Source organism: Heteronotia binoei, chromosome 21 (assembly GCF_032191835.1).
Source record: "Heteronotia binoei isolate CCM8104 ecotype False Entrance Well chromosome 21, APGP_CSIRO_Hbin_v1, whole genome shotgun sequence".
Lineage (NCBI taxonomy): Eukaryota > Metazoa > Chordata > Lepidosauria > Squamata > Gekkonidae > Heteronotia > Heteronotia binoei.
Window position 1 is genome coordinate 7,498,896 of NC_083243.1, and position 232,765 is coordinate 7,731,660.

General features: G+C 46.7%; 1 protein-coding gene across 4 annotated transcripts; it reads left to right on the forward strand.

The window, feature by feature from the left end:
- The first annotated feature begins 32,029 nt into the window (after positions 1 to 32,029).
- FERMT2 (FERM domain containing kindlin 2) lies at positions 32,030 to 178,184 on the forward strand. 4 transcript variants are annotated; one of them, XM_060261112.1, is made up of 16 exons: positions 32,030 to 32,378; positions 69,012 to 69,245; positions 101,787 to 101,921; positions 123,633 to 123,665; positions 124,781 to 125,006; positions 125,151 to 125,253; positions 128,818 to 128,925; positions 132,534 to 132,668; positions 139,014 to 139,063; positions 142,491 to 142,615; positions 148,814 to 148,920; positions 151,595 to 151,816; positions 167,504 to 167,524; positions 171,521 to 171,645; positions 173,559 to 173,700; positions 176,692 to 178,184. In XM_060261112.1, exons 1-16 carry the CDS (start codon positions 32,180 to 32,182, stop codon positions 176,863 to 176,865), a joined length of 2,139 nt encoding a protein of 712 aa, XP_060117095.1. In that variant the 5' UTR covers positions 32,030 to 32,179; the 3' UTR covers positions 176,866 to 178,184. The 4 variants fall into 4 exon arrangements, with proteins under 4 accessions (XP_060117095.1, XP_060117096.1, XP_060117097.1 ...); XM_060261113.1 differs by lacking the exon at positions 167,504 to 167,524 and having other exon boundaries at positions 32,140 to 32,378; XM_060261114.1 differs by lacking the exon at positions 123,633 to 123,665 and having other exon boundaries at positions 32,140 to 32,378.
- The last annotated feature ends 54,581 nt before the right edge of the window (positions 178,185 to 232,765 follow it).

Genomic DNA, 232,765 nt, shown 5'->3' on the forward strand with positions numbered 1-232,765 from the left:
CACTTGGAGACTGGCAACCCTACAATGGACTGAGAGCTCTCCCTCATCCCGGCTGTTTTTGTGACTGGAAAACAGCTCCAGGGTCACTGTATGCCGCATCAGGGGTTCCAGAGGCCCGTTGGCAGAGCTTGTGCCTGGTTCCTTTGAACATACCAATCTGCCCCTGAGGCTTATGCTTTTCATAGGTAAAGGTGCAAGCACCAATCGTTTCCAACTCTAAGGTGACATCGCATCACAACGTTTTATTGGCAGACTTTTTGCAGGGTGGTTTGCCCTTGCCTTCCCCAGTCATCTACATTTCCCCCCCAGCAAGCTGGATCCTCATTTTACCGACCTCGGAAAGATGGAAGGCTGAGCCAACCTTGAGCCAGCTACCGGAACCCAGCTTCCGCCGGGATCGAACTCAGGTCGTGAGCAGAGAGCTCGGACTGCAGTACTTGCAGCTTTCCCACTCTGCGCCATGGGGCTCCTATATTCTTTTCATAGGCAATGTGTAATTTAATAAGAAAAAGAGCCCCGTGGTGCAGAGTGGTGAAGCTGCAGTACTGCAGTCCTAAGCTCTGCTCACGACCTGAGTTCGATTCCCGGCGGAAGCTGGGTTTTCAGGTAGCCGGCTTGAGGTTGACTCAGCCTTCTATCCTTCCGAGGTCGGTAAAATGAGTACCCAGCTTGCTGGGGGTAGAAGCGTAGAGGACTGGGGAAGGCAAGGGCAAGCCACCCCGTAAAAAGTCTGCCGTGAAAACATTGTGAAAGCAACGTCACCCCAGAGTCTGAAACGACTGGTGCTTGCACAGGGGACGACCTTTACCTTTTTTAATTTAATGGGAAATGGGAGGGGAGGCAACATCATGAATCAAAACTAGATTTCAGCATTGCAAAATATTCAGCCAGGCTTTGAAAGGCGAAGTGCTCGGTACACAAAAGGAAAACATCTTTCTTACCAAACGCAGAGAGAGAGAGAGAGAGAGATCAGACTGTCAGGCCCAGTAGCTCAGCTGAAGCCAGGTCTGGCTCATGTAATTTATGCTTCCTTTAAGCCCCCTCGCTTCGGTGCCTTATTTGGAGATGGCTGCCTGTAAAATCCAAACCGCACTTACAGACACTGGGATGTACTTACAGCTCCTGCACTCCTTATGACGCAAATGGCCTGGACTCCCAACTGGCCGATTTTGAGATGGAATGCCCAGTAAATCTCCCTGCAGGCGCTCTCGGAGTCTGTGATGAATGCAGAGGTTGCAGCGGTGCATTCGTGCACTGCTGGCTCACCCGCCATTTGGGCCTTACAGTTTTGCCACATGCCCCCTCTCCTGCCCAAGGGTGGTCAACGAGAGAAGTGACCCCTTTGTGCGCATCAGCCAGGCCCTGGTACTATCAGCCAGACTGGTAGGGATGCCAACCTCCAGGTAGGCTCTGGGGATCACCTGGAACTGCAGATTATGTCACAACTACAGTTCCCTGGAGAAAATGACTGTTTCCAAGTCTCCAGGTGGGGCCTGGGGATCTCCTGGAATTGCAACTAATTTCCAGACTTATTCCCCTAGAGGCTGGACTACTGTAATGCCCTCTACATGGGGCTGCCCTTGTGCCGAACCCGGAAGCTGTAGGTAGTGTAGAACGCGGCCGCCAGGCTGTTACTGGGGCTCCTCAGGTGGGAGCACATTCAGCCGGGACTGTGGGAACTGCACTGGCTGCTAATAGTATACCGGATTCGTTACAAGGTGCTGGTTATCACCTTTAAAGCCCTATATGGCCTAGGACCTGCCTGCCTTAGGGACTGTTTCTCCCCACACGTTCCCCAGAGGGTACTCAGATCAGGATCACAAAATCTATTAGTAATTCCCGGGCCGAAGGAGGCCAAATTAAAATCCACCAGAGACAGGACCTTCTCAATCGCAGCCCCCTGATGGTGGAATCAACTGCCAGATGAAGTGAGAGCCTTGCGGAACCTCACGCAGTTCCGCAGGGCCTGCAAGACTGTCCTCTTCCGGCAGGCGTTTAACTGACACGGCGCCTGTGGTTAATGGAAGTGGAAGGAGGCCGTCGCCACTGAAATAGCACCAAAATAATATTCTGTTCTTAACTGCTTTGACTATTGAATATCTTGTTTTATTGTTGAATGTGTAATTTTTATGCTTATTAATTTTAATCGTTTGTCGGGATTTTATGCTGCGAGCCCCCCTGAGCCTGCTTCGGCGGGGAGGGCAGGATATAAATCAAATCAATAAACAGAGAAAATGGATGCTTTGGTGGGTGGACTCTATGTCAGGGGTGGCCAACAGTAGCTCTCCAGGTGTTTTTTGCCTACAACTCCCATCAGCCCCAGCCATGCTGGCTGGGGCTGATGGGAGTTGTAGGCAAAAAACATCTGGAGAGCTACCGTTGGCCACCCCTGCTCTATGGCATTGTACCCCGCAAAGGTCCTTGTCCTTCTCAGGCTCCACCCCCAAATCTCCCAATCTGGATCTGGGGACCCTACTTCCATCCTCCACCAGTTGCCAGGGGGGGGATCTGGCAGCTCTAATTGTACCCCACTAGGGCCTCTGTCCTCCCCAGGATCCACCCCCAAATTTCCAGGAGTTTCCCAACCTGGAGCTGCCAACCCTACACCCCATCAACCCTATCCCCCTACCGGGCAATTCTGCTGATAAGCCAGGAAAAGATAACGTTTTTGCTCATGCCAGAATCTATATTTTTGTGGTGTGATGGCAGAACTGCAGACTACATGCTGGACAACATCCTCCTGCTGTCCAGGAATGCAGCACGAGAAAAATAGCCTGGAAGATAGCTTTTCTTATTTTTTTTAAATGATAAAGTATTCATAAGCGTAGGAGCTACAAATAGAATGAGCAGATGAAATTGCCTTATACTGAAACAGACCCGGGGTCCATCAAGGTCAGTCTTGTCTACTCAGACTGGCGGGGGCTCTCCAGAGTCTCAGACAGAGGTCTTCCACTTCACCAGTGCCAGATCTTTTAGCTGGAGATGCCGGGGATTGGACCTTCAGCCCGCCAAGCAGATGCTCTTCCACTTAGCCATGGCTTCCCCCCAATGGATTAGTTGCGGGTCAAAGCAGATCCAAACCTGAGTTTTAGACCGTTTTCGCACACAGCTTATCCCGCAGTCACAAACTGTTCCCTCTGCAGGGTCTGGTCGGATTTCCCACCATCTGCGCCGAAGTTACAGGAAGTGCCGCAGCTTTTGCGTAGCAAACGTAAACCACTAAAGCCCAGTTTACATTTGCTATGCAAAAGCTGCGGCACTTCCTGTAACTTCGGCACAGATGGTGGGAAATCCGACAGACGCTAAGGAGGTAACAGGATTGTGACTGCGAGGTAAGCTGTGTGCGAAAACGGTATTAGTACCCCATGGTGCAGAGTGTTAAAGCTGCAGTACTGCAGCCCTAAGCTCTGCTCACGACCTGAGTTCGATCTCTGGCGGAAGCTGGGTTTTCAGGTAGCCGGCTCGAGGTTGACTCAGCCTCCCATCCTTCCGAGGTCGGTCAAATGAGTCTCCAGCTTGCTGGGGGGAAAGCATAAAGGACTGGGGAAGGCAACGGCAAACCACCCCATCAAAAGTCTGCCGTGGAAACGTTGTGAAAGCGACGTCACCCTAGAGTCGGAAACGACTGGTGCTTGAACAGGGGACCTTTCCTTTTCCTTACAAACTTTAAAAGTGAAAACACCCTGGAAATGAAGTAGGGTCTGCTCCTTGGACGTCACAAAGATCATCTTCATAGCATTCAGGAGGGAAAGAGCTGAGTCTGCCTGTGAGCTATCCTGGTTAGTGTGCTGGATGATACTTGCAAAAAGACACATTCCAATCCAGGGCTTGTTTTGTAGAAAAATCCCAGCCGGGATTCATTTGCATATTAGGCCACACCCCTGACACCAAGCCAACCGGAACTGCGTTTGGTGTAGTGGTTAAGTGTGCGGACTCTTATCTGGGAGAACCAGGGTTGATTCCCCACTCCTCCACTTGCACCTGCTAGCATGGCCTTGGGTCAGCCATAGCTCTGGCAGAGGTTGTCCTTAAAAGGGCAGCTGCTGTGAGAACCCTCTCAGCCCCACTCACCTTACAGGGTGTCTGTTGTGGGGGAGGGAAGGTAAAGAACATTGTGAGCTGCTCTGAGACTCTTCGGAGTGGAGGGCAGGATATAAATCCAATATCATCTTCTTCTTCCTGTGCGTTCCTGCTCAAAAGAAGCCCTGTTCCAATCCTTGCTCATCATGGAAGTTTGCCGGCTAGCCCAGCACCAATCACCGTCTCTCAAGTTAACCTCCTTCAAAGGGCTGGAGAAAATAAACTGGATGGGAGAAGAACAACATACATCACCTTGGGTGCTTGGAGGAATGCTGGGATAGGAAAATGTACTAAATGAATATATTTTCCTACCCCATTGGTGAGCAAAAAGCTGGTTGTGCGGTCACTGCATGCTGGACTTGTTTCTTCTTTTGTAAGCACTCAAAGCAATAAGGGGGAGGGTTTTTTTTGTTTTTTTAGTAACTTAAAGTGGTTAAACGTTTAAATGGGCCTTCTACATTTTCATAGTCTGCGCTGAGGACAGTCAGCACAAGCAGAAAGTATGAATTGATAAACTTGCTTTTATAAGCGGGGACATGAGACAAATGTGCATGATTACTAAATCCAGGAGCTAAGTCGTTAAAAATCTCGTTGTGCTCCTCGTATATTGCCGGGCGACATGACAAAACTGTTTTCACTCAGGTTGCTCATTTGGGGCTTGGTGACCTTTCCTAAGGCGCTTCAGCCTATGATGTAATTACAGCTCACCATATCCTGGAGCTTGGGAATCAAGCCAAGATATTGTTTCAGAGGGGCAGCCGTGTGCATCTGCAGTAGAACAGCTAGAGTCGAGCCTGATAGCGCCTTAGAGCAGAGGTCTCAAACATACGGCCCGCAGGCTGGAACCAGCCAATCCAGAGTTTTTATACGTGTTGGCGTATTCGCTGGCATGCTCTGGATTTGTGAGTCTTAATAACAGACAGCACACTGACTTGTGCTAACTATTCACATTTATTTACGAGTTTATAGGTGTTCTGGTATACACTAGTGTCACACCCCTGATAGCCCCCGTCGTGCTCCGCCGTGGCCGCTGCTCTCCTGGTGGCCTGGCTTGGGCCCGGGCCCGTCTAGGCGTCCCAGAGGTCTCAGAATACGGGAGGACAGAACTGGGTTACTTCACCCCTTTTTGCTCGTGCCCTCCCCAGCTGTGCTTGGGCTCCTCTCTCTCTATCGTTCTGCTGCTCTTCTGTTGCAGCAGCCTGCTTCCTCCCTGACCTCTCAGCCTCTGGCCTTTTATACTGTCCCCAGTCCCTTCTCTTCCTCCCTGGCCCCACCCCCAGATAGCTCCGCCCTTGCTTATAAGCGAGGACACTGCGGACGGACTTCCTGGGGCGTGTGCTCCGTGGGGCGGCCGAGGGGGTTGTGATGCTGGTACTGTGTCTGGGCGTGAGCCGCCGCAGCTCAAAGTTCCTGTACTTCCTGCCCTCTCCGTGGGGCATTGTTCCCTCCTCCCCTGCTCCGCAGTCGCAGCTGCGGCTCGGCCACTGCTTCCGAGCCCAGGGGCGGGCATGTCGGCTCCGTGTGCTGGCGGACTTGTTAGCCGAACGGGCCACGTCAGGCAGCTGGGAGGTATGTTAGGGCCCCGGGGGGTGCAGGAGGGACTCTCGTTGGAGTCCCGTCACAGCCGGGATGGGACAATTAGCAAAGTGCTTTGCCAGACCACACGATTGAGAGCAGAGATGAACTGTACAGGCTATTCGCAGTTATATACATACAGCTATACAGAAGCACCAATCAGCACACAGTGCTGAGTCATCCTGCATAGGCACAATTACTCTGGACAGAACTGGTATGAACCAGGTAATGGAAGCTGTCAGGAACTGTCATAGATCACTTGCAATAGACTCCAGCCTGAAGTCTTACTAGCAAGCATATGCTGACGCTCCCCCTAAGACTCAGGGGGTGAGTCCCAGTCTTTGTTTCAGAGTTACACATCTGTCCATACTCAAACACTTAGTGAACACGTCTGCTACGTTATCATCAGAAGAACAGTACTGTAACATGATCAGACCTCTATGTACAGTCTTCCTGACGTTCTGCTAACAAATGTTAATGTCATTAGGGTTTGTAGAATCTTTCAGGATCAAGTGCCGTGTTCTACTGGAGAAAGTTTTCCTTCCAGACGTTTCGTTCTCAGCTGCGGAGAACATCCTCAGTGGCGTTGTAGCCAAAGCAGGCGCTCAGACCTTCTTGGCTGCTGTGCTTCCTTATCACTTCCCTTCCAGGAAGCCCCACCAAACAATGGGCACATCCACAAACCAATTGCCCTTTCATCACACCCCCTCCAGCCTAGAAATAGCAGCTCTCCAGCAGCCCTGGCCCCACTCAATGCACAGCAGCCAAGAAGGTCTGAGCGCCTGCTCCGGCTGCAACGCCACTGAGGATGTTCTCTGCAGCTGAGAACGAAACGTCTGGAAGGAAAACTTTCTCCAGTAGAACACGGCACTTGATCCCGAAAGATTCTACAAACCCTAATGATGTTACCAGCCGTGAAAACCTGAAATCTTTGAATGTTAATGTGTCTGCTTCTTGTTTTGACACCCTGTGCATTTGCCAACTGTTGAGCAGCAATATTGTCACAAAATACACATATAGGTATTGCGTGTTCAGGTCTATTAGTAGCTGATATAACCATTCCAGCTGAACAACACGTTCACTTAATGCAGAAAACTCTGCTTCACAAGTGCTTGTTGAAAAGTGTGGTTGTTTCAAAGATTTCCAGAACGCAAGAGCCCCATACACATACACAGCATAGCCTGTTGTGGACCTTTCATCTTTTCTATCTCCCCAGCTTGAATAATTGTGAGCTGTTACTTGTTGTGCTGAAGTAGTGTCTAACACTAGTTTGTTTGCAGCAGTACCTTTTAGATACCTCAATACCCTTTTTGCTGCAGTCCAATCTTTCATAAAGGGGCATGCGCACTTCTGACACAACATATGAACCGCAATGCAGATATCTGGTCTTGAACAACATGCTATACACAATAGGGACCCACTTAGTGATTGATACAACGCCTTGCTTTCAAGCACTTTGTCATCAGGCGCTTTACCACAGCTCGTGGTCATTGGTGTGGTAACACAGTTTGCATTTGTCATGTTGTATTCTTCAAGCTGCTTAGTTATTTTATTCTCCTGACTGAGCTCAAAACGTCCATTTGAGTTCCTTGTTACATCTACACCCGAGTAATGCTGAATGCTGCCCAAATGTTTAATCTTAAACAGGCGTTGAGTTGTATGTATAAACCATTGCAGCTGCATATCATCATGGAACAGAAAACATAAATCATCCACAAATATGAACAGGTAGCATTTAGTGTTCCCAATGGTTTTGCTGAACATACGTGGGTCAGCAATTCCCTGTGTGAACCCAAGACCAGTTAAGGCTTTGCGCAGACATTGATTCCACACTCTCGCACTCTGCTTTAAGCCATACAAGGCTTTGTTAAGTCTTAAGGTTCTGGTTAGTGCTTTCAAACCCTGGGATTTGATCCATGTAGAGTTCTTCATCTATTCGGGCGTTTAAATAAGCAGCTGTAAAATCGAAATGGTGCACCTGCGTCTTATCAAGCCCAGCCTTGCACAATGCGGTTTTTAGCGTATCAGAGTTGACCATAGGAGCAAACACTTCATCATAATCCTGCCCTTCAGCCTGGGAAAAACCCCTTTCTACTAGCCTGGCAGCGACCATCCGGTAAGGATTTCAGTTTGAATACCCAGCGGCAACTGATAACATTTTTGTTAGCAGGTAAATTAGTCAGAGTAAACACTCCATTTTCAGAAAGAGAATCATGTTCTGCTTGCATGGCAGTCTGCCAAGCTTGCCTTTCTGACTCAGGCAAGGTCAACACCTCCTGATAACTTTTCAGCTCTCTTACATACACATGATTTACAGTAGTGGTATCAAACCCAAATCTGACTGGAGGTATACCCTTTGTACTTCTGGTAGACACTCTAGTTATCTGTTCACTCTGTTCATTCTCAGAGGATTGTTGCCTAGGAGAGACTATCTCTTGTTTTACACTTTTGGTTTCCTCTGATAAGGGGAGTATGACCTGGGAAGGCAAATCAGTAACATGTACTCTGTGCCAATTCTGGTCTTCACAAAAATTGGCAGACCTGCTAAAGCTTAGCGTTTGATGTTCATTAGCAAACGTGTATGCTTTCATTCCTGTCTGATAACCTAGGAAGAGAAGCTTTTTGGAGTGAGCTCCCCCTTTTCCCCTCTGGTTTAAAGGAACATTCACCTAGGCCTTGGTGCCAAGAATTCTTAAATGTCCCAAACTGGGGTTTTTGTTGTACAACACCTTGTAAGGAATGTTATCTATGGACCTAGACCAAATCCTGTTGCTTATGTAGCACGCAGCTTTTAAAGCTTCAGCCCAGTAAGTAACAGATAAACCAGCGTCAGTAAGCATAGACTGCATCATATCTTGCAAAACTCCTCCCTTTCTTTCAGCCACACCATTTTCCTGCGGTGTTGACACATTTGCCACTCTGTGGGTTATACCTTGTGCTTGCAACCATCTGTTGAATTCAGAAGACATGAATTCACCTCCCATGTCAGTTTGCAAAGCACATAATTTACCCAATTGTTTCTGTACCTTCCGGGCCCAATATTTTACTGTTGTGAACACCTCAGACTTCTTTTTGAGCACATACACCCATGAGAATCTGGAAAAATCAGCAACCAAGATTAGTGCAAACCTCTAATTAGAGTGGCTTTGGGGTTAAGGTCCTGTAACATCTGCATGCACCAGAGCCAATGGTTTTGCAGACACTCTATCAGTTTTCCTGGCAACCGGGAATGCTTTTGATTTTATGCGTTTGCACACTTCACAATCAAGAAACACTTTGCATTCCTTCACTCCCTCATGCCCCACTATAGCAAGTGTTTTGTTGATAGTATTAAAACTGGCATGCCCCCAGCCTTCAGGGGAGTAAGTGAACACAATTCTCATGAGGTTTTGTGTTAGTTACAATCTGTGCTCCCGCAAATAAATTTTCAATAACATAGACATTGTTTTGCAACTTTCCCACAGCAAACACCCAGCCACCCTTCATTATTTTGCAAGAGTTGCTGGCAAAAATGACAGTAAAGCCAGCTTTGTCCAAAGCAAGTACGCTTAGCAAATTGTTTTCAAGAGCAGGAACACACAGCACTTCTTTGAATGTGTGTTGAAGTGCTGGAAATGTGACACTTCCCTGACACCGTACCTCAGAGTTCCTGCCATCAGCTAGACTCACATGCTGTAGCATTGAGGACTGAATGTCACATAGCAGGTATTCGTCTCTGCAAAAGTTCTGAGACTCTCCTGAGTCTAAAATCCACATTCCACGTGCAGCAGCCACATCTGTGACCACCAATGTGGCCTTCTGCCCGTGTGAAGAGTTATGAGGCAGCCCCCAAGGTCTGCCTCTCTTCTTCCACTCTGGGCACGATCGTTTCAGGTGCTTTGTAGACCCACAGCAGAAGCATCTGCGTACTTTCAGAGCACCTTGAGATGCCTCTCCATGCTTTTTGCTCTCTGCTCAGCCGGTCTCACAGCTGGCCCCTTTTGCCTCCTCCACTTTGGAACGCTGCCATGTCTCTGAGAAACTCAACTCCCTCTGCCTGTTTTCCTCTTCCAGCAGCTGTCCAGTGATGTAATTCAAGGTTAATCCATTTGCTTCAGTAGATTCGAGTGAAGTTATCACCATATTGTAATCCACTGACAGGCAACTAAGAATAAGAAACACTTTATCCTCATCCGGTACAGTTTTTCCACGCTGTTCTAGTTGCTGAAAACATTCAGCCAAAGTGTTTAAATGAGCTCTCACAGATTCCCCAGTCTCATTACAGTCCGGTACAGGCAATGAGTAATTGCTATCAGAGACCCAGCTGTGCTTTGCACGTACACAGCCTTTAGACTGTCCCACGCTTGTTTAGCCTTAGTCTTACCAGACACGTACACAAGCTGGTCGTCTGCCGTGCTCAAAATGATTGTCGCAAGAGTTTTTTCATCCTTGACGTCATCTCCAGCAGCTAGAAGGTCTGGGGGAGCGTCGACATACAGCCACAGACCTTCACGCTTCAGGTAATGTTCCATCCAAAGAGCCCACACATTATAATTAGTAGAGGTGAGCTTCTCCACCAGCAGAGCAGTAGGTGCCTGGGCCATGCTGTCATCTCCATCCGGCAGCTGGTCCTCAGAATCACTCCCGTCCTCCAAGCTGTTATCAGAAGCCTGGCTGAGCACGACTTCCTCCTCAGCTCCAGAAGTGGCAGCTGCAGACATCCACTCAGCCACAGGTCACCACAGCAGTTCAGCCTCATTCAGAACCTCCAGAGCACGGCACAGCGGAAGCGTGCTGGGCCCATAACCCTGTTGGTGTATTCGCTGGTATGCTCTGGATTTGTGAGGCTTAATAATAGACAGCACACTGACATGCTAACTATTTACATTTATTTACAAGTTTATAGGTGTTCTGGTATACACTAGCAAAGTGCTTCGCCAGACCACACGATTGAGAGCAGAGATGAACTGTACAGGCTATTCACAGTTATATGCATACAGCTATACAGAAGCACCAATCAGCACACAGTGCTGAGTCATCCTGCATAGGCACAATTACTCTGGACAGAACTGTTATGAACCAGATAATGGAAGCTGTCAGGAACTGTCAAAGATCACTTGCAATAGATTCCAGTCTGAAGTCTTACTAGCAAGCATATGCTGAGAATCCGGCCTGCTAGCAACAGGTCATTACCTAGGTGACAGAGGCTGTGCGTTATGTCTAGGGTTGCCAATCCCCAGGCAGGCATTAGCATAATCAACAAGAGGATCACAGTGATGATATATGCAAAAACCAAACAAAATTGTTTTAGAATTATTACTCCATTAGTCGATTGGACACCTGCTTATATGAATACAAACAAAGCAAGACTTAATTGGATCCTTCAGATAAGAATTCAGAGATTACGCATTCAGTTGCTGAGTTTTGTGCATTAATTCTTAGACGGCGGGAATTGCATTTTAAAAGTTCTTAAATTTCAATTTCTATTTTAGTATACTATGTCTGTTTTTTATTTTTTCATATTATGTTTATACTGTATTCTGGTTGTGAGACTGTAATAAGCTATGATGATGAACAAACAACATGTCTGTGATATATATAGGCTACCAGACTTTTTAACACTTTTTAAATATATTTACATGCTTTTTAAATATAAAACTGCTTCAGACTTAATCAATGTTTTGACACAAAAGTCCACATTGACAACCATAAAATACAATTAAATCCTTATAAACAGGGCCCATAGTGATTTACTAATACAGCATACTAGTTACAATAATATAATAGACGTGTTTCATATTCCCACTTCATCAGTATTATAATATCTTCCACTATATACAGCACAATACTGATGAAGTGGGAATACGAAACGCATCTATTATATTATTGTAACTAGTTATAAATCACTATGGGCTCTGTTTATAAGGATTTAAGATTTAATTGTATTTTATGGTTGCCAATGTAGACTTTTGTGTCAAATACATTGATTAAGTCATACACAGTTTTATATATAAAAAGCATGTAAATATATTAAAAAGTATTAAAAAGTCTGGTAGCCTATTTATATCACAGACATGTTTGTTTTTTTGCATAATTCCCAGGTAGGGGCAGGGGATCCTCCGGTTTGGAGGCCCTCCTCACGCTTTAGGGTCATCAGAAAGCAGGGGGAGGAGGGGAAGGAAATGTCTGCTGGGCATTCCATTATTCCCTATGGAGACATTCCCATAGAAAATAATGGAGAATTTATCTGGGGGGTCTGATTTTTTTAGGTAAAACCACTAATTTTTTTTAGGTAAAACCACTAAATTTTCAGTATAGCATCCGGTGCCTCTCCCCAAAATACCCCCCAAGTTTCAAAAAGATTGGACCAGGGGGTCCAATTCTATGAGCCCCAAAAGAAGGTACCCCTATCCTTCATTATTTCCTATGGAAGGAAGGCATCTGAAAAGTGTGCGGTCCCTTCAAATGTGATGACCAGAACTCCGTTTGGAGTTCAATTACGTTCAATTGCTCCTGGCTCCACCCCCAAAGTCTCCCCAAAGTCCAATTTTGCTGATCTCTAAGATGCTTCTGAAAAATCAAGCCAAGATACAGTCGCCGTGGCACATGTTGGTACATTCACAAGACCTTGCAGCCACCAAATTTAGTACTGTTTTAATTCATGTCTTTTTTTTTAAGCTTTGGGGTTGATTTTTGAGTAACTACTGCATTACTATTTTACCGCTTTTTAAAAATAACTGATTTTGTTGCATTTCATTTTTATGGATTGTATAGAAGATTTTGTAAGCTATTCTGAAGACCTGACTCAGAGATGAGTGAGGAAAAGTTCAAAAAACACCCCCCACAAAACTAGTAACAACCATCAGCACTATTTCATTCTTAGCTCTCATTACACCTCACCTGGAGTATTGTGTTCAGTTTGGGGCACCACAATTTAAGAAGGATATAGACAAGCTGGAACATGTTCAGAAGAGGGCAACAAAGATGGTGAGGGGGTCTAGAGACAAAGTCCTATGAGAAAGGTTTAACCTGGAGAGGAGACGACTGAGATATGATAGGATCACCATCTTCAAGTACTCACTTTCTGTTGCCCCGGAAGGTAGGACCAGAACCAATGGAATGAAATTAAACCAGAAGAGTTTCCAGTTAAACATTAGGAAGAACTTCCTAGCAGAGCGGTTCCTCGGTGGAACAGGCTTCCCTGGGAGATGGCGGGCTCTCCTTCTTTGGAGGTTTTCAAACAGGCTAGATGGCCATTTGACAGCAATGCTGATTCTGTGAATTAGGCAGATCATGAGAAAGGAGGGCAGGAAGGGTTTCATCAGTGCTTAGTTCTCATGGCCCTTTCTTACACACCCAGGGAAATGCTGATTGCCACTTTGGGGTCAGGCAGCTGTTTTTCTCCAGGCCATTTTGGCCAGGGATCCTGGAGGTGGTTTTTTTTTTTGCCATTTTCTGCACATGGAGCAGGTGTATAAATCGATGGTGCGGTCTCATTTGGAGTACTGTGTGCAGTTCTGGTCGCCGCACCTCAAAAAGGATATTATAGCATTGGAGAAAGTTCAGAAAAGGGCAACTAGAATGATTAAAGGGCTGGAATACCTTCCTTATGAAGAAAGGTTGAAACGCTTAGGGCTCTTTAGCTTGGAGAAACGTCGACTGCGGGGTGACATGATAGAGGTTTACAAGATAATGCATGGGATGGAGAAAGTAGAGAAAGAAGTACTTTTCTCCCTTTCTCACAATACGAGAACTCGTGGGCATTCGATGAAATTGCTGAGCAGACAGGTTAAAACGGATAAATGGAAGTACTTCTTCACCCAAAGGGTGATTAACATGTGGAATTCACTGCCACAGGAGGTGGTGGCGGCCACAAGCATGGCCACCTTCAAGAGGGGGTTAGATAAAAATATGGAGCAGAGGTCCATCAGTGGCTATTAGCCACAGTGTGTATGTGTGTGTATATATATATATTTATATATATATATATATATTTGGCCGCTGTGTGACACAGAATGTTGGACTGGATGGGCCATTGGCCTGATCTAACATGGCTTCTCTTATGTTCTTATGTTCTTAGGTGTGTGTGCAGAGTATTTGAGAATTTCCTGCATTGTGCACAGGATTGGACTAGATAACCCTGGAGCTCCTTTCCAACCCTATGCTCCTATGATTCATAATTAATGGTCTGAATCAGTGAGGCACGGTGGATTCTTATGAGCAAAAGAGTTGTTCCGTGCTTTCACTTTTCAGCACCAGTAAATTTGCTTTCAAAGCTTTTTGCTCTGTTTCGTTGTGAAGTTTCATATCGACGTGCCTCTCGTCAGTTGATGGCCCTGCATCCCCCAACAGGATGGATTCAAAACAGCCAGCCCAAAACATTGACATCATCTTGAGAAAACACAGCTAGTGCCAAGAGTATCCATCGTTGACCCCAAACTAGCCACGTGGCTAAGGGGGCATAGCATGCGTATGTCTCTTTGGGGGGGGTTAAACAAATAAGGACAGAAGATCTATCACTCCACCATCTCCTGAAACTGGTTTGTTCCCATGAAAAGCCAACCCACGCAGAGAAAATCTGCATAGATAGCCATCCTCAGGACATGAACGCTGTTGAGATAATCTGAGAGGTTATTTTGGGACAGATTGACCCCTGGAGGACATTTTTCCCCGTACAAGTCCATAACCCCACCCCCATCCTGGCTGAAAGAAGGAGCTCCCTGTTTTGGCCTGCCCTCCTCTCCCCAAACCTCAGATGGCTTTATTTGGTTGCAGTCCAGTGTCCATATTTTCCCAGCTGCTGGGTGACCGGCATGTGCTGTGCTGGTGACTTGCAAACACCCGGAAACGATTGGCTGGTGCACCTCAGAGAGAGCAAAGCTTGGGAGATGGGCTCACCCCGCCCACCCCTCGCACCCCATTGGCCAATCCATCTGCAGGGTTGGGATTGAGCTCAGTAGGGATGCATGGCAGAAAAGATGGCAGTGTTCATGGAGAGAGAAGAGCTTTAGCCGGATTGAGCACGCTCAGTTTGCACTTGTTCTCTTTCAGAACCTGATGCTGGATTAGTGAGTTTGCTGCCTGCTTGCAGGAGAGTCTGTTTGCTCTGGGAGTATGTAGGACACACTAAGACTCTCTTATCTAAAGGAAAGAAAACCCTGGACTAGACTCCTCATTGCTCTGCGGAGTAGAGAAACACTTCACTATCAGTTCCTGACTCATCACCTTTACAGCTATTAAGGTGCTTTTTGTTGGAGTGAGCGACTCAGCATGCCTGGGGATTGGAGGGCCCTACACCATTCTAAGGGCATAGATGTTACCTCCTTGAATGGGATGCTTTTCTTTGTCTTAACTTGGGAGCTGCCCTCTGGTCCCCTCCTCATTCTCTCACTTTGTCCTCTCCTTCTCTGCACATGGCCTTCCATGGAGACACATGTCTTTGCAGGTCTCTCCTGTAGAGACAGTGCCCTCACATACTCCAACACATATGATGCCAGACAAGCTGGCCGTTTGTGATAGGGAAAGTACTCTTTCCATTAGGCTTCTCTCTCTTCTTTTGAGCGGCCCCGTGGCGCAGAGTGGTAAAGCAGCAGTACTGCAGTACTGTGATCTGAACTCTCTGCTCACACGACCTGAGCTCGATTCCGGCGGAAGCTGGATTCAGGTAGCCAGCCTTCCCTCCTTCCGAGGTCAGTAAAATGAGTCCCCAGCTTGCTGGGGGGAAAGCGTAGAGGACTGGGGAAGGCAATGGCAAACCACCCCGTAAAAAGTCTGCTGTGAAAATGTTGTGAAAGCAACGTCACCCCAGAGTCGGAAACGACTGGTGCTTGCACAAGGGACCTTTCCTTTCCTTTTACTCTTCTTTTGACTTCAACCTGAATGTGAACTGGATCTTCTTGAATAAATGTAACTTTAAATTATTTTTTTTGCAATATGTTTCTTGGGATATTTATTTACTGCACTGAGCATCCCGCTTCTATGGCTGGGCAAACTCTGTTGCATTAACGAAATGTTCCAATACTTTTATCACACGAATACATGAAGCTGCCTTCTATTGCACCAATCCAACAGGTTGTCAAAGTCAGTACTGCCTCCTCAAGGTCTCAAGCAGGGTTTCCAAGAGGCTGTTCCAATCACAGCCAGTTGTGGTTTCGTTGGGCAATAAAGTTCCATTTGCCTTTCAGGTACTTCTAGACTTTTATGTCGTTTGGGTCTCTGACTCACCAAACTCATGCCACAAATAAAGATGCCACTAGTCTCTTGTGTCATTTTGGCTTTTGGCTCACAAAAACTTCTGTCACCACGGGATATGCATTTCTCTTCCAGGTGTCACCAGACTCTCTGGTTCACAGAAACTTCTGTCACAACACATTAAGTGGTTTTTGACCGCTGATTAATTAACCTGTGGAACTCACTGCCACAGTATTTGATGATGGCCACTTGTCTTAGGGAGATTCAACAGATACATGGACGCGAATAAATGGTTAGACAAACAAATCCCTGCTTCTCAGAACTGGATTCAAGAAATCTGAGACTATTGTGTTTTAAGTAAAACAGCATTTCCCTCTTCAAATGTACCACAATCATAATATGTTAAAATATTATTAAACCATGGCATCCTGAGGTAACTTATTTGATGGAACAAGAAATCTTGCCCAATAATCCTTTCTATGTAAAAATTATGTACTAAAGTATGCAATTTTATAGTAGAATTTGTGTAGCTAATAGTTTGCTATTATTTTTCTTTGTATTGGTCTTGTCAGCCACCAGTGAGCCTGCAGCAGACGTGGACTACTGCACCCTTCTTAAATCTTCGTTTGCGAAGTCAAGCCGAGAGAGAGAGATAGATTTTATTTATGTGAAAAAATTTAAAAATGTTAATTAAAAAAGAGAGAGATACATGGAAGACAGGTCCATCAGTGGCTGTCCACCACAATGACTTAATGGAACCGGGTACAGCGGCAGTGATCCCTGTTAATGCCAGTGCTCAGAGAAAGGGATTAGGAGGCTGGACTCTGAGCTTTGTCTGCACAACTTAGATAAAAAGTTTAGATAAAAATATGGAGCACAGGTCCATTAGTGGCTATTAGCCACAGTGTATGTATATATATAAATTTTTTTGCCACTGTGTGACACAGAGTGTTGGACTGAATGGGCCGTTGGCCTGATCCAACATGGCTTCTCTTATGTTCTAAACTTCCATGAGCTTCTGGCTGTTTACAGATTGCCCAAGATGTTGGACTAATTAATAGGAAGACTTAATAATTAATAGGAAGACTCAATGTGTGGATGAGATGATGGTGTAGGGAGGAAGGGTTTAAGTTTGTTAGGCACTGGGATGCTTTCTGGAACAAGCGGGAGATAACTCACTGAAAACAAGCGGGAGATAACTTGTGGTAGATAACGCACTGAAAATGTCAAGACAGTGTGCGATTGCAATAAAAAAAGGCCAACGCCGTGCTGGGAATTATTAGGAAGGGAATTGATAACAAATCAGCCGGTATCATAATGCCCCTGTATAAATCGATGGTGCAGTCTCATTTGGAGTACTGTGTGCAATTCTGGTCACCACACCTCAAAAAGGATATTATAGCACTGGAAAAAGTCCAGAAAAGGGCAACTAGAATGATTAAAGGGCAACTAGAATGTCAAGGCTGTGACAAGCATAATTGAACTCCAAAGGGAGTTCTGGCCATCACATTTAAAGGGACGGCAAATCTTTTCAATTCCTTCCTTCCATAGGAAATAATGAAGGATAGGGGCACCTTCTTTTGGGGCTCATAGAATTGGACCCCCTGGTCCAATCGTTTTGAAACTTGGGGGTTATTTTGGGGAGAGGCACTAGATGCTATACTGAAAATTTGGTGCCTCTACCCCCCAAAACAGCCCCCCCCCAGAGTCCCAGATACCTGTGGATCAATTCTCCATTATTTCCTATGGGAATAGATCTCTCTCTCTCTCGGCTTGGCTTCGCAAACGAAGATTTAAGAAGGGTGCAATAGTCCACGTCTGCTGCAGGCTCGCTGGTGGCTGACAAGACCAATGTGGGACAGGCAGGTCCGGCCGCAGCGGCTGCAGGGAAAAGTCTGATTTATAGGGAATAATAGAGTTCCCGGCAGACATTTCCCTCCCCTCCCCCCACTTTCTGATGACCCTGAAGTGGGGGGAGGGCCTCCAAACCGGGCGATCCCCTGCCCCCACCTGGGGATTGGCAACCCTATCCCTGTTTTTTCATTGTATCTTCATTGCATGGAGCAGTGGTCACTACGGTGTGTGTGTGTGTGTGTAGGGGGGGAGGTATTTGTGAATTTCCTGCATTGTGCAGCAGGTTGGACTCAATGACCCTGGAAGCCCTTTCCAACTCTGTGATTCTATAAATGTTTTAATGAATAAATAGAACCCTTCCCTGATGGAATAAACACATTCTTACCTCCCTCAGGTTGCCAACTCCGGGCTTGGAAATTCCTGGACATTTGGGAGTGTGGCCTGGGAAGGGTGGAGTTTGAGGAACGGAGTGACCTCAGCAGGGATGTGACGCCATTGAGTCTGCTCTCCAAAGCAGCTATTTTCTCCAGAAGAACTGATGTCTGTAGCTCGGTGATCAGTTGAAATTCTGGGAGTCGGAGATATCCAGATCCCATCTGGAAGTTGGCAGGGTAGTCAGGAAATCAGTTGTAAATCCAGAAAAATGCTAGTCCTCACCTGGAAGTTGGCAACCCTACTGTGGCCAAGATCAGTGGTAAATCCAGGAAAACTTCAGCTCCCACCTGGAGACTGGTAACTTTACTTTGCCTGGAGATTACAAGATTATGCATGGGGTGGAGAAAGTAGAGAAAGAAGTACTTTTCTCCCTTTCTCACAATATAAGAACTCGTGGGCATTCAATTAAATTGCTGAGTCGGGTTAGAACGGATAAAGGGAAGTCCTTCTTCACCCAAAGGGTGATTAACACGTGGAATTCACTGCCATAGGAGGTGGTGGCGGCTGCAAGCTTAGACAGCTTCAAGAGGGGATTGGATAAGCATATGGAGCAGAGGTCCTTCACTGGCTATTAGCCACAGCTTATTGGTGGAACTCTCTGTCTGGGGCAGTGATGCTCTGTATTCTTGTGCTTGGGAGGGGGGGCAAAGTGGAAGGGCTTCTAGCCCCACTTGTGAACCTCCTGATGGCACTTTGGGGTTTTTTTTGGCCACTATGTGACACAGAATGTTGGACTGGATGGGCCATTGGCCTGATCTAACATGGCTTCTCTTATGTTCTTATGTGACACAGAGTGTTGGACTGGATGGGCCACTGGCCTGAGCCAACATGGCTTCTCTTATGTTCTTATGTGACACAGAGTGTTGGACTGGAGGGGCCACTGGCCTGAGCCAACATGGCTTCTCTTATGTTCTTATGTGACACAGTGTTGGACTGGATGGGCCGCTGGCCTGATCCAACATGGCTTCTCTTATGTTCTTATGTGACACAGAGTGTTGGACTGGATGGGCCACTGGCCTGAGCCAACATGGCTTCTCTTATGTTCTTATGTGACACAGAGTGTTGGACTGGATGGGCCACTGGCCTGATCCAACATGGCTTCTCTTATGTTCTTATGTGACACAGAGTGTTGGACTGGATGGGCCATTGGCCTGAGCCAACATGGCTTCTCTTATGTTCTTATGTGACACAGAGTGTTGGACTGGATGGGCCATTGGCCTGATCCAACAGGGCTTCTCTTATGTTCTTATGTGACACAGAGTGTTGGACTGGAGGGGCCACTGGCCTGATCCAACATGGCTTCTCTTATGTTCTTATAGAGATCAGTTTTAAATCCAGGAGAATCCCAGTCCCCACCTGGAGGTTGGCAACCCAGGCTGATTGTGAGGGTTACTAACTCTCGGTTGAGAAATTATTAGAATAATAATATTTATTATTATTATCATATGGCATTTTGTGTAGTATAGCCAGGAGAACCTAAGATTGTCTGGCTGCTGGACGTTCTAGCTCCTTAGCATTATGTGCCACTAGGTGGCGAGTTAAGACATTTTAAAAGGCAAGAGACGATTCAGAGGTGGTTTGCCATTGCCTGCCTCTGCGTCACGACCCTGGTATTCCTTGGAGGTCTCCCATCCGATTCCTAGCCACAGCTGACCCTGCTTAGGCTTCCAAGATCGGGCAAGATCAGGCTAACCTGTGCTATCTAGGTCAGGGTAGAAATTCCAAGAGATTTCTGGGGACTGGGTGGGGGTTGAGGAGGGGAGATATAATGCCCTTGGAATCCACCCACCAGAGTAGCCATTTCCTCCAGGTGAACTGATCTCTGTCCTCTGGAGATCAGTTGACATTTCAGGAGACCTCCAGGGCCCATCTGGAGGATAGCGGCCTTAATTTGTGGAAGCTTCTTGCTACAAATAAATAAATTAGTGTGTCATGAAAAACAATAAGGTTGCCTTATGTATTGGGTTTTGTTTGTGTGTGAAAACAGTAACTTCATTATACCTCTATAGGAAATAATTATTTTCCATCTCCTTTTCCCTTGAAGGGCTGTCGCGGCTTCTGAGATCTTGAGGGTATTGTCCAACCGTCAGTAAGGCTGCCATCTCTGGGTGTGGACATTCCTGGAGATTTGGAGCCTAGAGAAGGCAGAATTTGGGAATTAGAGGGATGTGAGGTCATAGATTTTGGTTCCCCTCCAGCAGTGTTCCCTCTAAGCTGAACTAGTGTGAGCTAGCTCACAGTTTTATAGCCTCTGGCTCACACATGTTTGTCTTGGCTCAGGAAAATGGCCCCAGAGCAAACTAATTTATGCAGTAGTTTACAATTTTAATCCCAGTAGCTCATGAAATAGAACTTTTGCTTACAATCTGAGTAAAATCTCAATTTATAGTGCTGATGCTCTGACAGAATGTACTCAAGAAAAATTTACTGTGTTCTGGTTCCAAGTAGTGGAATATCTCACCAAACATAATATTCTCCCCAAAAACCGTTTTTCTCACGATATGCTCTATTTCTAATATGTTCTGGGCTCACTTTCCTCTGGTCTGAATACAAAAACTGTGAGCTCTAATTAGTTGAGTGATTAACTGGATTTCTTAATAGAATATTGGGACAGTTGTTTGTACATTCCTGCAGTAGAATCAGTCAATAGAATGTATTTTCACTGGATGCAGTATAATTGTATGACTGCTCCTTGGTTCTCTATTTTATTGATTACTCTTTCTTTTTCTTGTTTTTTTTTTAATTTGTTTATTATATCCTCACTAAGGCTGCATTATTTGAGGTGATAAGATTACAGTGTTCTTTATCATAAATTGAAAATCTGTTAATAAAAATCTGATTAATTATAAAAATGAAATAGAACTTTTGCTTACAAGACTCCACAGCTTAGAGGGAGTATTGCCCCCAAGCTGCCATTTCCTTCACCTGTCACATTTTTGCTCACAAGACTCCACAGCTTAGAGGGAGTATTGAACATAAGAGCAAAAAAGAAGCCATGTTGGATGAGGCCAATGGCCCATCCAGTCCAACACTCTGTGTCACACGGTGGCCAAAAAACCAGGTGCCATCAGGAGGTCCATCAGTGGGGCCAGGACACTAGAAGTCCTCACACTGTCCCCCCGCTCCCACAAGCACCAAGAATACAGAGCATCACTGTCCCAGACAGAGAGTTCCAACAATACACTGTGGCTAATAGCTGCTGATGGACCTCTGCTCCATATTGCCCCCCAAGCTGTCATTTCTGTCACCTGATGATCAACTGTCATACCAGGAAATCTCCTTGGCCCACCAGGTTGGTAACCCTAAGGTCTTCTGCCACAAGACATACACGAGTGTGTCCACGAGAAATTATAAGATGGCCTCATGTTTTGTTTCTATAAAAACAAGAACTTTATAATACACAGATTCAGATTCTGGCCTGGGTATGAGCTTTCCATGTGCAGGCATACTTCTTGCATGCACACGAAAGCTGATACCTTGAATAAAATGTTAATAAGAACACTGTGGCTAATAATGTTGTTGGTCTTGAAGATCTACTGGACTCAGACTTTCTTTTCCTATAGACATAGAGGGCAGAATTCTATACTCTGTTTCTTCACAAGATTGTGCTAGCTGGTGCGCTCTTTGTGTGGTGGGGGGGAGGAATGGCCAAACTGCCCCCCTGCATATACTCCTGATGAGCTTCATTTATAAGAACAATAGGGTTGCCAAGTCCAATTCATGAAATATCTGGGGACTTTGTGGGTGGAGCCAGGAGACTTTGGGGGTGGAGCCAGGAGACATGGGGGGCGGAGCCAGGAGCAAGGCTGTGACAAGCATAATTGAACTCCAAAGGGAGTCCTGGCTGTCACATTTCAAGGGACCGCACACCTTTAAAATACCTTCCTTCCAAAGGAAATAATGAAGGATGGGGGCACCTTCTTTGGGGTCTCATAGAATTGGACCCCCTGGTCCAATCTTTTTGAAACTTAGGGAGTATTTTGGGGAGAGCCACTGGATGGTATACTGAAAAAAAATAGGGCCCCCAGAGCCCCAGATACCTGCGGATCAATTCTCCATTATTTTCTATGGGAATAAGCCTCCATAGGGAATCATGAGTTCCCAGCAGACATTTCCCTCCCCTCCCCCCGCTTTCTGATTACCCTGAAGCGGGGGGAGGGTCTCCAAACCGGGGGATCCCCTGCCCCCCACCTGGGGATTGGCAACCCTAAAGAACAATGACGATTTCGATATCCTTGAATACATAAAGATCAGTTATAATTGGGACCCCGCCGGAAGGCTGCAAACCTACCATGTTTGTAAGTTTATATGTGTGCATGCACACGAAAGATTACGTTCTGAATAAAACTACGTTGGTCTTAAAGGTGCAACTGACTCCTATTTTGTTCTACTACTAAACTGGTCTTAGTTGCCTGCAGATTCAGAACAAAGATACCGGTGGTATCTTTAAGGCCTAAAAAGTTTTACTCAAGGTACCAGCTTTTGTAAGAGCCCCGTGGCGCAGAGTGGTAAAGCTGCAGTACTGCAGTCGGAGCCCTCTGCTCATGACCTGAGTTCGATCCCAGCGGAAGCTGGTTCAGGTAGCCAGCTCCAGGTCGACTCAGCCTTCCATCCTTCCGAGGTCGGTCAAAGGAGTACCCAGCTTGCTATTTCTATTTCATGAGCTACTGGGATTAAAATTGTAAGCTACTGCATAAATCTGTAGATGACTGGGGAAGGCAAGGGCAAATCACCCCGTAAAAAGTCTGCCGTGAAAACGTTGTGAAAGCAACATCACCCGAGTCGAAAACAAATGGTGCTTGCACAGGAGACTACCTTTACCTTTTATCAGCTTTTGTGTGCACACACAGGACTGTAATGTAATGCAATGAGTAGTGGAATGTAATCTAATTTGGAATAGTAGACTGGAATGCATTTCTCTAGTCTGGTGACTGCACAACCAATCACCCCATCTTAAAGAAAAGGATGGTGTTAGTTATCTCCTTGGGAGAAGGCAGGTTGAGCGTTAACAGCAGGGTTTCAGCTGATCACACAATCAAGGAGGATACATTTACACATCGGTCTCCAATTTTGATATATTTATCTGCTTCACCATGCGCACCCCCTGGAATTAAATCCAAACAAAAAGCCAGTTTGGTGTAATGGTTAAGTGCGCAGACTCTTATCTGGGTTTGATTTCTCACTCCTCCACTTGCAGCCGTTGGAATGGCCTTGGGTCAGCCATGGCTTTTGCAGAGTTGTCCTTGAAAGGGCAGCTTATGTGAGAGCTCTTTTGGCTCCACTTACCTCACAGGGTGTCTGCTGTGAAGGGAGGAAGGCAAAGGAGATTGTAAATCACTCTGACTCTGAGAGTGAAGGATGAGATATAAAGCCAGTATCTTCTTCTTCATCTTCTTCAAATGGTGACCATATAAATTAAGCTTGTTATTTCTGTTTGGTCCTTGCATATGTTTAAACAACTTTAATATGCTGTATGCTAACTTACTCCTCCTCCTCTATCTGTAAGTACGGACTGACAATTTCTATTTCGTTGTATCTGAGGAAGTGTGTATGCGCATGAAAGCTTATATCTTGAATGTTGCTCTATTGCTTCAAGCTAGCCGGGCTACTCACCTGATTTCAGTGAGCAGTTGTGTTTGTCTGATGCAGCAGAACAAAGTTTGAATCCAGTTGGTACCTTTAAAACCTTCAAAATCTCATTCAAGGCATCAGCTTTTGTGTGCGTGCACACTTCTTCAGATACATTGAAATGGAAGTTGCCAGTCCGTACATATACATCGAGGCTGAGCAGGAAAATAACAGTATACTAAAAGTGTTTAACTGCTAGAAGACTAAAATAGGAATAACAAGCTTAGTTTATATGGTCACCTTTTTGTTTGGATTTAATTCCAGGGGAGGGGGGCAAAGTGAAGCAAATAACTATATCAGAATTGGAGACTCATGCGTAAATGACCCCTACTTAATTGTGGAATGCTGAAAGGAATTAACTGAGACTTTCATTTCACCGGTCATAGATCCAGAGGAGTTAGCCATGTTAGTTTGTTCAGCAAAACAGCAGAGTCCAGTAGCACCTTCAAGACTAACAAATTTTATTGCAGCACAAGCTTTCGAGAAACACAGCTCTCTTTGCAGCACACATCTGCATTTGATGAATATGAAACTTATGCTCCGATAAAATCTGTTAGTCTTTAAGGTGCTACTGGACTCTTTACCAGGGGTGGCCAAACTTGTTTTACATAAGAGCCACATAGAATAAACATCAGATGTTTGAGAGCTGCAAGACATGAACATCAGATGTTTGAGAGCCGGAAGGCAGGCAGGCAGGCAAATAGATGGGGAAGAAGAGGTGGAAAGAAAGCAGCTTTAAATGTATTCTCCAAGCCACCAGCTGGTTTGGCAAAGTGGTTCAAAGAGACAAATGCTTTCTTCAAGCCAGCCCGATGGGGTGTGCGAAAAGCACGAGGGACTTTGAGGGCCACACAATACGTGTGAAAGAGCCGCATGTGGCACCCCTGCTCTTTACTATTTTCCATTTCACTGTATCTGAAGACGTGTGGCTGCACACGAATATATCTTTGATAAAACTGTGTGGGTCTGAAAGATGCCACGGGGCTCTACTGTGCAGGGGTGGCCAACAGTAGCTCTCCAGATGTTTTTTGCCTATAACTCCCGTCAGCCCCAGCCAGCACGGCCAATGGCTGGGGCTGACGGGAGTTGTAGGCAAAAAACATCTGGAGAGCTACTGTTGGCCACCCCTGGTCTACAGAAAAAACCAGGTGGGCAGCCGTGTTGGTCTGAAGCAGCAGAACAAAGCAGGAGTCAAGTTTAAGACCCAACCCCGTTTTATTCCGAAGGGAAGCTTTTGTGTGGTAGAGACACACTTAATTGTTATGAGGTCCATCAGTGGCTATTAGCCACAGTGTGTGTGTGTGTGTCACTGTGTGACATAGAGGGTTGGACTGGAGGGGCCATTGGCCTGATCCAACATGGCTTCTCTTATGTTCTTATGTGACACAGAGTGTTGGACTGGAGGGGCCATTGGCCTGATCCAACCTGGCTTCTCTTATGTTCTTATGTGACACAGAGTGTTGGACTGGATGGGACACTGGCTTGATCCAACATGGCTTCTCTTATGTTCTTATGTGACACAGAGTGTTGGACTGGATGGGCCATTGGCCTGATCCAACATGGCTTCTCTTATGTTCTTATGTGACACAGAGTGTTGGACTGGATGGGCCACTGGCTTGATCCAACATGGCTTCTCTTATGTTCTTATGTGACACAGAGTGTTGGACTGGATGGGCCATTGGCCTGATCCATCATGGCTTCTCTTATGTTCTTATGTGACACAGAGTGTTGGACTGGATGGGCCATTGGCCTGATCCAACATGGCTTCTCTTATGTTCTTATGTGACACAGAGTGTTGGACTGAATGGGCCACTGGCTTGATCCAACATGGCTTCTCTTATGTTCTTATGTGACACAGAGTGTTGGACTGGAGGGGCCATTGGCCTGATCCAACATGGCTTCTCTTATGTTCTTATGTGACACAGAGTGTTGGACTGGAGGGGCCATTGGCCTGATCCAACAGGGCTTCTCTTATGTTCTTCTGTGACACAGAGTGTTGGACTGGATGGGCCACTGGCCTGATCCAACATGGCTTCTCTTATGTTCTTATGTGACACAGAGTGTTGGACTGGATGGGCCATTGGCCTGATCCAACATGGCTTCTCTTATGTTCTTATGTGACACAGAGTGTTGGACTGGAGGGGTCATTGGCCTGACCCAACATGGCTTCTCTTATGTTCTTCAGTCTGATGATGAATGATTGCCCGCTGAAGTGTCCTTCTAGCACACGCGAAAGCTTCCATTCTGAACAAAACTGGGTTGGTCTTAAAGGCGCTCCTGGACTCCCTGCTTTGTTCGACGGCATACAATTCTACATACTACAAAAAAAAAAAAAACACGTTTCGTCTGTTACAACCACGACTTGAACGCCGTCGAAGGCTGAATCGCGCGCCGCATCTCCTCAGCGCGATCCCCGCTCTCCCCCCCCCTCCTCCTCCTTTCCCAACGGCGCTTCCCGCGCTTTTCCCTCCCCTCAGGCAGGAGCCAAGCTGCCGCGCCTCCCCGCCCGCTCCCGGGAGTCCCGGATGTTGGCCTCGCGCCTCCGTCCTTCGCTTCCATAAAAGGGCAGCGCCGCCCAGCCCCTCCCCCTCCCCCTCCCAGCAGCCCCCTCAGGCAGAAGCAGCAGCAGCGCCGCGGCCGCCGGGGGGCGGGGAAGGGCCGCGGGGTTCGAGCGGCGGAAGAAGCCGCCGCCGCCTCCTCCTCCTCCTCCTCAGCCGAGCTCCCGTCCTGGCGGCGTCCTGAGGGGGAAGAAGCCGCCCGTCTCCTCCGCCAGCGCCGCTCTCCGGGGGCTCCAGCCGAGGCGGGGAGAGGTGAGAGGCCGGAGGGAGGGGGGGGTGTGGGGGTCCGCGCGTGCGCGTTGGGCGGGGGAGGCCGAGAAGGGTCCCCCTTTTGGGGTCGCTTCGCTTTGTACCGGGGTGGGAGGGGGGGGGCTCCGCTTCCACGCACGCAGAAGCGCCTCTGGGGTGTTCTCTCTCCCCGCGCGACGCTCCCTGGCCACTTTCGCACTGGGGCTTCCATCCAGGTTGAGCTCCGTCCCCAAAGTGACATTCTGCGCTAGGATCCTAGAAGAGCTGGAAGGGACCTCCAGGGTCATCTAGTCCAACCCCCTGCACAATGCAGGAAACTCACAGACGCCTCCCCCTAAATTCACAGGGTCTTCGTTGCTGTCAGATGGCCATCTAGCCTCTGTTTAAAAACCTCCAAGGAAGGAGAGCCCACCACCTCCCGAGGAGGAAGCCTGTTCCACTGAGGAATCGCTCTAATGGTCATAGAATCCTAGAATCCTAGAGTTGGAAGGGACCTCCAGGGTCATCAAGTCCAACCCCTTGCAGAATGCAGAAACTCACAAATGCCTCCCCCTAAATTCACAGGATCTTCATTGCTATCAGATGGCCATCCAGCCTCTGTTTAGAAACCTCCAAGGAAGGAGAGCCCACCACCTCCTGAAGAATCCTAGAGTTGGAAGGGACATCCAGGGTCATTGAGTCCAACCCCCTGCACAATGCAGGAAACTCACAGACACCTCCCCCTAAATTCACAGGGTCTTCGTTGCTGTCAGATGGCCATCTAGCCTCTGTTTAAAAACCTCCAAGGAAGGAGAGCCCACCACCTCCCGAGGAGGAAGCCTGTTCCACTGAGGAATCGCTCTAATGGTCATAGAATCCTAGAATCCTAGAGTTGGAAGGGACCTCCAGGGTCATCAAGTCCAACCCCTTGCAGAATGCAGAAACTCACAAATGCCTCCCCCTAAATTCACAGGATCTTCATTGCTATCAGATGGCCATCCAGCCTCTGTTTAGAAACCTCCAAGGAAGGAGAGCCCACCACCTCCTGAAGAATCCTAGAGTTGGAAGGGACATCCAGGGTCATTGAGTCCAACCCCCTGCACAATGCAGGAAACTCACAGACACCTCCCCCTAAATTCACAGGGTCTTCGTTGCTGTCAGATGGCCATCTAGCCTCTGTTTAAAAACCTCCAAGGAAGGAGAGCCCACCACCTCCCGAGGAGGAAGCCTGTTCCACTGAGGAATCGCTCTAATGGTCATAGAATCCTAGAATCCTAGAGTTGGAAGGGACCTCCAGGGTCATCAAGTCCAACCCCTTGCAGAATGCAGAAACTCACAAATGCCTCCCCCTAAATTCACAGGATCTTCATTGCTATCAGATGGCCATCCAGCCTCTGTTTAGAAACCTCCAAGGAAGGAGAGCCCACCACCTCCTGAAGAATCCTAGAGTTGGAAGGGACATCCAGGGTCATTGAGTCCAACCCCCTGCACAATGCAGGAAACTCACAAACGCCTCCCCCTAAATTCACAGGGTCTTCATTGCTGTCAGATGGCCATCCAGCCTCTTTCAAAAACCCCTTCTATCTTAGAATCATAAAATCCTAGAGTTGGAAGGGTCCAACCACTTGCAGAATGCAGAAACTCACAAATGCCTCCCCCTAAATTCACAGGATCTTCATTGCTATCAGATGGCCATCCAGCCTCTGTTTAAAAACCACCAAGGAAGGAGAGCCCACCACCTCCTGAAGAATCCTAGAGTTGGAAGGGACCTCCAGGGTCATCTAGTCCAATCCCCTGCACAATGCAGGAAACTCAAAAACACCTCCCCCTAAATTCACAGGATCTTCATTGCTGTCAGAAGGCCATCCAGCCTCTGTTTAAAAACCTCCAAGGAAGGAGAGCCCACCACCTCCTGAAGAATCCTAGAGTTGGAAGGGACCTCCATCTAGGGTCATCTAGTCCAACCCCCCGCACAATGCAGGAAACTCACTTCTCCCTAATGTCACAGGATCTTCATTGCTATCAGATCCATTGCTATCCAGCCTCTGTTTAAAAGCCTCCTTCTATCTTAGAATCGTAGAATCATACAGTTGGCTCCTATTTTGTTATTCTACGCTAGAATCAGAGAAACCAACTATATGATTCTCTGATTTTAATGTAGAATGTCAGTTTGAGGACAGGGCTAAACTAGGATTAAAGGTCTTGTGTGAAATTGGCCTCTGTCTCTTTGCATGGGAGCAAAACAGTAGACAAGTGGCACCTTTAAGACTGTCTCAGTTCATGTGTTGTCATTAGCCGCTGGCTGTTACAAATCTACAAAAATCTCAAGAAAAAGTAAAGTAAAGTAAAAAGTAAAGAAAAAAAGAATGTTAAAACATACAAAGTATCATATAAGGTATAACAAGGGCATAACAACAGATGTAATACAATGGCAATAATAACGATGTAGACATAAATCTAAAAGTTCACATTGCCACCTTGGCATGTATTTTCTTTGCTGCAAGGGCAAAAACTGGAACTTTCTGGGAGATATAAACACCAATATCAGATTTAAAAAATTGCTATTTTTTCCTCAAATGAATAAGCACAAAAGGGTAGAACCCATGCAAAGAGATAGATCCAAGTGGGCAGAACGAAGCGGTAGGCAAGTAGCATCTTTAAGACCAAATAAGTTTGATTCAGAATGACCACTTTCTCTATATTTAGGACTGCTTGCCATTCCATTTTTGTCTGATGAAGTCCGCTTAGCGCATACGAAAGCTTCTATTCTGAATAAAACTTAGTTGTTCTTAGAGGTGAAACTTGTTGACGGCTTTGTTCTATTGCTTCAAACCAACACGGCTGCCCATTTGGATCTATCTCTTTGCACGGGTTCTTCCCTTTCGCACACGCAGACATGCGTCTGGGTTCTCCTATGCAGGCTCGTGTCTGGGATTTTCTGGCTGTGATCACACATGCTAAATAATGCACTTTTAATCCATTTTCAGTGCACTTTCCAACTGGATTTTGCCAGTTCACACACACAGTAAAATCCAGTTGGAAAGTGGATTGAAAGTGCATTATGTAGTTTGTGTGATCGCAGCCTCTCTGTCTAGGTTTTTCTCTTTCTGGCTGCAATCACACACATTAAATCAGGGGTAGAATCATAGAGTTGCAAGGGGACCTCCAGGGTCATCTAGTCCAAACCCCTGCACAATGCAGGAGTCACAATTTTTTGTTGTTGTTCAGTCACACAGTGGAGTCTGACTCTTTGCGACCCCATGGACAAAGTCACGTCAGGCCCTCCTGTCTTCCACCATCCTCCAAAGTCTGCTCAAATTCGTGTTTGTTACATTAGTAACACTGTCCAGCCATCTCATCTTTTGCTGTCCCCTTCTTTTGCCTTCTGGCTTTCCTAGCATCAGGATCTTCTCCAGGGAGTGCTGCCTTCTCATCTGGTGGCCAAAGTATTTGAGCTTCAGCTTCAGCATCTGACCTTCCAGTGAACAGTCTGGGTTGATTTCCCTTAGGACTGACTGATTTGATCTTCTTGCAGTCCAAGGGACTCTCAGGAGTCTTCTCCAGCACCACATCTCAAAAGCATCTGTTCTTCTGCTCTCGGCCTTCCTTATGGTCCAGCTCTCATAGCCATACATTACTACTGGGAATACCATCACTTTGACTATATGGACGAACCTCTCCCTAAATTCACAGGATCCTCATTGCTGTCAGATGGCCATCTAGCCTCTGTTTAAAAACAGAGCCCACTATCTCCCGAGGAAGCCTGTTCCACTGAGAAACAGCTCTTAACAGGAAGTTCTTCCTAATGTTGAGCTGGAAACTCTTGATTTAATTTTAACCCATTGGTTCTGGTCCTAAATTCTGGGGTGTCAAACTCATTTGTTATAAGGGCCGGAACTGACATAAATGAGACCTTGTCGGACTGGGCCATGTTGGGCCAGACCAAATGTGTACCTATTTAAGATTAGGAGCAGAGATGTAAACTTTATAAAGGACACAGACAAACACAATTAAAGATTTTTTTAAAAAGAAGAAACATGGTTAAAACATTAGCACTCATTGGTCTTAATGGTGCTTTCTTTGTATTTCTCCAAACTGGGCAAAGGAAGCTCTGGCTCTTTCCTTCCTTCCTCAGGGGACCAGGAGGGGGAGGAGTCTCAGCCAATAGAAGGAAGAGAGGCTTGGCTCAGTAGCTCTGCTGCGCAATTGAGGGCAAAGCAAGCTCTGTCTCCCCCGCCTTCCTCCCCAAGGGAGGGGCCGCAGCCAATGTAGCTCTTTGTGACTGAGCAAGCTGTGATGCAGAAGGAAGCAAGAGAGAGGGAGAAGAAAAGACAGCCAGATGCTCGGGGGCCTGATTCAGCCCCCAGGCTGCATGTTTGACACCCCTGCACTAAATAATGCATTTTCAATCCACTTTCCAACTGGATGTTGCCAGTTCACGCAGTGAAATCTGGTTGGAAAGTGCATTATTCATGGTGTGCGATCTCAGCTTCTGTGTCTCCCAGCAGTTCTTTTTCGGTCTCCTCCTTTAAAATTAATGCTCCCCCCCCAGTGCTGTATTGCATTCACACTATCTTTGCCCTTTCTTTTGGGAGATGTGTCTCAAAGGGCTGAAGTTCCAGGCCCTGAGTTGTATGCTGGAGAGAGAAAAGATGGACATTGTGGACAGGGAACAAGCAGCGCACGTCTGCTTCTCCTATTCCTCTGGAAGGTCAGTTTTCCTCCTCTTCCCATGGCCTTGCAGAATCCCATCACGTAGTCATTTCTGGTCCCTTTAAAAGAAACCGCATGAGTCGCCACCACAGGCTGCTCAGACGAAAATGAGGATTGTTTAAACTGTGTGTGTGTTTAATTACCGTATTTTTTGCACCATAAGACTCACTTTTTCCCCAAAAAAATGTGGAGGGAAAAGTGTGTGCGTCTTAAGGAGCGAATACTGCAAAAAATTCACACAAATGCCTCTAAATTCACACAAACAGCTCTAAAAACTAGGTGCGTCTTATGCTCAGGTGCGTCTTATGGAGCGAAAAATACGTATATTTTCTTGAAGGGGAGATGGGAAAACGTTGATGAATCAAGGATTTGGGAAGACTTGTATATGCTGAACCATTTGCACTGGCAACTTTGGTATGCATTCTCACCGTGGGTTTTCCTTCAGCTCCCTTTAACGCAGGTTTTGGAGGGCGCATATGAACTTTGTCTTTCTTAACAACGGTTGAATCAGACAAGTTTTAAATACTTGGGGGCGTTGTTTAAAAACATGGATGATGTATTTGTTTGTTTGACCGAGGCAATGAATAAATGAAACTGCATTGGGCTGGAAGGATAGCAGAGGTACTGAATAGGGGGACTTCTGAAGTAACTCTTTCTTTAAATACATGAAGCTGCTAGGCAGACTTGGAGCTAAATAAGGTTTCAGCTTGCATACTTTTTAAGCTGGCGTTGTTGTTGTTTCGGGCAGCTGGAAGTTTGTGCCGCCCTCCCCCTTTACCAGCCTCCTTACTGAGTTCTTTGTAAACTGAGCCGAGGAGCTAGACAGCTTGCTTCTTCTCTGCGGCTGACTTCAGGGGAGCTCCACTATTGTGTCCTTCCTCCCCTTGTGATTGGGAGTGGGGAGGACTGTGTGCATGAGGCTTCTGCTTAGCTAATGAATGCTGTTTCCTTTGCTTCTTGATCGCAGGAAGGAGGAAACCATGGCTCTGGACGGTATACGGATGCCAGATGGCTGCTATGCGGATGGGACGTGGGAGCTGAACGTCCATGTCACGGACCTGAACAGGGATGTCACTCTGAGGGTCACGGGGGAAGTCCACATCGGGGGTGTCATGCTGAAGCTGGTGGAAAAGCTTGGTAAGCTGTACTTATTAGGAGGAAAGGTGTGGTCGTCCTCATTGCTTTGGTGTTTCTCTGAATGTTTGGAGGGAGAAGGGTGTGGAAACGGGATTGCATATTTGTGTCTTGCTTAGGAGTGTGGTTGTTTTAAAATGCTTGTGTGGTCGGATGCGGATACGATTAAGTGCTGTTCGGCTGGTAGCCCCTCTGTCATGTTAGTCCTGCTGAATCTCTGGTTCTTCCACTCCTGTCTCATCCTCTTGGCCCCTGACACCTTTTTTCAGCTGTATGTGGTGGCTGTCCTGTGGTGAATCTGCACAAAAACGATTTATTCGGGAAGGCTTTTCTGTGCAGTCAATAGGGTAGCACGGCACAAAAGGTTTCACAAAATTACTTGAATAAATTATTGGGGACTACGGTCTGTATGGACAAAAAGGAAACACGGCTTTACATCAGGATAGACGAAGGGAAATGCTGCTTTACACAGGGAGTGATTAAAAGGTGGAATTTGCCACCAGAGGATGTAGTGAAGGCCATAGGAAGAGACAGCTTGAACAGGGGATTAGGTAGACATTCTTCATGGATCTGTCAATGGCTACTAGCCATGGGGACTGAGAGGAACCTCCACATTCAGAGGCAGTAAATCCCAGAGCCAGGATTCAACTTCATAGGAAGGCCTTGGATTGAATGCCCTGTTGTTGGCCATCCAAAGGAACTGGTTGGCCGGTATGTGAGACAGGCTGTAGTACAAGATGGACCATTGGTCTGATCCAGCAGAACTCTTCTTGTGTTCTTACTACTGTGTATAGTTTACTGTGTGTTGGATCCTATTGTGTAATTTTGCATCATTTAATGTGTTGGGTTATCACTCATGGTTTGCTTCGGTTCTGTTTCTTAGACTTCTGGTTGGTTCTACAACCCAAATTTTGTTTCATTGCTTATTGAGCATCCTTTCTTGTTGAGTGCATTCATTCACTTTGTATAATCCACCTTGAGTCATAAGAACATAAGAGAAGCTGTGTTGGGTCTTGCCAACAACCCATCTAGCGCAACACTCTGTGTCACACAGTGGCCAAAACTCGGGTGTCTTCAGGAGGTCCACCAGCGGAGCCAGAACTTGTCTCATTCAGGAAGATGGACTATAAATGGTGTAAATAAGTAAATATAATATGCATTCAGTTTCAGAGGAACATCCAGCAGGGAAATAACTGGCCACCATGAAGTTAGTCTATGGGAAAACAGTGGCTTTCAGTGCAGCCTAAGGGTGTGGTTGATGTATTGATCCCCAGATATTAATTGCTTATTTGGACCAGTTTCTCTTATTCATCTGCCTTCAGTAATGATTGCTGTTTTTGTAATGCCTGTGCAGCTGTATTCTGAGACTTGTAATCTCCCGTATAAGTGCATAAAATTCAGAACCAGTTTATGCAGTTGGTGCAATCACAAATTAAAGCTTTTCCTAGACTATTCAGCTGTAAACTGTAATTGTGCTGCATGCTTCTTGTTTGCAAAAACCTGATTCCTGCCCTGATTTTTTTATATGATTGTGCAGCCTGTAGTCATACAATCCAGGAAATGCTTTCTTATTCCAGCTAATGGTATAAACTGGCCCTTAAATGTTAACTTGTGTAAAGATGAAGAAGTAATGCATGTAGAAGTCTTGCTACCTGCTTGATCTCCTGCTGCTTGCAGAGTTGCGACTGAAGCAAGTTCCTGTATTTGACGAATGGTGAAAGGACTATGCAATGCTGTTTCTCTTGTCCTTTAAACATTTATCTCAGGGCCATTATTGTTGCCCTTTTGAGTCTCATCTTTGCATACCATCAGTGGTTCTAGCCTCCTCATTCCTCAAACTTTGGAAATAATAATACCAAACAGGTACTACAAAATCCTCTCGGCTTGGCTTCGCGAACGAAGATTTAAGAAGGGTGCAATAGTCCACGTTTGCTGCAGGCTCGCTGGTGGCTGACAAGACCAATGTGGGACAGGCAGGTCCGGCCACAGCGGCTGCAGGGAAAAGTCTGATGTAGGGTTGGTCCTGTAGCAGTGCGATTCTTCCTCAATCTCCTTTTGTCCTCAAGACCAGCTATGCGTGCGTTCTCAAAGGAAGAGACAGCCTGGTGGATGGTGTGCCTCCATGCTTTGCGATCTGAGGCTAGGTCAGACCACTGGTGATGGTTGATGTGACAGGTGCTAAGGGATTTCTTCAAGGAGTCCTTGTACCTCTTCTTTGGTGCCCCTCTATTTCGATGGCCGGTGGAGAGTTCGCCATACAGGACAATCTTGGGAAGGCGGTGGTTTTCCATCCTAGAAATATGCCCTGCCCAGCGCAGCTGCGTCTTCAACAGCAGTGCCTCGATGCTGGTAACCTCTGCCCGCTTGAGGACTTCAGTGTTGGTCACAAAGTCACTCCAGTGGATGTTGAGGATGGTGCGAAGGCAGCGCTGATGAAAGCGCTCAAGGAGTCGCAGGTGATGACGGTATAAAACCCACGATTCGGAGCCATAGATGAGGGTTGTCATCACAACCGCTTTGTAAACATTGATCTTTGTGCCTTTTTTCAGATGCTTGTTGCTCCACACTCTTTTGTGCAGTCGGCCAAATGCACGGTTTGCCTTTGCCAGCCTGTTGTCAATCTCCTTGTCGATCTTGGCATCTGAGGAGATGATGCACCCCAGGTAGCTGAACTGCTGGACTGTCTTCAGAACTGATTCACCCACAGTGATGCAGGGAGGGTGATAATCTTCCTGGGGTGCAGGCTGGTGGAGAACTTCTGTCTTCTTCAGACTAACTTCTAGGCCGAATAGCTTGGCAGCCTCTGCAAAGCAGGACGTCATATGCTGCAGAGCTGATACCGAGTGGGAGACGAGTGCAGCATCATCAGCAAACAGTAGCTCTCGGATAGTTGGAGCATTATAGCCTCTTTAAAATTGGAGAAGTTTCCCAAAGACTTTGTGGTCACAAGTGCAGAATGATAGGGGAGGGGGAATGATGCTTAAATCACATTGAAATGTACTAAATTTCAGCTTTAACAAAAGCTGCGTTGTGAGTAGCAGTTTCTTGATTTTGGGATCATAGTGTTCACGTCTGAAAATATTTGACTACAAATCAGTTAAGGTGAATCGTTGCATCAACTAGCAAAATATGGCATGGGTGTATGCAGTTAATTATAATATTTTGTTCCCTTTTATTCTTTCTGGTTTGCTGAACAGGGAGGGCAGAATTAGGCTGAGAAATGCATGCTGCAATTTGTTACAGTCACCCTGAATTAAGTACGGAACAAGATCTAATGTGTGAGATGTCTGTTGTACGTAGGCAGGGTGGGCTTTTTAAACCACTGGACCATTTGGAACTGGGTGCTCTTCAGTAATCTCAAGGTATATGCTGCTTCTCCAGAGAATGGCTTGAGACAATTGCCAACTGAAGGAATATAACAGAGCTAAACAAGCCTTTAAACATAAGCCAAGGACATAAAAACAGCATTAAGCAAATGTTGAGCAGCTTTAAAATGATATTTATAACACAGGTTAGAAGAAGACCATAAAACCGCTTTTAAAAATGGAACCTGTCACTGAAAACTCTAAAAGAAAGTGAGTTTGAAGCAAGCCTCAAAGAAGGGCATTCCAAAGGCAAGATATTGCCACTGACAGATTTCTGCCTCCTGTTGCAACCTGCCAAGCCTTTGCAGGCGGGGACACCAAGAGAAGACAATCTTAACTGGTGGGCTGGACAGTGCTACTGTCTAATGTACTCAGAGGCTACTTCCATTGGCTTTCAGCAAACTATGCAAAGCAGAATTATTCAGCTTTGGTTTTTTGCACATGTGAAGTGGACTGTGCTGTAATGAAGTTGTCAGAAAGGTCATTGGTAAAGGGTTAGGGACTGTGGCCAACAATACACTATTGCTAGCTATCCCTGTAAGTATGGTCCAGTCTTGACTAATCAGTTTTGACCCTGCTTAACATAACATGTTTAAAAGCTCCTAGTTTGTTTCAGCTGTTCCAGAGTTCTGTTTGTTCTCAGATTTCTGTAGTCCAAACCCTCTTCCACAGTTCATTGGATATCCCATGCTGTTGATTGTACTGTATGCTATGTAATTGGCTTGGAGTCTCAGCAAGAAAGGCAGACCATAAATAACCAAAAAAACAAAAAACCTTGTCATATTGAACCCAGAGAGCTTGAGTTAGTGTCGTTTTAGACCAGGGGCGGCCAAACGTGCTTAATATAAGAGACACATAGAATAAACGTCAGATGTTTGAGAGCCACAAGACAGGAAGGAAGGCAGGCGGATAGATGGGAGGGAGGAGAGGAATGAAAGCAACTTTAAATGTGTTCTCCAGACTGCTGGTTGGCTTGGCTTGGAGAAGTTATTTAAAGAAAAAAATGTCTTCTCCAAGTTGGCCAATGGGATGGTGAGGGTTTCAAGAGGCATACAGTATGTGTGAAAGAGCCACATGTAGCTCCCGAGTCACAGTTTAGCCACCCCTGTTTTAAGAGTATTTCTCACTTGGGCTGAAATCATACATAAAATTTAATCAACATTTAGAATCTTGCCCTTGTATCAGTTAATATTGATTACGCCATTCTTGGTTATAGTTTTTCTGGCTTAAATTTATCACCCTGCTTCTTCCAGAAGGCATTCCCTTCTGTCTGCCTCTGATAATTGGCATGTGAAATCTTTCGGCATCCAGCAGTGAGCAACGGTAAAGAATCCAAAACAACTTTTGCCTTAGATGTTTGATGATGGAATGCAATTAAAGAACAATTTTCAAAAAGGGTTAAATGGGTGGATTTTCTCTTCTGTGATTCTCTCATCTCTGTGAAGGAATAACTGGGAATACACTTGATGCTGGAAGCCCTGGGATGAGAGTTAAACGCTCATTCTGCCCGCCTTAACCCTTTCTAATGTGAGGATTTGCAACTGTATTAGGAAATGCTCAGTTTACACCTGGGTGGGCTCTCTCTGTGTTCAAGAGACATCATCTAGGGCTGCTCTGTACTGCCGGGGAACTTATTTTCCCTCTTCTGCCTTATTATTGTGATCTTTATTCTTGCCGCAGAGGGTGGCCATTTGTATTCCTACTGCTTGCTGTCTGTCTCTGTATGCTTTGTAACAGTGGTAGCTGGTTGGTTCCTTGGTCAGAAGTACACTTTCAACTTTTTGTGGAGGGTCACAGAATGGGTTGCTGTATCATGCCATTGCTGTATCCAAACATGACTGTGAGGAATAGCTGTCATTAAGCCTTTATGCTGTTGGGTTTATCAGTTTTCTTAGCCTGTAAGCTTTCACAGGCCCCTGAGCTGACATGCTAAAAGCAACATGCTTGTTTTAACTACATTCACCTGTAGGTTTTGGCAGTTAGGAAAACTATCCTTGGGTGTCTGTTTCAACTTGCTGGTGCCAATTATCTAAGCATGCCCTGATTGGTTCATGGACTGAAGCATGGAAGTCTGAAAACATGCCTCCCTTGGGGAGTGAGAAGCCGGCATTCCATCAACAGCTGAGTAGGGGCTGTGTCATGGATCCCCCTACAATGTGGACTGCATGGCATGAGATGGATTTTCTTTTTCAAGCCTGCGTGCAAGAACTGTGCAGAGGACCTGCATCTATTTGGTTTGGGTGTGCCTTAGGAATACTTTTAGTTCAACATACACTCTTTGCAACTTGAGCAGTTTATTAAACTGGAACGTTTCCTATCTTGTGGGTGTCTGGAGTTACTTTCTGAGAGCTTGCAGATAGCCTCAGAGGAGAACCTGGGAAGCTTGAAAATCCTCTGGTAGCAGGTTTAGAACCCATGGGACTCCTGGCTGGCCCAGGTGGCTGTGGATTCAGTGCCTGGGAGCAGGAGTGGTAAAAGGTCTGAATCCCTTGAGGCTCCTGGCTGGCTCAGGTTGCTGTGGTTCAGCACCTTGGAGCAGGAGTAGGGCTTTCCAAGACCATAAAGGATACTGCTGTCCAGATCCTGCAGTATCCTGGTTGTTGTGGATTGCTTTGCTTTGGCACAGTTCTTTGGACATAAAGTACCTATGATCTGCTGCAACGTGGACTTTCCATTACATGTGCTAAGAGCAGTGAAGTGCCACCCAGCCCTGCTTGCTTGGATCATTTCAGCTTGATTTCTGTTGACAAGATCCTAGTGGTTGTGGAAGATAACCACCAGTACTTCAGATCTTTGCTTTTCCCAGTTGTTTAATTCTTTCAGGGAGAACATGAGCAGCCCTTTTGCCAGGATTGTTAATCTTTAATTGTGGCAGAAAAGAATCTCTAAAATTTCCTAGTTGACATGTCTGCCCTTGATCCATTTAAATCCAGTTTCAGTCCTGTATCATGGATAGAGATGTCTTTGGTTGTTCTGGTGGACTGTCTCATGAAGGTGCCTTATACGGAATCAGACAATTGGTCTGTCAAGGTTAGTATTGTCTATTCAGACTGGCAGTGGCTCTCCAGGGTCTCAGGAAGAGGTTTTTCATATTACCTATGGTGAGATCCTTTAACTGGAGATACCAGGGATTGAACCTGGAACCTTCTGCATATCAAGTGGATGTTCCAGCACTGAGCCACATCCCGCTCCGCCTTCAGATGGATAATTGTGGTTCACTACTATTGGTCGTGCTTTGATGTAGTGGTGTTTGTGATGTGACATGGACATAGAGGGAGTGACCTGCTGCTGCCAGATTGGTGTAGCGGTTAAGCGTGCAAACTCTGATCTGGGAGAACCAGGTTTGATTCCCCAATCCTGCACCTGCTGGTATGATCTTGGGTCAGTCACAGGTCTTCCACTGCTGTGCTCTCAAGAGCAATTATTGAAATCTCTCTCAGCCTCACCTACCTCACAAGGTGTCTGTTGTGGGGAACGGAAGGGAAAAACTATTGTAAGGAGACTTCCAAGTGAAGGGTAGGGTATATCCAATCTCTTCTTTTTCTTTTATTCACTGTCTCTTTAAGCCTATCAGATACTGAGAGTGATGGTGGTGGATGTTGGAGTGGATCATTGTGGCTGCTGTGTGAGAAGTCTCCTTTATGATGAATATTTTTGTGTGACCATTTGGGGATATTCTCTGGAGCATTGGTGTAACTGATGTACTGCTGACACCCAGCTGTAGATTTCATGACTCACCAGAAGCAGCTGTCTCCGTCTTGATGCCTTGGTCAAGTGGCTATGAAGGAACAATTTGAAAATTAATCCCGATGCAGTGGTTGGAGAAGCTGGTATCATAGAGGAGATTGTGATATTACCCTAGATAGGACTTCCCTAGAAGGGGCTGATTGTGTGAGGCGCTCAGGAGCCCTTTTAATTTGCTCCACCTCTTTTGAAAAGAAAGTTAGTGCAGTAGCTAAACTGACGTTTTGCCGTCAATATTTAGCATGTAGATAAATACCCTTTCCGGACTCAGTTGACTTAGCCATACTTACCCTTGCTAGCAGGTTTGGATTTCTGCAATGTACTCTATGTGGGGCTGCCCTTAAACAAGTTGGAATTTTGAATTAGGACAAAACTCTGCAGCATGACTATTATCCAGTTGCAAATTATATTAATAATATTTCACCTGGTTTGGAAACTCAGCACTGGTTTCCTGCATATGTCCCAGTTCAACGTAAAGCGCTGTTTTTGTCATGAGAACATAAGGAGAAACCTACTGGATTGGGCCAGTGAACCACCTAGTGCAGCATCCAGTCTTACTCAGTGGCCAGCAAGTTCCTCTGAAGATTCAACAGCAGTGCATAGAGACCAAGGCCTTCCCCTGATGTTGCCCTCTGCACTGGTATTCAGAGGTTTGCTGCCTCTGAATGTGGAGGCTCCTTTTAGTCACGGTGGCTAGCAGCCAGTGATAGTCCTCTGTGAGTCTTTCTGATCCCCTTGTAAGAATATAAAACCTTCAATGACCCAAGACCTACATATCTGAAGGAATGCCTCTTCTGATATTTATGTTCCTCTCAACTGAGTGTATTGGCAATCCCTGTATCCTTGCCCACTCAGAGAAGTGCACTTTGGAATGATTGCCATTCCAAAGCTTTTTCTGTTGTCGCTTCTTAGCTGTGGGGTTTGACTCCCATTGGGTGTTCAGGCGGGTCCCTTGGAGTGCGTCTTCAGGGAGGCCTGCACAATGACTTTGTTTAGGAAGGGTTATAAACTTTATGTAAATTGGCGGGATTTAATTGGTTTGTGGGCTCCTTGTAATTGTCCTTTTGTGCATATTTTTATACGTAATTTGAGAGTAAAGTAATTATTTTAATGCATTCAAGTATGCCTCGTGTGAAACAAAAATGCAATTCATAGCATTGTGCCCTTCCACCCGCATCCCCATTCAGTTGACTGCTGAACCTTGGTATGTAAAACAGCAGAGTCCAGCCTGATCATACTTAATAAGGAGCCCCTGATGACATTTCTGGCCAAAATGAGAGAGAGATCCTGATGTAAGAGGAGCCAGCCCTTTCGTTCCACTATGTCAGGGGTGGCCAACGGTAGCTCTCCAGATGTTTTTTTTGCCTACAACTCCCATCAGCCCCAGCCATTGGCCATGCTGAACATAAGAACATAAGAGAAGCCATGTTGGATCAGGCCAACGGCCCATCCAGTCCAACACTCTGTGTCACACAGTGGCAAAAATTTTTATATATACACACACACTGTGGCTAATAGCCACTGATGGACCTGTGCTCCATATTTTTATCTAAACCCCTCTTGAAGGTGGCTATACTTGTGGCCGCCACCACCTCCTGTGGCAGTGAATTCCACATGTTAATCACCCTTTGGGTGAAGAAGTACCTCCTTTTATCCGTTTTAACCTGTCTGCTCAGCAATTTCATCGAATGCCCACGAGTTCTTGTATTGTGAGAAAGGGAGAAAAGGACTTCTTTCTCTCCTTTCTCCATCCCATGCATTATCTTGTAAACCTCTATCATGTCACCCCGCAGTCGACGTTTCTCCAAGCTAAAGAGTCTCAAGCGTTTCAACCTTTCTTCATAGGGAAAGTGCTCCAGCCCCTTAATCATTTTAGTTGCCCTTTTCTGGACTTTCTCCAATGCTATAATATCCTTTTTGAGGTGCGGCGACCAGAACTGCACACAGTACTCCAAATGAGACCGCACCATTGATTTATACAGGGGCATTATGATACTGGCTGATTTGTTTTCAATTCCCTTCCTAATAATTCCCAGCATGGCGTTGGCCTTTTTTATTGCAAACGCACACTGTCTTGACATTTTCAGTGAGTTATCTACCACGACCCCAAGATCTCTCTCTTGGTCAGTCTCTGCCAGTTCACACCCCATCAACTTGTATTTGTAGCTGGGATTCTTGGCCCCAATGTGCATTACTTTGCACTTGGCCACATTGAACCGCATCTGCCACGTTGACGCCCACTCACCCAGCCTCAACAGATCCCTTTGGAGTTCCTCACAATCCTCTCTGGTTCTCACCACCCTGAACAATTTAGTGTCATCCGCAAACTTGGCCACTTCACTGCTCACTCCCAACTCTGAATCATTTATGAACAAGTTAAAGAGCATGGGACCCAGTACTGAGCCCTGTGGCACCCCACTGCTTACCGTCCTCCACTGCGAAGACTGCCCATTTATACTCACAGTGGAGGACGGTAAGCAGTGGGGTGCCGCAGGGCTCAGTACTAGGTCCCATGCTCTTTAACTTGTTCATAAATGATTTAGAGTTGGGAGTGAGCAGTGAAGTGGCCATGCTGGCTGAGGCTGATGGGAGTTGTAGGCAAAAAACATCTGAAGAGCTACCATTGGCCACCCCTGCACTATGTCATACCTTCCTTTTAGCTGTCCTATTTTGTTTGTTTTTAGTACATTTTTATCCTGCCCTTCCAACAGGGATTTTAGAACAGTGTTCATTGGTTTCCCACTTTCGCCATTTTACCCTTGAAACCGCCTGTGAGGTAGGTTAGGTTGAAAGAGAGTGGCTTTCCTGAGGACACCCAGCAGTCTTCATGGCACAGTGATGATTTGAACTTGGCTCTCCCAGAACGTAGTCTAGCACTTTAGTTGTGACAGGAAGCTGTGTGTTTTTAAGTGCTGTCTAATCACTTCTGACTTCCAGCGATCCTATAAATTAGTTATCTCCAAACAGTCTTGTCTGATGCTTTCATGCACCTTTCTCCTCTGGTATATAGACAGCAGAACTGTGCAAGCTAACATGATTCCAGTTGGGTGTAGTGGTTAAGTGTGCAGACTCTTATCTGGGAGAACCGGGTTTGATTCCCCACTCCACCACTTGCACCTGCTGGAATGGCCTTGGGTCAGCCAGAGCTCTCTTATCGGGGAGAACCGGGTTTGATTCCCCACTCCTCCACTTGCACCTGCTGGAATGGCCCTGGGTCAGCCATAGCTCTGGCAGAGGTTGTCCTTGAAAGGGCAGCTGCTGTGAGAGTCCTCTTAGCCTTACCCACTTCACAAGGTGTCTGTTGTGGGGGAGGAAGGTAAAGGAGATAGTGAACCTCTGTGAGTCTCTGAGATTTGGAGTGGAGGGCGGGATATGAATCCAATATCATCATCTTCTTCTTCCCCAATGGGCAGAAAGACAGAGTAAAAATGACTGAAATAAGTAAGCAGAGTTTTACTAAAGAGTCTGCTGAGGAGCTTCAGGGTGATTCAAAAGTGTTCAGCTGACTGGGATTTGCTCTGTTAAATCTTTCCTTATCGAGGCTGCCCACTTATCTTCTGACCACATGCACGCTGGTGGGATGTGGCAATGTTTGCACTACCTCATTGCTTCTCTGTCCCTTGCATTCCTCTCTGCGATGTTCCTACAGTTAATTAATGCAAAATCTGAACTTCTGTTGAGAGTCCTCCTGCCCTTCTCTTGTGATCCTGGCCTTCCCACTTCATCCCACCCACCTCACAGGGTGTTTGTTGTGGGGGAGGAAGGTAAAGGAGATTGTGAGCCGCTCTGAGACTCTTCGGAGTGGAGGGCGGGATATAAATCCAATATCTTCATCTACCTCACAGGGTGTCTGTTGTGGGGGAGGAAGGGAAAGGAGATTGTGAGCCGCTCTGAGACTCTTCGGAGTGGAGGGCGGGATATAAATCCAATATCTTAATCTACCTCACAGGGTGTCTGTTGTGGGGGGAGGAAGGGAAAGGAGATTGTGAGCCGCTCTGAGACTCTTCGGAGTGGAGGGCGGGATATAAATCCAATATCTTCTTCTTCATCCTAGCTGACCATCTTCCTTACAGAAGTTTTTCCATGTCTTGCTAACAATAATAGGTGGTCTTTATGGCCTGCATCATAGCCTCATAGACAGCCCAGCCTGCAACAAGTAACAAAGCCTTTCAGTTCAGTCTTGTAACAAGCTTACTATCCATTATGTTGGCCTGTAGACTAGTTAGAGTTCCTGACCTGGATGGGCCAGGCTAACGCAATCTTGGAAGCTAAGCAGAGTCAGCTCTGATTAGTACTTGGATGGGAGATCAATAGCAAACCACCTTTTTCGTCTCTTCCCCTGACCTGGCTACCCTGATCCCCTCAGATCATGGAAGCTAAGCAGGGTGTCGACCCTAGTTAGTATTTGGATGGGAGACCACCAAGAAAGTCCCGGGCTGCTATGCAGAGGTAGACAACGGCAAGCCACATTTGCTCATCTGTTGCTCTGACCTGGTTGGCCCACACGTGTCTGATCCACCCAGATTGCAGAAGCTAAGCCAGGTTGGCCCTGATTATTACTTGGATGGGAGATCACCAAGGAAATCCAGGATCGCTACACAGAGGCCAACAATGGCAAACCACCTCTGGACTACTCTTGCCTTGGAAATCCCATGGGGTGTGTCATAAGAAGAAGAATTGCAGATTTATACCCCGCCCTTCTCTCTGAATCAGAGACAGGGTGGTTTACAATCTCCTTTATCTTCTCCCGCCACAACAGACACCCTGTGAGATAGGTGGGACTGAGAGGGCTCTCAAGGACAACTCCTACGAGAGCTATGGCTAACCCAAGGCCATTCCAGCAGGTGCAAGTGGAGGAGTGGGGAATCAACCCCGGTTCTCCCAGATAAGAGTCCACACACTTAACCACTACACCAAACTGACTCTTAGCTGCAACTTGATGGCACTTCCCAGCCACCACCGCTGGCTAGCTTTTAGTGCTTAAGATGACTTAAATTGGATTTTTTTTAAAAATGGGTAAGCCACGGAGGGCACTGACACTGTCGCTTAGACCAATACTAATTATACTTGAGGAGGACAGCAAACTGCCCAATGAGGCTTCCTCCAGGCAGTACAGAGCATGGGAACACAGAGCATAGCAAATTGCATCCAATGAGCTTGTCCCAGAATGTTTTGTTTTTGCGGGGGAGGCGAGTTTAACAATAACATAAAACTCCCCGCTATTTAAGAAAAACGCTGAAATTTACATAGTCTGAGCCTTTCTTTCCTTAACAACATATCTGAGGCTGATTAGTGGAATAGTGCAAACAAAGTGCTCCTATCTGCTTCCCCGCACACTTCTGGTACTGTGTAAATACCTGGCTTGTTGGTTTGCTGTGTGCAGAAGTCATCGTTGGTGCAGGTTTTTTTTTAAAAAAATCCATCCTGTGCTACACTTTTAAGGCTTTTGCATAAGGAAAGGAAGTAAGGAAGGAAAGGCAGATGTAAATAACGTGGAAAGGAAGTTTGAATTTTCATGAAGGAGGTTTGGCATGGCTTTGTGAATAAGGAAAATGAGCATTAATAAAATATTTTTGTGCTTGGGTTATGAAAGGAATGACTGAAGGTAATCGCACTGGGGTAAAGTGTCTTGTTCAGGTTCTGCAGTTGATAAGGGAAAAATACCACTGATTCTTGCATAATGACCGAGTAATATTGGCTTAGGGTATCATTGAGGTTGTATGTCTAATTTGCTCAAGTATAGGATGGGATCTGGGGAGACAGGAAGCAGTTTAAGGTGGCTTTGTGCCAGGTCATAGTCTGATAAAACATATCAAGGCCAGCTGATGAATATTTTGAAAAAAAAAGGTAGGTCCTGTAAAGTTATTAGAGATGTTTACTCTCGCAGATATATAACCTACTTGGACAGTTTAGTATGTTTAGTAAATGACTATCATATTGAGGATTTTAGGCTAAATCCATGATTTCACTGTTTTGGCACAAAGTGCATCATTTTTTGGCTTGGATTTAATGAACTTACAGTGGAAGACATGTGAATTCCCCCCACCCCAGCAGTCTTTTTTAAGTCCCAGGACAACTATTGCTTGGGTTCAGGACCCTTATGGAAAAAATCCATGTGGCCGATGAAGCTCTCCCTCTTCACTGTGCCCCCCTGATCCGTGTGGCTTTCTGTTCACATGGACCTGTGACTCAAGGAATCCTCTTTCCAGGGGTTCAAAGCAACTGCTGAGCTGAGGGGAAGATGGGGGAAATCTACAACTGTGCCTTCTGCTGACAATTTGTTGATCTAGACCTCTGTGTCTTGTGGAGCTGTTATAGCATAGTGGCTAAGAGACTGGTCTTTAGGAGGTTCTGAGTTCAAATGTTACGTCTGTTGTAAACTCATTAGGTGGCTTTAGGTAGTCCTTGTTGTCTTTCAGCCTCAGTTCCCCCCCCCCCCCCCCCACAATATGGGAATAATTCTGGCCTCTCTTGAGTGGAGTGCAAAGTACACATGTGTGAAGTGTTTCAAAAATTGGAAGTGCTATATAATAGGGGTGGCCAACGGTAGCTTTCCAGATGTTTTTTGCCTACAACTCCCATCAGCCTCAGCCAGCATGGCCAATGGCTGGGGCCGATGGGAGTTGTAGGCAAAAAACATCTGAAGAGCTACCGTTGGCCACCCCTGCTATAAAAATGCAAAGTAAGAACATAAGAAAAGCCATGTTGGATCAGGCCAATGGCCCATCCAGTTCAACACTCTGTGTCACACAGTGAAAACCCAGTGCCATCAGGCGGTCCATCAGTGGGGCCTGGGCACTAGACGTCCTCACACTGTTGAAGTTGCATGTAATTATTAGAAGCACTACAGAAGGTCTTCCATGGAGTTTGCCCATAACTTTGAATTGTGTGTAGTGGTGTTCTGTTTGTCAGGAAAAGGGGACTGCACTGGGTTGTAGGATTTTGCTAAAACAAGAAATAAATATTAGAGAAAGAGAATGCATGTTGGTGTCTGTAGAAGTAAACCTTGTAAATACTGGAGTGAGCCACCTTACCCAATGAGCTGCTTCAGGTTTTGAAGACATATTTGGGGATTCTTAAGACCTAGACTGGGATTTCAGTGTGCTTCACATGATGTCATTAAGCATGAGCACTGTATGGTACAGAGGTGATGATGACCCACTGCCAGTTCTGCCCCAGTTTTACTTAAACTGGGAGCGCAGTAGTATTAATGCCTTGGGTGTGGTGGTTATTCCTACTAATGGATGGGATTGCCATCTCTATTGTTGCTATATGTTTCTGGGAACTTCCAGACAATTTCTTTTTCATCATTAATAAATTTCATTCGTGTTTAGCTCACATGAAGGATAAAAGTCCTTTCTGCAAGACAAAGTACAATAGTGGTTAAATGATTAAAGGGCTGGAACACTTTCCCTATGAAGAAAGGTTGAAACGCTTGGGACTCTTTAGCTTGGAGAAACGTCGACTGCGGGGTGACATGATAGAGGTTTACAAGATAACGCATGGGATGGAGAAAGAAGAGAAAGAGGTACTTTTCTCCCTTTCTCACAATACAAGAACTCGTGGGCATTTGATGAAATTGCTGAGCAGTCAGGTTAAAACGGATAAAAGGAAGTACTTCTTCACCCAAAGGGTGATTAACATGTGGAATTCACTGCCACAGGAGGTGGTGGCGGCCACAAGCATGGCCACCTTCAAGAGGGGTTTAGATAAAAATATGGAGCAGAGGTCCATCAGTGGCTATTAGCCACAGTGTGTGTGTGTGTATATAAAAATTTTTTGGCCACTGTGTGACACAGAGTGTTGGGCTAGATGGGCCATTGGCCTGATCCAACATGGCTTCTCTTATGTTCTTAATAGTGGTACTTAATAAAACACAGGCTATAAAGTCCTGTGTTTATCCTGACTTTAAACCTCTGGGTGCCATGCAAGTAAAGATGTTCTGAAGCGTGTAACCATTGCACAAATGAGTTCCATGTAGCATTGGCTAAAGGCACCCACTTTTAAAAATTCAGCTGACTTCCACAGAACTGACCTTTCAAAGGAAATAGCTGCAAACTCCAGCTCTAAAAAAGGCAGTATTATCAGAGTTGTCTTTTGTCCATCCTGTTTGTCACATTGTTGTTGAGAAAGATTTTGGGATACCAAATGTATGTTTAGAATAGAAATACTCTGTATGTATCTTCCCTTTCAGTTCTATAAACAACACTGCTTTGCTGGCTTCTTAACTGTTTGTGGAAGGTTGAGCCTCTGTCCAAAGCAAAGGACCTGAAATGGTCTTTCCCCCCTTTTAGTTGCTTCTAAGAATGCTCAGTTTCCATCTAAATAGTGGTAGAAAGTGCCGTCAAAGTTGCAGCCAGCTTACAGTGTCTCTGTATGGTTTTCAAGGCAAGAGATGAACAGAGGTGGTTGGCCTTGGCCTGTCTCTGCAAAGCAACCCTGGACATCCTTGTGGTCTCCCATCCAGGTACAAACCAGGGCTGCCTCTTCTTAGCTTCCAAGATCTGTGCAGCTTGGGCCATTCAAGTCAGGTACCATCTGAATACAGTTCCCTTAAGTCCTACTTTTTAAGCCTGTTCAGGGTAGCTGCAGGAGGAAGATGTCCAGTAGTTACACATTTCAGTAACTATCTGGATCCAGATCTGATATAACAGCATATCCCTGGGGCACCAGGGGAAGGAACTCCTGCTGGCTTCTTAGGAACTGATTTGGCTTCTAAGAATTGTCAAATGGGGGTGAGTTGTCACAGTGGGAAAAGATACCCACACTGGTCAATCACATTGACATTTAGCAGGCAACGACTGCTCTTATCTGCTGAGGGGATGGAGTGAAGTGAAGAGGAAACAGTATTTTTGAAAAGTGTGAGTATATTTGGTCTTTTTGTTTACCTTCAAAAGGAACTGTAATTACCTCTGCTGACAGTTATTAGACTTGCAATTTGCTTTTATAGCTACTGCTGTTGTAGCCGCAGGTACAGTGTACTGCTTTGCTGTTAGATTTGGCTGGAGTCTTTCTCCAGTTGTTTGACCTTTTTTGTTTTAGGATGTTACCAGACTGTTCACTAGTTTTTCCCATGGAAGAGTGAATTTGCCTGTAATGTAGATGCTTGGGACTCTCTCAGAATCAGTTTTTTACTTGTTATTATTTTATTTTATTTATATCCCGCCCTTCCTGCCGAAGCAGGCTCAGGGCGGCTTGCAACATAAAATCCCACAAACGATTAAATTAATAAGTATTAAAATTACACATTCAGTAATAAAACAGCTATTCAATGATTAAAACAGTTAAAACAGAATATTGATTTGGTGCTATTCCGGTGGTGATGGCCTTCTTCCACTTCTCTTAAATACCGGTGCCGAGTCAATTAAATGCCAGCCGGAAGAGGACAGTCTTGCAGGCCCTGCGGAACTGCACAAGGTTTCGCAAGGCCCTCACTTCATCTGGCAGTTGGTTCCACCAGCAGGGGGCTACAATTGAGAAGGCCCTGTCTCTGGTTGATTTCAATCGGGCCTCCTTCGGCCCTGGGATTACTAATAGATTTCTAATAGATTGCTATGACTATGGTTCAGTGGTAGAGCATCTGCTTGGCATATAGAAGGTCCCAGGTTCAATCCATGTTATCTCCAGTTAAAAAAATCTGGCTGTAGGTGATGTGAAAGACCTTTGCTTGAGACCCTGGAAAGCTGCTGCCTGTCTGAGTAGGCAGTACAGACTGGGATGGAGCAAGTGTCTGATTCAGTATAAGGAGGGCTTTTTTTGAGAAGGAATGGCAGCTCCGGCTGGCTCGGAGTCAAAGGGTGTGGCTTAATATGCAAATGACTTCCTGCTGGGCTTTTTCTACAAAAAACCCTGTGCGAAACAATGGTGATGTCAGGGGGTTTGGCCTAATATGTAAAGAATCCCTGCTGGGCTTTTTCTACTCAAGAATGAGTAACATCTCATCTAGCACCAACTGTATACTGTTTTAATTTATATGTGTTTAATGATTTTAAGAACATAAGAGAAGCCATGTTGGATCAGGCCAGTGGCCCCTCCAGTCCAACACTCTGTGTCACATAAGAACATAAGAGAAGCCCTGTTGGATCAGGCCAATGGCCCACCCAGTCCAACACTCTGTGTCACATAAGAACATAAGAGAAGCCATGTTGGATCAGGCCAGTGGCCCCTCCAGTCCAACATTCTGTGTCACATAAGAACATAAGAGAAGCCATGTTGGATCAGGCCAATGGCCCACCCAGTCCAACACTCTGTGTCACATAAGAACATAAGAGAAGCCATGTTGGATCAGGCCAGTGGCCCCTCCAGTCCAACATTCTGTGTCACATAAGAACATAAGAGAAGCCATGTTGGATCAGGCCAATGGCCCACCCAGTCCAACACTCTGTGTCACATAAGAACATAAGAGAAGCCATGTTGGATCAGGCCAGTGGCCCCTCCAGTCCAACATTCTGTGTCACATAAGAACATAAGAGAAGCCATGTTGGATCAGGCCAACGGCCCATCAAGTCCAACACTCTGTGTCACACAGTGGCAAAAAAAAATTTATATACACACATACACTGTGGCTAATAGCCACTGATGGACCTGTGCTCCATATTTTTATCTAAACCCCTCTTGAAGGTGGCTATACTTGTGGCTGCCACCACCTCCTGTGGCAGTGAATTTTATTGATTTTATGATTTTATTGATTTTATGATTGCGATCATTGTTTTATGATCTGATGTAAGCCGCCCTGAGCCCGCATTGGCGGGGAGGATGGGGGTATAAATCAAATTAAACATAAACATACAACAAAAAGCCCTGAGTATAAGGCAGTTTCAAGCGTTCAAGGTAAAGCTTTTAAAGATCAGCAGTGCCAGTCAAAAGTCTTGCTGGGCAAAAGCTCCATTTGGGTTTTTATATGCTGAGAAGCTCTATGTGAGCTGCGGATTGGGGAGGCAGGGCAGGATGTCTCCTTTGCAGCTTCTTTGGGAATTGCAAGTTGCGGCACCATTATCAACTGAAATAAACATGGGTTCATTCAGGGAGAAGCTGCTTAGAGTAGATGTCAGATTAAAGGGCAACACTGAGAACTGACATTTACATGTCGGTAAGATCTGCAGATGTCAAATACTCACTGGGTTGAAGGCTCTCTACAAATAATCTCGCCAGGGAAATGGTACTGAGGGGGGAGAAAAAAGGATATGTGAGCAAGCATACATTTGTTTACTCTGACCTGATAAGGTTTTCAATAACCGTATTTGCCTTCCAGAACACTTGGTTGCTTGTAGTAGTAGGGTGCTGTGTTCTTTTGAGAAGCTAGTAAAATGTCACCATGTAGCTGGGTAAAATGTACCCACTGAGACCATGTATAAATTGAGAGTCTGGAATTTTTTTGCTTTGTTGCTGTAAGATGCAATAGTACTCGGCTATGACTCCAGTGCATCCATACCAATCAGCAGCCCCTTGTAAGAAAATAATCTCCTCTTGGGAAAATTTAAGCACACAAAATCTGGTTTTGTCATGAAATTTGAGGAGAAGCAGCAAATAGGACATGATAGCAAGCAAAGCTTGAAATGAAGTCAAGGACCCTGTGTGCTAAACATCAATACATTTCCTTTCGGAACAGGAAATGAAATACACACTTAGGCACTCAAGCTATTCAACTGGCAGGATTTGTCCCCAAGCACAGCTTCCAGCAGTTGACTCACCCTTGGGAAGAAAAATACTTCCTTTTCTGTGCAATCCTTTCAGGGAGTTGGATTTTTCCTATACAAGGTTGCTTTTAAATAATACTGATTTAAAGTGTCTTTTTTTTTACTTCTAGAAGTCAGGAGGGAGGATAGCTTTGAAAACTTGGCAGCCCCAAGAGATGGCTATGAGTGCTGATGAGATGATTAGATTTGCTTCAGCTGTTAACAGGCTTGTTGAGGGGGAGAGGGAGGCAGGGGTAGAAGGAATGGTGGGGAAGGAAGGAAGAGGGGGAGGGGGAGAGAATATGGTAGGAGGGGGCAGTGGCTGGAGTGTGCAGGGAGGAAGAACAGGAGGAGCAAGCTGGTGACCAGTGGAAGTGGCTAGGAATTCCCCACCCCACTGTTTTGCAATTATCTGCCTGCTCACCTTTCAGTGATTATAAGAAAACTATTCAACCCTCTCAATGATGTTAGTAGAGTGGGGGAGAGGAAATTTAGTCTGTGCCATTATTCTCTTATCTCCCTTCTCTCCCCCCCACCCCCCAGTTTGCTTGTATGCCTTAAATGCAAGTGTGGCAGAACTTTTTCTCAGTTAAGCAGGTGTAGGATCAGAGCAGAGCTTGCGCTAATAAGGGGAAAGAATCCAAGTCTGTGGTCACGGATCTAGAAAGACGTCCCCAGAATTTTCGAGCCTTGTGGGCACCTTTGGAATTCCAACACATTGTCGCGTTTGTGGCCCACCCAGAGAATGACCGCCACAGCTTACCTTCGGTCACATGGTGAAAAGCTTGTGCTGTGGTGGCAGCTGCTGCCAGAGCAATGTCTTTTTAAGAATCAGCACAGCCTGTCAGAAGCTTTGCTGGGCAAAAGCCCCACCTGGCCTCACCCACATCGTAAAAACAGTTGGCAGGCACCAAGAAAGGGGTTGGCAGGCTTCATGCTGCCTATGGGCACTGCATTAGAGACTCCTGATCTAGAAAGTTCTCCCAGTCCCCCGTGCAGCAGTTCGCAGAAATGCACGTGGGGTAATCCTTTGTTCTTTCAGCCTAGGAAATGGGAGTACAAATATTTATTTTTTTCTTAGCCTTTTTCATTGTCAAAGTTTTATCAGTCAAGCCTGCCTTAAAGTTAAGCGGCTACTGGCAAAACTTTAAATTTTAGTGTTTGTTTTTTCTTGTTTTGCAGATGTCTGTTCATAGCTGTCATTCTTAATTTCAGCATATTCAGGAGTAGTCTGAAACTGAAGAGCATAAAGAACATTCTCTCTAACAAGGGAGCAGACTTCTCACGTATCATCTTTTTGCGTTATTGGTTCATTTAGATTTGGCTGTGTATTCTTCCATGTGGATATCACTGATTATCTTGCTAGTTTTAGATTAACTGCTCGTTTAGAACAGAAGAATCATGTAGTTTCTTGAAGCAGGCAATTGAAGCTGGGAGTGGATTGGCTCCAAAAGATTGCTGCTGTCTGTTTGACAGCCCGCAAATTCTGACTTGTTATACCACACACAGGAAATAGTTGGTTTATAATTTAGACCCAGCCCAAATCAGTAGCTTCCTTTTACGGACAACCAAGTTACAGTCTCTTCCTTACAACATTGCAGGGTTCTAAATATATACCATTCATACTATACTAAAGTACTCTTTAATTTTCTCATTTACTGTAAATGGAGATACTGGAAATAAACAGGAGTTTTGTGGCATTTTACATCCTAAACAGGGTTATATTTTTCTAAGCATGCTGACTTCAATGTACTTTGTGTGCCTTTTTCAGTGTAAGGTTTTGTGACTTAACTAAAGCCCACTTCATCAAAGCCTTGATGGCCAAGGCAAGCCTGATCTCGTCAGTTTGGGGACTATCAAATAAACGTTAGCAATTTTTTAGAGCCAGTCAGCTCCCAACATCAGTTGTCTGTCTCTTTTTCAAGGAAGCTATAGAAAAGAGTAAGAGTCCAGTAGCAAAGATTTCAGGTTTTCATGGCTGGTAACATCATTAGGGTTTGTAGAATCTTTCGGGATCAAGTGCCGTGTTCTACTGGAGAAAGTTTTCCTTCCAGACGTTTCGTTCTCAGCTGCGGAGAACATACTCAGTGGCGTTGCAGCCGGAGCAGGCGCTCTGACCTTCTTGGCTGCTGTGCATTGAGTCCAGTAGCACCTTAAAGATGAACAAAATTTGTGATAGGGTATGAGCTTTTGTGAGTCACTGCTTACTTCTTCAGATACAGCTAGAATGTGAGTCCATTTGTTCTATATATTGGAAACTGGATGCCAAATGACATTACCAGGCAAATGACAATAGAAGATGTGATTGGATTAGGTGGGATATGCAGAGAGAGGTAGTAGGTGTGGATGACAGTAGCAGGCAAGGAAGCTGAGCAGGGTCAGTCCTGGGTAGTGCATGGATAGAAAATCACCAAGGAAGACCAGGGTTGCTATGCAGAGGCAGGCAATGGCAAGCTGTGTACTGTGTGCAGTTCTGGTCGCCGCACCTCAAAAAGGATATTATAGCATTGGAGAAAGTCCAGAAAAGGGCAACTAGAATGATTAAAGGGCTGGAACACTTTCCCTATGAAGAAAGGTTGAAATGCTTGGGGCTCTTTAGCTTGGAGAAACGTCTGCGGGGTGACATGATAGAGGTTTACAAGATAATGCATGGGATGGAGAAAGAAGTACTTTTCTCCCTTTCTCACAATACAAGAACTCGTGGGCATTCGATGAAATTGCTGAGCAGACAGGTTAAAACGGATAAAAGGAGGTACTTCTTCACCCAAAGGGTGATTAACATGTGGAATTCACTGCCACAGGAGGTGGTGGCGGCCACAAGCATAGCCACCTTCAAGAGGGGGTTAGATAAAAATATGGAGCAGAGGTCCATCAGTGGCTATTAGCCACAGTGTGTATGTGTGTGTGTGTGTGTGTATATATATATAATTTTTTTTGGCCACTGTGTGACACAGAGTGTTGGACTGGTTGGGCCATTGGCCTGATCTAACATGGCTTCTCTTATGTTCTTAAGTGAGCGCCCTCTGTTAATTTCTTGCCTGGAAAGCCCCTATGGAGTCTCTTTTGGGATATTTGGTTAATATAGCAGAGTTTGCCCAGTCATAGAAGTGTGATAGTGAGTGCAGTAAATAAATCTCCCAAGAAGTATCTCGCAAAAGGTTAAAAAAACCTTTTACATTTATTCAGGGCTTTTTTTGAAGCAGGAACTCCTTTGCTCATCCTTGCTGTAGCCAATCCTCCAAGAGCTTACAGTAGGCCCTGTACTAACAGCCCTGTAAGCTCTTGGAGGATTGGCTACATCAGGGATGTGTGGCCTAATATGCAAAGGAGTTCCTAATAAATAATAATAATAATAAACATAAACTTTTATTTGTATCCCGCCCTCCCTGCCGAAGCAGGCTCAGGGCGGCTAACAAGACATGGTATCCCATGATTTACATAAAACAATTTTAAAATACAGTTGATACATACATTTAAAAACGGTTACATAAAAGTTAAAACTGCTACAGACCCCTGCTACAAACCCCGCCCCCTGTATGTATGTATGTATTTATTTATTTATTACGTTTGACTTATATCCCGCCCTCTCCGCAAGCGGACTCAGAGCGGCTTATTCAAGTAGATGCAGGCCACATTCCAGTTGCAGTCACTGGGGTGGGGACGGGAGGTATTTGTGAGTTTCCTGCATTGTGCAGGGGGTTGGACTTAGATGACCCTGGCCTTCCAACTCTATGGTTCCATGAAAGGAGAGAGAAGCCTAATCTCAAGAGTACTTTTGCTATCACAAATGGCCAGCTAATCCGGCATCATGTGTGTGGAAGTATGTGGCCATTGTCTTACAACGGGGACCTGTAGAGACATGTGTCTCCATGGAAGACCCATGTGAAGTGAGAGAGAGGACAAAGTAAGAGAGGAGGGGTCAGAGGGCAGCTCCCAGGTTAAGACCAGGGAGACATCCGGTTCAAGGAAATAACACAGGCTTAACACAGATAACACAGGCTTACACTGATGATGTAGCTCACACCCACCCACCCAATGTCCAGGCATGCAGAGTCAGTCGCTCCAACAGTCTCAATAAGCCAGCTGTGACTTGCGGCACTTACCACCACCACTGCTTCATCAAAACCATTTAGTGGGCTCTTCACTAGGCCACAGCATGAGGATATGAAGCCATTTTGGCCTCATCAACTTGTTCATCCTCATTGTGATATATGTCGGCTTTTGTGTGTCGGCAGTACACTTCTGCTCTTTATGCAGGACAAATAGGTCAGTTTCTAAGCAGAAGAATAGATGAACACAAATGTAACACTAAAAATGACAATGCTCATAAACAAATGAGGGAATATTTCAGCCTCCCAGGGTACAAAACTGATGATTTGTAGAAGCTCTAGCATTAAACTGTCAAACCTGGATTAATTTGGAATCTTCTGATGGCTTTACAAGGATTTAGAAGTTAACTACTTTAGCAGAACTAGGAAGATGGGCTTGTGTTTTAATTCTATGTTAACTTCTTGCCTTGTATTTCCTGCATTTCATTGCCCTTTGACATTCATTCCTAACTATATATATATATAAATGTAGTAAGGACCTGCTACACTCTCCAGCAAAGTGGATTCGAAGCTTACACTACAATAAGAACTTGTTAGTCTTTAAAGTGCCACAAGATGCCTGTCTTTGTTTCAGCGCCGGAAACTGCTGTGAGGGTGCTTGATGCTCCTTCAGATAGTTATTACAACCATAGAGTGTATTAGAAAGTCCACTCTCTTCCTGAGGAGCCTAGATGGTCTCACTTAAAAGGAGACAAAGTATTGATGTAGCAGTGCTTAATTCCTTTATTACCTGAAATCTAGCACTTTTATTAAAGTGGGTTGCCATACTGTCTGCCTGTGGGTTTGTTTGGGAGGATAACAGGGCTGCTGAGAGAAGCTTGTGGGTCTAGCATGATGTATATTTCTCCCTTTGGGACCACTTGAAAGCTCTTCTGAGCCCGCAGTGGTTATACCAGTATCCATCTATACATATCCGTGAGTATGAGTATCCATCTGTCTGTAAACATGGGGACCAGTATTCAAGTGAAAATGAAGCTGCCGGCAATGAAAAACAGGTTTACTTGGATTCCCCTTAACTAAGTGGAGAGAGTCCGTGGTATTGTGGATTGTAGGATTTTCCCCCAGAGCTATTAAAGGTAGATGACTGCACATAAACTAAGACTTGGTGTAATTCATTGATAGCCTTATGCTCTGCTCCGTCTAGGCAGGTGGTAATGTTCTGTCCTTCTAATCCATTGAAGTTAGTACGCTTGGAAAAGTATAACTGTGTTTAGAATTGCTCTCTTAGGTGTTCCAGCATGTTGCGTGGCTAATTAGAGGTTATGATCGAGCATAGGGAAGGCAGGGCCTGTGCCTCACATTGTTCTGTAGGATCATGGGAGGTGATGCCATTGTTGGTGCATGCTGCTCTAGGGCAGACACATTTTATTCTTTAGCTTGGCCGTTTTCAAGGGAAGTCCCACTGGGTGCATTATAGGATTTTAGCACTGGAGATATAAAGGCATGAATGATTTCTTTATCTAAATCTGAGTGAGGAGGCCCCGGCCTTCATATTAAATGGCGGTAGAGGCATATTTGGTCATTATTGTCAGACCCAGAGGCAAGGAAAAGAAAAGTATAGTTTTCAAGATCTTTATTCCAGCATCATGAGCAGATACAGGCCTTGTCGGAACTGACTCTCCCGCCAGTTCCTTGCTCTTACAAACCTTTGCTCTGACCATTATAATTCAAGCCAAGCGCACCAAGCTAAAGTGGGGGATTTTACACGGGTTCACTGCTATGCTCTCATCACCCCAGGTGTTCATTATCAGCCCCTTGGTTGCATCTCTCCAGCTCTCCTGACCTTGGTTGCGTAGTAACTAGCCAATTCCCAGACATGCCACCCTCCCTTCAGATAAGCAGCAAAAAGCTTCAAAGCCATCATAGCAAAGCACAGCATTAGCATTGTATAGCTATTCAGATACACATGGCAAGAGGAACAAAGATGGAGTGACTCTTGACAATTATCTATTAAAATGTTTATACCCCATCTTTCTTGTGTGGTTCAAGATAGTTTACAAATCCAGATTTCACGTCTCCAAAGTAGAGTTGGTCCCAAAATAATGCCCTCTTTCCAAAAAGTCTATAATCTAAACCAAGGGTGTCGAACTCATTTGTTATGAGGACCAGATCAGATATGAGACCTTGTTGGGCCGGGCCATGTGTGTCATAAAATGTGATGCCGGGAAGCAGAGATACAGACTTTGTCAAGGATACCAAGGTGCTTTGTTTGTTTGTTTTTTTAAAAAAGGATGCTTTCTTTGTATCTCTCTAATGGAATCAAGGGAACTGAGCAAAGGAGGCTCTGGGTCTTTCCCTCCCTCCCCATGGGATGAGGAGGGGGAGGAGCCTCAGCTAATAGAAGGAAGAGAGGCTTTGCTCAGGAGCTCTGCTGTGCAATTGAGAGAGCCTGGCAAAGCAGGCTTTCCCTCCCCCCCTTCAGCCAATGGAGAAATAGAGGGCTTTGTAGCTCCTGTGAGATTGAGTGAGCCTGGCAAATCATGCTATTATGCAGAAGGAAGGAAGCAACAGGGAGAAGGAAGCAGACTTGCTCAGGGGCCTCACAGGAGCCCTCCAGGGGCCTGATTCAGCTCCTGGGCTGCATGTTTGACACCCCTGATCTAAACCTTATTTAAGGCCCGAATGAATAAAATGGCCTCTCAGTGTCTCCTAAAATCTAGAGATAGTTCCCTCCTCACCACCTCAGGGAGCCTGTTCCACAGGGTGGGCTCCACTGTAGGAAAAGTAAAGTCTCTGATCAGTGCCAGCTGGGCTACCTTAAATGGAGGAACAGCAGGTTGCAATCTAGATACTATAGTTGGTACATAGGGGTATATGGGGAGAGACAGTCCATATTCTCATCCCAAATCACAGAGCTTCTTAATCATCGGCGTCAACCTTTTATTGAGTTGGGAATCTCTAGGTTGTAATGCAAGGAAAGAAGAGGGAATCTTAGCAACATTAAACTTCCACCCAGACAAGTTCTCTTAAAATGTTCATTTTTCAACTTTCAGAACAAGATATCCTTTATAATTGATTTGGATAAGGGTAGCCCTCTGAAGCAACAGAACAAAGGTTGCACAAGAAAGTTTATACTATGAATCAGGGTGGATAAAAATCAATGATTTTTTTAAAAGGATTTTTTAATTTAAATCGGATTTTTTTTAATTTAAATTGGATTTTTTAAATAAAATGCTTTTTGAGGAAAATATATTATCATCCAAAGGTTATTCCATCATGAAATAAGGATTAGTTTTTAATTCTGAAACATAAGGCAGTATATTCATGCAATGTTTAAATTTTTTGGTAATACATTCTGTTAATCTATTCACAATGTCATGCTCTTCCAGAGGTTTCTCTAAGATTATTGGGCAGTTTCTCTTTCTACGATATTATCACAGAATGCAGATGCTTGGTTTTGCAGTTCTCAAAACTGTAATTTGTGTCTGCAGAGATCACATGCCTCTTCTACACAGCAAAAATGTTATAAAATGAACAGTTGAGAAAAAGACCTTAATCTCATTGTTCTACAAACATATGTACACAGAATCAACCCCTTAAGTGCTAAGTTTCAAAAAGTTCAATGAATAGAAAAAGATTGCTTGGAGTGGAATAGATCTGCACAAGAAGAAACTTGAGTGTGAGGAGCAGGGCTTTTTTGATAGAAAAAGCCCAGCAGGAACTCACTTGCATATTAGGCCACACCCTCTGACATCACCATTGTTTTACATAGGGTTTTTAGTAGGAAAAGCCCAGCAAATACTCATTTGCATATTAGACCACACCCCCTGACACCATGCCAGCCGAAATTGTATTCCCGTGTGTTCCTGCTCAAAAAAGGCCCTGGTGAGGAGGGAGGGGCAAGCAGTAAAAATGAAAGTGAAACTTTTTGAGCAGAATACTCCACAAGACTTTGGATCTTTTGTCTGAATAACCTGAGGTTTATCACATTATTCTTTCCCTGGAGGAGAAAACCTATAATGGCAGCAGGCCATAAAAGAGACCCGGTTTGGGAATATTTTAATGAATTTCCTCTACTTATCTATAATGTATTCCTCTACTTATCTGTAATAGTATTAAAAATCAATTATTTTTATATAACTGTAAATCTAATATGAACAGTTATTCTAAAAATGAAATCTTCTTCTAATTGTGAATATTAAGGTTATACCAGCAAAAATGAGTATGTAGAAAACTATGATTTAAATCAAGTCTTACTGACTAGTGATTTAAATTGTGATTTAAATCAAATCCACCCTGCCATGAATAAAACTTTGTTGGTCTTAAAGGTGCCACTGGATTCAAAGATTCCTTTATGTTTGTTTGAACTTTCAATTTTTCAGAAATATGTACAAATAAGAATACCTCTGTTTTGTTAGTGGTAGTGGGTGTTGGAAAGGGAGAGGACTGAGAAACCGTGGCACAAATTTAACCATTCAGGGCTAGCAAAAGATAGTTCTCTGGTTTTAAATATGTTTAGACAACATTCTCCTTAGCAAACGAGACAGAAAAAAATTACACTTATTTTTACCTCTGTGCCTTCTAAGATGCTCATTCTAGCTGCTTAATGCAAAATTCTTGTGGACAAACAATATTACCAAATCTGACCTGTATTCACAGAAGCTGATTGGTGATGGTGGGGAGGGCTGTCAGGTTGCAGCTAACTTGATAGCGACCCTGTAGGGTTTTCGAGGCAAGGGATGTCCAGAGGTGGTTTGGCATTACCTGCCTCTGTGTAGCACCCCTGAACTTCTTGGTGGTCTCCCATCCAAGGATTAACCAGTAATAACTACCGGAACAAAGTTTTAATCCGGTGGCACCTTTAAGACCAACAATGTTTTTTATTCATTGAATAAATTGAATAAAACTTAAAGGTAACACTGGACTCAAACTTGGTTCTGCTGCTTCAGACTAACATGGCTACCCACCAGTGTTCCCTTTAAACTGAGTTAGCGTTAGCTAGCTCACAGATTTTTAGCCTCCAGCTCACACATTTTTGTCTTAGCTCAGGAAGGATGACCCCAGAGCACACTAATTTATTCAGTAGCTCACAACTTTAATGCCAGTAGCTCACAATAGAATTTTTGTTCACAACTCTGCAGCTTAGAAGGAACATTACTACCTACCTGAATCTATCTTTATGGAAGGCTCCCCAGTAATAACGGGAGAGCCAGTTTGGTGTAGTGGTTAAGTGTGTGGACTCTTATCTGGGAGAACCGGGTTTGATTCCCCACTCCTCCACTTGCACCTGCTGGAATGGCCTTGGGTCAGCCATAGCTCTGGCAGAAGTTGTCCTTGAAAGGGCAGCTGCTGGGAGAGCCCTCTGCAGCCCCACCCACCTCACAGGGTGTCTGTTGTGGGGGAGGAAGGGAAAGGAGATTGTGAGCCGCTCTGAGACTCTTCGGAGTGGAGGGCGGGATATAAATCCAATATCTTCATCTACCTCACAGGGTGTTTGTTGTGGGGGAGGAAGGTAAAGGAGATTGTGAGCCGCTATGAGACTCTTCAGAGTGGAGGGCGGGATATAAATCCAATATCTTCTTCTAATAACCACCAGAATATGTGTGAGAAAGAAGGCTAATAGACTGAACTGGAATTTGCTGTGTCTTGTCTATCCTGGGTAGTTACTGTCTTAAATTACTAGGTCATTTTGGAACTTGACCATGCGGAAGCTGCTCCGATTCTGGAAATATAAATGAGGCCCCAGTTAAGAGCATTAGAAAAGTTTCCCAAAGTTCTGGAATCCATTTTTTTCATATGTCTCTAGAGGTGGGCTAGTCTAAGAGATCTACCACCTAGATATGAGCATAAGGTTGGCCTTTACGATTAACCATCTTGATTCCATATGGCTCCCAGGTACTAATTTTGCAATGCTAGTTTGTCTGGGAATCCTTTAGTTTCATGGATCAGGAGACAACTGCATTAAAATGTCCGGTGGGGGGGGGGAAGCCATCAAGTCACAGCTGACTTATGGCAACCCTATAAAGTTTTCATGGCAGGAGACTTTCAGAAGTGGTTTGTCATTGCCAGCCTCTGTGTAGCAACCCTTAACTTCCTTGGTGGTCTCCTGACCAAGTATTAACTTCAACTGACCCTGGTTTAGTTTCTGAGATCTGACAAGATTGGGCTAGCCTGGCCCATCCCAATCAGAGTGCTGTGTCCAATACTTGGGATTAAGAGAGCCTTTGTCCATCCTGACCCCCACCCTTATTCTGTACTGAACTTTGGTTCCTTTTCCTCTTTGAAAAGTTAATTGTTGCCTGTGTTTTGAAACAAAGCCTTCAGAAGGGCTGATGTTGCAGATCTTTTAAAGGCTGACTGTCTTGGGGTGGAGAGCCTTAGTTTTACTGTAATTAGAATTTAAAGGTATATTCTGGTTTACCGCTCCTATTCATTTTTTGGAATCTACATAGAAGGGCTTCGTGGGTTGCATCCTTAATTATAATACTGATATAATTGGTGGCACCTTGTTTCTTCTGCTTCAGTTTCATATGTAGCTAGTGCAATTGTTTGTTTGCAAACTAAATTGCATGTATTCTATTTTGCATGTATTCATTTTAATTTGCTGAAATTATAAATATATGCCAGTTAGGGAACTCCAGATGTGCAATTCTTGCTATACTGGGTTTTTGCCAGTTCTAAGTAGTAACAGAGATCTCTAGCCTTTAATAGTTTTAATAGCATAGGCAAATATAAAGACAGATGCTTATTTCCATTATCTTAAACCTTTTATTAATGTTCTGTTTGCTTTGTTTTTAAATGCAGTGTGAACCAACATGATAAGTAAGAAGACAGAATAAAATTTAATATTAACACACACGCCCCACCGCCCAAGCTGTTATTCTGCATAAGTTCCCTGCCCTTGTTTCCCTACCCTTGTTAGGATGTTATGTTGAACCTGCCATGTGGCTGAATCTGCTGTCTGTTTTTTACTGTTTAAAGTTGCAAAAGAGAGCCTAAAACATGCACATTCTGGCTTGTTGCTAATGCAGTTGCATGAGAACAGGCTGCAAGCTTGTGTGCTCCCTCTTCCTCGCTTTCTTCAGTACGAATTTTTTGTCCCTGTATTTTGTTGGATCTGAACCACATTAACATTGGTGCTGGTGTCATCTGGTTAAACCAGAAGTGACTGTACCAAGCCCTGACCTGGATGGCCTAGGCTAGCCAGATGCCATCAGATCTCTGCAAGCTAAGCAGGGTCAGCCCTGGTCAGTATTTGGCTGAGAAACCACCAAGGAAGTCCAAGGTTGGTCTACAGAGACAGACTTCATATGGAGGAATGGGGAATCAAACCCAGTTCCCCAGATTAGAGTTCTGCAAGCCATGTCTGTATGTCTTTTGATCGTCTTCCTTGCATGATGTGGTGGTTAAGAGCGGCGAACTCTAATCTGGGGAACTGGGTTTGATTCCCCATTCCTCCATATGAAGCTTGCTGGGTGACCTGCTGGATTATCTTGGACTGGTCACAGTTCTAAGAATATAAGAGAAGCCATGTTGGATCAGGCCAATGGCCCATCCAGTCCAGCACTCTGTGTCACACAAGAGGTCCACCAGTGGGGCTAGAAGCCCTTCCACTGTGCCCCCCCAGTGCAAGAATACAGAGCATCACTGCCCCAGATAGAGAATTCCAACAATAAGCTGTGGCTAATAGCCACTGATAGACCTCTGCTCCAGATGCTTATCCATTCCCCTCTTGAAGCCGTCAGTTTCCCCTCTTCTCTCTGAATTCTCTCTGCTCCACCTACCTCACAAGGTGCCTGTTGTGAGGAGAGGAAGGGAAGTAATTTTAAGCAACTTTGAGACTCTCTAGGGTAGAGAAAAACAAGTTTTAAAACCCTTCTTAATCTTCCTTGCCCTCCTGGATGGCCCAGGCTAGCCTAATCGCTTCAAATCTTGGAAACTAAATACAATTGGTCCTAGTTAGTATTTGGATGAGGCCATCAAGGAAATCCAGGGTTGTAATGCAGAGGCAGGCAACAGCGAACCGCCTTTTAACATCTCTTGCCTTGAAAACTCCACAGGGTTTGAAAACCCCACAGGGTGTAAGTCAGCTGTGACATACACCCAAACCTGAAACAGCCAAAGGTCCTGGTGATGCAGAACGCTTTTGCTTTCAGTGCCAAGCCCTTCCCTCCCTCTCTCATTTTCAGAGAATTGCCAATTTGGACCAGAGTTCATTGTAATGATTTGACAGATTCTCTGAAAGCAGCCAGGTCTTCTTGCAAGCTGCATGCTTTTCTATATTTGGTTTTGTTTAATTTGATGGTGTAATGCTGTTGAGATTCATGGCTGCTGCTTCTGCTTTCTGGCCAGCAGAGTTTACTTTTGACAGAAGAATCCAAGTTCATTCGTTTTCTCTCTCTCCCCCGCCCCCTCTCTCTCTCCACCCCCATCCCTCCCTCCAGTGAAAGGATGGTTTTCCAAATTCAGTTACGATTTTCCTTTTTTGTCTCTCCCTCCATAGGAATGTTCTGTTTCAGAAATTTAAAGAGCATGAAATAGATTTTTCAAACCATTATTTGGATGTTTCTTGTTTGTCAGCTCAGGCTTATAACTTTAAATTATTTGCTGAGATAATAAAAGCTTTTGCCAGGGTAGCTAATGCAGTTTTCCATGCTTGGCGAGTAGAGCAAAGAGCCCTTCTACTTCTCGCACTAGAATTCCAGCTGCTCCAGAGAGAAGTGCTTCTTTCTGCTATACAGTTTTTTAGGCAAAGAGGCTAAAGCCAAGGCTTGGAATTCCTTTGCATTACAAAGAATCTTTTTAAACCCCATTGAATAGACTTGAGTTCACTTCTGAGTAGACCTGCTCTAGATTGTCCTCAATTACATATTAGTTCTGTTTTAGTTTTTAAGTTGTCACTAGATACCTGTTTGTTTATGTTGCAACAGGTTTTATTCTAGAGTTAACTGTCATGGACTAGACCAGGTCCCCAATCTTTTTGAGCCTGTGGGCGCCTTTGGAATTCTGACACAGCATGGTGGGCACAGCTACAAAATGGCTGCCACAACTTACCTTCAGTCACTCAGTGAAGATCCTTGCGCAGATTCTCTAAGGGCCAATCAGAGGTTTTGCTGGGTAAAATGCCCCACCTGGCCCCAGCCACTTAAAAAAAATTGACCTTGAAAGGTGTCGGCAGGTGTTGGGGAGCTCACAAGCACCGTGTTGGGGACTCCTGGAAATAGACACCACTACTTCTCCTGAAGAAAAGGTCTGTAGTCCACAGAAGTTTATGCAGGAATAAACATCATGTCAAGAGTCTCTTTGCACCTTAAATGCTGGTTTTTATATATGTATACACACAGTAAGTAAATTGAAGAAACACTATTTTGTGTAATTCTAGTTTTGTCGGTCATGGAAAAAGGCATGAGGTACTATCCAGGGCACTAAAGTTCCATCCCCTGCTGCTGGAAATCTTCCTTCAGCACTTTCTCTGGCTTCTGAGACTTCAGTAGGTGTACCTTTTTCTTCTGTAGAGGTTTAAAAACTTGCTGAGAGCTGAATTTTCTGCTTGATAATGCATTTTGTGATCATCTTGAATTATGGCATGTATGTAACTCTGCCCATAGACTGCTTGCTGCTTTTCCAGCATCTTTTCTGGCCTCCCAAATGGTTATCAAGTACAAGACTTGGGTGTACTACATAGCAGGAAAGCTTTTCATTGAAAAAAGTCATGACAGACTCTATGGCGTGATCCTAACACAAGAGGTTGAAGTGTTCTTTTAGTTCCACACTAGAGAAGATGCTGAGCAATAAGGCAAATAGCAGCTCTTCCGGGCCATTTTAGATCAGGAACGAGCTATAGTTCTAAAGACACAGGTGAAAATTGTGTTTAGCCCTCCTCCTTTACTGCAGTCCGGATCTGATTTGAGGGGGCCTTGCGTGCCTGATCACTGAACTATTATTATTATTATCATTATTATTGTTATTGTTATTAATAATAGTTTATTTGTATTCTGCCTATTTCCCCATAGGGGCTCAGGATGCTGAGCAATAGCTGAACTCTCCGTTTTTAGACTACATGGAGACCAGGGCTACCTTGATGTCAGATATGCCCACAAAACATCATGATTTGTTTTTATTAAGCACTTCTAACTGAATCTAACTTATGATATGATTTCTGTAAAAGCATTAATGTGCTAAAATCAGCTATTGGAATAGATATTTATTGTACTGCTATGTTTATTCTTCTACTGTTGAAATTTGTGTTGATAATGGTATATGATAGTTTTTAAAAAAAAATGTTGGGAGTTCAGGAAATAATATCTCCATCTTCTTGTCTGTTCATGCTATCAGTCTAGTACCTGGACTGTATACTTCTGATTGTATAAGCTGGTTTTGTACAAGAGGTGTTCATACATGCCTGTCTGTCAATCATGGTTATGGTTTGGTACTCCAAATCTACCAGCCTTGAAATTGTTTTGCTTCATCTTTTCATACCTCATTCTACTTTAAAAAAAAAAGAATCAGCTGCTGTACTAAAAACAATTCTGCACATTTTATCTTCATGCAATAATAAGTGAATCTTGAAAGAGGAACCTAATGCATAAGATAAAAGTTTTTGATGGGGGTTAAAAAAATCCTCCTTTCCTCTTAGACATCTATCTCACATGACTGTTTCCTTTTCGTACAGTTGATGATGTCTGATCAAATGCAGGGCACGTACTCCTAGGGTTGATATAGGCAATGCCAAACATAATATCTGTAACGTCTGTCATAGGAATAGATCTGCACAAATTTTGCATGTTGGCAACGGATTCTGAGGAGAAATGTGAGCTTTTGCTTCAGAACACTATTCCTTGGCCTGTGAGCTGAATTAGTATTATGGCAAACCTTTGAGATCTGCATGAGGGAGACAGAACAGACCTAGAGATAAATTTCTGGACAGATTAATCATGATGACAGAGTGGTATTTATCTCACTCTTCCTTAAGGCCCATGGTTCTTCCCTACTTCATTTTTGATTGTTTAAAACATTAGGGGGAGGGCCAGCGGCTTAGTGGTAGAGCATCTGCTTGGTAAGCAGAAAGTCCCTGGTTCTAATGCCCGGCATCTCCAAGTAAAAAGGGTCCAGGCAAATAGGTGTGAAAAACCTCAGCTTGAGACCCTGGAGAGCCACTGCCAGTCTGAGTAGTCAATACTGACTTTGATGGATTGAGGGTCTGATTCAGTAGAAGGCAGCTTCATATGTTCATATGTTCTTAGTAGCTACTTTTCTCCCTTGCAGAACTCAAAGGCAGCTTACAATATACACGACAGTCCTCAGGGCTTTTTTTTTTTTTTTTTGAGCAGGAATGCACAGGAACAGAATTCCAGCTGGCTTGGTGTCAGGGAGTGTGGCCTAATAGGCAAATAAGTTCCTACTGGACTTTTTCTACAAAAAAAAAGCCCTCACAGTCTTATTGAGAGAGAGCCAGTTTGGTGTAGTGGTTAAGTGCGCGGACTCTTATCTTGGAAAACTGGGTTTGATTCCCCAATCTTCCACTTGCACCTGCTGGAATGGCCTTGGGTCAGCCATAGCTCTGGCACAGGTTGTCCTTGAAAGGGTAGCTGCTGTGAGAGCCCTCTCAGCCCCCACCCACCTCACAGAGTGTCTGTTGTGGGGAAGGAAGCTAAAGGAGATTGTGAGCCACTCTGAGATTCAGAGTGGAGGGCAGAATTTAAATCCAATATCATCATCATCATCTAGGATCAACCTGTAGCTACACGAAGGACTACCCATATGCATAATCCCCCCCTCCCTTTGGGAAGTCTTATGGTTCCAAGCAACCCCAAAGTATAGTAAGTGACCATCAAATTTCAAAATTCAGTAGCAAGGACAGAACAGAGAGGTCTGTACATGTTCTTCTCAGCCTCCTAGAATGCCCTTTAGGGAGAAAACATGAGATATAATATTTCCAGGAAGTAGACGAGGATGCAACGTTAACTTTCCTCATGTATAACAGTAGTTAAAGCAAAAGGAAGTGCTTTGGCCAGCACACAGCGAATCTGTGAAATTCTGTGCCCTGGGCTATTGTAAAAGTTAAGAGAAGAAGGTTTTGCCATTGACCCATGTTGTTCATGGAATGTAACTTCCTGTCCAGAATGCCTGTATAGTGTCAACTATTAGGATAGTGAGTGAGGGGGAAAGAGAGTTATATCATCTCTCTCCTTAGCTTCTATTATTGGCCATTGCTGGAAGTAGGATACAAGGTTAGAAGGGCAGTTGGCCTAGTACAGTGCATGCTAGCTGGGGATTTCTCAGCCTATTGGTGGTAGCTTTCTGTTCCAGTAACTCTTTTCCACTTTTTCCCATCTGTTAGTTGCACATACAAGATGTGATTGATATGGCTGAACAGTCTTTCCTGGGTAAAACAGACTTTATATTACCTTTTAACTGGTTATTACCTTTAAAGCCCTATATGGCCAGGATCCTGCATACTTTAGGGACCGCCTTTCCCTGCATATGCCCTAGTGAGCACTTTGGTCTGGGTCTCAAAACCTGTTGACAGTTCCCAGCATCAGAGAAGTGAGGCTTAAATCAACAAGAGCCAGGGCCTTTTCCGTTGCTGCCCCTAGCTGGTGGAATGAGCTGCCGGAAGAGATCAGGGCCCTGCGAGAGCTTCCACAGTACTGCAGGGCCTGCAAAATGGCACTCTTCCGCCATGCATCTGCAGCAGCGGGATTGGCCCATAGAAACATCGTTGATGGTCTACCTCTTCATGTTATCGCGATCCTAGGAGCTCTTAGAATGGCTAACCATCATCCAGATCACTGCCTGAAACCTTGATACCAGTGTAAGTAGATGTTTTTAGAAATCGTTTTTATGTTTCGTGTTTTTATTGTTGTTTTATTTTATTTGGTTACACAACGTAACTGTGTGACCTCAAATTTGTGAGCTGCCCTGAGCCTGCCTTGGCGGGGAGGACAGGATATAAATCAAATAAATATATAAAATATACAAAGGGCACAAAGAGGCGTGACTGGTGATTAATAAAAGACCTGTAGCCAAGCATTGTAAAAAAGCAGAACAGACGTTAATTACCTCTGTGGATATTTGCATCTTACGTTGGTAGTGTTCTGAAGAAGTGTGCATGCATACAGAAGCTTATACCTTGAATAATGAACTTCGATGTTCTTAAAGGTGTCACAGTATCAAACTTTAATCTTTCATGTTGCTTGCCTTATTCATTGTGTAGTCCACGTAACAGTTCAGTCTCCTGGCATTCATAAGTTCCATGTGCTAAAGCAGAGATGGCCAAACTTGTTTAACAAGAGCCACATAGAATAAATGTCAGATGTTTGTGAGCCACAATACATGAACAGCAGGTGTTTGAGAGCTGCAAGACAGGAAGGACGGAAGGAAGGAAATGGGGAAAGAATGGAGAGGTGGAAAGAAAGCAGCTTTAACTTTAAATGCGTTTTCCAAGCTTCCAGGTGGCTTAGCTTGGAGAAGTGATTTGAAATGCCTTCCCCAAGCCAGCTGACAAGGTGTTGGGAGGGCTTCAGGAGCCACACAATACGTGTGAAAGAGCCACAGTTTGGCCACCCCTGTGCTAAAGAATTTCATCTCATTCCAGGCCTTTGCAAACAGGCAAATTCCCAAAACAAGGGGTAATAGGTACCATTAGATAAGCGTCCTACAGACATAGCAACTGATGACAGTTTTTCTAGCCAAAGAAATTACTTCTCTGAGTGTCTGGATGCTATGTGGTTTCCCTGACTGCCCCCCTCCGATGGCAAGATGTGTTGTTTAATCCGTGATTTCATATCCTTGCTCTCCTAGATGTCAAAAAAGATTGGTCTGACCATGCCTTGTGGTGGGAAAAGAAGAAAACCTGGCTCCTTAAAACCCACTGGACCTTGGATAAGTATGGGATACAGGCCGATGCCAAGCTGCAGTTCACTCCCCAGCACAAACTGCTCCGGCTCCAGCTCCCGAACATGAAGTACGTGAAGGTGAAAGTGAACTTCTCTGACAGAGTCTTCAAAGCTGTATCTGACATCTGCAAAACCTTCAGTGAGTATCTGCTACTGAAGCTGATAAGCGTTGCCTCTTAATGTGACAAGCAGTTAGCTGCTATATGTGGCCTCACATCGGAAGCGAGCATGGATGTTTTAATCAGTCTTTCTTTGTCTTGGCTGATTAATTTGCTGTGACTTAGGTGTCATGAGATACTGTTGTAACAGGAAGAATGGATAACTATCAGCTCGATGGAAATGTGTAAGCTAAATAGTAGTGAAATGAAGGATGTGGAGGAACTTCGAAGTCACCTCTGATTGCCTGCAGTAATTCTTAAGCTTTTGTTTCCAGGCTTGTGATTTGTTTTAGTCTTTGCCTGTCTCAGAGTGAAATGTATTGCCTGCAGTTCAGGATACAGGTCTCAGAAGGAAGACATGGGTTGATTTAATGGCTGCTCATGTTATAAAAGGTACTGTTGGTACCTAAAGCATGGTGAAAGCAGAGATTTCCCTATGAAGTTTCTGGGCAAAAAGGGTGCTCTCCAGATGAACAGTTGCAGGTTCCTAGACTGATACCTTCCTTATATATTCAGCCTAGAGTCCCTCTCACCCCTGCTGGCACAAAGCTGTTTGGGAGAGGAAGATAACATATAGTCAGGCATGTGGAATAATGAGTTACAGTGATTTAAAATTGTGCTCGTTGGAAATGTATTCTTGAGGATTGGTGGAATAATGCAGGTTCAGTGGTCTCATTTGGTAAAGGAGTTCTTTTGTTCCAATGCTCTGTGTGCTGTTGGCACCCCACCGGATTTTGGCGACAGGCACTTCTATTGATTTTTGTAATGGTTCTTGTATAGGAATTGAAGGTGTGATTTTTAAAAAAGAAAGATGTTGGAGTACCAAGTGAAAGACTAGTGTGTGAAGAAAAGGGCTATAGATGTCAGTATTGTGTACTGTATCTCTCTGAATGATTATTTTACAAATCATAGTTGCATCAAGATTAATTTTGCTTATCCAGCAATAAGACAGTCTACAAGCCAATGAAGTTACAACATTACAGTGAAGATCCAGTTTACACATGACGTTAGAATGCCATGATTGTAATTTTTGATGTATAATTTGCCTCTGAGGGATCTTGGCTTCACATGTTTATCCAGTCCCCTCTTCAAGCTGTCTATGCTTGTAGCCCCACCACTTCTGTGACAGTGAATTCCACGTGTCAATTGCTCTTTGGGTGAAGGGGTACTCCATATGAATCTTGATGGAGAAATTTCATTGATCAGGTGAAAATGATGGACCATGGAATTATAGCTTTTTGTTGTTCATTTTTAAAAGTCTGCTAATCTTCTTGGACTCAGTGTTTCCCTGTTCTACTTGTCTGTGGAGCGCTAGGTTCTGTGCTATTGATTAGCAGTGACTGATGATCACACTGTGAAGGGAGAATGCTTGTGTGTAGAGTGGGAGTCTCTTCCCCCCATTATTCTGTGATGAGGAAAATCTTTGCAGCCCATTAGTTCTTAATAAAATGGGCTTTGCTGTTTTCTTTAAGAAGCAACCTGTGGTTGTAGGTATGAGCTTAGAATGATGGGAACAATTTCTGGTGCACCTGGTCTATCTATAGGATACTGCTATCTTTAGCAAAGTAACCTGCTCACTTCTTCAGTTAGCATTTTCTTATAACTACTAGTGTCAATTTTTAAACTGATGTCTCTTGGTTCAAGCCTGTTTAAAAGGAAACCAACGCAGGAGTGTGCAGTTGGAATCTGCAACTTGAACTTTGTTGTAAGAAATCTATTTTTGCTTTTAAAATAAAAATGGGTTACTCTTGGCTGACCTATTTCTGTCAGTAGGCAGGAAGTGAGCCGCTGTAGGTAAACTATTATGGCATGGCAGCAATCTCATCAAATGGATTCCTGATTTAAAACCACTATCCCCTTCCCTAATAAAACATTGAAAAACAGTACTCTGGTTTCTATTAGATACCATCTCTCTGCACACTTCTTAAGGTAGTCATCTGAAGGGGTAACGGAGGCCTAAGAAAGGAAAACAAAACTGCACTGCATTACAATATTTTGTTATAAAAATAACATACTGTTCTGAGTTCATTCTAAAGCCAGAACTCATGGGTAATCGATCCAAAATATGCCCAGATCTACATTATGGCGTGTCCTCAGTAGCAGGGTGTTCATAGTAGTGAGTGGGGTAACCCCTAAGAACTATTTGAGAGAGTAAGAGTGCAGTCTAATATACTAGTGTGGTAACTTTCTCAAATGATTGTAATGGGATATATGCAAAGGGGTGGTCTCTAAGGAATTATTTATTTAAACCTTTATATTCCACCTTTCCTTGTGGTTCATGGTGGTTTACAATAATAATTAAAGTTTTATTCAAGGTATAAGCTTTTGTGTGCATGCACATGTCTTCAGATAGTCATCTGATTAGTCAATTTTTATTCAGGTGGGTAGCCTGGATAGCCTTCTTACTCTGGATGTTCAGATAGCCATCTGAAAATGCATTGTATCTGAAGAAGTGTGCATGCACAGGAAAGCTTATACCCAGAATTAAACTTGGTTGGTCTTAAAGATACCTGTGGATTCAAATATTGTTCTTCTTCTTTAGACCAACATGGCTACTCACCTGAATAATAGTTAAAACATCCCTAGCCAAAACCAAACATAAAATAGCAAGCCCCAAATTCCCCCTTCAAAAGATGGCTACCATTCAGCTCCCCTCAAGAGAAGAAGACTGTAGATTTATACCCCACCCTTCTCTCTGAATCAGAGTCTCAGAGCGGCTTACAATCTCCTTTATCTTCCTCCCCCACAACAGACACTCTGTGACTGGTGGGTGAGGCTGAGAGGGCTCTCACAGCAGCTACCCTTTCAAGGACAACCTGTGCCAGAGCTATGGCTGACCCAAGGCCGTTCCAGCAGCTGCCAGTGGAGGAGTGGGGAATCAAACCTGGTTCTCCCAGATAAGAGTCCGCGCACTTAACCACTACACCACAGTGGCCCAAATTGACAGGCCTTGCAGGGCCTCCTGAAGATCTCCAAGGAGGGAGGGCCCCCATCTCTTCAGGGGGCTCATTCCAGAGTGCTGGAGCCACGATGGAAAAGACCCAGGCTCAGGTTAATTCTGTACAGGCCGTCCTAAGTGGTGGGATAGTCAGTAGTCAGCTGCCTGACAGCTATAGTTGATGCATCGGGACATATTGAAGGAGACAGTCTGAGAAACTTCCATGTAGAACCAGCCTGAAATAATTTCCCACAATCTCTTTGTCCTGTTCCTACCCTCTCAGAGGATAAAGCCATCCTTCCATAGGAGCAGAGCTAAAACAAAACCTTTTAACCCATATGTGTTGTGGGGTTCTTTTAGGTGGGAGTCTAGCCTTTAGAGAAATGTTTATTTTTGCTGTACTTCCATTAAGTAAGACTACCGGTATTTGTGATGTAATGTGTGATATTCCCTTTTTCTGATGCAGGGAGGACAAAACAAAGAACTTCCTCTCCTTCAAAGATTTCATCAAATTTCTAACTATTACATGATGAATCATACCACTGTCCAGAAACCAAGGGGATTTCATAAGGGTGTCTCATTGTCCTCTTTTGGTTCCAGAAACTTACTGTCCCCCATTGTTAGAAGAAAGTTCCATATTCTTGCACACCCACACAAACACACATTTCTAACTCTGGATGCTTGCTTGGTGATTAGAATTAAGATATTGATCTTAAATACTACAACTGCCTCTGCAACTTAGGAACAGTTTTGAGCTATGTAGCAAATATTTACTCACCATGTAAACACCTCTTCTGTTTAATACCCTACAAGTAGATGTTTTTAGGGTGGTGTGTTTAACAAACAGCTTTCAGAAGTTTAGGTTAGTATGCACTTGAATTTTATACAACTTTCTCATTCTTTCCCGTGCCTACTCATCAGGCTCCTAGCAGTGGACTTTGTACCCTAAAATTCTTTGGAAATGAAGTAGCTGCAACACAAAAACACCTTATGGAACCTTTAAGCAAAGAGGAATGTAAATAGAATGTTCAGAAACTTGGGGGGGGGGACTTCCTTTACTTTTAGGGTCCTTTACTTGAATTAACTGTGACTCCCATGAGACGGGTAAGTAAAACTCCATTGTGTTAGTGACGCTTGCTAAAGTCCTGCATCCTGTTGGGTACTTCTTCACCCAAAGGGTGATTAACACGTGGAATTCACTGCCAGAGGAGGTGGTGGCGGCTACAAGCATAGACTGCTTCAAGAGGGGATTGGATAAACATCTGGAGCAGAGGTCCATCAGTGGCTATTAGCCACAGCGTATTGTTGGAACTCTCTGTCTGGGGCAAGTGATGCTCTGTATTCTTGGTGCTTGTGAGGGGCAATAGTGTGAGAACTTCTAGTCTCTTGGCCCCACTGGTGGACCTCCTGATGGCACCTGGGTTTTTTGGCCACTGGGTGACAGAGTGTTGATTGAATGGGCCATTGGCCTGATCCAACATGGCTTCTCTTATGTTCTTATCCTCCTAGACAGCAAATAAATGGATAGAGTGGATGAAAGAAAATCCATCCTCTAAAGGCATTCTAGTCCGCAGGGCGCATTTTCCCTTCCACACCATGAAGTGTGTTGCTTTGTTCGTAAGCCATTATTAGCTAGCCTGGGGCGCCCTATTTGGCTTGTCTAGCACGCTTATTCAGTCATGTCGTCATAAGGCCACTCCCTGTACTGTTTGTGTGGCACATGGTTTGGGGTAATGTGAAAATAATAGTGTATAATGTTGGCGCTACAATAGGACTTGAGAGCTGATTGTTGAACTCTTGAAACATACACAAGAGAGGGGGGGTTGGCAATGAACTTTAGCGGTTGGTTATAATATTTATTTTCATCTTGCTGAAGCATGGTGGATGTTAACTTCGCAGAGCAAAAAGAATCACTTCTTTTCCATTTGAAGGAGTAGCTGTCACGATGGGTAGAAGCTGAAGAATCAGGCAGCAGATGTCAAAACTTACTTTGGCCTTTAATATTAAGAAATATCACTTTGATAGTTCTGTATTGATAACTTTTTAGTATGCTTGGCTGTGTGTCTTTTAAGATGTTTATCTCAAATACTGTATCGTTGGCAATCGCCTAAGTACCACTGCAATTTGTGTGAAAGTCCAATCCCTGGGAAAACTCAGACTTCCCTTTTTTATTTCTCTGAAGGTAGCTGCCAATACAATTTCTTCTGAAACTGAGAACATGTGTGGTGACTTTAAAAAAGAAAGAAAGAAACTTGATACTTAAAGCCATACTCTATTTTACTGGAAAGAAGGCTGGCCTTTTTTCATATGTGTTGTCAAGAAAAAGTTGTCTTAAATTCACATGCAAGGTACAGTTATGTACAGTAATAAAAAACCCTTTTTGTGTATATCCTTTAGTTGGGGTAGCCTTGGAATTATGGTAGACTTTCTTTTAAGTTAATATGGTGTTTAGCATTTGGTGTTCATGCAGACTTTTGTAGTCTCTGACAGAGCGACGGTTCCTCCCATCCCTGTGAAGAAGAAACCAAATAGCAATTCAAAATTATTTGTGTGTGGGGGGGGGGAAGGTGTGTGGGATCTACTTGTGCTTGTTTTAAATGGAGACACTCATGAACTGTATCTCATGAACTTTCCTAACATTTCTTGTTCCCAGTGTATTGGTGGTTTCTTTCTTTACGAGAGTGGCAGTAACAAGATTTTTGGCCCTGTGTTTATTTCCTGCACAGGAGAGCTTTGCCTGACATCTGATCCCATTGCCTGGGAGAGCTCTCTCCCTCCCCCCTCCCTTCTGTTACTCAGAAAACTTGTAAAACTGAAGAAAAATAGGACTGGGAGTCTAAAAATACCAGCCCTGAATATTTTTGGATATTTCCCAATATTTCTGGAATTTTTCAAGGATCCATATCTGGTATTCTTGACAGGGTATGGGCTTTTGGAGTCATTGCGCACTTCTTCAGTTACCCATTCTGATCTATCGGTATTCTTGAGAATCCCAAGTATTACCTGGATATCCCTGGAAAATACCACTAAGAGGTGGGTGTCTGTATGTGTATAAAATTTGGATCAGAAATATCCGAATGTATTTCCTTGGATGTTTGTTGAAAGTAAACTATTTTATTTGAAACTTTGCCTTTAAATGTCTGCTAATGTTGACTTGCAGAGAATTTGGCAGAGTGAGACCTAGCTTTGACACTATGCTACTTTTTCTCAGTGCTGTGCTGCTTTTCCTCAACACTAAACTCCAAGGCAACTCTTTCTATATGGCAGAAGCACTATAAAATGAGTACATTGTAAAGCTGAACGGGTTGGCTTCCAAGTACAGTTCTAGCCTTCTTCCCAATCAAGATGGCTTGAAGGGGCTGAGTGTGGCGGTTTCAATACAGTTGGTAGACTTCATTTCCCTTGGCTCATATGCCAGAACACTGGCAGCTTTGTTGGCTCTGAAAGCTGAAATATGCAGTAGGCTGGCTTACAAAGTCTGGACAAAAGCCACTGGTCGCAGTATATTTATTAGGGAGGCACTGAAGCCTGAATACATCAATACTTCCTAGAATGCTAATTAAGGGTGGGTGAGAGACAGCGGGTTTTTTTTTCTTATTCAATATTAAGGCCTTTTCAAGTAGAAAAGTAAAAGATTACCAGTTGTTGACAATGTGCTGTTTCTCTTAATTGTGCTTGCAAGATTCTTTCTCTTCCACGTACCATGTAGGCCATAATAATATAAGAAAACTCTCTTCAGTAAGTGTTTTTCTTACCCCAGCCACTCCCTTGCATCTTTCTACTTTTTGATGTTCTGCTGCCAGTTTCCCACTTCCAGCTATGCTGATTATTTTTGGTGGTCACCATGCAGTTGGAGTCTGCAGAACAGCTTATTAGCATTCTAGATCTGGTAACTGGCATCTGAGTTCCCTCTCTTGGAAAGGAAATGTGTAATAGTATGGGCATACTTTGAGAGCTGGGGCAAATAGCATTGCACTTGGTTATTTTTTTGCGTTTTTTGATTGTTTCAAAAGCAGCAGAAGCATTGTTCTCCAGGAGTGATAGAGCATTGCTTTCTGTTGTAATAAGTTCTTTTTCCTCAGCTCCCTGCATGCCTGCGACATAGCAAACCTTCTTTAAAATGTTTTGTATTATGAATTTGCAGTGAGAGGTTCCTACAGCTGTCATGTTTAGCATTAGTTTTGGGTGAACTGCCCAAGGAGTCTCCTGTCCACTCCCCCAAGTTCACCAACCAATCCTGCTGTAATAATTTGTCAGTAGCAATATCTGACCAGTCAGTGGGCTCTTGGGTAGTTCAGGCAGGCCATCTCCTATATTCTGAACACACATGAAACTGAATCATGCTATCAGTCCCATCAGGGAATCAGCTCTCCAGGGTCTCAGGCTGAGGCCTTTCACATCACCTGCTGCCAAGTCTTTTTAACTAGAGATGCCAGGGGTTGAACCTTCATGTCAAGCAGATATTCTACCACTGAGCCACGGTCTTCTCTGCTTGCCCCATTAGCCCAGCCTGCACTTGGTATCAAAAACAACAGGCCACACTTCAGCATCTTCCAGTTTGACTTCTTCCTATTATCTCTCTATCAGAGGTTTGCTTCTCAGACCTGACATGCCACCTTCTTCCAAGGTTGTGACATCAAGTGCCTCTCAAAGAAGGTGTCCTCAAAACATTTAAAGGATTATGAATTTGCAGCTTGTGGTTCATCCACCTCTTTGGGATGAACCCGTGAAAACAAAATAGCATAACAATTTGGATTGGTCCCCATATTTCAGGGGTTTGAGCAATGTCCAGTCTGATTCTAGCAATCCTGTTACTTGCCTCTGGTTTCTGCAGTGACTGCTCAGTTCCTTCCTGATGAAATCACCATTCCTTGCTCCTGCATGATGGCTTATGCCAGAGCCTGTTGTGGATGGGGTATGTCAGTTCTTACCTGTATGTATAATTAATACACCCTTAGGTATTTCCTTATATCTCTTCTAAGAACTTTTATAGACTCTGACTGTTCCCCTGTCCTCCTGGCGTGAGGATATAACAGAGGCTTCCAGAATTCAGCCTTGACATGCTCATAAGCTAAAATAATCAGTGCAGTTGTTTACGTAGACACAACCTCAGTACCATCCAAAAAGAGTGAATCAGTTGTAGTTTGAAAGAAGTGACAGTAGTCTTCAAGCCTTCCATCAGCAACAGGGAAATAAGCAGATTTTCTCCCAACGTGTGTGCGAAGCGCCATCAAGTCACTTTTGACTTATGTTAACCTTATGAATTAATGACTGAACATCCTTTTATTAAAAGTTTTGCTCGGGTCCTGCTAACCTGAGGGCTGCGGCTTCCTTGATGGAGTAAATCCATCTCATGTTTCTCAGAGTAGGAGCATATAAAATCTGATCAATCAGTGCAGCAAAATGAGATGTTGGAGTCCTGCAACGGAGTGGACTGAACTACTTTAGGCTGCAGGCGGGATCACTTTTGTGTATTTGTGTTTTCTGTTAATGCAGAAGAAGGCTTAACAAAACACCAGCCACCTACCTGCAGAAGGAAAATTAGCACAGTAGGAAGCAGGTGGATTAGCACTTTTCTCTCCATTGTGTTCTTGTCTTTATAGCTGGTAGTTTGTTTGTTTGTTTGTTTAACAATGGAGCATTTTTTTAAAACCCCCACCTACAACAGTAGTTCATTCCCTTGAATGGGCAGACCAGGACAAAGCAAGGCAAACTTGCTGTTGTGTCCAGCAGCATAAAATCAGATTCAGCTTTAGGAAAGTTGCCTCTGAATGTGCCATGTGTCCCTACCTCTGCAAGCCTTCAAGAGGCTTGCTTTCATGGTAGCCCATGCAGGCTGTTGGTGGCATGGTTGTGTTGAATAGCAAAATAAAATGGAAGTCCAGCGGCACCTTAAGGGTTTACACAGTGTCGATGCCAGTAGGATCTTGAATCCAGGTTCAGTCCTCAGCATCTCCTGCCAAAAGGACCTGGTTGTAGGTGATGTGAAATATCTTTCTCTGCCTGAGACCTGGGAGAGCCCCACTGCCAGTCTGAGCAGACGATACTTTTTCCGGGGGGGGGGGTTATGCAGCCCCGTGGCGCAGAGTGGTAAAGCTGCAGTACTGCAGTCTAAACTCTCTGCTCACGACCTGAGTTTGATCCCGGCGGAAGCTCGTGGTTGACCCAGCCTTCCATCCTCCAGAGGTCGGTAAAATGAGGATCCAGCTTGCTGGGTGGGGGGGAGTGTAGATGACCGGGGAAGGCAATGGCAAACTACCTCGTAAAAAGTCTGCCATGAAAATGTCGTGATGTGACATCACCCCAAAGTCGGAAATGATTGGTGCTTGCACAGGGGACTACCTTGACCTTTACTATTTTTTTTAATATGTGCATGTGTGTGAGAATGTGTGTGCACCTGAAAGTCATACTGACCTCTGGTGACTGACCCTACTGGAGGCTTGGAGGATATTCAGGGAGGTAACAGAATGAAGCCTGGCCCCACCTCTGGTATTCCAAGGAGGTCTCCCATCCAGGTACTTGCCAGAGTCGACCCTGCTTAGCTTCTGATGTCTGGGCTATCCAGGGCAGGACTGAGTAGGCAGTACTGACTTTGATGGGCCAAGGGTCGATTTAGTATAAAGCAGCTTCATGTGTTCCGTCTTTTGTAAAACAACTCATTTCTTCAGATGGAATAGATACCATATTGTATCTGAAGAAGCGAGCTCTGTTTCATGAAAGCGAATAGTGAAATAAATATTTAGCTTGAAGGTGCCACTGGACATCAGATTTGTTTCTCTATGGCTGAGAACAGACGGGCATTCTGGGCGGCTTGGAGGCGTCCCGAAGTGGGGAGGCGCAAAAAGAGCCATCCCGAAGCCTCCATGCTGCCCCCATCCCGTCCCTGAGGCAGCTGGGTGCCTTCACACAGGAAGCTGGGTGCCTTCGCACGGGAAGGCACCCTAGAAGCTGGATTCTTTTTTTTTCCCCTTTGGGGGCAAGCACTGATGCGCTCCAGCGCTCTGTTTGGTTCAAGTAAAAAAAAAAAAACCTGGGAACAGCTTGGGGCGGCTTGGCAGCTCCATACTGCCAAGCAAGTCATCTCACATGCGCCCCTCCCCGTCCAGACGGCAATCCAGCGACTGACGTGGCCGGCTCAAATATTTGCGACCACTTTCAAAGTGGTAGCTATTTGAGCCAGGTGCCTGCCTAAGGGACAGCCGGCAGATGTTGCCATCTGCAGGGGGGTTTTGGGCCTACTTCAGATGCGCCTCAAAGTTGCCGCAAAGTTCCAGCCTTATCAGCCTATGATATAGGCTAATAGGGCTGCCTCACTGGAATTGTGAAACAGTGGCAATCTCTCCCTTGTTTTTTGAGCACATCACATCTGACAATGTGGGCAGAGAACACACAGTTAACGACAGAACTTGATTTCAGTCTGAGAGACCAAAAGTCATTTCAGCTCCTTGGCAAATTGCTGTCTATGTCTTGATTTGTGAGATCTGCAAGCAGTGGAGCTGGTTTCCAAGGACTTTGCTGCATCTCTGAATGATTTAGAGACAGAGGCTGTTGCTGGGGTTGGGAATAAAGAACCCACTGTTGAGGCTTTAAATTGGATAGCAATTAATTGGTCCTTTGACAACTGCTCCAGTTAGGAGCTTAGGGGTGCAGTTGATTCTTCCCTTACTTTCCTTACGCTGGACAAACATGCATCTGTGGTTGTGAAGGCAGCATTTTATCACCTACGCTGAGACCACCAGTTGGCCTTCGATTTGCCCCACTTTGACCTTGCCACTGTGATCTATGTGACTGTTGCCACGTAGCTGGCTCAAGGTTGACTCATCCTTCCATCCTTTCGATGTTGGTAAAATGAGTCCCCAGCTTGCATGTTTGGGGGTAGTGTAGATGACTGGGGAAGGCAATGACAAACCACCTGTAAAAAGTCTGCCAAGAAAAATGTCATGATGTGACATCACCCCATGGGTTGGTAACAACTCAGTGCTTGCACAGGGGACTACCTTTACCTTTAATTCTATTGTATTGTTAAATATTTTACAAATGCATTTTAAATGCTGTATTAGTACCTTGACATTTACCACATTGGGAAGCCGCAAGTGCTTTCTGTAACACTCCCATAACTCATGAAAAAAACAAAACCTTGGATTCTCAAAATTGGCTGCCAGCTTCAGGGTGATCATAGGAGTGGCTGGGCCAAAAATGAAGGGAATCATAACACGCTGGTGCAGGCAGCCTCCAGAAATCCCTGCCCTGTCTGGCAACAACCCAGGGAGCTCTTGTTCATCATCATGGCTTCTGTGCAGGCACACATGGGAATTGCATGATTGCAGGCTAGCTTCCAAGCTTTCTCAAGGAATTTTTTAGGCTCCGGAGTGCTCCTTCTTCCCCTCTGTCTGCAGAAATCCCTTTTCTTGCCCAAAGGGTCACATACCAGCGGCGGGGCAAGTACTCCTCCCTCAGTTCCATTCACTGCCTGTGAGGATGCCCTTAATGACTGGCAGCCCACTGGCAGCCCGCAGCAGGGAAAGAAGGGAAGGATGTGTGCCTGCACAGAAAACCATTGGATGAACAACAGTTCCAGGTAAGTGCAGTCTCATAGTGAGTTGTGACTCATGAAAGCTCCTACCCTATCATCCCTCCCTTTGTCTCCCTTGTCTCAGATTTTGCTTTGTAAGCACCTTGGGACTGAGGCCTGTCTTCTTGTGTTCTGTATAGCACTATATACTCCCTCTAAGCTGTGGAATCTTGTGAGCAAGAGTTCTGCTTCATGAGCTATTGGCATTAAAGTTGTTGATCGCATTTTTAAGATGAACTTAGTTTTATTCAGAACGTAACCTTTGATCTGGGTTGCATTAGCATGGGAAACCATAAAACAGTAACATGTCAGAATGTGAGAATGCCTGTTAGTTATTCTATTGCTGATAAACCTGGATCAAAAAGAAGGCATTTCTTTCCCAGAAGTTTTTCCTGTCCAACTAATTTACCTTTTAACATGCAACATAAATATATACATCATTCTAGTTTGCCATTAGGAAAAAATACATACACCCAGACAACACAATCACAGCATTAACTACACTGTCTCAGGCTCATTCACTTGATTATCATCTAACATTATATTTGCCATTAAATGCCAACAATGCCCTTCAGTTCTCTACATAGGACAAACCCTCTGCCAAAGGATAAATGGACACAAATCTGACATCAGGAATTACAGAACGGAGAAACCTGTGGGGGAACACTTTAACCTTCCAAAGCATTCAGTGGGTGACCTCAGAGTAGCTGTTTTACTGCAAAGGAACTTCAAGAACAGAATGGAGAGAGAAATTGCTGAATTACAAATTATTATGAATCTTGGAACAAACACCTCCCCAGGACTGAACAGGGATATTGGTTTTTTATCTCATTACAGATGCTAAACCCACACTCAGAACTTCAAGAACAGAATGGAGAGGGGAATTGCTGAATTACAAACTATTATGAAACTTGGAACAAACATCTCCCCAGGACTGAACAGAGATGTTGTTTTGTTTTTTTATCTCATTACATATCCTAAACCACTTTCACCAAGTATGGCGATATATCCACAGTATTTCAATGTATCTCTTTTAGGATAGTGTATCAGAATAATGCTTTTGTACTGACATACTCAAACAAGTGATATTGGTTGTTTATCTCATTACATATACTAAACCTATCTTCCACTATATTTTAATGTATTTTTCCCTAATGGCAAACTAGAATGATGTATATATTTATGTTGCATGTTAAAAGGTAAATTAGTTGGACAGGAAAAACTTCTGGGAAAGAAATGCTTCTTTTTGACCCAGGTTTATTAGCAATAGAATAATTAACAGGCATTCTCACATTCTGACATGTTACTGTTTTATGGTTTCCCACGCTAATGCAACCCAGATCAAAGGTTTTCTGAATTTATTAATTTTACTATTCTGCTATTGGTTTTTAACTTTGTATCACTTGGCATTCCAAATCCCACCAGCTATATGTGGCTCTGCTTACTGTACCTCATCTGAAGAAGTGTGCATGCGCATGAAAGCTTACGGTTCTGAATAAAACTAAGTTGGCTTTAAAGGTGCAATCGACTCCTATTTTGTTCTACTACTTCAGACCAACATGGCTGCCTGTTTGGATCTGTGACATTAAAGTTGTGGGCTACTGCATGCATTACATTGTGCTGGTGTGGTTTTTCCTGAGCTGAGACAAAAATGTGTGAGCCAGAGGATAAAAAACAGTGAGCTAGCTCACACTAACTCAGCTTAGAGGGAACACTGCATGGCACTATACAAAAAAGGCAGTAACTCAAACCTTGCACAGGTGTTAAGGCTTTGTTTATCCTTAAACATCCAGAGTAACTTTTAAATGGAGTTGGAAAAAAATGAAATTGGCCAAGGAAAGCAGAAAGGAAGGGTGTGGTTGGATATTTAAACTGGTATCTTTTGCCTATAATGGGAGTGTTGGTATCTCAGTATTCTTTACCTCTTCCACTCAGATTCTCTTGGATTTTATTGGGTTTCAGAGGTCAAGTAATGAAAACGCTTTCTTTGCACCTGGTTAGTGGCAGTCATGTCAGTCTGCTTGCTTCCTGGAAATGGCAAATGTCATGACTTTTATATGTTTCTTTTTTAAAAAAATCTTTACAAATCAAATTAAAATATGTGCTCCAAACTGGAAAACAGTTGGCCGTCCTCAGTGTAATTAGACCTAATGCATTCTCCTATCATAACTACTGAGAGCTAAGTGTGCCTCTGATTAGTTATGGCTATAAATATGCCTGGGGGTGCATTCTTCCCAGAAAGAATACCAATTAGGCAAGATAGAATGAAGTGGCATTGTCTGAAAACGGCAAGGCCTGAGAGGGATTCTAATGAAGCCTCTTTAAAGAAGCTTCCTTGAAGCCGAATAGCAAAATTGTGTTGCAGATGTAAATTCTAGCTTTAGAATCTGAAGGCAGAAGTTAATAGGCAGCCATGTTTTGCCAAAGCTGTAAGATTGCATTCAGATACATAAGACTGCATACAGCAAGCTGTAATCTAATTGTAGTTGGGCACAGATATGGTTTGTCTGCCTTATTCACTCTCCTCTTGTGTGCAAAGCTTGACTGGAAACTTTCTGACTCATGAAATAAAAATTAGCAGAGGGGCTTCAGAATGCTAGCAGAACCAACTTGAAGTGAAATACATGGAGTCTGGCCATCTCTAATGGTCATAGGTGTGGGGACAGAGAGAGAAACTGAGGGTTTGAACAATTACTGCAAGAACAGAGGAGACTTGAGGAGAACCATCTATGTTCACCAGAGCCAGAACTGACTGCAAGGCCCTAACAAATGTATACTTGCTCACAAATCCTTTTTTTATTTTTTGCAGTTGTGTAGCTCCCAAGAATATTTTTATACAGGCAAGTCAAAGACAAGCATGGAAGAGACTGGAGTTTATTCCTAAGACTCAATGGTATGGGTTGGGGTGACTGTAACTCTTTGGCTCCACACTTCCATAGACTTGTTTTAGAGACACGTTTACTGGGTGCAGCTCATTAAAGTTTCTACCATTTCATCAAATCACTTTCTAACACTCTTGAGACCTGATGCTGAGATAAATACCAGTACATTCTGGACAGCATGCAGAACCTGGGGTACATCTATATAATACAGTCAGCACCATCTAGACTAGTTCATACGTCTCAGTTCCAGCAGTTCCCTGGTGAGATCCCTTGTAAAGAGTCTTCATCCCATTGAGTAGTTGACCATCTGTAGATCTTACTGAGCCTGTAACCTGCAGTTCTAAGTGTTGCCCCTTGGGCTGGCATCTGCTCTAAGCAACTTCTCCGAAATGATGTCAGCTATGGCTAATCTCAAGATTCAGGATTTCTACCTGCATACCTTCTGGACATTATTCTAAGATTGCCTTCAAGAGAATCAGCCTTCTGGAATTAAGTATACACTGTCAGAAAGTATTGACCATAGGTTAGTGGTCTAGGAAGGAAGAGAATCACAGTAGGAATTGCATCTGTCAAAGTGAACTCAGATTGAAGAAAAGTTTTGCTGGAATATGAATTGGGTAGAACTGAGTTTCATCAGTGCCAGTATTTGGGAGTGGGACAGATTGCTATCATAAATGTCTTTTGAGCCACTCTTCAATCTTGTCTGCTTAGACTAACAGTGGCTCTCCAAGGTCTCAAGTTGAGGTCTTTCACACCTGCCTTATTACTTAAGGTACCAGGAACTGAACCTGCAGTTTTCTGCACGTGAAGCAGATGCTTGAGCACTGAGCAAGAGTTTTGGGAATCCACATGTCATATTCTCTTATTTGTTGACTTTTCTTCAGGTCCATTCAAAGGAGACTCCCGTAATTAGTCTCGATGCCTTCCCTACCTTCATGGTGATTCAAATGGCCCATTTCCCCCTTGGATATGAAAGTAATAAGTTAGTCTTTCAAAATGAGAATTCTTTCCTCTTTTGAAATCTACCCTGAGTATTTCCATTCTTCTGTCGCTTAAAATCTCTTAACCTGAATATTTTCTATACAGAGTTTGGTTATGTTGACATTTGATGCAGAACAATTCCCATTGTATTGAGATGTGCTTATGTGGACTTTTAGCTTGACTGTTTGGCAGGAAGCAGCTTTGCTGATTGGAAAGCCTCCCTCCCTCTTTTTTTCCTTTTACTGTCTTTATGTCTGCAGTACGTTGGGACAGTTCCAGTCAGTCTTGCTTCCTGAAAGCTCATTGGCACTCTAGGGGACCCTCCCCTCAAAAGAAGCACTGCCAAAGTACTGCTTCAACTTTGGACAGGAGGAAACTGCTTGGCCTTCATTCAAATGAATATTTTCAACCACCAGCTGCAGAGCCTCTCATGAAAAGTTCCAAATGCTGTCTTTTCCTCCGTGTAACATGTAACATATAATTAGACTAATAAAACGTAACGAAGAACAAATCGATCTGTTTCTAGTTCTCACATGGAGAAGTTCTTCTAACGCAGCACTGTAGTCAACTGTGTAAATATTTTTGGTGTTTACTAGGAAGAGCTAAGTGGCTACGAGTAAGCTATGAACCAGGAAGGTCCCAGTTCAGATCTTGCTTCTACCATGAAGAGAGTGCCTGTTACTGGTGCCTTTGTTGTCATCAATGGTAATCTTGTTAGCTGGTTATTTGAGGTTTGCTGGGTTTTTTTAAAAGCACGTTTCCCCCTCAAAGATCAGTTGATTGTTCGTTGGTTAATTGCAGAAAACTTTAACCCAGCTGTAACTTCAGCTGTCTGGTTCCGGTAGCCATCAAAGCCTAGCTGTAAGTCTTGTCTGTGTATTCTTTGTTTTCCTTAACGCTGATGTGTAACTTCAGTTTCGTTAATGATTCACTGGAGCCAGACAGTGGTGAGAAATATTTCCATATCCAGTTGCATTTCTCAGTTCCAGGGAATTTCTTCGACCCCAACTGGATTTTCCCAAGTGTCATTCCTTGTTGGAACAATAGAACTAAAGATTATTAAAACCCCTTGGTGACTGGAATGGTTAGTAGGGTATTGAATGAAGCACTGGCGTTCTCATATATTTGGATTCCTTTGCTGCCGTTGTGGAGGCAAAGGGATGAGGTTCCCGACAACCTTTTTCTTTTTAAAAGCAGGCTGTGGTTTGAGTGCCATAAAAGTAAAACCAGCAATTATGAAAGCTGGCAGGAAGAAAGTTGATTCATTTGAAATGTGGGTTTGGAGGAGAGTTTTACGGATACTATGGATAGCAGGAGGTTCTAGATAAAGTTAAAAAAAAAACCCAGCAGGTTCTAGATAAATAAAACCTAAACTCTTCCTAGAAGCTAAAGTGACCGGACTGTGAGGCTATGGGTATTTTGGTCATGTTATGTGAAAACCAGAGTTACAGGAAAAGACAATAATACTGCAGAAAGTTGAAGGCTGCAGGAAAAGAGGAAGAAACCTCCAATACGAGGTAGATTGACTCAATGAATGAAACCACAGCCCTCAGTTTGGAAGACCTGAACAGTTAACAATAGGGCATTTTAGGGGGACAATAAATTTATAGGGTCATGCAGGTCAGAAGTGACTTGATGGCACATAGAACCGCCCCCCCCCCCCCCCCCACACACACAGTAAGCCCCAAAGCTTCTTTGTGGAAGTTGGAAGCAACCTGATAACACTTAACACATAGGAATTATGAAGCTTTGTTAGCAAATGGAAAGGTGCTCTATATTATTGTGCTGTGTTCTAGCCAACCAGTTAGACACACATACTCTTAAGATCCATTCTAAACTGAAAGCAGGAAGGGTTGCATCAGTGCTTAGGTGTTATGGCCCCTTCTTTACACAGCCAGGGAAATGCTGTATGCCACTTTGGGTTCAGGCAGCAGTTTTTCTCCAGGCCAATATTCCAGGGATCCTGAAGAGTCCCCCCCCCCTCTTTTTGCCATCTTCTGGGCTTGGAGAAGAAGATATTGGATTTATATCCTGCCCTCCACTCCAAAGAGTCTCAGAGCGGCTCACAATCTCCTTTACCTTCCTCCCCCATAACAGACACCCTTTGAGATGAGTGGGGCTGGAGAGGGCTCTCACAGCAGCTGCCCTTCCAAGGACAGAGTCTCAGAGTGGCCTACAATCTCCTTTACCTTCCTCCCCCACAACAGACACCCTTTGAGATGAGTGGGGCTGGAGAGGGCTCTCACAGCAGCTGCCCTTTCAAGGACAAAGTCTCAGAGCGGCCTACAATCTCCTTTACCTTCCTCCCCCACAACAGACACCCTGGAGGGCTGGAGAGGGCTCTCACAGTAGCTGTCCTTTCAAGGACATTCTCTGCCAGAGCTATGGCTGACCCAAGGCCATGGCAGCAGGTGCAAGTGGAGGAGTGGGGAATCAAACTTGGTTCTCCCAGATAAGAGTCCTCACACTTAACCTCACAGGTAACTGTGGGGGTGCAGGGAGGGAGGTATTTATGAATGTTCTGCATTGTGCAGGGGTTGGACTAGATGACCCTGGAGGGTCCTTCCAACTCTATGATTCTAAATAGTTGTGATCTGGATAGCCAAACAATCCATGTGGTGATCTTTCTTTCTTTAAGACTCAACATAAAAAAATTAAGCATGTTTAAAACATGCCAAGAAAGCGCTTGTGTTTTTTTCTTGTCATTCTTCTGTGGTATGCTAAGGAATAGATAACTGATTAAAAGGCCCTTGTTTGAGATGTTTCTTTTAAAGGATGGGCTGGATCCATACTCAGTATTTGTTGTTGTTGTTGTTGCTGTTTGTTTTCGATTTAGCTCGCCCTTTCCCACTTCTAACAGCAGAGCAGAACTTTTCTGCCAGCCCAATCTCACTGCAGCCATGGATCTTGCTGAAATATTGCTTTTGGAGGATGGAGGTTCTTAAGAATCATGTAAAAGGGAAATTAGGGATTTGCAGGAGGAAAGGGGAATAGGTGAAAATTAACTTTCCCCTTCCATTAGCAGAAAATTTAGACTGGATACAAGGTCAACATCTGCATGTGGCGTCTCTGCTGTGGCCCCCACCTTGTGGAAAGGCCTGTCTGAAGAATCATAGAATCAGAATGGATCTCTGGGGTCATCTAGTCCAACCCCCTGCACAAAGCAGGAAGCTCACAAATACCTCCCCTTAAGTTCACAGGGTCAAGAAGAAGTACTTCCTTTTGTCTGTTCTTAACTCGACTGCTCATCAATATCATTGAGTGCCCACAAGTTCTTGTATTGTGAGAAAGGGAGAAAAGTACTTCTTTCTCTACTTCTCTATCCCATGCATAATCTTGTAAACCTCTTATCATGTCACCCCTCAGCTGCCCTTTCTCCAAGCCAAAGAGCCCCCAACCACTTTAACCTTTCTTTGTAGGGAAAGTGTTCCAACCCCTTAATCATTCTAGTTGCCCTTTTCTGACTTTTTCCAATGCTATATCTTTTTTGAGGTGTGGTGACCAGAATTGTGCACAATACTCCAAATGAGGCCGCACCATCGATGGGGCATTGTGATACTGGCTGATTAGTTTTCAGTTTCCTTCCTAATAATCCCCAGCATAGTGTTGGTCTTTTTTATTGCAGTTGCACACAGTCTCAATGTTTTCAGTGAATTATCTACCAGGACTCCAAGATCTCTCTTGGTCAGTCTCCACCAGTTCGGACCCCATCAACATGTATTTATAGTTAGGATTTTTGGCTCCAATGTTCATTACTTTGCACTTGGCCGCATTGAACCTCATTTGCCATGCTGATGCCCACTCACCCATCCTTGACAGATCCCTTTGGAGTGCATTGTTTGGTTCAGAAAGATGCTTTGGTAAAGGGATAGGAACTGTGAAATAGATCACTGTGTATAGTTTGTACTGTCTGTTTCTGTAAATAAAATCCTACTAGGTAATTTCTGCATCATTAATGTTTACTGTTTGTATTAGCACTGTTCAGATTTCTGTTTGGTTCCAGTTTTCTGCAATCCAAACCTATTGCATTATTTATTGGATGTCCCATCTTGACTTATACGCTGTGTAATATGCCTTGTGCTTCAGTGAAAAAAGGTAGGCTATAAATAAAGTAAATAGAATAAAATAAATAGAATATACCAGAGTAAAGAAGGAAAGCAAAGCACAGTGAAGCAAGAGGGACCAGAATGTACCAGGATAATCAAGGCAAAGCAGCGTATACAGAAAAGGGATAGTTACCGTATTTGCTGGCGTATAAGACGACCCCCCAACATTTCCACTCAAAATATAGAGTTTGTTATATACTCGCCGTATAAGACTACCCCCTCTTCTGCACACCTTCCACACACCAAATAAAAGGTAAAAGAACATCAGATTTGATTTCAACATTGTATGGCCGCAGCACGACCGCAGCGCCTCCGGCCCGCCCCTGCATCTCCCTGTGACCGGCACTAGTGCACATGTGCGAGCTCTGCGTAGACAAGGGGCGGGGCGGAGTGCCGCTGCTTCCCGCCGAGCAGAACGGGCCGGTCACGCCGAAAAGGCTGGCACCCCTGTCTCGCTGCTGATGCTCGCCGCAGCCATGCTGATGACCCGCTGCGGCCGCGCTGGATACCGCGCGATACTGGACGGTATGTAGAATGAGGTGGGCGGGCATCGGGAGGCCACTATGGGCACCGGGCGGGCATCGGAAGGCCACTATGGGCAGCTATGTCTATCCCAACTGAAGTGCACCCGGCATATAAGACGACCCCCCCACTTGGAGGCATGTTTTTCAGGGCAAAAAAGTCTTCTTATACGCCGGCAAATACGGTACCTTAAAAACAGTTGATCTGCAGATGGTGCTGAAATCACTGACCTGTGTTTCTGCAGTAAGCCTCCCTAAAACAGGTTGTCTGCTCCTTAAATGATCAGACCAGAAGCTTCATTTTTTGGCCAGTGTGTTAGCTGTGATTTATTTTATTAAGTAGTTGAGTAGATATACTCCCTGTCACTCCCACTTACCAGCATGGATGATGAATGAGGGGAAAATATCAGCAGTGAAACACTATAGGAATCCTAACTCCAGTCAACTTTATGGAAGTTCTCAAGATAGATAAACCATTGGACAAGTAGAATTTGTTAACTTATCATACATCTCTAGTTGTGTCTAGTAGGAAAATTAAAACCATGCAGACCAGTTTTTAGTAATAAAACCCTCACACTAGTTACCTCTTAACCAGTAATGTAGGGCATAACATTTTCCCATGCTGTATTTGTCTGTGGAAAAACTTCTGCATGGCGTAGTTTTATCTACAGTTGTCAGAGCTCTTTGGTCTGGAAATCAATCATGTTAGAGGAGCTAAACGAGGGATCTGAAACATTGACAAAGCCCAGTGCTTGTCCGTGATCCAGGCTTGTCCATGGTTTATTTGCCTCTCTTCGCTAACATTTAAATTATTCATTTAAATGCAAATAGGAAATTTTTCTGGGAAATGTTCCAGTTCTGAATTTCCCAGAAAACCCACATCGCTGCTCTTAAGCAGTTTTTGAGCTTCACTTATATGGCAGTCAGTATATGAAACAAACAAATGGTGTGGTCTCTTGCCCAGTATGGTTGCAGCTAAAGAATAGGTACAGTCATTTTTAAGTCAAATTCTGGAATGATTGCACCCTCCACTGCTGTAGTTTTATTTTCTAGTAAGAATTAAGATTGCCACTTGTGTACCTGCACTGAAAGTGTGGAATAAATTTCACACTCTGGAAAATTTTGCTCACTTCTGGCCTAGAACAAGGGCACTATTCACTGTCTGCTGCTGTATATTAGCTTGTCAAGTTAGAAATCTCTGGAGACATCCTTTTTATCAGGCTATGTGCAGAACAAGAAATTACACTACTATTAACCCATTATTGTCAAGGGTACTTGACACTTTTCTGTCTGTGTCCACCTTCAGAAGGAAGGTAGGGAGCTCATTAGGAAAAGGCCGTCTGCCATGACACCTCCTCTTTTGTCATTCCTTCCCCATAGTGGCAGAAGATATAGGAGACGTGTGAGGTGATGGAGATTTGCAGGAGGCCTTGTAGAGGGAGTGAGGAGAAGAGGAGTGACTTGGATAGAGAAAGGGAAGCTGCTTTCAAAGACTTGGGGAGCACCATGATGGAGAATGGGAAAAGAAAATACTTCCACTCAGTAGAGTTAGAGGAGAAACTACTAGTTCTTTTGCTGACTGCTCCTTCTTTCTCCTTGATCCTGTAGGTTAGCTTTTAGCAGCATACTTGCATGATGTTGGAAGGAGAACCCAATGGTAACTGTGCACTGTGTGTTGCAGTTCTTGACTGGTACAGCAAAGGGTTTTAGGTGCTGGGCGTATTCAAGCAAAGACAGATTTCCTTCAGAAGCTCATCTTGGATTGAAAAGCTCTTGCAGCCTAGCAAAAGGCCAAGAAACAAACGGCATCATTCATAAGGGGAGCACAATACTGTGAGTGAATTAAACTCCACAAAACTCCCACATGCTTTCAGCAGAGCTACGCTTTTTCCTGCGGTTTCGAAGGCTGCCGTTGTGTGTGAATTAATGTCTGCAGTTTAATTCGCAGCCTTTCTAAAAATCTTAGCAGTGGTAATCCTAAATACCAAGTAAAATGCGATAAAGAATCAGATTTCATATATCTCTACCGTGAACTCATGGAGGGGTAACAGATTATGGGGGGATATTAAAATAAAGCGTACCTTTCCTCCCTATGGTTCTTGTAGAAAATTGGATTCTAAATACTGTCATTTTTTATTTTTATGCAGCAGAAGCTGATTTTCAAAGTTCAGTTTAAAGACCTTGTCTGTAGCAGTTTTTAACACAAATGGGTGTAGTTGCTAGTAAACTATTCCAGCAAATGAAAGATCCAAAATGGCTGGTCCAAAGAATTTGACAGTTGATTAAGAGCACATTTTTCTTAGAGGCCCAACAGATCAGATTTTTACTGCTGTATACTATTATAAAATACATCCAACTGAATGCTCATACACTTGGGTGCTATGTTCCAACTCCTGCAATAATTACAAACTGAGACAGGCGCTGCCATCTGGTAGTCTTTAAAATCCTGGAATTTCTTTGCTTTAGCTACAGAAACTAAACTCTACCCTTGCCAAGACTCTGCCTTTATTCAAAACATGTTTTAAGAACCTTTCTGAAAAGTGTATTAATCACATAAAAGGAGGAGGGAAGGGCAGACTCCTTCACTTCCCAATAAATGGAGTGAGTGATTTAAAAATCCTTCGGTAAAGCATGCAAAATGGAATGATTTCATTCTCTCTAGATATCCCGTTCTCTTGGGATCATCCAGGCTACTTTGAAAACTGACATAATCGGGGAATCCAGAGTTCGATCTAAGACCCTCCATAAGTTAGGAACTAACTTATTGATCTGGGGACTGACTCCAGAGCCAGAATAGGGATATAGTTGCCAACCAGACTGGAGAGGAATGTCCTGTCCCTTTAATCGCAGCTTAATGTGTGGAAATGGGCAGGTGAATGGTTTCATGACATGACGGTAAGTATAAATATCATCTGGTAATCCTATTAAGCCTTTGTTAAAGAGACAAGAGTTTTTTTTAAAAAGCAGACGGCAGCCTTAGGGAGTTTGAGTCCTCAGGCCAGAAATAAATACTCAGACTTGGATCCTGTGCACAAATTCCATGCATACTAGATGCACTCTTCCACCCTGTTTGTTCAAGGGGCCATTTGTGCATTCCACAGCAAAGCATGCATGCCACTTATTCCAGGGTTCCAAGTTATAGAAACCCGCCTTGTGCTCTTGCTTTGTTGGCCAAGTGAAACTGCCTCCCTGCTCCTCTACAGCTGCAGCAACCGATAGGAGGGACTTGGGACTGGAGAAGATGCACTCTGTGGCACAGTTGAGACTTAACTGGTTTTCTGCAACACAAACAAGTCTTGGGGTCCCTCAGGCTTTGCATCCGGCTTTCTTACCTTGCCGACAGCCTCCTAACTAGAGATTTCCATTTTTGTCGCTAACCATAGTTTATCCCTGCGTCTGACCTGGCAAACTGTAGTTTATACTTGCAGTGCAAACCACGGTAAAGCCACCATTTTGAAAGCAAATTTGCCAAGAAACCGGCAAGGCTGCTTCCAAATGGCTGTGATTCTTCATGTAGCTCTCATTACTGAAAATGCAGAAGCTTTTGGAATGGTATGCACTTTCCTTGCCTCAGCCCCTTGAAGCCGCAGTTTCCTCCCTCGCCACCAATCTTTAAGAAAAAAACAACAGTCCAGTATGCTGATAACATACATCCATATCAGGAGTCCAAATATGTATTCAGTCAGATAAAGAGGTTGGCTGATTTCCAGACTGGTGTCATTTCAGAAATCTGACCTGGCTTGTAGCCCAGTCCTCGGAAGCCTCATTCTGTCACCTTAATCATAATTAAATACTTTCTTGCCCTGGAAGCAAATAGCTGCTTCCCTCTAGTAAGAGCTCTGGACTGTTAATAAGCTATAAATAAAAAAAAAATATGCCACATAAATGCAAGAGGCTGAAAGTCAAACCAATGACAGCATATGTAGCAGGCTGTCTTCACAAAAGACAGAAGGCGTTTGCAATGTGTGGGTGCAAAATCCAACTCCAAAAACAAAGTACAGTCCACTTAATACCTTTTATTAGGACCAACCAGGACTTTTTTTGTAGCGGGAACTCCTTCGCATATTAGGCCACACACCCCTGATGTAGCCAGTCCTCCTGGAGCTTACAGTAGGTCCTGTACTAAGTGCCCTGTAAGCTCTTGGAGGATTGGCTACATTAGGGCTGTGTGGCCTAATATGCAAAGGAGTTCCTGCTACAAAAAAAGCCCTGGGACCAACCAAAATAACACAAATCGGTGTGCAAATTTCTGAGTTGTGAGAACTCTTTATGAGGCAGGATGTTACAAAATTAAAAAGAACTGGGGGGGGGAGATTCAGGCAATGGCTTTTAAAGCCTCTTCTTGCCAGCTTTCCTTTGCTTAATGCTGTCAGGTGTATAAATATGGGGGGGGGGGAAGATGTATTTAGGTGCTGCTGCTGATGATTTAGGGCAAAAAAGGACAACTCATGGGAATAGGGTTTTGTTGTTGTTCAGTTGCACTGTCGAGCCCGACTCTTTGTGAACCCATGGACAAAGTCACACCAGGCCCTCCTGTCTTCCACCATCCTCCGAAGTCTGCTCAAATTCGTGTTAGTTCCATCTGTAACACTGTCCAGCCATCTCATCTTTTGCCGTCCCCTTCTTTTGCCTTCTGTCTTTCCCAGCATCAGGGTCTTCTCCAGTGAGTGCTCCCTTCTCATTGGGTGGCCAAAGTATTTGAGCTTCAGCATCTGACCTTCCAGGGAGCAGTGTGAGTTGATTTCCCTTAGGAACAGGGTAGATGGTCATAAAACTCTGGATAGGATGGAGAGAGCTTTTTGTCTCTCCCACAGAAGCTGACTGGTTTGGGAAAAGGACATTGACCCACTGAGGGGAGGGATCAGCAGCCTTCCTGCCCTGCCCCAGCTGACCCTCACTCCCTCAAAGAGGGAGAGGGGGCTTTCCTGCCAAGGCTCCCTCCTCTTTCCAAGCCCCCCCTTCCACATAGCCTGGGATGAGCCATGTGCTGCCTTTTCCTGGCTACCTCCCCCAATTTGGGTGGGCCTCATATGTGCACAGTGGGGCCTCAGGAGGGCCTTGGACAAGCCAAGTGCCGCTTTTTGCTGGACATGCAGATCTGTGTGGGCTGGGTGTCACCTTACATGGATAAGCACACTTTGGCTGGCCCGGTAGTGGCTGACCAGACGTTCCTGTGGCCATAACGGTAAATCCACACTTGCTTTCCCATAATACCACAACATGGCACCTAAAGAAGTTGAGGGCCAATTGATTGAGGACAGACAAAAGGGAATTAGATTTATAGAGGATAAATAGGATAGGTCCATTAATGGCTACTGACAATTGTTATGAAAGTTAGAGGCAGCAAACATTTGAATATCAGTGTTAGGAGCAACATCAAAAAAGAAGGAGAAAATATTGGATTTATATCCCGCCCTCCACTCCAAAGAGCCTCATAGCGGCTCACAATCTCCTTTCCCTTCCTCCCCTACAACAGACACCCTGTGAGGTGGGTGGGGCTGAGAGGGCTCTCCCAGCAGCTGCCCTTTCAAGGACAACCTCTGCCAGAGCTATGGCTGACCCAAGGCCATTCCAGCAGCTGCAAGTGGAGGAATGGGGAATCAAACCCGGTTCTCCCAAATAAGAGTCCGCACACTTAACCACTACACCAAACTGGCTCTCCAAGGCCTTGGCTTCTGCTCCCTCTTTGTTGACCCTTCTTTGAGGACAACTGGTAGGCCACCATGTGAAATGATATGGTGGACTAGGTGGGCCGCTGTTCTGATCCAACAGGCTATCTCTTAATATTCTTAATTTCTTCTTTATGAAAATCACCCATTTATTCCTACTCTCTGCTTCGTGTCATTTACGGTAACCAATTTTTGGTCCATAAGAAAGCCCATCCTCTTACTTCATGATTGCTAAGTTTACACAGTCTTTAGTGAGGAACTTTTAAGAAGCCCCATAGAAATTGAAGTGCATCACATCTAACTTGTTAACCTGCTCAAAAAACTCTGTTTGCTAAATAAGTACAATAATCCTGCTAATCTGCTTGGAACAGATATTGGGCTAACTGCCCCATAATTTCTTGGATCCCCTCTAGACCCTTTATTAAAAATTGTTATGACATTTGTTATTTTCCAGTCCTCCAACCAATGGCTGGTTTTGTAACAAATTACAAATGCTGGCTAGTAGATCACCAATTTCACATTTTCTTAACAACCTTTGATTTTCTACATTGAAAACCAACATGAAGAATTCATTTAGTTTTCTGCCATCTCTCCATCTTCCTTAAACAATTCTTTTTATTCCTTTATCAACCATCGACCCAACCACCACCCCCTTAGCTGGTGTCCTGCTCCTGATATATTTGGGGGGGGGGGGGAATGTCTAAATGTTTTTAGTGGTATGCTTTTCAGATATTCTTTTTGTCTAATTGTCCATTTGTATTTGTTTTTTTCTATGCAACTGAGAAAACTTTCAGCTGTTTAAAGGAAAGCCTTTTTAGCTTTTAGTGAGGCTTCCTTGACTGATTAACTGTACAGACATACTTTTAGGATTGGTGGTACCTTTCCTAACGAGGTATGAAATCTATCTTGGCCTCTAGCAGTATAAAAGAGCAAGAGTCCAATAATACCTGGTCCAAGACTAATGCAGCTAACCCTCCTTGATCTGTCTGGGCCTCTATTAGCCTCTAGTAGCCTACGCCTGACTGGATAAATGTAGCTTATTAAACTCGTGTGAATTTATACTGTACAGTTTTAATGTTAAGAATTTAAGGTTTTAGGTTTTTAAATGCTTCGACTTTTTAAATGTAATAACTTTGTACTTTGTTTTATTGTTTTATCGTTTGTTGTAAGCTGCCTTGAGCCATTTTATGGGAAGGGCGGGGTATAAGTTATAAAATAAATAAATAAATAAATATTATTAGGTTTTTAAAACCTTCATTAAAGTATTTTCCATTATAATAAATGTTTTTTTTTCTCGTATAAACAAATTTATTAGTAACATATGGTAGCAGAATTATATCTACAACTTATAAAGAGCTTAAAATAAAAAAAAATCGTTCTACCCCATATCTTACTTTCCTCCCACCCCTCCCTCCGTTACTTGACCCCCGCCAGTGTTATTTTTTTTAAAAAAACAAATATTAAAGGTACCTTTAAACTATAAAAATCTTAATCATCAAAAATTGTCCAATGTCCTTTTATTTTCCACTCTTTCTCTACGTATCTTCTGAATTTCTTCCACTCCTCATTAAAAAGTTCTAAATCATAGTCTCTTAGTTTTCTTGTTAATTTGTCCATTTCACTCCATGACATAACTTTTGTAATCCAGTCCCATTTTTCTGGTATTTTTTCTTGCTTCCATAACTGCGCATACAATGTCCTAGCAGCTGAGAGCAATTACCATATTAAAGTTCTATCTTCTTTTGGAAATTTTTCCATTTGTAATCCCAGCAGAAAAGTCTCTGCCTCTTTGTTGAATTCATATCCCAGAATCTTAGAGATCTCTTGCTGAATCATCTGCCAAAACATTTTAGCCCTCTCACAAGTCCACCACATATGGTAGAAAGAACCTTCATGCTTTTTACATTTCCAACACCTATCTGGCATCTTGTTATTCATCTTTGCTATTTTTTTTTGGAGTCATATACCATCTATACATCATCTTAAAACAGTTTTCTTTAATACTATGACATGTTGCGAGTTTCATAGAGTTCTTCCACAGATACTCCCAAGATTCCATCTTTATTTCTTTATTTACATTAATTGCCCATTTTATCATTTGAGATTTCACTACTTCATCTTCTGTAGACCATTGTAAAAGTAATTTGTATACTTTTGAGATTAATTTCTCATTGTCTCCAAGCAGAACTCTTTCCATTTCTGTTTGTTCTTTCCTTATTCCTTCGGCTTTAATATCATTCTCCATCAAGCTTTTTATTTGTTGCATTTGAAACCAATCATATTTATAACTCAGTTCTTCTGCAGTTTTCAGTTCTATTTTCCCACTTTGTATTTTTAGTAACTGGTTATATGATAGCTGTTTTTCATTAACTGTTTTAGCTGTTAACTTTATCACTTCAGCTGGCACTATCCACAAAGGTCTCCTCTCATCACCATATTTCTTATACTTTATCCACACATTTAATAGATTACTTCTTATATAATGGTGAGAGAAAAGACCATCCATCTTCTTTTTTCCGTAATACAAATATGCATGCCAGCCGAATTTTTTTCCATGGCCTTCCAACACTAAAAGTTTTTTATTTAACAGCGTTATCCATTCTTTCATCCATACTAAACAAATTGCTTCATGATACAGTTTCAAATCTGGTAATTGGAATCCACCTCTCTCTCTTGCATCTGTCAAGACTTTCATTTTAATTCTTGGTTTCTTCCATTATAATAAATGTTGAAAGGATAAAGTGCTGGAATCCGATGCCACTTTTGTGTGTCCTTATATGCATGACATGGAGGTCAGTTTTTTAAATATATTAAGCATTCTTCCAGCATTTGGTTCTTTAAGACATGGTTGCTTATTGCGGGAGAACCCTCTTTTTCCTCTCAAGGAAAAAGAATTATATACCAGACTTTCTGGGTAGGGAGACTGAGCAGCTGCCCTTGGCATGTGGTCAGCCCATACTCCAATAAGAGCTCTTAATCCTTTTAGACGGATGTGGCAGGTCAAATTCTCATGACTGAACAGGTCAGCTTCCACGATGTCTTTTGGAAGCATGTACTGGACGCACCGTTGTGCTCAAGTTTGCTGCCACTTGTTTTGATCAGCTGTATGGATGCCAGGCTTCAGAAGGTCAAGCAAATAAAACAGTTGCGATCTGTCACTCATGCAAGATGTGGTTTATAATATATGGGATGCCGCTGCTGTTTGTTTTTCTCATCTCTGTTGCTAGTTAGAAGGTTGCCGAGGGGTAGAACAAACTAAAGAAATACCAGGAGGATTATTTGGAGAATTGCATTATGACAGTTGTTGGCAAGTAGTTGCTCGGGACCCCCAAAGGGGTTGCAATCCTTTCACAGGTAGGTTGCCAGGGCCAGGAGGAAGGAGAAATTGAGTAATATCCCACCCACAGCTCTTCAGTGATCAGAAATGTTTGAGATAGCCTAAGAACGTTATCAGAGATTTTACTTCATTGGTTTAGAAACAAGATATAATCTGAACGGAATAGCAAGATCCTCAGAATGGATATAGTGTTGGTAGGAACTTTAAATTTACAATTAATGGATTCTTTCCAGACCAAAAAAAACACTGGAGCTCCAAAAAGGCCAGAAGATTTCTCCTGAAACCAGCCACTGTTCTCTAGCTTGGCATTGTAGCTGTAATAAGTACATTAGAATTTTGCACTTCAGCGGTTCCTCTCAGTGCGGTGACTGGTCTTATGCCTACAGGAACACTTATATAAGCCAATTTGCAGAACATAAGAGGCTGGGATTTTTCTGATTTTGCCCTATTGAGTGAACCCTGGCATTGCTCGCTTCTTCATTTGCCTGTCCATTTGTATTCCAGCTACTCTCAAAGCAGCTCAGAACAACATACATGGTTCTTTCCTCCTGTTTTTTTGTCCTAGTGACCCTTTGAGGTAGGCTAGGCTGAAAGAGAGAGAAACTGATCGGAGATCACCCATGAGCTTCAGGAATGAGTGGGGATTGAAATGCTGGTCTTTAGGTCTTAGTCCAACTGTCTGCTATAACACACTGTCTCTTTATCTGTTGCAAGACAGCTGGTACAGAAGCACCCCTCTCAGGCTTGTCTTCAAAACATTGGTTATTCACAGGTGGTTTTTTTGCTGTGAGATATAGTTATCACTGAAAGTCAACCAGTATTAATTCCTTCTGTAGCCAACAGAATTCCATAACCAGGCATTTTGACAGCAGAAAAATCTGGTAGGATACAACCCATAATGTTACAGAACTTCAGTATCAATTAAATAGCTGATGGCATGGAAAAATATGGTAAAATGGTGATGGACCAGATAATGCAGGTGGCTTCTTCCAAACCTGGGGAGGGACAGTGGCTCAGTGGTAAAGCATCTGCTTGGGAAGCAGAAGGTCCCAGGTTCAATCCCTGGCATCTCCAAAAAAGGGTCCAGGAAAATAGGTGTGGAAAACCTCAGCTTGAGACCCTGGAGAGCCGCTGCCAGTCTGAGAAGACAATACTGACTTTGATGGACCAAGGGTCTGATTCAGTATAAGGCAGCTTCATATGTTCATATGTTCATTGTCTTGGCTTGTTAGTCAAAATATGAGCAATTGGGTGACATGGATTGCAATAGTTTTGAGTTTGTGGTTGTCTCTTAGGTTGCAACTCCTGTGGGTGTAATTCCTAAAGTACAATTGCTTGCTTCGTAATGGAGGGAAGTAATGTTTCTTGGAAGGTTATGTGGTAACCAAAATGCTATTGGTAGCCTTTGTTTCCCCAACAAAATAATATAAAGAGGGGGCTCATAAAATACTTCACAAGATTTGTTCTCTCTCTGGGGAGAAGGGCAGCTTGGAATGGGTGCTCAGGGAGGCGGGACTAAACTCTTCAACTTCCTGTCTGTTTGCTTCCTGAAAACTCTCTTCTCTTGCTTTTCTCCTGGCATGATTTCATAGCTGAGGGTGAGTTTCCTAACCTCTCCAGTCTGTCCCTTTTTCATTTCACTCCTCCTTTCACCTTTTCTATTTATGTAATATTGCATCTGGTGCAAACCCCATTTTGACAATTCCAGGCTACTCAGTAATTCAGTGGCACTGGCTGTGTTAGGCACTATAAAAGCAATTCTGCCCCTCTGTTGTGGTTAATTTGCAAGAGACACACACCAGTATTGTGGAGTGGTTGGATGGTGCTTGGCATAATAAAAGTGGGATAGGAGATTAACTGGTAGCCCAAAAGATCCAGATGTGGATTAGAAAGCCGTTCTGCATAAAAAAATGGATTTTGCCGAAGAACATGCAACAGGAGATAAATGTCCTGAAAGATAATGGAAGGGAAACCATTCATTATGAGTGAATTGTGTTTCTGGCAAGTATCAGATGCTTTAAAAAATTAAGAATAAGCAGAAAGTGAAGCTGTTTCTCCTCCCAATGGAGGTCCTGGATTTCTGCTCCATTTCAAACCTAGCAAAACCAACAGTCTGGTAGATCCATAAAGCCCTCTATCCAACCCAGCAGGCTTGGGTTTCCAGTAAATATGTTGGTCTGTAGGGTGCCACAAGTCTGTTTTCTGCAACTCTACAACTCTCCGAATTGGGGGGATAAGTATTAAAATGGCAAATGAGATTCAATGTGAGCAAGTGTAACATGATCCATATTGGGGCAAAAAAACCCTACTTCAAAAATACATGATGAGATCCAAGTAGGCAGCAACAGACCAAGAGAGAAATCTTGAGTAGTAACTCAATGAAAATGTTGGCCCAGTTTGTGGCTGTTGTGAAAAAACCAACTTCCACGCTGGGCATAGTTAATCACCATTTTATTCTTTATTCCTGTTCTATCTGATTGTTCTTTATACAAACCTATGGGGAGACCACACTTGGGCACAAACCAAACAACAAATCGCGATTGGTTTGATTCGTTTTTGCAGTTCATTTTCCCAGAATGCCTGGTGCTGATTCAGTCAATTCCTAGGCAATGCTGGGGGTGGGCTTCGGGGAGCCCTAGGAACACTCATAGCAATTGCCCGTAGCTTGATGGGCAGCTCTGGGAGCCAATCACGAAGAGAGAAGAAGCTGAGCTTTCCTGGGGGCACCTGCTTTGGGGAGCTTTAACTTGGACATTCCATATCCAATCTTTGTTAGACTTGGAGGGTGGGTGAAGAAGAGCCTGCTGGTGAGTTTTACAACTCCTGAACCCAAATAAACCACAAACCAGGTCAGAAGTCAGACAGATCATGAAATGAAACAAACCACCATTTCCCCCCAGTTCATGCCCATTCCTAGTGGCTACTAGTCACAGTGGATCTTTTTCCAGTACCAGAGGGCAGCATGCCTCCTTAAATCAGTTGTTGGAGAGCATGGATGGGAGGATGCTGTGGCAGTTATCCTGCTCGTGGGCTTCCTAGAGACTAGCTTGTTAGCCGCTGTGTGAAGAACATGATGTACTTGATGGGCCATCGGTCTGATTCAGCAAGGCTCTTCTTGTGTTCTTGCCTGAGTGATACTGCTGTTCTCTGGGGTTTAAAGTTTAAGTGGCGGTTCAACATCGCAACATTTGTTTGATCTCCAGATGTCACATCTATGATGATTTAGAAACAAGCGTCTCTGCATTGATGCATCTAAAAGGAATTCCTTGTGTATCTTTCTGGTTCTTTCCTTGTGGAATGTACACATGGTTTAAAGATGTTTCTTGGTTACTTTTCATGACGCATACTACAAGCACCCTATAGTATATTGTGTGTTCATGTGTGTGCGTGTGCATATGTATGTACAGGTATTGTTGCTTTGGTCGGGGGCAAAGTGGCTCAGCAGCTACAATCTGTTCATGCTGAGAGAATGGAAAACTATTATTTTAATGGGATGCCCTCGTTTTTCTTCCCTAGACATCAGACATCCAGAAGAGCTGTCTCTCTTAAGGAAGCCCAGAGATCCCACCAAGAAGAAAAAGAAAAAACTGGATGACCAGTATGAAGATGAGACTCTTGAGCTTGAAGGACCATTAATTACCCCTGGATCAGGTAGGAGTCTTGTCCTTTATGCTTTAATGGAACAAGAGGATGGATCGGTGGAGGAGGAAAAGTGTGAAGCTTAATGTGAAAACAATTACCAAGGACAGACGAGGACAGTCTGAACCAGAACCGGAGCAGATATTAAAGGAAAAAGATGTGAAGTCACACCTAATCAGGCTGTACCTAGAGCACTGTGTGCAGTTCTGGAGGCCTGACTTTTAAAAAGAGCAGGTACAAAGGAGAGCAATTAAGATGATCAGGAGCCTGAGAGACTTGGGAATGTTCAGTCTGGAGAAGAGGAGGGTCTCTTGGAGGGTTGGAAAGACTGTCACTTGGGGGAAGGCAGGGACCTGTTCCCGTTGGCAGCAGAGGATAGGACTCACAATCATGGATTTCAGTTACAGGTGGAGAGATACCAGCTGGATATCAGAGGATTTTATTTTTTTTTTACAGTAAGAGCTTTTCAGCAGGCTGATCCCGCATTGAGCCGGGGTGGACTAGCATTGAGCCGGGGTGGACTAGATGGCCTCTATGGACATGCCAACTCTATGATTCTATTATTCTAATCTCTTGATGGCTGTGTGGGTTAATGGCATTGCAACTGAAGCCTGCAGAAGTCGCTGGAGAGCTGTATAGTACTTAGTAATGTTATTATTTGATATCCCTTTGCACTGCTTGGCAATTAAAACTGCAGTACCATGTCAAGTGCTCTTTGGAGTATTGAAGTTGCTTTGTCTAGTCATTGCCCTGTTACTGACCATCTATACTTTGGATTCAGTGGAAGTGGCAAGTTGTGTGTGTTTCCTGATTATATTTAATTATATAGTATTTGTCCCAACACTTTGGTATTGTGTATAGCGGCTGATGGGACACAGAAGTGCAACCCTGGTGTCTGCTCTAAACTGTAAGGCAATGTCCTCTTTTACTGCCAATTAAATGTTGGATTTTTTTTTCTTTCTGTCCTTGTTTGCATCATTGCTCATTATTCAGCGGCAGAGGATGCAACTCTTATGCATTTTTAAAAAGAAAGTTGCCAAGTCTACCTTTTCTAATGCTGGATCTACAAAATATATAGTAGTTTGTTTTTAAGCCAATTAGAGATGGAGAGAATTGGCTGGATCATGTGATCTGCAGATGCAGGGATCATAGATCTTTCACATTTCCCTCCCCTGGCAGTCTTTTTTGATCCAAAGGAAGTTTACCTCTAGGGCTGTGGGATCCGTGGGGAAGGCTGTGGGGGAAGGGAGAAGGGGGTGAAATCATCCACTCCTCTTTTTGCTGCCAGTGGGTGGGAGCTGTGCTGTGAGAAGAGGTCAAAAGGCAATTTTGTCCCCTCCCCACGGCAGTCTCCGATGCAGGTCCCACAACCTTGGGAATAATTTCGCGTTCTTGGGTTAGAAAGGACTGCGTGTGGGAGGGGAGCGTGGGACCGATCCATGAATGTCCGCAGCTTCTGCTAATAGATTGTGGGATGTTTGAAAATGTATAAGCCAGTACTAGAACAAGGCAAGGTACTTCCAGGCTTTTAGATACTTTGAGAACAGTCCGCAGTTTGTATTGATGTACTCTGAACTGACGTGCAGCGCTAGTGCTATGATCATTATGCACTTACATTATTTACATAATTTATACTTTGTCTTTGGGGACCCAAAGCCACTTGCATTGTTCTCCTTTCCTCCTTTTTATCCCCACAACAACCCTGTGAGGTAAGTTAGGCTGAGAGTGCATAACTGGTGGAAGATCCCCCAGAAAGCTGCCCGGGCAGAGATGAGATTAGAACCTGGGTCTCCTAGATCCTAGTATGACAATCTGAGCCCCGCGTCACACTGTCTGTCCCTCACTTAATATATAATAATCATATTACTAGGGGAGATGTTTGTCTAAAACCATTGTCATCAAATGGAGCTCAGGGTGCATAACATTAACACACAAAACTGCAAGAGAATTTACATAAAACCTGCCTTTAATTTTTTCAAGGACACGACAATTAAGGAAAAGAAAACCCTCCCTGGATCCTGAGATGTTCAGGAGCAAAAATGGGTTTATATTATTTATTATAAATTATATAATAAGTAAATGCCTACTTATGGATCCCTTTGAAAAGCTGCATAAGATCTCCAGATACATTAAAAGATGAGGAGAGAGGCATGACAACTGAGAGGGAGGGAAGGGACAGATTCCTCAGGGAAAGTTGTCCCACCAGGGGGTTTATAATCCACCCCTAACCTTGACAGCAGGTGGTGGATGGGTATTAATAGCTGTCAGGTTAATATTTCTGGAGCAGGTCCAGATGTGGCCTGTGCCATACAGGGATGTGAACACCAACTACTGTGTTTAAATTTAAATTGCCATTTTGTAAGTCACCAGTGTTGCCGATTGCGACACTTCGTTGGCACAGTTGTGTTCTGTCAGGTGCTGGCCACGGCTGCGGGTGACTGAGTCATGGCTATGTCTGGTACATGCAACTCCATTGGGAACATGTTCGGGATTCTTTGATCATCTGTAGACTCCGAGTCTCCTGTCCTGCCAACACCTTTCTAATTTTAATTGTGGGTCACTGTGTGCTGGCGCAAGAAGGAACTGCACCCTCTCCAGCGTCACTGCAGGAAGTATTGAAACCGAACTGTCTGAGGTGTGGAGAGGGCATGCTGGGGCCAGTCCCAAGAAAACCCCCTGTGCAGCAGTGTCTGGCAGATCGCTTTACCAATGCAAACATGAGTGGTAACTTAATGCCCAAAACATCTTTCCTGTCCCGTCTGTCTCCTTTTAAGATGCCAGCCAGCCTCTGTAACTGGCAACGGGAGGTGTCATGAGCTTTCGAAAGACTTCCGTGTTGAATATAGTCTTGTCTTTTGATTTCCACTTTACCTGATAACCCAGTAAGCAAGGCTAAAGTCCTAAGCTTACTTCATAGGAAGTCTTGTCCCACTGAACTCAGGAGGGCAAACTTCTGAGATAAACCTGCTTCTGTTCTGATCAAAGTTTAGTAAGTGTCACTGCCTTCACAGATAGATAGATAGATAGATAGATAGATAGATAGATAGATAGATAGATAGATAGATAGATAGATAGATAGATAGATAGATAGATAGATAGATAAATTTATTGTCATTGTTCTCAAAAAAGAAAATGAGAGCAATGAAATGAGGTGCTCTTCCACAAACATACCAACACATCAACACCCCCAAAAAAGGACATATACATAGACCATTTAAATGCATCTGAAAACAAATAACCATTCATAACCCTGCATTTAGCCTAACCGCGGCACTTGGGTAGAAGCTGTCCTTGAATCTATTTGTCTTAGCCTTCAACACTCTATATCGCCTACCTGACGGTAAGATCTCAAATAGCAAGTGGCCCGGATGTGAAGGGTCCCTTAAGGTCATTTGTATCTTCCTTTTACATCCCATACTTCTGTTGCCCTGGATTCTCTGGGCTGCCCACATATACTGGAAAAAAGCATATAAGTAAATTGTGCCCAGTGGTGATTAAAACTACTTAGCCTTTTGGCTAAGATCAAGCGCAGTGATGATGGGAAATCCCTGCAAGCTTTGAAATGCAATCTGTGAATAGTTTCCCGGAAGTCAACAAATCAATTGGGACTGAAAACAATTGGAGGAGCTTGCTGTACATTCATTCATTTCCCTTTGTTTCCAGTGTCTCACATCTTTGTCCTTTCTTTGTCCCCTTAGAAAAGCTTTTCCCCCCTCTCCCGCAATACTAGAACCCAGGGTCATCCACTGAAGTTGATGGGTGGGGGGATTTAGGCCAGACGCAAGGAAGTAACTTCTTCCCACACCGCATAGTTAAGTTGTGGAATTTGCTGCCACGGGATGTGGTGATGGCCGCAGAAAGCTTTAAAAAGGGAGTGGGGCAAATTCATGGAAATCGGAACTGTCAGTGGTTACTAGTCAAGATGGATATCTGCTTCCTCCAGTAACAGAGGTACTATACCTGTTGGGGAGCATGAGTTGGGAGAATACTGTCACAGTCATCTTGCTTATGGGCTTCCTATAGATGCCTGGTCAGCCACTGTGTGCACGGAATGCTGGAGTAGGTGGACCTTCAGTCTGATCCAGCATGGCTCTTCTTACGCTCTTAAGTGATGGCAAACCTGAAGCAGGGATGGGTAACCCATGGCATGTAGTCTGGCACCACCCAGCACAGCTCCATCTAAGGAACCGAGATGAGTCCCTGAAGTGTTGTAGGCACATATGGGGCCCTGGTTGTGTCTGCTGTTTCTGGCCAAGTGCAATCCCCTTCCACCATTTGCTGGAACCCCAAACAAGTGGATGTTCTGGAGTTTTTGTCATTTTGGCCAAAGGGGGTGCCCATCCCTGATCTCGAGAAGCTGTTCCTTGGCCCTGAACCCTTAGAGAGCGGACTGCAACCGTAGCTGGATGAATATTCAAAAAGAAGTTTGTACAGTAATAAGTATGAATTTGAAATTATGTCCATTAATGAATTTACTGGGATATAGCGTCAAGGTAACCCTGACAACAGTTACATCTTCTCAAGAACTTACTTGTTGAAGCCTGAATGATCTTGGGCAGTCATGCACTCAAAAAAAACAACAACCCAAAACTTTACAGAAGCTTGTGATGGTTGTGCAAAAGTGTGGCACATTATCTTAGTGTCCAAAATGTCTCTTTGCAAACAACACTAGCAAACCACTTCTGCTTAATCACTTGCCTTGACAACTGTGTGTGACTTGATGACACTTTACACACAAACAATATCAGGTAGGGAGGTTCTGTTTACAAAACCATTTCCCCAGTGGTGGACTCATTTCATTGTACACCAGAATATCTTTTAAAGACTTGTTAAACTTCTTGTTGTGTATTTATAGTGTATTTTTATGAAGTTCTTTTTTTAAAAAAAGGGTTTGATTATAGAAATCAAAGCTTGTCAGAGCCTGTAAAACCAACATAAAGACTTAAGGCAAAAGATATACAATGTCTACATGGCATGAACAGATAGATAGATAGATAGATAGATAGATAGATAGATAGATAGATAGATAGATAGATAGATAGATAGATAGATAGATAGATAGATAGATAGATAGATAAGGTTGTGCGTATGTACAAAGGTGAGCTAACCTTGTCTTGGAGGCATTTTTCTTGGAGTTCACTCACTGTGGGCCATAGAAGCCAGTTACCTTAGAGCAGAGGTCCCCAACCCCCGGGCCGTGGACCAGTACTGGTCTGTGGTCTGTTAGCAACCGGTTTGTTGAGCGAGGCAGAGGCACCGCATCACCCCTCACTCCAAAGCACCACCTCTTTCATTTGCCCAGATCCTGGGCAGGCAGAAGGAGCAGCGCAGCAGCGACCTTCACCTACCCCTCATTTAAAGAGCCCGGCGGGGCAGGGACAGGGTGTGGGGCAAGCCTGGGCCAGCAAAAACCCCAGCACACCACCACCACCACCACCACCACCACCAGTCTGTGGAAAAATTGTCTTCCATGAAACTGGTCCCTGGTGCCCAAAAAGTTGGGAGCCACTGCCTTAGAGCATAGGTATCTGAAGGCTTGTTTGAAGCTTTCTTCATTCCACCTCCACATACAGTGAAAATCCGATCAGCCCTCAAGGTTGTATGCTTCAGTGCGCATAAGATTAATGTCCAAACTAGGGAGATCTTTCAGTTATTTTAATGCAAGATCTCTCCCAATGTATTCTCCTAGCTAGCATGTTCAGTATGTAGACTCAAGGGAGATCCTGTATTGGAGTAACTGCCGTTAGGTGTTTCCTTCTACATTCAATTTACGGAGTGATGGAGGAAGAAGCAAGCAAACCCGTGGTCTGTTTCTAGTCTCACTGTGCCTAGAAGGGGATGGGGGGGGACGTATTGCAGGAACACTCTCTTCATACTGGATGCTTGTTTCTGGCAGCTGCAAGTTTGCTGCTGCACTCACAGCTGATGGGACTTCACAACCGTTTTGTGCTAATTCAGAAATACTTCTGGGGGAGTGCTGACTGCCAGATTATTTCATACCCTAAGACATTACGTAAGATGCAGTTCCTGTTGAGACAATACATGGTGGATTTCTTGTTAATTTGACTCTCTCGATCCTAGTAACTTGTCCCAGTGTTTTTGTCTGCAGCTTTGCATTGCATAATGCTGGTACGAAAATGCAAAGAAGCTGCCCCTGGTATAGCCATTAGTACATTCCGTCGCAAGTACTATTGCCTGAGCCTATAAGAAATGTTTTAAAAGCTCTGGCAGGGTAATGAAGGGTATGTTACAGCTCACCTCTGGAACACTCCCTTCTTGCACAGTCTGGCGAGCCAAAGTATTCATGTTCATACACAGTCCATTTAAAGGTAGTAATTCGGTCTCTAGAAACCCATGACTGGCAAGGCAGTTCCTGCCTGGTGCCAAAGAAAGTCCTTGACCTCTGCTTCGTGAAGCGAATACTAGACATGAACTTTAAACAGCGGTTTGTATAGGAAAAAAAGCAGGCACAGACGACATCATGCAGTCCTCCCACAATCCCCTGCATTCCTGACCCCCCCCCCCTGCAAAGATCATTCCTAACATTGGGGAGGTGCACGCACGGGGCTTGTAGTATGGAGGAGGAAGAGGGTGAAATTGCCCTTTCTCCTCCTAGCACTAATGCAGATCCAACTGATGCAAGAAAGAGAAGGGTGTGATTCTTCTCTGAACCCATGCAGCTGTTTCCACCACACAGGTCTGGCTATCCCCAAAATCCACAAGGTTGGCTTGTTTTTTTAATAGGTGTGTTTCGTTGGTTTTAACATAAGGCAACTCGAGCTTTTTTTCTAAATCAAGAGTCCCCAACCTATTTGAGCCTGTGTGCGCATTCAGAATTCTGACACGGCATGGCAGTGACAAAATGGCTGCCGCAAAAAGATTGCCACAGCTTAATTTCAGTAACACAGTGTGGATTCTTTTGCCGTGATGGCAGCTGCTGTTAAAGGCCAGCATTTTTTTCTTCAAAAGCTGCAAAGCCAATCAGGAGCCCCGCTAAGCAAAAGCCTTACCTGGCCCCACCCACTCCCTAAAAACGCCCGGCAAGCACCAGAAAAGGTCTCAGCAGGCACCATGTTACCTATGGACACCACGTTGGGGCACCCTTGTTCTAAATAAAATAAAACAGGGACTGCAGGAGCAAAGAGAAATAAAGGAAAATTCTGTTCATCTTCCATTCAGACGTTGCTGAATAAAAACCAGGACTGTGTTGTAAAAGTTTCCTGCCAGTAATCTGTCATTTCTACTAAAAATTTAGGGCTACAAACTTTTTTACCTTCTTCAGTTCAGGTGCAATAACGTGTTTCAAAATCACATGCACTTCCAAGACCTGCTGGGCATCATTGGAAAAGGGGGAAGAAACGTCCACCCCACCCCCCACCCCATTACTGAGCCAAAAACGTGATACGAAGCAGGATGGTAGATTATTTACAAGTCTGCAGTCTGTGCATTTCTCTGAATTGCATAATTGGGCTCTTGCGTGCCTGTTGGCCACCCAGTTCTGGTTGCTGGTCGTCCCACACTTCGTTCAGAGCGGGGCTGTTACGGAGAATGCAAACCTTAAATGTGAAAAAAATTGCATCTGTTCTTGTGAAAGAATAAAATTTGTCATGCAGGGGCTTTGTCAGATCTACAAAACAGCTGCAGTCCTGAGAACTGGACAAATAGGTTTTTTTTACAGAGGGCCTTAGACTGCTACCTCATGCGGGCTGCAAGGGCAAAAATTCTGTAGGTGTCATGACAATATGCAGAGCAAATGCCCTGTGTTCTGTTTGTGTTCCTGGCTCTCTCCAATCGCATGCTAATTCCTGGGATTCTTTGACCTCCTCAAGTAAAGTCCTCGCTTTATCTTAAAGTGCGCAGATAACCAGGGGTTAGGATTTCTTAATACGAAGCTACAGCCTATACAAAGATCCAGCACGCAGAGCCTTAGCTCTTCCTCATCCCTCGCCTTTTAGTGCTTGGAGGCATTTTTTTTTATCAGTGTGTTTTAAAGATCAGATCAGCTGTTGTTTTAGGAAGGGAGCAGCTAAGCAATCTCTGTTTGCAGTCCACCCTCCCTTGCCCTTGGCATTCCTCCACGAGACCCAGAATTATAAATAAGCCAGCAAATTGCTTTGTAAGAGTGCCTCCCCCCCAAAAAATATGAGAAGCCAATTAGATGCCTATTAGGGCTTTTTTCCCCTTAAAGTTACGAAATGTGTATTAGCTTTAAAGGATGTGGTGCTTGGCACAGTTTCATGACAAACGCAGTTGGAGAGGAGTTCAGCATGGGACTCGCTGCGTGATTAGAAGTGCAGCAAAGAGCCAGGGAAGAGACTGGCTAGCTGTGGTGGAGTCCTAAGCAGAGCTAGTAACCTTTTAAGCCGTTAACTTAAATGGACTTAAATAGATACAGATAGCCCCCTGTGCAAGCACCAGTCTTTTCCGACCCATGGGGTAAGGTCGCGTCACAACATTTTCATGGCAGACTTTTAATGGGGTGGTTTGCCATTGGCTTCCCCAGTCACCTACACTCCCCAGCAAGCTGGGTACTCATTTTATCGACCTCAGAAGGATGGAAGACTGAGTCAACCTGGAGCTGGCTATCTGAACCCAGCTTCCGCCAGGATCGAACTCAGGTTGTGAGCAAAGTTTGGAAGAAGAAGATGATGATATTGGATTTATGTCCCGCCCTATACTCTGAATCTCAGAGTCTGAGCAGTCACAATCTCCTTTACCTTCCCCCTCCACAACAGACACCCTGTGAGGTGGCTGGGGCTGAGAGGGTTCTCGCAGCAGCTGCCCTTTCAAGGACAACTCCTACGAGAGCTATGGCTGACCCAAGGCCATTCTGGCAGCTGCAAGTGGAGGAGTGGGGAATCAAACCCGGTTCTCCCAGATAAGAGTCCACACACTTAAGCACTACACCAAACTGGCTCAGTACTGCAGCTTTACCACTCTGTAATTCTCTTCTTTAGGATGCCAGACAGACGTCACGCAGGCAGTGTGGATCGCAGTCTGTGAAAAGCAGCCACAAAAGGCTGCAATCCGGAACAAAGGAGCCAAAGGAGCGGTTGGAATGAGAGCTGCTCAGCCTGTTGCACTCAAAATTGCCCCCCTTTCCACAGGGGCAGGATGCAACTTCTCTTTGCTTTTCTTTTGAAGAAAAGTTGTCTGGGTAGGGACTGGGAGAGAATGGTTAAACACCCATCGCCTGCTGCTTTTGTGTGCTCTCAGTCGTAGACTCCTCTACTGTTTCCCTTTATATATGTATTTTAAAAGATTCAGAGGTGTAGCTCCCAGATAATGTGTAGTTTTCCCTGTAGGAGGCACAGAAGAGAACAGCTCAGTGGACTTCCAGTTGTTTGCAGTTGCTTCCACCTGCACATCAAAGGAGACCAGGCAGATGTGATACCCTGTTGAAAAGCAAATTATATTGACAGCATGGGGGAGGTTCCAAATTGGCTGCCAGTGTTTGGGCTGAGTCTAGGAAAGCTTGCTGGGGGGGGGGGGGGGAGTATTTGTTTCAATTTTGGGTATAAATGGGAAGCAACAGATGCGGGGGTGGGGGGTGGGGGAGAGATTAAGCATTCCTTACTCCTGCAGCAGAGAAATGGCTCTCAGCATTCTTGCACCCATGTTTGTTTTTGGAAGTGTAGATCAGCTTTTTGTTTTGGGATGATGTTCAGTTACTGAGTTCTCTAGAGCAGCGGTCCCCAACCTTTTTGGCCCGAGGGTCAGCCCACCGACTGTGGCCCCTGGGCCAGCAGGGTGGGGGCACCCAATTCGGCTGCTCCCTCCCTCGCGGCATCTCCTCCCCCCTGTTTTCCTACCGCATTTCCTCCTCCCTCCTTCACCCCCCCCCCCCCCCGCAGCCTCACTGCTGCCCCTGAGAAGCCTCCTCCTCCCCCCCTCCCTGTTTTCACCATTTTAAGGCCGGGGAAGGGGCCTTCCAGGTGAACCCTACCCCCTCCCCCGGAAAGAGGCAAGGGCAGCGTCCCTCCCTCGTCACTGCTGCTGTGGTTTTCCCGACCAATCAGCTGATCAGCAAGGGGGTGGAGGTTGGCCTGGGAGACGCTTCACTGCCCCTTCCCCGGCCTTAAAATGGTAAAAAAAGTGGGGTGGAGGGAGGAGGTGCCGCAGGGGGCGGTGAGGCTGCGGGGGCGGGGGGGGCAGGGCAGTGAGGCTACATGGCCCATTGCAAACAGGCTGCGGCCCGGTACCTGTTCTCAGTCTGGGGGTTGGGGACCCCTGCTCTAGAGGGCCGGGCAAGAACATAAAACTCCCCTCATTTGAATGACAAGTGCAAAGTGGTGAAAAATTTTGAAGTACCCAAAACAAAAAACAAAAAAACCCAACCCCGAGAGCAGTAAATGTTGGTAAAGAGCCTGCCTTTTTAAAAGGAAAAGTGTTGTCCACGCTGTTCTTACCTGCCCTGGGTTATTCTTTCCTTTTCCATTCCTCCCTCCTACCCCACCCCACCCCATGGCTGAAATACGTCAGTTGTATAACCCACGCTAGACTGATCTCGTTGGATCTCAGAAACTAAGCTGGGTGGGCCCTAGTTAGTACTTTGACAGAAGACTCTCAAGGAAGTCCAGGATCTTTATGCAGAGGCAAGCAATAGCAAACCACCTTTGAATTTCTCTGTGAGGGCATCAAAAGTCAGCTGTGACTTGACCACACTTTCTATCATCCCCAGGGGCCTGGGGGTGTGGACCTGTTTTTCTTTGTTGTTGAGGCATTGTGTATATGGATGCATTGCTTAAAATGGATTTGGTAGGGAGAGAAACCTCCTTTTTTGCCGTGGAGATATGGAGGAGGGAATGGCAGTTGTCAAGCAAAGGAAGTATCTTGGAGGTGGATTTTTAATTTAAACACCTTATTTGTCATTTTGAATACAACCCGCTAAGTGCTGCTCCTGCACATATTCCACTGAAATAAACGGAGGCTGTGCATCAGCAGTGCTCAGGAGATTGGCTGCCTTGTGTCCTTAGTGTGGACGGCAGGATGGCTCTGCCCAAGCAGCTGGCTTCCTTAGAATTCTAGGGTGCTTTGCTGATGGTGGTTGGGCTGCAGCTGCCCTTGTCCTTTGGGCTTCGTTGCCATCAGATCCCTGTCCTTCAGGCATTGGTCTGAGTCCTCCAGAAAACCCTGCAGATCTTGCAGAAGGAAAGCGGTCCTTTAAAGCAAAAGCTTCTCTACCTGCCAAAGAGCAGATCGAACAAATGTCCTAAGATGTGCACAGCCTCGTTGTCCTTTTAAATCATTCCTTCGTAGTAACCGTTGCACTCCTGTATAAGGAGAATGTTTATAATAGGTGTGTGTAAATAGCCACTCATTTCTTGCAAGTAAACCTTCACCAGGTGTAATGCTGAGATCAGTTCTGCTCATACAGGTTAATCCATGACAGGAAAGTCTTCTGTACTGGAGGCGAAGGATTGTATTGTAAAGATTTGCAGAGACTATAGCGCAGAGGTGACCAAACTTGCTTAACATAAAGGGCTGCACAGAATAAGTGTCAGATGCTTGAGGGAAGGAAGGAAAATAGATGGGGGAGGGAGGAGAGGTGGAAAGAAAGCAACTTTAAAGGCATTGTCCAGGCCTGCAGCTGGCTTGGCTTGGACAAGTGATTTGGAGAGAGAAATGCCTTTTCCAAGTTAGCCAACAGGACGGTTGGGGCTAACACCTTATATGTGAAAGAGTCGTAGTTTTACCACCCCTGGTATAGCAGTTCTCAGTCCAGTAGCACCTTAAAGACTGACAAAATTTCCAAGGAAAAAGGTTTTGAGAATATCTGACGAAGAAAGCCTTGACTCTCCAAAACTTACACCCTGGGAAACTTGGTTGATCTCTAGGGCAGGGGTGGCCAACGGTAGCTCTCCAGATGTTTTTTTGCCTACAACTCCCATCAGCCCCAGCCAGCATGGCCAGTGGCTGGGGCTGATGGGAGTTATAGGCAAAAAAAAATATCTGGAGAGCTACCATTGGCCACCCCTGCTCTAGGGCATTACAGGGTTCTTCTACTGCAGACTAGCATGACTCCCCACCCTGAAACTACAGCTGCTCTCTGTGTCTGCTCCCATTTCCCTTCTGTAAAATGGGCATAACGCTGGCTGACTAATGTTACGGTTGTAGCGAAAGGGTACCGTATTTTGCATATTGCGAGAGGTGCGGGTCAGTGGTTATATTTCAAGAGCAATGATTACACAACTCATGTTCACCTTTTTAATAAACTCCGTTTCAGCTATTTGTCGTAGATCCAGAGGATTCTGACGAAGAGGGCTGTGTTTTCTTGAAAGCTTATGCTACATTAAAATTTGTCAAGACTTAAAGGTGCTACTGGACTCTTTACTACTTTGCAGCTATTATTTCATCATTTCACCCTCTCTCCCCCCCCTGTCTTATTTGTCCTGGTGGTCATCAGCATTTTAGAAAGATCTCTGCCAGCGTTGTTTTTCTGTTACGAATTTCTTCATTCTCAGGGGCACTTCAGATCAGCCAGGAATAGTCTGCTCAGTTTAAATCAGAAATGACTTGTCTTTGCGCTGTAGTTTCTTAGACTGAACGTAAACAGCAAATATCTCATGAAAATCATATGATGTTGTTTGTGAGAGGAAGGGCTATTTGCCAAGGGGACACTCTTATCGGCATCTTTTACCCAGCTACTCTCTTAACTTGCCAGTAAACATAGTGGAAAAACATCCTAGTTGTGGAAACCCAGCTACTCTCTTAACTTGCCAGTAAACATAGTGGAAAAACATCCCTAATCTTGTGTGGGCATACATTATAAATTGCAACCGCAGCAAGCTTGATCAGGAGGACATCCAAGATTTAAGCGGATCAGAAATAATAGCTGCCCTATCTCAGCGATACAGAAAAAGAATTTCTGCTTTGGCTCTCAGTAAACCCTCTGGATTCCCTGTAGCAAACAGAACATCGTTCTTTATTTAAGAAAGGCTTACTTGTAGTATTAGTGTTGGAATAGTCTTTCGAGGCAGGAGAGCAGAGAGAAATCTGGGCTTTAAAAAAAAAAAAAAAATTCCACACTGGCTTTGCTTTGGATATGTTGAAATAGGTGCTCTTGACTGAAGCAAGACAAAGGCTCTGAATTGGTCCCTTGAGGCTCCTCCCTCTTGCGCCTCTGGAAGAAATATTCTGTCTTCTAGTAGATTTTGTTAATGTAATGTGGGATGGTGGCAAGAACAAATATTTAAAGAATGAACCTTTGCCACACATGCATAGCCAGATGTTATAGTGCAGCTTTCCACAAAGAGACCATGAGTCTTAGGCTCCCATGAACTATTTTAAGAAGTGCTCATTTGAGGATGGGGAACCACACACAGTGCTGGAACCCTCAAGCAGTTTCTGAAAGTTCAGCCAAGAAAGCAAAAAACATATTGCCGCCATTTATTTGAAGGCTGGTTCCGATGCTCGCTTCTCACGCTTTGACTGTCATCTCAGTTCTCCCTCTGAGTCGGAGGCCATCTTGGGTACTTTCCACCATCTTGTCAGGGAGGCAGGAGATAGAATAATTCTTCTTCCTTGACCCTGGAGCACCCAGATCTCCCCAGTTTCTTTCCTGCCTCTAAAGGGAGAGCAACTAGCTAGTTTAGCTCCTAGAAGATAGGAAGCAATTTTAATCCTGTTCTTTATTCCTAATCTAATTCTTCCTTTTTTCCCAACCTTACTCCTCTGTCTAACAATCTTCTTAAGTTCCAGTCTGTTACACTGAGCTACTTTCACTTTCCATGTGCCTTCACACCTTCACTGTAGTTGGGAGAGCGGCGCGGCTTCTTTTAAAGCGGCTGACTTTTTTTTTCTCCTTGCCTTCACTTGCGGAGCGCGGCGAAGAGCAGCGGATGGAAAATTTCAGGGACGGGTTCCTAGAAGACGCATCCTCCGTAAGTCCTCGCACTGAGGCTGTGGGAGTGGACCCCGGGACCAGCATGTCTTCCCAGCTTGCTGCGGTTCCCGGGCAACGTTGCCCGTTTTAGTGACTTTAGTCACCGCGGGCTGAAACGTCCAGGGGCTTCAGCGGAAGGGCTTGAAGTTCCTCCCCACCAGAGGCTCGTATCTGACGGCAGCCATTTTGAAGGAGGATTTTTGGCGCGCGTTTCGCCAGACAGGCGCCAGGAGCCTTATTGCTTTGCCCCTTGGGACGGTTACCAATCTCCCAGCGGGAGACAATACAGGAGGCCAACCCCTATCGGATCACACCTCCACGGTCGACCCAGCCCTAATACAACAAAGTGGTAATGCACTGTACCCTAAAGGGCCATTTTCTATTGAATTTATGACTGTGCTCCAGCAAACAATTAGAGCAGAAATATTTAATGCCTGTCAATCAGGGGCTATGGGCACGGGATCAGTGGGATCCAGATCTCCTTCCCCTCCTTCCTCCTCAAGGCGCCCAGAGAAAAATCTTTCCAGAGAGCACAGCTGGCCAACTAAGGGTAGCCAGAAAAGAGATCTCTAACTCTAGATAGTTAGAGGAAGATGCAGAGGAGAATCAGTCAGATGCGGAGTAACAATCCAAAGATCAAGAGAGTTTTATTTCAGATGAGGAGGTGGAGGATGTCTGTGTCCCAGAGCAGTCAGTTCGCTGCTTTTAAAGCTGGCAGCACTGGCGTTTCAAGATTCTGCCCCTGGGGAGGAGAATCCCAGTACCGATACCAATCCCAGGATAAAACTACTGGGGATAGGAAGTTTTTCCCAGGCTCACACACCACTACCAAGGTTTTCCCTTTTCCACAATTCTTTGAGAGACAATTAAAAGCTGAATGGGGGAAAACCTAACTCTAATCGGCAGTTTCCTGCCTTTGTAAAAAAGTTATATGATTTGCCTGTTTTTGCAAACAAAATGTTGCAGGTTCCAGTAGTGGACGCACCAGTGACGGCTCTTCAAAATTCGGGTTTGGTGTCAGAAGACGGGCACGGTTCCATTAGAGAGCCAGTTTGGTGTAGTGGTTAAGTGAGCGGACTCTTATCTGGGAGAGCCGGGTTTTGATTCCCCACTCCTCCACTTGCACCTGCTGGAATGGCCTTGGGTCAGCCATAGCACTGGCAGAGGTTGTCCTTGAAAGGGCAGCTGCTGTGAGAGCCCTCTCCAGCCCCACCCACCTCACAAGGTGTCTGTTGTGGGGGAGGAAGGTAAAGGAGTTTGTGAGCCGCTCTGAGGACTCTTCGGAGTGGAGGGCGGGATATAAATCCAATATCATCATCATTCTTCTTTCTCTTCTTCTTCTTCTTCTTCTTCTTCTTCTTCTTCTTCTTCTTCTTCTTCTTCTTCTTCTTCTTCTTCTTCTTCTTCTTCTTCTTCTTCTTCTTCTTCTTCTTCTTCTTCTTCTTCTTCTTCTTCTTCTTCTTCTTCTTCTTCTTCTTCTTCTTCTTCTTCTTCTTCTTCTTCTTCTTCTTCTTCTTCTTCTTCTTCTTCTTCTTCTTCTTCTTCTTCTTCTTCTTCTTCTTCTTCTTCTTCTTCTTCTTCTTCTTCTTCTTCTTCTTCTTCTTCTTCTTCGACAATTGGGATAAGAAGATTGACCTAGCCCTAAAAAGATCACACGAGGCGGTAACTATGGCAATTAAGGCATGTACTGCATCGTCTATTGTATCTAGAGCAGCCATAGTCTGGGCTAGGAGACTCTCTCAATTGCTACCAGAAAATAATAAGAAATTAATGGAGGGAACCACCAGACTCCTTAAAGCAGCAGAGTTCACGGCCGACGCTTCTCTAGATGTCCTCACCTTCTGTTCCAGAGGACTGGCGTCAGGGGCAGTAGCCAGAAGAGGCATCTGGCTTAGAGCATGGCCTGCAGACAACCATTCCAAACAAATCGTGATATCGTATCTGTTTCAAGGAGAAAAGCTCTTTGGTAGTGCCTTAGATAAGATCTTAGTGGAAACCAAAGATAAAAAGAAAGCCATGCCAAGGAACATTCGCAGAACTGACAGAAGAAGCTTCTATTCTCAGTCCTTTCGTTCCTCACACACATTGGCCAGATCAAGATCCTATGCAGATAACAAGAGATCATCCTGGAACCAACCAAGACAACCCTTCAGAAAAGGGTTCAATAATCCTAGATTCAACAAGCAGAATTCGGAGCATAGAGACAAGCAGGACCGGGAGCCAGAATTCAACAAGGCATGACTGGACTTCAACTCCGGTAGGGGGAAGACTTCAATATTTTCAAGACGCTTGGGAGGCTTCCCAAACAGATTGCTGGACATTAGAAATCATGTCATGCGGGTATGCAGTAGAATTCAAAAACATTCCACCAGAATGTTTTCTGGTGTCCCCGATCCGGAAGAACACTACAAAAATATCTATAATGAACAAGGCCATCACACATCTCTTAGAGATCAATGCCATAGAACACATTCCAGCAGATCAGAGGGGTTGAGGCGTTTATTCAGTATTCTTCACGGTTCCCAAGAAAAACGGGTACTGGAGAGCAATACTCGATCTAAAGTTTCTCAACAGATTCATTCATCTACGACACTTTCGTATGGAGACCCTGGAGTCAATCACAGAGGTCTTACAACCAGGAGAGTTCCTCATCTCACTGGATCTCACGGAAGCTTATTTGCACATTCTGATCCAGCTATCTCATCACCAGTTCCTTCGGTTCTGTGTGGGGAATAGACACTTTCAATTCAGAGCGCTTCCCTTCGGTCTAGCCACGGCCCCCAGGGTATTCACGAAGGTGATGGTAACTGTTGTGGCACATCTCAGACAACAGGGGATACACATTCATCCATACCTAAACGACCTTCTGATCAGATCAGTGTCTACAGGAACATGGCTTTCTTATAAATATAGCCAAGAGCTCTCTAGAACCAACACAAAGGTTGGAACACTTAGGGATGATTATAGCTACACGAAAGAACTCTATCTTTCTTCCGAACAACAAGATACAGAAAACCAAGCAACTTGTGAATTTAGTCATTCGGAACACTCACACTCCATTATTGACTTTAGCCAAATTGATGGGTTTGCTCATCTCAAACATAGATGCAGTTCAGTGGGGCAGATTACATATGAGACTGTTACAAAGGTTAATCCGCCCTCACCAGTACCAGATCATGACAAAACAGAATCCACAGATCAAGGTCACATTAGAGGTCAAGAAATTTCTGATGTGGTGGTCCAGGGATTCCAGTCTGTGACAAGGGAGAGTTTACTATCTTCCCAGAGAGATATAGCTGTTCCCAGATGCCACTCTGTCAGGTTGGGGAGCAACGCTCGACAACATACCAACGCAGGGTCGATGGTTACCATCAGAAACCCAACTGCCGATCAATGTATTGGAACTATGAGCAATACGCCTAGCCCTATTATTCTTCACCGATCAGGTACAGAAACAGCACGTACTAAGTAAGAACAGACAATGTGGCTGCAAAGTCCTGCCTGAACCATCAGGGGGGCTCGAGGTCGTCAGCTCTGTCCAGGGAAGCAAAGACATTATTCAACTGGGCAGAACACCACCTTCTTTCCATCAGGGCAAAACACATCAAGGGCATTGCCAATGTTCAAGCAGATTGGCTCAGCCGAACAACCATACAACCAGGGGAATGGAGATTAAAGACGTCAATATTCCAGCAGATAGTCGAACAGTTTGGTCAACCTATAATGGACCTGTTTGCTTCTCACGACAACTACCAGGTAACAACCTTTGCACCAGATTTTTTCACCTGGCTGTGGCAGCGGTGGATGCACTGACAGTGAGTTGGCCTCAGGGCCTACTGTATGCCTTTCCCCCAATTCCGGTGTTATCAAGGTTTCTTCAACAGGTACAACATCAGAAAGCACAGGTCATATTAGTAGCCCCGTGGTGGCCATGATGCCCATGGTTCTCATCTATCCAAAGGCTATCAACCACTCAACCTCTCCAGCTAGAAATTGTTCCACACATGTTGACGCAGGGTCCAATTTGGCATCCACATCCAGATTGGCTGCAATTGGCCATGTAGAAATTGAACGGTCTACATTCCTGAAGTTAGGTTATTCTTAAGAGATCACTGACACATTATTGGCCTCCAGAAAGAAGTTCACCATTAGAATTTACAATACCACTTGGAAAGCTTTTCATAGGTGGTGTTGCAGAAAAGCAAAAGATCCACTAAGTCCATCAATTCAAGACATATTGGAATTCCTACATGATGGATTACAATCTGGACTGAAACCAGCCACCTTACGGAGACAGGTAGCAGTACTATCTTCCATATTGGGACTGATACAAGGTAAAGATTCCTCCAAGCATGCACATGTACAGAGGTTCTTAAGGGGAGCCACCCTCAAGTGCCCTCCACAGACTCATAGGTTTCCGACATGGCGTCTATACACTGTCTTGTCCGCACTCACTAAAACACCCTTTGAGCCTATTCAAGGCATTTCTCTAAGATGGTTACGCTTAAAGACAATCTTCTTAATAGTGATCGCTTCAGCAAGAAGGGTGTCGGAGATCAATGCACTGTCTGTAAAGAAAGAACTTTGTATTTTTCACAAAGACAAAGTAGTTCTTCGTACAGATACTACTTTTCAACCCAAGATTGTGTCAAAATTTCACAAGTCTCAAGAACTTCACTTGCCATCATTTTGTCCAGACTCTAAACATCCTAGGGAGCAAATGTGGCATAACTTAGATGTCAGACGCTGCCTAAAAGCATATTTAATCAGGACTGAACCAATCCGGAAAACGGATGCCATGTTCATTAACATTGCACAACCAAGATTGGGCCAAAAGATGTCAACTTCAGCCATCAGCTATGCTATTAAACAACGTATTGCGGAAGCCTATAGAGCAATGAAATTAGAAGTACCCAGAGGTATCACAGCACATTCAGCTAGAAGTGCTACAACTAACGTAGCCTTTAACAATTATGCTTCGGTAGGCGAGGTGTGCAGGGCCGCAACATGGTCCTCTATCTCAACATTTGTCCGACACTACAAATTAAACTCCTACACTTCAGCAGAAGCAGAAAGGTTTTACAACATGTGGTCCTAGAAGAGAGCGATGCCCCACCCAGTCATTAATTTACTGCTATAGGAGATCCCAAGATGGCCTCCGACTCAGAGGGAGAACGACCATTGGTACTTACCGTGAGGAGTCATTCTCCTCTGAGTACAGGAGGATATCTTGCCCACCACGTTGCATCGCTCATACTAGGGTCTATTCTACTATATCTATTCCATTTTCTTCTGCTGCTCTACAGTTCTTTACAGTTCCTTATGTTATGCTTTTTGCATATTAACTGACTGTTATTACTGTTTCCTTATTGTGAGTAAGGTTGATAGTTTAGAGACTGCTTATCTGAGTATCCCAACTGAGGAGATTTGGGTGCTCCAGGGTCAAGGAAGAGGAAGAAAAATTATTCTATTTCCTGCCTCCCTGACAAGATGGTGGAAAGCACCCAAGATGTCCTCCTGTACTCAGAGGAGAATGACCCCTCACGGTAAGTACCAATGGTCATTTTCGTGGATGAAGTCTGTGAAATGCTTAACCTTCTGGTGGAAAAGTGAAAACAGCACACTGGTGCTTTGAAGGTTTCTTGTCTCCATCATGGTTGCTCATCATGTGGCAGCCATGTCATGTGCGTGGCTTTTCATACGGATCCAAGGAGGTAGCTGTTGGTGGGGACGACATTACTGAATGTATTCAAAACAAAGATGACCCTGAATTTAAAATGCCATCTCCTAAAAAAAGGTAGCAGTGTAAAAGTTTTGTTTTTAAAAAATCGAACCGTAAGCAGTATAAAATAGGAACACATGAAGCTGCTTTATACTGAATCAGGCCCTTGGTCGATCACTATTGCCTACTCAGACTGACAGCAACTCTCAAAGGTCTCAGACAGAATTCTTTCACGTCACCCACTGCCTGGTCCTTTCTGACTGGAGATGCCAAAGATTCAACCTGGACTTTTTGCATGCCAAGCAGATGCTGTACCACTGAGCCATGGCCTCTCCCCCAATCAATAACATATGATTGCGGGGGGGTGGGGGTGGGGAAATAATTACTTTCACTTTTCGAACCTCTTTGCGTTGTAGCACTTCAAAGGTAGGTTAGGATCGTGCGGTTTCAGATTTTTAAAAGGGACAAAACTGGCTTTGTTAACGCTCCACCGCCAGAAACAAAAGGCTGAGATAATGACAGTCCAACTGGCAATGCAATCCTGAACAGAATTACAGCCTTCAAAATCCATTGAAATCAGTGGGCTTAGAAAGGCATAACTCCCTTGCCCATGCAGTGTTAACCCCCACACCCATGCTTTCTGTAAACTAGGAAGCCACATGTTCCCCAGGAGACTATTTTATCACCAATCCTGCAGGGACGTCTTATCCTTCCCTGTCTAAAATGTCCACTAATTCAGTACAACTACAGCTTGTGTTGTATTAAATTGCTGTAAAACCTGCAGGTTTCGGGGAGGAGGGGTGTTATTCCTTACCTGGAATTTAAAAAGAGAGATTTGAGCTACTAGGCAACTCCGGCATGAAACACAAAAGAAATAAGTGCCAGTTTGGAGTAAAATTCTGAGCCAGGAGCATGGGTCAGTCAGTTCTAGTAGAGGAGCAATCCCATCCCTGCCATTCCCACCACTTCTTACCATTTGCCAGGCAAGGAACTTGAAGAACATCAGAGCATCAGAAGAGCCCTGCTGAATCAGACCAGTGAGGGTCCATCTAGTCCAGCATCCTGTCTCACACAGTGGCCATCCAGTTCCTTTGGAGGGCCTAAAACAGGGCATAGAGGCTGAGGCCTTCATAAAAACATCAGAAGAGCCCTGCTGGATCAGACCAGTGAGGGTCCATCTAGTCCAGCATCCTGTCTCACACAGTGGCCAGCCAGTTCCTTTGGAGGGCCAACAACAGGGCAGAGAGGATGAGGCACATCACCAGAATCCTGCAGGATCAGACCAGTAGTCTACCCAGTCCAGCATCCCATCTCACACTCTGGTCAACCAGTTCCTCTGGAGGGCCAGCAGCATGGCATAGAGTCCAAGGCCTTCGTAAGAAAAGCCCCACTAATCAGACCAGTGAGAGTCCATCTAGTCCAGCATCCTGTTTCACACAATGGCCAGTTGGTTCCTCTGGAGGGCCAGCAACATGGCATAGAGGCCGAGACCTTTCCCTGATGTTGCCTCCTGACTCTGGGATTCCAAGAATTAATGCCTGTGAATGTGGAGGTTCCTCTCAGTCCCCAGGGCTCATAGCCATTGATAGACAACCTCCATGAATCATTTATTCAAGCTCATATTTGGAAGGGACCGCTGGAGTCATCTAGTCCAACCCTCTGCCAGTGCAGGAGCTATAGCTGTGATATCCCCAACAAGTAGGTAACCAATCTGTACTTTTAAAAATCCTCAAACGGCAAAGCATCTACTGCAGTTTTCAAAGCCAGCGATTCTATATAGCTCCTCCTTTCTTTCCTGTAAACTTCTTTTGAGGCAAGCGCTAGAGCACCATCTCCATGTAATGATGGTGCTTCCAGCTTGCGCCAGAACTCCACTAAGTACCTGTTTCTCTCCCCTCACCCCCATTTTCTGCCAGCTGGAACGCAGTATACATCTGGCTGCTTTGCTGGGCACTTAGAAGAATGAATGTATGCAATGTGTGAGATGAAGGATTTGCACATACTACATGCTGGACTGCGCTCTTGATTATCTCTTCTTTGCCTTTATTTCACCTCTGTCACTTACTCCACTTTCTTTCTTTGTCTCCACTTGTCTCCTTTCTTTCCTTCTCTGTAGGCTCTGATGTTCTTTACATCGGACCCGTGAAAGGTGAGCCTCACAAACAGAACTCCCGTGTCTCCTGTAACTTTTCTGTGGCTGCTTTTCTTTTTCTCACTAATGCATGAAACTGGAAAATTTTTATGTCACAAGACAGTCTCGGTTGCTTTGCCCCGCCTATTAGGACCTGAAGCGATTTGGACACTGTAGAAACTGCTGCCAAGGTCTGGGAGCTGAGGTTCCCAAGACTTCTTTTCTGTGAAGTAAATATTTAGAATTATTATCCACAGGGCTTTTTTTTTGTAGAAGGAACATCTTTGCATATTAGGCCACACACCCCTGATGCAGCCAATCCTCCAAGAGCTTACAGTAGACCCTGTAAGAAGAGCTCTGTAAGCTTTTGGAAGATTGGCTACATCAGGGTTGTGTGGTCTAATATGCAGAGGAGTTCCTGCTATAAAAAAAAGCCCTGATTATCCAGTGTTATTAAAACACACTTGGGCTGTGTGTTAGGGTTGTAGGACCCACATCAGCTCTGTAGGTGCAGGATTTCAAGTCGCCTGTGCTTGTGAGTCCTTGTTTCTTATGTAGAGCAAAGTCTGAGTCCCTTGGAACGTTTTAAGACCAACAAAGTTTTATTCAAGGTATAAGCTTTTGTGTGCATGCATGCTTCTTCAGATACGATGAAATGGAAATTACCAGTCCATACATATGGTAGAGGGTGGGCCATATATATGGACTTATATCTGAAGATTTTGCATGTACATGAAAGCTTATATCTTGAATGAAATTTTGTTGGTCTTAAAGGTGCCACTGCACTCAGACTTTGTTCTGCTACTTCAAACCAACACAGCTACCCCACCCGGTAGTTTCTTAGGTGGTAAGTGAAATCATGGTTTTCAAATCTTCCTACCATTATGGAAAACTCATGAACGCCAGTGGTCATCTGAAAACACAAGCCCTTTCTCAAAATGTTCATGGGAATCGGGGAGTCAGAGATGAGCAATGTGAGTTGCCGCCATGAAATTTTGATATTTCTTTTCATTTTTTTGCGGTTTTCTATCAGTGTTGAATTGTTGTGCGGCCCTCTAGTAAGACCTGCTCTGTGGTGATTAATGGAAAATGCCAAACATCAACTATATGCATTTGTTCTTCTAACCAATTAGGGAGCATTTATTCAAGCCCAGGACTTTATAGCAAAACCATGACGCCAACTTACGATTCTCACGATGGAAGCCCTTTATCACCAACTTCAGCGTGGTTTGGAGATAGCGCTTTATCAGAAGGGAACCCGGGTATTCTTGCCGTCAGCCAGCCAATCACCTCTCCAGAAATTCTGGCAAAAATGTATAAGCCGCAGACGCTTCTGGATAAAGCCAAGATCAACCAAGGGTAGGTTTTGATGCTTTTTTAAAAAAAAAAAAGTGGTTTATATTTTTATTTATTTATTATCGCCCAAAATTTATATCCTACCTTTGATTGTCTTATAACGACTAAGCGAGCAGCTGTTTGACATGATGTGTGAATGATTGGCAGGTGGTTGGACTCTTCGAGGTCCCTGATGGAGCAAGATGTGAAAGAGAATGAAGCCTTACTTCTCCGGTTCAAGTACTACAGCTTCTTCGATCTGAATCCTAAGGTACGCAAGTGTGCCTGCAAACTCCAGTGGGGTTAGCTGTGTTAGTCTGTGGCAGCCATGTCGGTCTGTCAGTGTTAACATGCCAAAAAGAGCCAGTTTGGTGTGGAGAGCCACTTTGGTGTGGAGAGCCAGTTTGGTGTGGAGAGCCAGTTTGGTGTGGAGAGCCAGTTTGGCGTGGAGAGCCAGTTTGGTGTAGTGGTTAAGTGCGTGGACTCTTATCTGGGAGAACCGGGTTTGATTCTCCACTCCTCCACTTGCACCTGCTAGCATGGCCTTGGGTCAGCCATAGCCCTGGCAGAGGTTGTCCTTGAAAGGGCAGCTGCTGTGAGAGCCCTCTCCAGCCCCACCCACCTCACAGGGTGTCTGTTGTGGGGGAGGAAGGGAAAGGAGATTGTGAGCCGCTCTGAGACTCTTCGGAGTGGAGGGCGGGATATAAATCCAATATCTTCATCTACCTCACAGGGTGTCTGTTGTGGGGGAGGAAGGTAAAGGAGATTGTGAGCCGCTCTGAGACTCTTCGGAGTGGAGGGCGGGATATAAATCCAATATCTTCTTCTTCTTCTTCTTCTTCTTCAAAAAACACAACAGTGTTTTCATTAGAAGTGTGCTTGTTACGCCCACTTATAAGGGTAGTTCAGCAGAAGGCTTCAAAGCATTCTGCCTCCGTCGATAGTTCTGCCTTCCAGACTTTCTACATTTCTTGCTTGATGAGGGAACTCAGTGCAACCTGCCTCGAAGTTCTGATACTTTGCATAGAGCTATGGTGCAGCCTCATTTGGAATACTGTGTACAGCTCTGATTGCTGTGACTTGGAGAAGACATCAGAGAGCTGGAGAACACGCAGAGAATGGCAACCAAGATGACTAAGGCGTTGTTGGCAGGCCTTGGATTCAGCAGGAGCTCAGCTCCTGAACCTTTCTGAGAGTTCCCCCCTCCTCCTTCCTACCTTGTCCATTGAATAGTAGGTGCAGCTACATAACAATCCCTGGATGAGCTCCACCACCTATTTTTCTACAAAATGACCCCCGCTTGTAGGAAAGGCACTCCAAGGAGAGGCTAAAGTGTCTGGGGCTTTTCAGTGTAGGGAAAAAGCAAAAAAAGGAGAGGCATAACAGAGTTTTGTAAAAATATGCATGAACTAGAGAAAGTGGGTTAGAGAACTTTTTTCTCCATCTCCCATAGTACTAGAACTCCAGGGAGACCCGTTGAAGTTGATTTGTAGCACATTCAAGGAGAAGAAAAGGACGTACTGGGAGGGGCCATGGCTCAAGGGTAGAGCATCTGCTTGGCATTCAGAAGGTCTCAGGTTTCAATCCCAGGCATCTCCAGTTGAAAAGGACCAAGCAATAGGTGACTGGAAAGACCTCATCCTGAGGCCTTGGAGAGCCACTGCCAGACTGACCTTGATGGACCAAAGGTCGGATTCAGTAAGGCAGCTCATTGTGTGTCTGTGTGTGCTGCTTCACTCAATAAGCATTTAAAGAGTAAAATTCATCTTATGTGGCTATAGTATGGCTGTGAGTATACATTGCTTCAGAAGTGAATTAGACAGAGACTCATGCAGTCTCTAGCCTCTAGAATGTAGCTTCTGCTTAAAAACCTCCAAAGAAGAGCCCACCATCTCCTGAGGAACAGGCTTCCTCAGGAGGTGGTGGGCTTTCCTTCTTGGGGGGCTTTTAAGCAGAGGCTAGATGGCCATCTGACAGCAGCGCTGATCCTGTGAACTTAGGCAGATCGTGAGAGGGGAGGGCAGGGAGGGTTTCATCAGTGCTTGCTTCTTGTGGCCCTTTCTTACACTCCCAGGGAAATGTTGATTGCCACTTTGAGGTCAGGAACCCAATTTTTTCTCCAGGCCAGTTTGACCAGGGATGGTTTTCTTTGCCATCTTCTGTGCATGGAGCAGGCGTCACTGGGTGTGTATTGGAGGAGGAGGCGAGATAGTTGTGGGTTTCCTGCATTGTGCAGAGGGTTGGACTACATGACCCTGAGGTCCTTTCCGTCTATGATTCTATACTAGCTGCAGTGGCTAAAGAGAATTTCCATATTCAGTTGGTGGGAAACTTTTGAATGCCAGTGCCAGAAGTAAGTAAAGTAAAGTAAATTTATTTTTATATCCCGCCCTCCCCCGCCAGAGGCGGGCTCAGGGCGGCTCACAGACATGGAATACCATGATTTAAAAACACAATCTAGACAAAACAAATTTAAATACAATTCAATTACATAGGTTAATTAAAATAAATAAAACAGTTGTTATGGATTAAAATTAGGTTAAGGTGCTATAATTCACAATCATACATAAGATGGCTAGGTGGCTATAGGTCAGTTTAGCCGGGTTCTGTCTTAAAAGCAAGCTGAAAGAGAATGGTTTTGCAAGCCCTGCGGAACTGATTCAGGTCCCGCAGGGCTCGCACCGTCTCTGGAAGTTGATTCCACCATCGAGGGGCTATTGCTGAAAAGGCTTGCTCCCTGGTTGTCTTCAGTCTAGCCTCTCTTGGCCCAGGGATTTTTAAAAGATTTTGAGAGCTGGATCTCAGTGCTCTCTGGGGAACATATGGGGAGAGGCGGTCCCTAAGGTAGGCAGGTCCTAGGCCTACCTGTGTTAGGTAAACAATAGGGTATTTTTCATTTAGTGGGCATGAACTGGAGAACTGTGGGCATGAACTAGTGGGCATGAACTGGAGAACTGAGCAAGCTGCTAGTCCGCATGTGCGAGTGGAATTAGCATAGGCAAGACACACAAAGCAGATCTGATTGCTCTTTACCCCATGAACACAAGCAGTTCTTCTTCTCCACCCTACCAATTGAAGAGCTATCTTGGAGCACTTCTGATTAGGCAGGCATTCTTAATAAGAAAAAAGTCCGGATTTACCAGATGTTCTTCTCTGCAGCATTTAGAACTTTTGGTCATGTAAATTTTTGATGGTGTTGGTGTCTATATCATAGCACTGATGCTAACTTCTGATTAATGAACAGGCTTGTAGATATAGTAGGTACAACTAGGCAGGAAGTCATCACTGACCATGTGATTTGGGGCAACTGTTACACTGAAAGTATCGGTCTATCAATAAACGTAGTTTTGTATCAAACCTGACTCGTCATTGAAACCGCATGCTTGACAGACATTGATCTGGCAAGTGAAATTGGGGTATTTCAGATTCATATGGTCTTGAGCTAAGAAGTAGAAACTAATGGATAAACTTATGGAGTGGAGGTCCATTAGTGGCTATTAGCCACAAGGTATAGATGGAACACTCTGTCTGAGTCAGTGATGCTCTATATTCTTGGAGTTTGGGGAGGTGGCAACTGTGGGAGGGCTTCTGGAGTTCTGGCCCCTCTGGTGGGCCTCCTGATGGCACTTGGGTTTTGGCCACTGTTTTGGACACATAGTGTTGGATTGGGTGGGCCATTGGCCTGATCCAACAGGGCTTCTCTTATTTCTCAATGCTTCCCCCCCCCCTCATTCTTAATTACTCATTTGTTGTGACTTTCAGTTGCAAATGGGCATAGATGGGATCTTTCCTTAGGTGGGATGGTATACCCATTGCTTTGATTATGTCCCCACAGTACGATGCAATCAGAATCAACCAGCTCTACGAACAGTCGAAATGGGCTATTCTTTTGGAAGAAATTGAGTGCACGGAAGAAGAGATGATGATGTTTGCAGCTTTGCAGGTAAACGGAAGACCAGAGCTCCAGACTCTTTAATGTCCCACAAGAATAAATGATTTTTGGCCATCTTTTCATACAGCGTCCATAGAAAGCGTTGGAGTTCTCAGCCTATTGCACTCAGAGCGTTCAAAAGCTTTGCCCTGTATTCCTCCGGGAGCCAGAACGTTTTGTTCTAACAAAACTTGGCTTGTTTCCCCGCCCAGCAGAGTTTGCGTGAACCTTTTTAGGTAATTTAAAATAGATTGCCGCTTACTATGTCTCATGCAAAGGAATTTGGATTATTTTTTTTCACCAACATGTTTGTATCTATCTATCTTTTGGGGTTGGCTTTTAAACAAATGACAAATATGCTAGGGTTACTGAACCACGAAGTCTTGGCACCGAGCCTCTTAAGCAGCTGGAGTTAATCCCTGGACTTTCCAAATATATGTGTATGTATTTCTTTTTTTGGGCTGCTTTATGTGCCATATCAGCCACACAGATACAGCGCTTAGAAACTCCCAACAGCTATCTCAAAAATGATTGCTTCTGCTACGAACTCAAGGTCTGTCACATGCCTTTCTGTTCATTAAAGGTTTTTCTGCCCATCGAACTCGAGGGCATCCAATGGAGCTGGTGGGCAGTAGATTCAGGATGGACGAAAGGAAATACTTCTTTGCGTAGAGTGATTAAAATGTGGAATTTGCTGCCAGAGGATGCAGTAATGCCAACAGGTGTAGACAGCTTTAAAAGGGGATTAGATAGATTCATGGAGGAGAGGTCCCTCAGTGGCTTCTAGCCATGGTAACTAAAGGAAACCTCCACATTCAGAGGCAGTAAACCTCTGAATCTCCATGCCAGGAGGCAATATCAGGGGGAGACCTTAGTCTCCATGGCCTATCGTTGGCCCTCCAGGGGAACTGGTTGGCCACTGCATGAGACAGGATGCTGGATGAGATGGACCGCAGCCTGATCCAGTGGGGCTCTTCTTACGTTGTACCCTGAACCAATACTCCCTCTAAGCTGTGGAGTCTTGTGAGCAAAACTTCTACTTTGTGAGTTACTAGCATTAAAGTTGTGAGTGAGTGATTTGGCTACTTCATAAATCAGTTTCAGGGTTCCAGAGGAGATCTGGGTAACAACAGGCCAGTCAGTCTGACTTCAATACGGGGAAAGTTGGTAGACACCATTATCAAGGACAGAATGAGTAGGCACATTGATGAACACGAGTTATTGAGGAAGACTCAGCATGGGTTCTGTAAGGGAAGATCTTGCCTCACTAACCTGTTACATTTCTTTGAGGGGGTGAACAAACGTGCAGGTGGCTTTAAGTTCCCCTTTCACAGAATGTCTTTTCATAGTAGCAATGGTTTCTGGACAATTTAAAGGATATCCTAGCCCATCTTCCTCCCTGGGAAATACACAGATGTGTTCAGCCACAGGTGTGTGCAGCAAGCAACATTTTCTGTGCTAAATCTGAAGCCCTTTCACAATATGGGACTTCCAGCCAAATAGAACAACCTGCTACATTAGGGCTGCTGGTCAGGAAAATGGGCGTTTAGCCATGTAAAATATAATTCTGCGGACTTTCCTAGCTGATAGTTTTACCTATGCGATGGTACAGTCAGTACGGGAACCAGTCATCATGGAATGGTTTCTGCCGTAGCTATAAATGCAGACTTCATTTTCTTCCGCATGTTTGTTGCAGAGCATAAAAGGGAGAACTAGACAATCCCAGTTCTGCTAGAATTAATTTTTCAGTTATCAGCCGGTTGTCCCTCATGGCAGCAGGTTAGGACAACTGCCCATTCCTGAGGGTTCCCAATAAGAACATAAGAGAAGCCATGTTGGATCAGGCCAACGGCCCATCCAGTCCAACACTCTGTGTCACACAGTGGCAAAAAAATTTATATATACACACACACTGTGGCTAATAGCCACTGATGGACCTGTGTTCCGTATTTTTATCTAAACCCCTCTTGAAGGTGTCTATGCTTGTAGCCACCACCACCTCCTGTGGCAGTGAATTCCACATGTTAATCACCCTTTGAGTGAAGAAGTACTTCCTTTTATCCGTTTTAACCTGTCTGCTCAGCAATTTCATTGAATGCCCATGAGTTCTTGTATTGTGAGAAAGGGAGAAAAGTACTTCTTTCTCTACTTTCTCCATCCCATGCATTATCTTGTAAACCTTTATCATGTCACCTCGCAGTCGACGATTCTCCAAGCTAAAGAGTCCCAAGCATTTCAACCTTTCTTCATAGGGAAAGTGCTCCAGCCCTTTAATCATTGCCCCAAAGATACTGGAAGCATCTTCCGGATTCTGTTGAGTTGCTGAAAACATTGTAAGACAGAACTTTTACTCAGGGCTGTTAGCTGGGGGGTGGGGTAACATTTTCCGAGGGCTGCTCAGCCGACAGTTAATGTTTTGTTGTTGTTTCTAACATTTTGATAGATAAAGGTTTAAAGTAGTCTGGGAGCTGGTTTTTAAGTATGTTATTAAGAAGCTGCTTTGGGGTACATTGCAGGAGAAAGATGGGGTAGAAGTAGAAGCAGAAGAAAGAATACAGGCAAATTTGCATGTGTGTGCCGTGTGGGTGTTTCCTGGCTGTGAGGTTGAGGGCAACCAAGATGATGAGGGAGTTAGGCCATTTTCCCTACGAAGGAAGAGTCCGGTACTTTGCAGTTTAGAAAAGAGACAACTGGGGAAGGGGATATGATCAAGCGTTACAAAATTATTCACGGGTCAGGGAGAGTTGACAAAGAATTTTTTTCTCTCTCTCTCTCTGCTAAAATACTCTTTAACTCAAGAGCATCCAATGAAACCGATGGGTGGTAGGTTCAGGATGGACAAAAGGAAACACATCCTTACACAGAGAGTGGTTAAATTGTGGATTTGGCTGCCAGAGGGTGGCCCACAGGCATAGAAAGGTTTAAAACGGGATTAGACAGATTCATGGAGGGCAGGTCTATCCGTGGCTACTATCCATGGAACCCCCATTTCGAGAGGGAGTCATTCTCTGAATCGCAGAGCTGAGGCGACATGAGGGGAAGACCTCAGCCTCCGTAGTCTGTTGTTGGGCCTCCAGAGCAACCAGTGGGCCATTGCGTGAGACAGGAGGCTGAATGGGACCACCGGTGATCTGATCCAGCAAGGCTCTTGCGTTCTTATGGACTGTCTTAATGGGCAGATATCATAGCAGGGATGTGTTATCCCATGTGGCTGCCAGGCTTTCTGATAAAAGAGTTTCAGAATCTTATGTCCTTGCCAACATAAGCAGGTGAGCTGAAAGTGGTAAGGAATGAAAGAACGTGCTTTGTGGCCCAAAGCAACTGAAACTTAACAGAGCCTTCACCATTCCAGTCTCGAGCATCAGCGTGCTTAGTTGTTAGATCTATTGTTATGCCTGGCAGAAAAATCTTTCCCTGCAGGTGCTCTCCAGGTGTGGTTCTTGCCACATGAGTGGCAGGTACGATTTGAAGAGTCAGTTGCAACTTTTGGGTTTGCATCCACATGTTTTTCTGTTTGCTAAAGTCTGATATCTGTCCCAGCAGTCTTCGGCTTTTGGCTCCCCCCCCCCCCCCCATCTACCTGTTTTGTGATTCCTGGCTTTCCTCTGCTTTCATTTCAGTACCACATCAACAAGCTGTCGATCATGTCCTCCGAAAATCACTTGAACAACAGTGACAAAGAGGTGGATGAAGTGGATGCTGCCCTTTCGGACCTGGAGATTACTCTGGAAGGAGGGAAGACGTCCACAATTCTGGTAAAAACTGTGTTCTCAGTCCCACCCTAAGGACCTCCCTCTGTTAGCCAGGCTAGTAGTTTTAAGGCAAGCATTCACAGAGGGGGCAGGCAGGGGTGAATAGTTACTCCCCCTTCTAACTACTCCAGGGGTGTGGCTTATCTTGTACCAGTTTGGTGTAGTGGTTAAGTGAGCAGACTCTTATCTGGGAGAACCGGGTTCGATTCCCCACTCCTCCACTTGCACCTGCTGGAATGGCCTTGGGTCAGCCATAGCTCTGGCAGAGGTTGTCCTTGAAAGGGCAGCTGCTGTGAGAGCCCTCTCAGCCCCACCCACCTCACAGGGTGTCTGTTGTGGGGGAGGAAGGGAAAGGAGATTGTGAGCCGCTCTGAGTCTCTGATTCAGAGAGAAGGGTGGGGTATGAATCTGCACTTATTCTTCTTCTTCACTCTCGGAAGCTTAGGCCCTGAAAACCTTGTTGATATGTTGCGATCCGCCTTGAGCCCGTTTACGGGAAAAGACGGAATATCTTCTTCCCACAAAGAACCTACATATTAAGATTTGATGACTTGAGGGTTATAACAGTAAAAAAAAAAGAATATAACAGATTATTATTTAACCCTTTGAACCTTTTAAAAAGTCATTTTAAAAATTGTTAAAAGATTTACAGTTTGGCCTATTTGTCTTGCTTCTTGTGTTCTTTATAAACCTGGGAACAGAACCTAGGCACCTGTCTTGTCGTCTGGTGGTTGCTATCTGACAGAAGATAATCTAATTTGAGTTTATTTTGATCTGCCAGGGAACCCTTCCCATTGAACTGATCTTTGCGTACTTTTTTTTCTCCTTTCCTGACATTTTGTGCAATGTCATATTAAACCTGAGTTCCAGTTCCTCCTCCGCAAATACTTATAAAGCAAACGGGAGCTGTGCCCCAGTCACTAATTTATGGACAGCTCCATCCATGTTAAGTAAGGCTTGTGCTGGCAAATGCCCCAAATGGGTCTTATGTGCCTCCCAATACGTATGAGAGTTGATGGAAGGGCATGCAGATCTGCTTCTTGGTTCTTGTCTTAGAGTTTCACCAGCCCCAAAACATAGAGGTGGGGGTAGGTGTGTGGAAGGGCATTTCATCCATTGTGTAGGTGCAGCCCTCTGATTCCCACAGTCAGGCCTAGATATAGACAAGCTGGAACGGGTCCAGAGGAGGGTGACGAAGATGGTGAGGGGTCTGGAGACCAAGTCCTATGAGGAAAGGTTGAAGGAGCTGGGGATGTTCAGCCTGGAGAGGACGCGGCTGAGAGGTGATAGGATCACCATCTTCTAGTACTTGAAGGGCTGTCCTGTAGAGGATGGTGTGGAATTGTGGCCCTGGAAGGTAGGACCAGAACCAAGGGGTTGAAATTAAATCAAAAGAGCTTCCAGCTCAACACCAGGAAGAACTTCCTGACCGTTAGAGTGGTTCGTCAGCGGAACAGGCTTCCTCCTCGGGAGGTGGTGGGCTCTCCTTCCTTGGAGGTTTTTAAACAGAGGCTAGATGGCCATCTGACAGCAATGAGGATCCTGTGAATTTGGGGTAGATATTTGTGGGTATCCTCCATTGTGCAGGGGGTTGGACTAGATGACCCTGGAGGTCCCTTCCAACTCTATGATTCTGTGATTCACTGAAGATGCTGCTTCAGTAGGTGGACAACCTCCTCCTGAACCACAGCAGGTGGTAGGTAGGCCCAACAGTGTCATTATTATTGAAGGAGAGCCAGGCCTTACACTGGCCAGCTGTCGGGCAAGGGAAGTACAAGGCACGTTTCCTAGGACAGAGAATCATAGAGTTGGAAGGGACCTCCAGGGTCATCTAGTCCAACCCCCGGCACAATGCAGGAAACTCGCAAACACCTCCCCCTAAAGAGAGCAAGACAAGGAGAGACAACAGCTTCCCCACCACCAATTTTCACAGGAGGTGCAGTTCTTGTAAGAGGTCAAGACGAGGGGAGGGGCTGTGGCTCAGTGGCAGAGCATTTGCTTTGCATGCACAAGGTCCCCAGTTCAATCCCCAGCGGTGGAGGTGCCGGGGGTTTTGCCACCCCCGGCTGACCCCTTGCGCATGCCCCGTCCCTACCCCCCATGGGGGTCTTTAAATGAGGGGTAGGTGAAGGTTGCTGCCACGCTGCCTCATCCTCCCGCCTGGTACCTGGGCAGATAAAAGAAGTGGTGCTTTGGAGTGAGGCTGCACTGCCTCTTTTGTCTGCCTGGGTCCTGGGTGGGAGAAAGGGGTGGTGACCCCTGCCTTAAGAGGCCAACAAGAGGGACGGTGGCTCAGTGGTAGAGCATCTGCTCGGGAAGCAGAAGGTCCCAGGTTCAATCCCTGGCATCTCCAAAAAAGGGTCCAGGCAAATAGGTGTGAAAAACCTCAGCTTGAGATCCTGGAGAGCAGGGGAGGGATGGTGGCTCAGTGGTAGAGCATCTGCTTGGTAAGCAGAAGGTCCCAGGTTCAATCCCTGGCATCTCCAAAAAAGGGTCCAGGCAAATAGGTGTGAAAAACCTCAGCTTGAGACCCTGGAGAGCCGCTGCCAGTCTGAGTGGACAATACTGACTTTGATGGACTGAGGGTCTGATTCAGTAGAAGGCAGCTTCATATGTTCATTTTCAGGGTCAGCATTTTCCCTCTGCTTTAATCCATCCGATGACATCTTGCATTATTACCTGTGCATCCTGCGTTCTTCCTTTGCAGCGCTCCTCCTCTCTTCTGAATGAGAAATAAGGAACTTTATCTTCATCCCAACTTGCATCTGACCAAGCGAGCTTTGAATCTTGAAAGCTTCAGTACTGATACTCTTGTGGCTCTCTAAGGTGCTGCTGGACTCAAAAGCAAGTAGGAATGGGGATCCCTGCGCCCTTATATCCCCGTCTGAAAGTGAGTGGCACGTTGCGAAGAAAGGCGTAGGGATACAGAGGAACCAGGCAAAATGTAATCCGCTGGATCAGAACAGGGGAGAAATGCTTAGGGGCAGAAAATTAGCATCTTTTCTTACACGTGTTTTTCATCTGCTTAGCTGTTTCGGTGGCCCTGATTAAGACCCAAAGGCAGGATATAAATAACTAATGTGATATAAATAATATGTTCACAGGGAATGGAGCCTGGGGCATGCTGACCGCAGGCCTATTCAAACAGGCCTTGGGAGCTGGCTGAGGAGGAACTGCCCAGGACTTCTCCAACCAGGGAGAGTCTGGGAAGAGAGGAAAAGGTCCCAGGGTGACCGAGAACCTCCTCCCCTCTGTATTTTTGAGACCCTGGAAGGCCTGCAGGCTCTGCCAAAACAGCTCCTGCTCTGTCTGTCTGCCATCAACCCTGTACCTAAACAGGGGAAAGCCCGCTTCAGTACTCTCTGGAATCGTGCACATATTTAGACAGATGGAGAAAGAAAACGTTCCATTGGCAAGGCAGAGCTCGGCTCCGCACGCAACCTGGTGGAATTCCTTTGTCTGAAACGTGAGAGCTGCTGAGATCTGCATCCATTCAGTTCTACAGTTTCAAGGAATGCCCTCGCCAGCCACAGCAAGACCCTGTTGGCGTGGGGCTTTTGATTTCTCAGCAGCTGTGGGTGGGGGGAGGAGTAAGAATGAACAGCATCTGCTGCCAGAGGGAGGGGGCTGAAGTTCAGCTGCAACCCCTGAAGCAAAACTGTAGTTTGCCACTGTAAACCAAGAGCTGCTATTTTAAGGACAGCACACCGCAGAGAAAAGCACAGGAGAGTAGACAGACTGAAGCATGGGTGGGCAGAGTTCAGTCTTTCATAGTCTTTTGTAGATGCTGAGTTGAATTTATAAACTGAGAGGTTGCGGCTCAGTGGAAGAGCCTCTGCTTGGCATGCAGAAGGTCCCAGGTTCAGCCCCCAGCATCTCCCATTAAAAGGACCAGATAGCAGGTCAGCGTATCATAATGACCCTGTATAAATCGATGGTGCGGAGAGCCAGTTTGGTGTAGTGGTTAAGTGTGTGGACTCTTATCTGGGAAAACCGGGTTTGATTCCCCACTCCTCCACTTGCACCTGCTGGAATGGCCTTGGGTCAGCCATAGCTCTGGCAGAGGTTGTCCTTGAAAGGGCAGCTGCTGTGAGAGCCCTCTCCAGCCCCACCCACCTCACAGGGTGTCTGTTGTAGGGGAGGAAGGTAAAGGAGATTGTGAACCGCTCTGAGACTCTTTGGAGTGGAGGGCGGGATATAAATCCAATATCTTCTTCATTTGGAGTACTGTGTGCAATTCTGGTCACTGCACCTCAAAAAGGATATTATAGCATTGGAAAAAGTCCAGAAAAGGGCAACTAGAATGATTAAATGTTTGGAACACTTTCCCTATGAAGAAAGGTTAAAACGCTTGGGGCTCTTTAGCTTGGAGAAACGTCGACTGTGGGGTGACATGATAGAGGTTTACAAGATTATGCATGGGATGGAGAAAGGAGAGAAAGAAGTACTTTTCTCCCTTTCTCACAATACAAGAAGTCGTTGGTGTTCAATTAAATTACTGAGCAGTCAGGATAAAACGGATAAAAGGAAGTCCTTCTTCACCCAAAGGGTGATTAACATGTGGAATTCACTGCCACAGGAGGTGGTGGCGGCTACAAGCATAGCCAGCTTCAAGAGGGGATTGGATAAACATATGGACCAGAGGTCCATCAGTGGCTATTAGCCACAGTGTGTGTGTGTGTATATTGGCCACTGTGTGACACAGAGTGTCAGACTGGATGGGCCATTGGCCTGATCCAACATGGCTTCTCTTAGGTTCTTATGTGACACAGAGTGTTGGACTGGATGGGCCATTGGCCTGATCCAACATGGCTGCTCTGATGTTCTTATGTGACACAGAGTGTTGGACTGGATGGGCCATTGGCCTGATCCAACATGGCTTCTCTTATGTTCTTATGTGACACAGAATGTTGGACTGGATGGGCCATTGGCCTGATCCAACATGGCTTCTCTTATGTTCTTATGTGACACAGAGTGTTGGACTGGATGGGCCATTGGCCTGATCCAACATGGCTTCTCTTATGTTCTTATGTGACACAGAGTGTTGGACTGGAGGGGCCATTGGCCTGATCCTACATGGCTTCTCTTATGTTCTTATGTGACATAGAGTGTTGGACTGGATGGGCCATTGGCCTGATCCAACATGGCTTCTCTTATGTTCTTATGTGAAAGACCTCAGCCTGAGACTCCCAGAGAACTGCTTCAGGTCTGAGTAGACATACTGACCTTGATGGACTGGTTGTCTGGTTCAATATAAGGCAGCTTCATATGTGTTCATAATCAGCATCTTCATAGGGGAGGGACGGTGGCTCAGTGGTAGAGCATCTGCTTGGGAAGCAGAAGGTCCCAGGTTCAATCCCCGCCATCTCCAAAAAAGGGTCCAGGCAAATAGGTGTGAAAAGCCTCAGCTTGTGACCCTGGAGAGCTGCTGCCAGTCTGAGAAGACAATACTGACTTTGATGGACCAAGTGTCTGATTCTATATAAGGCAGCTTCATATGTTCATAGCTGGAACACAGCCCATCTGTGCTGAGCTAAAACACAGCTAGTCTGTGCTAAGTGACGTTGAGTTTGCATTCAAGTGCTTAAAACAGCGGTAACTAGAGCGTTCACCTAGTTTCTATCCACCCCACCATAAGGTATGGTTAACCAATCTACTTATAGCCAGGGTGGTGTCATGGTTAAGAGCAGTGGACTCGGATCTGGAGACCCGGGTTTGATTCCCTGCTCCTTCTCCTCCATGTAAGCCTGCTGGGTGACCAAGGGCCAGCCCCAGTTCTCTCAGAACTCTCTCAGCCCCGCCTATCTCTCGGTGCCTGTTGTGGGGAGAGGAAGGGAATTGTAAGTCACTTTGAGACTTCATACGGTAGAGCAAAGCGGGGTATGAAAACCTGCTCTGCTGCTTCTTCCACGCCGCAAGAGCTAACGGCCCTCCTAAACGGGATCAGAAGGCAGAATTTCTCTTAGTGAGGACACACCCCAGCACTAAATGACACACTTCAACAAACTTGCCAGTGCATCTTAAGTAGGACTCTGCCAACCTAAGAACCAGAAGAACAGACTGTTGGACTGAATTAAATACGTGAATTTATTTCTTCATTACAATATCTAAACCCTGCCTTTCCTCTTGGTGTATGACTCTTTAGTTTCTGTCCAGCGTTCTCTAAACGGTGAGCCTTTTGAGGCCCTGTTGCTGTAATTTTTAGGAAGCCTTTTCCTTCTTGAGTGAGGACGTTGCCTCTTCAATAAGCTGAATCACTGTCCCCAAGCACTCCTCCTCAACCCACCCTTCCTAGCGCTGAGTCTTGGTTCTGGCACACGATCGTAACAGCTGCTCTCTTGTTCCCAGGGTGACATTACGTCGATCCCGGAGCTGGCCGACTACATTAAAGTGTTCAAGTAAGTACTGCTTGCCTGTCCCTGGGTTCCTGAGATGCAGAGCCCTACAGCCTAAAGTAGCTTCCAGAACATCTTCTTGGGAAAGTAGTTTTTCTTGTGGGGTTACAGACCACTTAAACATTTTCTGTTGGCAGGAGACTTATCCATTAATGGCGAGGCTTAGCCTTGGAACTTGTGACTCTGCAGAAGGAAGCGTACCCTTTGAGCGTGTGCAGAATGCGTTAATAGTTACTGATACTTTCTCCAAATGGATCTGGATCACACGGACTGCTGCTTCTGCCCTCTTTAGGAGTATCCTTCTTCAGGCAGCTGACCAAAGGTTAAATTATTTCAATTGGCTTTGCTCTGTGTCTCCAATGGATCTGACTCATCACTTTCAAGAGAAGCCCAGAGCAAATAGAAGTGTTAAGCCGGATCCATTGGCGACACAGAGCACAGCTGATTGAAATAATTTAGTGAGCTGCCTGAAGAAGGATACTCCGAAAAGAGGACAGAAGCAGTAGTCTGTTTGCAGCCTTCCCTTGGTGGGCCTTCAAAGATGCCGCTCGACTCGAATCTTGCTTGACAACCATGCATATGATGCCTGATGAAAGGGAGTTTTCAGAGCCAGTTTTGTGTAGTGGTTAAGTGTGCCGACTCTTAATCTGGGAGAACCCGGTTGGATTCCCCATTCCTCCACTTGCACCTGCTGAAATGGCCTTGGGTCAGCCATAGCTCTGGCAGAGGTTGTCCTTGAAAGGGCAGCTGCTGTGAGAGCCCTCTCAGCCCCACCTGCCTCACGGGGTGTCTGTTGTGGGGGAGGAAGGGAAAGGAGATTGTGAGCCGCTCTGAGACTCTGTCCTTGAAAGGGCAGCTACTGTGAGAGCCCTCTCAGCCCCACCCACCTCACGGGGTGTCTGTTGTGGGGGAGGAAGGGAAAGGAGATTGTGAGCCGCTCTGAGTCTCTGATTCAGAGAGAAGGGTGGGGTATGAATCTGCGCTTATTCTTATTCTTCACTCTCGGAAGCTTAGGCCCTGAAAACCTTGTTGATATGTTGAGATCCGCCTTGAGCCCGTTTACGGGAAAAGACGGAATATAAGTCTAATAAATAAATCTCTACGGCGCTACTGGCCTCTAATGTAACTGTTCCACTGCAGAGCAACGTGGCCACCCTCTGAAACCATGCATGGCAGTTGTCTGTCTCATGGAAGAGCTCCTTTTTCTCCCCACCTGCAGTAAAACAGCTCTGTAGTCATGCTGTAACATGATATGGTACCCTGTGCAATTCTTCCCCCTCCTAAAGGCATGAGAAAATTGTATGATGCACAGATGTTTCTCCGCGTGGAGCTCTCACATGTGAGGAGTTTTATGGAAGGAGAAGAGGTATTGGTAGAACTGGGGCGCTGGCCTAGTCAGATGGTGAATCTACACAAATTTTCATGCTCCCTTTCTAAAGCATTGTGTGCACTTCTGCAGATCAGTGGAAGAGCTGCAGGGGTCCCTTTTTCTGTTCTTAATTTCTGTAGCTCCCGTCGCCGCTGAAATGTTTACCAAGCTGTCCTCAAATTAAGGGGCTGTGTTTACAGCTGGAAATACTAGTCAAGTATCTTGGTCTTCACGAAGTGTGTAGGTGGATAATAAATAAGCACCATTCCAGCTGTTTCTGCTCCATCCAAACTGCCAGAAATGACCAGCTTTAGGCCAATTGTGCCGCTCTTAAGTCAGATTTATTTGGATTTCAAGGCATTATTTTTGTTTTAGGGAGAGAGGAAAAAGGAAACGTTATCTTGGATTAAGGCATGTGGAAACTAGCAACAATTGTGTCTGGACTTTGACAAATGTTTTGGCAGCTGTAACTGTCTCTTGCAAACTAATACTCGTCAAATTAAGGCTATGACAAAAAGCTCTGGAATTGGTATAGGGGGGCATGTGGAACACAGCAGGAGAAATATACCAAGTGGGGAAAGCAGTGGCAAGGAAAGAGTATTGAAAAACATCCTGCTCTTCGCTTGGAAAAACATCGAGTCCTGGTCTGACTGCATGCGACAGCTAGATATTTTTGTACCCTCTTATATTTTGTGGGAGTCACAGGATTGCTTTCCCATTGATTCCTGGGTATATTTGCTTGTTGTAAATTCTGTTCTGTGAGCCAGGACTCGTTCGCATTCCAGTTTTAAGGTAGAAGTCAGCATTGTGTCCGGACCTGCCTGTCCCACATTGGTCTTGTCAGCCACCAGCGAGCCTGCAGCAAACGTGGACTATTGCACCCTTCTTAAATCTTCGTTCGCGAAGCCAAGCCGAGAGAGAGAGAGTAGTGAACAGAGTACTAAACTTGGACTTGGAGGGACCGGAGTTTAAACTGAGCGGTGACGTTCACCGGGTGACTTGGACAAGTCACACCTCCTCGCTCAGATTAACTTGAGGATAGTTGCCGGCTTTAAAATGGGCTAATCATGTTTTTTGTTTCCCTGACGTCTTCAGAGGAAGAACACGATCCAAATACAGTCGGCAGACTTTAAAAACGTGAGCAGCGGGATTAAAAAGGAGAAAGCTGGGCTGTGAAATAAAGACAGTCATGTGCAGTTAAAGACAATAACGCTAAGAAAAGTTGGAGGGCAGCAGGGAAAGAGGGCTACCCCCCATGAGATGAATCGTCTCCATAAAGGAAGCCGCTGCCTTCAGTTTTGCAAGGCTGTTAATGATAGGATGTTCTGGAGGTCCTTACTTCCTAGGGTTGCCATGAATCAGAAGGCTGCGGACTAGGATTCTGAAATGCAAGGAAGTAGAGAGTACTTTTAAGACAGCAGGAAGAGGGAGGGACGGTGGGTCAGTGGTAGAGCATCTGCTTGGGAAGCAGAAGGTCCCAGGTTCAATCCCTGGCATCTCCAAAAAAGGGTCCAGGCAAATAGGTGTGAAAAACCTCAGCTTGAGACCCTGGAGAGCCGCTGCCAGTCTGAGAAGACAATACTGACTTTGATGGACCCAGGGTCTGATTCAGTAGAAGGCAGCTTCATATGTTCATATGTAAGAAGGGCTTTGCTTGGTGCTAAAGCAAAAAAAACAACAACAACACTGAATAGGATAGTTTGGCAGCTAGTAGCTACAGGAAGCACAGTCTTCTGGTGAACACAGAGTATGCTTCAGAGCTCCAAGTGCTGCAGGGTCAGGGAGTCTGCTCCAATGGGCATGCAGAGCTAAGAACCATGTCTCTATCTTGAATGGACGCATTGCAGATCCCATCTTGTTGAGAGAGAGAGAGAGAGAGAAAATGGACTATTGCATCCAAGATCACCTAGTGGGCCTCATAGCTAAGTGAGGATTTGACCCTTTCTCTCCTCAACACACTACCGATTATGACAAGCTGCCTCTCTCAGTAGTACAACTACGCTCTTGACTCCACCCCTCCTCTCTGTCAGACCCACTAGTAACAAAGAATTTATTTGACAGGCCAAAGAAACTGACACTCAAGGGCTACAAGCAGTATTGGTGCACCTTCAAAGATACATCTATCTCTTGTTACAAGAGCAAAGAAGAATCCAGCGGGACTCCAGCTCACCAGATGAACTTGAGAGGTGAGCGACACGTGCAGTTTTGGGACATCTCTAGTTTGTCTGTGGTAACATTGGGAAAGGTGGTCAAAAGTTTTATCACGTGCACAACCCCTCCCAAAAATTTTCCTCTTAAGAAGAAGACAACAACGTAGATTTATACCATGCCCTTTTCTCTGAATCAGAGTCTCAGAGTGGCTTACAATCTTCTTTATCTTCTTCCCCCACAACTGACACACCCTGTGAGGTGGGTGGGGCTGAGAGAGCTCTCATAGAAGCTGCCCTTTCAAGGACAAGTCTGCGAGAGCTATGACTAACTCAAGTCCATTCCAGCAGCTGCAAGTGGAGGGGTGGGGAATCAAACCCAGTTCTCCCAGCTAAGAGTCCGCACACTTAACCACTAAACCAAACATTTTTGACATAGTGATGGGGTATGTCAGGGCAGTGACTCACATTCCTACTTAAATGCCACAGTTCTGTAGTTTCTGGTCCCATTTCCAGAGCAAAAGCATGAAGGTTCTTTTAAAAGAAGAAGAAGAATTGCAGATTTATACCCCCCTCTTCTCCCTGAATCAGAGACTCAGAGCGACTTACAATCTCCTATATCTTCTCCCCCCACAACAGACACCTTGTGAAGTGGGTGGGGCTGAGAGGGCTCTCCCAGCAGCTGCCCTTTCAAGGACAACCTCTGCCAGAGCTATGGCTAACCCAAGGCCATTCCAGCAGGTGCAAGTGGAGGAGTGGGGAATCAAACCCGGTTCTCCCAGATAAGAGTCCACACACTTAACCACTACACCAAACTGGCCTCATTATGCTAGTGATGGTGTAGCAGAGGTGTTTCACTTGGAGGGGGCAGCGAAGGAGGAGGGAGAGTTACCCTCTCCCTTTGATTTCACAAGATTCTGAGGATCGCCAGAATTTCTGGGCAGCCTCTTTGTCTTTTGGTAGTTTCAGAGCTTAACTGTGTCATTCTGCTATGTAACAGTAGCCTCTTAGAGACCACCAAGATTTCTGGGATATGAGATTTTGACAGTCAGAATTCCCTTCATTGGATATGAAGAGAGCTTTGATTCTTGAACATTTATATCCCCAAAATCTTGGTGGCCTCTAAGGTGCTACTGGACTGAAATCTGGCTGTTTGCCTTTTGAAAAAGCCTTTTTTTGGAGTTTTAAACAGCAACTAGCGCAGCATGGGGTACACAGCCCCTGAGAGCTAGTTTGGTGTAGTGGTTAAGTGTGTGGAATCTTACCTGGGAGAACCGGGTTTGATTCCCCACTCCTCCACTTGCAGCTGCTGGAATGGGATTGGGTCAGCCATAGCTCTGGCAGAAGTTGTCCTTGAAAGGGCAGCTTCTGGGAGAGCCCTCTCAGCCCCACCCACTTCACAGAGTGTCTGTTGTGGGAGGAGAAGATACGGGAGATTGCAAGCCATTCCAAGTCTCTGATTCAGAGAGAAGGGCGGGGTATAAATCTGTAGTCGTCGTCTTCTTCTTCTGTCTGTTGTGGTGAACACAGTCCCTAAAGATTTGGGGGCTAAAGTTTTAAGGCAAAACCATCATCTGTATTGCTGCAATTAAAAAAGGGGGGAGTCCACAATCTTTCTGTGCTTCTGGAAGGGACTCATTCTGCTCATGCCCGAATGGAAACCAGCGTGAAGCAAAAGCGAGTTACGCAGGATCTATGTTTATGAACATGAACATATGAAGCTGCCTTATACTGAATCAGACCCTCGGTCCATCAAAGTCAGTATTGTCTTCTCAGACTGGCAGCGGCTCTCCAGGGTCTCAAGCTGAGGCTTTTCACACCTATTTGCCTGGACCCTTTTTTGGAGATGCCGGGGATTGAACCTGGGACCTTCTGCTTCCCAAGCAGATGCTCTACCACTGAGCCACCGTCCATCCCCATGTTTGTACAATGAAGAGGTGTGGAAAAAACCCTTGGGAACCCAGGCTCATAAACTGAAGCCAGTGGCATTCGTTAGGAGTTGCAGAATTTCCTTGTCACTTGAGGCATCCCCCTTCCTCCCCCCCCACCACCATTCAGCGCACACACATAGGCTTTGTTCCCTTTGCATGCTGCGTCTGAGATTCCAAAGGCTCTTCTTGTATTCAGCTATAAAATATTCCGTCTTGGAGGGTTGTGAAATGACAGGCATGACTGATATCAAACCCCCACCCCGCATCCCTTTTAAAGCCTTCGGGGCAGAACCAGAGCAGCTGCCAGATGACCTCAGTCTATAGCTACGAGGATCTGAGCTGGGGAAGGGCGCCGTGGGAATACCTTTTTGGGGAGCTTTTTTCCAGCACACTGCTGCTGACAGAGCGTTAAAAGAATTCTGCAAGAAGAGCTGGAAGAGGCCTTAAAAACTGACTCCCGTCTCACAAGGAAATTGATTTCTTGTATCGCCTTCTGTGGACGATTGTATTCAAAGCCTTTGTAGTGTGGATCTAAGCACATTGTCTGCAGTCCCTAAGAGCACGCCGCCCTGGGGCCGTTAGTGTGTCACCGGCTCCCAACCAGCTGCCAGTTAAAACTGTGCAAGTGAAGTCTGAAGGGAGGCACCGCAACTGAAAAGGAAATTAAAGCCACAGTCGCATGCATCCTTCATAACTTAAGTGTATCGGGTTCTGCAAGGCCCCGCTGGAATATGTAGCAGTGGGATTTGTTATGCTGGAATGCCTCTGAATTGCACCCATTCCACAGAAGTAAGTCCCAGTGACTTTCAGTGGAATTTCACTTCTGCGTCTGTTTCCAAACCATATCTCCAGGCTCTACGCCTTCATTCAGACAGCTGCAGGCGTGCATTAGAAGAAGATGATGATATTGGATTTATATCCTGCCCTCCACTCTGAATCTCAGAGTCTCAGAGCAGCTCACAATCTCCTTTAGCTTCCCCCCACCCACAACAGACATCCTTTGAGGTAGGTGGGGCTGAGAGAGCTCTCACATAAGCTGCCCTTTCGAGGACAACTTCTGCCAGAGCTATGGCTGATGCAAGGCCATTCCAGCAGCTGCAAGTGAAGGAGTGGGGAATCAAACCCGGTTCTCCCAGATAAGAGTCCGCACACTTAACCACGACACCAAACTGGCTCTGTGCATTAGTCCCAATGCACAGACGTTCACATCCACACAGATCTTTGGGAGCCTGGCTTTTCTGCCTTTCGGGCTTTTAGAATAAAATCCCTGTTTTTAGCTGTGGAGAAAATGGACTTGGTTCCCCTGTTGTGGTTAACACATAGGCAGCCTTCTGTGCCATTCAGCTGTCAGTGCTTAACACCCCCTCATGCCTAATAGCTGCTTTGATTTCCGCGGATGACAGACTTTCCATGTGTGGGATTCCTTGCGCAGCAGCAAAAAGGCAGGGAAGGGAGGAAGACTGACCAAGTCGCTCTCCCAGGCTACCTCCACGTTCAGAGGCGCTAAACCTCTGAATCCCAGAGCCTGGAAGCAGCACCAGGGAAAAGCCCCAGCCTCTATGCCAGGGTGGCCAAACTTGCTTAACGTAAGAGCCACGTAGAATAAACATCAGATGTTTGAGGGCTGCAAGACGTGAACGTCAGATGTTTGAGAAGTGCAAGGAAGGAAAGAAGATGGGGAGGGAAAGAGGGAGAGGTGGAAAGAAAGCAACTTTAAATGCATTCTCAAAGCTGCTGGCCGATAAGGTGGTGGGGGCTTCAAGGGCCACACGTTGTGCGGAAGAGCCACAGTTTGGCCATCCCTGCGCTATTCCTTGTTGTTGGCCTTCCAGAAGAACTGGTTGACCGCTGTGTGAGACAGGATGCTGGACTAAGGTGTACTGATCCAGCAGGACTCTTCTTAAATTCTTATGCAACGTGTACTTCCCTCGAGCCATCTTCAGTCCTTGAGCTATAATTTGAATTTATTCATTATTTTATTTGTACCCTGGTTTTCCCCTCAGTGGCTTTACCACATTGCTCCCTCCCTCCTCTCTTTTGTCTTGAACGCATGAACCTGCCTTACGCCCTCGGTCCAGTAGCATTAGTATTGTCTACTCAGACTGACAGCAGCTCTCCAGGGTCTCGGGGAGAAGTCTTCCACATCGTTGGCTGCCTGGTCCTTAACTGGGGATGTCAGGGACTGAATCTGGGACCTTCCGCATGTCAAGCAGATGCTCTGCCACTGAGCCACGGCCCTCCCCTCCCCCCAACAACCGTGGGGGGCAGGTTAGGGTGAGAAAGAGGGAAGCACTGTCCCAAGGTTGCCTAGTGAACTTTCATAGCAGAGCCGGGATTTGCTCCCAATTCTCCCAACGTAGTCCAACATTCCAAGCACCGCATCACGCTTGGCTCACCAAAGGCAGTCAGATCTGCCGGAAAGAGAGACAGAGAGATGCCCGATGGTGCTGTCATATGAAACTGTGGTCAGTGGGTTGACACTTAACCAGCGTTTTCCTCCATCTTAAGAGGAAGCAGCTAATCGAGAAAAAGGTTGTGATTCTGCTGTGGCTTTCATGAAGGGTGAATGATTTTCTTAGGATTTTTTTCAAAAATCAGCTTAGAACTCTTTACCTGATGAACATGTGATTAGAGATGCTAATCTAAGCTGACTAATCGCTGAGACGCTTTTAGGACAGGCCTGGCGTGACGTCATCTACGGGGGTCGCAGAGTCGGACTCGACTGTGCGACTGAACAACAACAAAAGATTCCCCCTTGCCCCCCCACCATCCTTGCAAATGGGTTTCCCTATATTTATTTTAGATATTTCTATATTTTAAACATTTATTAGCCTCCTTTCTTATGGAGGTCAAGATTGTTTACCATATAAATAAAATACACAAAACAGAACACTTGAAATACGTTTTTTTTAAAAAAAAAATCAACATTTGACATCACAGTTTAGGACTGCTGTAATCCAGTGCAGTCCCATCATCCAGTGCTGGCAGGGCCTTGGGTCAGCCATAGCTCTGGCAGAGGTTGTCCTTGGAAGGGCAGCTTCTGGGAGAGCCCTCTCAGCCCCACCCACCTCACAAGGTGTCTGTTGTGGGGGAGGAAGGTAAAGGAGATTGTAGGCCGCTCTGAGACTCTGTCCTTGAAAGGGCAGCTGCTGTGAGAGCCCTCTCAGCCCCACCCACCTCACAGGGTGTCTGTTGTGGGGGAGGAAGGGAAAGGAGATTGTAGGCTGCTCTGAGACTCTGTCTTTGAAAGGGCAGCCTCTGGGAGAGACCTCTCCAGCCCCACCCACCTCACAGGGTGTCTGTTGTGGGGGAGGAAGGGAAAGGGGATTGTAGGCCGCTCTGAGACTCTGTCTTTGAAAGGGCAGCTGCTGGGAGACTCCTCTCAGCCCCACCCACCTCACAGGGTGTCTGTTGTGGGGAAGAAGGTAAAGGAGATTGTAGGCCGCTCTGAGACTCTGTCCTTGAAAGAGCAGCTGCTGGGAGAGCCCTCTCCAGCCCCACCCACCTCACAGGGTGTCTGTTGTGGGGGAGGAAGGGAAAGGAGATTGTGAGCTGCTCTGTGACTCTTTGGAGTGGAGGGCGGGATATAAATGCAATATCTTCTTCTTCTAAATAAAACAGTCTTCAGCTGTCTCCTAAAGCTGGACAGTGAGAGGGCCAGGTGCACCTCCCTGGTGAGGTGGTTCCATAATAGTGCTGGTTTTAATTTTTTTTGTTGTGCCTGCAGGCTGGCTTTAGAGTACCTCCGGTCACCTGCCGAGTGCAATTCCCATTGTATTCAGATTTGGAAGGGGGTGGGGAGAGGAGATCAGGTTGCTGGGAGCTCTGGGCAGACTCTTTCAGCCAGCATCTGTTGTTTAACAACTTGAGCGCTATTTAGTAGCGCTCTTCCAATCAGAGAGTTGTGGAGGGGGTGGGTTACGTGCATGGTTCACTTTGCCATGCCTTGGCCTGTTAACTTCCCATGGCACTTGGCTGGGCACTTGTGGAAACAGGATACTGGGTGAGATGGGCCATTGGTCTGATCCAGTAAAGTAGTTCTTAATATTCTTATGATCACCTGTCCTAATCCAGATGCCTGTGTATCCAGATGAGAATACACGTGTGTCTTTCCCCCTTTTGCTTAGTGGGTCAGCTGTCCCATTGCTGAAACCTCCATTCTCTTCTTACACCCTCTCACACCATCTCCAACCACAACATCTAACAGTCAACAGATGGCATTCCCCCCCCCCCCTGCACTGTGTAGAACCATCAGCCATACTCTCATGCAGTGTTTAATCTCCAGCGTGTAATCTTTTCATTGTAGGCTGTGAGGTGACTCCCGATGTCAACATTTCCGGTCAGAAGTTTAACATCAAGCTTCTCATCCCTGTTGCCGAGGGCATGAATGAAATTTGGCTCCGTTGTGATAACGTAAGTGCGAGCAACTACATTTCCTGCATCTTTGTTCTTGCTGTTTGGGGGTTCTTTCAGACTTCCTCGTAGTGCCTTGACTTACATGACACTTCGTGCTAATGATGTGGAGGCCGTAGGGAATGACGGGGAGAGGCCCTCCTGACTGTCCCCCCAGTCGCAGAAGCTTGTCTAGTGGGTTCACGAGAGAGGGCCTTTTTGATGGCAGCCCCGCAGTTTCCGAACCATCTACCCAGGGAGGTGTGCCTGGCCCCCTCATTCTTGATATTCAGGAGGCAGTTGAAGACAGCTTTATTTAGGACTGCATTTGACTAATTTAGTTTTTGTTTGTTGGGAGTCCTTATAGGAGATTTTGAATTGTGCTTTAAAAAAAAAAAAAGATCCTTTTAAAGCATTATATTTACATCGTAAGTTGCCTTGAGTTCTGTGAGGAAGAAAGGCGGATAATAAATGTTTTGAGTAAAATGAACGCCAAAGTCGGATGGGGAACTCTTCTGAGCACTCCATCCAGCCTATTTGGGTCACTGTGAGTGGTTTGGTCATTTTCTTTGAATTCCTTTTTCTGCCTGTGGAGAAAAATTAGCTTCCATGCTTTGAAATGCATCATTTAAAAATGTTAAAATAGAAATCAGTATGTTAGAATACATCTGTACATACCTGTGATTACCGCCTGGGTTTCTGCTTGGATGTTAATTAGCCTTGAGCGTTTAAGAGAAAGGCTGACTGTAAATAAATAACCAACACACTTTTAGGAGGCAGTTGTTTTATTTATTTTATTCATTTGGCTCGTTTATATTCTGCCCTATCCCAAGCGGCTCAGGGTGGATCACATACATATAAAATCAACACATAATGCAATAGATGCAATGCAATAAAACCAATAAAAGCCAATAAATACAATTAACACAGCACACAATACAGTATAGTGTAACAAAGTGGCGGACTGATAATACAGATTGGGGTAGATTAGCGGCCCCAGTTCAGACCACTGTGAGGGAGGATGGCCGATGGTACAGGCAGTAACCCAGGGGCATCCGCCTGCCTCAGCCGAACGCCTGACGGAACAGCTCCGTCTTACAGGCCCTCCGGAAAGGTAACAAATCCGGTAGGGCCCGTATCTCCGCTGGGAGCTGATTCCACCAGGATGGGGCCAGGGCCAAAAAGACCCTGGCCCTGGTCGAGGCAAGACGGACGTCCCTTGGCCCAGGAGATGTTGATTGGCAGATCGTAGCTGCCTTCGGGGCTCACATGGGGAGAGGCGGTCCCTCAGGTATGTCAGTCCCAGGCCAAGTAAGGCTTTGAATGTCAATACTGTTGACAATGTTGAGAAAGTAGTTCTTCAGTCTGTCTTCTGCTGATCAGCCCACACCTACCGCCTCAGTGCATGAGCTTGCTAGTCTCCCATGTGGGATGGCCAAAAAGTCATGATGATGAAAACAGGCTCTGTAATCGTTGTTCATTGAGGGCCTTCTGTGCAGGCACACCTCCTCACAGCCGTGGAAGGAAGAGTGCTTGCCCCATCATGTGACCGTTTGGCAGGAAAAGGGATGCACTGAATACGGGTGTGTGGCTGAGCACACTCTAGCTCTAGAAAGATCTTTTGTAAAGCTTGTTAGCTCTGGGAGCCAGTTTGATGTAGTGGTTAAGTGCACGGACTCTTACCTGAGAGAACTGGGTTTGATTCCTCACTCCTCCACTTGCACCTGCTGGGATGGGCTTGGGTCAGCCATAGCTCTGGCAGAGTTGTCCTTGAAAGGGCAGCTGCTGGGAAAGCCCTCTCAGCCCCACCCAACTCACAGGGTGCCTGTTGTGGGGGAGGAAGGTAAAGGAGATTGTAGGCCGCTCTGTGACTCTGTCCTTGAAAGGGCAGCTGCTGGGAGAGCCCTCTCAGCCCCACCCACCTCACAGGGTGTCTGTTGTGGGGGAGGAAGGGAAGGGAGATTGCAGGCCACTCTCTCAGCCCCACCTACCTCACAGGGTGTTTGTTGTGTGGGAGGAAGGTAAAGGAGATTGTGAGCTGCCCTGAGACTTTGAGATTCAGAGTGGAGGGCAGAATATAAATCCAATGTCGTCGTCTTCTTCCTCCAGCCCCTGCACAGAGAGCCAGTTTGGTGTAGTGGTTAAGTGTGGTACTCTTATCTGGGAGATCTGGGTTTGATTCCCCACTCCTCCACTTGCAGCTGCAGGCATGGCCTTGGGTCAGCCATAGCTCTGGCAGAGGTCCTTGAAAGGGCAGCTGCTGGGAGAGCCCTCTCAGCCCCACCCACCTCACAGGGTGTCTGTTGTGTGTGAGCTGCTCTGAGACTTTGAGATTCAGAACGAAGGGCGGGATTTAAATCCAATACCATCATCTTCTGTGGCTGGCCTGCGACTGTGCAGTCCTCATGTATACCTGCACAGAAGACCACTTGATGAACAACAGTTACAGGTAAACGCAACCCTGTTTTATGAAACAAAAGGTGGCGTTGTGATGCTTTCATCTTCAGTGCCCAGTTCGTTGTGTTCCTTTGGGCTTTCGGAGCCATTCTTCGTTGCTGTTTGGCTTCTTCCCAAGTGTGTTCAGGTCTTTAGCTTTTCTTGCCATTGAAATCTACTAAAGTATTGTTGGAAACAGGATGAAATGCAACAAAGGCCCCCTTCTAACGAGCACCTCCTCTTTCCGTTTCGATCTCAGGAAAAGCAGTATGCGCACTGGATGGCCGCTTGCCGTCTGGCCTCCAAGGGCAAGACCATGGCGGACAGCTCGTATAATCTGGAAGTCCAGAACATCTTGTCCTTCCTGAAGATGCAGCATCTGAACCCGGATCCGCAGATAATCGCCGAACAGGTCACGCTGGACATCAATCCTGAATGTCTGGTTTCCCCGAGATACCTGAAGAAATACAAGAGCAAACAGGTACTGCGTGGTCAGGATCGAGTTTGCAGCTTGCAGGTGAACAAAGCGTGAGTCCGGCAGCGCCTTTTGAGACCAGCAAGCAGATGTGGTCAGAAGTATAATTTGGTCTTTCCTTGGGAACTTGCTGGGGGTTTTTTCCCCCTGGTATGTTCTGAAGATCAGCAGCCCCGTGGCGCAGAGTGGTCAAGCTGCAGTACTGCAGTCCGAGCCCTCTGCTCATGACCCGAGTTCGATCTCGGCTGGAGATGGGTTCAGGTAGCCGGCTCGAGGTCGACTCAGCCTTCCACCCTTCCGAGGTCGGTCAAATGAGGACCCGGCTTGCTTGGGGGGGAAGTGTAGATGACTGGGGAAGGCAAGGGCAAACCACCCCGTAAAAAAATTAAGTCTGCTGTGAAAACGTCGTGATGAGACGTCACCCCAGAGTTAGAACCGATTGATGCTTGCGCAGGGGACTGCCTTTATCTCTGAAGATCACTTAGTGATCCTGAGCCCTTCCTCCTGCTTTTGGAAATTACATTGACATTCCTTGAGCCAGAAATCTTCGTTTGCTCGCTGTGCCACTGCATGGATTTTCTATGTATACCGATGGTATTGTGTATGAACCATGACTCCTGAGTACACTGGGAACTATTCTTGCACTTTAAAAAAATCCAGGTGGTAGAATGATGATTCTCCCCTCCCCCCCCACCCAATATGCTTTTTTTTTTAAGCAGTGCGGGCATCCTGATCCTATTAGTGCTTGAGCACAGAACTAACAAACTATTTCAGGGTCATTATCACGGCATACAAAGATTTGATCTTTGAGTGACTGTTCTTTTGCGAGCGGCCCTGTCCGTTCACAGCCGAGGTGGCTGCAGACTTTGGCTCAGGAGCCATACGCGCCTCTTTCACACATATTGAGTGGCTCTTGAAGCCCCCACCACCCCGTCAGCTGACTCGGAGAAGGCATTTCTCTCTTTAAATCGCTTCGCCAAGCCAGTTAGCAACTTGGAGAATGCATTTGAAGTTAAAGTTGCTTCCTCCCTCCCTCCTCTGATGTTCATGTCTGGCAGCTCTCAAACATCTGATGTTTATTCTACATGGCTCTTAAGTCTAGCAAGTCTGGCCACCCCTGGTTCACACCCACAGGCATCTTAGATCGAAAGCGTTTCAGAAGCAGTGGAACTGGAGCGTGTAGTCCCCTCCCCGCAGTGCCTGTATACTCCAGGGCTCCCTGCTGGATTGTGGCTGTTCTCCTATTTCAACTATCCTTCCAGCTGTCAGCTTAGAATCATAGAGCTGGAAGGGACCTCCAGGGTCATCTAGTCCAACCCCCTGCACGATGCAAGAAACCCACAAATAACTCCTCCTAAATTCACAGGATCTGCATTGCTGTCAGATGGCCATCCAGCCTCTGTTGAAAAACCTTTGTTTAAAAACCTCCTTCTGTCTTAGAATCATAGAGCTGGAAGGTACCTCTAGGGTCATCTAGTCCAACCCCCTGCACAATGCAGGAAACTCACAAACACCTCCCCCTAAATTCACCAGCGCAGTGCATGAGGTTGCTTCTTGTTTCGTTTCTCCCAGTTTATGTACCGGTTATGGGGCACAAGTTGGTTGTGCAGACTTTGGAGAAAGCGAGGTGCTTAATGAGGCATTCTGACCCAGAGCTGAGCAGTTCTCTCTTTCCCCACATGCCCTTGATAATTACATCCCTTTTAAGACAACTGCTCCTCTTGCATTAATAATCTTTAATTGTGGATTTGCTCTGTGGTCAGGAAGAATTGAGCAGGTGAAATCAGCAACCTTGATTGTTCATTGCAGACTTTTGTTCTGGTCAGTTTCAGAAGGCAGCCCTGTCAGTCTGGAGTAGAACAGTTGGATTTGAGCCCAATAGCATTACAGAGACCCGCAAGCCCTTTTCAAGCTTTCAAGAGTCCAAGATTCCTGATGTGACAGAGCTTTGACTCTTGAAAGCTTATGCGCAAAAAAATCTAGTTGGTCTCTGTAGTGCTGTTGGACTCAAATCTTTTTTTGTTCTGATTAGATTCTGAACAGCGGCTTGGAAGTTCTTGTCCAACTGTCGGTTGGGCCTCTTCGCTTCTATTTTGACAAGATTCACCCTGTAGACATCTGTTGAAGCGAAAGGTGTAGAGTGTAGTTAGGTAGCTTGTAATGTTTGCATGCTCCGCATTTAGAATGAAAATAACAGATGGCAGAATTACTTGACGCCAGGCTTGGGAGTGGCTCATTAAACAGTCTTCTTAAATATTTTCGGGCTGGAATACTGCAGGCTAGCTTTGCAGAGCTGCAGAAGGCGAGCGTTTATGGGGCTGTTGCCGTCTGTGGTTTGCATGTGCAGTTTCTGTGGCTCACCAAAGTCTTTGGTCCAAGCAGTTTCACACCAGTTTTTATGGCATTTTAAGTTTGTTCCCTAAAAGGGCCAAGACAAGCAACCCTGAAGTGTAACTGGCAATGATAATAATAATAATGTGCACGTGTTTTTGATTTTTCTGCTGGAGTATCTGCTGCTTAGTACCTGAGACACAAAATATTTTATCTGCTTTGCTCTCAAATGCCTAGAATTGTGGTTTTTTGTGGTGCCATCCATAGCAGGGTTACTCCATTAAAGTAAATGGCCTGGAAGGATATAGCCTATTTAGGATGGTACAGTTAATGTTTTCTTTAAAAATGAAATGTGTTCAGTTGTCCATGAAGATGAGCATTCATGAAGCCCTTTTCCAATTGAAAAAGTGCCAAGTTTTAAAATCAGGGGCAGAATTCTAGCAGTAGCTCCTTTGCTTATTAGGCCACACACCCCTAATATAGCCCATCCTCCAAGAGCTTACAAAAGAGAGCCTTGTAAGCTCTTGGAGGATTGGCTATATCAGGGGTGTGTGGCCTAGTATGCAAAGGAGCTCCTGCTAGAATTCCACCCGTTTGAAATCAAAACCCATTTGCAAAGTGTGATTCCTTTGACAGAATGAGAAGAATTAAGTTAGGTGGACTTTAATTTCTAAAAAAAAACCTCCCCCCCCCCCAAAAAAAAGTTCTGTGATCTACGGACGGGACACCTCCATGATGTTGACACATTTCTTGAAATGCCCTTTATCGGTGATACCCAGTGGCTTAGGCAGGTGCGTGTGGCTCTCTGACATGCTAACTTGTGGTTCTTCAGAGCACTGTTCCCCAATGTAACATTTCCCCCATGTTTCAAAACAGATAAACATCTAGAGCAGAGGTCCATCAGTGGCTATTAGCCACAGGGTATTGATGGAACTCTCTGTCTGGGGCAAGTGATGCTCTGTATTCTTGGTGCTTGTGGGGGGCGGGGGGCAACAGTAGGAGGCTTTCTAGTGTCCTGGGCCCACTGGTGGACCTCCTGATGGCACCTGGGTTTTTTTGGCCATTGTGTGACACAGAGCGTTGGACTGCATGGGCCACTGGCCTGATCCAACATGGCTTCTCTTACGTTCTTATGTGACACAGAGTGTTGGACTGGATGGGCCATTGGCCTGATCCAACATGGCTTCTCTTATGTTCTTATGTGACACAGAGTGTGGGACTGTATGGGCCACTGGCCTGATCCAACATGGCTTCTCTTATGTTCTTATGTGACACAGAGCGTTGGACTGGATGGGCCACTGGCCTGATCCAACATGGCTTCTCTTATGTTCTTATGTGACGCAGAGTGTTGTACTGGAGGAGTCATTGGTCTGATCCAACATGGCTTCTCTTATGTTCTTATGTGACACAGAGTGTTGGACTGGATGGGCCATTGGCCTGATCCAACATGGCTTCTCTTATGTTCTTATGTGACACAGAGTGTGGGACTGTATGGGCCACTGGCCTGATCCAACATGGCTTCTCTTATGTTCTTATGTGACACAGAGCGTTGGACTGGATGGGCCACTGGCCTGATCCAACATGGCTTCTCTTATGTTCTTATGTGACACAGAGTGTTGGACTGGAGGAGCCATTGGTCTGATCCAACATGGCTTCTCTTATGTTCTTATGTGTGACACAGAGTGTTGGACTGGATGGGCCATTGGCCTGATCCAACATGGCTTCTCTTATGTTCTTATGTGACACAGAGCGTTGGACTGGATGGGCCACTGGCCTGATCCAACATGGCTTCTCTTATGTTCTTATGTGACACAGAGTGTTGGACTGGAGGAGCCATTGGTCTGATCCAACATGGCTTCTCTTATGTTCTTATGTGTGACACAGAGTGTTGGACTGGATGGGCCATTGGCCTGATCCAACATGGCTTCTCTTATGTTCTTATGTGACACAGAGCGTTGGACTGGATGGGCCACTGGCCTGATCCAACATGGCTTCTCTTATGTTCTTATGTGACACAGAGTGTTGGACTGGAGGAGCCATTGGTCTGATCCAACATGGCTTCTCTTATGTTCTTATGTGTGACACAGAGTGTTGGGCTGGATGGGCCATTGGCCTGATCCAACATGGCTTCTCTTATGTGACACAGAGCGTTGGACTGGATGGGCCACTGGCCTGATCCAACATGGCTTCTCTTATGTTCTTATGTGACACAGAGCGTTGGACTGGATGGGCCACTGGCCTGATCCAACATGGCTTCTCTTATGTTCTTATGTGACACAGAGTGTTGGACTGGAGGAGCCATTGGTCTGATCCAACATGGCTTCTCTTATGTTCTTATGTGTGACACAGAGTGTTGGACTGGATGGGCCATTGGCCTGATCCAACATGGCTTCTCTTATGTTCTTATGTGACACAGAGCGTTGGACTGGATGGGCCACTGGCCTGATCCAACATGGCTTCTCTTATGTTCTTATGTGACACAGAGTGTTGGACTGGAGGAGCCATTGGCCTGATCCAACATGGCTTCTCTTATGTTCTTATGTGACACAGAGCGTTGGACTGGATGGCCACTGGCCTGATCCAACATGGCTTCTCTTATGTTCTTATGTGACACAGAGCGTTGGACTGGATGGGCCACTGGCCTGATCCAACATGGCTTCTCTTATGTTCTTATGTGACACAGAGTGTTGGACTGGAGGAGCCATTGGTCTGATCCAACATGGCTTCTCTTATGTTCTTATGTGTGACACAGAGTGTTGGACTGGATGGGCCATTGGCCTGATCCAACATGGCTTCTCTTATGTTCTTATGTGACACAGAGCGTTGGACTGGATGGGCCACTGGCCTGATCCAACATGGCTTCTCTTATGTTCTTATGTGACACAGAGTGTTGGACTGGAGGAGCCATTGGTCTGATCCAACATGGCTTCTCTTATGTTCTTATGTGTGACACAGAGTGTTGGACTGGATGGGCCATTGGCCTGATCCAACATGGCTTCTCTTATGTTCTTATGTGACACAGAGCGTTGGACTGGATGGGTCACTGGCCTGATCCAACATGGCTTCTCTTATGTTCTTATGTGACACAGAGTGTTGGACTGGAGGAGCCATTGGTCTGATCCAACATGGCTTCTCTTATGTTCTTATGTGTGACACAGAGTGTTGGACTGGATGGGCCATTGGCCTGATCCAACACGGCTTCTCTTATGTTCTTATGTGACACAGAGCGTTGGACTGGATGGGCCATTGGCCTGATCCAACATGGCTTCTCTTATGTTAATGTAGAGAAAGAGAGAGCCAGCATAGTAGTTAAAAGTATCAGGCTGAGATCTGGGAAATCCAGGTTTGAATCCCCACTCAGGACATGGAAACTTGCTGGGTGACCTTGGGCCAGTCGCACACTCTCAGCTAGACCTCCCTCACAGGGTTGTTGGTGTTCGGATAAAATGGAGGAGAGGAGAAGGATGTAAGCTGCTTTGGGTCCCTTCTGCGAAGAGAAGTAAGATATAAATAAAGTAAATAAAATAAAGGGATACAGATCCCTTGCCCTGTGAGGTTGGTGGTTGGCAGGTAGATTCTACCTTGAAATGGGTAGAGAAACAGGTAAATTATTAGTTTCCTTGAAGCAAAGGGATAGAAGTAAAAGTTGCATTTTCGTTTGATAGTAACTGGAATCTAGTTCCCATGAGATCCACTCTGGAGTGAGTAACACTCTCTAAATTTTAATCACTGGTTTCTTTCTAGAGTAACATTGACTGCAGAACTGCCACCATTTTGCTGGGAGAGAGCCCCATTGACTAAAATGGGACTTACATCTTCGTAGACCTGCTTAGGATCGTGCCCACTGTGCCTCAGGAGCCCTGGCTAGATCAGCGTAGGGTGGCATAAGGCAGCATAGATAACTGATTGCATAAAGCAGATTCGTATTCTTGGTAGAGCAGCAGCGGTTCTTAAAAGAATCGCTTGGCAGATCTTTTGAAACCTGCTTAATCGCTATGAGATATGTTTGAATGGCAGCGCTGGCGTTGATCTCCTCCAGACATTAGAGAAGGGAGAGCTAGTCAGAAAAGAGGGAGGGATCTTTTATTGGCACAGCGTGACAGCTTTCTGGCAGTGGAACTTCCCTTTTTATATAGCCTGCGTTTATTCTCTGAAAGAGCTATTATGCCTTGTGCGATGGAAGAGGCCCTGTCCATATAGCAAAATTATAACCTTTGGGACACTGTGGACCCAAGCCCAGACTTGGGGCAGGGGTAACTCTTATGATGTTAAGAACATAAGAGAAGCCATGTTGGATCAGGCCAATGGCCCATCCAGTCCAACACTCTGTGTCACATAAGAACATAAGAGAAGCCATGCTGGATCAGGCCAGTGGCCCATCCAGTCCAACACTCTGTGTCACATAAGAACATAAGAGAAGCCATGCTGGATCAGGCCAGTGGCCCATCCAGTCCAACACTCTGTGTCACATAAGAACATAAGAGAAGCCATGCTGGATCAGGCCAGTGGCCCATCCAGTCCAACACTCTGTGTCACATAAGAACATAAGAGAAGCCATGCTGGATCAGGCCAATGGCCCATCCAGTCCAACACTCTGTGTCACATAAGAACATAAGAGAAGCCATGCTGGATCAGGCCAATGGCCCATCCAGTCCAACACTCTGTGTCACATAAGAACATAAGAGAAGCCATGCTGGATCAGGCCAGTGGCCCATCCAGTCCAACACTCTGTGTCACACAGTGGCCAAAAAAATTATATATTAATCACCCTTTGGGTGAAGAAGTACTTCCTTTTATCCGTTTTAACCTGACTGCTCAGTAATTTCATCGAATGCCCGCGAGTTCTTGTATTGTGAGAAAGGGAGAAAAGTACTTCTTTCTCTACTTTCTCCATCCCATGCATTATCTTGTAAACCTCTATCATGTCACCCCGCAGTCGACATTTCTCCAAGCTAAAGAGTCCCAAGCGTTTTAATCTTTCTTCATAGGGAAAGTGTTCCAAACCTTTAATCATTCTAGTTGCCCTTTTCTGGACTTTTTCCAATGCTATAATAGCCTTTTTGAGGTGCGGTGACTAGAATTGTACACAGTATTCCAAATGAGACGGCACCATCAATTTATACAGGGGCATTATGATACTGGCTGATTTGTTTTCAGTTCCCTTCCTAATAATACCCAGCATGGCGTTGTCCTTTTTTATTGCAATCGCACACTGCCTTGACATTTTCAGTGAGTTATCTACCACAACTCCAAGATCTCTCTCTTGGTCAGTCTCTGCCAGATTCTTGGCCGCAATGTGCATTACTTTGCACTTGGCTACATTGAACCTCATCTGCCACATTGATGCCCACTCACCCAGCCTCAACAGATCCCTTTGGAGTGCCTCACAATCCTCTCTGGTTCTCACCACCCTGAACAATTTAGTGTCATTTGCAAACTTGGCCACTTCACTGCTCACTCCCAACTCCAAATCATTAATGAACAAGTTAAAGAGCATGGGACCTTGTACTGAGCGCTGCGGCACCCCACTGCTTACTGTCCTCCACTGGCCATTTATACTCACTCTCTGCTTCCTATTAATTAGCCAGTTTTTGATCCACAAGAGGACCTGTCCTTTTACTCCATGACTCTTGAGCTTTCTAAGGAGCCTTTGATGAGGAACTTTATCAAAAGCTTTCTGGAAGTCAAATGAGGAACTTTATCAGTTTGGTGTAGTGGTTAAGCGTGCGGACTCTTATCTGGGAGAACCGGGTTTGATTCCCCACTCCTCCACTTGCGCCTGCTGGCATGGCCTTGGGTCAGCCATAGCCCTGGCAGAGTTGTCCTTGAAAGGGCAGCTGCTGTGAGAGCCCTCTCCAGCCCCACCCACCTCACAGGGTGTCTGTTGTGGGGGAGGAAGGGAAAGGAGATTGTGAGCTGCTCTGAGACTCTGTCCTTGAAAGGGCAGCTGCTGTGAGAGCCCTCTCCAGCCCCACCCACCTCACAGGGTGTCTGTTGTGGGGGAGGAAGGGAAAGGAGATTGTGAGCCGCTCTGTGACTCTTTGGAGTGGAGGGTGGGATATAAATCCAATATCTTCATCTACCTCACGGGGTGTCTGTTGTGGGGGAGGAAGGGAAAGGAGATTGTGAGCTGCTCTGAGACTCTTCAGAGTGGAGGGTGGGATATAAATCCAATATCATCTTCTTCTTATCAAAAGCTGATGATGGTAGGGATAACAGGGGAAATGAAGGATAACCATTCTGACAACCAGAGAGAGAAAGAGAGAGAGAATACATTAATGGGAATGGGAAGATGTGTAAAGAAATTGGCACTTTCCTTTTCATGTGCCAGCAACGTTTCTCAGCCATTTTGCTGATCTTGTGTTTTATTAGCTATGCTGTTTGGGATTGCTTAGACTTTGGAAGCTCCGTATTCATCCCACGAGGTCACGCAATGTGGGGATTCGTGTGGAATGGAGGAAACATTGCCTTTTTGGAATTCATAGAATGCAGGGAGTATGCTCTGAGCAGAAAAGGCTGCTGCTGTAGAAGCGCTAGTTCATCTGCCGGAGGAATGTACAGAGTCTGCAGTTCAGTAAAGTAAGAGCTTGTCGTGTGTTTGGGCTTGTTTTGAGCAAGGGAAACTAGATTTTTTTTTTCTCCCACCGCAGAACTTTTAAACATCTTCTAATCCAAAGCCCAAATTAAACCCTCTAAATTAGACAGCAAGCTGCAGGAGTTGATGTCGCCGTTGGCTAGTGAAGCCTAGGGACACCTGTTCTGATTGGCAGGGCTTAATGGTTTAAACCCCCCCCCCCCCCCCCCTCATAAGGGAAGCATTCCTTTTACAACAGACATTACGCGTGTAGTAGATAGGCTGATAGACAGTGCTGGGGAGGAGCCTGTGGTCATGGTGCATGTTGGCACCAACGATGTGGGGAAATGCAGTCGTGAGGTCCTGGAGGAGAAATTTAGGCTGCTAGGTGGGAGACTTAAGGCCAGGACCTCCAAGGTGGCCTTCTCGGAAGTGCTACCTGTTCCACGTGCAGGGCAGGAGAGACAGGCGCAAATTAGAAGTCTCAATGTGTGGATGAGACGATGGTGTAAGGAGGAAGGGTTTAAGTTTGTTAGGCACTGGGATGCTTTCTGGAACAAGCCGGAGCTGTACAAAAGAGACGGTCTCCACTTGTCTCCGGATGGAACCAGGCTGCTGGCGCTTAAAATCAAAAAGGTGGCAGAGCAGTTTTTAAACTAAATCTTGGGGGAAAGCCGACAGGAGATGGAATGTCTCTGGTTCGGGAGGACTCGTCTCAAAGAGATGAAGGGTTGGCTTCTATTTTTCTACCGAGTAACGGATCAGAGTTGTCCACTGTGATGGTGACAAACAGTATGGACTGTCTGCTAGAGTCTCGAGGCGGCAGGAGAGAGGTGGCGGGCCTAGAAACCATTATCAAGGACAGAATGAGTAGGCACATTGATGAACACGGGTTATTGAGGAAGACTCAGCATGGGTTCTGCAAGGGAAGATCTTGCCTCACTAACCTGTTACATTTCTTTGAGGGGGTGAACAAATATGTGGACAAAGGAGACCCGATAGATGTTGTTTACCTAGACTTCCAGAAAGCTTTTGATAAAGTTCCTCATCAAAGGCTCCTTAGAAAGCTTGAGAGTCATGGAGTAAAAGGACAGGTCCTCTTGTGGATCAAAAACTGGCTGAGTAATAGGAAGCAGAGAGTGAGTATAAATGGGCAGTCTTCGCAGTGGAGGACGGTAAGCAGTGGGGTGCCGCAGGGCTCGGTACTGGGTCCCATCCTCTTTAACTTGTTCATAAATGATTTAGAGTTGGGAGTGAGCAGTGAAGTGGCCAAATTTGCGGATGACACTAAATTGTTCAGGGTGGTGAGAACCAGAGAGGATTGTGAGGAACTCCAAAGGGATCTGTTGAGGCTGGGTGAGTGGGCGTCAACGTGGCAGATGCGGTTCAATGTGGCCAAGTGCAAAGTAATGCACATTGGGGCCAAGAATCCCAGCTACAAATACAAGTTGATGGGGTGTGAACTGGCAGAGACAGACCAAGAGAGAGATCTTGGGGTCATGGTAGATAATTCACTGAAAATGTCAAGACAGTGTGCGTTTGCAATAAAAAAGGCCAACGCCATGCTGGGAATTATTAGGAAGGGAATTGAAAACAAATCAGCCAGTATCATAATGCCTCTGTATAAATCGATGGTGCGGTCTCATTTGGAGTACTGTGTGCAGTTCTGGTCGTCGCACCTCAAAAAGGATATTATAGCATTGGAGAAAGTTCAGAAAAGGGCAACTAAAATGATTAAAGGGCTGGAACACCTTCCCTATGAAGAAAGGTTGAAACGCTTAGGGCTCTTTAGCTTGGAGAAACGTCGACTGAGGGGTGACATGATAGAGGTTTACAAGATAATGCATGGGATGGAGAAAGTAGAGAAAGAAGTACTTTTCTCCCTTTCTCACAATACAAGAACTCGTGGGCATTCGATGAAATTGCTGAGCCGACAGGTTAAAACGGATAAAAGGAAGTACTTCTTCACCCAAAGGGTGATTAACATGTGGAATTCACTGCCACAGGAGGTGGTGGCGTCCACAAGCATAGCCACCTTCAAGAAGGGGTTAGATAAAAATATGGAGCAGAGGTCCATCAGTGGCTATTAGCCACAGTGTGTGTGTGTGTGTATATATATATATATATATATATTTGGCCGCTGTGTGACACAGAATGTTGGACTGGATGGGCCATTGGCCTGATCTAACATGGCTTCTCTTATGTTCTTATGTTCTTATGACATGCGGAAACAGAGGGTCTCTTTGCCTGTTCCAAAGCAGTGCCTTAACCACTAAGCCATAGAGGTATGAGATGGAGTATTCCGTTCAATAACCCATCTTTATAAAGAGCCCCGTGGTGCAGAGTGGTAAAGCTGCATTACTGCAGTCGGAATCCTCTGCTCACGACCTGAGTTCAATTCCAGCGGAAGCTGGTTCAGGTAGCTGGCTCCAGGTTGACTCAGCCTTCCATCCTTCTGAGGTTAGTAAAATGAGTCCCCAGCTTGCTGGGGGAAAAGGGTAGATGACTGGGGAAGGCAATGGCAAACCACCCCGTAAAAAGTCTGCCGTGAAAACGTTGTGAAAGCAGCGTCACCCCAGAGTCGAAAACGACTGGTGCTTGCACAGGGGACCTTTCCTTTCCTATAAAGCCACTGCTTGGAGGCTGGCAATGCTAGAACTGAATGCAGGATTTAAAAAAAAAATCATTGCGTACAAAAGCATGGGCCCTGAATAATGACACCAGGCATGTGAATACTCATAAGTTTGACTGGCACTTTGAGTGGGTTGCACATTTTTCCTGGACTAAACTGTGATAGCAACTCTTTGCATTGCAAATGAGTGCTGAAGTCAATGTCTAGAAATTCTAGGCTGTGTCAGCTGCATGCCTGTGGTCGTCTCAGATGCTGCTTGCTGCCTTTCAGCCAGACGTAGCTTTCCTCGGTTTCTTGATTGCTCAGCATTTTGGTGATTGCCATCTGAACTTAGGAACAGACTCCATTGGCAACTGTTGTCTGCATGGGTGTTGGCTTATGAGCAAATACAAATCATCCTTGATATCAAGTGGTCGGTGTGCCGTGTGAACCAGCCCTGAGCTGCGAAACAGCGTGTGTGTTAACTATTGTCAAGTCACAGCCAACTCATGGTGACTCCTTTGGGTATTCAGTAAGGGAGGGAGGGAGTTGACTCGGGAAACCTTTGCATTTTCCAGTGTGTTTACTGGAGTACACAGATTTTTGACAAGCAGTGTAGAGCAGGAGTGTCAAACCTGCGGCCCAAGGGCTAGACCAGGCTCCCGGAAGGCTGCTATCAGGTCTGTGAACAACTCACTTGTCATTTGCTTCTTTCTCTCTCTCTCTTGCTTCCTTCTGCATCACAGCTTGCTTTGCCAGGCTTGCTCAGTCACACACGAGCTACAGAGCAAAGCCTCTATTTTCACCAGCACATGAAGCAACTTATGTACAAAAGCTCACGATGCCCAGCCATTTCATGTTTTCCCCTGTGTCTGAGGCTCAAAGCGTTGACTATGAGATTTCTGTAATGAATGTCAATAAATCAAAAGTAGTTTTACAACTTAAGCACACACACCTGAACAGCCTACTCAGGATTGCTACAACACAGATGTTGTCTCTAGATTTTGATGCAATCGTTCATAGCAAGAGGTGTCAGTTATCAGAGACTGTTAAATAAACAAAATATTGCAAGAGTGCTAATCTTTTAAGCATGATTTATTTTACATTTTTTTTTAAAAAAAAATCCTCCTTTATAAAGTTTATATCTCCACTACCTGGCATTACATTTACCTGGGAGGCAGTTTGGTGTAGTGGTTAAGTGCGTGGACTCTTATCTGGGAGAATGGGGTTTGATTCCTCACTCCTCCACTTACACCTGCTGGAATGGCCTTGGGTCAGCCATAGCTCTCATAGGAGTTGTCCTTGAAAAGGCTGCTGCTGTAAGAGCTCTCTCAGCCCTACCTACCTCAATGGGTGTCTGTTGTGTGGGGGGGGGAGGTAAATAAGATTGTGACTGCTCTGAGACTCTGAGCTTCAGAGTATAGGGCGGGATATAAATCCAGTATCGTCGTCTTCTTTTATGACATGCGTGGCCCGGCCAACAAGTTCTCATATATGTCAGATCTGGCTCTCATATCAAATGAGTTCAATACCCCTGGTATAGGGTATCCCAGGAGTACAGGGATGGCCAATGGTCGCTCTCCAGATATTTTTTTTTGCCTACAACTCCCATCAGCCCCAGCCAGCATGGCCAATGGCTGGGGCTGATGGGAGTTGTAGGCAAAAAAACATCTGGAGAGCGACCGTTGGCCACCCCTGCAGTAGTACATAAGTACTTGGGTGAACCACAGCAATAGCCCCCTAACAAGCCCCCGCTTGCAGTGGCCTAGCAGGCTTTTCTGAATTGGCCCATAGTGGTATTGCACAGTTTTCATGTCGTTTTAATCGAGATCCCTTCGTAGTAACTTTCCTGCCTGAAACCAGTTTACCAGCTAGAAAACCAGACCGTGACAAGAAGACTGATCCCCTAGAAGCGATACGACATTGATAAAGTAGAATAAACGTTGGCACATAATGCATGCACATAAGACTATTACATAATGCAACAACACTTTACCAACCTACAGGTAGAGAGAAATAGTCTCAGAAAACAAGGAGCTGAGTAGAAGAACATGAACCGCAATATTTGAAAACAGTGAAGGCTTTATCTTGTTCTACTTCGAAATGAATGTAAACATTTTCAAGGAGGCCATTATAGCAGGGTGAGCCAGTTTAGGGCAGTGGTTAAGTGTGCGGACTCTTATCTGGGAGAACCGGGTTTGATTCCAAACTCCTCCACTTGCACCTGCTGGAATGGCCTTGGGTCAGCTAGAGCTCTTGAGGAAGTTGTCCTTGAAAGGGCAGTCGCTGTGAGAGCCCTCTCAGCCCCACCCACCTCACAGGGTGTCGGTTGTGGGGGAGGAAGGGAAAGGAGATTGTGAGTGGAGGGTGGGATATAAATCCAATATCATCTTCTCTCGACAAAGAGACAAAGTGATCATCAAAAAGAAGAAGAAGAAGATAAGATATTGGATTTATATCCCGCCATCCTTTCAGAGTGACTCACAATCTCCTTTCCCTTCCTCCCCCACAACAGACACCCTGTGAGGTGGGTGGGGCTGAGAGGGCTCTCCCAGAAGCTGCCCTTTCAAGGACAGAGTCTCAGAGCGGCCTACAATCTCCTTTCCTTTCCTCCCCCACAACAGACACCCTGTGAGGTGGGTGGGGCTGAGAGGGCTCTCACAGCAGCTGCCCTTTCAAGGACAACTCCTGCGGGAGCTATGGCTGACCCAAGGCCATTCCAGCAGCTGCAAGTGAAGGAGCGGGGAATCAAACCCGGTTCTCCCAGGTAAGAGTCCGCATACTTAACCACTACACCAAACTGGCTCTTTGTGCTGCACAGACCATGTTCCCAACTCTTGGTGTGCTCAAGCTCAAGGTTCCTGCACCCCAACTTAGGGAGAAGAGTCTCTAGGTCCAGGGAAGTCAGTGAGCACCTATTAATAGAGAGACATTGGCTTATAATATTGTTTTGGAGTGCTTGGGACTTATTTTTTGGAGCGCTTGGGCCTTACATGTTAATGTTTATTCTACTTTATAAATGTTGTATTGCTTTTAGAAGATTAGTCATTTTGTCCCGGTTTGGTTCTCTAGCTGGTTTTGTGCCGCACAGACCATGTTCCCTACTATTGGTGTGCTTTGCTTGAAACCAGCTTACTTCTTAAGATGTTAAAAATGTTTCGGTGCTGATATTGTAGCCTCTGCAGTTCCGGAGAGTGTTTTTTAAGGGTCTGTTGTACTATGTTGTCCTTTGCCAAATGTGTTCTTGGTGAAGATGTGTAATTTTTTTATTTTCTAGAAAGGCAGCGAGCCACTTATTTTACATTTGCGGCCACCCTAAAAACATGCCGGAGGGGTGGCAGCTGATTTGCATGTTGTGGTTGGTTGTGGTTTGTGAAATTTGCATTTTTAAGTCAGTGCTACGGGATGCACAACCAAGAGCAAATGGTCGTGTTGCCCTCCCTTCATTATTAACCTTGAAAAATATTTGTTATATGGTTTTGGAATACATAAGCTGGAGAAATGTAATGCCAGTGTAAAGCTTCTTTCTGTTGGTTTCCTTATGTCTGATGCTTTTCACATTTTTTCACTTTTTTTGCTACTACTTTCCCCATAAATTCAGTCTTATGAGGGTTAGAAGCTTGCTTGTTTCAGAAGAGATTCTGTAGGCCATGAAAAAGGACAACCTGTTCTACATTTGGTGGTGGTGGTGGAAAGTGACAACTGACTTAAGACAACCCCGTAAAGTTTTCAAGGCGCAAGAGTCATTCAGAGATGGTTTGCTACTACCCACTTCTGCCTAGAGACCCTTGACTTCCTTAGTGGTCTCCCATCTAATTACTAACCAGGGTCTACCCTGCTTAATTTCCAAGATCTGACGAGATTAGGCTAGCCTGGGCTGCCCAAGTTCAGGGCATTTTACACTTGCACCCCACAATTAACAGCTTTGCTGGCTCTTCTGCTTGGCTCTTTTTCTCATACTCACTTTCATCTCTCGCTTTTTTCCTTCCCCAGGAAAGTTATATGAAAATCTTGAGTTTTTGGTTTGTTTGATTTTTTAAAAAATTGGCTCATACCTTTTTGTTATTACCGATAATTTGCACATTTCCGCCCTTTGCTTTGTTGCCATATTTCTGATTTGCCCTTTTTTTCCCTTTTCTTTCCTTTATGCTTCCTTCTCTTTCCTTCGCCTTTGAAGCCAGGCTATATAAGAGATTTGGTAAGTGTCAGCAACCGTAAATAAGCACTGTAAGACTTTTCTGTTTGTAGCTGTATGCTTAAAAGCAGGGAAAGGGGGGCTGTTGGAAATGCCAATTAAGAAATGAATCCGGTTGCAGCTCTGACTTTATGCTGCGTCCCTTCTCATTAAAACAGAAAAGGGTGGCTGCCACCGGCCACCGTGTGCTGTTTCCGTGGCACAGTGCTAATGTAGTTGGCCATCATTGTAGTGCCTGTGATGAGCCCTGTGGGTTATTGTGCAGGCAGAGGCCTAGCATGGAGAGATTTTGAAGCTCAGAAACTCCAGAGCAGGGATGGCCAAACTTAATGCAAGAGTCACATAGAATAAACATCAGATGCGTGAGAGCCACGAGGAAGGAAGGATGGAAAAAAGATGAGGGAGGTGGAAAGAAAGCAACTTTAAATGCACTCTCCAAGTCAATGGCTGGTTTGGCTTGGAGAAGTGATTTAAAGAGACAAATGCCTTCTCCAAGCTGCCTGCCGGGGCAGTGGAGACTTCAAGAGCCACACAATATGTGTGAATGAGCCACAGCTAGAGGGAGCTTCTTCCCCCTGTTCTCCCTGCTGCTTTCTCGCTTTTCCCAGAATAAAAGGAGGGGAAACTGTGTCCTTCCTTCAGCTCTCTTTGCCGTCATGGAGAGAAATTCTCTTCTGTGAAGCCGTTTTCATGTGCACCCTTGGTTTTTGGTCTTAACACCGGATGGCAGAAACAGAGCACGGATGAACAGAAGATGTAGCTCTTTGCCATGGAAACAGCCAAGTTCTAAATGCAGCTGCAGGTCACCCTTGGACATCTAGGGCTGTACCCTGCAGTAGGTCAACAGAAGGCGCCAGTAGTTGTGGATCTTGCCTGCTTTTTCCCTGCTGCCAGCAGCCGACCCCCCCCCCCCCCGCCAATCAGATGATGGGCCGGGAAAACCGCGGCAGCAGCAGTGAGTGATGCTGCCTTTGCCGCCTTCCTAAGGCAGCGTCCCTCGCCGCTGCTGTGGCAGTTTTCCCGGCCGATCAGTTGATGGGGGGGGGGGGGGTGTCAACCTGGGAGGCACTTCACCGCCCCTTCCCTGGCCTTAAAATGGTGAAAACGGTGGGGGGGGGAGGTACCACGGGGGCGGGGCAGCAAGGCGGCATGGCCCATTTCAAGCACGCCGCAGCCTGGTCCCTGGCCTGAGGGTTGGGGACCCCTGGCTTAGGGAACTACTCTAGTGGGGTGCCCCCTCTGCCTTAGTAGTTACAGGAATTCGCATTAACTGCCTGAGCACATAGGCACCTAAAGGGTGATTAATACATGAAATTCACTGCCACAGGAGGTGGTGGCAGCTGCAAGCATAGATAGCTTCAACAGGGGATTGGAGAAACATATGGAGCAGAGGTCCATCAGTGGCTCTTAGCCACAAGGTATAGATGGAATTCTGTGGCAGTGATGCTCTGTATTCTTGGTGCTTGTGGGGGGGCACTGTGGGAGGTCTTCTACTGTCCTGGCCTCACTGATGGACCTCCTGATGGCGCCTGGGTTTTTTGGCCACTGTGTGGCACAGAATGTTGGACTGGAGGGGCCATTGGCCTGATCCATCATGGCTTCTCTTATGTTCTTCTGTGACACAGAGTGTTGGACTGGAGGGGCCATTGGCCTGATCCAACATGGCTTCTCTTATGTTCTTCTGTGACACAGTGTTGGACTGGAGGGGCCATTGGCCTGATCCAACATGGCTTCTCTTATGTTCTTCTGTGACACAGAGTGTTGGACTGCAGGGGCCATTGGCCTGATCCATCATGGCTTCTCTTATGTTCTTCTGTGACACAGAGTGTTGGACTGGAGGGGCCATTGGCCTGATCCAACATGGCTTCTCTTATGTTCTTCTGTGACACAGAGTGTTGGACTGGAGGGGCCATTGGCCTGATCCAACATGGCTTCACTTATGTTCTTCTGTGACACAGAGTGTTGGACTGGAGGGGCCATTGGCCTGATCCATCATGGCTTCTCTTATGTTCTTCTGTGACACAGAGTGTTGGGCTGGAGGGGCCAGTGGCCTGATCCAACATGGCTTCTCTTATGTTCTTCGGTGATGCAGAGTGTTGGACTGGAGGGGCCAGTGGCCTGATCCATCATGGCTTCTCTTATGTTCTTCGGTGACACAGAGTGTTGGACTGGAGGGGCCAGTGGCCTGATCCATCATGGCTTCTCTTATGTTCTTCTGTGACACAGAGTGTTGGATTGGATGGGCCACTGGCCTGATCCAACATGGCTTCACTTATGTTCTTCTGTGACACGGAGTGTTGGACTGGTGGGGCCATTGGCCTGATCCAACAGGGCTTCTCTCATGTTCTTCTGTTAGGCACTGTCAGTACTAGTGACCTGTAAAACAAGCAGGCCTGCTTGCCGGCTTACGATTTTGCAGAGAAGAATTTCGGAAGGGGGTAGATGGCAAAGGTAGCAGAAAAAACAAAAAAAGCCATCTTTCTAAGGTCAAAAGACAGGGAGGGGCAGCCACTGTCGCGTTGTCGCATAGTAGTAGATGTGCCCCCTTTTGGCTCTTCAAGGGCTATAGACTTCTAAGGGCAGAAGGGCAGTCCCGGTTCTAAGCAGCTGGGCAGTGCTGCAGTGGCAGACACAAGCAGGCAAACTGCAGGAGGAAGAGGTACTTCACCAACCCCGCTGCTCACCTGGAGGCCCTTGCTGCTTGCCACAGGTGAGTGGAAAGCTGCACAGTTATGACAAATGCCATTTTGAATAAGATATTCTGGATCCGGGGATGATCTCTTCCCTCCAGCTACTGTGGAAGCAGCCAACTTCTGCCGCGTCACATGCACTTTTACAAGGCACTTGGAAATTGTGAACCCGAGGACAAGAAAACTCGAGGGTGGGAAAGGAAGGAGAGCCCCTGGGAGAGGCCAAGTATTGTGAACCCTCCCCACTGGGAGCTTTGTCCACGGCTCCCTTTGAATCCAGAGGCTTCCTACACAGTTCTTTGATTTTATTTTTTTTTTTTCAATCAGAAACGAGAGCTAGAGGATAACTTTTCTAAACACTAGATGAGAAGTGTTGAGGAGGCTGAATTCTTCTGAAGGCGAGACGTTCACATCGTTAGCAGAATAGGTTCTGGGAGCTTGTTGAGTGTGTGTTTGTGCCAGCTAATTTTCACACAGCAGCTAATTATCCTTGCCACTTCTCATTCTCTGCACTTTCTGTAAATAGTCAACTGCTGGCAGCCACTGGGGGTGCGAACGTAGAAGTGCACATGAAACAGTTCCCAACCATTTTTCCCCTTCTTTCTTTTTTCGAAGGGGGAGGAAGGGGAAGCATTCCCAGATGCTTCTCCTTCTCACAGAATTGTCTTCAGGCCCTCGACACACACACACACACTATTGTGTGTGTTCAATGCTTGTCTGCATTTAATGCTTGTCTGCACAGGAGAGCCAGTTTGGTGTAGTGGTTTAGTGTGCGGACTCTTATCTGGGAGAACCAGGTTTGATTCCCCACTCCTCCATTTGCAGCTGCTGGAATGGCCTTGGGTCAGCCAGAGCTCTGGCAGAGGTTGTCCTTGAAAGGGCAGCTGCTGTAGAGCCCTCTCCAGCCCCACCCACCTCACAGGGTGTCTGTTGTCGGGGAGGAAGGGAAAGGAGACTGTGAGCCGCTCTGAGACTCTTCGGAGTGGAGGGCGGGATATAAATCCAATATCATCTTCTTCTTAACCAACCAGTCCAGCCTCTCATACTTTTCAAGAGGCTCGAAGGAGAAGCAGTTAGAAATCAACACGGGGACAGAATGGGAATTCTGAAAGAAACATGAAGGGGCAGACAAAAACCATCAAGTTGAGGACTGACTTGGGTCCATCTTAAAGAACTGTTTTCCCTTCCTTTCTGTGTTCCCCTGCTCCACGATTATGCCCTCCGTCTTCCTTTATTTTTTTCCTTGCAAGCATGAATACCATTCCAAGGCAGAGCACTGGCCTCAAGTCTGTGTGTCTCTTCCTTGTAGATCACGGCCAGGATCTTAGAGGCCCATCAGAACGTCGCTCAGATGAGTCTCATCGAAGCCAAAATGAGGTTCATACAAGCCTGGCAGTCCCTTCCGGAGTTCGGCATCACGCACTTCATTGCAAGGTCAGTGGATTCTGTGCAAACAGATGGGATGGTGGCTCAGTGGCAGAGCATCTGCTTGGTAAACAGAAGGTCCCAGGTTCAATCCCCAGCATCTCCAACTAAAAAGGGTCCAGGCAAATAGGCGTGAAAAACCTCAGCTTGAGACCCTGGAGAGACACGGAGGGGCTGTGGCTCAGTGGTAGAGCATCTGCTTGGGAAGCAGAAGGTCCCTGGTTCAATCCCCGGCATCTCCAACTAAAAAGGGTCCAGGCAAATAGGCGTGAAAAACCTCAGCTTGAGACCCTGGAGAGATACGGAGGGGCGGTGGCTCAGTGGTAGAGCATCTGCTTGGTAAACAGAAGGTCCCAGGTTCAATCCCCAGCATCTCCAACTAAAAAGGGTCCAGGCAAGTAGATGTGAAAAACCTCCACTTCAAACCCTGGAGAGACATGGAGGGGCTGTGGCTCAGTGGTAGAGCATCTGCTTGGTAAGCAGAAGGTCCCAGGTTCGATCCCCGGCATCTCCAACTAAAAGGGTCCAGGCAAATAGGTGTGAAAAACCTCAGCTTGAGACCCTGGAGAGCCACTGCCAGTCTGAGTAGACAAGACTGACTTTGATGGACTTGAAGGTCTGATTCAGTATAAGACAGCTTCATATGTTCATAACAGGCAGGGAGAGACTTCTGGCTCTGCTGTCCTCCTTTTACACACGGAGAGCTGGGAATGGCCATTTTTGCCTAATGGACACAGTTGAGCACATCAAAAGGACAGTGTGATGCTGCGGCCAGCTGCTATGGCAGTGCAGCCTGCTGTTGCCTCGCGGAGCTGGGCACAGGGGAAGAGCCTTTTGCAGAATCTTAACCTAGGTGCTGGACAGCATCTGACACACTGGAGGAGCTGGGGGGAGGGGGTGGAGATCACTGGCTGGCACACAGCTAAATTCTACTGGGGAGGTTAGCAGGGAGGAGATGAGCTGCTGGGACGCCAAGCCCAGGGAATACAAACTTTGAAATCTCTACTTCTGATGCAGAGATCCAGGTGAATTATTTCCTCTTGCAGGAAGCTGCCTGTTGTGGTTCTGTATGAGTCATTGCTGGAGGCTTGCCTCCCCCCACTTAAAGTCAGGAGACATCCTCAAAATAGTAGCTCGGTGCAGAGGAAGACCCAGCAAGATTAGAATCATAGAGTTGGCAGGGACCTCCAGGGTCATCTAGTATGACCTCCTGCGCAATGCAGGAAACTCACAAATACTTCCCCTTAAATTCACAGGATCTTCATTGCTGTCAGATGGCCATCTAGCCTCTGTTGAAAAACCTCCAAGGAAGGAGAGCCCACCACCTCCCAAAGAATCCTAGAGTTGGCAGGGACCTCCAGGGTCATCTAGTCCAACCCCCTGCGCAATGCAGGAAATTCAAAAATAACTTCCCCCTAAATTCACAGGATCTTCATTGCTGCCAGGTGGCCATCTAGCCTCTGTTGCAAAACCTCCAAGGAAGGAGACCCCACCGCCTCCCGAAGAATCATAACGTTGGAAGGGACCTCCAGGGTCATCTAGTCTGACCTCCTGCGCAATGCAGGAAATTCATAAATAACCTCCCCCCTAAATTCACAGGATCTGCATTGTTGTCAGGTGGACTGGCTCCGTAAAGGAAGCCATGGCACTTAAGTTTACAAGACCTGAGGATGGCTGCTAATGAGAAGGCATTTTGGAGAACATTAATTCATAGGGTCGCCAGAAGTGACTGGATGGCACTTAGCACACACACCTGTAGAGGGCGGAAGGGGGGAGGCTTCTCTTAAAAACAGATAGCTCTTCCACAGATTTTTGGGTGGGGTGGTCTAAGAGTGGCGTGCATCTTCCCTTCTACTCTGAAGTGTGCCTTAGCTCTCGCTCTGAACCGCAAACACAGGGCTGTTTCTTTATAAAACATGCAGGTTCCAAGGAGGTAAGAAAGAGGAGCTCATTGGCATCGCGTACAACCGGCTGATACGGATGGACGCCAGCACCAGCGATGCCATCAAGACGTGGCGGTTCAGCAACATGAAGCAGTGGAACGTGAACTGGGAAATTAAAATGGTAAGCATTGCCGTGGGCCGCAAGAAGCTTCCCTGGCGTGCTGAAGACCAGAGCTGCTGTTGGCCGCGCTCCTGTCTGTTTTTTTAAAGCCCCAGTTTCCCCACGAGCCTTCCAGGGTATTTGCTGGTTGCTCTGACAGGCAAGCAGCTCGCAAGAGCTTTTCAGAGCCTTTCGGAGCAACCAGCAAATACACTGGAAGGCTCGTGGGGAAACTGCTTCGCTTCCTCTCCATAGTATTTCTAGCCAGCGCATCTCTGGCTGTTGCTGTTGTAATGTGAACACAAGTGAGCTGAGGAGCTCAGCCGTCTTTAGGTCTGGAAGCATCTTCTTGGCTGAGAGTGGGTCCTTGGCTACTAAAAAAAAAAAAAAGAAAGGAGAGTGGGTTCCTTCCCTCCCCATTGCCACCAAGCACACTTAAAAGGTAGTTTCAGAGGGAAGCTGTGATGGTCTGCAGTAGCTAGATTCAAGGCCAGTAGAACCTTAGAGGGAACAAGGAAAGGTCCCCTGTGCAAGCACCAGTCGTGACTCTGGGGTGATGTTGCTTTCACATTTTCCCGGCAGACTTTTTATGGGGTGGTTTGCCCTTGCCTTCCCCAGTCATCTACGCTTCCTCCCCACCCCCACCCCAGCAAGCTGGCTGCTCATTTTACCGACCTCGGAAGGATGGAAGGCTGAGTCAACCTCGAGCCGGCTACCTGAAAACCCAGCTTCTGCCGGGGATCGAACTCAGGTCGTGAGCAGAGCTTAGGACTGCAGCTTTAACACTCTGCGCCACGGGGCTCTTAGAACCTTAGAGACCAACACAGATTTTCAGAGTGCGGCCTTTCAAGAGTTAAAACTCTCTGCTGAAGGGAACTTCGACTCTCAGAGCTTCATGTCTTGAAAACCTTGTCGGTCTCTAAGGTGCAACTGGAATCAGACCTCATAGGGGAGAGCGCTGGATTGATTTCAGAATCATAAGAATCACTTGTTGGTTCATTTTTGTCTCACTCTTCTTCCAAGGTTCTCTCCCCCCTGCCCCCCCAATATTTTGTTTTCTCAACAACCTTGTGAGGCTTTTTAGGTTGTAAGAGGTTGCCTGGCCCAAGGTAACCCTGCAAGCTTCATGGCAGAGAGAAGATTCCACACTGGGTCTTCCACAGCAGATGCTAGAGCGCCCCGTCAGCCAGCTTGGAGAAGGCATTTCTCTCTTTAAATCACTTCTCCAAGCCAGCCGGTGGCTTGGAAAATGCATTTAAAGTTCCTTTCTTTCCACCTCTACCTCCTTTCCCCATCTATTTGCTTTCCTTCCTGCCTGCCTGCTGCTCTCAAACATCTGATGTTCATGTCTTGCAGCTCTCAAACATCTGGCATTTATTCTATGTGGCCCTTACGTTAAGCACGTCTGACCACCCTGATCTAAAGCATTGATAACCCACACAGAATGTTTGCTCATTAAGAGCCTTACAAATAGCAGTTTAAATGCACTCAGTAAAAAGAAGTTTTAAATTATGTACCAGTGGATAACTGATAATAAGAGCAATTAAATCAGGATCACTCTTATTTGAAAGCCCACCGTGACGGAATAAGAATTAGAGCATGAAAATGGAAGAGAGAAATACCATCAAGAAACCCAAAGCAACTTAAAACATGAATTTTAAAAACAAACAAACTTTTCTTTTTTGCTTGGCACATAAAGCCTTAACAAGCTTGGTCCCACATGAATCACTGTGAAGAAGGGCATTCCAGTTGAGATGTCACAACAGAAAAGACCCTGTCTGCAGACTTCGCTCACCTTGTATCTTAAGATGGGCAGATGTTCCACACTAAGGATTCCAAGTATTCAAAGCTCATTAATGCACAGTTTTCTTAAAACTATATGCCAGTGTTACAGCTCAGAGTTGGCATTAGTGGTCACTGTTTGATCTGTGCATTACAGAGAACGGTAGGAAGAGGAATGGGGCTGTGGTTCAGTGGCAGAGCACCTGCTTGGCATGCAGAAGGTCCCAGGTTCCATCCCCTGCATCTCCAGTTTTGAGGTTCTGGCAGCAGGTGATGGGAAGCACCTCTTTCTGAGACCCCGGAGAGCCCCTTCCAATCCGAGTAAACAGTACCAACCTTGATGGGCTTAGTATAAGGCAGCTTCGTGTGAAATCCAGAAATGGGAGAGGAAAGGAGAAGAAGAAGAATTGCAGATTTATACCCCGCCCTTCTCCCTGAATCAGACTCAGATCTTTCACGTCTCCTACTCCCTGGTTCTAAAAAGGACATATCAGGGGTGGCCAATGGTAGCTCTCCAGATGTTTTTTGCCTACAACTGGGGCTGATGGGAGTTGTAGGCGAAAACATCAGGAGAGCTACCGTTGGCCGCCCCTGACATATCAGAAGAGCCATGCTGGTTCAGACCAGTGGCCCATCTAGTCCAGTGGCCAACTAGTGGCTCTGGAGGGCAAACAACAGGGACAAGAAAAAGAAGACTGCAGATTTATACCCCGCCCTTCTCCCTGAATCAGAGTCTCAGAGCGGCTCACAATCTCCTTTATCTCCCTCCCCCACAACAGACACCCTGTGAGGTGGGTGGGGCTCAGAGGGCTCTCCCAGCAGCTGCCCTTTCAAGGACAACCTCTGCTAGAGCTATGGCTGACCCAAGGCCAATCCAGCAGGTACAAGTGGAGGAGTGGGGAATCAAACCCGGTTCTCCCAGATAAGAGTCCGCACACTTAACTACGACACCAAACTGGCTCCCAGAGCTTCATCTGATGAGCCCCTGTTGAAGGCCTTGGAATGGCAAAGCTGGAGATCAAATTTCTGTTAGCCGTGAAGTTACCAGGCAGCCTTAGACCAGCCTGACCTGCCTCACCAGGTTAGCGTGAGGGTGGGGTAGGATGCCTCCTTTGTACCCTGCCCAGACCTCCTTCAGATGTAAGTAAGTGGGATAAAAGTTAATAAACGGGGGAGTGGTGGCCGGAGAACATGGGGGCTCCCCATAACACCCTCGCCTTGTGCTTTTAGGTCACTGTGGAATTTGCAGACGACGTCCGGGTGTCCTTCATATGCACTGAAGTCGATTGCAAAGTGGTCCACGAGTTCATCGGCGGCTACATTTTCTTGTCGACGCGTGCGAAAGACCAGAACGAGAGCCTAGACGAAGAGATGTTCTATAAACTGACCAGCGGCTGGGTTTGAGTTCGAAGAGAGAAAACCTCCCTGTTATACTGACAAAAACTCAATGGCCATATTAAATATTTAACTTCAAAAAAAAAAAAGCTGTTATTTGAAATATGCTGCTTAATCAAGTTAAGCTTGAAGTGTATCTTTTCTTTTTTAAAAATATCATGGGAAACTTTGCCTTAGCAGACCAGTTTTTTGATGTATGTGCACTAACTGGCACTTCCGTTAATCTGCTAGAACAGCAGCGGCAACAAAAATTAACGTGGAGTGCATTATGCAAAACATTCAGTGCCTCTGTTTTCCCCCGCCCACTCGGTAAGAAGCGGGGGGGGGGGGCGATCAGGATAATTTCTGACAGATGTAAGCTAACCCAAATCAGTAAAACTCTAAGCCATTTAACTAAAAAGATACCCAGGGCCTAATCTATATGAAGTCTATTTATCATGTTTAATGCATGTTTTGTGGGTTGTGTTTTTTTTTTTAAATATATATAGAAAATATATATGTATATATATATTGTAAAATTCACATTTCATGTGTTCCAACATCCTTCGTACTTCAGAGTAGAATTCCTGGTGTGTGACCCAGGAAGTGCGGTTGTGATACCCCTTCCCTGGCAGCTCCAGCAGGGTTTGTGCCTGGGCTTTCCCAGCTTTGTGGAATGTGTCCTCTGACCCCTCGTTGTATAATGGGGCCCATCGCAAGACCTGAAACTGACAAAAAAGCAATCGTGTGGCCTTGAAAAGGAAAAAAAAATACACATCTGTTAGACTTTAAGCATATTTGTTAAGTTCTTGTTAACTTTCATGGATCATTTATAAACTTTGTCTCTCTCTCTCTCTTTCTCCTTTGCCCTCCTTTTTATTTTTTTTACACCATATTGTATTACAACCAACTTTAGTATTCACCAGCATAGCCACTCTCTACCTAAGATATGCAAAAAAGATTTCATTACAAACATGAAGTAAAAGGTCTATGAAGTATAAGGAATTTTTGTGGGTCATGTGTGTAACTAATGTAAAAAGAAAAACGCAAATTTTATAAAATTGTACAGGTTTTTCTTTTTTTAATAAAAATAAAAAATAAAACTAGTCTCACAAGCCAAAGTATCCTTGAGCATATTGGCCTTAATATGTTTTTAATCTTAAATTAAAATCTCAACAAGGCTCGGTTGCCTGGCGTGAGGGATTCCCAGTTCCAAAATTAACACTAACAGCCAGGGTTCCCTGAATTGCCCAGTGCTGAGATAACCAGTATTGTGTTGAGTAGTCCATGACACAAAGACCATGTATAAATGCTTTGTATTTTAAATAAAGGTCAAATCTTTTATTTAATGTCTAATCCTCATGGCTCTCTGTGTGTCTTTTGTCCTTTAGGGGCACTGTGTATTTAGGCAGTCCTACCTATTGCTGCTTACGTGCTGTTCTCTCTTTGTGGAGGAGTATGTGGGGAGCTCTGGATTTGAACCCAGCACCCACGCCCTGATCCTTTCTTCTTCGTAAGTCTCACCAAAACAAGTGACCCATCTTTCATGCATCAGGAGCAACTGACCATGACAAAATCCAGGCTAGGAAAGAAATCAAAACCTCATTTTGACCGTATCCAAATGGTACAGATAAATAATGTGTGTCCCTTGATCCAATCCTGTACGTCTCTTGAGATGCTTCTCTGTCGCACAAGTGCTCCTCCTAGTAGAAACAGCACATGGATGATACGACCTACAGGCTGACCACTTCTTCAGAGCTTGCTGTCGGCTTCCTTCATTTCTTTGTGGTCTCCAGCTCTCCCAGGAATCCTTTAAGTCATAACCAGTTTCTTGACGGGCTTCTCTGTCATCCCACCTCATCTCATGCCCCTTTGAAACTGTACGGTGCCCTCTTGTTCTCCAGCTCTGATAAGGAGGGACCAGAACAGAGCTAACACAGTCTCAAAGGGAAACACTGGGAAAAATAGGATTTGGAATGGATTTTTTCAGATTTTGGTTGGTTTTGTTGGTGCATTTCTGAGAAAATCCAGAAAAACCAAACGGCTGCCCAAGGGGAATTCACTGCTTCTTTTTATAACTCTAATCCTTCAACCCTAATAACATTTTCCCAGTGTTGCTTTGGCTGTAAGTGTTCCATAGTCGATGCTAATTGCATTTGGGAGAGAAATCACCCCCTTTCACAAACCAGGCCGGAAATGTTTAGGGCTAAACATTGCCTCTAGCCTTTCATTTGGTAGTGTAATGTAATAAAAAGGCAATGTTATAAGACTGCGTGCATGGATTCCTTCTAACAGAAAGGGTAATCGTGCAGGACTTCCTTCCAACGTCAGATGAAATGTAGTTTGCCAAACAGATTGTGACAATCCTTCCTTAAACCCTCTACATCAACTAAACATCCTGAGAGACGGTGCAGTTGTGGGAAATAATCTGCATGGCACTGTGGCAGAATGTGTCCGCTCTGTTCTGCAGGCCTTGTTCCACCCTGCCCTCCTAGATGTTCCCAACTCTCTGGAGGGGGTTTTCTTTGACTTTCAGGGCAGCCCCCCCCCCCCCCCCCCCCGAGCATTATAGGGATTTCCCTCTGGGAGGATCAAGACCCCCAGCTTCCCTTCCAAATTCAGAGGCCTTGCCTCTGTCTCCTGCTGCCCAGTGCCTGCCCACCACAGGGTCAGATTAATCCTTAGGTGCCCTTGGAGGAATAGTTGCTTCCCAACACCCCTGGATCCCCTTTTCAGATAGCAGATTCAAGGCGGTAGGTGTCTATGTGGTACTGAGAACCACACCCGGCATCAAAAGTTTATTCATTGAAAAGAAAATGTTTACAAGTGTATTTTTAGCACAGCACCAGATCTGAGCAAGGAAAACAAAACAAATGGGTTAAAAAGGCAAATTCTCTGTGCCTCTCGCTACGTTAAAAATAGGACAGGTTTTTTTAAGCTTAGCTAGTTAGAGGTTGCCTCTACCTTGAAGCTTGCTCCCAGTTTCTCAGGCGAGCACATGGTCAATATAGCTGCTATCTAAGCTAAGAGTCCTGTGTCCTCTCATTGCCTGAACATCCCAAAGAAAGAGAGCCTATTTCCTGTTGCAAGAAGGTTTTCCTGTTTGCAAGAAGATGATCCAAATCCCTGTCTCCTCCCACCGACCCTGGTCAGCCCAGGTCTGTTGTCTCCAGGTAGCTACCTCTTCAGCCTCCCTAGAATTTGACGCCTCCAAACCTCTGTTCCCTGCCTGAGGGGGAGAAGAGGGCGACTTGACTATCCCTTTGTGTAAACCCTGCTAGGCTCATTAGCATTTCTTAAGAGGAGGGCCTGGAAAGCCATTGATGGACTTCCTCCTTCACAGCCTATTCTCTGCCCAGAGAGAGAAAGTTTTAAAATGCACAGTGGAAACTTGCTGCTTGCCAGCCTCCCAGGAGAAAATGCATTTTATCACAGGCACTAAACTTACGTCTTGATGATGCTCCCCTCTTCTCCTTTGCCCCTCCAAACTCCACCATTAATTCATTCAATCAATCTATTTGATTTATGAATCACCCAATCCCTGCTATTTATTGCAGGGCGCTGGGTGATGTACATTATAGTAGAACATTAAAATTACAAAATAGAGATAAAACAATTCTAAAATTAGCTTTCCTAACAAGGCATGCAGGCATGTTGAATCGAATAAAATATGAGATAACAGGAATAATGGGATATAGATGACAGATGTTTTTTAGGAAAAAGAGAGTTATATGTCGATTTAGTTTATTCTGTTTGTTTTTCAATTCTGTAAGCTGCCTTGAGCCATGAGGAGAGGTGGGATGCAAATATCTGGTGGACCTCCTGATGGCACTTGGTTTTTTGGGCCACTGTGTGACACAGAGTGTTGGACTAGATGGGCCATTGACCTGATCCAACTTGGCTTCTCTTATGTTCTTAAGTGACACAGAGTGTTCGGCTGGATGGGCCATTGGCCTGATCCAACATGGCTTCTCTTATGTTCTTAAGTGACACAGAGTGTTGGACTGGATGGGCCATTGGCCTGATCCAACATGGCTTCTCTTATGTTCTTAAGTGACACAGAGTGTTGGACTGGATGGGCCATTGGCCTGATCCAACATGGCTTCTCTTATGTTCTTAAGTGACACAGAGTGTTGGACTGGATGGGCCATTGGCCTGATCCAACAGGGCTTCTCTTATGTTCTTAAGTGACACAGAGTGTTGGACTGGATGGGCCATTGGCCTGATCCAACATGGCTTCTCTTATGTTCTTAAGTGACACAGAGTGTTGGACTGGATGGGCCATTGGCCTGATCCAACATGGCTTCTCTTATGTTCTTAAGTGACACAGAGTGTTGGACTGGATGGGCCATTGGCCTGATCCAACATGGCTTCTCTTATGTTCTTAAGTGACACAGAGTGTTGGACTGGATGGGCCACTGGCCTGATCCAACATGGCTTCTCTTATGTTCTTAAGTGACACAGAGTGTTGGACTGGATGGGCCATTGGCCTGATCCAACATGGCTTCTCTTATGTTCTTAAGTGACACAGAGTGTTGGACTGGATGGGCCATTGGCCTGATCCAACATGGCTTCTCTTATGTTCTTAAGTGACACAGAGTGTTGGACTGGATGGGCCATTGACCTGATCCAACATGGCTTCTCTTATGTTCTTATTTGATAAATATTCAATTTTGTCTGGTTACCAGTGTGGGCTAAGCCATTCTTGCTCAGGCCCTGCCTAGCGCCCAAAATAGTCAGCCTGGGAACACCCAGCGATCTTGCAGGCCGCTAGGAGACTCTAGGTTCAGCCTCTCCCTAAGAGTGACCAATGGAAACTGATGGAATGTTGGTGATTTGACAGTTGGAAAATGGCAGCTCTTTCATGGCCACCTTTCCCAGTCTCAGTCTCCTTCTAATTTCTTGGTTTCAGTCTCCCTTTTAGTTGATGGTGGAGCCACGGAACGGAAAACCTTGAACAGATCCAATTTTGTCGCTGTCAACTGTAAAGTTGTGTGATTCTCCAGGAGTCTTTCCTTTTGTCTTCTTGCTGTTCAACTGTAATCCTGCTTTTCTGCTTTAACTTTCAGTAGTAGTCCTTTCAAGTTTTAAAGGTTCTTTTACTGTGTACAATTCTGGTTACCACACCTCAAAAAAGATATTTTAGCATGGGGAAAAGTGCAGAAAAGGGTAACTAGAATGATTAAAGGGTTGGAAGACTATCCCTATGAAGAAAAGTTAAAAAGCTTGGGGCTCTTTAGCTTGGAGAAATGTCGGGTTAGAACGGATAAAAGGAAGTCCTTCACCCAAAGGGTGATTAACATGTGGAATTCACTGCCGCAGGAGGTGGTGGTGGTTACAAGCATAGCCACCTTCAAGAGGGTGTTAGATAAAAATATGGAGCAGAGGTCCATCAGTGGCTATTAGCCACAGTATGTTTGTGTGTTTTTTATATATATATATAAAATTTTTGGCCACTGTGTGATACAGAGTGTTGGACTGGATGGGCCATTGGCCTGATCCAACATGGCTTCTCTTATGTTCTTATGACATAGCAGTTGACAAGATTCTGCATTGGATAGAGAAGGTAGAGAAAGAAGCACTTTTCTTCCTTTCTCACAATACAAGAACACTTGGGCACTCAATGATATTGCTCAGCAGTCGGGTGAGAACTGGAAGTACTTCTTCCCCCAAAGGGCAATTAACACATGGAATTCACTGCCACAGGAGGTGGTGGCAGCTACAAGCATAGACGACTTCAAGAGGGGATTGGATCAACATCTGGAGCAGAGGTCCATCAGTGGCTATTAGTCACAAGGTATAGATGGAACTCTCTGTGTGGGGCAGTGATGCTCTCTATTCTTGGTGCTTGGGGGGGGGGGGCAACAGTGGGAGGGCTTCTAGTGTCCTGGCCCCACTGGTAGACCTTCTGATGGCAACTGGTCTTTTGGCCACTGGACTGGATGGGCCATTGGCCTGATCCTACATGGCTTCTCTTATGTTCTTACGTTTTCATCCTCGCAAAGCTTCATTTACTGCATCTTAAGAACATGAATGGGAATCTTTTTGCCTCCTTCCAAAAGCCAAAATTTGCCCCCCCCTCCACATCTATTTAAGTATCTTAGGGCTGTCCCACCCCAAATGCACACGTGTGCATGCGCAAGCAAACCCACACTCAATTTGACAAGAGTGCTTTGCCAGGGTGACTAATAAGGACAGGTCAAACCGATTCGCTGGCTCCGCGGCGCTCCACAACTGCAACATGCAAACGTTGACATCCTGTTCTGAGATTCTCAGCTTTCCTTTAACGAAAAGAAGCAAGGGTCCATCTTGAACGGCTGCGTTTGAAAGGGAGTGAGCGGGAGGTCAGAGTGCCTGAGAAGGGTGGGAACGGAGATGGACTCTGCGTCGCTTTTGGGCCTTCCCATCACGCCTGGAAACAATGAGTGCAAAATGAAGCGAGTATCTACAAATTTGCCCTGACCTGGACGGCCCAGGCCTAGTCCAATCTCATCAGATCCCAGAAGCTAAGCAGGGTCAGCCTTGGTTAGTACTTGGATGGGAGACCCCCAAGGAAGTCCTGGGTCGCTATGCAGAGGCAGGCAATAGCAAACCACCTGTGTTCATCCCTTGCCTTCAAAACCTGATGAGATCTCCCTAAGTTATAGACTCATAAGAGTTGGAAGGACTTCCAGGGTCATCGACCAACCCCCTGCACAAAGACGGGAACTCACAAACACCTCCCCCTAAATTCACAGGATCTTCATTGCTGTCAGATGGCCATCTAGCCTCTGTTTCAAAACCTCCAAGGAAGGAGAGCCCACCACCTCCGAATGAGGAAGCCTGTTCCACTGAGGAACCGCCCTAAACTCACAGACACCTCCCCCTAAATTCACAGGATCCTCATTGCTGTCAGAGGGCCATCTAGCCTCTGCTTCAAAACCTCCAAGGAAGGAGAGCCCACCACCTCCTGAGTTGGAAAGGACCTCCAGGGTCATCTAGTCCAACCCCCTGCACAATGCAGGAAACTCACAAATACCTTCCCTAAATTCACAGGATCCTCATTGCTGTCAGATGGCCATCTAGCCTCTGCTTCAAAACCTCCAAGGAAGGAGAGCCCACCACCTCCGAATGAGGAAGCCTGTTCCACTGAGGAACCGCTCTAAACTCACAGACACCTCCCCCTAAATTCACAGGATCTTCATTGCTGTCAGATGGCCCTCTAGCCTCTGTTGAAAAACCTCCAAGGAAGGAGAGCCCACCACCTCCTGAGGAAGCCTGTTCCACTGAGGAACTGCTCTAAACTCACAGACACCTCCCCCTAAATTCACAGGATCTTCATTGCTGTCAGATGGCCCTCTAGCCTCTGTTGAAAAACCTCCAAGGAAGGAGAGCCCACCACCTCCCGAGGAAGCCTGTTCCACTGAGGAACAGCTCTAAACTCACAGACACCTCCCCCTAAATTCACAGGATCCTCATTGCTGTCAGATGGCCCTCTAGCCTCTGTTGAAAAACCTCCAAGGAAGGAGAGCCCACCACCTCCTGAGGAAGCCTGTTCCACTGAGGAACAGCTCTAAACTCACAGACACCTCCCCCTAAATTCACAGGATCTTCATTGCTGTCAGATGGCCGTCTAGCCTCTGTTTAAAAACCTCCAAGGAAGGAGAGCCCACCACCTCCCGAGGAGGAAGCCTGTTCCACTGAGGAACCGCTCTAACGGTCAGGAAGTTCTTCCTAATGTTGAGCTGGAAACTCTTTTGATTTAATTTCAACCCGTTGGTTCTGGTCCTACCTTCCGGGGCCAAAGAAAACAATTCCACCCCATCCTCTATAGGACAGCCCTTCAAGTACTTGAAGATGGGGATCCTATCACCTCTCAGCTGCCTCCTCTCCAGGCTAAACATCTTCAGCTGTGACATGATGGCAGTTTTTACCTCCACCATGTGCCAATTTACTTAATGTTAACAATGCAATGCAACATACAAGTTGCTGGGTATTGTGTTCAGTTTTGGGCACCACATTTTAAGACGAATATAGACCAGCTGGAACGGGTCCAGAGGAGAGCGATGAAGATGGTGAGGGGTCTGGAGACCTATGAGGAAAGGTTGAAGGAACTGGGAATGTTTAGCCTGGAGAGGAGGTGGCTGAGAGGTGATACGATGACCATCTTCAAGTACTTGAAGGGCTGTCATATAGAAGATGGAGTGGAATTGTTTTGTGTGGCCAGTGGGTTGAAATTAAATCAGTGGGTTGAAATTAATTCAGAAGAGTTTCCGGCTCAACATTAGGAAGAACTTCCTGACCGTTAGAGCGATTCCTTAGCGAAACAGGCTTCCTCAGGAGGTGGTGGGCTCTCCTTGCTTGGAGGTTTTTAAAAAGAGGCTAGATGGCCATCTGACAGCAATGAGGATCCTGTGAATTTAGGGGGAGGTATTTGCGAATTTCCCGCATTGCGCAGGGGGTTGGACTAGATGACCCTGGAGGTCCCTTCCACCTCTATGATTCTATGTTCTCTTGGTGCAGGTTTCTGCATGCAGCCTTCCCTCTGAGATTGGCAGCCTCTGATCCACGCCCTCTGCCTCCTCTCCTTCCCTTTGCTCATACTTCCTGTAGGTGTGTGATTCCTCTGGCAACTTGTGTTTTTCCCCCCCCACTTCCCTTTTGGGAAGGGGGAACACAGCCTCCGGTCTGAACTATTCCTGGCTTGTGGCTACAGAGCATTTCCTGAGGAGCTTCACTCCCAGCCTCAAAGCCTCGTTTTCTCCTCCTCCTCCTGGAACTAGCGGGCCTGGTGACCTTCTAAATGACCTTGCCCTAGATGCATCCCTTGCTCTCTGTGGGTGGACTAGCCCCACCACAGAATTGAGGAGGGATAGGCAGCGAGCTCCGGCTGCGTCACACCGTGTGCACGCGCGCGAGCCTGTTGCGTGCATTCCTCACCTACCGCCGGAACAAAGATTATTATTTTTAAAAAGTGCTGTCTGTCTTCCCAGGCCCCTGGCTTGACCCGCTTTCCTCTCTGTATCTAATTCTCAGCATTGAATTCAGCTGTTTCGGCAGCAGCTATTTTGCCTTGTGACTTCAGTTCTGCTTTAACTTTCGAGGGGAGGAGGAGACCGGGTCACCAGATCCTGCAGCACAAAGACTAGCGAAGAGGTGGAGAAGGATCCACATGCTGAGAGCAGAATCCTGTCGCATCAGCTGCAATACTCCCTCTAAGCCAGGGGTGTCAAACATGCAGCCCAGGGGCAGAATCGGGCCCCCCCGAGGGCTCCCATCAGGCCCCTGAGCAACTGTCTCTTGTCTGCTTCCTTCTGCATCTTGGCTTGCTTTACAAGGCTTGCTGAATCGCACAGGAGCTACAGAGCAAAACCTCAATTTCCTCCATTGGCTGAGGCTCCTCCCTCTCCTGGTCCCCTGGGGAAGGAAGGAAGGAAAGAGCCAGAGCTTCCTTTGCCCAGTTCCCTGGATCTCACAGGAGAAATACAAAGAAAGACCAACAAGTACTAATGTTTAAAGTATTTAAAGAAACTTTAGTCATGTTTGTCGGTGTCCTTTAAAAGATTTATCTCTGCTAAGAGGTAAAGGTAAGTCCCCTGTGCAAGCACCAGTCGTTTCCGACTCTGGGGTGACGTTGCTTTCACAACGTTTTCACGGCAGACTTTTTACGGGGTGGTTTGCCATTGCCTTCCCCAGTCCTCTACCCTTTCCACCCAGCAAGCTGGGTCCTCATTGGACCGACCTCGGAAGGATGGAAAGTTGAGTCAACCTGAGCCGTCTACCTGAAACCAGCTTCCGCCGGGATCGAACTCAGGTCGTGAGCAGAGAGTTCGGACTGCAGTACTGCGGCTTTACCACTCTGCGCCACGGGGCTCTTTTATCTTTGCTACCTAATCTTAAATCGCCCGTCCGGGTCTCATTTATGTCCGATCCGGCCTTCATAACAAATGAGTTTGCCACCCCTGCTCTAAGCTGTGGAGTCTTGTGAGCGAAAATTCTACTTCGTGAGCGACTGCATAAATTAGCTTGCTCTGGGGCCATTTTTCCTGAGCTAAGACAAAAATATGTGAGCCAGAGGCTAAAAAACTGTGAGCTAACTCAGCTTAGAAGGAACACTGATTAGCGGTGACCTACTTGCTCAGATGCAAACATGGGGCTTCCCTTTTGTTGGGCCGTAGAAGGGCCGAGCGCAGAAGAAGAGATGCTTTTGAGATGTGGTGCTGGAGAAGACTCTTGAGAGTCCCTTGGACTGCAAGAAGATCCAATCAGTCAGTCCTAAGGGAAATCGACCCAGACTGTTCCCTGGAAGGTCAGATGCTGAAGCTGAAGCTCCAATACTTTGGCCACCCAATGAGAAGGGAGCCCTCACTGGAGAAGACCCTGATGCTGGGAAAGACAGAAGACAAAAGAAGAAGGGGACGGCAAAAGAGGAGATGGCTGGACAGCGTTACTGATGTAACTAACCTGAATTTGAGCAGACTTCGGAGGATGGTGGAAGACAGAAGGGCCCGGCGTGACTCGGTCCAGGGGGTCGCAAAGAGTCGGACTCGACTGTGCGACTGAACAACAACAATTCAAAGCTAACCCCAGCGTTGGAGAGAAAGCACCACACAGAGTTGCCAGCCTCCAGGTGTGGCCTGGAGATCTCCCAGAATTGTAGCTGATTTCCACACGGCAGAGGTCAGTTCTCTTGGAGAAAACGTCTGCTCTGGAGAGTGGATTCTCTGACAGTACACCCCGCTGAAGTCCCTCCCTCCCCAAACCCAGTCCTCCCCAGGATCCAGCCCCAGATCTCCAGGAATTTCCCAGCCTAGAGCCCACGGCAGTAATTGTGTTGCATTGACTGTCTGTCAAGAGTCTTAGGTCTTTCTCAGCTTTGTGGCTTGAGATCACTTGTTGCTGGGGATGCCTAAAATGGAACTCGGGATCTTCTGAATGCAGAGCACGTATTCTAGCACTGTGGGTATAGCCCAGGTAAACCCATAGGCTGCTAACCCCCGCTTGCAGGCCCACCCTTAGCTCTGTTTTGCCAGTCTGCTTCCACCCACTGACCAGATGGGAGTTGGTGGGCATTGAAAAGCATCGCTGGGAGTTTGCCTGCCATTTGCAGGTACCTGGTAAGCCCACCTGCAGTGCCCCCCAACACCAGAGGGGGCGCCCTTGATTCGGCTTCCTCCAGGGCCTCTGCTTAAGATCCTGCTTTGCCCCAGGCTCCAGGAGTCAGCCGGCTCGGTGCAGTGGTTAAGAACGGCAGAGTCTAATCTGGAGAACTGGGTTTGAGTCCCCCCACTCCTCTACATGCACCTGCTGAATGATCTTGGGCCAGTCCCGGTTCTCTCAGGGTTCTCTCAGCCCCACCTGCCTCATGTGATATCCCAATGACCAAAAATGACCTTTCCTCAAAAACATTTTGAAAACAGCCACCCTACGTAGAAACGATCCTCTTTGGATTAAGAGTATGGACAACCCGTTGCAGTGGTTTTAACAATTTCATAGCTCCAGACAGCCGACCGTGTTGGTCTGAAGCGGCAGAACAAAGCAGGAGTCAAGTCATCTTAGAATTATAAGGCTATATCAAGAGGCACCTCCGAGCTCCCAAACGGTCAAGGCGTCAGCGGCACGCCGCGCAAGCTGCAAAGAGCTTGAGCACGTCAGCCTCCCCTCACAGCTAGCACAAGCAGATTGGTACCCTGCGGCCTCTTGGCAGAGGTTTCGAGGGCTTTGTTCCCCCAGAGCTACAGGAGATAGGAGACGATTGGGTGGGTCGCACGTTAACAGCATGGAGCAAAGCGCGGCCCCTGACCTCTCGTCACACGGCGGCAGCCCCTGTTTATAGGCTGTGACATAACTCTGCTGCAGAGAGCTTTCATCGCCTTCGATCGGCTTCTTTGCGCCACTGAGAGATCTCTCCGCCAGGCCATTTTGGCAGCAGGTGGACTTCCCTTTCCTCCCAGGCCAGCAGGGGCCCAGCTCCCCTTCCAATGATCAGATTTCTTGTCCATTGCAAGCTTTTGTTATGGGAGAGGGAGCAAAATTTCTCTTCGCCATATCAAGAACCAGTGTGGTGTAGTGATTAAGTACGCGGACCCTTATCTGGGAGAACCGGGTTTGATTCCCCACTCCTCCACTTGCACCTGCTGGCATGGCCTTGGGTCAGCCAGAGCTCTCTTATCTGGGAGAACCGGGTTGGATTCCCCACTCCTCCACTTGCAGCTGCTGGAATGGCCTCGGGTCAGCCACAGCTCACTTATCTGGGAGAATCGGGTTTGATTCCCCACTCCTCCACTTGCAGCTGCTGGAATGGCCTCGGGTCAGCCATAGCTCTCTTATCTGGGATAACTGGGTTTGATTCCCCACACCTCCACTTGCAGCTGCTGAAATGGCCTCGGGTCAGCCAGAGCTCTCTTATCTGGGAGAACCGGGTTTGATTCCCCACACCTCCACTTGCAGCTGCTGAAATGGCCTCGGGTCAGCCACAGCTCTCTTATCTGGGAGAACCGGGTTTGATTCCCCACTCCTCCACTTGCAGCTGCTGGAATGGCCTTGGGTCAGCCATAGCTCTCTTATCTGGGATAACTGGGTTTGATTCCCCACACCTCCACTTGCAGCTGCTGAAATGGCCTCGGGTCAGCCAGAGCTCTCTTATCTGGGAGAACCGGGTTTGATTCCCCACTCCTTATCTGGGTATCATAGCTCCTTATCATAGCTCTCTTATCTGGGAGAACCGGGTTTGATTCCCCACTCCTCCACTTGCAGCTGCTGGAATGGCCTTGGGTCAGCCATAGCTCTCTTATCTGGGAGAATCGGGTTTGATTCCGTACTCCTCCACTTGCAGCTGCTGAAATGGCCTCGGGTCAGCCAGAGCTCTTATCTGGGAGAACCGGGTTTGATTCCCCACTCCTCCACTTGCAGCTGCTGGAATGGCCTTGGGTCAGCCAGAGCTCTCTTATCTGGGGGAACCGGGTTTGATTCCCCACTCCTCCACTTGCAGCTGCTGGAATGGCCTTGGGTCAGCCACAGCTCTCTTATCTGGGAGAACCGGGTTTGATTCCCCACTCCTCCACTTGCACCTGCTGAAATGGCCTTGGGTCAGCCACAGCTCTCTTATCTGGGAGAACCGGGTTTGATTCCCCCCTCCTCCACTTGCACCTGCTGAAATGGCCTTGGGTCAGCCACAGCTCTCTTATCTGGGATAACTGGGTTTGATTCCCCACTCCTCCACTTGCACCTGCTGGAATGGCCCTGGGTCAGCCACAGCTCTCTTTTCTGGGAGAACCGGGTTTGATTCCCCACTCCTCCACTTGCACTTGCTGGAATGGCCTTGGGTCAGCCATCGCTCTCGCAGAAGTTGTCCTTGAAAGTGCAGCTGCTGGGAGAGCCCTCTCAGCCCCACCCACCTTACAGGGTGTCTGTTGTGGGGCGAGTAGATATGGGAGATTGTAAGCCACTCTGAGACTCTGATTCAGAGAGAAGGGCGGGGTATATATCTATGTTCTTCTTCTTCTTCCCCTAATACTACAACGTGGAGTTATCCACTGAAGCTGAAATGGTGGGATATTGAGGCCAGACGCAAAGAAGTGCTTCACACAGCGTACAGTTAATTTGTGGAACAAGCTGCCACGAGCTGTGGTCCAGGCCACCAACTTGGAAGGCATTGAAAGGGGAGGGGGCAAATTCATGGATCACTGGGCTACCAGTCACAATGGATACTTGTGCCCTCCACTTCCAGAGGTAGAATGTCTTTGCTAAATGAGTAGTTGGGGAGCCCAGGCCGGAAATTGCTGGTGGAGTCTTCCTGCTTTCTAGAGCAGCGTTTCCCAACCTTTTTGGTACGGTGGCCCACGAGTCCAAATTTACTTGGTGTGGTGACAAAATGGCCCTAGAGCAAACTAATTCATGCAGTAGCTCATAGAATCATAGAGTTGGAAGGGATCCCCAGGGTCATCTAGTCCAACCCCCTGCACTATGCGGGAAACTCACAAATAAAGGTAAAGGTAGTCCAGTCGTTTCCGACTCTGAGGTGACGTTGCATCACAACGTTTCCACGGCAGACTTTTTACGGGGTGGTTTGCCATTGCCTTTCCCCAGTCCTCTACACTTTCCCCGCTGTGAGCTGGGACTCCTTTTACCGACCTCAGAAGGACGGAAGGCTGAGTCAACCTGGAGCCTGCTGTCAAGTCTGACGTTTCAATAACGAGACCTTTTTGATAAAAGTTTCTAGTTTATTGTAACATGTTGTTGGACTATAGAACGAGGTTGAAAGACTGGCGAGTGTACAAACAAAGCAATCGTATAAGGTATACATCAAAAGGATTCTTAAGGGAGGGGCACTCTATGCAGGGCACTTTCACACATTGATGTTACTATTTCGTTCTCAGGTTTGTGTCGGCCTTGGGCGTCTTCTTGGCACCAGCTTCCCCCCCACGCTCCTCTGAGAAGGCTCTACAATCTTGTTCCCATATTCCCATTTCAAAGCATTGCTACATAACAAAGGGTGGGAGGGGGGAGCGGAGAGTCCGAGCTAGCAGCATTGGCATACAGTGTGGTTTTACCCAGGATCCTTTTCCTGAACCAAAGAAGTAACTTAGCTGCACACAGAAATTATAGCAGACCTGACACCTGCTACCTGAACCCAGCTTCTGCCGGGGATCAAACTCAGGTCGTGAGCAGAGAGCTTGGACTGCGGTACCGCAGCTGTACCCCCCTGCGCCACGGGCTCTTTCTTCCTGCACAATGCAGGAAACTCACAAACACCTCCTCCTAAATTCACAAGATCAGCATTGCTGTCAGATGGCCGCCTAGCTTCTGCTTAGAAACCTCCAAAGAAGGGAGAGCTCGCAACTTTCATGCCAGGAGCTCACGAAGTTGAATTTTTGCTCACAGAACTCCACAGCCTAGAGGGAACATCGGCAATGACCCATTCAGGGCTTCGCCCGAGTCTTTTGGATGCTGTAGGCAAACGAGGACCTCGGCACTCATCTGTTCCAGCGCTCCATGTCCGATGGTGTCCAACCGAACGTTTTATGGAGACCAACAAGTGTCCCACAAAAGTTGCAGCTGTCCCAGCTATACACTGCAAGCAAGGGGGAGTGCCTCTCCTCCTCCTCTTGCCGGGTGGGCCGGAGCTGGAGTTTGAAGCAGTGCACTCGAGGGGGCGCTGGGTTGAGGAGATACAGTGAAGAGGTGGGCAGCAAGAGGGTAAGAGCTCATATCCCCTTTCTCACAATACAAGAATGAAGGAATACAAGATGAAGGAACAGAGGGAACGCTTATTAAATTTGCAGATGATACTAAATTGGGAGGGGTTGCAAACACAGAAGAAGACAGAAACAGGATACAGGATGACCCTGACAGGCTGGAAAACTGGGCTAAAATCAATAAAATGAATTTTAACAGGGATAAATGTAAAGTTCTGCATTTCGGTAGGAAAAATCCAAGGCATGGTTATAGGATGGGGGAGACTTGTCTTAGCAGTAGTATGTGCGAAAAGGATCTAGGGGTCTTAGCGGACCATATGCTGAACATGAGCCAACAGTGTGATGCGGTGGCTAAAAAGGCAAATGCAATTTTGGGCTGCATCAACGGAAGTATAGTGTCCAGATCACATGATGTGATGGTATCGCTTTCCTCTGCTCTGGTAAGACCTCACCTGGAGTACTGTGTTCAGTTTTGGGCACCACATTTTAAGAAGGATCTAGACAAGCTGGAATGGGTCTAGAGGAGGGCGACGAAGATGGTGAGGGGTCTGGAGACCAAGTCCTATGAAGAAAGGCTGAAGGAGTTGGGCATATTTAGCTTGGAGAGGAGGTGGCTGTGATATGATCACCATCTTCAAGTACTTGAAGGGCTGTCATATAGAGGATGGTGTGGAATTGTTTTCTGTGGCCCCAGAAGGTAGGACCAGAACCAATGGGTTGAAATTAAATCAAAAGAGTTTCCGGCTCAACATTAGGAAGAACTTCCTGACAGTGATTCCTCAGTGGAACAGGCTTCCTCGGGAGGCAGTGGGCTCTCCTTCCTTGGAGGTTTTTAAAAAGAGGCTAGATGGCCATCTGACACCAATGAAGATCCTGTGAATTTAGGGGGAAGTGTTTGTGAGTTTCCTGCATTGTGCAGGGGGTTGGACTAGATGACCCTAGAGATTCCTTCCAACTCTATGATTCTAAGAACTCGTGGACTCTCCATGAAATTGTGGAGCAGTCGGGTTAGAACGGATAAAAGGAATTCACTGCCACAGGAGGTGGTGGCAGCTATAAGCACAGACAGCTTCAAGAGGGGATTGGATAAACATCTGGAGCAGAGGTCCATCAGTGGTTATTAGTCACTGTGGGTATTGATGGAACTCTCTGTCTGGGGCAGTGGTGCTCTGTATTCTTGATGCTTGGAGGGGTGGGGAACAGTGTGATGACTTCTGGTGTTCTGGCTCCACTGATGGACCTTCTGATGGCATCTGGTTTTTTTGGCCACTGTGTGACACAGAGTGTTGGACTGGAGGGGCCATTGGCCTGATCCAACATGGCTTCTCTTATGCTCTTATGTCTGGGGCAGTGATGCTCTGTATTCTTGGTGCTGGGGGGGGCACAGTAGGAGGGCTTCTAGCCCCACTGGTGGACCTGCTGATGGTGCCTGGGATTTTTGGCCACTGTGTAACACTGAGTGTTGGACTGGATGGGCCATTGGCCTGATCCAACATGGCTTCTCTTCTGTTCTTATGTGACACAGAGTGTTGGACTGGATGGGCCATTGGCCTGATCCAACATGGCTTTTCTTATGTTCTTATGTGACAGAGTGTTGGACTGGAGGGGCCATTGGCCTGATCCAACTTGGCTTCTCTTATGTTCTTACGTGACACAGAGTGTTGGACTGGATGGGCCATTGGCCTGATCCAACATGGCTTTTCTTATGTTCTTACGTGACACAGAGTGTTGGACTGGATGGGCCGTTGGCCTGATCCAACATGGCTTCTCTTATGTTCTTATGTGACACAGAATGTTGGACTGGATGGGCCGTTGGCCTGATCCAACATGGCTTCTCTTATGTTCTTATGTGACACAGAGTGTTGGACTGGATGGGCCATTGGTCTGATCCAACATGGCTTCTCTTATGTTCCTATGTGACACAGAGTGTTGGACTGGAGGGGCCATTGGTCTGATCCAACAGGGCTTCTCTTATGTTCTTACGTGACACAGAGTGTTGGACTGGAGGGGCCAGTGGCCTGATCCAACATGGCTTCTGTAATGTACTGGGAGACGAGACGTGGTGAAGGCATAGGTCTTTATTGGCTAGTACATCACACGCAACTGAGAACACGCGGCCGGGTCCGCTAATATATACATGCCTCCCGGAACATCCCCTTCGCTGGCCAGCCCAATCCTGGCCAGTCAAACTTCCCGCCCTTGGTCAGGATTGGCAGTGGCTTTTCCCGCGCTGCGCACGGCGACCCGAGGGTGGCTCGGGTCGCGCGGCGCTTGCGCTGAGTCCGATACACTACACTCCTCCCCTCCTAGTTTAAACTACATAGTCCTGTAGGTACGCTGGCGTCCTGCGTTCCCGTGTTGATCTCCTCGGGGTTGCCGTTGGTGTGGGGCCCGATCCCAACGTGGGTGGCGCCGTTTCTGGCTGTTGCCGGCCCGGGTCGGGTGCTGGCTCCGGTTCTGGTCCCGCGGCTGCCGGGGCCTCGTACGTGGGTAGCTCCTGTATTGGCGGGGCCCCTTCTGGCGGTTCTGTTGCTGGCGGTTCCCTACTCTCTGCCTCTTCTGCCTCCTCGGGTAGGGTGCGGCGGCGCAGCTGGTCGATGTGCCGCCTCAGCACCTGGCCTCCGGCGGTGGTTACCTCGTATGACCGGGAGCCTGTTACCCTCAGAACCCTTCCCGCCAACCACTCGGGGCCGCTTGCGAAGTTTTTCGCATACACTGGGTCGCCCGGAAAGAATCCTCTCACTGCTTCCCGGACCTCGGGGGACCCGCGGACATCCGGCGCCCGGTCCGGGTGTAGCCTATCAAGACGAGTGGTCAGTTTCCTCCCCATGAGCAGTTCTGCGGGGCTGAAACCGGTTACAGGGTTTGGGGTGATCCTGTTGTGGAACAGGAATGCTGAGAGGCGGTGGTCCCAATCCCCATGTACTATACGGCCAAGGGCCTCTTTGGTGGTCCGCACCATGCGCTCCGCCTGGCCGTTGGTGGCTGGATGGAATGGGGCGGACCTTATGTGCCTTATGAGGTACCGGTCGGTGAACTCCCGGAATTCCCGGGAGGTGAATGCCGTGCCGTTGTCCGTCACCAGGGTGTCAGGGATCCCGTGTGTGCAGAGGACCCTTCTGAGCGCCCTGACTGCTGCTGCGGTGGAGGTCGAGGCCACCGGGATTACCTCTAGCCATTTTGTATATGCGTCCACAAGTATAAAGAAGATCTGGCCCTGATACGGCCCCGCGAAATCCACATGGAGGCGGGACCACGGCCGCCCGTTCGACTCCCACCTGTGGACCGGGGCGGACGGCGGATTGGGTCTGGACTCCTGGCATGGTTGGCACCTTCTTACCCACCCCTCTATTTCCTCATCCATGCCCGGCCACCACACGTAGCTCCGGGCCAGGGCTTTCATTCTCACGATGCCCGGGTGGGTCTCGTGGAGATCCTCCAATACCTGTCTGCGCAGGGGGGGGGCACCACCACCCGGCTCCCCCAGAGTATGCACCCCTTGTGTGTCGATAGCTCGTCCTTCCTGGACGCGAACGGCCGAAATGCTTCTTCCACCTTGCCCGAGGGCCACCCCCTTCCCACCCAGTCCCTGACCCGTGCGAGGATGCGGTCTCTCCCAGTCGCCCGAGCCACCTCGTCCGCGTGCAGTGGGCGCTCGGGGAGCGACTCAATGAGCATCACCCCGTGTGCCGGGGCGGGATCTGGGTCCGTTGTGGGTAGCGGCAGGCGGCTGAGGGCATCTGCGTGACCCATTGCTTTACCGGGGCGGTGTATCAGAGCGTAAGTGTATGAATTCAGGAACTGGTTCCACCTTAAAACCCTCTGAGACAGAATCTGGGGGGTCTGACGATCGGGGGCTAGGAGGCCGAGGAGCGGCTTGTGGTCAGTGGCGATGGTGAAACGCCTACCGTAGAGGTAGTCATTGAACTTTTGCACCCCCGCCACGATCGCCAGGGCCTCCTTATCGATCTGGGCGTAGTTCCGCTCGGCAGGGGACAGAGTCCGGGAGTAGTAAGCGATCGGCGCCTCTCTCCCGTCCGGGAGTTGGTGCCCTAAGACCGCTCCTACTCCGTAGGGGGAGGCGTCGCAAGCCAGGATCAGGGGTAGGTTTTCATCGTAGTGATGAAGTACCGCGTTAGAGACCAAGAGGTCTTTCACTGCCTGGAACGCCGCGGCTTGGCGTTTACCCCAGACCCACGGGGCCTGTTTATCTAACAAGCGGTGCAACGGTTCCGCCACGGCGGCTTTGTGTGGCAGGAATGCATGATAAAAGTTCAATAATCCTAAAAAACTCTGTAGTTCTGCCTTGCATTTGGGGGCAGGGGCCTGGACTATGGCCCTGGTCTTGTCCGCCGTCGGGTGAATTCCAGCCGCGTCCACGGCGAACCCCAGGAACTCCACTCGCGGAACACCCAACAAACATTTCTCCTTTTTGACTCGCAGCCCCGCCGCTTGGAACCGTCTGAGGACCTCACGCAGGCGGCAGCTGAACTCTCCTTCGGTGGGGGCGGCGATTAAAACGTCGTCAAAGAAGGGTTGAACTCCGGGGATCCCTTTCAAGAGAGAGTCCATTATGCTCTGGAATATCCCCGGAGCTACACTGACCCCGAACTGCAGCCGTTTAACCCTGAACGCGCCCCTGTGGGTCACGATCGTCTGCGCCTCCGCTGTCTTAGCGTCGACCGGCAGTTGCTGGTATGCTTGTGCTAAGTCCAGCTTTCCAAAAACCCTCGCCCCGGCTAGTGCTGCTAGGACGTGGCTAACCACCGGGACTGGGTAGGGGTTGTCTTGCAGCGCCTTATTGATCGTGCACTTGTAGTCGGCGCAGATCCTAACCTCCCCGTTGGGTTTGACTGGCGTTACTATGGGGGTCTCCCATTCCGCATACGTTACCGGTTCTAGGACGCCCTGGGCTGTTAGGCGGTCCAGTTCTGCCTCTATTTTAGGCTTAAGGGCGAACGGGACGCGCCTCGCTTTAAGCCTTATGGGCCTGACCATTGGGTCTATCGGTAAGGTGATGGGCGGACCCTTGTAGCTCCCCAAGGACCCGTCGAAGACCTCGGGGAACTCCCGGCAGACCCCGTCGAAATTGCTGGCCTGCAATTGGTCCACCCCCACCAGCTGGATCCCCAGTGGATTGAACCACGCCAACCCGAGAAGTGTGGTCAGTTGGCGCTTGACCACTAGGATGTCTAGGGGCCCCCTAAAACCCCCTCTTTCTACATGCACCCGGGCCCACCCCACGATGTGTACTGGGTTCTTCTGAAAGTCCCTCAGTACGAAGTCCGCTGGCCTCGTTTGGATGCGGCGGCGGGGACATAGTTTCTTGAGGGTTTCCTCCGAAATGATAGAGATGGAGGAACCCGAGTCTACTTCCATGATGCAGGGGGCGCCCTCGATTAGGACCGACATTTTGACCTTGTCTGGGGCCGAGAGGGGCAAGTTCAATACCTGCAGACTGGTGGATGCCGTCGTGTGTGTGTCCAGGGAGTCGTGATGCGCTGACGGTTGGCGGCGGCTGTTCTTGGCCCGGCAAGCCCGGGCGATGTGGCCTGTCTTTCCGCAGCTGCGGCAGTCCAGGTTGCGGTACGGGCAGTCCCGTCGCTCGTGGGGGTCGCCGCAGCTGGCGCACCTGGAACCGGTGGTGGCGGTGGCCCTCTCCGTCGCTCGTTGTCTCGCGGGGGCCCGTGTGTCCGTTCTCTGAGGCCTCCGGAGCTGAAACGCTTCTTCCTCTGCTCGGTCTTCCAGCTCTGTTTCCCCTTGGTGGACTGCTTCGCCGCGTGGCTGGCCGAACGCCTTGGTGGCCCTCTCGAACGCCGTCGCCTCGTTGAAGGCTTGTTGTAGCGTGAGCTCCTCCTTAGCGAAGAGCTTCTGCTGCAGTCGTTCGTCTCGGAGGCCCCAGACGAAACGGTCCCTCAGGGCTTCGTCCCTTTTGTCAAAATTGCAGTTCCCGGCGATCTGTCGCAGGGCCGCCAGGTAGACCGCCGCTGTCTCCCCCGACTTTTGGTCCCTCTTGTGGAAGAGGAATCGGCGGGCGACGATGGACGGTTGGGGCGAAAAGTGGCCCGTGAGGAGTCTCACGACTTCCCGGTAGGTCCTCTCGGTCAGCTTAGCTGGAGCGGAGAGGCCTCTTGCGATCTCGAAAGTTTCTTCTCCACAGACGCTCAGCAGGACGTCTCTCTTCCTGTCGTCATCTTCGATCAGGTTCGCCCGCAGGTAGCACTCGACCCTTTCTGTGTAGGTCTCCCATCTCTCGGGGTGCTCCGGGTTGAATTCCGCAAGATGGCCCGTCGTTACTGTAGAGTTCGCCATGGTGGCGGCGGGCTGTGCGATCCTGCGGTCTCACGCCTTCCTCGTCTCCGGCCCGGTCAGGTTCCCCTCGGGGCGGCCGGACCTATCTAGATCCCATCCTCGTCGCCAGTGTAATGTACTGGGAGACGAGACGTGGTGAAGGCATAGGTCTTTATTGGCTAGTACATCACACGCAACTGAGAACACGCGGCCGGGTCCGCTAATATATACATGCCTCCCGGAACATCCCCTTCGCTGGCCAGCCCAATCCTGGCCAGTCAAACTTCCCGCCCTTGGTCAGGATTGGCAGTGGCTTTTCCCGCGCTGCGCACGGCGACCCGAGGGTGGCTCGGGTCGCGCGGCGCTTGCGCTGAGTCCGATACACTACAGCTTCTCTTATGTTCTTACGTGACACAGAGTGTTGGACTGGATGGGCCATTGGCCTGATCCAACATGGCTTCTCTTATGTTCTTATGTGACACAGAGTGTTGGACTGGATGGGCCATTGGCCTGCTCTAACATGGCTTCTCTTTTTATGTATAAACAATTTTATTAGTAACATATGGTAGTAGAACTATATCTACAACTTATAAAAAGCTTAAGATTAAAAAAAAAAACACATCATTCTACCCCACATCTTACTGGACTATAAAAGTTATGTCATGGAGTGAAATGGACAAATTAACAAGAAAACTAAGAGACTGCGATTTAGAACTTTTTAATCGGGAGTGGAAGAAATTCAGAAGATATGTAGAAAAAGAGTGGAAAATAAAAGGACATTGGACAATTTTTGATGATTAAGACTTTTAAGACAAGAATATAACTTTTGAAGGGGGGATCCTTTTCTTTATCAATTTTTGTTTTTTCTTGATAGTTAAAGGTACCTTTAATATCTGTTTTTTTTCAAAAAAAAATAACACTGGCGGGGGTCAAGTATTGGGGGAGGGGTGGGAGAAAAGTAACATGGCTTCTCTTATGTTCTTATGCACACCGCACAATTTTGCTGGATCCAAGTCCGTAGAGACCAACAAGATTTAGGGAGGGGGAAGATGAGCTGAATGATGTCACTTCCTAATGATGTCACTTCCGGTGCGACCTGGGGACACCAGCATTACACCAGAGCCCCAGTGCTATGCCAGTGCTTTCAGGTCATGCAGCGAGAGCCCAAGCTCCTTTCGTGTCTGACTTCTCCAACCTGGCTGTGCTGTTGCAGACGAATGCAGCTACGATGAAGAAGAGGGTACAGACACACCACAGGGACTCCACCTGCTTCCAGGTATCAGTGGCAAAAAAAAAGGGACTGATGTTCCACCAGGCACTCCCTGCCCCACCCTGCACGTGCTCAGAGGCATTGCCTGTCCCAGAACGGAGTCCTGGCTCACCCTGAACCCTCCAGAGCCCGTGGCTAAGATACTTGGTTAGTGCAGAGTGAGCGTGATGCTCTGATTGGAAACACAGTAAGTTCCGTCTGGATTTATTCAAGGCTGTTATTCTCCAAGAGACAGAGAACACATGGCCGAGGAAGGGCGGGGACGATGGGAGAAGCAGCTCATGGGTTTAATATTACAAGGAGGGGCATCAGGCAGCTTCTGCTTAATTCCGCCTTCGACTGAATCAGACCCTGGGTCCATCAAGGCCAGGCTTGTCTACTCCGAGTTGCAGCCGCTCTCCAGGATCTCCGCTCGAGATCTTTCACGTCTCCGACTCCCTGGTTCTAAAAAGGACATATCAGGGGTGGCCAATGGTAGCTCTCCAGATGCTTTTTGCCTACAACTCCCATCAGCCCCAGCCATTGGCCATGCTGGGGCTGATGGGAGTTGTAGGCAAAAAAAATCTGGAGAGCTACCGTTGGCCGCCCCTGACATATCAGAAGAGCCATGCTGGTTCAGACCAGTGGGCCATCTAGTCCAGTGGCCAACTAATGGCTCTGGAGGGCAAACAACAGGGACAAGAAGAAGAAGACGGCAGATTTATACCCCGCCCTTCTCTCTCAATCAGAGACTCAGAGCGGTTTACAATCTCCTGTGTCCTCTTCCCCCCACAACAGACACCCTGTGAGGTGAATGGGGCTGAGAGAGCTCTGACAGAAGCTGCCTTTTCAAGGACAACTCCTGCGAGAGCTGTGGCTGACCTAAGGCCATTCCTGCAGGTGCAAATGGAGGTGTGGGGAATCAAATCCAGTTCTCCTAGATACGAGTCCGCACACTTAACCACGACACCAAACTGGCTGAGGCCTTCCCCTGATGTTGCCTCCCGGTTCTGGGATTCAGAGGTTCACTGCCTCTGAACGTGCAGGTTCCCCTCAGTCGCCACGGCCAGTAGTAGACAGCCAGTTTGGCGTAGTGGTTAAGAGCGTCTACTCTAATCCGAGAGAACTAGATCTTTAGGGTTTGTAGACTCTTTCGGGCTCAAGTGCCGTGTTCTACTGGAGAAAGTTTTTCTTCCAGACGTTTCATTCTCGGCTGCAGAGAACATCCTCAGTGGCGTTGCAGCCGGAGCAGGCGCTCTGACCTTCTTGGCTGCTGTGCATTGAGTGAGCAACTAGGTCTGATTCTCCGCTCCTTCTCCACATGCAGTCAGCTGGATGGCCTTGGGTCAGTCACAGTTCTCTCAGAGTTGTTCCCTCAAGAGCCATTCTCTCAGAGCTCTCTCAGCCCCACCTGCCTCACAGGGTGTCTGTTGTGGGGAGGGGAAGGGAAGGAGATTGTAAGCTGGTTTGAGGCTCCCAAGGGAAGGGTGAGGTATAAATCTAATCTCTTCCTCCTCCTCCTCCTTTTTACTAATAGACCTCTCCTCCATGAATCCCCTTTCACAACATCATCCGGCAGTGAATTCCACATTTTAATTGCTGCTTGTGTAAAGAAGCATTTCCTTTTGCCTGTCCTGAATCTACTGGGGATGCTGAGATTCGAACCTGTGACCTTCTGCATGTGATGCAGGGGCTCTTCACTGTGCCACAGGCCCTCCACAGCCCTGGGATGGTTCATGATGTTTTTGGTGCCCCTCAACAAGGGGCACCACAACTAGCTGCAGACCCCAGTTCCTGAATGATGAGAAACAAATAATGAACGAGCCTGAAGAACTTCCTTGCCGGGGGAGGGGAGGAGGCTGCCCGTTACGTCTCTGCAGGAGTCACCATTCTGCCTTTGCATTCCTCCATTCAGGGGGGTAGATCATTCTGTTTTGCCTTGTGACTGGATGACTCACATTCTTCCTTTGCATCCCTCCATTCTGTGAATTTAGAGGGAAGTGTTTGTGAGTTTCCTGCATTGTGCAGGGGGTTGGACTAGATGACCCTGGAGGTCCCTTCCAACTCTTCTAGGATTCATATGATTCTATGATTCTTCGGGAGGTGGTGGGCTCTCCTTCCTTGGAGGTTTTTAAACAGAGGCTAGATGGCCATCTGACAGCAATGAAGATCCTGTGAATTTAGGGGGAGGGGTTTGTGAGTTTCCTGCATTGTGCAGGGGGTTGGACTAGATGACCCTGGAGGTCTCTTCCATCTCTATGATTCAGGAGGTAGATCATTCTGTTTTGCCTTGGCATCGTATGTGACTGGATGACTCACATGTCTAAGGGGGCACACCCAAAAGAAAGATCCATGCAAGGACATAGGGAGTGAGTATCATGGGGTTTGGGTAATTTTTTTCAGTACACCACAAGGAAACCTTGAGGGAGGGTGGGGGTTGGTAAGGATCCGGTCTAAGAATAAAGTGCAGCTCCCATTCTACTTTTTATTTAAAGTGACTTTGCTATCGGACGTTTGGGGAAGGAGACAAACATAGGGAACAGAGGCACAGCTCCTATCCCTCTCTTCTCTTTGTCCCAAATGTCAACAAAATTCTCTCCAAACCTACGTCGCTGGTTTTTCGGCAATGGGAGAATCTTCTGCCCTGACCTAGGTGGCTCAGCCTAGCCCAGACTCATCAGTTCTCAGCTGATCAGTGATGATTAGTGCTTGGTTGGGAGACCACCAAGGAAGTCCAGGGTTTGCGGTGCAGAGACAGAGAACGGCAACCCCCCCTTCTGAATGTCTCATACCACAACGGGTCCCCATAAATTGCTGTTGCTTTGGTTTGTTTCATTTGATTAACTGTCACCCCGTCTTGCAAGTTGTCTGTGACTTATTGGGGGGGGGGGGCGGGGGCTGGATCTCGTTAGGCTTGTCTTTTGTTAAAGCAGGGGTGTCAAACTCATTTGTTATGAGGGCCGGATCTGACATGAATGAGGCCATATGAACATATATGAACATATGAAGCTGCCTTATACTGAATCAGACCCTCGGTCCATCAAAGTCAGTCTTGTCTACTCAGACTGGCAGCAGCTCTCCAGGGTCTCAAGCGGAGGTCTTTCATGCCTACTTGCCTGGACTCTTTTTTAGTTGGAGATGCCGGGGATTGAACCGGGGACCTTCTGCTTACCAAGCAGATTCTCCAGCACTGAGCCACCATCCCTCCCCAAGGGATATATGAACCTGGGACCTTCTGCTTTCCAAGCAGATGCTCTACCACTGAGCCACCGTCCCTCCCCAAATAAATTTGAGGTACTGAACATATGAAGCTGCCTTCTACTGAATCAGACCCTGGGTCCATCAAAGTCAGTCTTGTCTACTCAGACTGGCAGCAGCTCTCCAGGGTCTCAAGCTGAGGTCTTTCACGCCTACTTGCCTGGACCCTTTTTAGTTGGAGATGCCAGGGATTGAACCTGGGACCTTCTGCTTACCAAGCAGATGCTCTACCACTGAGCCACTGTCCTTTGTTTGGCCAGGCCATGTCAGGTTGAGACGAGCCATGTTGGGCTGAGCCATGTGTGTGCCTGTTTAAGATTAGGTAGCAGAGATATAAACTTTCTAAAGGACACAGACAAACACAATTAAACGTATATATTTTTTAAAAACTTGAAACATACTTAAAATGTTGGCACGCGTTGGTCTTAAAGGTGCTTTCTTTGAAGCTCTGGCTCTTTCTTTCCTTCCCCAAGGGACTGGGGGGGAGCCTCAGCCAATAGATGGAAGAGAGACTTGGCTCAGTAGCTCTTCTGTGCTCTTCTTGGCTCAGTAGCTCTTCTGGAAAAACAAGCTTTGCCTCCCCCCCCTTCATCACCAACGGAGGAGCCTCAGCCAATGGAGAAAATAAGAGGTTTTGCTCTGTAGCTCCTGTGCAATTTAGCAAGCCTGGCAAAGCAAGCTGTTATGCAGAAGGAAGCAAGAGAGAGGGAGAAGGAAGCAGATGACAGCCAGTTGCGCGGTGGTCTGATAGGAGCCTTCTGGGGGCCTGATTTGACCTCCAGACGATATGTTTGAGACCCTTGTGTTAGAGGGTTGGGCGTTTTTAAGCGCTGTGATATGTTCTTAGCTAGACCAAGACGGGTCATTGTGTTTGTCTGTAGCAGCAGAAAAGAGCAAGAATCCAGGGAAACTTTAAAAGACTGTGGGGGGGGAGCCTCAGCCAATAGATGGAAGAGAGACTTGGCTCAGTAGCTCTTCTGTGCTCTTCTTGGCTCAGTAGCTCTTCTGGAAAAACAAGCTCTGCCCCCCCCCTTCCTCCCCAACGGAGGAGCCTCAGCCAATGGAGAAAATAAGAGGTTTTGCTCTGTAGTTCCTGTGCAATTCAACAAGCCTTGCAAAGCAAGCTGTTATGCAGAAGGAAGCAAGCGAGAGGGAGAAGGAAGCAGATGACAGCCAGTTGCGCGGTGGTCTGATAGGAGCCTTCTGGGGGCCTTATTTGACCCCTAGACCATATGTTTGACACCCTTGTGTTAAGAGGGTTGGGCGTTTTTAAGCGTTGTGATATGTTCTTCGCTAGACCAAGATGGGTCATTGCGTTTGTCTGTAGCAGCAGAAAAGAGCAAGAATCCAGGAAAATTTTAAAAGACTAACCAAGTTTGCGGCAGGGTACCAGGTTTCGTGAGTCACCGCTCCCTTCTTCAGAGTCCAGCAGCACCAAATTGGTGGCAGGGACAGGCGCTTTCGTGAGTCACAGATCGCTCATGAACGCTCACATCCTGCCACAAATTACGTTCTCAGCTGTTTAGCTGCATTTTAATGGAGACTGCCGATCCGTGTTTTTAATTTTGCTGTTCCTCCGTCCAGGGTGGGGCTGGGCTGGCTGTAACTCTAAGAAGGAAAAAATGCCGTTTGGAATAGAAAGATTGGGAAGGCCGATGAAGCTGCCAGAATTAAAAATAGATTCTCCAGCGGCAGATGTCAAAATCCATGTCAGGGAGTGACTTCTGCGATGGAGCGGGCCTGGCAGGCTGGCTGCTGGCTTGGTGCTGCTGACTCAGAGATCAGGAGTGGCCAAACTGTGGCTCAGGAGCCGCAGTGGCTCTTCCACACATATCGTGTGGCTCTTGAAGTCCCCATCACCCTATTGACCATCACGGAGAAGTCAATTCTCTCTTTAAATAACTTCTTCAAGCCAAGCAAGCCAGCATCTTAGAGAATGCATTTGAAGTTAAAGTTGCTTTCTTTCCACCTCCCTTCCTTGATCTATTTTCCTTCCTTCCTTCATCTGACATTCATGTCTTGCAGCTCTCAGACATCTGACGTTCACTCTATGTAGCTCTTATATTGAACAAGTTTGGCCGCCCCTGCTGTATAGTGAAGGCAAGTGGGCCCGAAGCGCATTCAACAGTTTCCCTTTCTTTAGGCAACCTCTTTCCCATGTGGTGTGTTCCTTTGTTTGTGCACATTGGAGATATGCTATTTCAGTCATGTTTGCAATTCTCAGCATCTTTGCTTGTGGCTGCCCGACCAGTTAAGAGTTGCCAACTCTGACCTGGAGATTTGGGGTGGTGCAAGGGGGGGAGATTTGGGGAGGAATTTCACCTAGAATCTATGCTATAGCATCTAGACCAGGGGTGCCAAATGTGTGGCCCAGGGGGCCAAATCAGGCCCCCGGGGGGTTCCTATCAGGCCTGCAAGCAAGTCTGCTTTCTTCTCCCTCTCTCTTGCTTTCTTCTGTGTCACAGCTTGCTTTGCCAGGCTTGCTCCATCACACAGAAGCTACAGAGCAAAACCTCTATTTTCTCCATTGGCTGAGGCTCCTCTTTTGAGGAGGGAGGACAGCTTGCTTCGCCAGGCTCTCTCAATCGAACAGCAGAGCTACCGAACCAAGCCTCTTTTCCTTCTACTGGCTGAGGCTCCACCCCTCCTCATCTCCGGGTGGGGGGAGGGAAAGAGCCAGAGCTTTCTTTGCCAAGTTCCCTCAATCACACAGGAGAGATACAAAGTCTTTTAATTGTGTTTGTTGGTATCCTTTATAAAATTTATATCTCTGCTACCTAGCATTACAATTTATGACCGACCCAACAAAGTCTAATTTATACCAGATCCGACCCTCATAACAAATGAGTTTGACACTCCTGATCTAGACCTGGAGGTTGGCAACTGTCGTGTGCAGTGCTGGATTTCTATGAGGCGAATGTGTTCTGTGCATTAGTCTGTTTATGGACAGCAGGACAAAAAGACAGTGGACAGAGGATCATGTCCCTGGGGCTGCCAACCCCCAGGTCAGGCCTGGAGATTTCCCAGAATTACACCTGATCTCAAGGCTACAGAGACCTCTGAGAAAACGGCTGCTTTGAAGGGCGGGCTCTGTGACCTTGTACCCCACTGAAGTCCCTCCCCTCTCCAAACCCACCCTCCCAAGTCTCCAGGGTCAAGATCCCTTGCCATTTTATTGTATCTTGCTGTGTTATCTGTTTTGCTTATCTTTACTGTCTTGCTGTGTTACCTGTTTTACAAAACACCTGCTTTGCTAACGGGGGGGGGAATGAAAGTATTTGGGCCCTCTAACGCGACTGAAGTATGAGGATGTCCGCCTTATAACCATTTAATGCTTTACACTTATCTCGCGCCAGAAAACCAGGCGCGGATGTAACGGCTAACGGCTCCCATATATATTCACCTCAGTTTGAACCGCCTTAATTTCGCTACTGGCCTTCCTGTCTTACAATAAACGCTAATCCTGAGGGAATGGGAGAGTTGTTATTATTGAAGGTAGTCATAGACCTGACATCCAGGAATTTTCTAACCTGTAGTTGGCAAGGAAAGTAGTTTTTCTCCTCAGGATATTGTGGCGGGCGACTTGAAAAGCATCAAGACCGCCGATGGTCCAGTGGTTGCTCTTAAATTTACAAAACCAAACTGTAGGCTCAGGGTCACCCAATTGTCGAAGCGCAACTAAGTCATGTTAAGTGAGCCTCGGCCAGCTACGGTTGTCGGTCTCCAAGGGGTCCTGCTAATCTTCTCTGTGCCGTTCCAGTTTTAGCATCTGTGCTGCCAAAGGTGGTGGCGGGAGATCTGAAGAAGACGATGACATTGGATTTATATTCCGCCCTCCACTCAGAGTCTCAGAGCGGCTCACAATCTCCTTTCCCTTCCTCCCCCACAACAGACACCCTGTGAGGTAGAAGAAGATATTGGATTTATATCCCGCCCTCCACTCCAAAGAGTCTCAGACCGGCTCACAATCTCCTTTCCCTTCCTCCCCAACAGACACCCTGTGAGGTAGATGAAGATATTGGATTTATATCCCGTCCTCCACTCCGAAGAGTCTCAGAGCGGCTCACAATCTCCTTTCCCTTCCTCCCCCACGACACCCTGTGAGGGAGATGAAGATATTGGATTTATATCCCGCCCTCCACTCCGAAGAGTCTCAGACCGGCTCACAATCTCCTTTACCTTCCTCCCCCCACAACAGACACCCTGTGAGGTAGATGAAGATATTGGATTTATATTCCGCCCTCCACTCAGAGTCTCAGAGCGGCTCACAATCTCCTTTCCCTTCCTCCCCCACAACAGACACCCTGTGAGGTAGATGAAGATATTGGGTTTATATCCCGCCCTCCACTCCGAAGAGTCTCAGACCGGCTCACAATCTCCTTTACCTTCCTCTCCCCACAACAGACACCCTGTGAGGTAGAAGAAGATATTGGATTTATATCCCACCCTCCACTCTGAAGAGTCTCAGAGTGGCTCACAATCTCCTTTCCCTTCCTCCCCCACAACAGACACCCTGTGAGGTAGATGAAGATTTATATCCCGTCCTCCACTCCGAAGAGTCTCAGAGCAGCTCACATCTCCTTTACCTTCCTCCCCCACAACAGACATCCTGTGAGGTAGGTGGGACTGAGAGGGCTCTCACAGCAGCTGCCCTTTCAAGGACAACCTCTGCCAGAGCTATGGCTGACCCAAGGCCATTCCAGCAGGTGCAAGTGGAGGAGTGGGGAATCAAACCCGGTTTTCCCAGATAAGAGTCTGCACACTTAACCACACCAAACTGGCTCTGGGATTATAACGGATCTCCAGGAAACAGAGAGGAGCTCCCCTGGAGAAAACGGCCACTCTGTAAAGTGGACTCTGTGGCCAGGGCTGGATTAACCACTGACCTATGGGGCCCCATGCTTCCCCCCCCCCTGTTTCCCCCCTGCTTGCAGCCCTCCCAGCCTGCACACGCAGCCAGAGACTGAGCTGCTCTTTGCCCAGCTTGCCTGGTGCAGCTGCTGCTGGCGTCGCCGCCAAGTTTGCCTCTCTCTGCCTCTCCCCTGCAGCTTTGTTCAACTCGGAGATAATTTGCAAGGGGCTCCCTGAGATTTTGATTGCCTGGGGGCCTCCACAGGGTTTAATCCGGTGCCACTCTGCTGAGGTCGCCACCCTTCCCAAACCCCACCCTCTTCAGGCCCCACCCCCCAGATCTCCAGGTATTTCCCCACCCGGAGCTGGCAACCAAGTCCGCACACTTGTGGTGGAACAGAAGACGGATGAATGGGAAAGTCATGGATGTAAACATTCTCACTTCCCTCAAGTTAAAAATATCTTTATCAAGTGTGTGTCAGGGATATGGGACAGGAGGGGGGGGGCGGTAAGTCTCCTTGGTGTAGTGGTTAAGTGTATGGACTCTTACCTGGGAGAACCGGGTTTGATTCCCCACTCCTCCACTTGCACCTGCTGGAATGGCCTTGGGTCAGCCAGAGCTCTGGCAGAGGTTGTCCTTGAAAGGGCAGCTGCTGTGAGAGCCCTCTCCAGCCCCACCCACCTCACAGGGTGTCTGTTGTGGGGGAGGAAGGTAAAGGAGATTGTGAGCCGCTCTGAGACTCTTTGGAGTGGAGGGCGGGATATAAATCCAATATCTTCTTCTTCTTCCTTCTTGTCTCTGGTAGCAGATGACCCTGACTCACGAGGAAACGGTGGTTTAAAGTCAGCAAATAATAATAACAGTAGGGTTGCCAATCCCACGTGGGAGCAGGGGATACCCCCCCTGTTTGGAGGCCCTCCCCCCACTTCAGGGTCATCAGAAAGGGGGGGGGGAAATGTCTGCTGGGAACTCAATTATTCCCTATGAAGACCGATTCCCATAGGGTATAATGGAGAATTGATCCACGGGTATCTGGGGCTCTGGGAGGCCGTTTTGTGAGGTAGAGGCACCAAAATTTCAGCATATCATTCAGTGCCTCTCCCCAAAATACCCTCCAAGTTTCAAAACAATTGGACCAGGGGGTCCAATTCTATGATCCCCAAAAGAAGGTGCCTCAATCCCTCATTATTTCCAATGGAGGGAAAGCATTTAAAAGCTGTGCGGTCCCTTTAAGTGTGCTGGGCAGAACTTCCTTTGGAGTTCAATTGTGCTCGTCACAACCTTGCTCCTGGCTCTGCCCCCAAAGTCCCCAGATATTTCTTGAATTGACTTGACAACCCTAAATAACAGACTTTGGCAATGGAGTGGGGAGAGCAACCAAGGTTTTCTTGTCCCTCAAAAATTCCTTGACACAAACACTGTGGGTGCGTCACGGAACAAACATTGTTGAGGGCATTCTTTGCCCAAGTCGGCTTCTGGGCCGGGGCGGGGGGGGGAGGGGGCGGGGGAGGGAGACATGGTTGGATCCTTCTGGAGATCTGGGGAAATGGAATTTCTCCTCCAGGTCTTTGGTGAATGATGGAAGGAAGAAGGAGGTAGCTGTAGAATTTCTAGGGAAGACAGTGCCACAGGATGACAACTGATCGCCAAGCAACAGAGATAAGAACAGAAGAACATAAGAGAAGCCATGTTGGATCAGGCCAATGGCCCGTCCAGTCCAACACTCTGTGTCACAGAAGAACATAAGAGAAGCCCTGTTGGATCAGGCCAATGGCCCCTCCAGTCCAACACTCTGTGTCACATAAGAACAAAAGAGAAGCCCTGTTGGATCAGGCCAATGGCCCAGCCAGTCCAACACTCTGTGTCACATAAGAACATAAGAGAAGCCCTGTTGGATCAGGCCAATGGCCCAGCCAGTCCAACACTCTGTGTCACATAAGAACATAAGAGAAGCCATGTTGGACCAGGCCAATGGCCCATCCAGTCCAACACTCTGTGTCACATAAGAACATAAGAGAAGCCATGTTGGATCAGGCCAATGGCCCCTCCAGTCCAACACTCTGTGTCACAGAAGAACATGAGAAAAGTCATGTTGGATCAGGCTAATAGCCCATCCAGTCCAACACTCTGTGTCACAAAGTGGCCAAAACCCCCAGGTGTCATCAGGAGGTCCATCAGTGGGGCCAGGACACTAGAAGCCCTCCCACTGTGCCCCCCAAGCACAAAGAATACAGAGCATCTCTGCCCCAGACAGAGAGTTCCAACAATACACTGTGGCTAACAGCCGCTGATGGACCTCTGCTCCATATGCTTATCCAATCCCCTCTTGAAGCTGGCTATGCTTGTAGCCCTGGAGAAAATGGCCGCTTTGGAAAGTAGACTCTATGGCGTTGTGCCTTCCCCTCTCCAGACGCACTTTCCTTGGACTCTCTGCCCCAAAATTCCCAGGAATTCCCCCAGTGTGGAGCTGGCAAGCCTATATCCAAGACCTTTTTAAAAGCGGTGGGGGGGGGCGCACTTCCAATGCACTTTAGTGATTGTTCGTAAGAGGGTTCTGCCATTTCAGTTGCAAAGTTTCGTGAAGGTGGACTGAATAAGCAACACGTGTGAAAGTGACTCTAGAGATACTTCCCCCTCCTCGGCAGTTCTGAACTGACTCATCCATTTCCTCCAAACGGTAGAATTCCTAAGGAAGACAGCGCCACCTAGAGGCAGACGCCATGACTGCGGTAATCAGAAATATAGAGCATATCTAAAGATCTAGCTTAAGCAGAACAAAATAGGAGCCGATTGCACCTTTAAGACCAACTTAGTTTTATTCAGAACGTCAGCTTTCGTGTGCTCTCTAAGCACACTTCATCAGACGAGGAATCTGGCACAGTAAGCAGAGCCATGCATATAGGGTTGCCAAGTCCAATTTAAGAAATATCTGGGGACTTTGGGGGTGGGGCCAGGAGACATTAGGGGTGGAGCCAAGATCAAGGCTGTGACAGGCATCATTGAACTCCAAAGGGAGTTCTGGCCATCACATTTAAAGGGACGGCACACCTTTTCAATGCCTTCCTTCCATAGGAAATAATGAAGGATAGGGGCACCTTCTTTTGGGGCTCATAGAATTGCACCCCCTGGTCCAATCGTTTTGAAACTTGGGGGGTATTTTGGGGAGAGGCACTAGATGCTGTGCTGAAAATTTGGTGCCTCTACCTTAAAAAACAGCCCCCCCTAGAGCCCCAGATACCCGTGGATCAATTCTCCATGATTTTCTATGGGAATAAATCTCCATAGGGAATAATAGAGTTCCCAGGAGACATTTCCCTCCCCTCCCCCCACTTTCTGACGACCCTGAAGCGGAGGGAGGGCCTCCAAACCGGGGGATCCCCTGCCCCCACCTTGGGATTGGCAACCCTACATGCATAGCTGGTAGGCAGTGGCCCAGCTCCCAGAATGCAAAATGGTACAGATTTAAGAACCAATGACAGTGGGGAATAATAATTTCCCTCCTCCCCCCCCCCCCGTTTTTTGATAACCCTGAAGCGGGGGGAGGGCCTCCAAACCTGCCCCCACCTGGGGATTCCACAACAAAAAATACAAGCTAGTGACCAATTTACTAAGAAATATATAGAAACCAGCCCAAACGTCCAAAATGTGTACATTGAAGTCCCAAAGTAGTTTCGTGACAAGCTAATCGTACTTGTTTCTTTCCAGTCTTCATCAGACCTGGGACCGATATTGATTCAGTTATATAGAGTCTTTACATAATTTTTGAAAAAAGGGGACGCAGGGCGTCTCCAACAGCAATTTCACATCGACTACAGCTCAGTATGAGGCTTCTTGCGCGGAGCTGTAGTTGATGTGAAATTGCTGTTGGAGATGCTCTGCATCCCCTTTTTTAAAAAAATTATGTAAAGAATCTACATAACTGAATCAATATTGGTCCCAGGTCTGATGAAGGCTGGAGAGAAACAAGTACTTCATCGATTGGCTTGTCACCACACTACTTTGGGACTTGAATGTACACGTTTTGGACATTTGGACTGGTTTCTATATCCTTCTTAGTAAGAAGAAGAAGAAGAAGAAGATATTGGATTTATATCCCGCCCTCCACTCCGAAGAGTCTCAGAGCGGCTCACAATCTCCTTTCCCTTCCTCCCCCACAACAGACACCCTGTGAGGTAGATGAAGATATTGGATTTATATCCCGCCCTCCACTCCAAAGAGTCTCAGAGCGGTTCACAATCTCCTTTTCCTTCCTCCCCCACAACAGACACCCTGTGAGGTGGGTGGGGCTGGAGAGGGCTCTCACAGCAGCTGCCCTTTCAAGGACAACCTCTGCCAGAGCTATGGCTGACCCAAGGCCATGCCAGCAGGTGCAAGTGGAGGAGTGGGGAATCAAACCCGGTTCTCCCAGATAAGAGTCGGCACACTTAACCACTACACCAAACTGGCTCACTAGCTTGGTCACTAGCTTGTATTTTTTGTTGTGTTATCCATTATAGTGACCTCTCTCGGATTATACTCTACCCCACCTGGAGATTGGCAACCGTACTCTCTCTCTCTGAAATTCAAGGTGGGCTATACAGGAACATGGACAAACCCTCCCTTTGCTCACTGGCTACAAAATGTTGAAGAAGGCTTAACTCAGCCTGCTGTCTGCTTGCATCAGGCTTTCCTTGACAGATAAGGGTGCAGAAGAGAGCAACGAAGGTTATGAGGGGTCTGAAGACCAAGAAGCCCTCTGAGGAAAGGTTGTGGGATTTGGGAATGTTCAGTCTGGCAAAGAGGGGGTTAAGGGGGGACAGGGTTGCTCTCTTGGAGGGTCGGAAAGGCTGTCCCTTAGAGGAGGGCAGGGAGCTGTTCCTCTTGGGAGCAGAGGAGACATATCACAAAAAATGAATTTAAATTAACAGCAGGAGGGTACCAACTGGATATTAGGAAAAACGTCTTTACAGTGGGCATTGTTAAATAGGGGGAAGCAGCTACTGAGGGGATCGTAGAGTTGGAAGGGTCCTTCAGGGTCATCTAGCCCAACCCCCCTTCACAATGCAGGAAACTCATTGTGCGTTGGAGGTTTTACACCCATGGAAGGGTCAAAAACAGCGGCGTTTTACTCGTTGCAGGGTCTAGGGAAGAGTGCCGTTGGCGACACTTCGGAACGAGAGCCCGTTTGGAGAGCCAGTTTGGTGAAGTGCGCAGACTCTTATCTGAGATGACTGGGTTTGATTCCCCACTCCTCCACTTGCAGCTGCTGGAATGGCCTTGGGTCAGCCATAGCTCTCACAGAGATGTCCTTGAAAAGGCAGCTTCTGGGAGAGCTCTCTCAGCCCCACCTACCTCACAGGGTGTCTGTTGTGGGGGAGGAAGATAAAGGAGATTGTGACCACCTGCTGGGAACAAGGCAAATTACCACAGGACTTTCGCGATGCAATCATCATCACCCTATACAAGAACAAAGGGGAAAGGTCAGACTGCTCCAACTACCGGGGGATAACCCTGCTCTCCATCGCAGGCAAAATCCTTGCCAGAATACTCCTGAACAGACTGGTGCCCACCATTGCAGAAGAACTCCTCCCAGAGAGCCAGTGCGGCTTCAGAGCTAACAGGAGCACCACCGACATGGTATTTGTTCTCAGGCAGCTCCAAGAGAAATGCAGGGAACAGAACAAGGCTCTGTATGTGACTTTTGTCGACCTTACCAAAGCTTTCGATACCGTTAGCAGGAAAGGCCTGTGGCAAATCTTGGAACGTTTAGGATGTCCCCCAAGGTTCCTCAGCATGATCATCCAGCTACACGAAGACCAGCGAGGCCAAGTCAGACACTGCAACGACCTCTCGGAGCCCTTCCCAATAGGCACAGGTGTAAAGCAAGGCTGCGTTCTCGCACCAACTCTCTTTACGATCTTCTTTAGCATGATGCTTCAAAGAGCCGCAGTAGATCTAGATGAGGACGATGGTGTCTACATCCGCTATCGCACCGATGGCAGCCTGTTCAACCTGAGGCGACTAAAGGCACACTCCAAGACAATGGAAAAACTCATCCGAGAGCTACTGTTTGCTGATGATGCTGCACTCGTCTCCCACTCGGTATCAGCTCTGCAGCATATGACGTCCTGCTTTGCAGAGGCTGCCAAGCTATTCGGCCTAGAAGTTAGTCTGAAGAAGACAGAAGTTCTCCACCAGCCTGCACCCCAGGAAGATTATCACCCTCCCTGCATCACTGTGGGTGAATCAGTTCTGAAGACAGTCCAGCAGTTCAGCTACCTGGGGTGCATCATCTCCTCAGATGCCAAGATCGACAAGGAGATTGACAACAGGCTGGCAAAGGCAAACCGTGCATTTGGCCGACTGCACAAAAGAGTGTGGAGCAACAAGCATCTGAAAAAAGGCACAAAGATCAATGTTTACAAAGCGGTTGTGATGACAACCCTCATCTATGGCTCCGAATCGTGGGTTTTATACCGTCATCACCTGCGACTCCTTGAGCGCTTTCATCAGCGCTGCCTTCGCACCATCCTCAACATCCACTGGAGTGACTTTGTGACCAACACTGAAGTTCTCAAGCGGGCGGAGGTTACCAGCATCGAGGCACTGCTGTTGAAGACGCAGCTGCGCTGGGCGGGGCATATTTCTAGGATGGAAAACCACCGCCTTCCCAAGATTGCCCTGTATGGCGAACTCTCCACCGGCCATCGAAATAGAGGGGCACCAAAGAAGAGGTACAAGGACTCCTTGAAGAAATCCCTTAGCACCTGTCACATCAACCATCACCAGTGGTCTGACCTAGCCTCAGATCGCAAAGCATGGAGGCACACCATCCACCAGGCTGTCTCTTCCTTTGAGAACACACGCATAGCTGGTCTTGAGGACAAAAGGAGATTGAGGAAGAATCGCACTGCTACAGGACCAACCCTAAATCAGACTTTTCCCTGCAGCCACTGTGGCCGGATCTGCCTGTCCCGCATTGGTCTTGTCAGCCACCAGCGAGCCTGCAGCAAACGTGGACTATTGCACCCTTCTTAAATCTTCGTTCGCGAAGCCAAGCCGAGAGAGACCACTCTGAGATTCAGAGCGTAGGGTGGGATATAAATCCATTATCTTCCAATATCTTCCTCTAAAAAGAACCTGGATTCCTTATCATATGAGCACATGAAGATGCCTAATACTGAATCAGACCGTCAGTCCATCAAGGCCAGTCTTGTCTATTCATTGGCAGCAGCTGTCTCCAGGTTTAAGGGCAGAGGGCTTTCATATCACCTACTACCTTATCTTTTTTGACTGGAGATGCCGGGGATTGAACCTGGGACCTTCCACATGCAAAGCAGAGGCTCTGCCACTGAACCACAGCCCCTCCCCCCATTTCTGACCTGTGCTGTAGGGCCCACAAGTGTGAATGGTATCAGAGAGCCAGTTTGATGTAGTGGTAGGGTTGCCAAGTCCAATTTAAGAAATATCTGAGGACTTTGGGGGTGGAGCCAGGAGACATTGGAGGTGGAGCCAAGATCAAGGCTGTGACAAGCATAACTGAACTCCAAAGGGAGTTCTGGTCATCACGTTTAAAGGGACGGCACACCTTTCCAATGCCTTCCTTCCATAGGAAATAATGAAGGATAGGGGCACCCTCTTTTGGGGCTCATAGAATTGGACCCCATGGTCCAATCGTTTTGAGACTTGGGGGGTAGTTTGGGGAGATGCACTAGATGCTATACTGAAAATCTGGTGCCTCTACCTCAAAAAACAGCCCCCCCCCCAGAGCCCCAGATACCCACGGATCAATTCTCCATGATTTTCTATGGGAATAAATCTCCATAGGGAATAATAGAGTTCCCAGCAGACATTCCCCTCCCCTCCCCCCGCTTTCTGATGACCCTAAAGCGAAGGGGGGCTCCAAACCAGGGGATCCCCTGCCCCCACCTGGGGATTGGCAACCCTATGTAGTGGTTAAGTGCGCGGACTCTTATCTGGGAGAACCGGGTTTGATTCCCCACTCCTCCACTTGCAGCTGCTGGAATGGCCTTGGGTCAGCCACAGCTCTCTTATCTGGGAGAACAGGGTTTGATTCCCCACTCCTCCACTTGCAGCTGCTGGAATGGCCTTGGGTTAGCCACAGCTCTCATCTGGGAGAACAGGGTTTGATTCCCCACTCCTCCACTTGCACCTGCTGGGATGGCCTTGGGTCAGCCATAACTCTCTTCTCTGGGAGAACCGGGTTTGATTCCCCACTCCTTCACTTGCACCTGCTGGAATGGCCTTGGGTCAGCCAGAGCTCTCTTATCTGGGAGAACCAGGTTTGATTCCCCACTTCTCCACTTGCAGCTGCTGGAATGGCCTTGGGTGAGCCAGAGCTCTCTTATCTGGGAGAACCGGGTTTGATTCCCCACTCCTCCACTTGCACCTGCTGGAATGGCCTTGGGTCAGCCATAGCTCTCTTATCTGAGAGAACCGGGTTTGATTCCCCACTCCTCCACTTGCAGCTGCTGGAATGGCCTTGGGTCAGCCATAGCTGTCACAGAACTGTTCTTGAAAGGACAATTTATGGGAGAGCCCTCTCAGCCCCACCTACCTCACAGGGTGTCTGTTGCGGGGGAAGAATTTAAATGAGATTGTAAGGTGCTCTGAGAGTAATTCAGAGAGAAGGGCAGGGTCTAAATCAACAGTCTTCTTCTTCTTCTTCGAAACTGGCTTGCCGCAGCCCAACAAGAGGAAGATATCACCATGAGTTAGTTGTGACGTGACTGCACACAATTGTTATTGGGTCAGGAGAGCACACTGGTCACTCTGACTTATACAGTATAATCCATCTTGCGTCTCAGGCTATAAACGAAGTGAGTGAATTCACAACATTATTATATTTTCCTCTCTAGTGTTTTATCTTCACAACAGCCCCGGCATTCACGGGAGAAACATAGAACGCATACAGCTGGAAGGGATCCCCAGGGTCATCCAGTCCAACCCCCTGCACAATGCAGGAAATTTGCAGCTCCTTCCCCTTTGCTTCCCCAGAGGGAGGGAGGGAAGTCCTTCAGGATCCCTGGGCCAATCCGGCCTGGAGGGAAATTCCTTCCTGACCCCAAAATGGGAAGAAGGGGGTTTCAGTGTGAGTCACTCCAACCCTAGTCGGACACTGTAACCATTATGCCATATGGCCTTAGTAACCACTGGGCAAGAGGGATTCAAGCCGTCCATGAGAGAGCATTTCTGGCCTTGGCTGCGGTTTCCCTCACTCTGAGCCAGAACGGAGACCCTTTTTCCTTTCCTTGAGAAACGGTCGTTCCCAGAAGTTTCCAAGTTAGGAATCAGCGATATTATTGTTAAGTTGGGGAGAGGGGCAGGCCAGAATGTGTGGGGCTGGGGTGAGGTAATCAGGAGGAGGGGTTGGGATGGTGAACAGAGGTGAGGGGAGAGATAATATAAGCAAAGCGTTTAACACGGGCAGAGAAGTAGTCCCAGGAGTTATGAAAAAAGGCATTTCTGTGGGGCATCTGGATTTTGGAATGCGTTTTTCAAAAAAATGTATTTTCAAAATGTATTACCACTCTGCCCCGTGGCATAGAGCGCTGAGCTCTGCTCACGACCTGAGTTTGATCCCAGTGGAAGCTGGGTTCAGGTAGCCGGCTCAAGGTTGACTCAGCCTTCCATCTTTTCGAGGTTGGTAAAACATCTGGAGCAGAGGTCCATCAGTGGCTATTGGCCACAGCATATTGTTGGAACTCTCTGTCTGGGGCAGTGATGCTCTGTATTCTTGGTGCTTTGGGGGGCACAGTGGGAGGGCTTCTAGTGTCCTGGCCCCACTGATGAACCTCCTGATGGCCCCTGGTTTTCTTGGCTACTGTGACACAGAGTGTTGGACTGCATAGGCCATTGGCCCGATCCAACACACGGCTTATGTTCTTATGAGTACCCAACTTGCGGGGGGGGATGTGTAGATGACCGGGGAAGGCAATGGCAAACCACCCAGTAAAAAGTCTGCCGGGAAAATGTCATGATGTGACATCACCCCAGAGTCGGAAACGACTGGTGCTTGCACAGGGGACTACCTTTACTTTGACCTATTGTAAAAATAATGCATTTGAAGGTTTAGGATGGATTCGGGGGGGGGGGGGGGGGGTGTTGCCATGTCGTCCTGAAGCAGCAGAACAACCAACAAAGTTTCCTTCTGGGTATAATGGGCATACACACCTTATACCTTGAATAAAACTTTGCTGGTCTTGGAGATGCCACTGGATTAAAACTTCGTTCTAAGGCTTAGGATGGTTCATGAGGAATTAGATGTAGTTTAGCGCTCTCTCTCTCTCTCGAGAGAGAGAGAGACTTGCATTCGTCGGCATTCAATGAAATTGCTGAGCAGTCAGGTTAAAAAGGATAAAAGGAAGTCCTTTTTCACCCAAAGGGTGATTAACATGTGGAATTCACTGCCACAGGAGGTGGTGGCGGCTACAAGCATAGACAGCTTCAATTGGATTGGATAAAAATATGGAGCAGAGGTCCATCAGTGGCTATTAGCCATAGTGTGTGTGTGTATGTATGTGTGTGTGTGTGTGTGTGTGTGTATATATATATATATATATATATGGCCACTGTGTGATACAGAGTGTTGGACTGGATGGGCCACTGGCCTGATCCAACATGGCTTCTCTTATGTTATGTGTGACCCAGAGTGTTGGACTGGATGGGCCATTGGCCTGATCCAACATGGCTTCTTTTATGTTCTTATGTGACAAAGAGTGTTGGACTGGATGGGCCATTGGCCTGATCCAACATGGCTTCTTTTATGTTCTTATGTGACAAAGAGTGTTGGACTGGATGGGCCATTGGCCTGATCCAACATGGCTTCTCTTATGTGACACAGAGTGTTGGACTGGATGGGCCACTGGCCTGATCCAACATGGCTTCTCTTATGTTATGTGTGACCCAGAGTGTTGGACTGGATGGGCCATTGGCCTGATCCAACATGGCTTCTTTTATGTTCTTATGTGACAAAGAGTGTTGGACTGGATGGGCCATTGGCCTGATCCAACATGGCTTCTCTTATGTTATGTGTGACCCAGAGTGTTGGACTGGATGGGCCATTGGCCTGATCCAACATGGCTTCTTTTCTGTTCTTATGTGACAAAGAGTGTTGGACTGGATGGGCCACTGGCCTGATCCAACATGGCTTCTCTTATGTTATGTGTGACCCAGAGTGTTGGACTGGATGGGCCATTGGCCTGATCCAACATGGCTTCTTTTATGTTCTTATGTGACAAAGAGTGTTGGACTGGATGGGCCATTGGCCTGATCCAACATGGCTTCTTTTATGTTCTTATGTGACAAAGAGTGTTGGACTGGATGGGCCATTGGCCTGATCCAACATGGCTTCTCTTATGTGACACAGAGTGTTGGACTGGATGGGCCACTGGCCTGATCCAACATGGCTTCTCTTATGTTATGTGTGACCCAGAGTGTTGGACTGGATGGGCCATTGGCCTGATCCAACATGGCTTCTTTTATGTTCTTATGTGACAAAGAGTGTTGGACTGGATGGGCCATTGGCCTGATCCAACATGGCTTCTCTTATGTGACACAGAGTGTTGGACTGGATGGGCCACTGGCCTGATCCAACATGGCTTCTCTTATGTTATGTGTGACCCAGAGTGTTGGACTGGATGGGCCATTGGCCTGATCCAACATGGCTTCTTTTATGTTCTTATGTGACAAAGAGTGTTGGACTGGATGGGCCATTGGCCTGATCCAACATGGCTTCTCTTATGTGACACAGAGTGTTGGACTGGATGGGCCACTGGCCTGATCCAACATGGCTTCTCTTATGTTGTTATGTTTTTAAAATGTAAGCAAATTCACGGGATGGAGAAGAATCTGAACTAAAGAAGCTCTTGAAATCAGAAAAACCTCATGATTTCTGCAAATGTTTTCCAGGTCTTGCTGCAAAAATTGACGTGGCGAGATTTCAGCTTTGCAATAAAAATATGCGCACATGCAGCCAAACCAAGCCACAGAGTATCCACAAGAGGATCCTCAAGCTGGTCTCCAAAACAGAAATATAAACAGAAAAGGGGTGGCGCGTTTTCCTTTGCCTTCAGAAACAGGCTGAGTGATGCAAATGCTTCCGTCAAGCCAAGGAGGAAGGCGTAATTGCTAGGGTTGCCAACAGGCCTGGAGAAGAAACACCCTGCCCCTTTTAACAGCAGCTTCCTGTATAGAAATGCGCAGCCAAAGCTTTTCGTGCCACGGATGTAAATAACATCATCTGCTTGGTAACACCCCAGGAAATCTCTGTTACGGGCAGGGCCTTCTCCAGGCCTGTTGGCACCATTAGCAACTGGCCGACCTCCCTTTCATCCGGTCATCACGTCCAATATTCAACCCACTGACTCAGAAGTAAGAGACGCCCAGCGGCCAAGCCGCCTCCTCTCTGTCCCTTTAACAGAGAACAGGGGAGGGACGGTGGTTCAGTGGTAGAGCATCTGCTTGGGAAGCAGAAGGTCCCAGGTTCAATCCCGGGCATCTCCAAAAAAGGGTCCAGGCAAATAGGTGTTAAAAACCTCAGCTGGAGAAACTGGAGAGCCGCTGCCAGTCTGAGAAGACAATACTGACTTTGATGGACCGAGGGTCTGATTCAGTATAAGGCAGCTTCATATGTTCACATGTTCAACGCGGAGTTGATGTTTTTCATGTCCTAGACTGGGGTGGCCAAACTGTAGCTCTTTCACATCTCTTGTGTGGCTCTTGAAGCCCTCCGTGCCCCATTGCCCAGCTTCAAGAAGGCATTTGTCTCTTTAAATGACTTCTCCAAGCCAAGCCAACCGGCAGCTTGGATAATGCATTTAAAGTTGCTTTCTTTTAGCATCTCCCTCCCCCAATCTATTTGCCTTCCTTCCTTCCTTCCTTTCTTCCTTCCTTGTGGCTCTCAAACGCCTGACATTTATTCTATTCGGCTCTTACATTTCGCAAGTTTGGCCACCCTTGCATCAGGCCATTGGTCCATCAGGGTCAGTATTGCCTACTCAGACTGGCAGCTGCTCTCCAGAGTCCCAGGCTGAGGTCTTTCACATCACCTCCTGCCTGGTTCTTTCTGCTGGAGATGTCAGGGATTGAACCTGGGACCTCCGGTGCCTTTGTAAAGTGCTGTCGAGCGGCAGCTGACGTATGACACCCCGTAGGGTTTTCAAGGCTAGGCATGTTCAGAGGTGGTTGGCCATTGCCTGTCTCTGCATAGCAACCCTGGACTTCCTTGGTGGTCTCCCATCCAAACACTAACCAGGGCCAACTCTGCTTGAGAGCCAGTTTGGTGTAGTGGTTAAGTGCACGGACTCTTATCTGGGAAAACCGGGTTTGATCCCCCACTCCTCCCCTTGCACCCCCTGGAATGGCCTTGGGTCAGCCATAGCTCTCTTATCTGGGACAACTGGGTTTGATTCCCCACTCCTCCACTTGCACCTGCTGGAATGACCTTGGGTCAGCCAGAGCTCTCTTATCTGGGAGAACCGGGTTGGATTCCCCACTCCTCCACTTGCACCTGCTGGAATGGCCTTGGGTCAGCCAGAGCTCTCTTATCTGGGAGAACTGGGTTTGATTCCCCACTCCTCCACTTGCACCTGCTGGAATGACCTTGGGTCAGCCAGAGCTCTCTTATCTGGGAGAACCGGGTTTGATTCCCCACTCCTCCACTTGCACCTGCTGGAATGACCTTGGGTCAGCCAGAGCTCTCTTATCTGGGAGAACCGGGTTTGATTCCCCACTCCTCCACTTGCACCTGCTGAGATGGCCTTGGGTCAGCCATAGCTCTCTTATCTGGGGGAACCGGGTTTGATTCCCCACTTCTCCACTTGCAGCTGCTGGAATGGCCTTGGGTCAGCCACAGCTCTCTTATCTGGGAGAACCGGGTTTGATTCCCCACTCCTTCCGTTGCACCTGCTGGAATGGCCTTGGGTCAGCCATAGCTCTCTTATCTGGGAGAACCGGGTTTGATTCCCCACTCCTCCACTTGCACCTGCTGGAATGGCCTTGGGTCAGCCACAGCTCTCTTATCTGGGAGAACCGGGTTTGATTCCCCACTCCTCCTGTTGCACCTGCTGGAATGGCCTTGGGTCAGCCATAGCTCTCTTATCTGGGAGAACTGGGTTTGATCCCCCACTGCTCCACTTGCACCTGCTGGAATGGTCTTGGGTCAGCCATAGTGGTTAAGTGCACATACTCTTATTTGGGAGAACCGGGTTTGATTCCCCACTCCTCCCCTTGCAGCTGCTGGGATGGCCTTGGGTCAGCCACAGCTCTCTTATCTGGGAAAACCGGGTTGGATTCCCCACTCCTCCACTTGCACCTGCTGGAATGGCCTTGGGTCAGCCAGAGCTCTCTTATCTGGGAGAACCGGGTTTGATTCCCCACTCCTCCACTTGCAGCTGCTGGGATGGCCTTGGGTCAGCCAGAGCTCTCTTATCTGGGAGAACCGCATTTGATTCCCCACTCCTCCACTTGCACCTGCTGGAATGGCCTTGGCTCAGCCAGAGCTCTGGCAGAGGTTGTCCTTGAAAGGGCAGCTGCTGTAAAAATCTCTCTCAGCCTCACCTACCTCACAGGATGTCTGTTGTGGGGGAGGAAGGGAAAGGAGATGGTGACCGCTCTGAGACTCTGAGATTCAGAGTATAGGATGGGAAATAAATCCAATATCATCATCATCTTCTTCTCTTGTGAGATCTGCTGAGATCGGGCTTGTAGGGGCCACCCACATCAAGGCCTTTAGTAGTATCTTATTTTGCAGTCCTGAGTGGGCAATCTTTTCCTGCCATCGTGAAAACCTGTCCACTTGTATCCTGAAACTATACTGGGTTTGAATCGAGTTGCAATTTGAATCCTGCAGACCAAAGCAGGAAACCGCTGAGATGGAAAATTTCTGCTGGTTGAGTTTGTGGTAAATTCACAACTAGTCTCTTGGTCTTTTTTCCCCCTCCCAGTCTACTCTGTTGGCAACCTAAGAAAACCTTACACTCTGCGACTGACTCATCTCACTTCTAAGGAGGGAGGGTTCCAGAGGCGAGCAACCAAGAGGAGAGCCGGAGATGGCTTCCATGACGCTGCCACTATCAGTGACTCTTTGGGTGTTGCAGGACAAACAGTCAGCGTTTGGGTGGCCCCTCCTCCCATAAAACCGGGTCGTCTGCATCTGAATCTGAGTCATTTTGGCTGTTTCTGTAGCAACAGTAGATGATTCATTAAGGAGGGAGGATATACTGTAAAGGGAGAAACCACGGAAAAAAGAAATCACATACAGAAACGGCATCCGCTTTTCAATTTGGCGGTTGGCTCTGTCTCGGATGGCGGTCTGCACAAACTGCTTCACGCCGTGGCAAAGCAGTGAGATCTCAGAGGCCGCAATCCACGGGAAGGGCTTTCTTGTGTCCCATTGATACAAGCGCCGTGCCAGTTCACGGCGACACATTCATTCAACAGGATTTACATTAGAGGCAGTGTCCGAGCGGAAGGAGGCCAAAACAAAGCCTCTGTCCTTCATACTGTCACTAATGGAAATGGCTTCATGTGTCTCCCTCAGCATGCTGTGCAGTTTACAATGGAACTATGTGATAATAATAATAATAATTTTTTATTTATATCCCGCCCTCCCCGCCTAGGCAGGCTCAGGGCGGCTAACAACAGGTTCAATAAAATTATACAATATACACTAAGTTTAAAATAGCATTTAAATTATACAATAATTTAAAACAACAATATCTAAAACCATTCCAATTGTCTAACCATTCCATAATTTAACAGCAGCGGTGACATTCTCGTTCTTGGCGCTATTCTGTTCATTTACATAGTGGCAGAGGTCACGAAATAGAATCAATCTGGTGGATTGAACGGCCATCTTTTTGTCAGCCGTCTACGAAGGCCTGCCTGAAAAGAATGGTCTTACAGGCCCTGCGGAATTGGTCCAGATTCCGCAGAGCCCGCACCTCCTCCGGGAGCTGGTTCCAGAGGCACGGAGCTGTAACAGAGAAGGCCCGTGCGCGGGTGCTCTGTAGTTTTGCCTCCTTTGGCCCAGGGATAGTCAGCTTGTTCTTCCCTGCTTCATCATCTTCATCTTCATCATCATCATCATCATTTTATTTATAATAATAATAATAGATTTTATTTATATCCCGCCCTCCCTGCCTAGGCGGCTCAGGGCAGCTAACAACATTTCACACAATTAACATAAATAGATAAAACTTTAAATTTAACAATTAAAAAGAAATTAAACATAAAAAACCAGTTAATTAAGTTAAAATACATAATTCAAATTACATTAAATATATCTGGCAGCAATAAAATTGTTTGGCGCTGGTTCTGCCAGTTTAGATAGTTCCGTGATCGTATTATAGATGGCGGTTCTTTATTCTTCGCAGCTCAGCATTCGATGTCAGCATAGGGTCGTCTGAAAAGGGCAGTCTTGCAGACCCTGCGGAACTGGTCAAGGTTCCGCAGGGCCCGCACTTCCTCCGGAAGTTGGTTCCACAGTGTCAGAGCCGCGACTGAAAAGGCCCGTGTTCTGGTGTTTTTAAGTTTGACCTCTCTCGGCCCAGGGATGGTCACTTTATTTTTACCCATTGACCTCAGTGCCCTCTGGGGTTCATATGGGGAGAGACGGTCCCTTAGGTAGGCTGGTCCTCGGCCATATAGGGCTTTAAAGGTAATAACCAGCACTTTGTACTGGACTCGGTAGGTAATCGGCAGCCAGTGCAGTCCGCGTAGCCCCGGCCGTATGTGCTCCCATTTATATCCCGCCCTCCCCGCCGAAGCAGGCTCAGGGCGGCTAACAGCACAAATCAATACACACGTTGTGGTCTCGGCTTGGCTTCGCAAACGAAGATTTAAGAAAGGTGCAATAGTCCACGTCTGCTACAGGCTCGCTGGTGGCTGACAAGACCAATGCGGGACAGGCAGGTCCGGCCACAGCGGCTGCAGGGAAAAGTCTGATTTAGGGTTGGTCCTGTAGCAGTGCGATTCTTCCTCAATCTCCTTTTGTCCTCAAGACCAGCTATGCGTGCGTTCTCAAAAGAAGAGACAGCCAGGTGGACGGTGTGCCTCCATGCTTTGCGATCTGAGGCTAGGTCAGACCACTGGTGATGGTTGATGTGACAGGTGCCAAGGGATTTCTTCAAGGAGTCCTTGTACCTCTTCTTTGATGCCCCTCTATTTCGATGGCCGGTGGAGAGTTCGCCATACAGAGCAATCTTGGGAAGGCGGTGGTTTTCCATCCTAGAAATATGCCCTGCCCAGCGCAGCTGCGTCTTCAACAGCAGTGCCTCGATGCTGGTAACCTCCGCCCGCTTGAGGACTTCAGTGTTGGTCACAAAGTCACTCCAGTGGATGTTGAGGATGGTGCGAAGGCAGCGCTGATGAAAGCGCTCAAGGAGTCGCAGGTGATGACGGTATAAAACCCACGATTCGGAGCCATAGATGAGGGTTGTCATCACAACCGCTTTGTAAACATTGATCTTTGTGCCTTTTTTCAGATGCTTGTTGCTCCACACTCTTTTGTGCAGTCGGCCAAATGCACGGTTTGCCTTTGCCAGCCTGTTGTCAATCTCCTTGTCGATCTTGGCATCTGAGGAGATGATGCACCCCAGGTAGCTGAACTGCTGGACTGTCTTCAGAACTGATTCACCCACAGTGATGCAGGGAGGGTGATAATCTTCCTGGGGTGCAGGCTGGTGGAGAACTTCTGTCTTCTTCAGACTAACTTCTAGGCCGAATAGCTTGGCAGCCTCTGCAAAGCAGGACGTCATATGCTGCAGAGCTGATACCGAGTGGGAGACGAGTGCAGCATCATCAGCAAACAGTAGCTCTCGGATGAGTTTTTCCATTGTCTTGGAGTGGGCCTTTAGTCGCCTCAGGTTGAACAGGCTGCCATCGGTGCGATAGCGGATGTAGACACCATCGTCATCATCTAGATCTATTGCGGCTCTTTGAAGCATCATGCTAAAGAAGATCGTAAAGAGAGTTGGCGCGAGAACGCAGCCTTGCTTTACACCTGTGCCTATTGGGAAGGTCTCCGAGAGGTCGTTGCAGTGTCTGACTTGGCCTCGCTGGTCTTCGTGTAGCTGGATGATCATGCTGAGGAACCTTGGGGGACATCCTAAACGTTCCAAGATTTGCCACAGGCCTTTCCTGCTAACGGACGTTGTACAGTATATTTAAACAAACTAATTTAACAGTTAATTAAAGTTCTATTAAAATTCTAAAACAATAACATTAATATTAATATGCCGGTGCTATTATACAGATGGTGAGTTTACTTAGCGGTCTCTCTCGTTAGTCGGGGAAGGCCATTTGAAACAGGATGGTCTTGCAGGCCCTGCGGAACTGTTCAAAGTCCCGCAGGGCCCGCATTTCTTCCGGAAGCTGGTTCCATAGGAGTGGAGCCACAGCGGAGAAGGCCCGAGCGCGGGTGCTCTGTAGTTTTACCTTTCGGCCCAGCCTCTTTCTTGCGATTTGGATGTTATGCCTCTGTTGTTACACCTCAAGATCGCATTAGCCTTTTACGATGCTGCATCACATGGACTGCTCCTATTTAACTTACTGTCCACCCATACCCCAAGATCTGCTTCACACACACTGCTCCCCAGTAGAGTGTCTCCTGTCCAATGTACATGCTTCTCACCCAGGAGTAGAGCTCTGCATTTATCCTTGTCGAAGTCTGTTGTGTATGTGGACCAAAGTGAAGACTGTATAGGGTGTTCCTGCCTCATTGGAACCATAAGAATGGAGCTTGGGGACAATGGGCAGAAGGATCCAAATCCCCGCTGCTCTGCACCAATCACGAGCCCCCTGTTGGTTTGAATGGCAAAGCAAGCTAATTCCTCCCCAAGGGAGGAGCCTCAGCGTATGGAGAAAACAGAGATTTTGTTCCGTAGCTCCTGTGCGAATGGGCAAGCCTTGCAAAGCAAGCTGTGACGCAGAAGGAAGCAAGAGAGAAGAAGAAAGCAGATGATAGCCAGTTGCTCGCAGGCCTGATAGGAGAAGAAGATGATATTGGATTTATATCCTGCCTTCCACTCCGAATCTCAGAGTGGCTCACAATCTCCTTTCCCTTCCTCCCCCACAACAGACACCCTGTGAGGTGGGTGGGGCTGGAGAGGGCTTTCACAGCAGCTGCCCTTTCAAGGACAACCTCTGCCAGAGCTATGGCTGACCCAAGGCCATTCCAGCAGCTGCAAGTGGAGGTGTGGGGAATCAAACCCGGTTCTCCCAGATAAGAGTCCGCGCACTTCACCACTACACCAAACTGGCTCTTTTAACCACTCAACCACTACACCAAACTGGTATAAGGTGTGATTGTTCCATGTGGACGTTGATGTTGTTTGCAGTTTAATGGAATTCATCATTTTTGTGCAGCTTAGAAAAAGTTCCTTGTTACTCCAAGTTGTGAGCAAAAATTCTGCTTTAGGAGTGAGTGGCATTAAAGTTGTAAGCTGCTGCATCAAGTAGTGCGTTCTGCGGCCAGCCTTCCTGAGCTCTGACAGAAACTTCTGAGCTAAAGGCTGAAAAACTCTAAGTTGAATTTTGAGGGACAATGAATTTTTTTAGTCACTACGCATAAGAAGGGAATGATTCCTACTGGTGACAAATCTGGAAACGGTTGTAATTTAAAAGAATTTGAATGGGATTTTTTTTGTTCCTCTTGTGATAACTGTAATGCAAGAAATCACGTTGCATATTTGTGTAAGAAAATGATTATTTGAATACGCTGGGTATTTATTTATTTAAAAGTGTATTTATTGTGTTTTTGGAGGCTGGGCACCCACGGAAGCGTTGGCTTTGTATTAGCACATTTCTGTCCATGATTCTCTTTTGGTTGCCAACCCCCAGGAAGCACCAGGAAATTTCCCACTGTTACAGCAGATCTCTACAGGACCCAGATCAGTTCCCCGGAGGAAACAGCAGATTTGGAGGGCAGACTGACTCCATGGCGGTGTTGAGATCCCGTCCCTTCCCAAACTCCACCCTCCCTAGCCCCCCCCCCTGAAAAAAAATCTTCAGGGATTTCCTAACATGCAGAGTTGCCAAACTCCAGATGGGACCTGGAGATCTCCCAGAATTCAACTGATCTCCAGACGACTAGCATCCGTTCCCATGGAGGCTGGACTTTGTGACATTACCCCACATGGAGGATCCCCCTCCCTCCAAATCCCCCAACCCAGAGCTGGTTACTTGACTCACGGGGTTGGGGCACTGTGAGGTTACAGCAGAAAGCCGCCTCTGCACTGTTGGGAACTCTTCAGGCAAACCCTGGGATGAAGATAGGGAAACCGGTGGCAAACACACTGCCCACCTGTGTCAAACGTTAGGTTTGCAAGGCGCTAGGTAAATAATGGCCCCTCCAGTCCAACACTCTGTGTCACATAAGAACATAAGAGAAGCCATGTTGGATCAGGCCAATGGCCCCTCCAGTCCAACACTCTGTGTCACATAAGAACATAAGAGAAGCCATGTTGGATCAGGCCAATGCCCATCCAGTCCTACACGCTGTGTCACATAAGAACATAAGAGAAGCCATGTTGGATCAGGCCAATGGCCCATCCAGTCCAACACTCTGTGTTACATAAGAACATAAGAGAAGCCCTGTTGGATCAGGCCAGTGGCCCCTCCAGTCCAACACTCTGCGTCACATAAGAACATAAGAGAAGCCCTGTTGGATCAGGCCAGTGGCCCCTCCAGTCCAACACTCTGTGTTACATAAGAACATAAGAGAAGCCATGCTGGATCAGGCCAATGGCCCCTCCAGTCCAACACTCTGTGTTACACAAGAACATAAGAGAAGCCATGCTGGATCAGGCCAATGGCCCCTCCAGTCCAACACTCTGTGTTACATAAGAACATAAGAGAAGCCATGTTGGATCAGGCCAATGGCCCCTCCAGTCCAACACTCTGTGTTACATAAGAACATAAGAGAAGCCATGCTGGATCAGGCCAATGGCCCCTCCAGTCCAACACTCTGTGTCACATAAGAACATAAGAGAAGCCATGTTGGATCAGGCCAATGCCCATCCAGTCCTACACGCTGTGTCACATAAGAACATAAGAGAAGCCATGTTGGATCAGGCCAATGGCCCATCCAGTCCAACACTCTGTGTTACATAAGAACATAAGAGAAGCCCTGTTGGATCAGGCCAGTGGCCCCTCCAGTCCAACACTCTGCGTCACATAAGAACATAAGAGAAGCCCTGTTGGATCAGGCCAGTGGCCCCTCCAGTCCAACACTCTGTGTTACATAAGAACATAAGAGAAGCCATGCTGGATCAGGCCAATGGCCCCTCCAGTCCAACACTCTGTGTTACATAAGAACATAAGAGAAGCCATGCTGGATCAGGCCAATGGCCCCTCCAGTCCAACACTCTGTGTTACATAAGAACATAAGAGAAGCCATGTTGGATCAGGCCAATGGCCCCTCCAGTCCAACACTCTGTGTTACATAAGAACATAAGAGAAGCCATGCTGGATCAGGCCAATGGCCCCTCCAGTCCAACACTCTGTGTCACATAAGAACATAAGAGAAGCCATGTTGGATCAGGCCAATGGCCCATCCAGTCCGACACTCTGTGTCACATAAGAGAAGCCCTGTTGGATCAGGCCAATGGCCCATCCAGTCCAACACTCTGTGTCACATAAGAGAAGCCATGTTGGATCAGGCCAATGGCCCATCCAGTCCAACACTCTGTGTCACATAAGAACATAAGAGAAGCCATGCTGGATCAGGCCAATGGCCCATCCAGTCCAACACTCTGTGTCACATAAGAACATAAGAGAAGCCATGCTGGATCAGGCCAATGGCCCATCCAGTCCAACACTCTGTGTTACATAAGAACATAAGAGAAAGCCATGTTGGATCAAGCCAATGGCCCCTCCAGTCCAACACTCTGTGTTACATAAGAACATAAGAGAAGCCATGCTGGATCAGGCCAATGGCCCCTCCAGTCCAACACTCTGTGTTACATAAGAACATAAGAGAAGCCATGCTGGATCAGGCCAATGGCCCCTCCAGTCCAACACTCTGTGTTACATAAGAACATAAGAGAAGCCATGTTGGATCAGGCCAATGGCCCCTCCAGTCCAACACTCTGTGTTACATAAGAACATAAGAGAAGCCATGCTGGATCAGGCCAATGGCCCCTCCAGTCCAACACTCTGTGTCACATAAGAACATAAGAGAAGCCATGTTGGATCAGGCCAATGGCCCATCCAGTCCGACACTCTGTGTCACATAAGAACATAAGAGAAGCCCTGTTGGATCAGGCCAATGGCCCATCCAGTCCAACACTCTGTGTCACATAAGAGAAGCCATGTTGGATCAGGCCAATGGCCCATCCAGTCCAACACTCTGTGTCACATAAGAACATAAGAGAAGCCATGCTGGATCAGGCCAATGGCCCATCCAGTCCAACACTCTGTGTCACATAAGAACATAAGAGAAGCCATGCTGGATCAGGCCAATGGCCCATCCAGTCCAACACTCTGTGTTACATAAGAACATAAGAGAAAGCCATGTTGGATCAAGCCAATGGCCCCTCCAGTCCAACACTCTGTGTTACATAAGAACATAAGTGAAGCCATGTTGGATCAGGCCAATGGCCCATCCAGTCCAACACTCTGTGTCACATAAGAACATAAGAGAAGCCATGCTGGATCAGGCCAATGGCCCATCCAGTCCAACACTCTGTGTCACATAAGAACATAAGAGAAGCCCTGTTGGATCAGGCCAGTGGCCCCTCCAGTCCAACACTCTGCGTCACATAAGAACATAAGAGAAGCCCTGTTGGATCAGGCCAGTGGCCCCTCCAGTCCAACACTCTGTGTTACATAAGAACATAAGAGAAGCCATGCTGGATCAGGCCAATGGCCCCTCCAGTCCAACACTCTGTGTTACACAAGAACATAAGAGAAGCCATGCTGGATCAGGCCAATGGCCCCTCCAGTCCAACACTCTGTGTTACATAAGAACATAAGAGAAGCCATGTTGGATCAGGCCAATGGCCCCTCCAGTCCAACACTCTGTGTTACATAAGAACATAAGAGAAGCCATGCTGGATCAGGCCAATGGCCCCTCCAGTCCAACACTCTGTGTCACATAAGAACATAAGAGAAGCCATGTTGGATCAGGCCAATGCCCATCCAGTCCTACACGCTGTGTCACATAAGAACATAAGAGAAGCCATGTTGGATCAGGCCAATGGCCCATCCAGTCCAACACTCTGTGTTACATAAGAACATAAGAGAAGCCCTGTTGGATCAGGCCAGTGGCCCCTCCAGTCCAACACTCTGCGTCACATAAGAACATAAGAGAAGCCCTGTTGGATCAGGCCAGTGGCCCCTCCAGTCCAACACTCTGTGTTACATAAGAACATAAGAGAAGCCATGCTGGATCAGGCCAATGGCCCCTCCAGTCCAACACTCTGTGTTACATAAGAACATAAGAGAAGCCATGCTGGATCAGGCCAATGGCCCCTCCAGTCCAACACTCTGTGTTACATAAGAACATAAGAGAAGCCATGTTGGATCAGGCCAATGGCCCCTCCAGTCCAACACTCTGTGTTACATAAGAACATAAGAGAAGCCATGCTGGATCAGGCCAATGGCCCCTCCAGTCCAACACTCTGTGTCACATAAGAACATAAGAGAAGCCATGTTGGATCAGGCCAATGGCCCATCCAGTCCGACACTCTGTGTCACATAAGAACATAAGAGAAGCCCTGTTGGATCAGGCCAATGGCCCATCCAGTCCAACACTCTGTGTCACATAAGAGAAGCCATGTTGGATCAGGCCAATGGCCCATCCAGTCCAACACTCTGTGTCACATAAGAACATAAGAGAAGCCATGCTGGATCAGGCCAATGGCCCATCCAGTCCAACACTCTGTGTCACATAAGAACATAAGAGAAGCCATGCTGGATCAGGCCAATGGCCCATCCAGTCCAACACTCTGTGTTACATAAGAACATAAGAGAAAGCCATGTTGGATCAAGCCAATGGCCCCTCCAGTCCAACACTCTGTGTTACATAAGAACATAAGTGAAGCCATGTTGGATCAGGCCAATGGCCCATCCAGTCCAACACTCTGTGTCACATAAGAACATAAGAGAAGCCATGCTGGATCAGGCCAATGGCCCATCCAGTCCAACACTCTGTGTCACATAAGAACATAAGTGAAGCCATGTTGGATCAGGCCAATGGCCCATCCAGTCCAACACTCTGTGTCACATAAGAACATAAGAGAAAGCCATGTTGGATCAAGCCAATGGCCCCTCCAGTCCAACACTCCATGTCACATAAGAGAAGCCATGTTGGATCAGGCCAATGGCCCATCCTGTCCAACACTCTGTGTCACACAGTGGCCAAAAAAACCAGGTGCCATCAGGAGGTCCACCAGTGGGACCAGGACACTAGAAGTCCTCACACTGTTTTCCCTCCCAAGCACCAAGAATACAGAGCATCACTTGTTCCAGACTAGGGTTGCCAAGTCCAATCCAAGAAATATCTGGGGACTTTGGGGATGGAGCCAGGAGCAAAGGTGTGACAAGCATAATTGAACTCCAAGGGAGTTCTGGCCATCACATTGAAAGGGACAGTACACCTTTTTAGATGCCTTCCTTCCATAGGAAATAATGGATAGGGGCACCTTCTTTGGGGGCTCATAGAATTGGACCCGCTGGTCCAATCGTTTTGAAACTTGGGAGGTATTTTGAGAAGAGGCACTAGATGCTATACTGAAAATTTGATGTTTCTAGATCAAAACACAGCCCCCCTCGAGCCCCTAATATCCGCGGATCAATTCCCCATTATTCCCTAAAACTGCCGGAGATCTAGAGCTGTGGGGGGTGGGGCTTCCCTCGCCGGCTAGCTGGCTGCGGGGGGGGGGGGGGCGGGAACTTGTAAAACCAGGAGATCCCCCGCTGGGACCTGGGGATTGGGAAGCCTACCCCTCACAGAGAGTTCCATCTATACCGACTGATGGACCTCTGCTCCATATGCTTATCCAATCCCGTCTTGAAGCTGTCCCTGCTTGCAGCCGCCACCACCTTCCACGTGTTAATCACCCTTTGGGTGAAAAAGTTTTAGATTGTAAGGTCCTCGGG

Bases quoted from the DNA above. Each gene is read 5' to 3' on its own strand.
- FERMT2 (XM_060261112.1), top strand. From the start codon at position 32,180: ATGCTGTTTCCTTTGCTTCTTGATCGCAGGAAGGAGGAAACCATGGCT. The intron at 125,254-128,817 runs GTACGCAAGTGT...ATGTCCCCACAG, and splicing joins TCTTCGATCTGAATCCTAAG to TACGATGCAATCAGAATCAA. The intron at 167,525-171,520 runs GTAAGTGTCAGC...TCTTCCTTGTAG, and splicing joins CAGGCTATATAAGAGATTTG to ATCACGGCCAGGATCTTAGA.